This window comes from Chaetodon trifascialis, chromosome 19 (assembly GCF_039877785.1).
Source record: "Chaetodon trifascialis isolate fChaTrf1 chromosome 19, fChaTrf1.hap1, whole genome shotgun sequence".
Lineage (NCBI taxonomy): Eukaryota > Metazoa > Chordata > Actinopteri > Chaetodontiformes > Chaetodontidae > Chaetodon > Chaetodon trifascialis.
In genome coordinates, this window is record NC_092074.1 from 14,712,954 (window position 1) to 14,971,508 (window position 258,555).

At 42.9% G+C, this 258,555-nt stretch overlaps 11 protein-coding genes across 15 annotated transcripts; 7 read left to right on the top strand and 4 right to left on the bottom strand.

Annotated features, from left to right (window-relative positions):
* Positions 1-1,168: 1,168 nt before the first annotated feature.
* Positions 1,169-85,904, bottom strand: stxbp5a (syntaxin binding protein 5a (tomosyn)). 3 transcript variants are annotated; one of them, XM_070986907.1, is made up of 28 exons: positions 85,612-85,904; positions 85,334-85,478; positions 82,961-83,058; positions 53,268-53,349; positions 51,305-51,405; positions 41,689-41,823; positions 34,331-34,394; positions 33,409-33,492; positions 24,783-24,906; positions 22,982-23,060; positions 22,391-22,545; positions 20,452-20,524; positions 20,071-20,218; positions 18,393-18,460; positions 17,024-17,064; positions 16,656-16,876; positions 14,572-14,750; positions 14,115-14,240; positions 13,598-13,749; positions 11,867-11,929; positions 10,065-10,118; positions 8,035-8,085; positions 7,016-7,297; positions 6,559-6,928; positions 5,215-5,380; positions 4,800-4,911; positions 4,470-4,690; positions 1,169-4,080 (listed from the first exon to the last, which is right to left on the bottom strand). In XM_070986907.1, the coding sequence occupies exons 2-28, from the start codon at positions 85,469-85,471 to the stop codon at positions 4,039-4,041; spliced, it is 3,429 nt and encodes a 1,142-aa protein (XP_070843008.1). In that variant the 5' UTR covers positions 85,472-85,478; positions 85,612-85,904; the 3' UTR covers positions 1,169-4,038. The 3 variants fall into 3 exon arrangements, with proteins under 3 accessions (XP_070843008.1, XP_070843009.1, XP_070843010.1); XM_070986909.1 differs by lacking the exon at positions 10,065-10,118 and adding an exon at positions 11,293-11,318 and having other exon boundaries at positions 1,170-4,080; positions 7,016-7,255; positions 8,035-8,123; positions 11,832-11,929; positions 85,334-85,904; XM_070986908.1 differs by lacking the exons at positions 8,035-8,085; positions 10,065-10,118 and having other exon boundaries at positions 7,016-7,255; positions 85,334-85,904.
* Positions 85,905-96,716: 10,812 nt separating this feature from the next.
* adgb (androglobin) lies at positions 96,717-132,341 on the bottom strand. The gene is made up of 31 exons (XM_070986906.1): positions 132,244-132,341; positions 129,980-130,119; positions 128,387-128,473; positions 126,401-126,573; positions 124,619-124,695; positions 123,660-123,834; positions 123,157-123,250; positions 122,445-122,586; positions 119,895-119,940; positions 118,735-118,846; positions 118,516-118,579; positions 118,239-118,346; positions 117,130-117,238; positions 116,810-116,948; positions 114,512-114,626; positions 113,489-113,650; positions 112,725-112,863; positions 112,256-112,375; positions 110,113-110,206; positions 109,263-109,394; positions 108,803-108,956; positions 108,435-108,622; positions 107,514-107,680; positions 105,662-105,825; positions 104,030-104,141; positions 101,626-101,783; positions 100,476-100,631; positions 100,186-100,258; positions 99,980-100,082; positions 97,424-97,607; positions 96,717-97,242 (listed from the first exon to the last, which is right to left on the bottom strand). The coding sequence occupies exons 1-31, from the start codon at positions 132,244-132,246 to the stop codon at positions 97,114-97,116; spliced, it is 3,819 nt and encodes a 1,272-aa protein (XP_070843007.1). The 5' UTR covers positions 132,247-132,341; the 3' UTR covers positions 96,717-97,113.
* Positions 132,342-136,935: 4,594 nt separating this feature from the next.
* rab32a (RAB32a, member RAS oncogene family) lies at positions 136,936-151,813 on the bottom strand. The gene is made up of 3 exons (XM_070987279.1): positions 151,366-151,813; positions 140,984-141,261; positions 136,936-138,335 (listed from the first exon to the last, which is right to left on the bottom strand). The coding sequence occupies exons 1-3, from the start codon at positions 151,577-151,579 to the stop codon at positions 138,186-138,188; spliced, it is 642 nt and encodes a 213-aa protein (XP_070843380.1). The 5' UTR covers positions 151,580-151,813; the 3' UTR covers positions 136,936-138,185.
* Positions 151,814-152,590: 777 nt separating this feature from the next.
* grm1a (glutamate receptor, metabotropic 1a) lies at positions 152,591-184,311 on the bottom strand. 2 transcript variants are annotated; one of them, XM_070987076.1, is made up of 9 exons: positions 184,211-184,311; positions 182,501-183,344; positions 179,138-179,387; positions 163,746-163,981; positions 162,235-162,481; positions 161,446-161,614; positions 159,464-159,590; positions 156,633-157,569; positions 152,591-154,990 (listed from the first exon to the last, which is right to left on the bottom strand). In XM_070987076.1, exons 2-9 carry the CDS (start codon positions 183,228-183,230, stop codon positions 154,882-154,884), a joined length of 2,805 nt encoding a protein of 934 aa, XP_070843177.1. In that variant the 5' UTR covers positions 183,231-183,344; positions 184,211-184,311; the 3' UTR covers positions 152,591-154,881. The 2 variants fall into 2 exon arrangements, with proteins under 2 accessions (XP_070843177.1, XP_070843176.1); XM_070987075.1 differs by having other exon boundaries at positions 152,591-155,025.
* Positions 184,312-187,193: 2,882 nt separating this feature from the next.
* Positions 187,194-192,403, top strand: LOC139348214 (F-box only protein 30-like). Of its 2 annotated transcripts, none has more exons than XM_070988193.1 (3): positions 187,194-187,349; positions 189,348-191,491; positions 191,605-192,403. In XM_070988193.1, the coding sequence occupies exons 2-3, from the start codon at positions 189,407-189,409 to the stop codon at positions 191,797-191,799; spliced, it is 2,280 nt and encodes a 759-aa protein (XP_070844294.1). In that variant the 5' UTR covers positions 187,194-187,349; positions 189,348-189,406; the 3' UTR covers positions 191,800-192,403. The 2 variants fall into 2 exon arrangements, with proteins under 2 accessions (XP_070844294.1, XP_070844293.1); XM_070988192.1 differs by lacking the exon at positions 187,194-187,349 and adding an exon at positions 187,573-187,653.
* A 1,238-nt stretch (positions 192,404-193,641) lies between these two features.
* On the top strand, positions 193,642-198,481 carry LOC139347624 (polyunsaturated fatty acid lipoxygenase ALOX15B-like). The gene is made up of 14 exons (XM_070987342.1): positions 193,642-193,788; positions 193,943-194,147; positions 194,275-194,356; positions 194,475-194,597; positions 194,697-194,800; positions 194,878-195,050; positions 195,151-195,294; positions 195,388-195,591; positions 195,719-195,805; positions 195,986-196,152; positions 196,345-196,466; positions 196,690-196,790; positions 198,017-198,187; positions 198,302-198,481. The coding sequence occupies exons 1-14, from the start codon at positions 193,642-193,644 to the stop codon at positions 198,479-198,481; spliced, it is 2,010 nt and encodes a 669-aa protein (XP_070843443.1).
* Positions 198,482-199,414: 933 nt separating this feature from the next.
* On the top strand, positions 199,415-203,645 carry LOC139348125 (hydroperoxide isomerase ALOXE3-like). The gene is made up of 14 exons (XM_070988073.1): positions 199,415-199,561; positions 199,725-199,929; positions 200,036-200,117; positions 200,225-200,347; positions 200,464-200,567; positions 200,698-200,870; positions 201,121-201,264; positions 201,658-201,861; positions 202,127-202,213; positions 202,363-202,529; positions 202,620-202,741; positions 202,884-202,984; positions 203,144-203,314; positions 203,413-203,645. Exons 1-14 carry the CDS (start codon positions 199,415-199,417, stop codon positions 203,590-203,592), a joined length of 2,010 nt encoding a protein of 669 aa, XP_070844174.1. The 3' UTR covers positions 203,593-203,645.
* A 3,510-nt stretch (positions 203,646-207,155) lies between these two features.
* On the top strand, positions 207,156-214,199 carry LOC139347737 (hydroperoxide isomerase ALOXE3-like). Its single transcript, XM_070987495.1, has 14 exons — positions 207,156-207,302; positions 207,665-207,869; positions 207,973-208,054; positions 208,156-208,278; positions 208,408-208,511; positions 209,754-209,926; positions 210,184-210,327; positions 210,488-210,691; positions 211,189-211,275; positions 211,414-211,580; positions 211,722-211,843; positions 212,839-212,939; positions 213,752-213,922; positions 214,020-214,199. Exons 1-14 carry the CDS (start codon positions 207,156-207,158, stop codon positions 214,197-214,199), a joined length of 2,010 nt encoding a protein of 669 aa, XP_070843596.1.
* A 2,248-nt stretch (positions 214,200-216,447) lies between these two features.
* LOC139348126 (hydroperoxide isomerase ALOXE3-like) lies at positions 216,448-222,765 on the top strand. The gene is made up of 14 exons (XM_070988075.1): positions 216,448-216,594; positions 217,154-217,358; positions 217,462-217,543; positions 217,693-217,815; positions 217,945-218,048; positions 218,881-219,053; positions 219,311-219,454; positions 219,615-219,818; positions 220,605-220,691; positions 220,830-220,996; positions 221,087-221,208; positions 221,304-221,404; positions 222,321-222,491; positions 222,586-222,765. Exons 1-14 carry the CDS (start codon positions 216,448-216,450, stop codon positions 222,763-222,765), a joined length of 2,010 nt encoding a protein of 669 aa, XP_070844176.1.
* Positions 222,766-226,335: 3,570 nt separating this feature from the next.
* LOC139348127 (hydroperoxide isomerase ALOXE3-like) lies at positions 226,336-231,661 on the top strand. Its single transcript, XM_070988076.1, has 14 exons — positions 226,336-226,482; positions 227,028-227,232; positions 227,338-227,419; positions 227,521-227,643; positions 227,773-227,876; positions 228,309-228,481; positions 228,733-228,876; positions 229,043-229,246; positions 229,727-229,813; positions 229,946-230,112; positions 230,203-230,324; positions 230,420-230,520; positions 231,197-231,367; positions 231,482-231,661. The coding sequence occupies exons 1-14, from the start codon at positions 226,336-226,338 to the stop codon at positions 231,659-231,661; spliced, it is 2,010 nt and encodes a 669-aa protein (XP_070844177.1).
* Positions 231,662-232,843: 1,182 nt separating this feature from the next.
* Positions 232,844-240,155, top strand: epm2a (EPM2A glucan phosphatase, laforin). The gene is made up of 4 exons (XM_070987426.1): positions 232,844-233,244; positions 233,724-233,898; positions 237,101-237,345; positions 238,545-240,155. The coding sequence occupies exons 1-4, from the start codon at positions 232,998-233,000 to the stop codon at positions 238,826-238,828; spliced, it is 951 nt and encodes a 316-aa protein (XP_070843527.1). The 5' UTR covers positions 232,844-232,997; the 3' UTR covers positions 238,829-240,155.
* The last annotated feature ends 18,400 nt before the right edge of the window (positions 240,156-258,555 follow it).

Sequence of the window (258,555 nt, forward strand, 5' to 3'; positions counted from 1 at the left end):
CTTTTCTTAGATTGATCATAAAACAGCTCCACAGAAGAAATTCAATCATGGTCTACTTCATCCCTCCAGCCAGCAATCAATAGTTTTATTTGCAGTATGGTTTGTGTGTTGGTTCATAACTTATTTTTTCATGACTAAGAATTCTAAAACAAAAACTTCTACATCTGTATTTTAGTCCTTTAATACATTGCTTCGGCTTCGTGTCTTCACCAATTCCTGCACACTGGATTCCAGCTACCATGAGTCACAGGATGTCCAGAAACATTAAGTGACAATGTACAGTCACAGTGTGTAAATCTTTCTTCCAATAGGAAATCATCAGCCAAGCCGGAAGCCGCTGTCATGTTTGATCCACAGCATAAGTCACTGCGAATGCAGTGCTGGCTGCAAAAGGCAGCTTGACTGAGCTGAGGCCAGCGTTCTCTCTGATTCAATAGGTCCATTCCTAATAGCAGTGGTGTATTGTAAGGCAGCTAAGTGGAAAAATACTAGAGAAAGCCTCCCAGATAGTTTCTAGTTTCTAATGGCAGACACAACATTTACCAAAAATCACATTCAGGATCACTTCAAGGTACTTTGCCGTTGTCTGTAATTCAAGTAAAAGCTTGGAAAAAAGGACAAAAAAAAAAACTTACTCCAAAAAAAGGTGACCTTCATGCGCTCCACTGACCACTTCGTCACCTGTCAGGGCTGCGAAGAAACCAGAGAGCGCCTTCAGAAGTCACTTAGTGTGATCAATACAGGCTTGTGTTTCTCTAAGAAATGGGCCAATATGGTGTATTCACAGCACAGAGTTCAGCTAACAAAGCAAGCTCTTACAGCGACTGATCAGTTCTGCTCTTTAAAGTCCATTTCCATGACCAATTGATGCTTAATCCCACGAATGCATTCTTTCATTAACAGTCAAATATGACTTGGTTCGATCGCTCCATGATAAGGCCTACGCGACTGCATTGTTTTTCTCTGTTCAACGTAAACTGCATGTACAGACAATCATGTGTGTTTGCTGCCATCTAGTGTACAGATGCAAACACGGCAGCACTTTGAGTCAGTATTTGTCTTCATATGGACAGACGTACCAACACCAATATTCCAATGCAGAAATCTATGCTTTTCTTTCATCCGCGCCATATCTTTATATTTTTCAAAGGACACTTTAAGACAAAAATACATTTTCCACTTTTATTTTTCATTGCACAGTAATCTCTATCTACAGAATTTCTAAACTTTTGTGGCAGCAGATAAAGTCATAAACATCCATGTGAAAGTTGCATAAAACTGTACAAGAAAATTGGCTACAATGAGAAAAATACTGCAACCCACTGATAACTGTTGAATCCAGGACAGAAGATGGCATATGGCAGATAGACAGGACTCCCTCTTGTTGTTTGAGTATGTGGACTGTATCGGGTAAGAATACTGCATACTGTAGTGTATGGACAAGAAACGAATGACTCAAAGATGAAAAAGAAAAAAGTATAACATTGAATAAAAAAAAAAGAAAAACACACATATAACAGTTGGGTTGGACATTAAACAGGTTTTCAGGGATGACCTCTAGCTAAAACTAGTTATATTTCCTGAAGTTGTTGTTTTTTTTTTTTCCTCTTGTTCACCTTGAGGGGTGGGGAGGACAGAGCTACCTACCAACATCCACACTACAATGCTCACTAAACACAGAGAAGGCCGTATCTGTAGCTGTGGAACCAAGAGAGCCAGTGGAAGACTCACTGGAGGAAGAGAGAAATCAGAGGGCAAAGGCAAAGACCGGAGAGTGAAGGAGGGTCGAAGCATGTGCGCCAAGACCGAACATGCGGCAGTTAAAGCGAATCAGGATTTAGAGGTCATCCTCTAATGCTCGTTATCCTACTCTGATCTTTTTAGCGTCATTGGTGGCTTTCGTTAGTGTAACAGACACTCGACTGGACTCGACTGCTGACTGGTGAGACTAGGACATCAACAACAATTCTTGAACAACCAAAATCTTAAATGATATCACTTGAACGCACCCTGACGCACAGACAGAGAGAGACACAGGAACACACACATTCCCACACACGCGCACACACACACACAGATGAATACCATAAATATTGTTTGTTTCTGAGCTGTTAGTGGAATGATTCAGAGGAAACAGCCATATCAACCAACAGTTAGGTCACTTTTAACATTAAACATTAGTCCAAATGTTACACTTCATGACAAACTGTGACACAATAATACTGTAAATGGCTGAGTTCCATTGCAACTTGCTCCATTTCATGAACCCCGGTGAGGACGATGTTCCTAAATGGACCAGATCCTGGGTCTGCGCTCCATGGGTGGAGCTATACTGCGATATACAATTGTCTGCGGAGTGACGAGCCGAATGACGGATGCGATGGAAAAGCTAAAACAACTCTTTGGCGTCAGAAAAAATATGGCCTCTCTCCTCTTATGTTGCTCGAGCAACCTCGACATTTACTTTCCAGTTGGTCTTAGATTGTCAAACTATTTACTTATATACAAATAAAGGTTAAAAGCCTGGTAGACAGAGAGATACACCACATTTGAGCTTCACTGTAAACATGGAAACAGAAACAAGAGAAGAATGAGGGTGAGGGTTTCTGACACCAAACACAACTGTTTCTTGCACCTCAATAAATAAATATTAACAAAGACGGACAACAGCAAAAAACTGAAATGTGTTTCAAGGATTATACATCCATATTTCTGTTATCCTGCATATATGAACACACATAAATAGGATTTCTGCTCGTGTGTGTGTGGTCTCCATACTGATGTGCGCTCCAGAATTTGGAAACCTGACAAATCTGGCTGGAGGATTAGTGTGTTTAACACTGAGCCTTTGCAGTAACGCTCCAAACTGTGGAAGTTTTGGACACTAGAAGCCGAGGGAGGCGGCTAACATCACATCAGATGAATCAGAGTGAATGAAATCCTCAGGTAAACAAGAATCGTGTGTGTGGTTCATACGCACTTGCTTTAAGATTTCAGAGTCAGGAAATCCGGTGTCGCCGTGTCAGTGAGTACTAAATGATATATGCCTTTTATATCCTTGCCCTCCTTTTAGAATCCAGCCCTTTTCATAAAGAGAAATTAATCTGAGTCGTTAAGACAAAAGCCACAAAACGTATTTTTTCAACAAATCAAAAATATCGTCCACTTTCACGACAATAGAAAAATAAGAGATTTTCCAATAATACAGACAGAGCAAAAAACCCAACGAATAACAAATAGAGGAATGGCAAGAAAATAGAAATTAACACGCACACACGCACACACACTGTTGGTAACGATATGAAAGTCTGTAAGATACAGAGGAGAGTCTAGAGTGAAATATCCAGTGTACATCAGAGTAAGTTGCTTATATCCCCGTGACTCTCTGCATAGTGGCAGCGCTTCCTGTGGATCTCCAGCGCCGCCTCCTTCACACCCTGCTCCCGTCTCCTCCGTGAGCGATCCCTTTCTTCAGTACTTGTCGCTCGGAAGTGGATACAGCGTTGCACATTTATTAGATTTATGTATATATAATGATGTATTTAGATTCTTTTTCCTTCTTTTTACACTTCAAGAATGTTTTGTAGTCTGTTTCTTCTTAGGTTTTTGTCTTTTTTCAGCTGTGTTCATCGGTTTGAAGTCTGGCCCCCGATGGGCTCGGAGCGGAGACAACAGCAAAGGACATTTTGGCAAATGAGAATGAAGAATCTCCAGGTGCGTGGGCCAATCGGCGACCTCGGAGGAGAGGCTGAACAGAGATAAACAGAGAGACAAGAACATAGGAAAAAGACACCATTTATTTGCTCCCTCTGAGGTCGTCCTTCTCCCCTGTTTTCCCCTCAGTTCCACCTTAAGACTGAGGTAAGAACAGTGTTCAACATTGTGCTAGGGAAGAAAATCCCAAGTGTCCCGGTGAAGAAGGCTCGGAGGGATGGACGAATGGACAGATGGATGGGTGGCGGGGTCACGGTGAGTCCGAATGAGCCAATGGAAGGTGACAGTTGTGTCGGTGGAGCTCTGCTCCTCCCCCGTCACTGCTCAGAACTGGTACCACTTCTTGTCTTTGCACTTCAGCATCATCTGGAAACACAGGAAGCGTTAAAGTGAGAAAGTCACGACTGAGGAAAGACTTTCCAAATGCTGAGTTACACACTCCACCATTATTCCAGGCTTAAAACACTAATCATTCTGCTGTCACTGAAGTCCATTTTATGTTTTCAAATTATAAACACTGCAGGAAACAGGACACCTCAAATATTTTAGAGTCTGATTTCAGAAAAGAACATCTTGATGTGAGACCGCTTTTGTCCAACATGAGTGAGAGCCGCCTCCACTGCACTGTGAGTTTTCCACAGGTACATACTGCCCTCTGGTGGGTAAACAGTGCAATTGAGTAATCTCTGGCAGTAGAACAGTCAGTATTAAGAAAGGTCTTCCCTACATACAGACATGTAAACGTGTTCTGTTACCTCATGGGCGTGTTTGGAAAAGGAATCTGCGCTGGCCATCATGGCGGCCGTCCTCTCCTCCAGCTCGCCCAGTTTCTGGCCTCTTTCATCCAGTGCTATCCGGGCGCGTGCCAGATCTCCGACCACGCCGGAGGCTGCCCCCTTCATGCCCTCAATGCCACCCGGGCCTGGGATGTGCTGGGCAAGACTTCGGGATGCCTTTCCAGCTGCTATCTCACCAACTGAGATAAGAGATGGAAGGAAAATAACGGGGGAAGACGTGTGAATGAGAGGTTGCATCAACAAAGGACCGAGCCACTGTATATCTGGGCATGTGTAGGTTTGGCATACATAGCTCCTCTCTGTCCAGTGACTGTGCTCCACCACCAAAGAGACCTTTGAAGAACCCTCTGTTGGGTGCCTCTGGTGTCTCCACTGGTGTAAAAAGTTCACCCAGCATCTCCTGAAACATCAACACACACATTATGCTGCCACACCTGCTACATACAGTTTAACTGCATGTGTCTAGTCATATACACATATATAATAATACTATATATATATTTCTATAATACTACATAATCTCATTATCGCCTCCAGCTATTTCATATAATCACGTCAATTATCTTTACTATAAAATGTTTTCAATGCATCATAATATGCAGTTCTTATTTGTAATTGGGAAAATTTATTCAAGATTTAAACTCCAAATCCTGAGCCATGCCTCATTAAATCCATATGCATGCTGTACTGCGTATAAACTGACCTGCAGGTTTTCACAGATGTCCTGGCTGTAAGTGATCCTCTGGATCTCCGTGGGGGAGCAGAGGTACATGGCCTGACCCAGGTTGGTGAAGCAGAACGTCCTGGCTATCCGCATGTCTGTCAAAGGCAGGTAGTTTACATCCATGAGCGGTCTCAGTCCCGGCACACTGGACGGGGGGGGACACAGAAAAGTGATTTTAGATCCTAAGAATATTATAAGGTTGCCAATAAATGCTCTTTATATATTTACAAATATGTGAAGTTTTATCACCATCACTGACTTTTTGAACACTGTATGTAGCATATTTCAATCTCCTGAAACACTGAAGACAATGTTCATACACTCAGACTATTTTCAACACTCGAACAGGAACGCAGACACAGACAGACAGGCGGACAGCTGGACACCCTTGCTCTGTTACACACCCATATGGACGACTGTTCTGTCTCTGTCTCTCCCCTCTAGGGAAGTCGGGAAGATTAATGAGGATGAGCGACAGACTAACACACCCCTCCTCACTTCCACCCTTCCACACATGGCATGAAAATATTTCCTAATCTTGTCACATTGGTTAGTTAGCGGTGCAATGCTGAAGGTTCAGCTGAGTGTCGGGGTTAATGGAGGCAGGGCAGTCTGAGGACAGAGGTCTGAGGATGTGTGTGGGCGTGTTTGTCGTGGACGTGCATGAGGACAAAAGTTCGTCTGACTTTGAGTGACGACTTGAGCGAAAGGAAAAGTTTAATTGAGGACACAAGACGATGATCCTGTCTGCGTCAGTCGTGGCAGCATTTATTTCTGCCATTTAGAGACAAACCACTGCCCCGATAATACCGTTAAACCAACCTGGAGCCTCAATAAATGACAATTGTTTCACACTTGTAGAATATAAAGAATGAATAATGAATACATGACACATAACAAAGCACTGAGAATGACACCGTATCAAGGATAATTCCACCGTCACATAACACTGAAGCTATCCTCGTCCTGAAATCTGTCTCCTGAGATTAAACATTCACCAGGGATTCATAAGCGAGAGTGACGGCTGTGCTAAGCTTGGATACACATTGTTTAAAATGGATTTCACTGTGGAAAAAATGTCCAAATAAACTTCTCAAGCTATTCCTGCAGCCTAATCCATTTGTCCACAGTCCATCTGTGTGCTCAGAATGTAGCTCCCTCATTGGCTATCTTACGCCTTGATGCTGCACCTATAATTAATCGCTTCTTCCTCAAAATTATTCGACAATACTGACCACATTTGCAGAAACACTGACCATCCAGCATCTTTTTGACTGATACATCTGAATAAAACCAGCTATTTCCAGCTGAGATGTTTCTCACCTGAGGGTCATGATGTGGCCGTTGGCACAGAAACAGGCCACACATGCGCCCTGGCTCATCTGCACCACATCTGCCCGCAGGATGAAGGAGGTCTCTGTGATACTGTGTTTATAGATGCAGGTCTGGGAGGGGAGGGACATGACTTTGGCCTGTTTTTCAGAACACACCACAGCGTACTGGCTCTCGCTGAGGTCCTGGGAGGTGGAAGGGGACACAGAGACCGGCCTGCGCTTGCGGACCTTCTCCCTTTCTTCGCCATCTGCTGTGACGTTGGGTTCATACCACGGCTCGTGTGCAGGGGGCACCAGAGAACCTGTTGAGTCCAGGAAAGCCATCCGCAAGATGCTGCCCTTCAGCCGCACCAACATGCCTGATGCATGGAAAGAAATTCAGTGTTGTTGTCTTAAATCAACTACATCACCCTATTTTCCATCCATCCCACCCCTCTGATACCCACCTGTAGGTGAAATGATGACTGGCTGCAGTTGCCGTTGCTCCCCAGCAGGTGGCAATGTGAGAGCCAGAGCCAGCACGGTGCCCAGGGAAGTGCCCACATATAGGCAGGGTGTCAAAGCACTGTCCCCCTTCCGAGCGAAGGTCTCGCTAAAGTGGAAGGAGCTGATGCTCTCTCGTGCTTCCTTGTCAATGCTGGTGACGCTGGAGGAGCGCGACCGGCTGAAAGAATTGTCCCGGTGGTCTAAAGGGTTGGCACCCCGCGGCGGGCATACAGACAGGAGGACAGTGAGGAGAAAGCAGAGAGAGAGGTAAAGCACCTGCAAAGCAGCACAGTCACAAGACAGACAACACAGATGTGGACCTGTACTTATATTTGTTTATGACAGATGACAGATTAACATTTTAAAGTGTTCCATCCTCAATCAGCAGTTCTATTAGTATGTTTTGGTAACGTGTAGAACACTGGAACTCTTAAACAGGCGTACAGGCACATTTAATTTGACCCTTGAAAAATCAAATGTTGTTCGTGTTTCAGAAGAATGTCGTACACCCCTGAAGAAGAAAAAGTCTTTCTTCTTTTCTTTTTTTTTTTTGAAAGTGACGATATTTCTAGTTGGGAAATTTTAGACGGACCAATCGGAGACAGAGAAAGGAAAGACATGAAGAACACAGACGAGAAAGAGAAAGCTGCAAAAGTTACAGAAAGCTTTACGGTGAGATGGAGTGTGCGTAGTTTAGCTTAGCACCACTGACCTCTAGGAGAACCCCCACCAAGGTCAGAAAGTGGGAGTCAGAGCACAGAAGAAAAACTTTGATTTAGCTCAATAAATGTCACTTCTAGTCAGATCAGTGCTACTTTTGTCTCATGCAAACTCAGGAGAACATCTGCACAGCTTGCCAATTTTGAGGCTAATAACCAGATAAAACTGGACTAATGGAATGTGGTGGAGTCCAGTTGGAGTGAGAAAGATATACTGCATTTCCATACAAATTGTTTGGAGACACGAAGTCAAGGCTTACCCAAGTCTGGCTTTAGCTCAGTAGGCAAGCTTAATTTCCGTGACATCTTTGCTGGAAAAAAGAGAACATCCCTCTTTACAAACACACGTCTAAGCTAACACACGATGCCATGCAAAGCTAGGTAACTAGCACTGGGACAGGATTGTGCACAAAGCTAAAATACAGGAAAACAACAAAAGGCTGTGAGACAAGTGCCGGGGAGGGTTGTTTAATTGACTAGAGGAGCCAAAATGCTTCAAGGACTCAGAGACAACCCTGTATGTATCACAGAGGCATGCTGCAAAAGACAAAACAAAGGAAGTGACCTCTGCTTGCACACTGCCCTGAAAGAGAGGACTGGTATAGTGAGACACATCAAAACTGCACAGCCATCCAGGAACCTCATGCCACAGGAGCATGCACCAAGACCGAGATGGTAACAGGAAACAGAAAATACCGAACAGGAGATGGAAGAGGACAATGGAAAAGATGGTCAAACGTTACTGAGGTCATCTACTGCTAGTTGCTTCAATTAGTTTCCCCAAAATGCTCAAGTCTCAACTAGCAGAAAATATACTTGATGTATGCAACTAACTATAATCACCCCCACCCACGTCTGCATCCTGCCTGAATCCGTATGCTTCACAATTGACAAAAACGTGTTGGGTTTGTAGCTCAGATCATTCCATCTTTTAAGACTTATAAATAGAATCAACAATGAATGAAGGTCTTGGATACTATTTTTGCGTCTGCGGAAGAAAGAAGCAGGACAAACTATATGAGGACACTTGTGTCACGCTCACCAGTGGTCGTTATGATCAAACCGACTTTGAAATAAAAAAAATAAAAAACCCTCTAAAGAAGACTGTGACACTGATAAAACCCTGAAACTCAAATTGAGCTGGGTGTAACTTGATTCTTGTTATTGTTCTGTTTTTTCCCATTCCATTTTTTTTAAATAAAGCTGCAGAGGCACTCATTTGAATTTCTGACACTTCATTAATGTTGTTATCCGGCTCCTGTCCATAATTTATGTGCACAAATCTACAACACACGCAGCTCACTCTTACCTTCTATTTACTTTCATTTCATGGCCCTGCATATCCACAGAGGTGATTTCACTTATTCTGGCTAATTAGAGCAGTCCGGAGCTATGCTGGGAATTAGAGGAGGTCACCAAACCCTGTGAATAACTCAGGAAGGATAATACAGAGGTAACATCTCTGCCCTCACAGGTGCAACAAAGCTAATAGGAAGACCGGGAAAATGTAATTTTTAAAAAGGTGTCAGGACGGGTTCAGACTAATTAAATGAGGTCATGCTGGCTAAAAAGTCTTTGACGCTGGTCTGAGGAGGAGTGGCCTGGGTCAAAACTCGTCATTTAAAACACTGACTCGTTGTCCAGATGGGCTCGCTCCAACAGACAAAAAGCAGCACTCTGGACTGGTCAGGTAAGAAGCAGCTGATAAGTAATTATCAGTTTCATCGACACACACTGAAAGTACACACAGACACTTGGACACATGAGTTGCTCTCCACTCTGCGGTGTCATCATACGGACAGAAACGCCGATCATGTAACTCATAACATACACAAGGACTCTGCTGTAGGAGGTCAGGACAGAGATCACACGCAGGCACATTTACAATATGACACTCGTGCTACATACATGTAGCATGCAAATGTGTTTCTAAGGCTGTACTGTGTGTATATGGACAGCTGAATTCCTGGGTAGCCTCCAGGTTAGCCTCTGCTCCGCGAGCTTTCACTTCTCTTTGTCTACTTTTCTAACCATACGCTTAAAATCTGATAGAAAATATGAGCAGCTTTTCAGTTTGAGCAAGAAAAAAACTACTGTTGTTTCTACTTGAACACAGCGAGAACAAAAAGATAGTGGACCAGAAGCTAACCCAGAACTTTGGCTCTTTATTCTCTGTTCTATTTCTTCCCGCTGTGGGGACGATGACACGGAGGACAGACAGAGGGGGACAAATCTGGACTTGTTGTCCTGCCTACACAGCCTCTCATGAAACATCTTTGGCCAATCTTACCTCCTCTACCACCTCCATTGTAGAATTGCTGTAGATTGCTGTTTGACGTCAACACTTTTGGGGGTGTAAGGGGGAAAGTAAAGTGCAGTTAGAAACACCCTTTGGCTTGTTGCGACACAGAGGCTATCGCTGACAGATTAAATTGAGAATGTCCCTGATTTGTGTGGATACCATAATGAGCAAAGATTCTAATTATGCATTATAAAAGAGTCTGTGCAGGAGCACTACCTTGTCTTTCACTGTGTGGATATCCTTACAATGTCAACTGTACAATAAAGTCTGCTTGTCTTATTACTGCAGGTGGTTTAGCATTGGCAACTCTCGGCTGCCATTCGAAGATGTGAATGCAAATCAGAAACTATTTCAAGAATTTCCTTGAATGAAATGACACTATCCTGCCAGTAATGGAGACTTTAGTCATCATACTGCAACTTGTTTCAAGGTTAGGCAGGTGAAACTGCCTGAAAAGAAATTATTTTCTCTCACTGGCAGATCACTTAGAAAAAAACTGAAAAAAGCCCAAACACTTAACCTAAATGACTGTTAAGGCAGACATTTCTTTGCACGGAGACACCTTATCTCTCTCTGTCCTATGAATAATGCAGAGCAGACAGATGTATCAGACCACAGTCTGGTGGCACCAGACACGGGGGTGTGACGGGAGGTTTGGACAGCCATCATACCTGGAAACAGCAGCAGAACTCCAGACTCTGAGATTTGTTTCCTGTCTGACCTTTTTAAAAAGCCCCTTATTTTCAGTGTGCTAATGCCAAGTTGCCCCTAATAAGATGGATCTGGGCTGTTCTCTCTTCAAGCACCTTCAGCTGAAATACTAATGACGTAGATTAAGAAGCAGGCAAGTAAAAGAGCAACAGAGCGTCTTACTGCTGCGGCACACAATGTAGCTCTCCTGCACGATCATCAATGGGTCGACTATTGCGACGCAGCAGCGGTGCAGAATACTTTAAGTGACAAAGCAGTTTGTTTGCATTTCGTCATGTTCGCTGATACGAAAACTGCTTAGCGTGATAATGTTCTGTGCTGATCTGCTCCAGGATAGAGCACCCAGACACTTTTTAATGTTTTAACTGGAAGAAAATCCCCACTCAAAATCCAAGTCAAAAGTAATTTACATCATCTTGCAACTGATACAATACTTTAAACTGGAGGCTATGTTTTTTTTTTTTTTTTAACAATTATGCATTAGTTGCTGAATATGTGAAAATACCTGAGGCACTTCAGGTTGAACTTTTGCTTTTTAACTCACACTCTGATTAATGTAAATTAATGGCTTTCTGTACCAGAATGCAGAGTTTTGTTTAACAGTTAAACTCAAGTGTCACACTGAATTAGCATCATAGCATGGGATATATATAACACAGATTTCCAGGATACCACGTGGTGAGTTAAACAAGTTTATTCCTGTCTATTGAACTCTGCAAAGTGGTAGAAGACTGCATGCACAAATGGGAAAATAGTTTCAAAAACCCATAACCGTACGGTAATAAACTCAAACAGTGCATTCCTAAAGACCGAAGAATGGAGCTGACAGCCAGACAATTTTATGGCTGAACAAAAAAACACTTCTATATAGTCACAGTTTGATGAGTAACAATTTCAATAAAACGGTATTAAAAGTAGAGGCTCTTTAAACATTAATCTTCTCCCCAAACCAATGCGTGGTCTATTATAGGTCTATTTTTGACTGGTCTCACTGTTTGGGTTTCACGTCTGGTTAACACAAAGCCTTCGCTATAATTCTCCCACCTTCCTTTTTAATAAGACGCTGAAGGACATATTACCTGAAGTAGGGGACTTGCAGCGGTCCTCCGACGTGGCGGAGCCCTCGTTGATGTCGCACAGACCTGCAGCAGAGATCAACGCGTGAAATACAAAATGAGGCAAGCCAAACAGAACCACAGGGGTGTTCAGTCTGTGAGCTTCCCCTTTTCTCTTTATCATATACAGGCACATCAGAGAGAATCTCAGATACCAGCTGGGATTGTCTGTTTTTGGGGAAACTGGACTGAACCAAATGCACAAACGAATGATTTCCATGCCTAATGATCTCCTCACTTGACCAGCACACAAACCCATCAGTTCCACTTAACCATCAGGGAGATTTTGTGCAGCTTTAGCATTTCTTTCTCCGGTTTCAAGCCTAATTCCTCCCTTTGCTACGTGCACGCTGGTGTGCATGTGTGTGAGACATTGTCCTGTGAGGCAGAAAGCCGAGCAGACAGCAGTCCCTGCTGGCAGAGAAACACAGCTGGACGCCTGATTACTGCTCACGCTCGCCAAGCTCTGACAGGTGCCAGCCCACTGCTCACCAGTCAGTGACACCAGATGCTCTGTGTGTATTTACATGTGCACGCGCTTGTGTCTATGTGAGCATTCGCGGTTTGCGTGCGTGCATGCATATTTGCGCATAAACGGTCGCCAACGTAAAAAAAAAATCCCTCGGCATCCACATGCACGCAGCTTACTAATTCACCCATCAAACTTTAGCTTAAGTATGGACAGTACATCGTCATGACACTGCGGCATCCTCGATGTCGCTGCAATGCCATCATCTAGCACAGGGTGGCAGTGTGTCCATACTGAAAGCACCTTATTGTAGTGGTACTATGAGGCTGCAGAGGAGAACGTGTGTTAGAGGGATGGGCTGTGAGTGTGTGTGTGTGTGTGTGTGTGTGTGTGTGTGTGTGTGTGTGTGTGTGTGTGTGTGTGTGTGTGTGTGTGTGTGTGTGTGTGTGTGAATGACAGACAAGGAGAGGCAGGTGGACGAAGGAAGAGTTAGACAAAGTGCTTTGCTGTGTGTCAGCCTCATGAAGGAGAGTGTGTTGTTCTGTGATTCATTTGGATCAGTTTTGGGATCAGTTCAGGGGCGTTGGTCCTGTGGTCCTGTGGGTTTACTGGAGTCAAAGTCATAACCGTTAGTCGGCTCCACTGGCACAAACCCATCATAATGTTCACTGAAAGACTGATTAGAATTCTAAATCAGACCTTTACTGGAATACAAAATCAGATTTTGCTCCTCGATTAATTTGTGATTTCTTTCTTTTTTTTTCTTTTTTTTTTTTTTTGGTGCATCCAAAATCCCTAAACCCGCTGTGTGTTCGTCTGCACTGTCTTCACACATTCACACTGGAGCTTAATCGTGATTTGAGTCCATTTCTGTGCAATGTACCCCCTCGACTGCTTCATTTGCCCTTAAGACGAGAGCAGGATTTGCAGATCATGGTCCAACAGTTTTTGCTTAATGGCAGAAATTAAAAGAAAAAAAAAAAAAACAGGAGGGAAAATAAAATAAATAATCACGTACAGGATTTCTATTTCAAACCTAAACAATACGAGCTAGTGAGGCTGAAAGAACAAATAAGCAGTGCCATATGAAATTAATGGCTGACATTTGATATGATGATAAGAAATGACTCCATTGTTTGCTGGCAACACGGTAAAAAACCTCTGCTGTTGTGTGTGGTTGGAAAAGCTCAGATGTTTTCCTCCTTCTTATTCCTCTTCCTCATTACCTCCAGAAGGCTGTCGTGTCTTTCTTGGCGAGCGGGGCTGTCTCTGGTAGGGGTCATTGGAGCCGTAAAGCTCGACCGTCCCCAAGTTGAGCACCACTGTCTTCTGGATGTAGTCCACCACCGCCAGACCGTTAATGTTGCCAAACACCACGCTGGGGGACAGAGGGGTGGCAGAGTCAGGGAGAAAGTCAAGGGAAGAAAGACGAATGGGTTAGAGAAACAAGGAAATGAGATTGGATTTAGTTTTTAGCGTGAAAAACACTGTAGTCACATCACAAAAACAGCTAGAATGTCCAAATTTTCCTGGCAGTCATAAATTGTGTTGACAGGCCTGGTTGTCACAGTAGCCTTAAGCAGTCGCTGCTTAAACTGCAAAATCCTATGCATGTCCACTCTGCATATTTCCTCTTTATAGATTTTAGTCAGTTGAAGGATCTGTTTACAGAACAAAAGCAGAGGGAACTTTTCAGAAAAGACTTCTACTTCATGACTAAGATGTTGCTGTCTGTGTACTTACAGGCCGTAGGAGGAATTGAGCGCCAGACTTGTGATCTGCTGAGGAGGCTCTCCACTCACCCACACTAACTGGACCACCAAATCTACCTGGTAACCAGGGGACTGCTTCAGAGGAGTACTGCGCACTCTGGAGAGAAGGAGGCAGCGAGAGAAACAGAGAGGAGCAAAAAGAAGAAGAAGAAAAAAAAAGAGGTTTCAGAAAGAGAACGGCAAGTGGTGCAGCTGCGGTTCTGAAACAGTTGAGTGGTGAGGGTCTGGCATGAGTGGCTACGAGGGGATGATGGGGAGGCTGTGGCAGAGAATGCTTGAGGCGCTGACTAAGTCTGTGCAAGAGTGCTTGAGGCAAAAGGCAAGACTCTTGTGTGTATGATAATGTGTGCAAGCGCTCCTGGTGCTGCTGAGAGTTTATGTAAGTGCTTCTGTATGTGTGTGCATGTGTGTGTGTGTGCGTTTCATACTTCAGGCAGGGAATGTTGCCTCCGTCAGAGTTGTTGCTGCTGGTGGAGGGGTGTGAAGGTGGGCCGCTTGTCTGAGGGGAGGCACCGGGGGTGGGATGCGCCGAAGTCTGTTCTCCCCCTCCACCCCCGTCTGGAGACTCTATGTCATTCAGCTCGTACTGCATTCGCACCTCTAGTAACTGTATGAGAGAGCGCGCACACAAACACGCACACACACAGAAGATATTAGCAGATGTATGAAACATTATGTAAATCATGAAAAAGGCACAAAACTCTTGTAAACAACAATTCTTCATGAATTCTCCTGAGGATGGGAATAGTTATATGACTGTGAATGACATCCATCCACTTTTATAGAGTCACTTTGAAAATAGAGATGTGTTTGATGTGTGTGCGTGTGTGTGTGTGTGTGTGTGTGTGTGTGTGTGTGTGTAGGCAGACAGAGTCACAGAGGTCCTCCAATACTGAAATATTCCATTCCTTCTAAGTCCTCCTTCAGGCTACTTCTTTGCAACCTCCGCCTTCGTGCACGCACACGCACACACATACACACACACAATGTGCATAAGCGCCTCTCTTTTGCATTCTGTCAGTCTCATTAGCCCCACTGACATGTGGGAGTGAAGAGCGATCAGTGGCCTTCTTCAAATTCTCACTCCCACCTGTGTCTGTCCTCCCCTACCTTCATTTCTGCAAGGTCACATCAGGTGTTTGACCTTGCACAAAGGGAGGCTGCTCTCCTAATTACACCTTGCCGCAACTGCATATATAGTCCTGATCCACATCACGTCATCCTCTAGTGGCGCAGGAAAAAGTGCCTGAAATCTCTCTGACACATGCATCAGTGCTCACTGTCAGTCGCCCACAGAAAAAAGCTTCTAACAGGAAAGTGGCTGATTCAAATCAGTCTCCCACTGCAAGGTGCCTTAAAGGTCCAGTGTGGAGGATTTAGGGATCTACTGGCAGAAATATAATAGCCTGAATTATGTTTTCATTAGTGTATGATCACCTGAAAATAAGAATTATGTTTTCATTAGTTTAGAATGAGCTCTTTATATCTGCAGCTGGAGCTTTTTAATGTAGTCTAACATGTTGCACCTCCATGTTTCTACAGTAGCCCAGAGTGGACAAACCAAACACTGGCTCCAGAGAAGGCCTTTCAGGTTTTTCTAATTTTCAGTGGCCACTGCAAGTTCTCCTACATGCTTGGAAGGGGAGGGGTATTAGCTGCAATTTCGATGCCACTAAATCCTGCACGCTGGCCCTTTAAGCAAGGCACTTGAACTCTCCAGATTCATGAAAACTTTCTGCTGTAAGCCTTGCTCCTCTGGAAGAAGAAAAGAATTGGATGGTTAGAACAAACACTGCCAAACACATAAAGGGCACCAGCAAAAACTCATTAAAATTCATTTTACAGACCTGAAAGGAAAAACACATCGCAGTGCCTCCCACATACAGTACTTTGATTGACAAGCGATGTTTGTCTGGAGCAAGTCTACAGCAACAACAGCACAGCAATGGCTGCTTAGCAAGACAAATGTTGCCAGAATTATAAACACAGAAGCATGTTGCTAGTTACCAATTTAACACTCCGCTGCTTCGGTGACCAATGGCAGAGAGCACACGCACACACACACACACACACACACACGGACACACACACAGACACACGCTGGATGTATGGCCGCTGTGAGCATGCATACAGAGATTAAACAGCATTTCTCTTTATGCCGTTAAACACTGGCTCCCCTCACACCCCCATAAGCACTTACGTCGCTATCAAGGCAGATTATAATGACAGTCTAGCTTTGCTTGTTCACTGCTCTGTCTGTTGGCATGGCAACCATACTGCCTTTGACTAGGCATATCTCAGAGTGCATGCGTGTGTTTGTGCATATGTCCCGACATCTTAAAACAGGAGGGAAAGTGAGTGCTGAGGGCAAATAATAACAAGCTAAATATTTTCTTGACAGAGAGCTACAGAGTGACATCATGTCCCTTATTTGTGCCCATGAAAACACACATTTTCCCTTTTATTGTACGGAAAAATAAGCATTTAACCCAGATTACAAACCATTACCCACCTGCACCACCTCTGTAGTTACTTCCAGCTTGCTGAAGCGGTAGATGATAACATTGGCTGACACCCCGGCCACACACAGCATCCGGCTCTCGGGGCACCAGGCCATGATCTGAATAGCAAAGGGGTCTTCATCTGACACCTCGGTGCTACCCTTGTCTTCCTTGGACCGGTTTCTGTCAAACACCTTGGCTGTTTTGAGCTTATAGAGCACCTGGAGCATTACTAAGAAAAAAAGGAGAAAAGAGAAAGGATCAGAACTTCATCTGAAGTTCAAAATGCCCCTGCGTTGTCCGCTGTTGCTTAGAAAACTTGCAAAAAGTAGAGAATTATGCGAGGCGTAAACAAAGCTCGGCCGTCGAGGGAACTCACTTGCAGAGGCATCCCAGAACTTCACAGTTCCATCAGCGTGCCTGGGAATTGAAGAGAGGCAGAAAAAGAGAAAGATATGAGTCGTCACTTTGAATCCCAGTCTGATCGAAACAAATCAGGTCGCATAATTGGCAACATTAAAACATCTCTGGAATATCAACTGAAGACACCTATTGGATAACTTCTCTGTTGTGAAACACAACCTCATAATCACTACAAATTAACCAAAAAAACGAATTGTCCAAAATGAATCGCATACATCTCTCCTTCAGAAGTATTCCTCATGATTTCACATCTTCAGTTAAGATTGTTTAACCAGGGGGTAACCGGTATGTATTCTATATAGCCAAAAGTATCTGGACATCCCTGTCCAAACACTATTTTGTGCTTTTGTTCTGGGGCTGTTTTTCATGGTTTTATCTGGGCCCCTTACCTCCGATCATGGGAGATCACTATGGCACACAGTGACACTTAATGTGCTTCCAAGCCAAAGTTTGGAGGACATCCTTTCCTGCTTCAACACGATGATGCCTCCGTGCACAAAGCGAGGGCTATGAATAAATGGCTTGGTATGGTGCAGAAGAGCTTGACTGGCCCTGACCTCAGCCCCATCAGACACCTGAGTTGGAACACCGACTGCGAGCCCAGCTTTATCGCCCACCATCGGTGGCCGACCTCACTAAAGGGCTTGCGGCTGAGTGGGAGCAAATCCCTGCAGCCACGTTCTCAAAATCTTGTGGAAAGCCTTCCCTCGAGTGGAGGCTGTTATAGCTGTATAATGACGCCCACACATTGAGAACTGTTCAAAAATTAATTGAATATGTGCATAGTGTGTGTGCACAGGTTTAGTCATTAGCAGGTGATAAATATGACAGTTTCTCCATTTAGTGTCACAGAACAGGGCGCTGTCTTGTATTTGGACATGTATTTTGCTTACCATTTTTCCCTCACTCCTCATTATTTTGTTGCCAATTCAGCTGAGTGAATTGGGAGAGAAGTATTTTGCAGGCTGTGGCACTCTAAGAAAGAGAGACCTGGACAGAATAGTAATACGGCATGTAGGGGTGAGGAGAGAGGGAGGAAGGAGCAGAGCGAGAGCCTCCAACTGCCAAACCCATATCTCAATGTCACTTCTTCAGTGTGTGTGCTCTGCTAAAAACGCCCCTTCTCGCCTTGTTGACAGTTTAGCGTGGGATAATAAACACCAAAATGGAGCAAAGTGCACATGATTAGAACATATAAAGACCTACGGTAAATGTCTTGAGACAAGCTGCTTTGCTGTGCTGACCTGGCAGAGCAGGAGAGGTGGAAGTAATTGAGTCAGAGCGAGACGATAATGATAATGCTAATGAAATCAGTATCGTCTTACCCAGTGATGATGATCTCTGGGTAGCTTTGTGTGCCTTGACCCCAGTTTCCACCACTAATAGGCCATTCCTGGATAGACAAGAGACAACACACAGAACATCAGAGTGAAACAGGGAGCACACGTAGAAGAAGAGCGACAATAAACAGCACGTCAATAGAAAGACTGATTTTACGAACAGACGACATGATGAAACCGTACAAAACAGGCAGGGATCATTTGTGCATGTCCCGCAGCATGTCTTGCAATCATACATTATGCACCTCAATGAGCGTGCGTGTCCATCTGAGAGTGTTTGTGTGTGTCGGTGGGGGGTTTGGCTTTGAACACGTTGACACACACAAAGGTCACCGGGATGACTCATGGTGATCTTTATGTGAGAATGCCCTCCCGCAGCTCAGCCAGGCCTTTGCTTAAAAAAAAAATTTAAAAAATGGAGCAACTAGGCAGCCAGTTTGGGTCAGTACATGCTGACATTTCCGACAGAAAGCTAGAACAAGGCGACGGGGAAAAGAACATAGGCGTACATAATGGCTGAAAGAGCAGGGGGTCTGTCTTAGATGATACAGGGATGAGAATGAGACGAGAGAGGAGGTGTACAAAGAGAGCAGAAGATCGTTAATATGACACTATTATATAGTCCATTTAGTTTCACAGAAACATTGAAAAATATACTTAAGCACCACTAATACAAATTAACTCCCACTGCATGCAGGTTGTAGCAAAGGTATGCATAAGTATGTATTAATGCGTCCTTTATCCAGTAACCTTGTTCTTGGAGAATGGCCTGATGGTTAGAGGGTGAAGTGTGGAACATTTGCATTTCTAATTTAGACATTTAGGTCTTTTATGACACTGCTATCCAGAATGACATGAAGGGAAATTCTACCCTCGGGATACTATTACATTGTTTTACATCATTAATCTACGATGGGAGGTGTGTTCAAAGAGTTATTTTGTGATGGAGTGGTGGTAATTTATTTTATTTCCAAAGTAAAACTTGTCTGCTTAAAAACGGCCCTTAAACAGGTGCAATCACTGACAATAAGGAGCAGTTTGCAATTTATGTAGCAACATTTCCTTATCATCTCTGAGGAAGTTTCCCAGTTATTTATATAATTTGGTAGTAAGTATGGGAACAAGACAAAACGCGACCACGCTAGCAGCTCTGCAAATCTGCACCGAGGCACAATGCTACTATGATCGAAATGCTAACAGCATGCTAATATGCTCACACATGCTGAGGTTTAGCCAGGTTCGCCATCTTACTCTCGCCTGATCGCATGCTAACATTTGCGAATTAAACCAAAAACAGCTGAAACTGAAGTCTTTGAAATATTTGCTAAAACTAGCAATGCTGTTGAATTTGTACACTTTCTAGAAAGAATTTTAATTTAATTGCTTTGAGAATCTTTTAGTCTGTGCACAGCAGGTCAGTTGATGAGTAAAATCTGTCTACAGAAAACTTCAATAGCAATTCTAGAATAAATTAATAATGCATTATATTTAAATGATGCTTTTCTTTCAAATAAAGTCTTATAATTCCTATAATTACAACCAAATTACCGGCCTTAGCAGGAATTTAAATTTTTCCCCACCCTTTACTTAAAATACACCTTATGTCTTGTGTCTGCCTTGCTTCCAACCTATTGTTCCAACATAAAACCCTCTCATACGGTACCTTTTTGCTGTAGCCCTGTCGTTTCTGCCGCGAGCCAACAGAGTAAAGTGCAGGTATGAGGTCCACAGGGCAGTCGGCAAAGTACTCGCAGCAGGTCACAGGAGACTCGTGGATAGTCAGAGGATAGGGGTTCTCGAATATGGGGTAACTGTTAACAAAGTCACAGTGAATGGAATTAGTCTGTCTGCACAGTATCAGCACATTCATCTCATTCAGTACAGTATGCATTCAAACCAAAGAATGAGAGTTATGACAGTAAGCTGTATCATGATATGAAGAAGAGGCGATATATATCAAAGATAACAAGCACTAATAGGTCAGCGGTGACATTTTAGCCCACATTTCAGAAACAAAAGAAACCAGGATGACAGTCAGACTCACCCATTTTGTGCAAGATCGATCACCACTAAATCCTTTTCTAGAAGGACCACCACAGCATAAGGTTCCTGAAAATCTGCACAGTGCAACAGCAAGACAAGTCATTCATCACGCCGCACTTTAAGTAGTCTTGTAATTCCTCGAGAGAGGACTCCTCTGAAATCTACAAACCACAGGGGAAGAATTCCTCAGACTTTATATGGCGAACATTATTATCATATCTGTGCCCTGAAGATGTGAGGGCAAGAACACTTAACGCTTAATATTTATTAATCTATGTGATTTATAACTGTGGGGGATATTCTCCTGGTTACATATTTGTATCCGTCTGATTTAGGAGCAGAAATTATTCAACCTTGATAAATATATTTTAAACTTTTGTACTGAATGAACGCACTGGTCCCATCAACAGATATTCATTACTTCTAACAGCGTCACTGGAACTAGTACAGAACATCCTGCCGTACACATCTCTGATTCTAGTCACAGTCTTACAGCGACGGAATATAAAGAAAATTCACATTTTCTTGGGAACTGTCATTTTTACATTTAATTTTCACTTAAAAAAAACAAGATTTTTTTTAAAGTCTGTGACAAACAAGCATGTTCACTTCCATCAGTGGAATATGACTTGTAGGCCGGGGCATCTCTGCAGCACCACAATGCCTCATTTATAATGGTATGGACACATTTTGCCTTATCAAAAAATTGCAGCAACTGCGACTTGGATATTGCACTTGGCCATATTGCGAATTCAATAATATTTTGATGAGTTTTTCAGCCCTACCACACACAGACCATTCAGATATGTACGCTCTATCCACAAGCGTGTGTGTGTGCATGCAAACTGGTGTTCAGAGAACAATCTGTTGTGCAGAGCAGCGGGTCTGAGGCTGTCAGAGTACACCAAGGCTGAAACACTTTGACAGCTGTTGTCACTACATCTCTCACTGTCCTTCTCATTTTACTTCCCTGGCGCTAGTCTACAAGTGATTCACATTCTGCTGTGAATCGTCACACGGCTTTAGATTGCCGGACGTTAACTGTCACTTTCGGCATTTGGGAGATGAGAATAATGACTAATCATGCCCACTTTCCCTGCTGATTTACCTAAAGATACGGAGTAATTACAAACATGGCAATCAGCCCTCCACGATAAAGGCAAATTTGGCTTAAGTTACATCAGGAAAAACAACAAGTTTAATGATGTTTCTAGTTTTCATCTCTTTGCCTTTCTCAGCAGATGCTCAATCAAGCTGCAACCTGCACCTAAACTAGAACAAGTCTGCCATTTGCTTTCCCTTTCAAACACACTGGTGTGCATCACATTGCATCATCTGCCGTCACATCATCACGGATTATCAAACCACCAACGCTGGTTTAAGCAGGCACACGTAGACAGACATGCATGGTGTAATCCAAAGACCCAGTAATGTCCATTACCAGATGAAATCAGCGGGTGGTGACATCAGGTTGCCAGTAACAAAATCCAGTCACCATTGTTATGTAACCCACTAATCCTTGGCTGTATGTGCCAGATAACGCTGCAGCAGAGTTTACATAGTGGATTGCATACATGCAGGATCCCATAACATTCAGCTCCACCCTCGCTTGTTTGAGCTGTTGACTCCTCAATACAGAAAATATAATAATTTAATTTAGATGGAAGGCTATTGTGTACAAAGAGATGAAATGAAAATGTAATATTCCGTGTGCCAGATAATGAAACTGGAATAGCATCCATCCCCTTGGGAAATTTCATATTTCTTACAGAAACATACTAACACAGGGGCAAGCAATCTGACGTAATTAAAAAACAGAAAGGTGTGTGCGATTGCGTGTGTGAGTCTAATGCATTGACAAAAGGAGGATAAGATGATGATTTCCATACAAATATACTGCTACGACATGCACATACCATATGAGCATATCCCAAACTTACCGTTAGGGTATGGTGTCTCACAGAGTGTGAGGAAGTCGACTATGGGATAGTCCATCTCCAGCACAGCAGTACTCTTCCCATGCATTACCGTCAAACAAGGCCGCCGGCCCACCGTGTCGTAGGACAGACCACCAGACAGGATTATGAAGGGTTCCCTGGAACACACACAGAAGCACAGGATTCAATATTGAACTGTTTCATGTTTTGCTTTAAAAAAAAATGTACAATTTAAAAGAGCTTTTTACTGCAGTGACTACACACAGCTTTGGAGAAATACTCCAACGTGTACATGAGCCACCAATGAACACCTTAGATTGTACAATACCTTCCATAGTAACAACCTAACGGCGAGAGGGAAAAGCCTGTCACAGAGAAATCGTTGGCCCGGCTGGATTGACGCAAGACGACGCATAACTACGTGGACACATCTTTTGCTCATATTGCCTTGGCAACAGCTTTTAATACCTGTAAACAACCTTGATGTGCCTTTTGCCTTAACTGTGTCTAATTAAGCATATTCATGCCCAATCATGTGCGCATGTGTGTGAGTGTTTGTGTGTGAGAGGGGGGAGGGAGGAGAGAGGGACCTACCCATTTCTGGTGGTTTTGTACTCCACTTTGAGAATGGGTTTACAAGGCTCTGGCTTCTTCCCGTCCTTGGGCTGTTTTCCTAAAATAGAACAAACAGAAGATACTTCAGTTTGGCAGATCATCCCTTTTCCCCTCCTCTCGCCTTGTTTCTGCTGTCATCTCTCTCTCTCTTCTTTTTTTTTTTTTTTCCCAGAAGCTGCACTTAAAATGCCGCTTTGAACAGTTGCCAGACAATAACAAAAGACTATTCATCAGAGAGGAGATAGACAAATGCAGGGGCAGGGACATGAAATGAAGGTGTGACGATCATGGACGATTTACAGAACCCACCCGTTCAAACCTGAAGGGAGGAAGGAAATCTGCACATCCAGCATTCGTGTGCATACCTGTGCATATTCTCTTCTTATCAGAATGCACAATAAGCGGCTGAACATATCTGAACTCTTACTGGAGAGGCAGAGTGAGCCCTAAGGCAGGTTATGCAAGGCAGGTCTGTATAATAAAGGACTACTTTTAATAACGCCATCTAAATAACAGATATCTAAAAAGACAATTAAAGACGGACTTATAAGCCTTACTTAAACCCGTCAAAGGAATTTGCATAATTGCCCATTAAATACCAACCTAATTACGTATGCAGCAGTAGGAGTAACAGCTAATTAAAAACCCTGTGTGGTGAAATCCCTACACACAAAACCAGCTTGAGAAACTGGTTAGAAGTTTTCCTTTTCATTTCATTCTTTGTTCCTCTTCCTGACTCTCATGCTCTCTCACACACCGTCTATTTCTTCCTCGGCCCTGCGTCTGGGGGAGCTGTCAAAGTGCTCTGTGGGGTGAGTAGGTGTGAGGGGAGGAAGAGGAGTGTGGATTAAAACGCATCTTCAAAAGAGCAGACTTGCTTTTCTGCAGGAAATAAACAGAGCGCCAGCACTGAAGTACATGTGTGCAGACACAAAGTAAAGCAAACAGAGGCCGGGCATAATTGAACTGACAATAATCCTGCAATGTGGAATGGACGAGGGAGCCAGGTGTACTGAGGCTCTTGAGGGATGGTTTCAGTGAGTGTAGAGCGGGTCATGTGACTGACAGGTGGCTGAAGGAAATGCTAGTATGTATTGCAGAACTTGTGCTTTCTTGAATCAGTGGCTTTCTTAGTGTAATAACCTACAGAAATGGTTGCAGTAGTGTTGTCTTTGTATATGGTAAGAAGAATCAGTTTATTTTACATGGACCTGAGGTTTCCATCCCTTTTCATTTGAGACAAATGCTCTGCAATCCCTCATCACAGAGCATTTGTCTATAAATTGCGAGCTGTTCAATTGGCGAGTGATTTTCTTGTCTCAGACTGTTTCATTTAAAGTTTCATAGCCTGCAGAGGAAAAACCATTTAATATTTCACAAAAAGTAGACTTTTTCTTTCAAAGAAAGGTTTCTTTCTGGCCAAATGTTTATTTCCTACCCAAGTAATCATTTCGCAACCCCTTAGATTTATCTTGCAACCTGTCGTGCGAGTCCTGACTAATTTATAAGAGTCTCCTAACTTTACTAAGAAAACCAGTTTATCTTTGATGGGAGGACCAACTGAGCGTTTTAAAGTAAGCCCACCAAATCACCCCCCATTTACTTTGCAATGCACTATGAGTGTGAACTTTACCCTCCACAGACAGCAGCCCACCCCAGAATTCCCACAATGTGAGCACCTATGAAATGGTGAGCAGTAAATGAGTGAATTCGGGAGTGACTCTGACACAGCCACCGGGGGGGGGGGGTGTTTGTTTTGTGTGCATTTCCACCTGCTTACCGTGTGGGGTGATTGTCTGTATGGGCTTGCCCTGGCCTCTGACGTTCCATATGGTCAGAGTCCCATCTGAGTGACTGCAAATGAACTGCTTGCCCTCGTGATGCCAAGCAACTGAGTGGATCGCCTAGGAAACGACAGGGAGGAAGCGGGGGGGGGGGGGCAGTGGTTCAGCAGGATAAAACATCATGTGCCACCATCTCCCTTACATTAGTAAGTGCGTTGCATTGCCACAGCCATACGGCACACAGTACAATGCTCATATGTGACTCCGCATTACATACTCTTGAGCAGATGGTGAAAGCGAGATAAAAGAGACCGGCCCCTGACTTCACAGCATTTCCTGTGGCATGAATGCATTTATTAGAGGAAGCTTTTATGGGACCAATTTGCTGAATGCGGAGAAAAGCAGGAACAGGATTGGTCATTTTATTCAGGAATGCCGGAAGGAAGGTTTTATTAGCAGGGTTATAAATTTAAGAATTCTACTTCATAAAGACAAAAACTCCCTGGATGAAGAAAAAAAAACTTTAACATTTAATATAACAGTTGATGTGGTGCATTCAGGTTCATCTGGTGTCATTTGGAGACATGGATTGAAGACACTTATTTTGATTCAAGGTCAAATTAGCATGTAATTAGTATGTAAATTTAAGAAATAACAACTGTTCTACAAGAGGAAAAAGTAATCATCATGGTAATATCTATATTATTTAGAGGAAAAGCAACTGATGCTATAAGGTGGGAAGTTGAGGAGTTAGTCCTTCAAAATCGAGACAAAGGCAGAGGGGAGAAAAAGCAAAGAACCAAATGGAGAAATTGGCACAGAGACAAGCTAATAGGTACAAAGAATAAGCAATTGCGAGGAAGAGTTTGAGAGACGGCGCCCTCTCCGTCCTCTCATCTTCCCCGTCATCTAAACAGCCCTGTCGCAGCCGTAAGCCTGACTCACAATGATTTATCTACTGACAAGCAATCATTGGAAAGACAAACACATCATGACCAAAGCACGCCAGTAAAGGGCAACCTTGCTTATTGATGCCCTTTTCATGGCTCATAATTAAACCCAGCAAGCATTTTGACATTAAGTTAAATATGATGATGTGCACCAAATCTGTGTGAAGCTCATAACAGCTTCCAAAGCAGTTTTACAAGGCTCGCCACATGGATCACCCAGGGGCATGTTCTTACCAGAACATCTGCAGCATCAGTAATGTCCCACCACGAGCCCAGTGCCTCGTCAGGGAAAATACTCTTTTGGACATATTCTCTGACACGACGGTTAGCATTAAGTGCAGCCTTTTCTGAAAAGTCTGCTTGACTGCTTCAGTATTCTTTCCGCCTTGCACTGTTGGATATTTTGCAGATTCTTGCTAAAGCTCCACTTGCCGCTTGAGTGTGAACTTGCCGCCGCTTTTCCTTGTCGCCTTGTCTCCCAAACGCTGCCCCTTGTCTCACATCGCTCATCTGAAATGAATGATTACCTCCCTGTCAATGCCGATGTGAGCACACGGGCAGGTTAGGTCAATCTCTTCCAATTGAAGCTGCTATTTATTTAGCTGTATATCAATTTTGCCTTTGGTGTGTCATTAATCATAAGCGGTGCTGCGTGTCAGGCTCGCAGAATGTGGCAGGTTTTTCAGAAAAAAACTGAGAAAAATGAGACGGCGTGGGGCACCAATGTCTGATCATGCTCATGTGACAACACAACAAATGTAATTGTATCTGTCCCAGAGTAAATTGTCCATCCATCCATCCATCCATCCATTATCTATAACTGCTTCTCCTTTGCAGGGCGTGAGGGGCTGGAGCCAATCCCAGCTGACAAGGAGGGCGAGAGGCGGGGCGCACCCTGGACAGGTCGCCAGTTCATCACAGGGCTGACAGACACAAACAACCCTCATATTTGCACCTTCTGGCAATTTAGAGCAGCCAATTAGTCCACAGACATGCAGGCTGAGAGAGGAAACTGGAGCACCCAGAGGAAACCCACGCAGACATGAAAAAAACAAGGTCCACACAGAAAGGTTTGAATCCAGAGCCTTCTCGCTGAGAGGCGAGAGTGCTGAACCAATAAAATGACTCCGTGGAGAACTCGATTTGCTCCCAAGGTGGGTGTTTTTGGAAGCACAGCCTTGAGAATTTTCAAAGGTCTCATTATCCTGTTTTTTGCAACAGGATTTCCTCCAGGTCACCGAGAGCCTGATGAGACAGAGCCATGGTGATGTGACATCATGCCGCACAGACACAAAGCCTCGCATTATCTCGTTACGCAGGTGATGACTCACTCCCTCTCACTCCCACAAAGACACACAAATACAGACGAATAAAGTTCTGAAACTTACAATGGTTTGCTTCAAGTGATCTGTGGTTATGGAGCTACCTGATTTCCTGTTGGTGAAGATTGTTTTTTGGACATAATTAGAGCCACAATGAGTAATGGCTTAGGTGTCTTATCTAAGCTGACAGCGGATGTGAGTCCTGAAGTGACAGAGACGGTGGGATGCAGTTTGTCAATGATTTGCTGCCAGAAGTGATTCACCGGTGTGCAGTGCCAGGTGGCGTGGATGTAGTTCTAGCAGGTGTGCTGAATGCAGTGTGAACTTATTTCCAATTCTGTGAAATCCCACGGTCTGGAACTAAAGTGAATTACCCTATACTGTATAAGCCATACATATAATTAGACATAGCATAGCATATTCTTAGGGATCTGGGACCTGATGTTGGCATCAGGAGTGACTGATACGTCTTGTTCTTATTATATTTGTGCATAGATGACAGGAGCTTTAATAAAGATGAGACATTAATGAGGTCAGATACCAGTGGAGGAGGGTCTAAGATCATTTTCTTTATGCTGACTGCAGCTCAGAAAAAGGATGTGATCCGCAGACATTGAAGAAGATACTAAAGGCTAAAGCTTATCACAATTATATGAGAAAAAAAACCCCCATTCGCCCGTTCAGAGATGCGTTGACAGCAACGGACTGAATTCTACAAATCTGTCAGCGCATTGTTTGCTCTGACAGTCCCAATAGGGAACAATGCACTGGGCTTAATTGGAAAATGAGAAGGGTAATTGAAACACATGGTACCCATCATATCAAACAATACCAATTAAAAAGACTAATTTCATGATTTATTACATTAGGTCAGTTTTCACAGATTGGTCTGTGGGGGATGAGGGAATTCAGTCAACACTTATTAGAGTCACACACACACACGCAAACACACATGAGCGAAGTGTGTCCCTACACATAGACAAACACACACACACACACACTAATTCGGAGCAAAGACGAAAACAAACAAACAAATTGAGATTGGTGGAGGAAACTAGACATAGCCATAAATATGCATATCACAGCCCTAAGTAGAATAGCTTCTGCCAGTGTTGTGTCACACTGGGACATGAAGACAGCTTAGTCCTCAAGTGCTGCGCACACACACACACACACACACACACACACACGCACAGGGGCTCTCACAGCGTCGGTAATTCAGCTCAAGAAGAAAAACATTCAACCAAAAAAGGCTTAATCTAAAAAACAAGCATTTGGGGGCAAGCGTGTCAACAGTGATTTCCACAGAGCAATCCCGTCTTGTACTGGAACGTGAAATCCATTCTGTTTTTGTGTTTCAGCTGTTACATAAACCCGGAAAGAAACAAGGCCCCGTGAGCCTTTATTTACCAATCAAGACTTTTCCTATATTAAAAAAGATGATGCGCCATCATCGGTAATGATTGGAGCAGGAAAAATATGCTATGTTGTTATTACTCACAAAGTACAACAGAGACTTTGGTGTTTAGTTTTGGAGGGTGCTAAATGAAAAGTCAGCGGGATCACGAAAACCATTTACTCTTAAATCCACCTAAATTACAAATAAACAGCTTGAGATTGTAAGACCCTGGTGATGAAGTTTTCCGAGGATTGGCTCCAGTCTGAATTGTAATAGCTTTGGAGATCCTCTAACTTTTCATCAAACGCCAACATCAGGTCAAAATTTTAATTTGCTTCAATCAAAACTTCGGTTTATAACACTGTCACTGTGAGCGTGTTAGCATGCTGGCTTCAGAGCTGCTAGCATGGCTGGAGACTCTTATTAATTTCATTGCTGCACAGCCGGACTGCTTTGATGGCAGCCAAACTTTATATTTTTCGATGGTTTTAGCTGTATACTCTGCTACGCATCGCAACGGCATTATTTGTTATTACCTAAATGACAGAGAAGATGAGAGTCTAATCTATTAATACATATGTTGAATGTTATTATTCATGTTCATTCAACTTCATAATGGCAGCAGCAGTCGATGAATGTTCTGCACTGGGCAAAAGAAGAAGTGGTAAAAGGTTGAGACTGCACCTCTAGAGACCATCCACTCCACCCATTAATGGTTGAGATACTTCACTGTGGACCACTCAGTGACTGACGTGGTTAAAAACACCATCTTAGTATTTGTTAGGAATCACATTAGGAACATAAACTCACCAATAAATGTCTGAGTGTGTGAATCACCTTTTGTGTTTTTAACAACATGGAGAGTAACACCCAGTTGATCCTGATGGATAGAGGCCCACAGAGACTGACCGTCACGTAAAGAATTATATTCTATCCGCTAATGGATATTGCACCAGACTTGCCAAATGACCCATCAGCTTTGAACGGTAGCGTAATCTGTCTGTATTCTCAACAGATCTTAGGGGGAAAGAAAATACTTCCTAATGAAATCAGACTTGTGTCAGATGGAGTTTGTCAATAATTTGCAGCATTTGCTTTTAATCTTCTTGGACAAGCAGATGGGAGGGATTTACAGCACGAGGACAAATCAAGTAAAGTCAACCGAGCTGTCCATCAAAAAGAATGTGCATTATCCCACATGCACAAACTCATCCATTGGGAACTAGTTTTAAAAAGTGTGACTTTTTACTAGTTTTTAATTAATTTTCATTCATTTTAATTTAAACCAGACTGATCCCGAATCCAGCATTCAGACACAGTTGTTAATTGAATTAATTCTGGTGTTAAAATATGTTAATAACACAAATTCCTCCACAGCCAAAGCAGTTTTTTTGTACTGCTTGGAAATGAAGCAATTAATGCTTAGTGGTTGTGGGAATAAGTTCACACTTTTACTGTGTTATTGCAGGCTGTCAATAATAGCTCCGAGAATTGTGGCCCTAAGTAAACAAAAGCAAACATTTTTGGGGTTTTGGGCTGCATTTGTGCACGCTGGTTTATCGCAGTCACACCAGAAGTAACCAAAAAATTTCTGCAACAGTTACTGGGCTTTTCGGACGGCTGGTCCCTTTTGTATGATTTGACAGAGAGAGAAAAAGAGGTAAATAGTAAAGGAAACAGGGAAATACTAAAACCAGGAGGAGAAATACAGCAGACATTACTGATTGAGCTGTGATAAACGGTGAAAAACGGTGGGAAGTTGGGCTTGTTTGTATAAGCAGCCTGCAGAATAAATTAGTGAGGTTGAATAATGGGCCTTTTGAAGGCGTGACACAAAAATAAAAAATTCATCCATGCATCCACTGAGCGAGCGCTGAATGGGTGCCAGGAGACAAACAGGAGGTGGGGGGATGCAGAAACTTGGAGCTGGCTGTGATATCAGACATTCAGCAGGGCCGGACTCAGACCAAGGTGTTGAGTCAGACGGAGCTGAGCGGAGCAGGGTCAGGGTGACGGATGCTCTCTGGCTAGCTCTCACTGGAAACCCATACTGCTGATCCACAGCTAATCATACACGATCCACGGAAAGACACAGCTTAAAGGCGTGCTCGCTCAGCTCTTCAGCCTGTGGAAACAAAAGTTTTATCACCTCTTCTGTCTGTTAAAACTCTGCCGGAAACTTTGTTGCTGTCTGGGTGCCAGGTTAAGTTCAGCATCTGCAACTGCTAAGAGCTGCCTTCATTAGAACAATTTCGTTATTATACAGTACCTAATGTGCACCCAACCTGCTGATGCTGTGCTCACAAAAACTATTCATCTCCACTCTTTGAAATCCTGGACCAGACTACCTTTCACTTGTTTAAACATTCAGGAAAAAACTGAAAAAAAAATCTTCCAAAGTCTGAATCCATCACTGCACGGTCCGCTGGCTTCCTCTGCTGCTGAAGAGAAGAAGAGGAAAAGCTTCCTCGTTCATTTCAGTCGACAACTTTGATACTTGGCAGCGAGTTTCTAGGCAAATAGCGTTTGAATGGAAGCAGCTGGAAGAGGAGCGCACAGCAGGGTGGATATAGATCGCTGTAAAAAGTTATTTCACCCTCCAGTATTGTTTGCAGACGCTATGAACAGATGACATTTGCATGCGTATCAACTAAACAATGTAATAATTGGCTTACGATGGATGTTAAATGTATGTTTAACGGCAGAAATGAGAGAAGATATGCAAAACATAGAAATCAAATTAGAGCCATGTTTCCATTGCAACCATCTTGATGTTGGACATTTATTTCAGCCTTCACTGCCTCCATCATCATTCCCAATTAAACCAGCAAAACCAATTACAGCATTGAGTTTGCCTTGTTTTTTGAAAATGTGGTGTTGCAGAAATGTTCGTCATTGTGAATAAAAAAATCCTTTTATTGCAGATTATTATGTAATTCTGATTACTTAAGTGATTATCACAACACAGTGATCATCTTAACTTTGTCCACTCCACCCACCTCCACCACCCCAAAGCTGAGGTATGATCATTTCCAACAGCTCTAGCTCTTAGTCTGTTTAATTAGCGTTGCTAAAGCCCTGTCCACAACAGCAGTATGAGAAAAGTCATGGTGCAATCATAACAACGTTTCAGTGGAGATGCAGCTCAGCAGAGGACAAGGCAGAATTTAACTTTAAACCATTTGGATGTTTTCGCCATAAGACTTTCCACAAGAGAGGAAAGTGTCTTGTGTTGCAGGCTCTTTCACTTCGTCGGTGGAAATCATCGCGAACGAAATGAGGAGCACCCCCCGCCAACCCCCACCCACTCAACCCCAAGTCTCTGGAGAGGTGTAGCTGTAGGGGTTTGGAGAGAAGAGACGGGCTCCCTTGGGAGATTCAATACTAGAGACTGTAATACCCTAGAAGCAGTGGGAGGATATTAGCTTATCTGAGAGAGGGAGACAGAGCAAAGGCAAAGACAGAGAGGGAGATCCGTGCATACTGAACATAGAAAATCCACTCTCATTGTTGTGTCTATGTGGTCCTCTGTGACTCTTGTTATCTCAGCGTGCTTATAGCACCGCAGCACTGCCAATGAGGTGAGCACCAGCATGAGCGTTACAATAATCTCATTGTCTTCAACAGCCGGTTTGGCTCTGTGTCTAAACATGCCGGACACCACTGTATGACCACATGTTGACTGTGTGCGTGCGTGTGTGTGTGTGTGTGTGTGCCCACAACCATTCAGTTGGCTTAAACCTCAATGACAACTTTATGAATGAAATCTATTCATAGTCATACTCAGTTCCCAGTAAGACTCCAGGTCATTGACTGCTGGAGGTCAGACTGCGCTCAGACCAAGCAGAAACAGAGTAAATCCATCCATTATCTATACCGCCTATCCCTTTCGGGGTTGCGGGGGGCTGGAGCCTATCCCAGCTACAATGGGCGAGAGGCGGGGTACACCCTGAACCGGTCGCCAGCCGATTGCAGGGCCGAAACAGAGTAAATGCATTAACCAATTACAAAACCTGCACCAGAAAAGACACAGGCTGTATATATCTACAATAGATCATAAAAACTAAATAAGTGGAGAAAACAGTTTGCATACAAACAGGAAAGCAGCTCTGACACTCTTTTTTATTACTGTTGTGTCTTTTTATTTATAGACACACACTGTTGCCTCAGGGGAAGCCGATGAAGCCACATGACTCAGTGCTTTAAAATGCTTTAAAAGGGTGGACCTCACACAAAATGTTGTCCTGTTTTTTTTGTGTTTTTTTACAGCCCTAATAAGCAAGCATGATCCCGGTGCAGCCCTGCAACCACACTCTGGAGACATGAACACATGGCACTGCTGTTTAAATCATGACACAAACTGTTCCCATTTGTAAACGGCACCACTCGTCTGAAAAACATCTTTTCTTCAGTCGTGAGCATGGCACTGACCAAAGAGACATTCGCTGGCAGGCGGATTTGGTTTCTACCTGTTTCCAGTCTTATGTGTGTATTTCCCAGGATGTCTTTTCTTTTGAGGGATTACTTTTATGAATATCTTCAACCTTTGTAGCTGAATAGCAGAAATCCAGTTACTGAATCCAGTAAGAATTGGCTGTAAAACTATGGCAAACCAAACTTCAGCTTTATCTTCATTAAATGGCACATGAGAGCTCCTATGAGGACCAACCTGTCCCCCTCTGTCCTACTGAGATAAAACACATCACCTACAGTACAGTACGTGTATGTGTGATGTGCATATGTATTCTCAACTCACTGGCTGAGTCAGCTGTATTAAACTGTCTGAAATTCAAGGTTTGTTCTAGGAATAAACTCACACACGCACATGCACAACTCATGAATATGTAATTTAATCCCCAGTTTCTGTATTAAAAGATACGCTGCAGATCAGAAGTGGGAGGAATGACTGAAAGCCGCTGGAGAAGAAAGGAAATAGGGGAGATTTGCCTACCTCATCGTAAGTGTAGCGATAGTCAGCCTTCTTTGATTTCAGATCCCACAGGACCACGATCCCAGACTCAAATCCAATTATAAGCTGGAGAGAAAGAGCGACAGGCAGTCAGTGAGATAGGTAGGAGAGATGACAGAGAGGAGATAGAACAGACCCCATGATGGGCGGAAAAAGAAGTAATACATTTGACATTCACGCGCAGCATGAAAGGGAAGTCAGGTATAATCAGACTACAGGGGCTGAGGAAGAATCCTGCCCCCTCTGGTTCATAAGAGCTGGGAGCAGAACATGCAAAAAGGTTTTTTCGAACATGAAGTACACATGTTTTTTGGATTCTGAAGACTTATTTATAGAAACAACGCCTAGTCTCAATACTTCAAAAGTGGGCATGACAAGGCCTATTATAACTGTGCTGTGGAAAGTATCCCACAAAGCTGTACATCATGTGTGCTGGGACAGTGAGGCTGAATTCAATCACAGTTTCATTTCAATCATATACAGTAATCATCTTCTCAGCCAATCACCTCAATTATCTTAAAGTGTTTAAAAAGCTAAGCTAAATGTCATGCAGAGGTGCATGACAAAAACAGCTTAACTGGCTTCTTCAAGTCAAGGCCTTCATACAGTCTACAAGCGGCTGTGAGTGATAGATACTGTTAAGAACAATCTAACATTTGTTACTGAGTAAAACTTTAATGTCTAAAGTGGATCTAAATGTCTGCTGGTTGGAGAATTTCCACCACGCATTTGGTTTACACTTGCTGATGAAATCAGTGAATCATAAAGTGACATAACACTAAAAAAAACCAACCTGAATCTTGGTTGTTTATTCTCACCAGAGTAACAACACCTTATTTTGAGTGTGTGCATGCTCGTGTGTGTTTGTGTGTGTGTGTGGGGGGGGGGGGATGCTGTTCTTTACCTTTCCCTCATCCATGGGGTTGTCACTTATGTGGACGACTGGTCCAGGGTGAGCCTTAGAGGACCTTTAGAGACAATGAGAGAGACATATGGGGAGTGTGATGCAGTAGTCAGACATCAAAACCACGGCACAGACATAGAGCTCACAGTGATGTATCGAGAGGGTTAAGGTGGGAAGCGAGTGTCTTTGAACCTGTGGAAGAGGTCCACTAGGGAGGACAGAGCTGCCAATCACTCCTAGGCTCTAAAAGGCTGTTCAAAGACATAAGCTCACTTCAGGTTGTGATGGATGGCTCTGTCAGACCAGACAGTTCCCAGTGGCTATGTGTATGTGCATGTGTGCATGTCCATTTGCATGTCAGCGGAGAAGACAGCACAAAATGCTTGCCCACCTCCCCCCAGCCGCCTGTCTGTGCTTTACCCTCCAGACAGCCTTATGTCAAAGCTCCTCTCTGTGCGAGCCACGTGGCTGCAGAATTTACCTAACCTGCCCTGCCTTAAAGACACGAAGTAGGCCGAGCAGCACCAGAGAAGGTCACAGCTGAAAAAGAGTGACTGTTAGAGCCCGAAACATAACCCCAACACCATGGAGCAAGGGCGAGGACGGCTGACAAGGAGAGGAAGAGGATGGAAGCAGCAACAGAATGTAAGTAATGCAAAAGGGGGCGAGGAAAAGACCTTGTTTTGTCCAATGTCTTAGCATTACAAAGCTTATTTATGCTAGAGGTCTGACAGGGAAGGACAGGACATCATGATGACAGCATGAAGCATAAAAATGTTAATTTTCATACTTAAAGTCTACTTGATTGATTGATATATTCCAGTCAAAATACATGTTTTGGACTGAAATCTACAGAGGACTGATGTAAACTCTATTTCTAAAGTTAAGCCCTGCATGAGTGCACACATCTATGAGTATAAGACCAAGGGAAGCACTGACAGCAATGTGTACATGTTTATGTTACCTGTTGAGGACCCTTTCCGAGGTCCTGGTTAAGATTAGGGTTTGGGTTGTGGTTAGGCTGTCCACAATGAATGGAAGTCAATACAATGTCCTAACAAGGATAGCTGCACAAACTTTGTGTGTGTGGGCAGGCAAGCAGTCAGTCAGTTGTCTCTATATTTAGCCTGTTTGTGCTGTAGCCTTATTACCTAAGCTCTACTGCAGCTGGAGCTGTTGATTTATCCAATCCCCTTGTCTCTCCGCTAACAGCCGTCCACAGCAGCACGCACATGTACACACGCGCACATTTGCATGTCGGCACAATTAAGACACATAGTAACACACATCCCATTTGTAAAACCTACATCCATAACAAACAATTACCCTCTTGCCGAATTACAAAATGCAACTTGTACGCATAAGAGCTTCACCGTCCCATCCCGCGTGGTTCATTTACTCCAGTACGCGCAATGTTCTCTATGTTCCCCTGTGAGACTCCGTAACAAATCTCATTTGTTGGAAAAAAAAAAACAAAAAAAACTGTTGTTATACACTAAATAAATCTGACATGAACACATTCACAAAGTCTACAAATACATGTTCAGGTTTGGAGATAAAGGAATCACCATGGCAACAGAGGCAGGACGGGCAGAGCACAGACAGGCTCCCAAAAATCATCCATACTCTGCCACAAACACACAAACCCACCCACACACACACACGCACACGCATGCGCACACACACACACACGCGCACACACACACACACACACACACACACACACACACACACCGCCTGCTTAACTACTTCACCACGGCCCTGTAACCACACATCCCTGCCTGTGTGCTGCTAATGACTCTGCATTTTGCATACAGAGTAAAAAAGATCTTCAGGGACAAGAACATTTGGGTGTGCGTATATGTGTGTCTGATAGCTTTAGTCGTCATACAGATAAATGCTTTCGTGCACATGCATAGTACTACAATATCTGTTTCTATGCATCCTTGTTTGGCTGTGAGCATGCCGTTACTGTCATGACATCATTCACAGTTTTGGGCATCACGTTCTTGTCGTTCAGTGACTGATTCAAGGTCTTTCATGTCTCAAACACACTCTCACACACACACACACGATAACTACTAGAGTTCAACTAATTGCCTCATGGCAAATCTAACACTTGCTTGGTGCATCATACATAAGATCTTTCACAAATCTTCACCCCTTGGCACCATCATTCCACCCAGTCATCTGTTATAAACCTCTATTGCACCAAATCCTTCTTTGCACATCAGATATTCATCCCACCCAGTGGTGCCTTCAGCACATTAAGGAAGACGGACCATTGCTGTACAGTACACGTGTCACAAGCGTGCGCACACAGAGACCATAAAGCAGCTGTCTGGGTGTGTAGATGATGCAGGGAGGATGTTTAAGCAAGAGGAAGGGTGATGTCTCATTGAATTTGATAGCATCTCTTCAGTGCAGGCACACCCATACACATACACACACACACACACACACACTCACACACACACACACATACAGGCACACATACATTAAAAAATAATGTCAATTTTAAAAAATGTGTGATTTCTGGTATTATGCATGTATGAAACAAAGCACAGCATACCCATTAACTAGCAGCCTGCATGCACTGACACACATGTACACTGACTCACACATGCACAGTGAAGTCTGAACATCTGGTGTCACCACGGGTGACACTCTGGGGCAGCACAGGCGCAGTCACCATAACAGTGTCTCTGCGGCAACATGGCTCGAGCAGCTTGTTTGCGGCACACTCATACCGTACGTGCCCTCATGTCACCTCGGTAGACTGTGAGTGTTTAATGCACAGGAGCTTATGTAAAGCTCATTTATGGGGCTAATTTGTTATTGTTACAATACATGATTGCTATGTGGTAGTGCTAGCCCAGCTAGACTGATCCTCCGAACCTCAATGAGCACATCAAGAGGTGTTCAATACATGAATGAACAAAACTTCAATATGAAATCCTCAAACTGACCAAAGCTTTTGCATTTGAATCCCCTCTTTCTGTGAACTGACGGTGCTACTGCTCAGCCGTGATACACAGTGCGTCAATTACTGGTTGAAAGCTTACTGAAGGACAGCAAAAGCAGCTGAGAGTTAGATGAGAACATTGACTCTCATATGTGCCTATTCAATATGAATCCACACCTAGCAGCCAATTAGCTTAACTAAGCATAAAGATTGGAAGTGGCTAACATGGCTGTGTCATAACTCACCCATAATGCCAGAGTTTAATTGCATAACACCCCCCCCCCGTAACACTGCAAAATGTTTTTGTAGGGATTAAAGAAACAAGAGATATCATGTTAATTAATGAGATTTAGAAGTGCTGGTAGGCACTTTTTTTTTTTTTTAGTGGACAGAACCAGGCAGACCGTTTTCCTCTGCTTCCTGTCTCTATGCTAAGATAAGATAACCATCTCTTGGCTTTAGTTTCATATTCAACAGATCGGTACAAGAGTGGTATTGATCTTCTCACCTAACTCCCAGAAAGAAATCAAACGCGAGTACTTCCCAAAATGTGGAACTTGAAGTATTTTCTTTCATAAACACTGCTCATATAAGTTTAGCTTTATATTGAACTGCATGAAACAGTTTGAAGCAACATCATCATCATTGTGATCTATAGTATCAGCGCATGGCAGTGTCACAGTACCAGGTCTATACCTGGGAACCTGTTCTCCTGGAACCACTGCCAGTGGATCTGAGGATACCGGAGGCTAGTAGTGGACTGCTGTACCAGCTAGGACCTCACACATGCATAAAGACACAGCAGAGAGGTCCATATGTACGGGCATTAAACATTCAAACAAGTATTTCCAACACTGTAGCTTCAGGGTACTGAGTGGGAGAGTGGGATAAAATGAAAGAGGACGGAACAGAAGAGGCCTCAGGCCCGTGTTCACGTGAACTATGTGTCATACTAAGCTGTTAACATTTTACCACTCCTAGTCCCACTTCTCCCCGGCTCTCTGTACCCAGTGACCGTCGAGCTGAATCAAATCACACACACACACACACACACACACACACACACACACACACACACACACACACACACACACACACACACACACACACACACACACACACACACACAGCCGCTGCCAGGTACATATACATAAACATCATTACATATACAGTGCATACATGCAGGCAAATTATGCATGTAAGCAAACACAGATTCAAATGTGGCCTTACTGCAATGTCCGTAAGCACTGTGCCGGTAGCAATGGCTGAACTATAGTGCCATGCAGTTTGTACTGTAGGATATGTGTTTGTCTGATAGTCTTTCCAGTACAGTAGCTTGGGAACAGCAGCGTGAGTCATACAAACACCAAGAGCTCTGGGCCAAGCCAGGCCCGGGGCCACTGGCACAGCTACTGCAGCTTGTCTCCAAATAGCAGGGCCCAAGGGATGATGACCCCAGTACACACCATATCCTGGCCTCATTACAGCAGTCACAATAGAACAGAGGTGTAGCAGGCAGGGATTGGAATAAAATTTTTCATGATGCTTTCAGTAGCAAAATACAAAATATGTAGGTGACGGCCCCTGCCTGGTCTGCTGGTGTGTGTATGTGTGTTGTGTTGCAGCAGTTACTGCATTTACCTACTGTGCTGTTGTCCTTAAGGTGCCAGAGGAGCCTGACTGCAGTGGCAGGCCAGATCTGGAGCAACTTCCTTGTGCTCCATAGGTTATTAAAGCCCCATTTCCCTGCGCGGATCTCTTTCCTGCACACACGTGCAACCCCTCTTGCTTTTGCTCTCAGTTTATTTCCTTTACCCTAATAGCTTGAATTTGTAAGCATTTATATGTACATTTCCCTTTTTTGTCAGGTCCACTGGGCCAGATTATAATAATACCAATGCAGTTTGTCCTATGACCTAGTTTGAAATTCAGGTGTGAAAAATGCCCAACATAGTTTTCCAGAACTCAAGGCAACATCTTCAAATCCCTAGTTGTCCAACTAGCAGTTCAAAACCTGAAGATATTCAATAAAAGCTAAATGATTGTTTCGATAAATGATTGAAACACTTAATCAATTCTAAACATTTTTGTTGCTACATTTTCTGTCCGTCGACTTATCGACACAAGGCTAATTCCCCTTCATTTAGATCAAGTGCTATCTTCATCTGATGACAGTATCAGAGGAGAACAATGGGAGAGGTACAGTACAGAGGCTTTAGTATCTGGACTCTATCCCTGCCAACCCCACAGCTGGCAAAGAGACAGAAGGAGAGAGAACAAGAGAATCACCTCAAATCTCTCTGATCTGCATCAAAGCAAACCAGAGACGCACACTCAAACGCTCAAACGGATAAAGCAAACTGAAAGCATCTGTAACAAATTTGAGGAATCAATTCCTGGCACTGCTGCCATCTCCAACACACAGTGTGCCACAGAATGGCTGTGTGAGTGATTGAGGCCTCAACCAAAACATATGGGGGCCTCATTTCCTCATGCTAATTGCGCAGTTTAAATGGAAACAACAACATGTCAAAGAAAGTTTTGTGGCTTCACAAAGCTGTTTGGCTCAGAATGTTAAGTCAGATGATGTTTGATGATGGTTGCAAATAATCTTTGGGTGGGTTGAGGGAAATGGAAATGAGAGATGAGAGCAGATGGGCAGATGTAAGATATCAGGGAAGAGCAGGAACATGAGAAATAGGAGTACTGATGCAGGTCAATGTGGTTCAAGAACATTATAAGCCATAATCTACGGTGTGTCACTTCTAATTTGTAAGTACATGTCATTGTATTATTGCTAATATAAGTGGAAATGGACTAGCAGCATGGTGAATTTCCTGTAATGTTTACCGCTTCTGCAATTTGTGATGTGGAGAAGGGGACATTGAGGCCATTTAAAATTCCACTTACAGCCTGTGTGACCTTTCGTTTGATGTGAAAGTGGCATAACGCTCTATTTCTAACTCTAACACAAACTCCAGTGTTTTGAAAGGACTAATCTACCTTTTAGCAACGTCCCGCCAAAGGTTATGGTTGATGAACTCAAAGAGGGTTTGACAAGTTAATACATCATTTCATACTTTCGAATAAAAAGTAAGCTTTCACTTCCAAATGTGTACATTTGCAGAGCCAAAGTAATGGCTTAACACTCAACCTAAGCTGTCTTGAGATGGTTATTTGCTGTAGAGAGAATGAGTGAGAACTATTTCTAACATGTATTGCCTTCGCACAGAATCCGCTTTTTCTTGTCCACAGGCACAGACTTTGGAATAGAAGTGATTAAAAAGGCGTATGGATGGCACAGACATCTAGATTAAACCAGGTGAGGAGGAGTGAAAGGTGTCTTAAAGGTGAAGGAGAATAAGAGGAGAATGGAGTTCAGCAGAAAGAAAAGTGGAAGTTATCGCTTGTCCTTTCGTCAAGAAGAACTCCAGTATCTACCTCTCTATCTCATCATCCACATCTATCCTCCATCGTGTCATTGTCATTCCTTACCTTCCTCCTCTGCCCTTTTTTTCTTTAATTGGAAACCTTTCTTCATCTACCTCTCCTCTGAACCAGCCCCTGCTCTGCCCTCTGCTACCTGCATTTATCCCTCTGCCACCACTCCATTCCTCTCCTCCATCACTCTTCCTCTCTGCATGTCCTTTTCCCCAGGCAAAAGCCCTGTCTCATCCATTCCAGTCCCGTCCCCTCGCTGTCATACACTCTCCCTCCCGCCTCCTCTCTCTCCCACCACTCACTCTCGCCTTTTCTTCCCTGCAGCCCTGTCGACGAGACGAAACGTCTGTGTGTACCATACACTGATCTCGGCAGACACCTGTTCCACCCTCCGTCCTCCTCTCTTCCGTCTCTCCGTGCGCACACACATACACAGAAGGGGATGAGGGGAAAGCGTGAAGCAAAACGCTCCAGTGAATAATTTAAGTCTCTTCAGCAGGGAACCAAAATGGAGCCTGTCAAGCAGACAGATGCATTGAAAAAGCAAAGAGACAGGTCGCTCACTACCTGGAGTCCGATACAGTGCCTGATAATGATAGACTGACTAATGATTCTTTCTTATCTCATTAAATTTAAACTACAACAACCTTTTGAAGAGTATAATGCTGATTACACAGCATCCCTCACCCCACGTAAGTGCTGCAAGGTGAGTCAATAGACCCCGCGATTAGTGCTGCTGTGCTAGCGATATGAGTTTGACTTCCGCAGAGTTCAAATATTGAGCTATGTGTCAGTGATTCCCATTGGATGAGAACCCCCTCCATATGGCACAAAACCTACACAGCATGCTAAACTGTGCAGCTTTTGAAGAAGAAAAGAGAGCAAATGCAATGAACTTTCAGGGAATTAAGAGTGTGAGGCAGCATCAAAGGGTGACGGGAGTAACACTCACAGTTCAATGGCTTTGTTCCACATGATGACGTAGCCTGAGAGCGTAAAGGACTCCACGTTGACGATGTGGATGTTCCCTCGTTCGGTGCCGATGTACAACCATTTACTCTGGAAGGGCAGGTGGCAGAAAGTTATCCTGAGAAGGGAAGGAGAGGAGACATGAGTTAAAAGAAAGAGCAGAGGGAGAGGAAGGGCGTACAAACCAACAAATTAACCGACAAATTATGCAGAACTTTGCACTTTGAGGGGATTATTTACTACTCCGTCAGGTCGAGATAAGAGTGGCAAACCAAAGAGATTTTCGAGCCTTTCGATCAGCCCCTTCTCTCCAGACCTGCAGGATACATGAGGGCAAAGAGACACACATAATTCTCCTGTTTTCATCATCGTTCCCCCATCTCCTCTTTTCATCCATCCATCAGACTTAAGTTTAATGAGAGGTTATAAACCCTTCCCTCCTTAGCTGTGGCTATCCATTCATCTTCTCATCCCTTTTTCATCATTTTGTTCTTTCATCCATCCACCGATTCAACCTCCAATCCGTCGGAGGAATAATAATGTACAACCTTGGTAATCCGGCTTGCTAATATTTCAAGGTCGCTCAGCTCCTCCAGTGATCCTCTTGATTTTGCACGGTGGTTCCAGCTACACCTGTGGACTTCAGTGGCCTGTGTCTACAAGACAAAGGCTCTGGTTCATCAGCTGGGACACACCGCCCAAGAAGGAAGAGAATTAAACCTGTATCCATTTCTCTTGACAGCACTAATGTCTTTCTCTATTATTTCGAACAAGAAGGGATCATTGGAGTGTTTCCCCTGCATTCTTGACAGATAAGCTCATGTTCGGCAATGGAGTCACTCTGCATAACAACTTAAATATTTGAATGTCACATTCTGCTGTCAAAGACGGATTAAGAGGATAAACAGTAGTTTGACAAGAAAATATTAAACTGAGATAGACTAAAGTGAGTTCTCTTCTTGTTATCGTATCAAGTGTAATCTTGTCAGAAATTAATTAATATGGCTGGCTTTCAATGTAAGAGCAGGCCCTACACTGCAGTATTCCAAGAGAGGTCACGATATCTCCTTTCCCTGTGCTTCAGCGACTTTTTCCTATCTGTGAAACATTCACTATCACCATATCTCATTTGGTTAAATAATAAAGCATGATGAACATTTCTACAGTTGAAGTTATAATATCAAAGATTTTCATTTAAATGAATGTCTGGTAAGTCACTATCTGGTGCTGAATTGAGGTAACACAATGGTGATTAATCCTGTGGTCTACAGATGAAAGTTTATATATGATCTGGGTTATGAACTGGGCATCAACTTTGACAATCCCAAAGAAAATACTGTATTGAGTTGGCTTTTATTATGAAGCAGTGTGTTTGTCAGTGAGCTCTGCACATACTGCTATCGTTCATCAAAAATGCGCCTTGAAAACAAGTCAATGGTCATTTTGGGCATGTTTTTAACAGCAGATCAGAAATATTGCTGGGAGTAATGGAACAAAAGGCCACTTATTGTCTGACTAAATAAGACATTGGTTTGTTTTGCTGCCTCCAAGTTCTGGGACCTGTAGTATTAAACCACACTTGCTCCAGATTACCACTTTGAGGACAAGTCAAAGCACCAGTTATGGTTGATTTTTTTCTATATTTCAACAAAACCCACTATATTCCCCTGACATTAACCAACAAAATGTGGGATCCAAGACTCAGACTCGGGTCTCTGCGTCTCTGGTCATGTGATTTACACAATAAAATATTAAAATATGCTGCAAGTGAATATAACCAGTCGGTAATTACAGTATGTTTCCCACTGAAACACTTGGCAAAGGACATGGGACGTGGTATAAAAATGTATTTTGATGGAGAAAGTGTTAGACTATATAAACATACTTAACATGCATCAAAGCACAAATCTGTGTAAACATGTCCTTGCAGTGACTTTGAGTGTCTCTCCTCCTGAGTTATAATGCTGAGAAAGCTTGTAAAGCCCCCCACCCCTCCACACTCTCCGAGTCTATCTCATACTGTCGCTCCAGGGTTGTATTGAGAGTGGCTGCTCCAACTATAACACATGCACACACATGCACACACACCTTCCCTCTCTGCCCTGATGCTCTGCTCTAAAACATGAATATATTCATTTTTTGGAGAAGTATCGGGCTACTTGACACAAATCTCATCCACACAGCACAAAATACACACAGAGACACACGAAACACTGACACGCACTAACCTACATTTACATACAGCAGGAATATGCTAGTTTCATCAAATATGGAGTTGCACATGCTCATTTAAGTCTCATGTCTTTATAACTTCTTAGATTTTATTACTGGTTTTGAGTAACTTGATGTTTGAAACTAGAACGTCAGGAATTAAAAAGCTGTTTGATCGACAGTGACAAGTGCAAAACTGGTTCTACTACTTTTAAGATAACTGTCTGAGACTAGATGATTTTACTTATTTCAAGTAATATTTCCCTGGTTATATTGATCCTTTTCTACTTTTTGAGAGCTGGGTTTTTGCAGTGCATGGGCAGCTGATCACTGAGATGAACATTCTCGTACAGACTCACTTAACCAGGCAAGATGACTAAGAGCTACATGACTTTTCATGACAACTTGTGGCATCCTCATATCCAGTAGGCAGCCTGTCTACTGGATTTAATGTCAGTTTCCATCTGCACAAACAGATGTGCCTCATTTATGCATATGAGGTCTGGGTGTGCTGGTTTTGTAAAATACACTGCGTGCACCAATATCTGTTTGTCTCTTTATTCGTGTGCCTGTGCATGCTCATGTTTGTGCATGCTATTCAGCAATGACTTAATGTAATTACATATGTACTGTATGTAAATGCATGCTGTATAGAAATATGTTTGATCTGTATGTGCACACACACAAGCTACCACTGATCGAGTGTTCCGAGAGCCAGCGTGAGAGGGCCAACTGGAAGGCAGTGTCAGGAGCATAATTATACAAATTTGCTCGCCAGTTTAGAAGTGTGTGCGCGTGCGTCCATTTCTCTGTGCGTCCGCCTGCATGTAAATATACACCCAACTGGTTGTGCAAGTGTGCCCATGTGTGTGCGTCACTGCGTTCACACTTGTTGTGCACGCACGTGTCTCCTGGTGAAATCTCCAGCTTCGAGTGGTCACGACACACAAAGGCAGCTGCCAGCTTGCAGGCTCAGGGCCAAACACATTGCCTCAGAAATGACAGACGCCTGCCACACATACAACTCCGAGGCTAACTGCACTGTGGGCTAGACGTTTGAGAGCATGCTTCACTGCAAATTAATTGGGGAGAGGGGGTTATTTTAGAAAATCATCATTTGTAGTTCATGGTTTTATGTGATGTTCCTATCAAAGAGGATTATTGCAACACACAGAGTAATCTGAACCTGCATGTCAGTACAGAGACACCAGTTAGAAAATGCTGATCTAAACTGCCTTGATCTAGTGATTCTGAGAAACTTTTGTTAAAATGCCCTTGAGCAAAGCACTGACCAAAACTGCTGTATGGCTGAGTAGACAATAATGTAATAGGGTTTGGTTCCTTTAATGAGTGTGTCATTGCTACAGCAAAAGAGTAAGAGGACTTATAATACAACACTGACTGACTTTTAAAATGATGTGCAACTATAATGCACTAAAACACATTACTTCAAGCACTATGCTAGTGTGCACAACGAATGCAGAGTACAGCATGAGGGCTGATCATGTTTCAAAACACAACACTTGTCATATAATGTATAGTAATCAAAGCTGTACCTGTAAAGCCAGATATTTTTGTGTAAAAGGATCAGAACAAAGTTTTAGAGTAACTGAGAGTACAGATATTCCTTTCGGCATTGTTTGGAATTGGTGAGCTGGATAATAACAATGTAGATAAAAACTAAAAAAAAAAAAAAAGTTGATGAACATGTTAAATAGCCTTTAGATGTTGGGAACATTGCCTATCACTGTTGAAATAGGAAAACACAAATCAAATAGTAGTCAGAGACATACGAGTATCCATTTGGCAAAGCCCCAGACTGGATGGAGGGGTCTGTTCTAATCTGGGAGGCCAGAGACCCCAATCTTCCCACAGGGTCTCAATTAAAAAGAATCTAATCTGATAACACACTGCACACACTGCACGCACACACAGATGGTCTCTACAACAACCTCACGAGCACTTTCGCACTCGTTTCTCTGCTATACGTACGCAGAACACCTGCAGAAATCAATCCAAGCCTGCGCCTTTATCACAATTAAAACAATGCAGAAGTTAATTCACCTTCACAGTATTTTAATATTATGCATCTGCACAGCCTGAAGGTTAGGTTGCAGAGAAAAGGGAGACAGGAGCAAAGCTTTCTGCAGGGAATAATCCTAGCTCAACAGCCCAGCAACAACCTTAATCAGTCCAATATCTCTGAGTAAACTCTAATCGGCTGAGTTATTTTAATAATTTAATTCATGCGCTACCAAGTAGATATTTTAGGGTTTTATCGTCTCTTTCAAAAAATACTTCAAGCCGAGAGGCGACTTGCTGGGATCAAACCTGAGAATCGGGCTAAATTTAGACAGTGACTCTGATCAGCTTCCAGAGGCACAGACTGGAGCAGCTAAAGTCAAATACATGAAGAAACAATAAGTCATTGTTCTCATAGAAACAAAATCATATAAAAAATTTACTTTTATAAAAGTGGAGCTATCAGGTTTCATTAGTGTTAGATGTATACTGGTGTGTGTGCATGTACATGAGGTGACCCTGGCTCCCCCCTCTTATTATCTCCCATCATATCACCCTGCATTGGTGATAGCATCCACATCTGCAGTGCATTCCTGTGAGGCCAGGAGGTGACGAGAGCATCCTACGCCAGAATGACTCGGCAGGATTTCTTTTGCGCTCCCTCCATCCCCACACTCCTACCCACAGACTGACTCACTGCTCTCTGGCTGAGGCCCAGTCTGTCTCAACTCCTCCTCTCCTCCATTCTCTCCTTCCTCCTAGCGCCTGTGATCCGATGTGAATGGATGCTGACACTGGAGGGCTTTCTGCAACACTGCTTTCACCCATCAACTCAGATTCTGATCAGGGGAAGGAAGGAGAGAAGGAGCAAGGAAGGTGGGAGAGGAAGGGTCTGTTTGGAGTATTGGAATGGGCCCTCAGATGACGGGAAGCCATTTCAAAAGGCGTCTAATGATCACAAAAGACACAAGAAATTTAGATTGCTAGATCTGCATTATTTCAACCTTAACAGTAAAAGGAAATAAGTTAGATTTTTGTTGCTGGCAGCATAAAGAAGGATGTTGTTAAGAAAGAGAGCTGTGTCTAATGAATGCCAAACAATTAACTTGAATAACTCAACATTTTAAAATAAATACACTTAATAACTTTGTAGCCAAGAATTACATTAGAAAATCAATACTGCTCTCATGCCTGCATGGAGCTGGAGCCAGAACGCAATTAGCCTAGCGTAGCGGGAGGAAACAGCTAGCCTTGCTTTCTCCAAACTTAAGAAAGTACAAGCACCTTTAAGCTCACTAATTAACACACTGTGTCTTGCATCTGTACACAAATATAAATGAAAAACAAATATTTGGGATTTTATAGGGAGTTTAACACTTACCTCTCATAGTTTTGCTGTCACCAACAGAGGCGCTGCACATACGTTTTATGCTACATAACTCCCTATAAAACTACAAATGGTCATATATATGTTTTTGTCTGTGTAAGGATTAAAAAAATTAGATATGATGTGTTAATTAGCAAATGTTAGACATGTTGGGAGCCCTATTTTTTAACACTGGTGAGAACCAGGCTAGCTGTTTCCCCTGCTTCCAGTCTGCATGCTAAGCTATTTCACTTTAGCCACGTGATTAACGCACAGGCGGCGAAGTGCTTCTCATTTAGCTGACAGCAAGGAAGCAATTTGGTAAATCAAAATTAGAACCATTCCTTGAAAAAATACAGAAGAATAGTCGTAATAAATACAATAAAACTTTTTAACATGCACCTCTGTGGTTGATGATACACTTAGAAGAATTTGCGGTATTTAAAACATGACGGTTTCCTTTGGCCTGAGACAGGCTGTTGTTTCTTCTGGCTCAGCTGCACCCTGTTAGGAGGGTGTCGTGGCAGTTCTGGTTGGGTGACTGTGCTTTTGTTGATGGAGGAAATGGCTACCTTGTCCTCTACACCCTGACAAGCTGAAGTCAAGCTCTGAAAACAACCATTGAGAAAAACGAAGGAGCAAAGGTAAAAACTGGGAGATGGGGCAGAGTGGCAGGGGGTGACTAAGACTTTTATCCGTTTTACAGATCTGCCTGATTCAATCCAGCAATGTGGCTTCACTTCGACAGCGTTTCTAGCCTTAACGTGACACAAACTGTGATCTTCTCACAGCCATTTGGAAATGTAACCTGATGTAATTACGCTGTGCACACCTTTCATAAGAATAAACAAAGCAGAGAGATATTTGAAGCCTTTAGAGCCAGAGGAGATCTTAAAAGCTTATCACAGCGCAAGACACTTGGCTAAACTGTGTAATCGGGGGGTTGAAAAGACGAGCCCAACAAAACCCTGATGGTCACATTAACTTTGGAGGCTGCTCCTTTGGGGCAACTATTATAACAATAGCGATAGAGGACTGCAGAGTTGTGCATCAGTTCACAGAAAGAAAGTGAGTGCTGATCTAGAACGCTTGAACAAAATTCAAGACCAATATAAGACACAATTACCTTTCATATAAAGTGTTTCTCTACCATTTAAATAAAGTGGTGAAGACAGAAAAGGTACTGCCAAGTTGGGTTTTTTTATGCTACACTGAATTAGCATTTGTTACAGGATTTGTTAGAACTAATTGCATTAAAAGCACAGCATATGACTTGTTTTAAGACAATTAGTAGATGAGTAGATTATACAACTGTACCTGTGCTAAGCACATGGAGGCGTGAGCTGATCGCAAGTTAATGTAAAATATTATTTGAATGCGTGCACTTCCAGGCATCTATTTATAGCTGCTTAGTCCTGTTCAAGTTTCTGAGAAGGCCAGCATGCAGCGGCAAAGTCACAGGAATACTCTTGACAGGTTACCAGTTTGTTGCAGGGCGAGAGGGCAACACATAGGACGATGTATGACATGTCTATTCCCCATGTGCCCATTATTTTATATGTAAGCCCATACAGAGGTCGGGTCTTGGGGTGCACAGGTTGATGCCCGTCAACATGTCAGGATAATGATTTACCAGCATCGCTGTGCATCCTTTGACTGCTTCTCCCGTCTACATGACACATCTGGTGTCAAATGACTCAATGTATTGTGGCGCAGCTGGTGCACATTGCACTTAACACATACAAAAGACAAACACATTCGCACTTATGGCCAAAAGTTTCCAGACGGCCTGAGCGGTATGTCTTTTGGATGTGGGAGGAAACAAGAAAGCTGAAAGAAAAGATGCCAACTAGTTTTGATTAAGTTGAGTGTTTCCAAGCTGTCACGTGTACACACAGAGCAGAGCGACTGGTACAGACATCTGAGATCTAACGCTCAGATAAACTCCTCACGCATGAGGCTTCGGTAATGTATTTGCATTTTCTCCATCCGTATCTTACCCATTATGTGTGGATAAGGACTGGAGGCCAGCGTTTTAATTGGATGAAAACAGGGAATGAGGAGTGGGATATATGGTCCCTCTCAAGCCCTCCTCTTGCACGTTTTACCTGTTCCTCCCTCTCGTTCCATTTTTCCTTCATTTCCTTCATTCCTTTTCTCAAATTCTTGAACTACTCTTTCTCGCAAACATCTTCTTCTGCTTCTTCCTCTTCTTGCCACTGCTTGAGTTTAATTTCCAAATGTCTCAAGCGACTTTGCAGCTCCTCCTTCCCATCTTGACATCTCTCGGGATGCAGTCATTCTCCGCTCCTCTCCGTTGCCGTGTCTCGAGGTGGTTGCGTTGGACAGCGGTGCTTACTAAATGTCAGAGGCGGTCAAGCGCCTCCACAAGAACACAACGTGCCCTAAAAGCCGCTGCCGGCCACCTGTCCATCACGTCAGCGTTGTCTCAGATCATTGGCTCTGACGTTTAACCCATTCGCCACTTTTCTCTGTGGCAGATCACTGGCCAATGATATGATTAGCTCTGATGGGTAATCACTGCATGTGTGATTGAAGGAGACAGTGGACACCAACTTCCTTGAGGTGAGGTGATTCCGCACAACACTCGTCTTGTATCTCAGAACTTGGAAGTGAAAAAAATTGATTTTGGATGATTTCATGGTTGTTTTGTACATATCGTACCAACATGACATTTTCAAAGCATACTGTTTGGCTTTAGCTTGATTCAGCTTCTTTTATCCAGCTATTAACGTGTAACAATGAACATTATGCAACCTTTGATAATTTATTTCTTTATTGTAAAATAATGCTATCCTCATGTAATAGTGAGACTATAAGACAAAGCAGTTTTGAACTCTCAGTGTTGGTGCATTGGCAGACAGTCTATATGCAATGTGCAATTTGAGAATTGGATTAATGAAGGACTGTAAAACATCCTTTCACATCATGCATGACTGCTAGTTTGTCTTCAGAATCAGATTTGCCAATACCTTAACCAGTGCAAGGCTTTTTGGCTTTGCCAGGGTTGCAGTTCTTGGATATTGGATTATTCTTGATATAGCACCAAACAGAGTTTTGAAAATGTTCCCTGGTGCTAACTGTATAACCACATGTAGTAACATTTTGAGTGATAGTGGAAAGTACAGGAGTGACAGGAAATTCAGGGTTACAGAGAGGAGGAGGAGGAGGAGGTGGGAGGTGTGTTATTTATCACAAGTACATTTCAGTTGTCTGCTAGTTGATGTTCATAGCCCTCTAAAATTAATGGAATCACCTGACTGCCTTAAGAGCTATCTAAAAAAAGTGATGGTGCGCTTTAGCACTACGGTAGATAACAGGCTAAAAATGCTAATTTACCACTCTGGTTCCTAAAGGACCTCATATCTAAGGATGCCTGCCTCCTCATACAGTAGGCTTTGTATTTGTATTTCCCATTATGACTATCAAATCAATCTGAATCTCTGAAGTTTTAATTTCACACACCATCTCAAGTGGATGCATTTGTGTACTAGTGTGTGCTGCTGTGTGTATTAATTGCCAGTCTGTTTATGTTCTGTTTGTGTGTGTGTAATAACCTGCCAGTATAAAGCTTCAGGTGTTTGGGTAGGTTCACACCTGTGCCCCAGTGATGGAAAAGCCTCAAAGGCAGAGCAAGTGACCCAAATAATGAGTGTTCAGTTAGAGACCAACAGAGAGAAACAGAGAGAGAGAGCATCACCCTCTCTGTCACCTCCTTTGCCCTGTGCACAGTTTTGCAGGCGCGCCGAGACATTTGCCAAACGAAATGCCGTCTGTTTGCATACAGTATGACAGTCAGTGAAAACCAACAGACCACACAGGCAGCAAACTGTGACACTGCCCCTGCTCGGAAGGACACAGTTCATGTCACACCAGAGCGAGTGCGAGTGCCCAACTGACAAGGGAGAGGGGAAACAGAGGGAAAAAGAGGAGGAGGAGGAGAGTGGATGGACACAATGGCTTGGCAGACGGCGCTTACCTCTCTCTGTTGAACTTGAGGGAGTGGAGGATGGCTGGTCTCTTCTGCCTCAGGTTCCACAGGTGAACGCTGTCGTCAGCCAGGGCGCTCACCAGCGCTCCCTGTCATAACAGAACGGGCATGCATGTTACAACAGAAACGTCCACAGACAGTCTACAGACTGCACATTTTCTCTGGGAGCATGACGTGTGCAGCAGACTGCATTCCCTGGAACTTTACATCAGGCAGCTTCCTCCCAAGGAACACCGATGATTCATAAGATGTATATATGAGCGTGTGTGTGTGTGAGTGTGTGCATGTAGGAGGCACTAAAAATCGTCTCCATCTCCCTGTGGGTTTGCTTGAGCTGCTGAGTCACAGTCACACAGATGCTGACACACACACACACACACACACACACACACACACACACAACTAAGCATGAAAGACCACAATTCTCATAAATGTGACGTAAATGAAACTCATGTTTTTCCATATGAATCAGAAAGTGCTGTAGGTGTTCAATACTCATAGCATGTTTCCAGCTTGTCATTTCGACACTTGACAAAACGCTAAAGGACTGTCAGCGCGGCCTGTGGGTCTGCTGCCCGCGGTGGGTTAACATGACATAGACAGAACTGCCTACTCTAGCTGAGCAATAGCCCAGTCAGGGTTGGGTGACTTGTGGGTTGATTCACATCTGTGATTTTCTAAAAAGACAAGTCCAAAAGTTATGCAGCGTTGATCCTATACAATGTGCTTTGAAAGGGCTGTTAAATAACACTGTCAATACTGCTGCCTTTAAGAGACGAGTTCAACACTCTCGAACACCACCGAACTGTTAAAGAACATAGAAATCCCGAACTCTGCAAGTGAATACAGAGAATTAATTTAAACGAATTTTACTTGAAAAGTAACTTGAAAGTCTGAACATTCGCTTTTATTCTTTTTTAAATTAAACTTTTTTTAATCAAAGGTCCACTGTGTGTGATTCAGGGGGATCCATTGGCAGAAATTGAATATAATATTCCTAATTATTTTTTCATCAGTGTTTAATCATCTGATAATAAGAATTGTGTTTTCCGTTACCTTAGAATGACCTCTGTATATTATATCTACAGAGGAAGCGGGTCCTCTTCCAATGAGTCCACCATGTTCCTACAGTAGCTCAGGACGGACAAACTAAACACTGGTTCTACAGAGGGTTTTTCGTGTTTTTCTTAGCCTCTGCAGGGGAGGATGAGATTGGGGGGTTTTCAGCTGGTTCCAATCTGCAACCTCACCACTAGATGTCACTAAATCGTACTTTTAATTAAAAAGTCCCCAAGGCATCACTATTTGATGGTATTTTAACACAAGCAGCCATAACGTTACTGATTTCCAGATCTGGTCAAAAACAGACAAGATTAAGGAAGAATGTGACCAGACATTCGGTGCGAGCTTCTGATACTTGACAGTTTAAAATGCTCAATGCTGTGAAGACGATATGAGAAACAAACAATAAAAAAAGGACTGAAGATTGTTACCCAGCGTGAGCGATACCAGGGGAATTTGGTCAAACGACTGATTGTACTCTTGCTACAGAAGCATTTAAAGAAGATAACATCTCACTGCCATAAAACGCAGAAGAAGTAGAGGGAGATAAACAGGAGCGGTGAGTTACTTCCACACTACCAACACGATCATCCATACACCCTTCCCTACAGCAGCACACAGCAGGAACTACTTTTTAAGGCGTGAAATGCGATTACCAGGGATGAGCATTTATGAATCAGCCCCTAAGTCTTATTAAATGACATACAGCACAGTGGACTTTTTTATAGACTAAAGTAGAACATTAGGGTGGGATAGTAATATGTTTTTTCCAATAACACTATTACCCAACCAGTTACCTGTCTTCAGCTTTGTCAGACAGCATTGGTCTTTACTGGTGCCTCACTGGAGCAGTAAAGCAGCGTGCTGACTCGTGTTTTTTTTAACCTACCTCATTGATGAGAAACTGTAGCTGGATGACGGCCGCTCCGGTCTCGTGCTGACAGTAACACTCCACACCTGGACGACCAAACCTGAAAGGTTCTCAGTTAAGGAACACACAGTGCTGCCAAGAGGTTTTTTTTTTGTTTGTTTGTGTAGATAGCACAGTATGCAATGTACCCTATATGCATGAGGCATCTCTTTTTCTTACAGCAGCGCATGACAAGTGTCTCTGCATTTGAAGGTCATTTGCTCCTTGCTACACCTGATTCAAAGGTCCTGATATCTGTTAAATGGTTACCTGCAAGGAAGGGAAAATGGAATATCCACAGTGACATTTTTACGGTCTACCTACAGAGCTTGAACATATTCATCACCTACAACAAGGAAAGAGCTTCCTGTCGTAGGTGACCCTTTTTGACACCACACTTGCCTGTGAAAAACACGTTATTTTTTTAAAAACATCGTAATTTTCCAGCTCCTCAGTATGTGTCCAACAATCATACGCCATAGGGCTTAGTTTTCCTGTATGTAATTCAGGTGTTCACAGTGACTTGGAAATACTGCACCACAGATGACTGCAGAAGTAGTAGTATGGAGTATGCAAAGAATATAGATATAGAGTGGAAAAAAAAACAAAAAAAAACATGAGGGACCGTTGGCAGTGCTGCAGCACAGGAAGAAAACTGTAACAGGACTGAGGGGGAGAAAATAGAAAGGGGGAGATTCAGAGATTTAAATATACAGAAACTGAATCAGCAGAGAAGAGGTGGATATTATGTGAGCAGATGAGAAAATAATAGGGGGGAGGGAGGGAGAGCGAGCGAGGATACGGTTAAACAGAGATCGACAACTGTGATAAAGGATGGAGAGAAAACAGGCAGAGAGGTGGAAGGATGGAAGCTGGGAGAAAGAGGAGAGAAAGAGGGGAAGGAGAAGGGACTGACAGAGAATAATAAGCTTCTCTTCTTGGGGAGAGTGAATGGGTGAGCTTACTGATTACATCCATTCATTCTTCCCATGACTCTCAGGGTTAAGGTGGGGGGTGGCAATTTTTCATACAAGGGGCACATAGAGGTGTAACACCCTGGGGACGACACTATTGCTCATCATTAATGTGTGTGTGTGTGTAAGGGAAGGGGGGTGGTGACCAACGACTGTAAACGCCTGCAGTGGTACACAACTAAAACAAAATTTGAACCACGCAGTGACTTGTGAACGCAGGCTAATTAAACATATTAAGAGGATTTTTCATGCATCTGCGTGGAAAACAGGGAGAATAACAGAGAAAGGCTGAGGGAAAGCAGACAAAACAGCATCGCATGCTGGTAATGACAATGGCAGCAACAGCAGAATGAGCAGAGCCCACCAAAAAATTGAATTCAAACACCAATAATCAAGTCCTCCTCTCCCACGGACCAAAGTGCGCCTTCAGCGCCCAGACAGGCAGTGGTGTAATTTATTAGGGTGTAATGCATGTAATCATTCCTGAGGTGTGATGTGACCATCCCAATGAATAAAGCCACTGCATCAACGGGTCCCGCAACACACACCTCATGTCTCCTCAGCCAAACGCCTCCATCTCATCCTGTGCAGAAGGGGTTTATTACGGAAAAAGCAGACAAACCTATCATGCATGTATTTTCCTCTCCTCCCTTTCAGAGTTAATTGGGTCCAATACATTAATCTGTAATTGGTGGCTACTATTTTTGTTCCATTTGACCGCAAGGTCGCTACGCAAATGGAAGATAAAGTTAGCGACTTAGTGCAGCATCTAGCAGCTATAACAGAGCGATAAGTGTCTGAATATTTGACTTAGATTTGTGAGATGAAGTTGAACAATCTTGAATTCACATTCGTTCATATTTATTGAGTGCTGTAAATCACTCAGGGTGCTCTATGTGATACATGGAGGCCCTGGATCTCATGGTCCTCAATCCAACCAGATTCATCAGAGAGAGTTGCCCATCAGTCTTAAATCCCAGCAGAGCACATGCTAGGACCCCTCAATCAGATACAGCCATGATATAGGACCCTCCTGTGCTGCCTGAAAAGCCGCCCCTCAACCTCAACTGGATTAAGCTTTGCCCTCCCCCTCCTGGACAGGCAATTAAAGCACTACAGCAGACTACGTGACTGGGAGGGCGCCGGCAAGTCCATGATGATCAGAATCTTCCCCTATAGGACATCCGAGTCCGTAGCCACTGTCATCTGGAAGCTTGAAACTCTGAAGATCTACGTCCTCCAGAGCAAAACCTGGGGAGTTTAAAGTGGTGGCAAATCAGCCCCAGACTCCCTTAAAGAAAATCAGAGTTTTATGAGTCGTTGAGTTAGGGGAAACTTTCTAAACTTTGTGAAACGTTGTTCATGACAGATTCTTAATTATTTATCCCACCTTGTAAATTCAAAGTTATTCCTTCCTTTGAATGAAAAAAACATTTTGTCAGTTGGTCCAGGCTTGATGCAGTGCAGGCTACTACACTGCTGGGCGACTAGATAAATCATGCCTTGTTAACAGTAGATCAGCTGCACAGATGAGTGCAATGCACACCGTCGCACACAGTTATTTCTACTGGTATAGCATTCATTTCCCACCCATACTGCTTTCATTTTTCACACAGTTCTGTTGAAACACATATTTTCAGGCTTTCATGACACAGAATAGACGTAATTAGTCAGTAATTGGAGGCGTGTCTCTTTCAGCCTTCTGGCTCACTTGATACAACAACAATCTCTATTTTATGGTAATTAAAAACAACTGTCTGTATCAATGCTCTGTATGTGGATGCCAGTGCATTTTGTGGATTGTACTTACATCTACCTAAGATCCAAACGATGCTAGCCGGACTAACTCTAGATGTGGTCAAATGTATCATCACACTCTGATCGTGACAGTTGCACCTTGCATTAACATGCATCTGGATAGAGATCGCACTTTAATACAGGTGTAACCAGGGGAGGTTCAACTAAAAAGAGCCTCAAACAATGTGAAATATGCTGCAGTGACCATATTAGAACTTCATACACTACAAGAAACTGAAAAAACACAAAGAACTCTGACCGTAAGAGAGAGGCAAAAAAAGCTCATCAGCACACACCAGATCACTGTCACAGCCAGTGGATGAGGACAGAGGACCCCGATGCTCTCTCCACTTGACCTAGTATGGCCGTGATCCTCCAGGACACTGCTGCTGGCTAAACTGTCACAGACTTGGAGAGGGACACTGACGTCCATGTAGGTCAAAATGCACAAGTAAGGGAGAGCGAGCTGAGATCAGCTCATTTAATGAGGATCATCATGTGCGGTATGCCCAAAAGCTTTTAATTATGTTGTTTTTAATTGTTTCCAAGCTTGGAAGGGGAAAAGTGATGAGAGAGAAAGTGTCGCCGGCACTGCTGCTGTTTGCCAAAACATAAGAAGTAGTCTACCGCCTTTAAGAGTCAATTGAGTTACTGCCTGCACATGAAAGTAATCACTGGAACTGGCTGTCAGTAAGTTAATGAATGGCCCCTAAATTGTGGAGAGATTGAACTAAATTTAACTAAAAATGCAGCACTGCTCGCACAGTTTGTGCTTCACCTCTGCACAGAAGGCTCTTGAGCAGCATTTTTTTGTGTGACCTTCATACATGCAACTGTACCTGTGTGGTGGTGGTGATAGTCAGCATGGTTAGGGTCCGGCGACAGTACAGTCCATCTCACTCAAAAATGAATTAATTGAAAACTCTTTCCTTATGTTGCCCAGCAACCAAATCGTCCAGGGCCTCAGAAAGAGACAGGGAAGGATTTAAGGTTGTGGTTTTTTAACTGCTCACTTTGCTTTCTCTCTGAAGGGAGGCAGCCATCCCACAAGCATATTATCATGAAGGGCGCATACACACTGGCGCAGACGTGATCAGGAACACAGCCTGCGAAAGAAATTCAAACCATCAAAGAGGGAAAAACTGGCTTTTGTTCATGTTTCAAGTGAATGTTGCCATAATAATTATCATAAAAATGCAGTGGGCAACAACAAGTCATTGAATCCAATGGGAGAAGACTTAGCTTCAATGCGTTAAGAGGTGTACAAAGACTGTGGCCAGGGGCTGAATTTCACCACGAGTTCCTCAGCTGTAGTAAAGCCCTGCTTTGTATTCCTTTTTTTTATATTTACATGCCTCAAATTGAGAGGGATTTCTACTTACAGAGTAGTTGACACAACTTACTTGTTTTTATGGGTATTTTCAATTCATGCATTGAACAACCTCTGTGTAAAATGCTGAAAATTCAAGAAACTACTTCAAAAGAATATCTGAGCTTTGAGGTGGAAAAGATGGTGCATCAGTAAAAAGAGCTTGCAACAACATGCAATGGAGAGAGACTTAGCAAATAAACCATTACATCCACGAAGCATGTGATTTAAACATCACACAAGCTTTCACTTTCAAATGAATTACATCATCACATTGAGGCCTCTTCGTCTTTGGTTTAAAGCTGTGGTAAGCATTTCATTTTGGTATCATTGGGCAAAGAAAGAGAAAATTAGACTTCTGTGCATCATCTGTTTCTCAGGCTTTACAAAATCTACCCAGTGAAGGGACACTTTGACCAATCACAGGTCATTTCACAGAGAGGGTGTTCCTATTGGTTGTTCTATAGATGCAGATGCACGATCCTTCAGATGATGAAAGCTTAGTCTCGCATAGCCAGACCGATCTGCACACTTTGTTTTAGCGCTGTGCCAGGACTGGAGAAAATAATTCAACAGCTGATTCAATGGCAGGAAATCCTGCAGAAAAACCTGCAACGTGCAATAAATTTCCAAAACCTCGTCTGCCTCGTCTGACAGCATGCATTACAAGACACACGTGAACATGTCCTGGTCCTCACGGCGCTAATATCGACGAGTGGCAAACAAGCGTGATGACAAACAGTGGGGAATAACCTTTGACGGAGGACGGAGGACGGTGGTGTGTGTGTGTGTGTGTGTGTGTGTGTGTGTGTGTTTGTATGTGGTGTATTAGCCTCTCATCTCACAGTTAGAAGGCGTCACCATTACCACTGAAGCCCTGGGGCCACAAAGTGCTGGAGGGGCATCTTTAAGAAGACAAGTCACGGAGAGAGGGACTGGAGCGTTGGCGGGGCTCATGCCGTGAACAGCGGGCCCTATGAGGGATGAAATTTGGCAGGGCTGCCGACTCCTTCTGCAGGCACTTGAACTTGTTGGCTTGGTGGAAAGAGGCTTAAACGATATGAGGCAGCAGAGAGAGGTGGAAGGTTTCACTTTGTGTACGTTCAGTTTTTGCTTAGTGCAGCTTTAATGACACCAGGATAACTAATTATCTAATAATTGTTTCAAAATGGTTTGTTAATTTAGTTCCTGATAAACCAGATAATGATTTAATCAATGATTGGTTCCTTATTAAGTCATGACTCAAAAACAGTCTTGTATAGCGTGACCAAAGAAAGGGCCACTCCATCTTAAAAGCAACACTCTATCTGTATTATTCATTTCAATGCCCTTTCGGCTGCTCTCAATATTTGACGGTAATTTAATCTTTACCCGGTGCATGAAAGCTTTTATATTTGTTTTTGGAAACCTGCAGCGTTGGCCAGCTGTTTACCACTGTTGTGTCCAAATGTGCTGCCTATAAAATACATGTTTCCTCTGGGGGGGCGTCTTTGCCTCGATTTCACGCCAGGGTGGGAAATAATATAACTTCAATTCCTGTGGGTTGTTTTCACATTATTGGCTTCTGACATGGTATAACAACACTGACAGAATATTTCACAGGATTCAAGACAGAAAGACAGTCAGAAGACTCAGTGTGCATACAATGAATACAATCATGCATTTTTATGAATCTTGAACCACATGGAAGGTGCATTAGCCAGCATGACATGAGCTTATTATTTCCTACTTTCTCCAAATGCACACCTGGAAAAATCCTCACGTGCAGAAGGTTTTTAATTTTTTTGGCACGCTGTCATGCCTGGTCACACCATGACTGATAACTGATATCGAACGGCTGAACAAAAATGCTCCATCCAAGTCTTCTGAGCGCTGCAAATGCCAGCAAGATAAAATAAACTTTAAAAAAATCTGTACATGACCTTTCCCGAATCTCGAAACGACACGCGTCGCTTTACAACAAAAGTTCCTCGACGTCTCAGTTGCCACAGTCACATTTTTTCCGGCGTTTTAACAAACACGACCCGAAGTTACTCCGCAGTGCCTCGGCTGAATCCACATGGGACAGGCTCAGTAGGAGATGTGTCACAGTTGCTGACAAGAGCACTCCTCATCCCATTTTAACCAAGTGAGGTCTCCATCTCGGTCTGCGGCCCTCCCGCCGCACCGCACTGACGCTAAAAGTGGACAGACTGACCGCAGGCAGCGAGACAAGAAGACAGGAAGAGAGAGGAAGACAGAGAGCGAGAGCAGAAAGTGGGTCAGCTGCATGTCTTGTCAAGTCCGATGAAATTTTCCCAAGCTATTCTGGAAGTCAAAGTTGACGGATAATTCACTCTTCCACTGCTCCCCCTTGTATTTATTTTTTGTCAAAGCCACAGGCAACTTTCCTCACAAATAAAGGTGAGTCACTGGGCATCTGGCAAAGCAAAGTTGTCATAGAGAGAATTGGCTGGGTACAGTGGGAAACAGACTGCAGGTTTTATGAAACCATGTTATCCAGGAATAGAGTTGATCTTGATAAGTGTAATTGAATAGAGAAGAGCCTGCATTTCACATGAGACACAGCCTGGCTTTCTGCTTTTCTGCTTACCTCAAACATGTCATGCCTCTGTATATTTGTACGTCTGCGAGAGGAAGAAATAGAAAAACGGAGGAGAGGATGAGAATAGAAAGCTCCAGAAGGGCCAGAAACAGGGCAGAGGGTGGACAAAGAGCATGCTTTAACATGAGCCAGAGCGATGGAAAATAATGATAGACAAGATAAAGAAATGGCTATGGAGAAGGGGAGACAGTAAAACAGGGGAGATACCACAGAGGAAGAGACAGTGAAAGAGAAAAACGGAAGGGGAGAGGTGATTAATGGAAGATAAAGAGGAGAAGGAAAAAAGGGAGAGGCACTGAAAGAAAGCACCAGAAAGAGCAAGCCTGGGAGCACTGAGTTGCTATGACGTTGGCCCTGAAGTGACGTCAAAGCTAGCCACTCATACATCACTCTGCCAGGGAGGGAGGCGGGACCACGGGGAACAAGCTGCACTGCACTGGAAGGGGAGACAGCAACGAGGCGATGGAAGTTGGGAGGCAGAAAACAGGAGGAACAGAGGGGAGGCAATGCAAAAATGGTAGTCAGAGAGAAAAGAGATGAGGAGGATGGGAGGAAGACGGGGAAATGAGTCCAACAGTTAAGCAAGGACTAAGCCTGGAGAAATAACAATCTTGCAAAGACCCCCACCCACAGCCACGAAGGACCCAGCTCAGCTGCTTGTCCACACTTTACTCAGCTCCCATTTGGAGGTGATATCCAACAAATCATCCATAATGCTAATGCTGCAGCCCACCTTGACCTCAACCTGCCTAATCGCTCCCTTGTCACCCATCTCCTGTCCTTCCTCCAGCTGCCTGCAGCTGTTTACATCAAATTTAAAGGCTGCTGAGGGAGCTGCATCTCCATTCCTTCAGGCCATGATCCAGCCCTGCACTGTGGCCGGCACGCGACTATTACCGGGCACTTAGCTCTGCCTTCCCTAAGTCAGCCTTTTTGTCGCTCCGCCCTGACTTGGCACATTTGATGATGTTTTTATTATTCTTTTTTTAAAATTATGCCTTTTTGCAGTGCAGGGACAAATCATGATGTAAACACTTTCAGTGTATCAGCTGAATAATAGGTTATTCTTTTGACACACTGCAGCCGCCATACTTGCTTACAGGCTTTGGCACAAAGCATACGTTTGGAAATGTCCTGCCTCAGAACAACAATGCTCTGTGTTTTTCCGTCTTTACAGGCCTGTAGAAAGGAAAGCACATCCTCTGCGTCCACCAGGGACCTTTCTTTACAATGCTGACATGGGTGCTGAAAACAAAGAACATGCTCCAGACAGAGAGGGTCAGTGCAGGGCAGTTTTTTCGCTGAGCAGCACAACGGTCAGTGAAATTTGAAAATATCTCAACTTGAGCAAAAATGCGCTTTAAAACAGGTTGTCAGCTGTCGCTTAGCAACAGCAGGAGCAAGGACTAGCATCCTACCAAGGTGCTGGTGCACAAAAAGCTCTCTGAACGCAGGTCTTCACCCTCTGACTTTAAGAGATTTTAGCTCTAAGACTTATTTGTGTTAATATGCTTCCCGCTCTCCTCCCTCTGCCAGAGCACTCAGCCAGCAACAAATACATCAATGACAGAGAGCACAGGGAAGCCATGAGCCTCACGCTGCCTCATGAATATCAGAGTCACACATGTAAAAAAAAGACACGCAGAGTATTGTCATGCAATCATCCTGCAACACGAGGAAATAACACACAAGCGCAACCCGGAGGCACCAACACACACAAAGAAAAACCGAGAGATGAGCAAACTGGTGATTCATTTGTTTAACACAGTCCTTGTATAAATAATCCCCCTTGACACATTTGATTTATTATGCAGGCAAACAATTAAACTGCGATGGGCCCACTGAGTATTTGTCGCTGCCTCAGCTTCCACACGCTCACCTTGGAAAGCACTGCAACACACGCACACACACATTTATTACAGCCCCCCGTCCCCGAGATTCATCTCGATGACATTCTTGACAATGGCCATTTGCTGAGGTGCACGGTTCAACGTTGCAGTAATCCAAATTCACATGAAAAATGAGGTCCGTTCTTCGAGTTTGCAGGCTGATTAGGAGAAGAGCGATGCTGCAAAATGAGGACTGCGCTGGCAGGTTCCATGCATCTACGAAATCTGACGCCGCCAAAGAGTGCACGTGTGATCTTAATGACAGCGTACAGATAACTTTTAACCTGAACACTGATTTGGATTAGAGAAAATATGACACAGACTAGCCACCGTCCTCCTGAGCTCTTAAAATCCTCCTCTCACTGACCTGTGAAGATTACAGCGAGGCACAATGCTAAAACACAAAGGGCTCTGTAGCCAGTTGTACTAAAATCACAGCTCTATTAAGAAATATTGTCTATGAATTAGTCTGGGCCGGAGCCAGCACACAGGCTAGGCAGGCACAGCAGTAATACACAGTAAAAATTGTAACCCCCCCATTGCTGTAGGGATAATGTGGACTGTTAGTTTCTGGAGCATGGCCAGTTCAGCCCAGTAGTAGGGTGTTAATAACCCAGGACATTGTCTAATTTTAGCACGACAACTTAGCACTGGCTACTGTATGGCCACTGTGAGGCAAAAATCTGAAAAGGGATGAGACAGAGGGAGGGAGAATAAAAGAGGGGAGAGAGGTTTGGAAATTCACTGGCTGTAGGGATCGAAGGCGGGAAAGAGGGAGGGAGGGAGGGAGGGAGGATGAGATACAAGGGAAGCAGGAGGGAGTAAAGGGGTAAACTATGAGGGAACAAATGTTGAGTCAGCAGAACAGCTTGTGGCCAAACCCTCCAGCAGGAGCATGCATAGCAGAGGAGAGAAAATGAGAAATGTAGAAAAAAAAGGGGAGGAAGAGGTGAAACAGAACAGGACAGGAGGAGGGATGAGAAAGAGAGTGCGACAGAAGCAAGAGGAAGTGAGTGAACTCACCAAAGAGGGAGAGATACTGCATGAACAGACAACAGAGATGCAAGAGTATTCGGCTAGTACGACAAATCTGGACGTTTCTCTGCCCTGATCACCTTGGAGAGGTCACGAGCGTGATGTTTAGCTATGCGACTGCAACTGTCAGACCTTTTAATAGTCTCATTTACATGAGTGTGACAGGCAGCGGCTTAACGGAAATCATGAGTTCTGCTGTTGTGATAGTAATGCAAAGCCAGTTAAGGGATTATGCTCCAACAGGCGATGGAGCTAAACACAACAGGGAGGCACAACAATGTTTCTGCAAGTGACACGTGGATGCAATTTCTGCTTAAAAGATGACTTTAGAGTAACTGCGGCCTGTTTTGAACTGATTCTGCAAACCAGAATTAAGATTTCATGCATTCAGAAGGAGTAATGTATCTGTGTTTCAGAGGAAACCAGTCCAGCGGAGACAATCTAATACTAAATTGAAGTAAATTACCTGTTTGGATTTGGGTGAATAGTGCAATTCACTACGGTTCAGTGTGTTGTCTTCATTGTTAGGTGCACGTTTCACAGAGTGCACAATATCAGCTGGGTACAAGCTGACTATGTATTAAACATGAGTCCTGGCCCGTGGATGAGTGCAAGGACATCGACTCCATCTGCTGCTAACACGGTAGCACTCTGAACCCCACTTGGCCAATTACAGCATGAACTGTGATAGAAACAGAGGCTCTCAGCTCAGTGTGCCCTCGGTGATCTACAACTTTTAAGATTCAGCTGCGACACACGGCGACTCTCACAGCGATGACCCACCAAGCAGCAAGCGTCCACGGGTGTTGTTTTTTAAGCTAAATCATGTCGACCAGACTTGTTTGTTTTATGTTTGGTCAGTCTGTTCTGGTCCACATTTAGGCTAAATACAGTCTAACGTATAAATACATGAAAGTAAAAGTAGCTCTGACCGTGTGACTGTATAACATTTTTACAGTACAGAAGAGTCTATGCACATGTGTATATATTTTAGTCTTCACCACATAAGAGTTTAGCCACTGGAGACACAGATAAGGGGAGGAAACCGTCTCAGGTCGGCTACCAAGCAGCGTGTGAGTCTGTAGTGGAAACATCACCACAGCTTGGCTTAGCATAGGCATGGCTAAAACAGACCGGGCTAATGGAAAAAAGGCCTCCATGTGTCTGTGTGTAAGTAACATTCAGGCCAGAGAGGAAAGAATTTCACAAGGCAGAAGAACCAAACACTTTGGTGCCGTGTTGGAAACCACAACAGATATCATCTATCTTGCCACAAAGGAGAGCTCACCTGCTGGCCTGAGATTTAATCCCACCTGAACTTCCTCCCCTGCTTTCTGTCTTTCTCTACTTTCCACTGTTCATCCGTCATGAATAAGAACTGAGAAGTGAAAGAAAATGTGAGTTGAGATTAAATATCCCTTCAGTTATAATGTAGAACCTTCACTGACGATGAAACTTAACTTGGATGTCAAAGAAAGTTCTTTTATAATTATAATTATTCCCACACTGATTTGTTCATCACTCACTTCGACGCTGAGGTTGGTAAAGGTGGTTTAACTACTTTATGTAGTTTATCTGCTGGGTAGCTTGTGAACGTTCCCCTCGGGGATCAATAAAACTTGACTAACAACTGTGGGAATCTTAACAAGTAAATGAAAATAAAAGGCTCCTAAGTTTACTTTTACATTGTCAAGGCTTTTCTTCTGAGCACACACTTCTAATTTTTTATGTAACAAGCTAAATCTATTATGTAAGTGAAAAATGATCCACGGCCCCACCGGGTCTCCAAAGGGATGGCTGTGATTCCTTTGCGCAAATAGCTCATTCCTGTTTCTCGCCTCACACATTCAACCCGCTGTTGTCATTGGATTGCACATATTGAACATGCTCACTATGAAAACAGATCCATAAAGAGACTATCAGATAGTCCAAATAATGGGGTGTGTAAGGGGGCCAGCAGGGCCGGGGAGAGGAGCAGGTACGAAACTCTCCTGGACATATGATCAATTTTACCATGTAAACATAATGTTTTACTATGATAGACGCTTGTTATTAGATATGATGGACTGGAAGAGTGAAATGCTTGTATTATACATATAAAATATAAATATAATAATGACTAGCAAGGCTTTCATCCTTCGCCCAATTACGATCAATGTCTGCTTCGCACGACTGACAGATTTAAGAAGTGAGTGAAACACCACCATAAGGCTGAGAGGGGGGTAAAAAAGGGGGGGGGAGAAAACAAGTATGGTGTAACGGTTTCAAAGACAAAACCCAAGCAGACATTTAAAAATGACAAGAGGAGGGAATCATTTAAGGAGAAACATGGTTTGGCCATATACAGAGAGAAAAGAGGGAGACAAAGAGAAAGAGAGACACAAGCACCTGCAGGACTTAAAGTGTGTGACTGGGTTTCCTCCTGTCTATGAATAATGGATGTGGTGAATGGGAGCCAGCATATGCATTTAGATGGCTTTATGTATTACCCTCTCAAAGTGGTAGAGAGGGAAAGGTTTGATTAGAATGTAACTTAATGCCAAATTAACCTTTAACACATTCGCACTGCGAGATCATGAGTCTTTGTTTTAATACAAGCTCCAAAGGCAGTGAAATGCATCCGGACTGAGGAGCTTTCACATCAAACACTTGCATTATTTCATTACTGTACTGTAATGTACTGTACTGTACTGTACACTGGCAGGTGTAGTGAGTCAGATAGTGTGAAACACGAGCATTAAAGCTAAAAGCTAAAGCTAGAATTTCTTTACAAACACAAGCCTGTTCCAACACTATCTCGAAACACACAAGTGAACTGTGCTTTGTGTGTGTGTGTGTGTGTGTGTGTGTGGGTGTGTGTGTGCGTGTGTGTGTGTGCGTGTGTGTGTGTGCGTGTGTGTGTGTGCGTGTGTGTGTGTGTGTGTGTGTGTGTGTGTGTGTGTGTGTGTGTGTGTGTGTTCCCTCCTCCCTTCTCTTTCCTGACACAAGGCCGTGCACACACACGCACATGCAACCTCTGGCACGGATATCAAACAAATCTTTTGAAAAGGTAGATCCACGGGAGATTAGCTGCTGTTGGCCTCTAATACGTCTCAATGTGCCAAGCAATGCAGAGCCAGGCCCAACTTTCAAGGACAGGTGCCCATAAGCTGCCAGCGCAGCAAGAGTGAGTATATTGCCAGCCGTGCAGTAACACTTGACTGACTGTATACTCACACCTCAGAAACTGGTGCGTGTGTGTGTGCACAGCAGAAATCGACTATTCAACAAAAAAAATCGTTGCACAGAAACGTCATAAGAGGGAGAGAATATGATAGATCTGATAGGTCTTTCTAGAACCAATCAGGGCAGATTAACATGATTTTGTGCCATCTGTGCTAAAGACAAACACACACAAAGTCAGATGAAAGGTTAGCACAGTGAGGGAGCTCATATGAAAGATAACCTTGGAACTTGGAAGAGGAAAACAGAAACTAGAGTCAGAAATTAAAACACACCAGACTGCTGATCCCTCTATGTATATTCTTGATGAAATCAAAGAAATGACAGCATCACATTAATACTGCGATGCCCTTACAGACATACAACACCAGCATCTATAGATTTATCCAGACTGATGGAGTGAATTATCTATACAGCATTCCCTGCTGGCATGAATTCTGTTGTGTCTGCTTTAGGACTAATTAGACACACCGTTGGTACATTGTATGGCTGTCACTTTGCCAGTAGCACACTGGAGAAGGGCATCTTGCCAAAAGTGTCATGCAGCATATAAAATATTAATCGAAGCGCTGTCCTCTGCTCTTTGATTAATGCGAGACAGAAGGCCAAGTAGCACTGAATTGGAGGCCAGTGTAGTGGCATGCACATACACACACACAGAAGCACTGCTGTGCTGCAGTTTGTGAAGCATCTGCATTTTCCCTCCGCCCTGATCTCTGACACACTCGTGCAAACTGAGGGCAGCAGGGTGGCACAGTCAGTAAGGAAGAAGTCCTTCAATTAGGACAAAGGTTCAAGCCCCTGCGATGGTGACCATCTGCCCTGCTGAAGCGTCCTCAAGCAAGATGACCCAAGACATGTCAGATTCTGCAGACTTTGGCCAGTTTTCAGAAAGGCACATTTCAGACATTTTGAAAACACAAATAATGTTGAATCGGTCTTGAACATGGCAAAAGATGAAGGGTTAAGGGGCCATTAAAATCAAGATGCATTTTTCAGATTCAGAAAAACGTTATTGATCCCTGCAGGGATATTGCTTTGGTGCAGTACTAGCTGCTGAAACACAGTTAAAAGGCAAAAAAAACCCTCCAAACTACTACTAAGATAACATAGCCATAATAATAATGATGGTAAAATGTGCAAATGTGAATGTGCCAAGGGTAATGCAAATGTGCAAATGGTAAATACTGGAGCATGAAGCTCAGATTATGTTTTCGCTATCCTCATAGCTGTGAGGGTCCGCATGATGTATATTTCTTCAAGCCCTTCACAGGCTTAGGCAGACATTTGCACACACGCCTGCATACAGTGCAAAACTGAAGACTACATGCAGCAACAGCACGTGTGAACATGTCCGCCTATGCAGAGAGCCGGTAAACAGAACTGTGAGCAGGTCTGTTCTGTTCAGGTTTATGTCCATTCTGGAGGACATCAGGGTCTTTATTCTGCTCTGCAAACTTGATGACAATCTGGCCTAATCTTTTGAATCTGATATTACACAAGTCGCCATTTAGGCCTGATGGTGACACCGGAAGAAAGTCAGGGAGTCATAAAAAACAAGGATTCATCCACTATCCAAGTGCTGTTTGTTGACCTTATCATTGCACAAAACCAAAGGTCAAAGGTCACCAAAATCATCAGAAATCATTGTCTGAGGATCATGATAATCCATACCACATTTGAAGACAATCGAACATTTGCTCTGAATAGAGCTCCATTGATTAATCGATTTGTCAATCAATTCTGATTAGTGGTTAATCGTAAAATAAACATTTGTTTGTTTTAGCTTCTCTGTCGAGAGGAATTACTGTTTTCCTGTGAACGTATTAAAATCTCAACCCTGACCACGACAAGTGGCTTAAAATGGAAGGGTGGATGGATAAATGTAAGTGTATGTGAGTCATTTTAATACGTTTAAAGGATGAAAAGGCCATTTCATACTCGCTAAGGGCTTTCAACAGGAACCAAACACATTAGATGGATCTGCATTAGATGTAACACACACAAGTCTTTAAAGTATAAAATATCAGACGAGCATGTTGTGATGGTGGACGGGATTTCAACTGATCACTGATGGCTGCACAGACAGCAGAGAAACAGAGAGGGTATGGATTACTGCAGGTGACAAATGAGATTAAAGTGAGTAATCAAGGACTCCAGAAAGGAAGACATTCTGTCTGAATGACGGGATTAATAAAAAGAACACACATTCACGCAGGCAAACACACCATGCACTTAATTAAACAACAGCACTTTGATGACTCACACATCCATCTGTGCAACAGAAAAATGCGACACACACACACGCCCCACAGTACCGGTTTGTGTGATGCCTTATTTCTGTAATTCTAGGGATTATAACACACAGGTTAAGAGCGCAGAGAGAGAGGACGGGGATGAGGCAGACACACATAATCACATCACACACCATACACAGGCCTTCAGAGGGAGGGGTCTAGAGTGAGCGCACAGCGCAACAAAGGCAGTTACATAAGAAGAAGAGGATTGTCCCTGCTCGTGAATGTTTGCGTGTGTGTGTTTATGGGGATTCGGCGTGCAGCGTGGAGGGCACGCAGGCCAGGATGTATTCGGTTTCATCGCCATGTGTCTACATTGTGTGTGTGAAAGGAGCAAGAGCACGAAAAAGAAAGAGCGTCTTCCTCACTCTGCTACTAATCCCCTCTGTCGCCCCTCTGCCTCTCTCTCGCTCGTACCATCTCTGTCATTTTTATCTCCATCGCCTCTCTGTCTGATCTCTCTCCCCTCTTATATCCTCCTCCCTCTTATTCCATCGCTCTGCTAGGATGCCTGCTAGGTAGCCGGACCATGACGGCCGATATTGAACGTGCATGTACATACAACCATATATTGTAACTGCACGGCAGTGTGTCCGTGTGTGTGTACAGAGTCATTTGCAGCATCAGAGCTTACGCATGCATGTAATTTATGTAAAATTTCCTGATATGTTTCATTATCTCTCATTCTTTGCCAAGTTGCATAACATAGAGCAGTTAATATGTTTTTAGATAAGACATTCAGCTCTCTGTTACCACGGACCAGGCTGTGGTAACAAATGCTGAGGTTGTCAAAAGTATCAATGCTTTTACGATACCACACATTTAAAATGTAGTATCATGAGATTAAAACATGTAATATCTGTAAGATGTGGTGCAATGCCAGCTCATCATATGACAGTTGATCCTGGTTTCAGCTCTCTTGTCATACTGTGAGCACACAGTTATCCAAGATTAGTTTAACTAATCTATTTGCCCTCTGCATTCAACGAACTAAGACAGGCAAGGATTAAAAAAATCATACTATTATATCCTGGATTACTTAAAGCTGTAGTACATTTTTTTCTGATAACAATGTTGGAGTATCTGAGTTTCTGAAGTGAAAATGCACTGTCCAGGTGCACAATAAAAACCACAAAATGATTCGTGGAAAACATTTGGTGACATGTGCTTCGTGTTCCATTCTATTTTGGACAATTCCCAGTTATTTCAAGCATTGGCCAAGCATCAAATTAATTTTGCAAAGATGCACAGGAGCCATGGAAGCATTAATAGGGAGACCTCTGGGAATCTGAGCCCCACAGGTCTTATTCAAAATGATTCAGGCAGTGTGTCTGAGGCCCAAAGCTGTCGCATCACATTAGCGTCCATATCACTGTTAGCAAACAAAACCATGTACAAACACAAATGGAAACAGACGCTCACGTACAAATGTATACATATGCTGACAGCTGCTTACACACACACACACACACACACACACACACACACACACACACACACAACTGCACACAAGTGCTCCTGACCTGACTCCTCTCAGCACACTGGAGCTCAAGCTACCTCATACATACAGACCACACAAGCTTACAAACACCCATGAACACTCTCAAAAGGAATACACCTACAGTGAATGCACACACACGCAGAACAAAGCCTGCTACGATGGCCTGAGCCATTAAAAATTCATGGCAATGCAGCAACAGTTTCTAAAAATGGGCACCAGGGCCAGCTGCTGATCGGTACACTGAGGACTGCCTACAGACAGCGAGACGGAATGCGAAATCTCTCCCACAATGCCATTTTAGCACAAGACAATAATAAACACTCCTAGAAATGACTGAGCATACATTAAAGGCAGTCCTTGTTTTACTGTCTGTGACTTGACTGGCAGTTAAAGGGTTAACAGCATGTCTTATCTGGATGCTAATATTGTCAGGTCTGCGGCAGTGCCAGTGAGGGTTAATGCGCTCAACGTTGTTCTCCCTCGTCGTGTTATCAGCAATCATCGACACCCGCGTCTAATGTGAAAGCAAAAGTGTTGCCAAGCACCAGACAGGAAGAGAAATCACACCGATAGACCCCAATCGAGGCTTAATGGGGGCCTAGTGGCACGGCTAGCTGAGACCTCTCGCACGGCGTGTTCATCATTCACTCCCGCTGGTGTCTGGGAGATGGCAAGGGCTCCTGGCTTATCAAACAAATTAGCTCCTTCATCACGGAAATGAAAGTGGTGATGCACAAGCTGCAAGGTTGTCCTTTCCTCCACAGGGCGTCCTTGTTATGAATCAAAGAAGTAAAATGCAAAAACAAAGGATGCTCTGTATATGGTTTAGTGGAGCTGGGGGGAGATCTGCAGTGCTCCGTGTGCTGGGTGAGAAATAGTGGGCGTCTGCCACCTCCTAGGGGTCTGACATTTCATCCCGCTCACACGGTGGGCAAACGACCAACGTGCGGCGGCTTCTGCTCGGACAGTGGTCTGATTACAGGTGGGTCAGGAGCCAATTGTTCCCCGTCCAATCCCCGCAAACCCTACCCACACAACACCAGGGCTCTGAGTCACAGAGCTGAATGGCTGCGACCACTTTGGCTCCAGTCCATATGCAGACACTCCTACAGAACTTTCTAATTTCTCTTCCTCCTCTTCACTTTGCTAAACTTAGATGCAACTTCGTCAGTCTGCTGTGATTTCACCCCTCCACTATCCCTGATGCTTTTCCTCCTGTCTCCTATAGCTGCAGGGATTCGGGCCTAGTTGTGCTGCACTGAATGACAAACCAAGGACACATCTGCAGCACTTTTAGGTGTTTGTATCCTTACAGATTTGCACCATGTTGACTATTCTTGAAGTCTCCGTTGTTCACACAGCGTAAATCTCTCCCACTGAGTCTGCAAACTCCCACTCTGGGTGATGCTAAAGCAAACAGACACAATGTACCATCGAGCTTTGTCTCTGGACAAAAGTGTAACACCCTTCTTATTCTCCCTCCTCCCCATACGTCCCCTCAAGTCCTGAGTTGTCTGTCTCAGCCCTTTCGCCCCTCCCCTGCCGTTCCCACATTTGACATCACAACATAATCCACATTCTGCTTCAATCAGACGGAAAAGCACAAACAGCCCCTTGGCCAGTCACGTTCCACACACAGACACACATACTGGACATAAACAGACACATACACACCACAGTATAGGCCTATATCATACACACCAACAGACTGAGAGCCTCAAGAGGGGGAAGGGCTGTGTGCTTGACAGCCATGTGGCAGAGCATTAAAGCCTGAGTCATCACGTCATGCGACACGTGTGTGTCTTCCCTGCAGGCGCTCAGCATGACGGCATGCTAAAGGGCAGCCTACATAGGAGCAACAGGAGGATAACTATCATCGCAGCTACCAGCAGGGAAGAGGAAGGCAAACGTCAAGATTTGCGTAGCCCATGACAAGCAAATATGCTGCCAAGTCCGGAGCAGAATCACAGCCTCAGCTGGCTAAAGTTAGTCTAGGACAGTGGCTTTATTCAAGCAAAGTCCATTACAAAATGTCATCTGTTTAGGCTGGCAGCAGTGAGGCTTAAGTCACCGAGTGGAGATTTGGAGCACTCTCTCTTGAGCTGAGGAAAATTTCTAACATTTGTTTGTGATGCCACGGGCAGCAAGTGGAGGAAGTACAGAAACGCCGCAGGCCCATGATGGGTTGTCAGTCGAGGGAGACAAAGTAAATGGCAGATCCCAGAGTGAGGCTGCGATCAACCTGCATTCAGCTGTATTTACACTAAGAGTGAACATTTGTGGGTTCAACCTGCCACACACACATCGTCAGCAAGGGCTGTGGGTGAAGCAAGAATCGTGGTGCACCAGTTTGTTTACTGATGCGTCAAAGAAGGAAAACAAATCCAATTATATAACAACCTTATATGACAAATCGCCACTTCCTCTGCAAGCGCAGCTGAGTGAATTTGGAGAAATGTGTCGTGTGCTGACCACAATACTGACATGTCTTCACTAATGTGGTGAACCGGTTGTCAAATAGTTGCTTACTCACACTTACAGTAGGTAAGAGGCAACATTAGCATTCATTTGTGTTTCTGTCCACCTCACGAGTTCAATATCCACTCTCCAAGGTCTGTTTTCGATCTCCACCAACTCTTGAGGGCTCTTCAACTACGTTCCCCAGCTAGTTGGGAACCTTACCTGTGTGCAGTTTAGTGGTGGAAATATGCTAGGTTAGCGAGCCATTTGGTGGCCTGACTGAGCGAGCCTAGAATAGAGCAACCACCCCTGGAATTATCCACCCCAGTTGACAGCGTGGGCAGGCTGAAGGGCGGTGGCTAATTGCCGTCTTTCTGCCTTGGTGAGAAGTATTTTTGTCAGGAGAACACAACCGCGAGTGGCACAAATGGTTCTGCCAAATGTTATCTTAAGGTAAATATCATAAGCACAATGCTAGGCTTGTGCACAAATGCAAACAGTGGCACTTTTATTGCGCAACAAAGGCGTGAGCGTTGCAAGAGGAAAGTCTTCATGTCAGCTTGAGGGTATTTAGTTCAGCTAAAACACCAGCAAGTGAAATATCTCGGCATAGCATGTATTCTATATCATGCCTATAAGCAACAATGCCCATATAGCCACACTTGCAGTCTACGCTTGTTAGCTACGGCTGATAGAGACACTAACATTCTCCAGCTGGAGTTAGTTTGCTTGAGTATGTAGAAATTTGCCTTTAGCAAAGAAGGTGAAAAAGCATGAAATAGAACAGTCAGACTCAAATTGTGCAATACTACATCTGGGACCGACACCTTAATGCAATAAAACTAAAGAAAAATGTGTGTACAGTATGTCTGCCATAACAGATGGTTCACCTGGATGCATGTTTCGCCGCATATTAGGGTATTTTTGAGGCTAACTACGCATAAATACAGGACCACGGGCAAGGACACACACCTACTGTATATATGCAGCTGAAATCACACGCAGCTCTGTCTCTGTCTGCCAGAGCCTTGGCGCACACATACACCCACATCTCAGCACACGCAAACACAGTGACAGGCAATTCCTCAAGGTCTGGTACCTTGGGAACCTCTCTGTCTTTCCTCCTCTGTGTGACTGTGTGTGTTCAGAGCCCAGTGAGTGTGTATGTGCGTGTGCAGAGGATCTTGTAGACAGAGACAGAGCATCCCGATTTTAGTAAGGTCATAACCAACCATTTACACAGCCCATGGCCATTAGGTGCTCAGGGTTTGTTGCCTGTACGCCCGCAAACCAGAAGCATCTCTGTCTCAGCAGCTTGGGAGAGGGTTGTTGCAATGGCACACTGACTTGTCTGGTCATTACAATAAGACACAATTAATCAATTAATCATGTTTCCCCTGCAATCAGAATGTGCAGAACATTGCTCAATTTTTTTATGCTACCAGTATCTACGGAGAGCAAACCACTGTAAACCTGCAAAGTTTCTAATGATGTTTGGTAAATAGTATGCTATATATCACACCATCATGATAGCACATCCTAAAATTAGCCCTACAATTAGCCTATGCCTAACCCTCCATGTATAGCAAAGATGCTCATTAGGCACTGGCACACCTCACTGCATAAATGTGTGCATTAATACCAAGAAAAGCTCTCTAATGATTTATCATATGAACACACTAATACTATCTATGTGCTACATGAAAAATAATGTTCGCTAATTAATTTTACTTAATTTATCATGGTGATTTGTGGTAGGGCATGACATGCACATGGAGAACATTAAAATACACATAATCGCTTGTGAAATAAGCTTCTGTATGTTTGGATAAGGCAACAGGGAGTTGGGAAGGTTACTAAAACAAATGATAAGAAAACATACGAAGCATTAAAATGGGGAGGGAGCAGAGCCCCCTGAGACAGAGTGGGAGATTACCTACAGCAGCTACACAAAAATAATGAGCTGCAGAGAATCAGCAGGGGGAACAAGAGCCACAAAAAAAAAATCAGTAAATCCCATTAGAAAAATCCTACAATCCTAAAACAACTAAACAATTACATCCCTGGGAATGTGAATTATGGAGAGGAGATTTGAAAAAGCGGCAGGAGGTGCGGTAAGAAAGAGAATAAAAGGAGGGAGACTTCACAGTTATTTAAGTGGCGTGGCCCCTGGAGACCTGGAGGTCACATGAAGGGCAGGGAGAAAAGCGAGATGCCAAAATCTGTGTGCTTCACAGCATTCTGCAAGCCAGGCCCCTTACGGGCACCACAGGGGCGACGCCAACCTGACAGCGAGGGTTAGACTCAACCCCGCCACACTTCCTCACTTTAGCGAGCAAAAGCGCCAAGTGTCAGCCACAGACACTGGTCCTCCATCCCAACGAGCGCCCCAGACCACATTCTTTTACATTGAGCTTATTTTTACTTCATCAGATGCAGTGTTTTCATTCAGTCAAGGAGAAGCCTTTGAGTCGCTCGGGTCACCTTGAGAATGAAACGACTTCGTCTCGCTTTGCATTTCAATTCTCTCTCTCGACAGCGGGAATCATAGAAAGCTTCACAGCCCTCGACCTGTGGACAAACAGGTGTTCAACAATCCCTGAGCACGCGCCGTGCATACCGAAGGTAATTGAAAGGCATCATATTCTCATTAAACCTCAAAAATGGATTTAAATTGATCTCGTGCGACCAGCTCTCTGTCGCTGCCATGTATGATTTGATACATGACAGTGACATTTCAGTGAGATGCTGGATTTCTGGCATGTATGATGAAGTGATATTTATATTACTGGACAAGCAAGAGCGATCGGTACATGCCATAATCTGCTCAGGGCAATACACAAAGAACTAGCACTTGGCAATTGGCCCGACTGCTTTATTTATAGACAAAGGGCAACCTGAATCATTTGTTTTAGTTTTGACAGTTGCAAAGAAATTGCCGTTAGCATGATTTTAGAGGCCCTATCATTTAATCCTTGGGGAGTTCACTAATGTGTCATGATAATGAAAGCCTCAGACTTACAAACAAACCACAATTTGAAATCAATAGGAGGCATAGTGTTACCACATGCTAATGTACACATACCATAACTCCTGACTTAGACACCGCGCACTGTGACACCAAACAACGTCAATAGAGCGCACAGGCTCATTTACTTTGGAAACTTGACTCTTGATGATAAGGGACCTCTGTGGTAGGGGACTGGACAGTGGTCAAAGCCTTTGGTCGTGGGAACGCTGTTACAGTAGAACAGCGTATTGACCAGGACCAATATGAGCCTGAATCAATACAGAAGGCATATGGTCAACACAAGCGGCCCCAGCAATGCTGAAAAAGCTGAAATAAATCCTGTCATAAATCACAACAGGCTGACAGCACCGTGTGTCCCTCACTGTGTCACTCCTGCAAGCTTCACAATAAATGGTTAGATGAGGCTCGAATCTCAAATTATTGTCAAACCACCACCATTGCAGGACCACTCCCACCTCCACACTGTGTTGCAACTTGGGTCTTATTTTTGCAGCTTTGCCCATTTGATTGTCTAAACAATTTGAATTGGAACTAAAGCCGAAAGAGAGTGCACCTGTAATGCTGCTAATAATCCCTTGTTGTACAGGGAAACTGGCTGCAAGCTCAACTATCCCAAGCATTAGACTGGTTCCAGACCTCTGAATTCCTACCAAGGAAGGCTGGGTGATGTGACAAAAAATATGATAACAGAAATATCAATATCATCATATTTTTCTCCACTTTTTCGGAGGACATGCATTTTCTTCAGCAGTGGCTCAAACAATGCTTCGCAGTGGAACACGGGCACGTACTTTGGGCAAGCCAAAAACTGTCGTAGGCAGGATTGAAACAGTCAGTGTCATCTTCCTACTTAGCCTCATCACTCTTGAGCTGTTTCCCGTGGTACCATGTGACCATGGAAACTCAGCCAACTGTGCTGGCCGCTCTCAGCTGAAGTTTTCTGCGTTCACCATCGGCTGCAAAGTCCAAGATGCATTCTTCCTCAATTCCATCGCCAACTTCAGTATTGCTATTCAAAAAGTCTCTTAACAACTTCTATCTGAAATTACACGAATGTGAAACGATGCCTACAGAACTGCAGCGTCCATCAGTGGGTCTGATGCCAACTTTTGAAAGTAACTTCTGTCATTTTGGTGTTAACTTTGATTTAATGGCATCTAATCTAATCTTGAAAACATACGCCAGGCATATATAATTTGCCTTCTCAAAACACTCATCACCAAGCAGTCAGAACAGAGCCAACCATCAGCCAGTGCAGTAGGTACGCCCTCTGAGTGTATGTGTACAAATCTGAACCAATTTATTCTCTGGAGCCCTCATGACACTGTGTATTTATGATGAGCTGCTCAAGCGTTGCCTGTCGTCTGTTGGGAATAATTAGTGCACAAGTTGGTGACCTCTCCGGCATTGCTGCTCTGCATCACAAACACACACATCCACACATACCTACACCGATCTACAGCTCGCTTTATATCATCTTTGCTTGCAGACAGTGCTTTGTGAAGAGTCGTGCCTCCCTTGTCTATCAAGCTTGAACATTAAATGTAACTTTGGCGAAATGGCAATCCTAATTTACAAAAAACCTTGACGACGGAGCCAAAAACACACTCTATTCCCGACGAAACCTCTTTGGTATTCATCCCCTACAGCAGCACCTCGCTGTTAACCTTTCTCCAGGTCATCAAGATCTCTTGTCCTCTAATAACATTGCTTTCTAGTGAACAAAAATATCACACCGCTTTCTGAATTGTGATGACTCACCGGAGGAAGAAAGACTGTGTGCATTGCATTTCTTGCATGTGCACATTTCCATTAGCGGACTGGTAAAACATGACTAACCTTCAAAGTCATGTGTTTCACTTGAAGACGCTGGAGGGCGATCACTTCTGGCAAGACACGAGTTGGCAGATATAAGGGACAGGGAGCATGAGGAGTAAAAGCTGGAGCTAAATGTACACTAAATAATTGAAGAGAAGCAACATGGCAGCACAACTTTAATCATCCTAAACCCAGATCCCATTTGGGGCTTGTCAAGGCTAAAGGACTTAAGTAGGACATACTGTCAGGATATTGGACAGAGAGGAGTAGCGACTACATTGTTGTGGTACTGATGCAGCAAAATTTGTTTTCTATTTCGAAGAACCGATAGAACAGAGGAAGCTGAGTGCTTTCCCAGAGCATGAAAGATGAAACGCGGTGCACAAGAGGTCTTTTATTAACTTCACTACAGCGAACAGGTACACAAACACACACAAGCACGCACACATGCGTCCTTCCTTCCAGTAATGGTGTGAAGTTGATGTGCACTGAACTGACATGAAAGCCGCATCTCTGCAGCTCTCTGGTGACCTCGCCACGGACTCTACTTTTAACCATTTTTTTTAAATACCATCTGGCAGACACAAGCTGACTCCTCCAACCCTACCAGCAGCTCTTTAAACACACACACACACACACACCATTAAACTCTCTCATCAGATGCAAAAGATGACTTCATTTCAAGCTATTCTCTCTTGTCTCTCTTCCCCGATCCTTGTCCCACTTGTGTGAAAAGTAAAATGAGGTCAACCGGGATGAGATACTAATCCCTCTTGATTTTGTGTGATACCTCTCCTCTTTCCCAGTCTTTTATCCCCCATACGCTACCACGAGCTAATCCGCTAACCACCGTCGCAGTAAGAAATTGTCCTAAGTATCACCACAGGTGCAACACGGCACATGGTAAATGCAGATGCACGTATTGATCACACATGCAGATGCTTAATTCACTCATACATGCAACATACTGCATGTAACACAGTGACGGCGGGAGCAGCTTAACTCCTTTGATGAGACTGTTGCTGTCTCAGTCGGCCTCGTCTTTGCTGCGCCACGCTCCAGCACATTGCATAACTGAACACAAACATACAACCCCAGGGCTGGTCTGCACTACGGAGAGCCATCTAGAAGAGTTCGCCTGCAACTGACAACCCCAGAGAGGAGAGAGCAAGAGAGGGGGAAGAGAATAAAGATGCAACAAAACAGATAGAAGAATAAATGAATAAACAAATGATCTGTGACCTGAAAAGAGGCTCCCGCACTCTTTAAGCGATAAACTGGAAAGAGAGCTCAGCTCAAGAACTTTTTTCACCATTTAACATCCCTCTGTCTTTGAAGATGCTGGAAACATGCAAAATGAATCTAAATCCATTACCGTCATCGCACACGTATGAATTATATACAGCTAGCGGGATCTGTGAACTACTGTGAAACTAGTCTCATATCACGTTAGTCTTCTTCTCACATACATTGAAACACATAGAGAATTCCATCAAGCTTTGCTCACAAAGGGAAATATGCACGCACACACGCTGTGAAGCTCTCCAGTGATTGTAAGCTATAATCCAACGCTTTCATTTGTCTGTACTATACCAATGAAATTCCATCAGCTGCTGCTGAGCTGCAATTTCTATTTCAACACAGAAAATGATTCCCATTCAGTGCTCCAGTCGGAGAGAGCTCGGTAAGGTGACTGCGGACCGAGCTCGGACCAAGTGAATCAGAGGGAAGATTGATGATGAAGGTACAGTACGTCACAGTCATTCTGTGCTACGGCCGAAAGCTGCACAGGGCCACTGCCAGTCACGGCGGTTACTGCAAAGTCTGTGCGTGTTTACGAAGTTGTCTCGGCAAACGCTGTCCACCTGCATGTGCAAACGTTTGCCCGTCTGTGTGAGTCAGTACACATACAGTATTTGCGTGTGCACATCCGCTAACATTTGGACAAGTCATCTACCGTCGTATGCTTGTGTTTGTGCGTGTGTGAGAGAGCAGAAATGTGTGTGTTAGGCTCTGCCATCTCCAAATGTCTATCCTGAATTAATAACTGTGTGTGTGTGTGTGTGTGTGTGTGTGTGTGTGTGTGTGTGTGTGTGTGTGTGTGTGTGTGTGTGTGTGTGTGTGTGCGCACGCCCCCCCCATTTGTATGTGTGAGTCCTATGATGTCCTGCGCCTGCCGATGAGATAATCTGGCAGAGCATGGAGTGACAATTTGATCTATTGCTGGCTCACAGGGAGTCTTTGAGTTATAGTGCTGCCATCTCTCCTGGCCACCACCAGTAAAGAGCCGTCTCTCCGTCGAAGTGAGGCCGCCACACTGGTACACCCTCAGCTGCAGACCACCCAGGAAACAGATGCACACACGAAAATACATAGACATTGAAATGTATGCTGCCAGAATCATCCAATAAGGCTCCTGCACCATGTTTTCCATCAGGGAGTGACAGAATGTCCCATTACACAGTGCTATGGAAAAATTGCTAATTTCCACTCACATTATGTTTGCCTTTAACAAACAAACTGAACCAGCAGAGTATAAATTTCAATTACCGAGTGTGGTGAGTTATTTTCCATTAGAGAAAAATTTATTTACATCCTAGACCGATTCTGTCCGAGCACTGGACAGCTACTTAATAACAGCACAAGACACACCATCGCCATAAGATACCCAACTGCAGAGTGAGGAATAAATATGCAACGTACAATAATGTCAGACTTCCTGATGCAATGAGCATTTAGTGCTATTTTAAGCAAGTTTTTCCAGAATAAAAAACAGTTAGCAAAGTTTCCTTATTTCCTGAATTGGAGCAGGAAATATCTGATCAACAAATAAGTAAACAAGGAAGTTTTTGACACTTGACATTCCACTTCCCGCCCTACAGATTATAATTCCACTTTTCCTGTTGTGTAGCAACACACTTCCTGTCGACATACAGAAATCTAATCTCTATCATATAATTTAAACGAGCAATTCTGAAAGTGAAGCACAGACTTTATTTTTGCCAGCTCTGATGAACATTCATAATATCACTGTATTATGTTGTCGACACACAGATGCAGCTCATCATGTTGAATTGGTCCAACTTTTTGGTCTGTTGATGCTCTGTTTTAACAACCTTCTGCTGATGGCGTAATCTAATGACCAAAGAGCCTTGAAGGAAAGTTTTGGGCTTGAGCCATTAGATGAAGTGACAAGTGGCATCGGTGAAATATATTTGGCTCTGTCTGGTCAAGAAATAAAGGGCATACAGAGGAAGGAAATAAGGATGGTTCCTTCTTCTTTTCGCAGCCCTCTCTCTTATTACAAACACTTTGTCTCAACGCCCAAAATCATTAGAGCTTTTTTTCAGAACACAGCATTTCTGCTTATTTTGGAAATTACACCACTAATCCAATGAAGAGCTAATATGCGAGGACTGCTTGCACAGCGAAACCTTTTTCCAAATGCTCACGACTTCTTTTCGCTGCTGGGATATTTGGTGGAAAACATTTGACATCAGAGTGCGTGTGTGTGTGCGTGTGTGTGTGTGTGTGTGTGTGTGTGTGTGTGTGCGTGCATATCTGTCTCAGTGCATTACCACACACAGATCAATAAGGATTCTATTCTTGGCCATTAGATCTTGAAGCAGGTAATAGCCTGCCTCCCTCACTCTCTCCCATCTATTCCCTCTCTCTGCTTGCGTTCATGTATCGGCCTGTCCTCTCTTGCCGGCTCTCCCTCCAACCTCTTTCTCTATTCCCCTCTTTCCCTCCTCCAGACAACACCAAAGGGACATTGTCATATCCTCAGCTGGACAGTGGAGGCAGATTCAGAGGCAGTGGTGAGCATCAAACAGGGGGCAGTTTTCGGGGGGATCACGGTAGTGATTGGCTTTACAGCTAGAGGGATCAGCCGTCTCCTCTGAGGATTCACGCACGCACACAGACATGAACGCACATATTCACTCGCAGACATGTACACAGCCACACACACCTCCTGTTCCTGCTGTAATTCTCAGTCCTCCGCCACGCTGCCAGGCTGAGGCCCTTGATCTGCCACTTCCTGTAATCCTCCATGGGAGAGAGGTGCAGCCAAATGTCCTGGCAGGCCAGCCAGGCAAGCAAACACACATACACACAAACACGCGTAGACACCGATAGCTGCGAGTTCCTACTAAATGCAAAAATAATGAGCTCCAGGACATAGATGTGTATCAGGAGTCCCAGGATGTCACAAAACAAGCCACCTGCTCGAACTTTAACTAACATACAGCATATGAAAAACCCACGAGCTGCAGCATAAAATCTCCATTATGCCCTCGTCATCTGTGCCACAGATAAAGAGACAGGGCTGACTAAACAGTAAATGACACAGGAAGAGAACCACAACCAAAGAATAGATGGCTGACTCCCAATTCACCTTCCCCTGACTCAGATAAGACTCTATCCGCTGCGCATCACTCGAACACAAAGAGAGACTCCTCCGCTCATTCAATTTCAAAGTGGCCGGTTTCAACCAGGAGGAACCATCTGACGAGATCATTTCCCCCGAACTCAGGATAGTCTGAGGGAGAGCGCGTTTTGATCTCTAAGCTGATTGGTTATAGGCTGCTTTTACACCAGGAGTACAGCTTTTTCTCATCCTGAGTTTACCCAGTCTGGAGCTCACAGGAGTAATGCAGCCGCCAGCAAGACCTAAGCCCCATTAAGCTTATTCACCAGTTCCTGCATCACCCCGACATAGTACATCTACGGAGGAGGGATTTCATCTCCTATCTTCTAATACATGTGTACCACTGACAGAATCTGCTTTACTTTGGATGAAGAAGTTTGTGGTTTCTATTGAAAAAAGTGGCACGTCATTATCTCGTCTTCTGCCTCCCTCACTCTGCTTTTGAGGAGAACAGAAAACATACTAAGGGTACCTGGACTGAACACTGTTGTCTTTTTATTACTCTGGTAAACATGGCTCTGTAGACTCTGTCCTCACCCTCCCCTGTCTGAGAGGGTCTCTGTTTTTATCCTCACCTTTCCAGCGCAGGTGAGCGAGACTGAGTCACAGCCATAGCTACCAGCAGGTGGGAACGAGGGACAGCCAGGCGGACAGCTCTTCATCACACTGTAATGAGCTGGCAAAGGTTGTCGGACAGGCAGAAGAACACATGGAGGACCTGTAAAAGCAGCCTGACACAGGCGAGCTCGCGGGCGTTCTATGAAGCTATACGACTCCCCGCGGTGCCATTTCATCGCAAGCTGTTGTCCCTGTTTGTGTAAACGTCCTCACATTGAGAGGAAGCCAGCACGAGCTACCTCAGCCACTTACTTCTCAGGCTGAATTGCAGCACATGCTTTAATATGTGGCTAAATGTGGACTTCTTCATGACATTTCATGTGATCTTAAATATGCGAAAGTGTGTGCAACAGTGAGGAAATGTGGCATTCAAGGGACGCAGGACGGCGACAAAGATTTTATCCTTTCAGAGCTCAAGGTGACCGGCGACCCACAAATGCTAGTTAAAAACTCTTCAGCATACTCTTTAAATCCCAAGAAACCCCACCAGTACATCAGCATCTGAATATGGCAGCTCAGACATCTGTTCACTTACCTGCTGCTGCCTCCTGGGGATGCAGGGACCCAAAGGAGCTGCAATAGGCTACAGTAACCTATAAAAGCTCAACGGTGACTAAAGGATACAATCTGAGAGCCCCACTCTGGGTGCCAATGGCCAGTATCTTCTGCACCGGGTCGAAAGCCATGGACGACGGCTGATAGGGAAAGCCATGACGGACAGTCTGGGAGATGCGCAGAGAGATGAGGGGAAAAAAAGAGAATGCGTTAGAGGGGATATCAATTTGAATTTCACAGCAGGGGTGTTGTTTTGTCAAAGGATGTCACACACATGATTTCGGTAAACAAATGGTGCCAGATGGATGTGCAAAGTGTTATGAAACAGAAATGTAAAGCCTGAAATTGCACAGACAAGAGAAAGTGAAAGAGAGGGCCGAATGCTCTTTCCCTGCATGGTTACCCTTGTTCTTTGCTGATATTTGGCTTTGCTTTTTAGGATCCTTTTATAATCGTGGGACTATTTTGAGATTTCCTCTCTCTATCAATCCTCTCTTTATCTCATTTTCCCTTCTCTCACTGCCTCCCACATGAGGTCGTGATTACACTGAAGTCTAGAAATAAAAAGCACGCAAAACACACCCATACAGAGCATTTGGTTATGATCTGTTGCGGAGCTTCCTCTTGGAGGGTAACCCATTGTTAGGTGTTTCTGGTTTTTTGTCCATCCTCTGTGTGTGTCTGTGCGTGTGTGAGACTGGAGCTTTATGGCATCAGTCAGCCGGTGGTGGGCTGTTGGATTTGTTTGCTTAGCGGCAGAAGGCTAAAGCACGTTACATAAGAAGCACTCAGTGCAGCAGAGACACCTGCCTTCCTCACAGAGACACATTACAGAGAGTTTCTGTCCACGCAGACAGCCAAGGTGCAGGAAGGAGGACGGGGTCTTGTTCAAAGAGACTTTAATCAGATGCGGTTGGTAGGCATATTTAGGCTGCAGTGTCAATCAAACCTGAAATCTCACAGCTGGTGTTTCTAGCCACAAAACCACAACATCCCCTAAACCCTCAGGTGTGTTGACTCTAGATGGTGTTATCTAATTTTTCAGTCCTGACGTCAGGCACTCTACCTTATTATTTCTGAGGATGGTTGAGATTATCAGTTTTTAAAAGTTAATCTGGCCTAGCCTTGGACTTCTGCACATTGCGATGCTGTCTGGTTGGTGGTTGGTGTCTCTGAAACAGACAGGGGCAACAGTCATATGACTCTTCCCTGACTTCCAGAGGTGCCCAGAGACTCAGCCAATCAACACCAATGGACTACAATCGCTAGCAGATCTAAAGGTTGTGTGTTTAGTCCTGTAACACCACTGCACAAGCCTATATTTCAAAAAGCTATCAAAACCAGAAAATACCTGATAGACATGTTGATTTTACAGTTCAAAATCTTAAAAAGAATCCACAGAAAGCCTGTTACAACCATGCAGGTTTGAAATTCAAATGTGGGTTAAACGTGCGGGGAGATCAATAGCAAGCACACAGTGGTGTCTATAAAAGGCCACACCAAACCATTAGGGCACGCTTGGGGAAATCCTGATTTAACATTATAGAGGACCATGCATGGCACATAAATTGCCAGAGTGTTTATTAACTCTATCCATTGTTGTGGCCAAGTCAGATTGAGTAAGGCAAGGCTTTTATTTTTTTATTTTTTCCAAACACTCACTTCAGGCGCCATCAGTCCCCAATGGATCAATGATCTTGGGGTAAAGCAGTGTGTGTGTTTGTGTGTGAGGGAGAGAGAGAGAGGAGTGTGAGAGGTGTGTCTAAGAGAGGGAAGAAGAGGATGGAGACACACAAGGGGGAAAAGACAACGCAAAAGGGAAACACACACCCTCTTACACACACACACACACACACACACACACACATCAGAAACCACCGTTTTGCTAATCCAAACCCAGCAGATTATGCAAGAGGGGATCAGTGTGGCCCAACCCCTCGATATGACAGATCATGCCAAGCACACATGCAGCAAACGCTGTGGCATTTTTCACAGAGGATGATTTATCCCAAATAACTGATTGGTTAGAGAAACGTCCTCGCTAAATTACAGGCCAAACACATGCAACCCCATCCTGGAGGAACTTAGCAATGTTTATTATTCTGTCGCCAGAGCGCACTCGCCATACAGTATGCGCAGTGTAGTTAGGTGTGTGACAGAGCATGCCTTGGACGAGCACGGCACACGCTTTAACGACTCTCTTCCTAAACGAGATTCCTGCCAAATGTTAAACAAACCTTCAGCCAGCAGGTGCTCGAGCAAAATGCTTTGCCCATTGATTAATCTATTGTGTGGAGCTCCGTCGCACCTGCTGTATCCTGGGATGGGATGAGCGCAGTGCAAACTGATATTAAAAAACAGAATAATAAAAGCGTCACATGCGAAAAGGAGGGCTGCCCGTGAGGAAAACAACTGTGTGATAAAATCATCAGGCTCGCCCACCTTGCAGAGCTGGAAATGCTCGGACTGGATGGTCTCCTGGATCTGGTGGTTCTCTTGTGGCCCCACTTGGACAGCCGGGGTGGAGGAGGACACCTCTTTCAAGCCGTCCAGCACCTTCCTGATGTTGAACTTCTTCATTTTCGGACTGCAGAGCACAGAATTGAGATCACCCGCAAAAGATAAAGGGGATAGCCACTTTCTCTCTCTCTCACACACACACACACACACACATGCGCGCGCGCGCGCTCTCTCTGCCTGATTTCCTCTGTAAATCTCACATTTTAGTGCTTGGTTTTTAGCGCAGTCTCCATGCTGGAAGTCTCTGGCGCGCAACGCACAGGTCGCCTCTTGACGTGCAAATTTGGACGACGGGCTGCTGGGATGTTGGTGCGTCGGCGTGATTTGCTCGGAGTCCGTGCTGTGCACCACTGCGTCTCGGTGGCTCCGCTCGTCTTCTCGGCTTCCCTCCCCTCCCCTCTCGGCTGTGTGCGCCGCTCAGCCAAGGCGGAAACGCAGCGCAGTGGTGGTGCTGCTGCTGCTGCTGTTGCTGCTGACGCTCTTGCGCATGTCTGACAGAGGAGAGGCTTCAACACAAATCCCGCCACCTTGCCAGCCCACTCTCTCTCTCTCTCTCTCTCTCTCGTTCTCTCTCTCCTCCTTTCATCTGCCCCCAGCGACAACGCCTCCCTCCCTCCCTCTCACGCACACAGAGGTTTTGCTCCACTGCACCTGGTGATGCTTGTGATGCTCGGATGCTGCAGCGTTGCGAGTGTCTGTGGAGACAGACAGGCAGACAAACGGAGGCTCAGTCCCATATTTTCCAGTACACCCTCGCCCTACCCACTGCGCCTCTTGTTTGTGTGCTCGCATGGCAGGATCGTCATATTAAAGGCCATCCCAAACCATAATGGAGAGTGAAAGTAGACTATAAAAGCTTGCTGTGCGCCACTGGAAAATTGAAGAAGCATTGCACAAGTGTGCATGCCATATTGTCCTTACATTGTATTTGGGTTTAGACAAAAATCAAAGAAAATGTGACAATTTAAATTAAAAAAGGAGAAATACAAACGTCACTTTAACCCTAAATACTTCTTACATTTGACTTATACATCCAGCCACGAAAAAACATTTGCAGGTATACAGTGGAGCCAACAGCTGAGCAAGCAATGAGTCTATCAGTGTCCATGGTGACGGCTGTTTCTCGCTTATGGTGGCGTCCTATCCTCCCTCTTAATATGGAGAACCCTTCACAGCTGCGAGTGTGACTTCAGGCAAGACTAACTCATCATAGTGAGGAGCTAGTGAGGAGGGATGGTTTGGGAAAGGCCCCTGCGCCTGCCAGCTGTAACACATGAACTATCACAGGCAAAGGCCATAAAGCCTTTATTTGAAAACCACACTTCTGTAGATTTCACTCATCCAGCACTGAAAACAGGTGGTTTTGCAGGAACTGTGTGCATTTTGTATGTTCTCCTTATATCAGCATGGCTTTCCCCCCAAACATATGCAGATTCGGTGGCACTTAATTGCCATAGATATGATTGTGAGATTAATGGCTGTCTGTCTATATGTGTGTCAGCCCATTGATTACTTTTCCAGGCATGTACACCAGCTCTAGTCCAGTGTGAGCTGGGCTCCAGACCACAACAAGGATCAGCAGTACAGATGACAGATAGATGGCTATTTTGGAGTCAACTCAGCTGATTGTTGTGATGCTCACCTGAACAGTAAATTTGGGGTTAATGATAATAGCCATGTTCCCATCTAATTGTGAAGCAACACAAAAAAAGAAAATGTGAATTAGGCACATTTCCATGAACTGGTTTGGAGCAAATAAACTGGGCTACACAAAGTGCACTTTCATCAAAAGTTGGCAGTACAGGCTACGTTATGCATGGCTGCAATAAAAAAGAAGCAGAGATCGCAAACTGCAAACAAAACCAGTTGGTTAGGTTCTGTGTAATGTCCAGATGCCTCTCACTGGGCAGATAGCCAATCATACTTTAGTATAATGGAGTGGCACTTGGGGCGGCCAATCAGATTTCAGGGCTGGCCAGCGCGACTGCAGGCAACCCTTCCATGCACAGGTTTAGGAAAAGATCATAGTTGGGGTTAAAATAAGTACATTAGCTGTATTATTTGTACATAACTCAAGTTCCGTTACGTATATGACATAATTGAAGTACATCGTAACTTTAAAAAAGTCAGCATTGACTTTGAGATTCACACGGGACATGACCAGTGATCTCCTGGGTGAAAGTCTGTTTGAATAGCTCACCTGACTTCCTCCTTTGCTCCCGTCATAATTATTGTTATGACGGGAGCAAACTTTACCACCAGTCCCCCCCCCAAGCTTGACTGACTTGAGTTCAAAACCTCAGTGCATCTGTGCATGTTTGTAAGGTCACAGATGAAAGTACCAGACTTGACAAGCTCAGCTGAGGCCGCTCACGCTTGAGTGACACCGGCGTTGCCACCTGTTTGGGCTGTTTGCTAACACGTTCATCTTAGACAGGTTGCCGCCAGCAGCAGGGACAGGGGTGCAGCGGCGGAAGTAATAACTGTGCTTGCATCTGATACCAGCTCTGTCCTAAACTGAAGACGGTCCAAAAAAGGGCATTTCTGCATCCACCATAGGTGCACATTGTAATAATCAGTGCTGATTAAATGAGCTTCTCCGTGCGTGTTTCCACGTAAGGCCTTGGATAAGTCGCTGCTGATGCAAAGTATGCATCAAGGAAATGAAAATGCTATTGAGTAAGGGGGCACAAAAAGATATGAAGAGCACAGGGAGCTAATTATTAATTCCATACCAGGGTGGCTTGAGAACAATTGCTGCAATGCTGATTTGCATAATGAACAGAAATTGACCATACGCACCTTCCAACCCCAACTGATACCGCCTGATCCAGAATACATTACGCAGGGAAACAAAGAGGTCCTTATTAGTCCATCCTTGCATGTGTGAGAGAGAGTGAGTGATGTGGGAGGGGAGGGCTTTGGCGACTCTGACATCAGTGAATTAATTTAGCACCATTGTGTCATGGCGGCGGCCATTCATCTGGCTGCATTGTGTGTATATGTGTGTGTTGTATTTCGACTCTGACTGCTGTGTTTGTGCTCGTTGATAAGGCTTTTCAGTGAGGCAGTGCTGTGTTGTTTTTCCTTTTTTTGTACAGGGCCAAAGGGTAAAGAGACCAGGACAGAAAGACAAGAGAGAGGGATGGACAGGCAGAGATGTAATCCTATATACGGTCACAGAAATATGGCTTTATGCTTTAAATAATAATCATTTTATAAAGAGAGAATCTTTCAAAATCAACATTACAAAGTCCTTCAGAAAGAAGGTAAGAATAGGAAGAGACAAAAACATTTTTAAAGGAATTAAAAGACAGGAAATTTAAGTAAAATCAGGAAATGATCTGCGATAAAAGCTTGTTTTAAGAAGGGACTTGAAGGAGATCACTGACTCAGCTGACCTGATTTCCTCAGGCAGAACGTTTCAGTGCCTCAGGGCCCCCACTGCAAACGCTCTGTCCCCTTCAGTTTTCAGCCGGGCCTCTGCGACAGGAAGACCTTTGCCCGAGGATCTCAAAGTAAGTAGTAGCACATATGGTCGGAGATGCAGCACAAAGAGAGGCCATGAAGAGTCTTGAATGTAATCAGTAAAATCTTAAAATCTATTCTGAAACCTACTGGGAGCTGGTGTAAAGAGGCTTAAAGAGGAGCAGACCCACTAACATACCTGCGCTGAACACCCTGCCTCTCTATGTATTATCATTCAACTCCGTAACCCTCGGAAATACACAAATTGAGCACACGCAGCTCTATTAGCCGCTGTGCACATGAGTGGTGGGCTAATCCACTGCTAATCCCAGGTCAGAGGTAAGGGTGGATGAGCCAGGAGCGTCTACAGCATGATAGCTATGACTGACTGTATCAGGCAGCCACTGCATTAGCGTTATACCCACCGGCTTTGCTGAAACGACTCGAGCGCAGTGGCACCAGCTTTTTCCAGGCACTGCTGAGTTAATCAATTGACACAGAATCAAAAACGCTCCATCTACATTCATGCATATTTTAGAGAACTTTTTTCCCTCAGGTGCTGAAGACGCACCGATGCAGCAGAGGTTTAAGCGTATTGTTAGACAGCAGATAGCGGAGTGACGTGAAAACGCCTACCTACATGTGCAAATTTGCAAATCTTACACAGATGTTTGCTCACAGATCATGAATATGCATCTCCTCGTATCATACACATACTACATGCATCTCATTATCTCACAGCACAGGACTGCATGCCCTCTGATATTCACATTTTTAAACACTGAGAATATATGTCCGCGCACACATGCTACTCACCTCTAGAGGATTTGAGCCACCTGAAATCTTGCCCCAAACACTCAGGAGTGATTCATCCACAGCACCACGCCATGCAGCCCCAGAGCTGCAGGCATCACAGTCAGCCCTGTTTGACCCCTACAGCAGCAAGGCCCTGCGTTGTCTTGAGAAAGTGAAAAACCCAGAGGGACACAGGGGACAATAGCAGGTCGCAGAGAGTTGGGGCGTCTGCCTGTCATGCAGAAGGACTGGAGGGACATGGACCTTCCGCCCTCACTGACAGCTGTAGTTAATCAAGCGCATCATAGCACACCTGAGTTTAGGACTTCTGACCCCAAGCCTTCCTGTGGCGTCCTGCCGCTGTGTCCTCATACAGCCACTATATGCAGTACTAGCTAACAAGCAGGAGGATATACATAACTATCACACACACACACACACACACACACACACACACGCTGGGGGCTTGTGATTAAAAGAAACAAGCAGACGACACACAAACTGTTGGTCACAAGAGCTTAAACACACACAAAGCAGCTGAAGAGCAAAATATCGAGCTGACAAAAAAATGCATGATACACATACAATACATGCAGACAGACGCATGCATTTCACACACACACACACACACACACACACACACACACAACCCAGAGGAATTGCAAGATAATGAGCCAATGCCCTTGAGGGAACACTTCACTGTCTCTGCCTGATTCAATAAGAGGATGTTTTCAAAGTCAAACATTGCTCCTGCAAATGCACATGTAGATGTGTTGCATGCGGAAGGTAACAAAGCTTGGAGGTACATCTGTAAACGTCCCTCCACACAGCCCACCCACCCACTCACTCACCAACCAGCCCTTATGGTTAGAGCAGGGCTTATAAATATTGATGGGAGGATAAGAGAGATGAGGAGATGGGGGTGGAGAAATTGACTATACCATAAAGCCTTCATCACGTCCGTAGAGCTGCTAATCAAAACGCTGGCGTCTAATACAAGCATGAGTTTATGATCCTGGCATCACACCTCAATTTTGACAAATGGGAGATAGGGGCAAAAAAAAAGGCTGTCAAGAAAGGATAACAGTTAGACATCTTGTTTAATCAAGCTTTCAAGGTCGTAAGGTCATACGTCCCCGACAAGCCAGATATGACTGAAATTGCAGTTTTGTTTCTGTGTGTGTGTGTGTGTGTGTGTGTGTGTGTGTGTGTGTGTGTGCAGGCATGTTAGTGCAAACAGCTCAGGGGATGGACGTGACACGGCATCAGTTTGTCGCGACTCGGGGCTGCACAGCTGGTATCAATTCCAGTAATCAGCCCAGGCGATAAGCTGACCATCACGCACACGCATACACGCACACAGAGACGCACGCATACCCACACGCAGCCGAGCAGATGGATGCCACTATTAAAAGAAAGGGCATTGCCAATGTTACCGTCGCAGTGACACAGGACCTCTGGGAGGACAGATTTCTTAGAAAGAGGCTGCAGTCGGCGTGCAGCCAAAATTAAGTTTACTTAAACCAGCCATCCGGAGATTGAAGCAAGAGACACGAGAGGTGGACGGCACTTTGTCCTCAGTTCAATGTCACAGACTCAGTGAGTCGAGACCAGTGCTACTGTCAGTCCCAGTCCTTTGAAGGAGCAGAGGGGAAATCCAATACAGTCAATGAAAGGCTACCATGATTTTACTGGTATTATGTTTGACTCAGACCTTAAAGTATCACTATACTCTTTTCTTACAAATTATAAATTCAATGGAAATTTACGCACAAAGGGATGTGTGGGTTGTCTGTGTGTGTATGCATTGTGGGGACTTTGGGTTAGGGTTAGACAAGTAGTGCTTACGATTATTGGTTAGGGTTAGTCTCCACAAAGTCTATGTAGTGTCCCCAAAGGTGACGGAAACACAACTCTCTCTGTCAGAGAGAGAGACAGAGTGGGAGACAGAGAAAGAGAGAAGTCTCCTGTCCTGTTATCAAAGATAGCAATAATCAATGTTGAGCACAGAAAAGGTTATTGATGACTCCCTTGTACAGCCATCCCTGTGTGGTTTCAGCTCCAATCAATTCACCCTTCATCAATTCAGCACTTCACCATGACCATGCCGGTGTCACTTAACTAGTATGTGGCCACACACTGGGAGTCCTCTCTGTCCACACATTGGAGCATAATGACCTGATGTGCCATAACAAAAAGGAAATCAGAAGCCAAACAAGATGGTGCTGTGAAACAAACACTGAGAAGCAGATTCTGATGAAAGTTGCGTTTCTTTTTTCCCAGGATGGCAGCCTGCGCGACAGTGAGCCATCTTCCAGAGGACTCCTCTCCTTCAGCAGCCTCTGATGGTAAATTAAGTCGCGCAATTATCCCTTGTGATTGGCGAAAGGCTACTGCACAATCCAATAAAGTGGGATGAAACTCAGACTCCTGTTTTATTGGCAACCTGACACCTCCCAGCTCTGCTGTGTAAACTGAGTCTGCATTGCTGAATTAACGCAATCATCTCAAACACGAGGCAATTAGGTTGTGATTCAAGCAGTCGCTGTGATGCTATTTAAGGAAATTGTGTGTATCCTCCCATCCAGCCGTCTATCCATTAGATTACCCTTCATCCACATATGAGCTGAGGCAGAGCCTTCAAGCAGTGACATCAAATGATGCAGGATGCGTGCTGCACCAAACAAAAGGGTTCTTTAACACAATGCACATGTGGAATAAATCTTTTTATATATGCATTCAGGTACAAAGAACCACATCTGAGATCAAAGATCTTTTGAAATAAACACTTTGGACAGGCTGTGGCATAACAGGAAGTTACATCAGCTGCCCTGACAACCACGATGACTTCTCTATAATAACTATGGACATGTCTGAAACACACAACAGCAGCCACCATGAGAAGTTTCCTCATATCAGTGGTAGTTAGTGTAACTGTCAGGGGGTGCACTGGGTCTCAAATGTCCCACGAGGCAGCTCAGCCACAAAAACACACTGTGATCAGTATGTATGGACACACATACACACCAAGCCCTGATCCCTCCACTGTAGGAAATGTGTAGTGATGTGCTGAGTGAGGGACAGCTGTCAACCCGAGCCTGTGCTTTGAATAGCAACTTGCCTATCTCTGCTGCCACTGTCAAATCTTAAAGTGCATACAGAGCTGGCTTATCCAGTTTATCCAGACCCCCTGACATGCATTTCCCTAAGCCCTGCTTAAATATCGACTCGGTTTGACCTTCAAATAGTAATAGACTAATCTTTACAAAGTATTAACTGGTAGTCTCTGGAGGATCTTATAGATGCTGATAAATGACGGCCGCAGGGAAATAAAGGAGCTACAATTAGAAAGCTAATCTGTGTAAGTTACAACAAAACACATTCTTACATAGGATTTCTCACACTATAGGCCTCTTGTCGCCTAAATCTGATGACAGGGGCTGTTTTGCTGTGGTGATGATGACCTTGTGCTCAGTGCTTCATTCGCTCTGCACCTACAGATCTGATGGGTTGCAGTTTTGGGGGTTTTTTTGTGTGTGTGAACTTCTCTTGACTCATTATTTGATTTTCGCATCCCCCCCGCCCCCTCCTGGTGTCTGCAGAGCTGTGCTACGTTGGCTGAAGAGAGAGGTGGCGTTGCTGGAGAGTGTTCCAAAGAAGAGTGAAGAGAGAGTGAAGCCAAAGCAAGGTGAGGTGAGGCAGGGGAAAGAAACGGAGGGGTTGTGAGAACGAAGCTGCAACCAGGTCAGCATTTCTGTGTCTGCAAGTCTGGGTTTCTGTGTGTGCGCATTAGAGACAGACATACAGGGGTTTTAGATTACTGCAGTAAAGCCTGGGCGTCAATCTTTGAGCCCTCACCTTTTCCCCTTGCTCTCGCTCTGTCAACCTCCAGTAAAAGCTTGGCCTTTTGCTCCTTGTCGTCTGAGCTGAGTCTGAACCACGACAGCGCAGGCTTCTTCCTCTCAAAGTCTTGCTCCTCCGTCTTTCATCAGCACAGCGGGCTCTGAGGACGGACCTCGAGAGACATCACTCCCAGAGGTACAGAGCAACAACAATGGGACAATGCTACAGCATGTTGAGCCAATAGGCCAGAGGACCCCGTGTCCACCCTGAGCCAGCTGGAAGTGTCTGTCTGTGTCTCAGTGTGTGTACGTCTTTACTGATGTGTGTAGGAACGAATGTGCTTATGCAAGGCAGAGAAACGGGAATGAAAAGGCAAAAGGAGCACGAGGCTTTTGAAGGGTGCTGCATATTCTTCGCAGGAAAATTACAGATTTCTTGACTGGATGGAAAATAAGTCTACACCTTCTTACGGAAAAAGAGTCATTGGGTGTTGTATAGATGAGAGACATAGCTTAAAGGAATAGCTCAACATTTTAGTTGCTTTTTTGCTGACAGGAAGATGAGAAGATCGATATCACTCTCATAGTTGCCAGTTAAATAGGAAGCTACAGCCAAAGGATAATTAGCTTAGCTTAGCACAAAGACCAGAAACATGGGGTAACTGAAAAAAATCCACCTACCTGCACCTCTAAAGCTCACCGCTTAACACCTTATATCTCATTTGTATAATAAGCACAAGAAAATATCCAGAAATAAAAACGTTTGTACAGTAATTGTACGTGCTTGAACTATTTCTTCACCAGACCGGTGACCTCCTGGAGTCAGGCTAGCTGTTAGCCCTTGCTTCCAGGCTAAGCTAAGTTAAGCTAACAGTCTTCTGACTCTAGCTTCATATGTATACGGCGTGTACGTTTAAGAGTGGTATAATTAATCTATACATTTTGTAACTTGAGCACACTATTGTCAGACCAGACCAGATGAAGAAGATGATGCAGACAAGACATTTTAGTTTCATTTCAGCAAATCATGCTTTTCACCTTATGGCTTAACAAGTTTGACACTGGCTCTTGTCTTGGATGCATCTAGTCTCTCATGAAGTAATTAAATCATTTAGTCTGCTTGTGTGTGGTGCTCAACTGGCACATGATGAGATAATTTAGCCTAAACTGACATTATGAACTTGATGAAGGCTGTGAAACCCGATCCTGAGCCACATGAGATGGGAAGGCAGCACCACAGCTCACCGAAAGACAACGGCGGGTATACTGCAGACTGTATGTGACAGAGATGATGCCACAGAAAAGGAGAGAAACCATGAAAAGAAAAGCAATTCCTGCAAGTTAGAGTGCCCTTTTGTCATTCACAAAAGTAACTGCTAAGAAATTGATTAAGGCATTCTTGAATTATTACTTCCAAAATGGAAAGTGAATCAAAGACCCACCACAGTCTCCACACCACTCAGGGAATGTGTATCTACTTTCACTTAATTTCATCATCCCGCTATGTGGGTCCATTTAAGAATCAAATATTCTCTTATTACTTGTGGGGAGTCAAATGCACACATGCAATCTCGCTCTCTCTCAGACACACATGCGCGCACACACACACAGAATGCAGCCATTGTGCCCCCTTGTTTTCAAGGTTAAGCCAGTGTTCTTCTGTCGTTCACAACACATTTGCATCAAACCACCAGCCAACAGCTGCCAATTAACAAACAGCCTCTCCGTTAATACACACACGTCATTGACAATTACAGTGTCGGGTGATCTCCCTCTCTCTCTAACAACAGAACGGTGCAACACACACACACACTCACACCCAACCACTATATCTCACGCACAAAAGAGGAGGAGGAGGAGGATGGGTTTAGGTGTACGGAAAACAGCAAATAACAGCTAATGTTTTCGAAGGGGAGGAATGAATGGGGCGAGAGGGAACAGTGCAGAGACAAGAGGGAATGTTCTGTGCCAGGAACAAGGCTTTCAGGATTAGTTCTGTCATGCAGTTACAAGGGGAGAAATAGTGGTTGGCTAGATGAGGCCTGACAGACAGAAGAGACGCACAAAGTGCAGTGCGAAATACACACATAACGAAGATCAGCAGAAAAAAATTGCAGGCATGAAGACATTGTGTTCCAAGTGTGTGTGCAGAGCGCAGGTGGACAGATTTACATTGAAGATTACAAGCAGATATTCCCCACACATAAATTACTGTTTAAGTTTGTCTACAGTGATCTTACAAATCTTATTCAGATGTTGTATATTTGCAATTTAGCTCCAGTATCATCACGAAAGGGAATCAATTCCCACAAACATTTAATAAACAAACTGTCAGCAGCAGAGCACGAAGGCTTCAGAACAGGAGCAGATTACCGCAGGATGACTTTGCACATGCACACGCATACAATCAGGCACAAATAATTCTGCTATCTTGTACACACACGCACATCCACACACTCGAACATGTGCACACACACACAGCATAACGATCATTTCCTTCATGCAGCAGCACAAAATTGAATGATTCATTATGGTCGAGCGGCTTAGTGCAGGCATGGTAATGAAGATGTATTAACATCCACAGCCACTAGATGGCACCCTCTTCCCTTTCATTTCCAATTTAGCTTCTCATTCCTCAGCTGATCAGCTGACTCTCTCTGAGGGATGGAGACCTACTAGATGCACTACAAATACTAAGCAAAGATAAATGGCACTTACTTCACCATATCAAATTCATTTCACAACAAAACACCAGATTGATAAACAGTTTTATGTATATTAGGAACCAAACCATCATCCATCTTTTCTGAAACGCATTCACTTCAACCTTGGGGATTATTGATAGCTGCCATGTCGTCATAAAGATCTGCCACCTACCTGTGTTGCATTTTCCATATACAACACTTTGTCTCGGCCTCGTAGGAATGGACTCCTGTGGACTTCTATTAGCAAGAATATATCAATTAAGCGATCAATCAGTACCACTCAGCTTGTGGGAGGTTGGCTGTATCCAGCATGCCTTGAGGCATACAGTCAATACAGTGACCTTCAAGAAAACAAAAGATTTGCCAAATATAATCAGGCACACTGAGCATCGAAAAGTCAAAGCCATACATTGCAAGCGAGATGGCCTGACATTCTCAGCGCAATGACAGGGGAAGTGATTTTACGTGTGCACATAGCCAGTGACAGACGTTTTGTCAGTTGAAATGTACTATATTTGACATATTCTAGAGGAGAAAGAACAAAAACAACAAAGATTGCTGTTGCAGGTGAACAGTGGTTGACAGATTCAGACATGTGCTAAAGGAATATGATTAAATACAAAATGCCGTGTCTTTGGTGAAAAACTAAACACATTAACAATCTTTTCAGAGGCTTTACAGACAATCTTCCAGTCAGGTATCATATCATCAAGTAAAGGCTACGGTGTTGTGATTAAAGATTCTTCGGTGTTCCCACAGACTTGTTGAGAGGTGTCTACTGAGGAAATTGAGACAGGAACGTAGTGCCAACGACCATCATGTCTTCTTGCCAGCACTCTTGGCATGTTTCTTGGGCTGCTGGGAGGCAGCAGAGGTGGGGGTTGTTTTTTTCTCAAACTGCCTGCTGGGTCTCCTCCAGAGCTTGTTTCTCCTCTTGTTCCTTTTTCACGGCCGCCATCTGACGGCTACTAAATGCCTCGCAAGCATCGAGAAACTTCTTGCAGCGCTGCCACAAGGCTGCCTAGAGACAAGACGGAGAGGCAAAGAGAAAGAAGTTGCAGGATGGTGTCTAACCAGAGGGAAAGGCAGACGACAGCAGATCTTTCTCACCCTCTTTCATTCTGACAGTCAAAACTGGTAGTTGTCAATGTCTGCATGTTCATTTTTAGACATCACACACTTCTTCCTCTGTCTTGACTGACCTGCATGCTCTCATACATTTCCAGTTGGCACCTCATTAGCTCCTTCCTGTTGAGCTCCTGCTGTTTCTGGTGCTCCAGCACGTAGTCTCGGACTAACCGGTAAGTCTGGATCTTCTCTACACGTTCCTTCTGCTGGAGATCCTCTATGTGCGAGTCCATCAGCACTGGAAAATCCTTGTGGCGTCTACGGATGTACACAACGGCTGATACAATATGCATGTGTACATTAATTATCACTATCCTGCTAATGCTGGATAGCTTATTCATCGTGAACGCATGGCGAAAGACTTTCTCTGGGAAACACAGCATTGTGTTGCTGTGCGGTCCACAAACATTTTGAAGGGAGTATGTTGAGGATCAGAAATTAAACATAATATTGTCAGCTCAAACTAGAGTAAATATTAAATTCTACCACATTTCACAGGCTATTTTGTGAGATGGGACAACTGATAATGTTGACACAGGCAGGACAAATAAAAAATGCAGAGATAGGCACACAGTCCCATAGCTTATCTCACAGCCCGAGTCGCACATCCAAATTTAAATCTGAGAAGATTGGTTGTGGCTGTAACCACTGTATTCTGATGTTTCTCTGTTAAGAATTGACTGTATAATTTATAGAATATTTATTTGTGTGTGTGCGGAAAGAAGAAACACACACAGTACATAGAATGAATGAGTGAGGCAGTTGGTTAGCACGTATGTGTGCTTGTTTCAGAAAGAAATTACAGGGAACAGCCCTTTGAGGCACACGCACACACACACACACTCACACAGAGGGAGACTATAAGCGGCTGCCTATGTCCTATAAGCTGACCTTAATGAAGAGAGGAGGCCAGTTGAGGTGATGATGGAGTTCATTTGGTTAATGAACACTGCCCTGTGCAGCGCAACGCCTCTGCAAATGCTATAAAAGTGGTGTGTGTGTGTGTGTGTGTGCGTGCAGGTGTGTGAATCTATGATGTGCCCCGTGGTGCACCACTGTGAGAAAGAGGTGTGTTGCAGACCAATCCCCTAATAGACTACTCCTCAGGATCTCTCTCTTGGCTCGGATCGCAGGTCACAGTGTCAGCAGCCATTAGCAGCTGGACACAGACACACATGCAGGCCCGCACACGCAAAACGAACGCACCCACGGCAGGGGAGGGTGGAGACGTAAAGGGAGAGCGGGCACATCTCATTGGAGCGACAAGCTCATTGGGGTCCTGAAATAGCTCTCTAATTAACAGACCCAAATATCATCTCATTTATCATGGAGAGGGACGGACAGAGGGAGGGATGGATGGAGGAGAGCAGAAGATGGTGTGAGGGAGAGTCATGGGAGACTCTGACGCTGTTGAAGTACACACAGTCCATATAGACAAGCAGGAAAGACGCTCGTGACACTGTGTGTCGATATTAAAGATATTCGTGATTATACGAGTGCAAATATCGAGTAAAACTGTCCAACTTGTTATCCAAAAAAATGCTGCTGACGTTAAGGCTCTGGGTGACCTTACTAACTTGATGGCAGTCATATTGTGGAGCTGCTGAATTTCCATCTTGGTGTTGCAACACTTTTGGCCGTGCATCTTAAAAACATGCAGATTAAATCAAAGCAGACAACCAGTGTGTTCGTGTATGTGTCACTAAGTTTCATCATCAACATGCACTTGATTTCTGCAGCTACATGACGTACGTGATGTGCAATGAATTCTTTATGGACCCACAATGTCATTATTACATATATTCACTAAAGCCATCATCAAGCAAAAAATAAAAACATAAATTAATGAAAGTCTGAATCATTACTTAAGAGTTTTCTTTATTTTTAGTTTTATTTTCAGTAGGATTTCTTTGGACGTGGTTTATGATAGAAATTTGTTCTGGATGTGTTTTGGTTTTTTTTTATTGTGTGTGTCTTTCTTCCCTTGATGTCTCTGTATTACATACAGTATACATTTCTGTCCTCTGGAGTCCATGCATTGCCCTTTAAGGTCAGCCAAAGTGTGCAGTCATGTAACACTGCTGTTCACAGCGCCAATGGGAGCAGGGTCATAAACACAGGAACTCAATGTCCTGCAGATACTGTGTGAACCAGTCTGCTGAGGAGAAGGATGCTGCTATGACCACCATAGCAGCATGGATACTAAAAACACACTCATACACACACAAACAGCGCAATCGGGCCTTGCAGCTAAGGCCCAATTCAGACTCACATAGCTAGAAAAGCAGAGTGTTCCAACAGCTACATTAGGCAACTGGACCGCATACAAACTTTGCCTGTTAGAAGAACACGATGAGATGATGAGTCTGTCTTGGTACTTTATGTAACATTCTCCATCTCTGCCCTCTAAGCACAGATATGAATTTGTCTGCTGGAACAGGCTGTGCCGACGTCTGCAACAGACTGAAACTGATGATTCTGCCATCTATAGTTAAGTGACTATAAGATTATGTGAGCACACGATGGTGCGATGGCTACGGCCTGTTCTAATCATCACTCTACCTTTATGTCTACACAAAAAGCGAGCAGAGAAAGCAATGGAGAGAATGAGTGTGAGAGCGGTGGAGCACCTGATGAAGGGAGTGTAGTCCATGGGGGGACAGGACAAAGAGCTATCAGTCAGCTTTTGATCAGTTGGACTGAGAGAGGTGCTGGGATCAGATCCAGAAGCAGCTGTAAAAGAATCAGCAAAGGCCTCATTACCAATCTGTGGGTGAGTCAGTCATGGAAACAGAGAGCGAGCAAATTTAGTGTGTATGTATGTAGAGTTCGGTACCAAGATCTGTCGTAGTTTCACCGCTTTCTTGATGTTTGACTTGTTGAAGAAACTTGAGACGAGACTGTAAAGCCTAAAAAGACAAAACATTGTGTCTGTAGACTATGTGAGTATATTGAGTATTGGAGAGGCACATTTCAAATGAATATAGTAAAACTAAAAATGGCATTAAAACACATTTTCTAAATCACATCTTTCATATTTCTACAGGAGACAGAGAGTATATTGGAAACCCTACAACAGATAATTATATTAAATACTCATTCGATATTTGACATTGTCTGAGCTACCTTGCCACAGCGGCCTGGTTCGGCCGTTTCCCAGGCTTTTTTAATGGCTTTAATCTGGTCCTTTCTCTCTGTGTCCTTCGTGACCTCGATGCTCCTTGCTTCGCACTTGTCGCTGACCACACGCAGCGTCCAGTTCGGCTTCGTCAAGTCAAGTTTCTGCACATACACACACACACACACACACACACAAAAAGGTAACGCACATGCTCATGCACACAAACATCCCAGCTGAAGGTCACCGCACCACAATACATTATGAGTGTGTCTCTTTCAATGAGCAACTCAGACAGTCTGCTGCACAGCCAGCCGGCTGGATTATATGTCCTGTTCGGCTTCAGCTGTCTTGTCTTGAATGTAAATAATAGGCTGTTTTTCTCATCATCTCCAATGCCAAAAACAATATTAAAAATGGAAATTTATTTATTTAGCATCCTGAAAATCTGCCTTTAAAATGTTTTTAGGGTTTGACGTGTAGTGCGGCAGAGAATAAAAGGCACTTATTATGTAATCAGGGATTTATGCAGCAGTTGTGTTTATGACTACCAAACAAAAACCATGATACTGAGGATTATAGACCACAAGAGTATCGTGTGCGGTAGGACAAGTGTCTCTTATACAGTGCAAATTCATGCAGGTCATCTGGGCAGTTGTGGGATTTGGTCGATATCAGTCTTCCTTTCAGAGCCGGCGGTCGGCAGAGTCAGCCAAGTATGTAAATGCTGACCTGCCTGACAAAACAAACTGAAAATGTGATGAAAGGGACGCCGGGACAGAGGTCAAGAACAATCTCATTATATTTTGGATGGGAATCTATGAAGAGGAGCTAAGTGTGTTCTCCACTGAAGTGCCTTCTCAAAAAGGTTAATATTACTGCTTCTAATTTTGACTAAGTTTCACACGACAGTTACTGCTGCACCTTATCTTAATGTGAGATACTATGGAGAAAAATATATACTTATATAGAAATTACAAAAGCAGTGCACGGCCTTTCGCTTGAGTGCATGTTGCCCTTTACTAAAACTTGTTTAATGAATGGTTTTCATATGCATGTAGCATTCTAATATCATTTCCAAGCTAATGAAACCACCTCTGAATTTATGGATATGAACTATTTATACATAATACAGGTCAGTGTTGTGTCAAGTATCACCGTTTCCTGCTTGGAGCCAGACTTGGCGGTGGCAGCTGGCTTCACCTTCTCCTTGTCACCGTCACTTTTGCGGTTGGCTTTGGGTGTGTCGGATTTGTGTCCTTCGTGGTTCGGTGTGTCAGCAGTGGGGGAACGCGTCACATCCTCAGGCTTGAATACTACATTATGCAAACAGAGATTAGGTTAGATTCACTTTTTCTATCACCATCTACAAAGTCTTGATGACAAGCACACAGCATTTGACTTTTAAGTGGGTAACAGACACTTGATAGTGGCATTCAGAAGTGTGCAAACATACCCAACATTTGTGCAACATTAACATTTCTTTGCCAAACATTTGATGTTTTGATCATTTAATTGTAGTGTGAAAGGTTAGAAAACTTCCTTTGTTCACACATAACATGTCCATTCATCCTCTCAATGAACCTCAGCGGTTCACATTCTACTCAACACATTTAAAGCTCATCCGAGGCGGGTGTGTGGCAAACCCTGCACGTGCTGTGCAGTCAAATATGTGCTAGATGGCACTGTTGCACTTCATAGCTAAAATGCACACATTTTCCTCAGCTTAGATGAGGCATTAACTATGAGTCTCACTTCTCTGATATGAAGAGGCATAATAATCCATCACTCCAGCTGACACCCTGCCAATCTGCCTGAACATCTTTGGTGCATGCTCATTGAGTTACATTCATCTCGAGTCATGCTGAAATTCAGTGTTCAAATTGGATCGAAATATCAATCTGTGTTGGTGTAATGTCACGCTGATACGTGTACTGAAAAGTGAATTTCAGCAGAGCAAACTTAAACAGAATGTTTCACAAAAAATGAAGATTAAAAACACCATTGTTTAGATTCTACAGATGTGCTCTCTTAGTAGCAGAGAAAAGAAACTATCGAGGAGGTTGGTTGGTTGGTTGATGAGGGAGAATGAAAACCACTGCAACAACCAGCTACTTCTTTAACAGTGCAGTGCAGAGCTGTGTGAATGTGCATGCATTAAACATGCGCAGCACAGTATTTTGACTGCTGCTTGTTAAACAGCTTGTTCAAGAGGCTTCAAAGCTTGGCGTGGCATGTAGTGCGTGTGTACCCATGAAGCATGTAGGGAGCATGATCAAGGGCAGAGCCTCACCACTGAGACAGAGTCTAACTGGGTGAAATTAATTCACTTTCGTCCCGAGATATTTCCCAGGGCACCAGGGGGCAAGAGCCAACTTCATTTGACTTCCCATTGACCCACTTTCATGAGCTTATTGGAAAACCACTGGAGGTTTGTGCGGACATTGGCCTGCACATACACACGTGGACAAACTCGAGCATACGTTGGTTTTTAAAAAAAAAAAAAAAAAAAGACTGAACATACTCACGCATATCTACGAAGACAGACCACATGCAAATGACCAGATGAACACGCAGCATATTGAAGCATGAAATCGTGACCATTACTGTAATAAATATATAAATAGATATTTGTCTTCCTCTGTAGTCAAAATACATCTGATAGCTGGATATCTGGCTTGTTATTTACGAATGCTTCCCACGCAAAGACACACACGCACACTCACTCCCTCTCTCTCTCACACACACACACACACACACACACACACACACACACACACACAGATATCATCCTCAGATTTCATGTCATGCAAACTGAATGGGTAAATACGGGGACTATTGTCAGGAGCAACAGAGGGAAGAGAATGAGAATTCAATGACAGCAGGCTGGCCTCCCTCTTCAGGCAATCATGCAAATTGTCACCCATGCAGCACCTCTTTCACATCAACATCCACCTGTGCTGCAATTAATTCACCCCCTCAGATTTTTGTAAGAAGCGCCTGCAAATTTCAAAGCCCTGATCTTCCAATCGATCCCATTTGTGCAGCATGATTAAAGGCAGAGAAGCAGGGTTGGTGGCAGAGGACAGGATTACTGCCTCAGCCGACGGCCAGTGGGCACAAGAAATCACACTCTGTGATCTGCAAAAGCAGCTGTATTCATTAGGCTTGTGATTAACAGGCCCCTGGCTAGCGGAAGCCAAGAACAAACAGCGTCCGTCTTGGCCCCTGACACTGCCTACTGAGTATCTGCCACATTTCACTCCCAACACTGAAATAAGCCGTGCAAAAGCAAACACGATGGCCGCGTTAGAAAATTCATCAAACTTAAAGTAAAAATAAAAACGCTTCATGGCCCATGATGGGGATATTTGAGGATATCTGGACCATTCATTGTGCATATTTAGACTTTTTCAAGATTCATGTTACTTAACTAAATTGCTTTAACACATTTTTAACGTCTTCAAGGCGAGAGTAATACAAACAGTGACTTTCTTTCCCCTGAGCAACTCCTTGTAGCTGACTGTTTGATGTGGTGCTTATGACTGTCTTAGGCATGTACCTCTCATTTCTTTCCTCTCCAAGTCTCTGAGCATATGGACAAAAGCCAGTTGAGATTCATCCAAATCCCAGCTCTTATAAAGCACCTCTGCCCGCACCACATACTTATGACCCTGTGAAACACAGACAAGAAAAGTCAGTGTCCAACACCCACATCATCACAATTTAAACACGACATGATAGACAGATAGAAAAAAGGTATATACAGCATAATGCATGAGGCATGCCATAAATGCAAAGCCAAACTGAGATGCATGATATTTCATATTTTGTGAAGTGTAAAGTGTATTAGTGCTGATGATTCAGAGAGACACAGAGATCTTAAAGTAGAACTGCCTTTCTTCTTCTTCTTCTTTTTTTTTTTGCTGTTCCCTGGCCTCTTTGACAGAAGCACATGTTTGGCACAAAGGGAGAGAGGAGGCAGAGGGCGTGTTAGCCAAGATTATATCAGGGGTGGCAACTCCCACATCCATCACACTGAAGAGAAAAGACAGAGTTTCAACAAAATCCCAAGGTGACACTCACGACCAGACTCAAATAAGACACATTCTGCAAAAACAGAAAATTAGCTACGTATAAGCCGTTTTGTTTCCTCTGATGTCCTATGACTCGGCTGTATTTCTCTGTAGCTAAACAGAAGGCCACGGTAACATCAGCATGTTTGTTTTTTCATGTGCTCATGTGTGTTTGAGTCCCAAACAGATTACACTACAGGAGCCATCACAGTTAATGCACCGTTACTGCGCATCAATATGTCTGGTGTGTGTCCCTGTGGTGAAGAACGGCGTTTTAATCACTGACCCTCTGCTCTAAGTCTTGATCAATGGTCTTAGTCCCGATCAAGAGCTGTTTATTCTGGCCTGCTGCTGATCTGATCTGTGGGATCGACCATGATCTGTCTCATTACTGTTAATGTCACTACACTGTACTTGTAACACATGCATGCTGTGACCAAAACAAACTTCTTGATAGATCTACTGCAAACACTTAAATTTGTTGTTAAAAGGCTCAATCAACTGCTGTAAATGTCAGATTTATTGTATTTATTTCTGAGGTGTAAGCATTTACAGTGGGAACATTTAAATAATTGGCTGACAGTCACCTCAGCAAAATAAATAATCTTCAGCTGATTTTCTTGGTTTTATGGACACGCGCACACTGTGCAATGGGTGTGTTTTGTGTGGATGTGACTGTGTGATACTATATACTTTGGCAATCAGCAAACTATGACAACAGGTCCTTTAGATAGGGGGTCTTCAGACAATCGAGTGACTCATAAATCACACACAAATCACTGCTCCCTGACAAGCACTGATAACTCAGACAATAACAACAGAACCACCCCTCCAGTTTCTGCTGCTCTCCTCTCGCAAATTTTGTCTGCATGAGAATGCGTGCGTGGGTGTGTGTAAGTTTGTGCGTGTGTGTGTGTGTCTGTGCGTGTGCGTGCATGCCTTCAAGTAAGGCGTTATGTGTATCTGGCAGTGGAAAATTGATATCAACACAGGCAGCAAGCAAGTGGGTGAGAAAGACAGAGAGGGAAAGTGAGATGCACGCTTGTGTACGTGTGCAAGTGAGATCAGTTAAGTGTTTGAGCAACAGCGGATACCACGCAGGCAGTTGTCAGTGATACCATAGTCTCTGTGGGAGGCCGCGACTGGTGAGACAAGGAGTCTGATTGCGCAGCTGTGCCGTCCTCCCCATTTCTTTGCTGAGAGGGGTCTATCACCTTGGCTCCCTTGTCCTGGGTGGGGGATCCCTTCTGGTGCTGGTTCTTCTCATAAGTGCAACTGGGGGCTGTAAAAGAAAGAGAGATGTTAAACTAAGGCCGTATCTGTGAAAAGACAAGCATGGTCAGCAAGCTGTCCTTTTATAACTGATGGAAACATCAACTGGAAAGCAGACTAAAGAGTTTGAGAGGCAGGTTTCTGAAGAGCTCTTGTGTGTAGTGCCTCTACTGTCTCTGCATTTTTACTGCTGATCAGGCTAGCATAGCAAAAAGTCAAGTCAATATTACTCAAAGGGTCAGTTAACCCAAAAGTAAAGTAAAATATTTTCTCACTAACTATTAGTGGTATTCATGCAGATAGTTTTATATGCCCAGGCTTTAAGACAGGATACAATGGGATTTTGTTCACAGGATGTCTGGTAGTCGACTGTTTGAGACCCCAACCATGTAATCGTATCATCTCTGGTCCTGCTCTAGCCCAGGGTTATTTGGTGCATGCCATACTCTCTCTCTCTGCATTTCCTTTTTCTATACCTACTGTACAGTCTATCAAACAAAACGGCAAAATGGTTCCTGTTACTCTGGATAATTTGAACACACCGGCAGCAGTTTTTACCGGTACTATTTCTTCACTAATGTACAAGTAGAGCCAATCAATAAGTCTCACTGACCCTTACTTACATTTCATGAAAATATGGGGAATGAACTTGATCAACAGAATTAGCATTTTACCTTTTAGAGTACTATTTTTAATGCCACGAGTGAGCCCCAAATGAGGCTGAACATGTTTTGTGATTGAGCAACAAATACATCACATGAATCTATTCCTGATGACTGTGACCTGCTATATGTAGCATTCAATTCTACCAACAGTATAAGCACAGCTGTGTCATGGGAGGACCATTCCACAACAAAGACAACTCAACCATGTTGACTCTCTATTCTAAGACTTGGTCAAATCAACTAATCCACAGCTTACATACTGCCAATCTCTTCAAAAAATACTATCCTTCATGTCCCTTTGCCCAAACACTAATCCCAGCTCACTGGCAAGTTACACAGCTCTTAGAGCCAAACCCAACATCAAGCTATTTGGTGTTTGAGGATGGTTATCAACACCAAGTACATTAGTGTACTTTTGAGTAAGAGAAAAAACAAGTTTGCATCATGGATTTTGTGTTTGAAGAAAGGCTGTGTGCAACAGTGAATCAAAGCACCTAAAACATATGAAGTCAATCCTTTCACAAGGTGGCTCCATTGTTATAGTTCACCTTAGTGTCTATGTAGTTATCACACTTTTCAGCACTGCTTTTTTTATCCAGCACCTGGCCCAAATATAGGCCAAGACGGGTGAGAGAGAGCAAAACTGTAAAATGTGTAAAAAGTGGTTTCTGTGAAATAAAGAGTAAACAGTCAAAGATCAGTGAGGACTGGAAACATGCTGTAAGAACATTTGTGAGGTACACAAAAATCTACTTGCAAAGTTGTGCTCTGAATCCCACTTATGAAATTCACTGCATACTGTACCCTCACCCCTCTCTCTCACACGGTCAATCACCACTGCGAGGGAGACGGCTGCACACAGGAGCCCTGCCGTTCTGATATCTGCTCTGTGTGTGGTGTGTGGTGTACTGTTCGGGTTGCAAAAAGTATTTCACAAAATCAGTAGAAATGCTATTGTTAGTAGAATAACATCAGTCTGACAAAAATGTCTCAGGGTTTAATCTGTCAATTACTAAACCTAATGACTGCTCACCTTTGTTAGCCAGGAAGTGGAACACAGGAATTAGCACATGGCCCTTCCCTGTGTTGCCGGCCACCTCCTTCTCCTGGTCCAGAATGGACAGACGGATCAATGCGTCTGGCTTGGAAGTTTGAAACTGAATGGTTGCCATGATGTCTGCCGTCACCTGTACAGAGTAACTGTGGAAAACCTTCCAATGACTATCAGTCTCTGAGGGTATCCTTAATGTTGCTTCAAATGCTTATACAAGAGGTTACTTGTTACGTTTATGTGCTCTTTGGCTATTGACACACCTTGTTTCTAATAATCAAACATCTCATATATTATAGTGCATTGTAATTAAGAACAAGTGAGAGTTAATGGAAAGCATTTATTTCTATGATACATCCTCAACAACAAGGACTTACAACTGATCAATATAAATCTTCAACCTGGCGTTACACAGAACCATCTGGGAAGTCGCCCATGGTTTAGAAAAGGGCAGGCACTTTCAAGAAATACTTGGCAGCTGATTGGACAACCCATCTGTCTTTCATCGTCTATCACTGGCTTATTCCAATCAATCAGATCAACGAACCATAGGGCTGACTGGGAGAGCGAGACTGCCGAAGCCAGCCGGGAGAAGAGTGAAAGCATCGATTCCATCTAGAAAAGGCTTCAGTGCCATTTTTTGTTCTTTTTCAATGTAGAAATGCTCTCCAGCTCTCATATAACCGATGCTGCAGCAGCATCTATGCTAACCTCTTCAGGAGCTGCTATTGTTGTTTTCAGACAAACAGCAGCTTCTATTGCTGTCATCACACCTAATCCTTGCCATCCAGGAGCAGACAGAAGATGAACCTGTGTGATCTCATGATCTCAGCTCACAGGGTAAATACACCTTAAGATGATGATTCTACTTTCAATTAAATATATGGTTCATAATTCTCTCACCGACATATGATGTTTTTGTCATTGGGAATGTAGTAATCCCGGAATTCCTTCACTGAGAACGTGCTGAGTGAAGTCTCACAGGACAGTTTTGGAAGGAGTTCCCTTGAACCAATCAGACGCATCCTCCACTTGGCACCAGCAGGGGGCGCCTCAGGTGTGACAGCCTCTGCCACAAAGGTATAACCAAGCTAAAAAAGAGACAACTGGGTTGAGCAGCCAACAACAAATTGGTACCCAGTTTTTGATGAAGTCAGGCAGGCAGGAAGCAATTAGTACTCCAGTATCACCCCCACCCCCCTGAAAAACAAAAACATGTTCTGTCAAGTACATGAATATTTGAAGTGCAAGGATTTATAGCATCCACAGACCTTGTTGGGTTGATAGACATGGGTTGCTGCTTTGTTGAAGACCATGTCCAGCTCCTCTCCGGTGTCGTTATTTATGATGTGCAGCAGACAATTAGGGATTGGAGAGTAGATCTTAGGTACCAGCAGCATCTCCTCTGGCACCAGGAAGACCTCTCTTCACAAACAACAAAAAAGAAGTCAACTACAAGATGTCAAATTCCAAGGTCTGATCAATTCTTCAAGTAGTTTTCCACAGATTTTGTTGAAATTCTGAAAAGCAGAGTTACAGAAATATCTGCAGTTACCAATATTAGCTTTACTGGCTGAAAGGAGAAGTGAGTGCAATGCTCAAAGGCAACATTACGACATTTGGTGTGGGGACATCAGTCATTTACACCTGGATTCACCCAGATTTTCCAAGCCAGGCTGGAAACTCTCTTTCAGCCACAAGCCTAACCTTTAAGTTATAACATTCTCTAACCTAAAGACCAAGACCCAGGAGTTGGCTGTGTCTTGAAGAGGGACAGAGTAATCAGCGAAAGTGATTCTGGTCCATTCATCCTGCTCACAGGGGTAGAGCTCTGCTTTCCTCTCCGAGCGGTCAATGATATACCTGTGCAGAAAACACAGAAGGGCAGCACACATTTCTAACCTCCGATTTCAAATGAATTATAAAAAACATACATATATGATAACATGTACCATGAAAAAATCTATAAATATAAATAAAACATGTAGACAATTTACACAAACTTCTTGGAGAAAACATAACTCCAGTAAATAAAAACTACACTGGAGAAACGCACTTCACATCTCAGCGTGAACTTTGACGGAAATGGATGTTTCTGTCAGTTAAGAAAAGCACATGCTCAAAGGCTCACAATGCCCCAGCTCCACCCTCCGTATACACACTGACCAAGCTCTCACCGCTCATACACACACATAGTTCCCCAGGCAGCGGGTCATTCGGCAGACGCTGCTAGCTGATTGGAACGAGGAGAGGATAAACAGCAGATGGTACCACTGGGAAAAGATGGAACACAATGTGGAAAATGCTCCCTGCCTGACCACCACAGGCCGCCACAACCAGGAGAGGGAGCAGATTCTGGGCATGCGGTGCAACAGAGAGGCTAAACGCATGCCATGCAACAGACATAGCACTGGCACAGGACTGTAGCAGGAGCCCTGATATTTTCTCTATAATTAATGAATGAATACCTGGCAGGTTAATAAGGTGTTAGGCGTTTTGTGTGTACAATTCACACGTTGTGTACACACTATTTATTAGTATTCAGAGTCATTATGGTTATGCATTTTTATCCTTCATTTACCGTAGCAAGAGGGCAGCATGTTTTTCTGCATCTGATTCAACCTTCGGCCACATGTCTGAAAGGATTTTAGACGCACTGAGGTTCTCCTTCGTGCCTGAATGACATGAGCACACACACATACACACACACACACAGAAAAGTAACCACCATTAAAGATGAAAGACAATCCATGTTGCTGTCAAACACATGAAAAAATTATTGTCGCTGACCTAGTTCAGGGAAGGAATGAGAAATTGCAAAATGCATTTTTGCCTCATTCAGGGAGAGGTGATGGGAGGAGATTATTCACACCTTGACATTAAATTTCACACTCATCTCAGCAGACAGGTGACTGCTCTGACAGAACACAACCTTTGATAAAAGATGTAGAACCATGTGTTCATGAGTAGGTGCGTCAGTAAGCGTGCGTTTGTGCATACAAGTGAGAAAAATGCTCCAAAGAGACAGCTGCATGAGAGATGTTTCCACATCTGACAGGTGGCAGAGGCGCCCTCAATTCCTCCCTCCCTCGTGCTCAGCTCTCACTTTTCAAATGGCCAATTTTCCAAATTGATGCAGCCATTACGGCAGGCCAAGGCTGGTTATTGAGAGATGAAGACCTCCTATCATCTTTACAGCCAAAGAGAGGCAACAGACAGACAGAAAAAGAGGCAGGGAGGAAAGATTAGGAGGGGAACATAAAGTGGAGAAGAGCAAGGAGAAAAGAGGAGTGAGCAGCAAGTTGTTTGAGGTAGTCTGAGGTAGAAACAGATGTGCTGGGAAACTTGGCTGTCTAAAATAAGAAAAGGCCAATTCTTACTTTTCTTTAAATTAACAGCTTTTCAAAGTGGAGCTAGACAGGCAGTGTTTTAAAAATGTGATTGGTGTTCTGCCATTACTGTAAGTGCCACTCCGAAAGCTGCACTTTGTGCTTTGACTTGCTAATGAATAAAATTTAAGAGAGCTTAACCATGACAGGCCTATTTGATAGAAGTCAAGCTGTTCAGCCACTGTGTGTGTGTGTGTGTGTGTGTGTGTGTGTGTGTGTGTGTGTGTGTGTGTGTGTGTGTGTGTGTGTGTGTGTGCGTGCGTGTGTGTGTGTTCCCTTGCTAATGACACATAACCACCAGCAATATTTTTTAGCATTGCTGGCAGATGGGCTCTATAATGATGTGGATATTTTGGATGTTTGGCATGCTCAAGCCATATTTTCAAGCCATTAAAATTAGGCAAAATCCCATTGATCTGCAGAGCTTTATGCAAATACTGTATTCATGAGGCTGTGCAAACCCCATATGTGCAAGTTATTCAGAGGTAGACAGGGTCATGTTCTGTGCCTGGAGATGACACAGGGAGCTTCAGGCCTTAGCAATAGAAAACGTCTGGGCAATGCGTCACCTCCAGTGGTTCCTTCAAACAGTGGTGCACCTTTAAAGTAAGATAATTACCACCTCTGGAGAAAACTGGATCTTAAAAATAATCTAATAGGCTGAGGAAAACTACCTACAATCTGCACAAAAGCTTATCTGTCACTGAAGCTGTACATTAAACAAAAAGAAAACATTATTTCAAAGCAGTAATTATGAATAGAATCACAAAAGAAGACGCTCTGTCTCTGTTTTTAATCTCTCATATTTTCCTACAAACTGTCGAGTGTTTCCATTTCTTCCCTTTCCCATCTTTCACTTGCTGTCAATATTGAGAGGTTTGGCCGTTGATGCAGGAATGTTGTGTGCACGTGTGTGTGTGTGTGTGTGTGTGTGTGTGCGCGTTTCCCCTCTGTGGCCCCCCTCATCTGTCAGGGTGTATTAGTAAGAGTGGCAGTCTCATCAATACATATTTGTGCCTCTGCTCAGAGGCTCAATATATGCCATCGGGCTAAATCAACGGTGAATGTCAGAAGCAGAAGGTGTTTTGTGTGTGCGTGTGTGTGTGTGTGTTTGAACACTAAATAATACACATACACAGGAAACAAAGGTATTCTGTTGTTTAAGTTGTTTTCTTCCTGAATTTTCCACCTTAGCCATCCTATTCGCAGCAGAATTTAACATTGTAAAATTTAAAGTTAGTATTTGTAACTATTCAAATGAAAGCTAAGATTAATAGTTTATAAGACAAGCCTGCTCATGATACTTTTCACTACATTTTGTATGGATGTGTTTACCTGGTTTTGAGGCATTAAAGATCTCTCGCACCAAGCGCCCTTTGAATCCAGCCTGCAGAACAGTGACTGCCTTGACCTCCGTGTCTGTTGGCTCCCTGTCGATCCAGCTTTTCGGAGGTTCTGTAACAGCAGAACATCACAAGTTAATATTGAATACTGAACTATAAGGGCACTGACACATATGGTATAATGAGTGATAGATTGTAAAAACAATAAAAGGGAAATGACTTTGAATTGAACTAATTTAAATATGTTAACTATTGTGTAACTCAAATCTTACATAATGCTTTGATGTCAGGCATCATTGGGGTAGAGTATAGTAGGTGTAATATGTTTTAATTCACTGATTTTGGCAATTATATACGCTGTAAAGGGGGAATGATGATGATCTAGTACTGAGACAATTTAATCTTTGGTGGGACTGACAAAAACTATGAAATACGCTGTACAATGTACACATGGCACTTACGTGCAGGGGAGTGTTCTTTGTGGTCAGCGGCCAAGAGTGAAGGGTCAGCTGTGAGGGCCAGAATAGCAAACCGCTCTTCTGCTGTCAGCTTCCTGCCCAGCGCCACACACAGCATGTGGTAAACTGCATTGTTAAACACCTACACACACACGCACGCACATATACATACAGTAAGAACGCACACAGGAGAGATTTTGTGTGCTGTGTGTGAGAAACATGTTATTCTGCTATAGTAGAAGAGGCAGCCTTGTAGAAGCTGAAACAGGCAGCCTTGTAAGCATGAGTAGTAGTTTCGTACATTGTTATTTTGCATGAGTTTCATCAGAGTTGCGCAGTCATTTGAAAACAAGGCAGATGCTCGGGCCAGGCACAACTGATTCGTGTCCAAGGCTACTGAAAAACAGCTGTGAATTATTTGAATTCTACAATCACGGCAAAGCGTGGGCCTGAGCGGCATTGGTGGTAAAACCCTTTTGCATAGTCTTAAAAAGAGTTCAAACACTGAATAAAAATATCACTCGGTGGACTAACAGTTCCGTAGTTAAACAGCATGGCTGGAATACATGAGCAGCCCAAGTGTGAATGGTGAGTTTCTCTCACTCATTGTTAACTCAGTGAGCTGCCATATGCTCACAGGTGGACTCCTACATGTGATTTATTCATGTAGATGTAGCAACTGTCAATTAACAACCAAAGTACAGTGCAAATTAAGATGAGTCATTCACTACTGTGTGCCACCATAAGACCACAGGTAAACAAGTTACCCTATGGTGTTTCCCCAGGGTGCTGTTGACGCTCTGTGGGCAGTGGGCTTCTTCTAGTTTTCTTCTGGCTGCTGGCTGCTCCTGCTCATCGCTAAACGAAGACACCAGTCTGGACAGGGCCCTCAAGATGGACGAGGCCAGCTCAGTGAAACGGGCACTTTCCTGTTTAAAATGGGACAGCAGCGGGGAAGCATGTAAATTTTGTCTACTGGTGCAAAATTAAACAGAAAGCAAGTTAAACAGAAGAGGCAAGCAGAACGCCCACAACACCAGTGCATTTTTGGTGAATTAGGACTGTTATGAGTTTATAGACTGAGCTGGACTCACACGAGAAATGATTCAACACAAACATCAGGTTTGAAAGTAGAAAAGCAGAAAATGAGTGGCGAACCTTACAAAATGATGTTATTCTCTACATGCAAGGTGGAATAAATCATATTCAAAAACGTTAGAGCAAGGACAGTGCAACAAGGCCAAATTCATCCCGTCTGCCTCTGTGCTCAACAAGCTCTCATCTGAACTTTTCATATTGTCGTGACTCAGGTTGTTTCTCTTCTCTATTCTGCTCCAACAGAAACGTGATCCTTTTGTTCCAACAGATACCTAAATTGAAAATATCAATATATTTTTTTTAACAGAAAATAGTTAGAGGAGTGTGCAGCCTCTGCAGAGGTATTCATGAGTGCTTTCTAGTTGTTTGTTTAGTCACCGATTTATTTCCTACGTGCCCCTCTCAGAGCCTGTAAGAGCGAGGGAGTGACTTGGAGACTGAGGAGGAAATTAAAGCAATGTGCGTATCACCTTTTATATTAAAAATCTGTGAAGGTGAAGGTGCAGCTATCTTAGCAGCAGATGATAGAAAAGGGCAGACATGAGGATGTTGAAGGTGTCTGTGTACATTTAAAAGGAGGTAATGTGGAAAATGACATGTAATGTTTCCTTCACTGTACTTCGTTTCAGCTGTGATGAGCTGCAAACTCACAAATCCACATAGGCTTGATGTGTTCTAAGGCTCCCGCTCACCTTGGTAAGGTGTGGCATGACGGTTTCTTCATCCCCAAAGATGAAAGGTGTCGAGCTGCACAGATGAACATGGTAGCCCAGCGCCGCCCTTGTGTGGAAGGACAACACATGGCGCCTGGAAGGGAGAGAAAGCATTTTGAAAACCCTTTATAAAGAGTCTGTTCATGACTCCTTTTCACAGGCTGCAGATGTTGTTGGTGCTTCAATCAAAGTGGGATGCTGCCTTTTTAGCCTTTTTAAAAGTATTAGAGGCCAACAGAAATCAAACGATCTTGAATTTCACAAAAAAGTAGAGAAACATCAGAAGGAAAAAAAATCTCGTGTAGCAGCAATAAAACCTCACAGATTCGTCTTTGGGATTCCTGGCCCTCGAGGCTGGAAACCACAGGTCTAAACAATTTCCTTTCTTTTTCCATTTTCATCCCTCCCTGTAGTGGTACTGATTCCCCAAACTTCAGCTGATCAGACAGAGCATCAGCTCCCCAACCACATAAAAATCCAAAAATATTTACTGGGACAAACAAACCTCACAAAGTTCATTCACAATGAAAAAAAGCCTCCTTAACAATAATGAACAAATGCTTCTTCAAGCCACATTAAATGCCTCCTCAATAATAATGAGCAAATGCCTCTTCGATTCAATTACTGCTTCATAGTAACTGCACAATTAGAGGGAAAATGCACGAAACAGCAGTGCATTCCTCTGAATGAAATCCTTTTCTAGTCTTAATTGTGAATGTTCCTGTCAAGTAAGACAGAGACAGAGTGGGTCAAACAGTCAAAAGTGCTGCAGCCTAATGTCCTATCAGCCAAGTGCGAAGCTGAGTTCACAGGGCCTGGTCAGGCATGAGAGTGGAACCCCACTTCCTTGGCCCCATTAGCTTTACATAATTCAGCCATCACAGAATAACTAGATGGATGAGCACTGGGGCTGTGCTGGGCTAGTGCTGCAGAAAAAGAGCACAGCACACAAAAGGGAAACGGATGGGAAAGAAAGAAAAGAAGGTGAAGAGTATGAGAGAAGAAGGCGAGTGGAAAGGCAAAGGGAAAGAAACGAGACAAAAACCACGTTAACATTAATATATTAGCACAGGACAGCATGTTCAACTGATACAGAAGAACAAAGCACACGTGTTCTTGAGGGACTCAAGAAAATAACATATTGGCAAAAAATATGTACCGCTTAAGACGTGATGACAGGGAGAGAGAAGAGAGAGGTTTAAAGATGCCCAAAGCATGGACATACCAGCTATTCTCTCTTGGATAGAGTGTACTATGGGGCGTATGGGCAGGATAAGTTGAGTGCTATGTGTGTGATTATGGCTCAGTGGTAATTGCACTGCTGCATACCTGCACCTGACCCCAGAAACTAGGCCCTCTGCTTCTAGGCCAAGTAGCACCCATTAATAGAGACTAGGACAGATGCTTTTTACTGCTTTTCAGAGCATCTGAGGTAGGCAGATATCCTCCCCTCACTTCACGACAGCTTTAAGTAGATCTCTGCATAGCTGTGAAAATCACAACAAGAGTGAAACGCTTCCTTTCATCAAAAGCTCCCACGGGCGCTGTGCAGAAGAAAATGGAAGACAAAAAAAAAAAAGCATACATTTTTAAAACAGGTTCCCATGATGGGAATTACAGCTTTAACCTTGGCAGAAATAGCGCCGCGCTGACGTGCACTCAGGGTAATTTAGGGTTATTAGGTGAGCATGAAAGTGGAAAAATGATGTGAAGAAATGCGAGGCAGAACGAGAGTTTGTTTAGATGTGAAATATAAAAATCGACATAATTTGATGGACCGCATGAGCGTCTCTCCCTCATTCCTTCCTTCTTTCCTCATTCCTGTTCCTGCTGTTTACCCCTTGTGTTTCTTTTGTTGGTTACTGAATGTGTGAGTTTGTCTGGGCGTGGCTCTGCATTCCCTCCTGCTGCCAATCACCTGCACACCTACAACGCATCCACTTCTCAAGCTCCTGTAGTGTATACAGGATGCACTCAAGGCTTCGCCAGATCGATTCGTTAATGTGGTACTAAAGCAAGTTTTATCAGTATTTTGCTCATGTTTTTTCTGAACTAATTTTGTGTCGACCCAAGCCTCGGGTCCATATTCGTCTGTCATCTCTGCATGCCTCACCAATCAGTCTGTACTTCAACTGACGAACCAGCTCTCTGTGTCTGCCCCACTTCAATAAAACTACATTGAACTGTTGCATACACTCCCTCTCTGAGTTTTGATTGAGGCTTTTAATTTTTATCAATACAGCACTCAGTAATCAGTATTCATCAGTGCTGTCCTACCCTGGGGGTAAGTTAAGCATGGCTGCCTTTGAGGAGGTGGTCTTGATAGTGAGAACTGGCAGCTGAGACCGCAGGCTTTTCCAGGAGTACATCTGGGCGGTGAGCACTGCAGATCCACACACAGCTGACATTTCCTTTCCTATGAGGTGTTGCAGAGTGGAGAGAAAAGGTGGATCAGTCACCCACCACCGTCAAATATCACAAACACAGTAGACAACATTCAGAAAATGTTCACATATATATTTTATGAATGTTTACATGCACTGTACCTTTTGTATGTGAACACCTATGTGTGTCTGTGTGTGTGGCTAAATCCTTACTTTCCTCAGCTGTATCTCCCCAGAGAAGCAGAGCAGAGAAGCTGATGAGGATCTGGGAAGGTTGTAGGCTGTCCACACAGAGGTAGTGAGTGCCTCTCACCTCTGGACACTGTGGGGGAATTAAACACACACACACAAATACACACACACACAGGCCTTAGTGAAAGGAAGAGAAGAGAGCAGAACAGCAGAGAAAGCCGTGGGGAGGGATGATTGATAAACTGATAGAAGGGTGGCTTAGTAGAAGAGAATCTGGAGAAAAATACAGAGGAAGAGTGGGAAAGAAGAGGGGAAGACAGCAAAGTAAGTGGGAAAAAGAAGGGCTGAGTGAAGTAAAGAAACATTTGAGGCAACACCTGAGAGAACAGAGGCTAAGATGGTGAATTTAGCCATGTTAGAAAAGTAGCTGGTGAAAATGACAGAGAGAGAGAGAGAGAGAGAGAGAGAGAGAGAGAGAGAGAGAGAGAGAGAAAGCAGGGTAGAAAGAGAAGGAGAAAAAGAAATAGAAAACAACAGGACACTATAGAGAACAAGAGAAGAGGGAGAGGATGCATATGTGTCTGGAGCGACAAGCGGACAAGCAGTCGATACGCACAGAAATGCAAATGCACACACAGAGTAAGTCAGACGAAAGCCTGTGTTACACACACACAGTGTCACTGAGGTGTGTACAGTAGGTGATGCATGTGACGCAAACAAACCTGAGAACTCTACAGATTCATTACTTCCTGAAGAAGTGCGAACACCAAGCACCAGTCAAGGACTACTCTCAACAAAAAAGATCCTCATTACTTACAAAGCTTTGCACAGCTCGCAATCACTAGATATCCACGAATGTTCTCATGGTAGTTTTCTCATTACTGTTGCACACAGTGTACAGGAAGACTGCAAGCTATAAACATGCGTGTTAAGAATTATGCTCTCTGCACTCAACACAATTGTTAGACCTCAGTGACAGACACAATGCATTTTGGTAACACTTGATATGAACTGAACTTTTGTTAGAAGAAAACTCCAAATTTATCACACGTCGCATTCATTCTATGTGCTTATGTGCAATTCTCGGCGAGGATGCATGTGTTCGTTTGTGCGCGTCTGCATGCATGTACTTCAGGGCTTGCTACAGCAGACGTCACAGGGAGGGATCCGGCGGTGAGAGAGTGTGTGGACAATCCAGAGCAGTTGGTGCCCGTTGCAGTTCTGGACAAGACGGTGCTCTGCAGACATCAACAGCTAAATTAATAACAATATGTCCAATACTAACAGCATTAATGTGTCGAAGCACAGATAGATGGAATCATGCAGGAACACAAATGGAAAGCTTCGACAGATTCAGCACTCGAGACTGGATATGCAGAAATTAGTCTCTGGGTTCTTTCATGATACCTTAAAATGAGATTTATGACTATGGTGTGGGAAGATCTGCGGTTGATGGAACACCAAGAGAATCCTGGAAGAAAAAAAAACATAGAAATGCCATTATAATCTCGATCATGTCATTTTTAGGGCCCTCTGCCATCCTTTTTTCATGACTGTCTAAATCTCGTTGTACTGTACATTTGCAGTGCTTAAGTACATATTTGTGTACGAGTGTGTGTGTCTCACTGGAAGCATTTAGCAAAGTCATCCAGGTCCATCCAGGTCTTCTGCAGCATGCGTCTGACAGGAGCTGAGGATTCCTCAGTTATAGGCTCCTTCATTGCAGTTTTGGGCCGATCTGGAATGAACGTTCAAACTCCACTTTTCAGGGTGAAACAATCTGGGATTGTAAAAGTATTTCTAAACATTTTTTAGACATTTGGTGTAAGGTTTGCAGTACACAGCTGTCTAGCTTAGAGATGGGTTATAAAGCGAAGTACTTAATTCATTTTTGCTCGCAAAAATCTGCAGAATCTTAAAATAGGAAAAACATGTTTTTATTGAGCTGAGCAGCATCCGAGTTGACTGGTGTTTTTCATGCCACACTTACCACCAAATAGATATAGAATTGCCTGTGAAATCTCCCATTTCAAAATGCTGCGAGTAACAAAATGCCTTTCCTCTTGTGACTCATAGTACGTTATCATAGACTCAAATCATTATCTGAAACACACTGAGCCAAATTGGCCAAACTCCCACATAATGGCATAGTGTAAGCGCACATGCACATCCATACTCCCACTCACTGACTCCCACCATCTCAATGTATGCACAGCAAAGTAACAGACATTCGCAGGCTGATACAATCTCCACCCAAAAACCACACACAAGCGCGCACACACACACATGCACACAGTTGCACTGCCCCCAAGCTCTTCTCAAAGCGAGAAGTCTGATCATAAAGCTGAGGCGGCGAGGGCCAGCGTCTCTGCTGCTGAGCCATGGTGGTCCGCTAACTCAAACTGCAGGTGTTACTAAGCAACTAAACGGGGGCAGAGAGAAGGCAGGGAATTGGCTGGTTGTCATAACGCATAATTTCAGTCCCATCTTCTTCAAAGTGTCTTGGCCAACCGATGGAAGCATGGCCTGAGAGATGGCGGGAGTGGAGGCGAGACATGCAAATACTTCTAATGACATTAATTGGACTACGCTGCACAGATGCTGTTCGACTCAAATAATAATGAATACCTTCACTACATTCATTTCCAATAAAACAGAATTAATGAGCATCTGCCCATTCTGGTAGCCTAATGTTTGACCAGGTAATGTGATCTTGCGTCCAGATACAGTGCAGATTATTTTAAACATGAACGAGGCGCCCAGCACAGCAAAGGAACAGATTTTACCATCAGATATGTCATCATTGTCCTTCTTCCTGTCCTCTGCAGTAACCTAAAGGGACGGACACAGAGATAGAGATAGAGAGAGAGAGAGAGAGAGAGAGAGAGAGAGAGAGAGAGAGGCATGAACAGTGTTGCTGATAGAGTAACACCACCAGAGATACGCCTCCACCCTCTAGTGATTCCATGCCAGCTGTGGTGTTGCGCCACTCTCGCTGAATACCACAGGACACAAGACACGGTTTAATGTGACAAGGGCTGCTCCCCTCCCGCTAAAAACACCACCAGGGAATACCAGCTCTAATTTACTTCGACTGTCAGTGACAGATGAGGAGTTATTATGTTGTTTAGCATGTTTATTTCTCTTGGAGGGGAATTACTCAACAGCTCTGATTTCATGGTCGTCTGCCCAACACAATAAAGAAATAAAGCTAATGAGTCATTATCAAATCCTTCAAATATCATATTCTGTCCGAGCAAGACAGAAGATGATGTCTGGGAAAAAGCTTAACTGCTGCTTTGACAACGAAGCTAGATCCAAGCTGAAGCTCAGGTGTATCCCTCCACCTGTATCAAATAGCCTCGGTCCTCAAGGCCCCTTCATCTGAAGTTTTTCATATGATGCCCCCTCAAGTAAAAATCATGGTGAGTGTCCAACCGTTCACTCAGCTCTGAATAAGAATTATGGCTTTGTGTCATGTAACTTCAAAGCAAGCCCAGCCAAGACTCTCTAATGAGTCAGAGCTAGTGTGTGTGTCTGTGTGTGTGAGTCACCGCTTATTTGAATAAGTACCCAGAGACCCAGACAGACGGAAGAAGGCATTGTGATTGGGAGGCACACTCGATCTCCTTTCCACCACGATGGCAACAAAAAATGTAGATGTGTGTGTTTTCACAAGAGCGAGTACAACTCTATCTCCAAGGCATCCCGTCCACCCACCACATGCCGTTTTATGAGATCGCATACCTGAGTGTAGTAAAAGGACATTAGGGGACGGAAAGCTCTCACACGCAAGGCTCCTGGGATTTCAAGCTGCTGCTTTCGGAGGAGGAAAGCTATATTTTCTTTGATCAAATCACAGTCATGGGTGGATGGTTGGAAGAGGGCGCATTGCTTTAATCCCACACTTCATAGGGCTTTATCTTTACACAGCTAGAGTTAAGTCTTTGCTCCTCGAGAGTCTCTCTCCAGATTTTCCCTGAGGTGTCTCCCAATTCATACATGAAAAATAACATGAAAAGATTAAAAATAAAAAAAAGTTTTCTGGCTATTCACAGGCACAGGAAAATCTATTGATCTCAGAGCCAGGCTGGACTTTGGGAGGTGTAGCTCACAGGTAAAATGAAACCATGGAGGGGCTTTGGTGACTTAGCGATTAACCACATTCCAAGCATATTAGAGGTTAAAACAGCACACTGAAACCACGATATAACTCTTATTCGCTAACCCACACTCATGTTGAGTGAATAGGCCATTGAGGGTATTAGGGACATCATGTGACACCACCTTCATCTCCTCTAGCAGCCAGGAACAGAGCTTGATACTGTTGGCCAGGGTTGACAGAAACAGAGGGAGGGGTCAAAGCAGCAATAAACCCCTCTCACTTGGCGTACAGTCCCCTCAGCACGTGACCCACCACGTGCTTGCGAAGAGCGGGAACACACACAGTAAAAAAATGTGCCACAGATCTGACAAATACACAAACCAGTCCTCATGAGCGTGTGTGCACGCACACATCAAACGACACATCAAATTAGCATGTCCATACTGGCCTAGCCTAACCGCTCTATAACTGGTCACAGTTACACAAGAGGGCGATTAATATGAACTCTATTTTTTCTCTGTATGCTAGGAGTGAAGTGTAATAATGAACCCCCCAGGAGACACAGACACTGATGGCTCACCATCTAATTGCACTTCTTTTTTCATCAACGCAGTACATGACCTCTCCCTGTATGAAACCCATGCACACCATTCAGCACCACCACACACCAGAGAGTCTATTTTCCCATCTCCCTCTGTTTCCTGCACCGCTTCCATCTCTGTCACTTTCTTTGCGTTCTGCAGCCCTCCTTCTTTCTTATTCGGTACATTTGTCCCACGTCTTCATTCCTCACTGTGTTTGTTTCTATCCTTGTCTCTGCGTCTGTTTGTCTGTGTCTCTCCGCTGCGGCTCTGAACCCCCCCACCCACCCTCATCTCCCTTCCCTCGCTGGTTCTCTCTTTAGTGCAGATGTGCCGCTGGTCAGTGGTGGCCTGGCTGGGAGACAACAGAAGTGACTTTGAGACTGGGGGATGGCAGCCTTGTTGTCACTGACACACAGAGCTACTCTGATGAGCCTTCAACTGCATACTCACGGGGCAGACGGAGAGGAAAAAATGAAGCGAGGAAAGAAGAAGAGGCAACAAAATTTCGTGAAATTTTATTTTTTGGACATGTAGCATAACGCTGGGCTTTAGAGATATTCAGTTATTCAAATAAATGGCTTGGGGTAACCACAGTACAATGTGTGATAAAAACACACACTGGATGTACAGACAGAAGTTCTATGTACCTCTATGTTGTCTTTTGTTCGTGAGTTAGTGGTGCGCTCAGTTGCATCAGGCTCTTCTCGGCATTCAGTCTCCTCTCTCTCTGCAATGGACACCAGAGGGGATCCATAGGAAAGCTCCCTCCGAGCGCTCTGCCTGGCCTCTCTGATGCACAAAGACACAAAGTCATGCTACATGTTATGCAGACATGCATCGTATCATAATCATGAAACACACGCAATCTGTTAACGCATTTAGAAGCAATACACCATATCATCTACAAATGAGTCATGCATGTCACATTATCAACATTAAATGACATCAGAGCAGCATTTCTACTTTGATGTGCGACCTTTTTTTGTCAGGAAACATTTCTGTATGTGAGTACAGTGGCTTTCTTTATACCACCTAAGGCTTCAAAGCACAGAGGCATAAAAAAAGACAAATGCCCGTTTAATCTAAATTTCAGCTGCTATCTGTGTCATTGCCCTGTTGCAGGGAGAAATAGGGAAGAGGTACAATGAGAAGATGGAAAAAGTGAGATGTAATGCACTTTTTTGATCCCCAAATGGAAGCTGCTTTATTGCTTTCCGTACTGCACGGTGAGGTCAAAGTAAAGGTTTCCTAAAGCACACGAAAATACTCTTTAACCAATACAATACAGTTAAATAAGCAGAAGAGCAGGAGGAGCGAGAAGATGAATTTCTCAATTTTAGATTATTTCAGTGTACGTACAGCTCCGGGATCGGGCTATCGCTGCTCTCGACACGGTGGGGGAGAAAAGAGCTGGCAACCTCAATGAACTGCTGTGGTTTTGACAAAGGAAGCTCTGCGAAAAGAGGAAAGGGAAAAAAAAATTCTCACACATCATGCCAGCGCTGGTTTTTCACACTCTGTGACTGTTTTTACTGCATTTGCTGTTTCACCTGGAGATCAGCTGATGTCAGATATGCCCGAGCTAGAAGCTATTTTCATTACAGAAATATTGTAGCAATCCTCCTTTTTTTCATCTTAGCATGCGGTACTGTATGCCCTCTGTACTGCAGGTTCTAAATCTCCTTCCTTTCTAGTCATATTTATCTATGACATTCACCTACACTCTCTCACATAATTTTTGCTTTTCTATTCGTTTGATATCCTCCCCTGCATCCTCCTCCTGGTTTCCCCTTCACCGCCTTTTTTCCTGACTTAATTTCAACATTTTTTACTTCCTGCCTCCTTCTCTGGTTCTCACGCACTCTGCGGTTCATCAGTGACCACGATCTTCTTGTGCGGGCGGATGAGTTTCCATCGAGGCACAGGTGGAGGTTTGGGTGGTGCCTCCAGCTGGCATGCCCGGGTTCTGGTCAACAGGACATTGTGGCTGTGCAGTAAGGAGAGACCATACTGACGAAGAAACTCTGAGGAATTGGCCTGCGCGGCCGTATAAAGACAAAGGCACAGAAATAAACACACACGCATGAACAAGTATTTTACTGTACTGACAGCTACTGTCACATGTAAGCAACTCCACAGGTGAATCAAGCCAGACTGTCAAAAGGGGATTCTGATCCAAGATCAGAGCGGAGGTGATATAACACCTCCAATAGAGGAAAATCCTGGAAACAGTCCACCAATTAGGCTTAGCATGGGTATAAATAATAAAACGAGTGAAGCCTGTTGAGGCAAAGCATCCAAATAGAACACACTATGCCCCCTGGTCACAAGCACTGTTATGTTTCATCTCCACCACCAGTGACTGGTGACTAAGACAGCCGTCATCAGTGACTGAGACAGGATGCATTTTACAAAGCATTGAAACACAATCAGATTTTCCCATTTTGGGTAAAATCATTATTATGTGCAAGTTGATTAAAAACAATTTGCGCATTTAAAATCATTCTATTTATAATTTATCTGATCAATAGGAGTCAACGCAGATATGAGCAAGAATGTCTCCATGATGTTTGAACCTTGAAACCGTGTCAGTCACTGATAGAACCTCTATCAATCTTTGAAATACGCATACAGATTTTCTGACCAGTTTTTTGCATCAGCATGCAAATCTCTGTACTGTACGCTTCCAAATCTGCATTGAAGATCTGTCTGCAATTTACAAAGGGTGAAATCTAATTTTCCTGCAAATATCCTTCATGACAGTGTGACGGAAAAGCGTGCGGATAGCCAGCAAGAGAGGAGGAATGGTTAAAAGACATACCATTTGTCTAAACCCAAGCGAATTGGTATGCGGCTGTAAAGGGTTGTAGCTGGCACACACTACCACCTCGGGGGCATCTGAGAAACACACAACAAACACTAACGTGAGTGAAGGTAAACAGAGTAAGATAAGACAAATATGCACACACAAACCACAATTGTTGACCTTGCACTGTATAACTACACATAAGAATTTACTAAGCGACGGAAATTAATGACCAACGGTGATTAAACATGTAGATATAATGAAAATTAATACCATCATTAATACCATCTGAAAGCTGAAAAAAGACTTGGTCAAGGTAAAAGGAGTTGCAAAAGCACTGCTGGCCTCCACAGGTATAAAAAAAAGGCAACACGAGAGTATGTAGGTTATCTATGGATGGCCCTGCCCCCTACGGTGCATCTTAGAGTATATCATATAAGGAGCACATGGGCCCCGAGACATGGAAAATCAATTTGAAGGACCACAGTGAAGAGAGATGTGAGCATGGCCAGACTAATATAAAGGCTGCACATTAAGAATTGAAAAGAGAAGTCGTTCTCTCACCGCATAGTGATTTGTGAGCAGCATGTGATGCCTCTCCCTAAAGCAGAAATGTTGTGTGAAGGCACACCACTTTGTGCATGCATGTCATTACATTACGTTCATACCAAACACTTTAATGATTGTAAACAAGTGGGATTATAGGAGAGACCACGGGACAGATTACAATCAGAGGGAGCAGGTGGGTAAACATGAGAGCGAGAGAGAAGAATTTGAATTCATGCGGTGTCCAACAATAACAAAATGTCATGTTTTTGTTAATACTTTGAATATAATACAAATTCTAATACATTTTCCTCCACGTTTCTATCCCTTCACAATCAGTTTTCAACATTTCAGTTCAGCCTGTTTCTCTTATCATTAACTAACCGGGTCTGCACAACATTAATTCTGCACAATGCCAAGTATGATAAGCATGCTGAGGATGATCACACATTTGTGCCTTTTAGCATATGTCTTTATCTCAAATGACCTGAGACAACTTTAAGCCACACACTCTTTTCTGGGGACATGTTTCAATCCTGCCTTCAACACATAACAGCTCTCGACTTGGGAGGCTCTTCTGCCCTGCAGGAACACCAAATAATTCACCCTGCCACTGCTCCCTCTGCTGGTTTATTTATAGTCTACCAAACACGCATTAACCCTCCCTGTGCTCCATAAAACATGAGCTTAGGAAAACAGGAAGTGATGCTCGACACAACAGGAAAGAGGCGGCAGGGGCACTGGCTGAGTGAAACTGAGGTATTTTGCAGCATGGCACAAGTTTTTCCCAGTCCTGAAATAAATCACCAAGCAATACTATGAGTGTCACAGAGGTATGAGGGCTTAAACTGCTCTGAGAGAATGGTATCATTGATACCTGCGAATTCCTACAGGACAATGAAATATTCATTGTCATGCTCCATACTGGTTGAATTATGAATGCAGAAAAATAGAGATTTGCACACACTATGCATTCACACACATACATACAGTACAAATACAAACTGTAGTGCTGCACATATACACAAACACACACAGCATATATTATAATTAAACAACCGTCTGATAAATTAATAAGCCGTAGTAAAGTATTCTGGCCATACAAATTATCACAATCTAATGCATGGTTGATTTAATTGACTCTCTCAATTACATGTGCAAGCAGAGTGTGTAATTGAGATGTATGTTTGCAGGTATGAATGTGTACACAAGTGTGTAACTGTGTATGTCTGACTGTGGTATAATTCAGACCTTTACTTTTCTGCATCTCTGGCAGCTGACTCTCGCTGTCATTACAGCTGGAATCTCTCCCTGCAGCTGGGTCTGCAGTCTGAGGCTTCGTGTTTGGCAAACTCTCATCTGGGTGCGTAAATATGGGAATGGCGTCTTGTAAGAAATGCCAGGTTTTTCCCAGATATGAGGACCTGAGGGGAGGGTAAAGACAGTAGGATCAGTTACAGGCTACAAAGGATTGCATTCCTGTTGCAAGTAATTGTTTAAATACCTTATTTCATGTTGGAACAAACTGCATGTTTGCACTGGGTTAGACTGGAAATCGTTTGCTTGTGAATGTTCAACAAGAAAATTCTAATTTTTGAGCAAGCAGACAGGCACTGATGTTGAGCCCTCGTGTCTACTGTTGAGCGTACAACACTTACAATGTCACGACTGCTCTGATATCAGATCAAGTCTACTGATTCTGTCTTAGCCCCGAGTCTACCGCTGTTTCTGTTCCTGTTGCTGTACTGTCCGTCTATTTGCAGTACAATGAACTGGAGTCCTTACATCAGCACTTCTCTCTCGCTTGAGAATAAAGTACATAATACGATCTTGTCTCTACTTGCACACGTCCTTTAGAAGAGATTTTTATACTGAATGCAAGGCAAGGCACGTCTGTGTGTGCTGCTCATTATGTACAGGCAATTCAAAGTACTTTACTTGACATTAAAAACAGCGTAAAAACATATAAATGTTCATTTAAATATTCCCACTGAGGGAAGAAGCTGAAGCGGGTGTCTACCCTCCTTACCATGCACGATTTAGAGGTCATCTCAGTGCACTGAAGCTTACAGCATGGGGTGAAGCAGGGTAGCATACCAGAATCAGTGAGCGTGATTTGGATGTGGGATTAGCAAGTGAATGGTAGACAGTTGTGTTATTTTATTTGAAGGACATCACTTTGCTGTTCTTTTAAAGGGCCACTTTTCCTGTCATTCTAATATGAGGAGGACGTGTGAAAACCTGACATGAAAAAAAAAAAAAAAACCCCACTGCGGTTTTTGTGTCCTCAGCTGACAACTGCCAGCTCTCTCTGCCGTCCACAGGGTGAAATCTGGCTTGATCTACAGCATGTACTTCTCCTTTTTTAGTAGGTCTACCTCCTAGACAGGGCTGAGGAGTCTCAAAAATGAGACAACCTGAAGAAATAGTTCCTCCAACTTGTTAGCTGACTCGCTGTGAGTGAGTGTGAGTGGCTTTGACTTTGGATTCGGTTTTTTGGATTACAACAATAGCTCCTCTGTGCTGATTGAAGTGTCAGTCAGAAAAATAAACATACTTAGATCTCCTATGCCAACCAGCTGCCGTTAGCAGCGAATCTCATGCCAGTACAAGCACAAATAAATACAGAATTTTTTGGGGGGGTCAAAATTATGGTAGAATTGCTCTCTTTAGTAATAGTAATGTAAACAAAATCCAGTGACGTGCATGTGTGGGCTGCAAACCCATGTGCCACAAATCAATCTGAAGCACAAACACGGTCATGCTCAGTCCCTGTACATGTTGATAGACTCCCCAGGCAACATAATAACAGCAGCTAACCTGCTGAGCTAGAGAGAATAACACTCCACAGCTCCACTCCAAAATACTGTCGCCCCATTAAAGTTCCATCACTGACAAGCTGAGATTCTCCACACATTTTTTTGGCCCCCGAGTGTGACTTTCCATACTGTTGCAGACAGATACGATTCTCTGCTTGATTTCTCTCCAGTATTGTTTAGAAAAAAATTGTACACTTGAGACAAAAAATGCACAGCTTGTCAGGCTGTGTGATTGCATTTAGCGGCACAGCTGTTATTGTGATAAACTACCAGGGATTAGTCAGTTTCATTCTCACACACTTTTTTTGTTTTTGTTTTTTCCAGAGAAGAAAAATAAATACAACAGGAGAGACTGTCAACCCCCCTAACAAAGACACAATTAAGCAGGACACCTATGTCTAATCTTTGGCTTCCTTACTTTATAGGACGGATTTCTGGGATCCAGCCGGTGAGGGTGTGGATAAATGTGAACTCACCCATCTCCCCGCAGACCTCTGACACTACACTGAGAAACAAACACACAAAAAGCATGTTAGGCAGGCATGCTAGGCAACTGACAACAAAAATGGATGGAGCATTCCCTTATTTTCCGTCTTTGTTTTAACATCATGTTCCGGAAAGACGTAAGTGAAGACAACAAATGTCACTGAGCTCCAAGAACTCGGCCATTTTTAAAAATATTATTGCTTGTAAACAACATTTGACACTGAATAATGACAAATATTGAAACAAGGGGATGTTCACATCCACTCACTGTAGTTTGGTAAATTGGTAAATGACCAATTTAAGGCACCTGCTCATACATATATATGCAGTATGTCCATGAGTCAGCAGATTTGTTTAGTGTTGTCTTAACCAGCCTGGACTTTTTCTCGTCAGCTTATGTTCATATACATTATGAAATTTGTCTTACAGAGTATGTATCGCAACAATCATATAAGTGTCTGATTTTGAGGAGCATGTGTGAGAGCGTGCATACATCCTTCGCACACAATGTTCAGTTGAAACAGATGGCTACAGCAGCTCTAATTGGTCGTCTTGAGATCTTGTGTCCAACCTGTCCAGTCCACAGTCATGATACTGTACCCGAGGAGGTGAAATCAGTACAACTTGATCAGTAATACGCTTGTCCGTAAGCATTAGAGAAAAGCTACTCAGCACCAAAGGACCTTGCAATTCAGCTTTTTATCACGAAAGAGGAGGAGGCCCAGCAGACACCTGGGCAAAGTTTGGTGCTAGTTCAGTTCAGAACTTTGACGATGGCTCATAAGTAATTCACCAGGAGAGAGGCTCCTTTGTTTCCTGTCTTGAATGAAACATTTATATCTCGACCTTCTGTGGACACTGGAACAGCCACCTTTACACACGCCATGTTGCCCCATCACAGACACGCACGCTGGCTGTCCGTCACCAAACTCAACACAGCCCGAGGCAGAGATTAGGTCAGGCGAAGGTTTGGCTTCGTCAGCAAGAGGCACTCTGTTGGAGTATTTAAAGTGTTTAGCTCACTTTGTTAGGTGCAATATACGGACCTAACTGTCAGCTAGGAATTTAACTTCCTGAACCCTGACTGAACTTTTACAATTAAGACACACACCGTACTGTATGTTAACAGGGACACCCATATTCAAAGCCCTTGTTCTTTTCATGGATGGACTAATGCATGGAATGACCTACTTTCATTTTTTTATGTGTGACAATGTAATGACACTGCGTATTACTGGTGAATCATAGCATATATTTTTTTAATTACTCTGATATTGGGCAATAGTACCACACTGTATACAGCTTTGCTTAAGCAGGGTTAGTGTACGGTGTTAGTTTAAGTGGTAATTAGCATAGTGTGTGGTGTTACAGTGGTCTTATTAGCGTCAGCCTGTACACTGGGTATTGAAATAAGGTTAAGTGTTCTTAAGTCCTCTTACTTTAAGACTCTAACAGCTGTTTCCCAACTCCTTGGGGCAGTCCAGAGATGCTTATAGAGTTTCTGTTGCAATCTCCAATAACTCACTTTGTGTTGGCCACTTTAATGAGAGCCTTAGCCAACAACATTGGCCACAGCTCTGACTGACAGGTGGAGGCAGGGAGAAGCAGGTTGTTTTCTTCATCAAATGGCATGGAATCATCTACTGTTATCTTCCTCCAACAACCCTTGAAGCAAAAACAGAAGATACAGTGAGTGAAGATACGGTATAACACCCCACGTATGCTTAATAAGAAGCTGCATCCAGCAGCTGGCTAACTTAGCTTAGCATAAAGACTGGAGAGATTCTCTGTCTGAAGGTAACCAAATCCAACACCTCTTTAGCTCACTGATTCACACATATATGGTATATACATACGCTGTTGATGATTACACACAAACAAGACATGTTGAACACATGAATTCATCTGAGAGCACACTTGTAGTAGCCTGAAACTGATCAGACTGCTGCCTTTTGCATTCATAGATATGCTTGGAACTCTGAGGCTCTCCGAGGCCGGAATGGAACATCGCCTTCAGGCAGAGCACTGAAGAGGCGCTGGTGTCGGCTGATCAGCGATCAGCTGTTTCATCCATGCTCGTTAATACTGGGGCATGGTCTGTGGGCTACCAGCTGATTAGAAACATCCAATCCAACCCATACAAGTGTACCAGGCAGACTGTATAAACTTAGCTGGTATTGTTAACTACTAGGATTGAATGTTGATGAATGTTAACGGGTTTATATGAATCTAATTCTCATTGCTCCTCAGATTCCCTGAAAGAACAATACAAATGGAAAGAAATATTAGTTTTCTGTTGGAGGAAGCTTGTCTGAACTCTTTTCTCCTTTCCCAGTGCATTGTGGCAGGTGAACAACTGGTAACAAGAAGAGCTGATATGAATGCTGTGACTGATACCGGCTCCTAATATATATATATATATTTTCACTTCATATGTGACTCATATCTTAACAAGAAGCATCAAAAGTGGAATTTTCTGAAAAACAAAGTGTAAGTCATTGCCTCAAAATCTCTGATCTGTGGGTTTCACATTCCAATACATCTCCCAGTATTAGCTACCTTATGCTTAAGTCTCAGCATCCTGTTTGGTGTCAGAGCTTGTTACCTGCTGTCTGCGGCGTGGTCTGTTTATTGGCCGTCTAGGGGAGTTTCACACTGCTTGTAAGAAAAAGCAGCGCAAGCAGGTGATAATCTGAATGACTGTTCACAGCTGTGCCTCTCCTGATCTATCAGTGAGCACAAGCAATGCAAGCCTATATGGAGCGTGGGTGAGCCCACTCCCTTTCTTGCTTGCTCTTCCACGTTGTTGTCAAACCGCCTGCCCGCGGTGGAACTCGATGCGTTCGCAGAAGGGGTAAAATACAGCGCACAAGAGCAAGTGGGAGAGGTAGAAAAGGAGGCAAGGGGTGGAAAGAAAAACGGTGAGGAAATGAGAATGCGATGGATATTCACAGCGGCGTGAAGGAGGAAACAGTTGGGAAAAAAGAATGGTGTGGAACAATAAAAAAAAAAAAAAAAATCACATGAGCAGGGAAGAAAAGGAGTAGCCTATGAGCACAAATAGGCGAGGAAATGGGAAGGGGAGGGGGGTTGGGTGCTTATTGCCATCTCAACAACCATCTGTTAGCGTGCTATGGTTGGCACGGGGACTGCTGCCTACAACCGTGTCATGCCTGTTTGTCAAGGCCAAAGTCACAGTGTTACAAAACACCATCACTTCTAGCTCTGTCTTTTCCACTCTCTCACTGACCCAAATTGTTGTGCGGGAGGGAAGAAGTTCCCTTTCTGAGATGACACAATGATGCAGTGTCCACTTTTTAGAAATCTGTGGCAAGAAACACACATTCTGAATCTCACAGGCCAGCCACTTCAAACTGGATTCCAATGCAATGACGACCTGTATTTAGAGGCAAAGATATGTAAAATCCTTACACTTGCACATAATTTTTATGACTCTTTGGTGCATAAGGCCCACCCTGGGTTGTGCGTGCTCTCATGATCTTATTAGGAAAAGATATCCAACTTGAGCCATGCTCTCTGGGAAGCAGCTGACTCCTGTTAAGCCTTATCTATTCATCAGGCAATGTACTGTATGTAGCCCAGCCACTTTTGGCACAGCAGTGAGACTGATTGATTTGAGCTCTGACTGGATAAGGCTTTCTCATCCCTTCCCCCCTCAGACCTTCAGACCATCCCCACTCCCCTCTCATCTTATGGGGACTGCAATCTTATGCCATCAAGTGTGCCTCTAAATGGGTGATTGCGTGCATGTGTGTGCGTCACACTAACCATCCAGTAGAGTCGGACCACGTATTTCCCATAGTTATTGTAGAGCGGCACATGGCCTTTTGCCACCTTACACAGTGAGTAGATATGCTCCCAAGGTCTCCAACTATCTTGTTTTGTAGATGTGCAGTTATGCAGCGTCCAAAGAATACAGATCTCACTGATGATCCACCTCATCATCTTGACAGAGGAGAGAAGGGAGAGAAAAGCAATTATGGGTATAACAACTAACCACCAATCTTTAAATCTATTGGCTGAATCATCAGTTATCTTATATATCATTCGCTAAATCAATAGGGCATCGCATGACCCAGAATAATTCACTTCTGTCAGTCAAACGTCACCCTGTCTGACATCTGAATTACGCTATTCAAGTGCTGATCGATACCGGTTAGTCAGTGCAAGCCTCAATAGAAAAGTAGAAAGCAACAGTTGAAAACCGACCTCACTGCAAATCAGGTGATCATTGGAGGAGATCAGGTCAAAGGTCATTTCATCGCCAACAACGGTGAGATCCTGAAATAAAGCACATCATTGTTTTCACTGCAGGAACACATAGATGCAATCACCTGAGATTTTTAACACTTTGTCAGCACTCAGGTTATTATACTGCAAGTTGTAGCATCTGCAGCAGGAGTGGGCGATATGGGCCTAAGATAACACAATGACACAATATTATCCCGTGTTTGTGCAATAATGACGACATGACAAAGTACAGAGTACAACACGTCAAAGATTCATAGATGCCAGCATAGCACGGATGAAGTCTGCTGAGCTCGTCTCGCAAGATTTTTGGCTCTCCACATACTCAACCAGGTGCTTCTGCTAAGGTTTGCTAGAAATCTGTTGTATTGCCCCTGTTTTCATTGGTTTGTTGTATATCTGACCTTTTGTAACCAAACCACCTCCAAACTACTTTAGGCACTCCATTTCCTGTTACTGTGAATAACTGTATAACATCATTATGTCAACAAATCAGAATATGAAAAGGATTTGTTTTTTTCATTTTATTAAAAATCATACCAATATTATTGTAAACAACATAATGTGACATGATTGTCATCATAATAACACAGCGGTCAAGCATCTTTAGAATATTACTGTCACGCGTCACCTGTTTAAAATAAACATGAATACGGTGTGAGACCTACTACTTTACCTACTTGTAAAGTCATCCCAGGGCCTAAACTGGTCTAACCTCGCCATGATACTCCCAAGACTGCATCTGTGATGAATAATTGCACAGCCAAGTTAATAGACCCTACCATGTTACTAATTATATGAGAATTAATGGGTCAGGTGATCATGAGATGGATCAGCTGTGGGTCGGGGGAGGTCGTGTTTTCTCCCATCATCACAGCAGCTCTAGGTGCCAAATTTTCCATATTTTCCATCAACAACACAGGGTTTGAAAATACAGACTGGTGTCGACTGATGAAGAGAGGCTTTCACAGTGGAGCTGCTGCCTGCATCTGCACAGCTGATTGCTTTTGAGATACGCTGGTGCTCCTCTTGTATGAAATTAACAAATGCTTTTGACATCTTGAGTGAAAAGGCAGCTTGCGACCTGGCAAGAACTAATTCAAAAAGCAGGAAGCTTCCAGTAATTGCTCGACACTGCACTGAGAGAGGGTAACAGAAAAATGGGGTGATGCAATTAAAACTTCATTGGAAGCGACGAGAGAGCAGATTTCCTTAAGTACATTTCACACTGTGAGGCAGAGACATACTTTTTGTTAATACAAATAATGGCTGCAACCAACAGTTACTTCATTTCTGTTTTTGATTAGATGAATCGTTCAGTCTGTGTAAGTCCATGTAGTTGTTTAGTCCTTTAGTCTACAAAATAGTAAATAAAGACAAATGACCACAAAAAAGGCTAAAGGAGGCAAATATCGTCTTGAAATTGGTTATTTTTTTCTGACCAACGATGCAAAACCCTACATGTATTCAATTTAAATTCAATTTAGAAAAGCAGCTCTCAAGTAATTGAAACCAGCAAATATGTATTTTTACATCATAAATTACTTAAACCATTAATTATTATAAAAGGTACAATCAAATAGTTTCATGTCAGTTGACATGATGTCATTTCATCACTTATGTACATACCTGCATCAGACATATGCTGGCACCTGTTTGTTATTGTTATCCTTGACATGTATTTGAACTGCCATATAATGTGCTTTACTCTAACAGTCCAAGTGTAAACCACTTCTGTCATTATACAGCGCCGTGGAAAAGCTGTCATCATGAAACTGTAACAGGAAGACATTTGGCAGCTACCATGCCATTAGAAACCACATCGTTAATATAGAAGCATTATGTTACCTTGTCAATAAACTCTGTAGGACGCCTCCAAGAGTGCACAGTCAAAGATGGAGGCAGGGAAAGTTTTCCCTCAGGATCTTCAAAAAATGACTGCTGAACAACAACAAACAAAGTGAATGAGAAATACAGAGTAACCAATCAACATGTTAAAATTTAAGATCATCAGTAATGTGCATTTGAAGCAGATTATACACTTTGAATGCTCCATACAGTATATGAAGCTGATGACAAATTACTAAGCAATCTATTAAAGTTTTAAACGTCTTAAACTCCAGATTTACAGCATTGTGGCTCTTGTTGGACTTTCCATCTTCAGCTCCTTTACTTGAGTCCCATTTCTCCTTGTTAACCTCCGCATCACTCCACTCGGGCCAAATGGGGAATCTGCATCTCCACACAGCTCCCAGACTCTCAGAGGAAGTGCCTGCTCTGAAATGATGACGCACAGCCACTCACTTCATTTGTTCTTGGCTTCCCCTTTGTCAATATTTAGCAGCAAAATTAGCCAGCTCGCTTTCAGAGATTCAGTCAGTAAACCCACCAAATCCCTGTTTGCCCTCTCATAGTGAAAGTGGTATCAGCTCATAAAGCTGGCTGCCTTCTTTATGATGATCACAGGCTGGCGGTTTACACACGCATGCCAAATGTGATGTACTCTCTCTTCTCAAAAGGCTACAAGGCTTTTGCTTAATAGCAGCAGACAGACAGATATATATATATGGAATAACACAGTGCAAACACACAATTAAAACGTTAATGTTCTTTCTGTTACGCTAAGCAAGCTTCCTGAATCCTAGCTTGTTAATGTTGATGATACGTAGCTAGCTAACGCTAATGCTAACTTCAGCTGACCTTAATTGACGCTAATTGTCGACATTAACCAAACTCACTCGGTCTGTCGGTCGGACACAGAGATTTTACTGGAGGAGGACTCCTTTTTCTTTGATTGTACCTTAGACATTGTACTTTGTGTGATAAATATTCAAGCTCGTTAAGTGGCCCAACACCGAGCAGGTCAAGTAACCTCCCGGAGGTGCGTTTGTTTTGTTGTGTCCCTGCTCCTCAAAGTTTACGCGTTGCTAGGCAATGGGGCTTTAACGTGGGCGGGGTCTGGAGCTGCGACATGACTTGTTAGCACGGTGAGGGATGGACAGATTTCGATTTACAGAAAGTTACTTAAGAGCTACAAAACGCAGCTAAATGTCAGGAATTAAGCATCTTACCTTATTGTCCTTTATATAACTGACATGAATATTAGAAGCACCTTTCAAAAGGCAAAATATAGCATCCACTTGTGAGGCCTTTCTCGGACCATCTTGATAAAAGTGTGACAGTAAAGCATCGCAAAGAATGCATTTTCCTGAAGGCTATGGTACTGGATTGCATTGGTTTGCCTCTAGTCCGGTACCATGTGATGCACATATGGCTCACACAACCACTTACACAGAAACACAGGAATACACTCAAGGATGAAAAGCAATAACGTCAGGGCTTTTTTCTCTGAAATGCATGCTGAAATGCTTTAATAACGTGATGTGGACTGCAGCTTTGGCACTGAATGAGAGTTGCTGTAATGCTTGCATACATTGCATGCATACATTGCACAACTGGCACGGCTCGACTACATTCCTGCTCTGGTGACAATTAGGTGTGTGGAGGAGCAGAGGCGGCGGAGCAGGGAGTCTGATGACGGTCACAGTTTCATGAGCGGAGTCACGTGGTCCCGTCTGTCACACATACACGCAGTCTGAGTTGCACTTATCACACTTGTAGCTGTATCCATAGTCCACTGTGTTACGAGTTTCTTTTGGGAAGCTTATCACTATAGGTGTGGTGTTTGTCAGAGGTTTCGTACACATAAACACATTCTGTGAGCCTTTGTGTGCTTGTGCTAAATTATACAGAATCAAGACTGCTGAGGTTGTGGACGTGTTACAATTCTGACCTTGTCATTGGTCGTCAACCTGTGCTTTTCATTAAATCGACTAACATTTAGCTTTGCTTTCAAGGACAAATCAATGCTACCACTTGATCATTCCATCATTGCTGCTGCAGTAATTCAGCTGTAGTGTGGCAATACCAAGAATCTGCAATCACCTGTGGCAGGCATTATGGCCTGTACGGCATGCTTAAAAGAAATGTGTTCAAATGAGCTTAATCGCAGCTCAGAGGTTTTAATCCAGCAGGTCTACGTGCAAGTAAAAACCGTCGAATTTTAGAATCTGATATTGCTCATTTGCTTGGGAAAACAAACCATAAAAATCCAAACAGAAACAAAAATGTTTACGCTGTGTTTGAGCCACACGCTGTGCTTTAAGTATGTGGTGCAGTTATGAGTGATATGGAGCATGTTAGGCAACACCAGCATTACTCCAGTGTATTGTTAGTACACATAAGAGTACAATAGAGAAACACATTTAATCAATTTGACAGATAAATACATTTGATCACATGGTCTAATGACTAGTAGAAAACACAAATCTGTTAAAATGTTTATTCTATTTTGGTCCTGTAGATTTTCACATGTAAACTCAATGTCAACTTTTTTTTAAAAAAATCCTTATTTCATGTGAGCACTTTAACAGATCACCATCCCTATGTACAAGAGGAGTGCAGTCCTATGTCAGATTGTGGTTTTATGATGTCTAACCAGTTGTATAATGGACAACACAACATGTCATAAAAAAATACATCCTGTAAATCAGATCTATATTTCATACCGGTGGAAAGACAATCAAAGATTTCCCAGCGTCTCATATGTACCATTATTAGAGTTCTTTTCTGGAATTGTCCGTCTGTGTCTTCGTAAATGTTTGAATAAACAACAAAAAGTGTTTCCCTCTAACTGACGTAAGAAAAACTGTAATATGGCACATTATTTTAGATAGAATACGACATACAGATATGAGATACGATAAGACTTTGATCATGTTTAGCTTGCTTGTTTACTTTTTACACAGTAGTCTAAAGAAGAGCTGGAAACACAAACATGAGTGTGCTGTAAAAAATGTTATTTAAGGGGAGTTATCTATGTTAACTGAGGAAATACTCCAGTCACACTCAACAATGAAGTGCCTTGTTTCACAGATAGATGCTGAATGACGTGAATGCTGTGAGAGAGTACACCAAAGTGACAGAAATTAAGAGGTTACAGGTTGCTTTCTTGTTTGTGTTTCTCAGCTTTCTGCTTAGTTTTGCACCCGTCTCAAGAGTGGTTTAGTCCAAGGCTTTAGAGGCTGTCCAGACAACAGGTGGGGTAGCAGGGTTCAGGCGTGGAGGGCCGGGTGGGGTTCAAGCACAATCTGGGAAATATGCAGGGGGACAATAATAAAGACCCTGTGTTTTAGAGGTGTGAGCCACAGCCTGGTAGAGGCAGAACCAACATTTGTGACAAATTGAGATAAAATTTTCTATTCTGGCCTTGGGACAACGAGAAACTTGGACGTGCAGGTCAAATGGGCATCAGTGCTGCGAGGAGAAGATCCCGGAGCTCTGAAGACCCCCAAAAAATTCCTGTTCCTCCGAGAGGCTGCAGCGGAGGGCTGAGAGCCACAGGCTGGGTTAACGGGTAGGACCCTGCCAAAGGGAGGCGGATGGCTAATGTGAATGGACTGTTAGCAGCAGCCCGACTTGCTCTCAGCAGCCACAGTCTCCTGGTCCAGTTTGATGCGGTCTCCGTTGCTCTCCTCATATGGCAAACCTTTGTCGTTAGCCAGGATGTTCTCGACCAGGAAACGCGCCGCCTCGTCCACATTGATGTTGTCCTAGGAAAAAGAAGAGTGGTGATGAGACATTTAATTAAAGAAAGAAAAGCAGTGACACAGTCAACAATAGCTCTTTTCCCTACGTTGGCTTGCCCATCAATGCTTGTGGCAGACAACATTTATGCGTCTTTTCAAAATTCAAAAGTCCACTAAACCCTGTCATATAAACCAGGCTGTTAAGGCAACAGCAGGGAGACAGACAGCTTCCAGAGAGCCAATCTGAAGCGAGCAGAGACGAGGTAAAAACTGCCATTGCTTTTGTCCTTCACACTGTGGCAAAAAGCTGTCATCCCGTGGGCTGAAGAGGTAATGAATATTAATGGCCTTTCTCCACACTCTACAGTAACAGAGATGTTTACAAAGAGGCCTGGGCATCAAACAGATTTTAAATGCTTTTTTTTTTTCATCTGACAAGAGTTACATTGCTAATGAAAATCCAATTGCTTATTATTTCACAAAGTAATTACAAATCTGGAAAAAGCAACGCATTTAATTCACTGTTAAATTGTGTTTCATGATTAACTGGAAGTGACTGTGAATACAATCACATGATTATGAGGAGAGTCTAAATAAAGCTTTCATGATTTCACAATGAGCAGAGGGCGTGCACCAGTCAGAGTCACACCAACCTCCTAATTAGAGAAGTTACCGACTGCAGCGCAGCAAAGGCTGATGAGGACCAGGGAAAATGAATAAAGTGACCTGCTTCAGCCCCAAACATCACAAAAATGCGACAAAAACAAAATCATATCTCATCACGGTGATCTCTTTAGGAAGTACACAGAAACAGAAACAGAAAGGTCGCTGACAGAATCCCAATCACAGGTTGTTGCAGGTCGAGTTAAATGCCAGCTTGACAAGCACACAAAACAGCATTTCATTGCACTCACAGAAAGCAAATGGCCAGAGAGGCTTTCCGCACACACACACACACACACACACACACACACACACACACACACACACACACACACACACACAGAGTTCACATGACGCAGCACGTGACCCAGCTGCAGGGCGAATAAGGTTATTTGGAATGAGTTAAAAAAGTTTACTCTGGCGGCCAAAACTCAAAGCATTCCTCAACATGGAAGCAGGAAAGACGGTTACGGGCTAAAACGTAGAAGTTGCTGTGATTCAAGCCCGTCAGACACCAGCTGCATCTTTCAAAGGAGGTAATCCATCACTGAACATGAGCTGGCACATGCAGACGTCTGATCTGACAGCCCTTTGTTCGAGTCGGTCTCTGCTCTCACAGTTACCTGCTGATCAGTTTGAGGTACTCTACCCCACAGCATTTGTTGCAGAGGTAGATTTTACAGACAAAACATATGTTCAGTTTAGAAAATCTGATGCATTTTACGCCTTAAACTACAACCCTGATGTCCAAAAAAAGTTGGGAGGGTGTGTAAAAAGCAAGACTGCATTGCATCAATGCACAGGATCTCATAATGTAATAATGTAACACTGAAAGGGGCCACTGTGGATCATTTTAGTTTTCACACTTTAAGTGCATTTCACTGCATTCTTAAATATTAATCTAATTTACAAACAGGACCTTTACTTGCAGTGAAGAATAGCGTAGTTTTGCTGCTTTTATTTTGGTAAATGATTTGAATACGTCTTCCTTCACTGCAGACAAAACAGTCAGATATATTTGTAGCCCTTGCATAAATTAACTGATCTCTTAACTGAACATTTGCTGAAGTGCAAGGCAGCCAAAATGATCTCACTTCACCAGATTCTACTCACAATTACAGACACACAAAGCATGGTGTAAACACATGAAGTCAGCAGCACTAAACCTGTGAGTCTGTGGCCACAGTTGAGGAGAAACCCAACAGAACATTATCTTTCAGAGGCCTGCCCCTCCGACCCTCACAGCAACATCAATCAACGTCATGCGATACCTTATCACACCGGCTGTCCTACAAATCTTTTCCCTGGTTACAGAGATAAACATCCATAGGTGTTGAGTATATATGGCAAAAGCAGCAGGATCAAAAACTAAATTCCAGCCATTCTCACTCTCATTTCATGCTGAAGTTTGTCTCTGAGGTGTTAATGTGGACAACTGTTGCGTGAGCTCCCAAGTGTTTAACAAAAAAATATTACTACACGCAACTATTTCACAATTGCCACAGTGTAAGCAGCGTGATTGCACCATTCAGAAGGGGCCTTGCTTCCCTGCAGGGTAACATCTGAGGGCACACTTCACTCTGTGAAGAAGCCATTCAGTGAAATGCAAAAATGACTCCAGCGGCTCCTTCTTTTCTCTCGACTCGGCTACGTGGGCATTTCAAAGGCCCTATCGCATCTGATTTGCTCCAAACACAACTCACGTTCATGCGTAAAATAAGATTTGAAGCCATTACTGGTCGCGTTTGGACTCGAGGAGCCTTAAAGGGAATAGGTATCACCATGATGTAAGATATTTCAGCCGGAATTAATATGAGCTCTAACTTGGGTAATTTCATGCTGCTGAAGTCTGGTTTAAAGTGTCGCCAGAAATAAAACATAAAGAAACATCAGAGAGAGGAGAACAGTTTTCAAAAAGAAGCCTAGGTAGAAATGAAAAGCGCATGGATCCATTTCTGTAAACTGTATGTGCGACTAAGAGCTTCTGCTCTAATGTATTGATCTCTCACCTTTGCCGAGGTTTCGAACCAGCCTAGAAAGCCAGTCTCTTTGCAGAAATTGTCCATTAGGGCTGTGTTGTTGGAGCTCTCTTTCTTCTGGTCGCATTTATTGGCGAGCAGCACCGAGGGGATGGGGTTGCCATTAGCCAGTTTCACCTTGCTGTCCAGGTCATGCTTCCACTTAGACACGGCCTCGAACGTGGAGCCCCTCGTCACATCGAACACCACGAATGCCCCCACCGCCTCTTTGTAGTACACTCGCGTCATGTTCCCGAATCGTTCCTGACCTGGAGGACAGGAAGAGGGTTCAGTGGAATATTTGCATTTTTACAAAGCAGCTCAAAGCTAGATGACTTCCAGGGTTTGTGGAGGATTAAAGCGTTTGGATGCGATGAATCCTTTACGAGCAGATGTGATTAAGCAACAACAAAACAGTATCTTAAAAAGGAAGTTCCAGTAAATGGCAAGACATTTAATGTCCTTCTTATTTCTTTCTCTATTTTGTCACAAGTCAAAGAAAAGCTCAACAACGCCCTCCTCTAAATGTGACCAAGAGGACAGAGATGGTTCCTATTTGACCTACTTTTCCTCTAGAGAGAACAGCAGGAGTAATCTGCCATAATAATAAGCCCATTCTGTGTCGTTCTCTGAGAAATCTGAGGTGATATTTGACAAAGGCAACACAAGGGGAACTACAAGCAGGATGTGGGGGTGTCACCATCAGCCCGAAAAAGCCTCTTCTTTAACACAACTGGACCTCTTTTCGGGTTTGTTTCGCACTGACTGTTTTCATCCACCAACTTCTTAAAGGCTTTATCAGCCAGTGGTTATTTTTGTAGTGTTTAGATAGATAGAGAACCACTATAACTTACTTTAGTTAGCACATTTAAAACGAAATCTTAAAAAGGAAACAGACTCTTGAGGTGAGAAATAATTCCAGGAACAGCCCTCTGACATGGCTTCAAGTCTGCCCGCATCACTTCACCGTAGCACAAGTGTGCACTGAGGCGTGCAACACAGCGCCTCATTGGGGGGGAAGTGAATCTGCTATCAGCAGTTGAACTGGCGAAAGGCGTCTCTGATGACACTTGGCTGACGTCACATTTTCAAGCACACCTATCTGATGAAAAGGTCGCCTGATTTCTGCCTCACATCGCTTCCCTTACATGTAATTATATGAAGGAGCAGGGCCCTTCTTCATTTCATCTCCTCGTCATCTCTCTTTGCTTGTGTGCAGCTCTTGCGTTTGCTGCCAGGCCTGATGAACAGCAACAGTGACTGGTGGAGCTTTCAACTTCCCCCAGTTAGATGTATTCTTTATGGTTAGTGGTTTTCCTCTGAGGAAAAACACACAACTTAAAGCAGAGGCAGACAACTTTTCAACGGCCCCTAGAACTAAAAGCATGAGTTAGTTCATTCACTTTGTCTACAATGGAGACATGAAAGCAGATAGAAACAGTGCCACCCGGACTGGATCGCCACTTGGCCTCCATTTTCCAGGAGATGCAAACAAAATTGAAAGCGAGGCTTACACAGAACCAGCAGAAACCGCAATGGCGTCATGAAAGGCTGGAAATTTTCTAGACTTTTTCTTACTGTCAACATGAAAATACCAAAACAATCTCTCAATAGTTTCAAACCGTCCAAATTACCACAAATACATACTTTCAATTTCAAAGAAGATTAAATCATTTCATAAGGCAGATTTGTGTGGAGCATGTTTGTAGGATCTACTGTATGCAGCACCCAAGTTCATAGTAATGAAGAAAAATGTCATAACTGTGCTTTTTTAGTAGTTTTTCAACAACAATGCGTAGTCTTTGGCACAGAGGGATCAGCTATTTCAGGCTGGGATTAACTAATTGTTGTTTTTGGGATTTGTTGATATTAAGAAAAACATTAAGACTATCACAACACTTATCCTTTAATAACCGCTGTGGTTCACATATTAGCTGGTTATCTCAAAATGAAACCAAAACAGATTGGTTAATGACTGCCAGACAGGTCTTGTGACTGGGCTCGGATGCTCAGACAGTTAGGTGTGTCACTGCCGCCTGCAGCTACAGGAACTGAGCACAGGCATGAGCAGACGATAGCTGCGATCATAATCTGAGACTGACAGTCTGGGTTGCAAATGCAAAGTGAAAAACAACATTTCTAATTTTCATGCCAGGAGCATAAGGCTAAAAAACATCTACTATATGTTCAGACAGAAGTGCTGGTCAGGATACAACAAAAGCAGTTTTAAATGAAATGTTAGATGGTCAGTTTTGCTCTCCTTCGATGACAGCTGTGGTTTTTCTTCACATAAGAAATGCTTTCTCACACACACATGCACAATCTTGCATAAGCTTCCACATATGGTTCCCGTTTTTCAGCTTTTGTATGCCAATAGTTACACCATGAGTCACCATACTAAACATGAGCTGAACATTGGTCTGTTAAACTCCTGAGGTATTTTCATGTGCACATAACTGAGTAGTTTGGTGCAGAAATACACAAAAAAAGATGACTCTCAAATCAAAAAGATAGATCTCCTTTAGTTTTCTGATGTAAACACACCTGTAACAGCATCCAAAGAACATTTCAAACTCAGGTTTAGCTGTTATCTAATATCATGTGTTTTCACTTTTGGTGCTAAAGCTAAAGCTTCTTTCCATTGGCTCACATGCTGTGCCTTTAAAGCACCAGCTTGATTAACTTCTGTTTTACCATTCAGTGCATTCACATCAGGCTTCCAATGACTCAAGCTTGCGTTTGATGTATTTAGCGCACATTTTTGCTACACCGCACCAATTTAAGAAAGCCTACAGGGCAAGTGTAACTGCATAGTGTACTAAAAAGTTACTGGCCAGCACTTGAGTTACAAAATAGAAAATGAAACAAGAAAAGGATTGAGGAACTGTGAGCACAGCTTCTCCCAGCATACTTTCACTATATTGTAGGTACTTACCCAACCACGCAAGGAAGTGGAGTGGCGTGGCGCAGTGCGAGTGTGAGCGAGAGAGTGAATACACTGTGGGGCCCACAGGCCTGACGGTAATTGCTCATAATTGAGAGTCTAATTTTAGCTGATATAACCCCAGGTGAATTCACCAGAGACACGACACAGTGGGATAAAGAGCCGATAGACTGAAATAAGGCTTCCATTTCCAGGCCTTGCAGAGCTCATACATCCAGCAGAGCTGAGTTAAAGGCAGAATACAGAAAGAAGTCACACTCGTCTTCTTTTCGTTCGATTGCAAGGTCTGACTGAGCCCAACATCATGGTTGGCCTGAATAGAGAGGCTGAACAGTATTGACCACGGAGGCAAACTCAATTATTTTCAGCTGTACAACAGCAGCAGACAATTCTAAACATGCTGCTAAAGAACACAGCGTGCAGTGTTTTATTCAGCTCAATGAAAGAAACTTCATCTTGTCAGCAATGAATGCAGCAACGAGGACAAATGAGCAAACAATGGTACAAAGGCAGAAAATTTTTGCTTTGCCCACTCACCTTGGACTAGGGATTGGCTGTGCAGTGCAAAGCTGCCTGGCACACACTGACAGGGTTTGAATTTATAAAGAAGCTATGCAGAGAATAAGAATGGCCATTCAAAGAAATCTAGGAACTGACAGCAAACTGTTTGGTAAATACTGACAAAAATACGACCAATGACAGTTAGTCATTGTCTACATTGACTTGATTTTCTTACACATCCAGGGTTGATGTGTATGCACAACCAGGGTGTTAACTTCACTCCTCCCAGGAGGGAACTAGCTGGAGCTAGATGGAAAAGACTGGTATAGGGGGGTTATATCAATCAATATCACCAATTGCCTTTGCACATTTGACTGTTTTAGGCTGTAATGACTCATTTGGGGTATCGATAAGATGCTGTGGTTCCACACAGAAGTCACTAACATTAAATGACAGCAAATCCCATGATGCTTGACCTTTCCAGTGGCTTGCTGTAAGTACTGATCATCATTCTGCTGCATTTACTAAAGCAAGTCTTGTTGCAGCAGATCACAGTGAGCACGTTCTGCAAGGCCACGGCTCGCTTTGCTGAATAAAGCCACAGTTCCTCTCTTTGTCGAACGACCTCAGCATGCATTATGTCGCTGGTGGTTGCAGGATGAAGCTGGTGATATTCACAATGTTTGTCATCGCTAAAAAATCCCATGAAAAGACCACAAGCAGCATTGATTTAGCATTAAAATGCTAAATCATTTTGTAACACAGCTGGGCACTGATTTTTAGCAATTGTAAGGAGTAAATAATAAATCTTTCAGGGACTATTTTCAGCTACTGCACTGGTGATCAGCATGATAAATGTGGAATTCACATTTATTCAACAATGAAGGTCTGTGGTCCAGAGGAATAAGCTTCATCTGGCTTTTAATACACAGGCAATGTTAGCAGGATCAGTTCATTGATGGTTTTGGTCATTTCATGGGACTTGCTGACACGAAGACAAATATTGAATTGGTGCTGCTACTAATATTTATTTTCTATTATCGATTTATCTGCCAAATATTTTCTCCACCAATCAAACGATCTTTCCTGTCGATGTACTGTAATGTCCAAAAAACAGTGAAAAATGCCCAATACAGCAACTTTGCACAGCCTAAATGATCCAAAAAGCCATAGACAGTCAGTGTAGTATCATGTATGACAATGTTGTTATAACTTAACAAGCAAACATGGGAATGCAGTGAAGCAATCTATATTTTGCTTGCTCTGTTTTTACTGTATAGATTTATGGAGACAATGACTGGATGTAATCAGTAAATCTTATTCAGCTGTTACTCTGTAAATCTGGCTCTTTTACAGCATGTATCATGAATCATTTTTCACATCTTTGTGTTGCCTCTCTGTCTAATTAGCCAGCAGGTTGTCTCTTACGTAAAAGATTGACTTTAAGGACAGAGGAGGTCAGAGGTCGGGGACGTCTATTCCAGGTCAATAAAGGTACTCAATTAATAAACGTCAGTATTTTTCTGGAGTATTGTTTTTTCTTGTTCTATTATTCTGAGGGTGTCTGCTCTTTTTAATGTCTTAATGTCTTTCTAAATAAAGGACAAACACATTTACACTTAAAACATTCACGAGCGTCATATGCTGCTGACCCAATCAGCACAGATCACAGGAGCTGTATGAACAATGGAGTATTTACACATCGAATGCCACAGAGCAGCATGAGACTGCGGGAGAGAACAAAGGCGCCTGCTGCTGCCGCAAACACCCGACATGCCTACAGACCAAAGAGAAGTACCTCTGAATCTGAGACAGTGAACCCTCGTGGAATTCCAAGGATTTTAAACGAGGATATTTCAGTTCAATCTACCACACTGATGAGCACTGGTGCATGACCTCAAGTGCAATTAGACATTCTGGGTATGAACCCATGAAACCTTCAGAAATCTGCGGCTAAAGAACCACCTGATGAAAAAGAAACGGTGGAGTTACAGCCACTGTATCATCTCTGTTTGTTGTGTGGGAGAAACAGAAAGAGAAAAAAAAAGGTCTCATCATTATCCATAGCCCTAGCAACCCCAGTTTCCTCTACGGTCCTACATATTGCTATCTTGTGGGTGGGTTGCCATAGAAACTGTCCAAGCCAGACACGGCAGTAGCAACAGCAGCCGTCTCCGTCTGTTGTTAGGAGGCAACTGGCTGTGAAACTTCCCCGCAGCACTCCCAACAACTAAAGTAATAAGACAACACAGGGTCCAGTCATGGAGGTGGTCTTCAGCACAAGTTTTACCAGAGAGACTGTGAACAGCACATGACCGGCACGTTCGAATTCCACTGAGCAGCATGTGAGAGGTGACTTACTATGGCTTACTACAGCCTCCAGCACCGAACACAGTCTGAGTTGAGGGAAAATCCTCGACCTCTAAGTGGTATTACCCGTTTTCCCCCCACCTAACCTTCAACTGAGGGGCTGATCGACGTAAAGCCTTGGCACAAGGTTGCAGGAATTTAGCTCAAAACAACAATATTTGTTGTAGAATTTTAAGCAGAATTGTGACACGTGGCCCATTTAAACTATTCACCAACCTCTAGTTTTTTTGGGGGAATCTGTGTAATAATCCAGAACAAGGAAGGAAAAGTCGCTAGGTGTAAAGCACGGCTGATGGTAAATATTACCATAAATCACAAATGATGCACAAAAGACACAAACATAACCAGATAATGACAGAGATGACTGTGGAAATGATCAATTTACAACCGAGATATTGTCGCGGTAAAGTGGTGTCGGTAAAAAATTTAGAAAACCTATTGATGAGCCCGTTTCCCACATAGTTTTAGGTAAATTGTAGGGATAGCCTGTCAGGAGCTGTTAGTGATTTTTCCCTATTCACACATGCAGCTACATTCAGGCCATGGCAAAACCAGAACAGATGGGGCAAGGGACAGTCCAGCAAACGGTGTTAATGCAACACTTACGGAGGCCAACCGCCATGAAACTCAAAAAGAAGAAGAAGAGAAGGCGAGACCAGATGTGTGCGGCGGAAGACGAATCTTATTCTTTTCAGGGACACGGCAGGCGAGAAGCTGTGTTGCCTTGTGCTCTTGTAATGTATTAAATATTCAACAAGTCTACGAATAGTACACAAGTCATGAATACAAATACATCATCCTCAGAGTCTTGTGATTGGGTCACTCACTTCACGTGAAAGACGCTTTCATCAGCTGTCTTGTTAGCCCGTTTGGGCAGTTATGAGAGAAGTTTGTCTTCAGACCTTTCTGCCTCTAGGAGGTCAGGTGACGGACTATAAAGAGGGACAAAGTTCACCCGGGGAGCAGGTCATGGTGAAAAGAATAATGAAATGGGTCAGACAGAATTCACCAAGGAGACCGGAGTTTGTTTCTCATATGAAACCAAAAGTAAACAATGACTTCTTACTTTTAGAACTGATTGACTTATTTTAATTTCTTTAATTGTTTTCAGTTTTCAGGGGCAGTTTGGTTTTGTTTAGGCAGCAGAAATCTGAGTAGATTTCTCATGGTTTGTCATAATTTTGTCAATCTAAATGTCATTATATATCAGTTTTCCAATGTAACATTATGATGGTCAATTTGAGAATATGTCAAGTCAGTGAAAAGCCATTTAGAAATCTTAATAAGCAGATTTTTAGGTTGCTCCTTCAATGGTGGTGCTGTTTGCTCATCATATTGCATGCTTGAAAAGGTCTCAGAGTCACCTTTAATATGCACAGGTCTAATTGCCAAAATGGAGCCAAATTACTTGGCAGTGATTAGGTTTGCTCAGTGGTTCCCAACTAGAGCTGAAATAATTAGCTGATTTATCTATTAGACGATCGATGGGAACTTAATCAGCAAGTACTTTTATAATCAATTAATCGTTTAATGTAATTATTCCTGCAAACATGATCTAGTTTCACTTTCTTTGTTTATAAAGGACATTGTGTTCGCCTTGTGTGGCAGTAAAATAAATACCATTCGTTTTGGAGTGTGATCTACAGATTAACTGTGATATAATGTCAGGGGTCACTGTAAAACTGGCTTTTCCAGAGAGGACTGAGGGTTACTTCTGTAATAGAAACCACTCCATGCATCCTGTTAACATGCGACCTCGTGCTCCTACAAATGCCTGATCCTACAAGGTGCAACCTTTTTATAGTATATTCAATGGTGGTAATCATCCTGTCCACCGACTTCGACAAATCCAGGAAAGAGTAGCAATTCTGGGTGAAATGTGGGAGGGAAAGCCACGAGCTTCACACTGACTTCCATGGTGCCCCCATCTTGTACAAGCCCCTGATTACTATCATTCCTCCCAGACTGTAATTATTATAAGGTTGGAAGAAGACAACGCGACTCTGAAAGTTGCTCTCAGTGTTGCCAAGAAGATAATTCCTCCTCCTTTTCTGCACGATTAAATGGCTTAATGGCTGGCCTTAATGACTTGGCAAATATACCTCCAGCTTTTGCTCTTTCACACCCACTTTTCGTTACTTATTTTATCCTCGGAGTGTCCTCAGGCCAGGCCTCGGTGTAGGTGTGAATAATGAGGTTTAGTGTCTTGTCACCTAACCTCGAACTTTCTTTCTGGTCAGAGTGTGTGCACAAAGAAATGCTCCCATTTCACCCAATATGTGCAAGCGTGTTCCCTTGTCTCTATGAATGATATCAGTCTATGTGAGAGGGTGTGTGTGTGTGTGTGTGTGTGTGTGTGTGTGTCAGTGTTTTATTTACCCTCGCAGATCCTCTGATCGAGTGCTGTCTGGCTGTGACAGGCAGACGGCCTTCCCTGGCACTCAGTCACAGATGCCCCTGCACAGTGAGCTCGTGCTGCCAGGGCCCAAGTGACAGCAGGGAATGTGGACCACAGTGCCAGTCTGAGATAGACCCCCCCCCCCCACACACACACACCCCACCCAACTGTCCGCTCCCTGTCTGTCACTGCTGTAAGCGATGGAAAAAATATAAAAACAGCAGTCCTCTAACCATCTGCCTGGATCTGTCTCAGCATATGAGGCTGGTTTGATTGAAGAAGAGGATGGACCAGCACGACCGAGGCAGCCTTTGAATGTCTGAACAGAACATATCTCGAGGCAGAGCAGTTCGGGGATGAGAGTTCTGTTTTAGGACCAAGTGGCAACCTTCAGGGCTGAAAAACGATGCCAACGCAGAAGTGCCAAAAACCGCAGTTCCTCCAATGGCCACTTGAAGTTCCAAAAGCGAGTCAGTCTGCTTTTCAATGGCTCTTCAGAAATCTATGGGTGGCACCATGGAGACCACGTCCATGTCTCATACAGTCTATGATTCAGACAAAAATGTAAACGCACCCTTCAATCTGAGTTTACATGTTGTACATAAACAATGGATATGAGCCCTAGCAGCTGACTTTCAAAGTAGAATCAGAATCTCACAGACGAGGCAATAAAACATTTCACCACAAGGCCAGATGAGACGCTGTAACGACCACTTTTGGACAAGACTATCTGGACAGCTCGTCCTACAAACACTCCCTGTTCTCTGTGGTGCAGCGCTAAATCACTTGCACATGGTGATTCTCCACCATCTTGACTGTTTTGGAAAAACTTCTGTCTTTAATTGTTAGTTGCAGTTTATATTCTTTTATCTTCTTGAACAGCGTAAACATCTTGGCTACACGCAGGAAATCATGACACGAAATCATGTTTGTTTCTAAAATGTAGTGATTTACATTGTGAGGATTTGTATATTGTCCCCAGAAAGAAGGGAGTCCCCGCAATGTGACGGTGTAAACACATCTGTGTGTAACACAAACACACACAAACACACAATTATGTTTCCATCACTTACAGGGACATTAGAGTGACTTACGTTCATTTCCTGGAGATTACTCTAACCGATGTCTTCACCTATGATTCAGTAATTTACATTTTGAGGACTTGTCCCCATAAAAGCGTGAGTCCTCACGTGAGGTCTGACTGACTAAATACATGTCCACACACACAAACACACACCCTAAAGCCATGCGATCTCATTAGGCATTACATAAAAGTATCCCGTGCAAATTGGCCTCCTGAGTCACACAGTACATGCAACCAAGCAATTTCACAAATCCTGATGCATTTTTAGCTAATGAGATGCAACAGAAATACACAGTGGCTTATGGGACAAGAGAGACACCCCTCACCCACCCCACAGCCCCACGCTGCACCCATCCAGCCTGCATCTGTCAGCCTGGTCGACACTTCATGTGATCTCAAAGTTAGTCATTTTGTTTGCTCAATTCCCCCTCCCTCTCGCTCACCTGTCCCTTCAAGCATGTCATAGTCACACTCCTCTGTTTACAGTGAGATATTTCTGCGCCTGGAGATGACAAACAGTGCGAGTAAGAGCAGCGCTGCCTGCATGTGAGAGACTTTTATTGACACGGCTCTGATTTCTCTCGGCTTGCTTGCACAAGCTGCCGGAATGCGCAGGTCGGCCTGTGTGCCAACTTACTGAAGTTTGCTGAGATCCTTGCAGAAATACACGGATCACGTGGCACAGTGACACTGCAATATGATCAACTGCATGGAGCAAAGATAAGGCCCAGTGAAGTCACTCAGTAACCCTATAGACAGTTTCACTCCCGACAGAAAATATTACATGGCTGTTCTGGAGGGTTTGGTTGAAGGGGGGGGGGCGGCGCTCAGTTGGTAATAACAGCGTGACCTACATTCCACTGACAATTATGAGCTGCCGTGATCATGAAGTGGAAAAAGACAGCGAGCATGACATGATGAACCGGTCTTTTCTGCTGGAAACTCCGCTCATGCTTCCTTGAGTTCGAGGCCGCCTGGGACACCGAATGTCTCCCATCATGTTCCTAAAAAGACTCGCTGTCGAGTCGCGGTGTGGTACACAAAAGCTGACTCCCAACTCCCTGCCGAGTGCTTACCTGCGATGTCCCACAGCTGTAACCTGACCAGCGTCTTGCTGTCCCAGTTGATCACTTTGAGCGCAAAGTCGACCCCGATCGTCGCCCTGTAGTGCTGCGAGAAAAGCTGGTGCACGTAGCGTTTGATGATGCTGGTTTTCCCGACGCCTAATTCCCCGATGACCAGCACTTTGAACAAGTACTCCTTGCAATCAGACACCGAGCCCCCGGCCATGCTGAGACTGACTGCTTTGCTCTGAACTCACACAGCTTCTGCTTTCTGGCTCATGCAGGCTTCCTGTGAGGAGCTGCAGCGGACTGGGCTGGTCGGAGGACTGAGGGCCAGATGCAACAGGAGTTACATTTGTCTCCCCCCTTTTGGAATTCTCCTTCTTCTCCTCCTCCTCCTCCTCCTCCTCCTCCTCCTCCTCCTCCTCCTCCTCCTCCTGATGCCGATCAGAAACCACCTGATGAGTCACAGGACCCGGAAATGTTGGAGAGGCTTGACATATGTTCAAGTTTCCTCGTGCTGCTGCGGTTACAGGAAGAGTCGTGAACTTTTTTCATGTGGAGCGTCATTCACGTCAAGTGACCATCAACCACAGACACGATGGGATTTCTTGAGATTTGACTTTTAAGCAATGAAACTAGTATTTATGAGGAAATTGGAGAAATATGAATTTTAAAGATCCCCCAGACACATTTAAGACATAAAAGAGTAACTCTACTTTAATAATATTTTTTGTCTAACATGTTTTTTTCTTGAGAAAAAAAAAAAAAAAAAAAAAAATCTAATTAACTAGTTTGGAAAAAAACCCACTTAATTACTCTTTCTCCCTCTTGAAAAATTTATGAATGTGCTGATGTTTTTCATTACAAGAGTTTAACTACTGGACACAAGATGTCTCCTACTTCACTGAAAAAGTCCATCCATCACATGTGCACACTGGAGGTCTCAAGTTTCCACATCACACACGCATAAGTTGAATCTTGAGGCAGGATTGGCTCCAAACTCGTGCTCATACAGTACATGCATGCCTTGAACTGAGTTTTGTTTCCCCCTCCAGCTGATTAATTAAAACAAAAAGCCTGCACATACATCATTCTGCACAAACATCTCAATGAGGTAACAATGAACAAAACACATTATTGGCGTGGGGGAATAACCTCTGGAGGATCCCTGATTGCCCCCAAAATCTATTCTGGAAACTCTATTTTGGTCCACTACTGTAGGCAGTAATCAGTCTTCTTAATAGAAACAGTTTTTATTTTACAGCATTGTTCAGCTTGCCCAAAACATAAAGGCCTATTTCATTCTAGATCTGACAGTGTTAAACAGGTGGCACCCTCATTTTTTTTTTTACATTGGTTAAAATCATTAAACAACTTACACTATAATAGACTAAAAACATTTGGAAATACAATACAATTGCACTATGTACTGTATAGGCTTGTACTTTGAAATAATTTGCATTCTTATAGATAAAGAACTAAGAAACTTAACCTCAAGTAAACTACTTAAGTTCATAATGCAAGATTGAAGCAAAATCGAAACATGTATAATCTCATTACAAGAAGCAACTAATCATTGGTTACTTTTACAACTGAATATTTTCAAGAGGATACAGTCGACTCAAGTTAGCTTAAAAGTTACCCAAAAACCAAACACACTGCTCCTTGACAAGCATCTGAGGACAGCTTCAAAATGTATAAACTCTTTTTTTTCTGTTGACATTCTAAATATAGAAACATTTATCAGTATTACAAACAGACCACCTGTGTGAAAAACAAGAGATGGCTTAACAGTATTACAAACTTTGAGAACTTGTACAAGTACTGTGTTTTCCATTACAATGACACAGCAAACTCAGAAAACATGAGAAATATCCACACGGCATGGAAAGCATAAGTATCACATCCCATGCTCATAAAACCTCTGGGGTTTATGATCGAGTGTAAACTGAATAAACAACACCGCCATCACCTACAATCACGCTAACCTGTATCGGCTACATCGTAAAAACTGAAAGCAGGGATGGAGGTGGAGAACAACTTTGATTGGCACATTATATCCATATCATATATCATACAGCGCAAGTCTTCAGCAGAATCTCAGCTTAGTGATAATATCTTTGTGATGTTGAGCACACCTCGCGACATAAAAGTAATAATCAACCGACTTACTGCACTTTTCTCGCCAGCTCTTTGTAATATTTAAACCGTTGAGAGAAAGCTGATTAATGAAAGGAGGGAAAAAAAAGTAGGTTTTCGATGCAGCTGCACACATGAACAAACCTGCGTGTGTGCGTCAAAGAGGAGCAGAGCTAATCAAAACTGGCATGGAATGCACTTGAGCTATTGCAGTCCTCAGAGACAGCTTGGCCTCTGGTTGCATCTCACAGTCTCCGCGTAGTTACACATGCTGTAGAACTGTGCTTCTCATAGACCACGTCGCTGCACTGCCGCTAGAACCACAGCTACATCCTTCCTCATAATTGTCAGTGTTTCGTACTCCATTGAAATTTGGCATGAGAGCTGACTAGTTTTGGCACTGTTCCCAGTTTCACATCTCGCAGAAAGGCTCCGTGCGCTGACAGCCCTTCACAAAAGTAAGCACTCATGGATGATTCCTGCTGTTTTTCTACTTATAGTTTCGATTAACCCCTTACTGATAAAAGCAGAGTCATAAATACAAGCAAGCAGAATGACAAAGCAAAATAAATAAAGGTTAAAAAATGGAAATAAATAACGTTGTGCAGTGTGTATCTGGTATGTTTGTGCATGTGTGTGTGCATGTGTGTGTGTGTGTGTGTGTGGAACATGTCAGTGGTATGACAGCGACTGTGTTGGTGCCTGCTTTGCTCTCACAGTGTTGAGGAGCTGTGTGCGAAGTCTCCGAGGATGTTTGAGGTGTAGACTGAGCTCGGGCGGCTACCGAGCATCAACTCCATGACGGGGGAGCCGCCGATAGACTCCCCCGAACACACAGAGTCTCTGAAGGGGGAGGGGGGCGACAGAGCAAGGGAATCCTCCAGAGTTGGCTTGCTCTGAGTCAAATCCTCGCTTTCCCTGTCCTCCCCCTCCCCCTCGTCCTTGGCATCATAAATGTAGCTGCGCAAGAGGTCCAGCTCCTCATCCTCGGACCCCTCCTCTTCAAAGGCCCCCGCTTGTGGGGCCAGAGGAAGGTGAGAGGGTGTCAAGCTCAAAGTCTCGGCGGCAGGGATTGCCTCCCTGGCAGCGTAGTCGCTCAGTGCAGGGACATGGGAGCTGTGTGTGTCCACCACAGCCCCCTGCGAGCGCTCTGCAGTGCAGCCCTGCAAGTGAGAGGGCAAAAAAGAAGCCGGCTTATCCAAATGAGACTCCAGCCCGTGCATCTGTCCAGAGCAAGTTGGAGTCCAGAGGGGGCGCTGCGGATCGCCCTCGTCGTCCTCCTCCTTCAGGTTGTACAGAGGCTTAGCGCCAGGCGGTTCTTGGGGGGGATGGGGGTCTGTGCCAAGGTCGCAGGTGGAGGGCTCACAACTGTGGGGGTCGGGGGTGTTAGTTAGGGGCCTGATGACCGCCGTCTGATTCAAGCCGGCTTCCTGTTTCCTCACATGCACAGACAGTCTGTGCCACACATTCCCCCCCCTCGGAGGGTGTCTTGCACCTGATTCAGACCATGACACAGACTTGCCATTAGAACTATGAACGAGATAAAGACCCAAGTTACTATCACAGGAAACCAGGAGGTGGGTGCAGAAAAACAACATCAACATCGCAGCAACAAAACACAACAGAGCAGCAGCATTTCAACATTCCTGATGCATGTTAAAATACTCTTTAACCACGTAACTTGACATTAACAGCTTTGCTGGGGGGCTCACACACGAGCTCTAAAGACCATTACATTTATCGACTGTGGCACTTCACAAACATAGTGATTCATAATGTGCTGCCAACAGCATTATGATCTTTAAATTGCCTCAAACATTGAGCTTACAGAATTAGGAGCCATCCAGCTCATTTCCTCTTGTCTTAACTACTTGCGTATATAGTTAAAATGGGACGCATGCATTTGAAACAGGTGCTTCAGTTGGTGCCTGAGCTGGCCTGAAGACGACACAGAGTTTAGTGCAGAAGGAGCTAGGACTGGCTCTAATGTGATTAGTTCGGGAGGTGGGGGGGGGGGCGTTCATGCTGAGAAAAGTTAAATGTGAGGTTAATTCAGTGGCAGATCTCCTTCTTGGAGGGCTGCAGTGTCAAAAACATATCTTTTGCCATTGCCAGCTGAGGAGTGACAGGATGACAGAGGCAAGTGATTCCTTTAATCTGTCAGATACTTTCACCAGATAGGCTTTGTCGTTGAATGCAAAACCACTCAACGAACCCAAGCCAGCTAAATAAAGTTACTTGCTTAATTTTATTCCTTTATTTCACTTTAAAATCAAGTTCAATTCAATGCTAAAGCTAAATAACATAAACACACATTTTCCACACAACCTTCCACAACATCTCCACCTCTTTGTTGTGCTGCACGCTGATTTTCTCTTAGCATCTAAATTCAACCTCTGCTCGTATATAATAATAAAATACATTAGTGTCTCAGTTGACAGTGCAGCTCTCCAGGAGAGGAGTTGAATGACCCCCATGCCAAAACATTTGCCAGCCTCAACACTTAGCAGAGAGTATGCTGCTCGGTTTAGAATGTTAAAGGGTTAGAAGATTAGAAAGGCTGCATAACAAGGGTGAGAGACAACACGTAAACATATTGGGACCACTCTCATACTCTGCCCCACTCCTTACTTTAGACACCTGTCCGTGTGTCACTTCTGTGGATCTCAAAAAAGTTATATACAAGTCTTATATCTAGTTTAAATATGAATCTATACTTTAATAACCACTGACATATTTGCACAGCCTGTTAGCTTTAAATCAGATTTCTATTAAATTTAGCTTCATTTCATTGATAATGTTTCATTCTCAGGGGGAGGGGGATGTGCCACATAAATCAGTGTTCACTGCTTACTGGTTCTATATCAATGTGTCAGTTTAGGTTTGCACAGATTGGGGTACTGGGAAGTTCAAATTGGACCATTAACATCATGCATAAACACTCAAATATTCTTGTTATAATATTAAAAAATAAGCACCTGTATGTTTGTTTAACATAAGAGGTAGATTAATTTTTAAGAAAAGACGCACAATTGTACCATTTGAGTGTTTAGGCATCTTCTCATTTTGTCTCTAGCCAGTCACCCCAGGAGACACCATAGAGTCTGGCAAAATGAACAGCGTAAAAGGTCACTCACTTGGCATTGCCAGATCCAGGCTTCTTGCGGCGGAACATATTGAGGAAGCTGTTGCTCCCGCACTGAGCTGCAGACTTCCCATCTCCAACATGCATTCGCACCACATCAGACGTGGTGAAGGCGCTTCGGACGTTCCTCTCTGGTTTGGCGATGATAATGTACATCTTAGGTGTGAACATGCAGCCCAGTGCCACTGTTACACTCAGGCTGACGGAGAAGGACGTGGTTATGATTTTGTAGTTTGAGCCAAAATAGATGGGCACGAAGGCCAACCAGATGATACAGGTTGTGTACATTGTAAAGGCAATATATTTAGCCTCATTAAAATTGGCTGGGACGTTCCGCGTCTTGAAGGCATAGTAGGTGCAGCTCATGATTAGCAGGCCGTTGTAGCCCAGTGGCGCCACCATGCCCACGTTGCTGGTATTACAGATGAGGTAGACCTCACGTATGCTCGGGTAGGACTTGATGGGCTCGGGAGGCTCCAGAATGATGAGCGTGATCTCCAGAGTCAGCTGCACACTGATCAGCATAAAGGCGATGATCACCTGGGCCCAGGCGCTCATGAAACGGGGCTTCCTGGTGCAGATCTTCTTCTTGCTGCCAGCCAGAATGCGGGCAATGCGGTTAGTTTTGGTCACCAGAGCCGAGTAGCACATGGCAGATGAAAGGCCCACCAGGAGCCGCTGTAAGTAGCAGGAGGCCACTGTAGGACGGGCGATTAAGGTGAACGGACAGATGTAGCCCAGGAAGATGCCTGCTAAGATGATATAACAGAGTTCTCTGCTGGAGGACTTAACCACAGGTGTATCACGGTACTGGATGAACACAAAGGTGACAAAGGAGGTGATCAGGATGCCCACGCAGGAGAAAACCACTGCCACTATGGATTCCACGTCCGCCCAGTCAAGATACCTCAGAGGTAGGGGCTGGCAGCCTGGAAAGGACAGAGGAGACGCCGGGTTAATCTTTAGTTGGTACTGTAGCACTTTTTTGTGAATGAAAGACACATTAAACCAGATGAAAAGAACCATTGAGCAGAAAGCAGAGATGTGGGAGGCAGGACAGCCACACAGATTCGGAGACACAAGGGAAGTCAGGTGAGTCGCAGAGAGCAGAGTCTTCTAAGATGGCCTAAAATTGCTCAGAAACTCATTTGCATGTGTCGTCATACGCATCACAAAGCTCCAGTTCTGTCAGATTTCTCTCTCATTTTCATGTTATGCCAAATGTGTGTGCAGATGTGACAGTATGTGTGTCAACTCTGTCATGATGCACTAGTTGCATGCTTGTCATCTGACACGCAGAGGAAGTTTGTCGAGCTTAATGGGAAAAAACTGACATCCATAGACTACCCAAGCTCAACACTCCATAAATTACATGCTGCTGCTAATAGCATTACAGTTACCACCATCACAAGCGAGGCTAGGCATGGAGAGACCCACTTCTGGTCTGCATCACTAACTCCCAATATGTAAAAACTAAAATAACCTCACTTGTCGCCTCAGGAAGCTTGGATATTTTCAACACAAAATGTGAAGGGCACTATTGTGAATATGAAGGTGTAAACCAATTGTTGCACTGAGGTATCATTTAAAAGCACTTCTGCAAAAGCCCACTGAGCTCACTTGAAGGGAGAGTGTCTGAAGCGCACTGCAGTGAACTGTTGCTTGTTTTCTTTTGACCACCCACCCAGCTGAGCTTACTGAGGCATCAGCCACGCTGCGTGCAAGCAGACAAGGACGGCAAAGATGAAATGCACTTATCTGTATCTGTTCTTACACAATCCTCAAATCCCTTGTTCCTCTAAAACCTACAGTATGCTGTCATATCTAAGCTCAGGGAAGACCTTTGAATAATTCAAAAACAACGCTCACTCCTCAGCTGCGCATTTTCTCTGGGCAAATTCACATTTGACTTTAAAGAGAAACAAGCACCATGAAGAAATGATCTTAAAAAATAAAGGTCTATGAAAAAAAATGCCCTAAATGAGCAAATGAGTGAACATATGGGCAGTACAACCTCACTCTATGAATAGGATACCAACTCTCTCTATTAGTACTCTCCAGATAGGGACATGTAATGAGAGTGAAGGGAGAATTTCTTCCTCGACAGACTGCTGGAATCTATCCCCAAGCCTCTCATGGCAGTAATAGGATTTTACACCTGGGAACTGAGAGCTCCTCTCAGCTCTATAAATCGCTGTCAAAACAACCACTGGGTCACAACAAGGCAAAGAGCTGGTAAGAGGGAAGTGAGCAGTGTCACTTTTTGGAGCGGTATTGTGGAGTTGGGGAAAGCTAAGACAGCTGGGTCATCGGACCTGGTAATGAAGAGCATCAGGAAAGGAGGTGTCAGGGTGTGAAGTAGGAACAGGCTTATGGGGGTGGGAGGTTTTAAAAGCACAGAGTAGTCCAAGAGAAAGGGTTTGTGCTGTTCCGGAGAGATTGGTGTTAGAAGATATAAATGTTCTGACAAGGGAGCAGGCAAAAGGCAGGTTAGCTCGGAGCAACTACATGAAGTAACGCGTGGGTTGGAGCAGGCAGTGGTTCTCAAAGTGGGGTCCTTGAGGGGGTTCCAGGGCATCCCCAGCATATGACTATTTTGGCAAAGGGTTTCATACACTCTCTAATAAAACATCTAAAAGCAAAGTTCTTATCAGGTGGGGGACAAAATCTTATCAAATGTTGGGTCCATGATCTAATTTGTGGCAGTTTAGAGTTCCTTGATGTGTTCAAGTCTGAGAACCACTGAGATAAGGGGCAGGAAATAGGGAGTAAAGATTAACACTGATCATAAAACAAAAGAGCGTCAGGTTCTGTCTCTCCTACCTGCGAGGTCATCATCGGGCCACCATCCCAGCTCGCATGCCTTGCAGGTGAACTCATCCTGGACGTACTCATTGTCTTTACATGTGGTGCAGATCCAACAGCAGCTCACCTCGCCTTTCCTAATCACCTGCACAGAGAGAGCCCAGACATCAGCGATGGGACGTCTTAGTAACCAGTCAAAACACTGATCAAACCACGACATCACAGCCAAAGCACCTAAATAAGTAATCAGTATCAAAGGGATATCTAAGAAGAGGATATGTTGGAGCAGTTTTTTCCTTTTCTCAAGCCCCAGACGTACTGTTGATAAAACAAGGCCAGATGCTTTTACATTTTGCTCCCAGGGAAGCTGTTACCAGCACTGTGATATGTAAAGCAGGGTGATAAGTGGGGCAGGAAACAAAGCAGATCGAGGGGGGAAGCATGAGCAGCCAGGAGAGAGGATGCACCCTCCCTCAGGGCGACTTAAAGCTAGACCGAAAACAATCGGCTCCAGATGAAGCAAATCAGGGCGTTTCATCAAACTGGGCTCAATACTAGTTTTTATTATTTACTGTCCTGAACTGACCTTCCCCTCGGCTGTCTCCTTAAACTTTGTGTGTGATATAATTTAGACTGATTAGGCTTGAAATCTCAGAAGTAATTATGAAAAATACAAGGATTTTGTTTTGTTTTTGTTTTTTTGTTTTTTACTTAAATCTGGTTTAATTAGAGAAAACATGCTCGTAAAATCTGTTTTTTTCCATTCATGAAGCCTTTCACATGATATATAATTGATGAGGCCAGATCCCAAAATGTAGGGCAGAGTAACATCCTGAAAGTTTACTTGCCAGCTGAGGATGTGTTGGATTATTACCAAAGAGAACAAATAGGAAGGGTCAAGATTCATAGCAAGAATGGTGCATTACATGGTGACATAGTTTGCAGCAAGAAAAAAAAGTTAGAGAACAGAGGAGAGACCGTCTCTGTCTGAACCGACTGTGTGCTTATTTTTAGCCACGCTAGCGGAGCGGATCTAGGGAAAGGGATGTTGGTTGGTCAGTCGTTCTGCCACTTTGGCCCAAATATCTGAACATGAACAACTTTTGGTGGATTGCCATCAAATTTTGCACATATATTCACTGTGCCCACATGATGTATTTTTGGTTCAGAGTAACATGTCTGTTTGATGGATTCACAGGACATTTTGTACAGATATTCACATCCCTCTCAGGATTATGTGTAATAATAAATGAACTGAAATGCATTAATGTTATTCCTTTAACTTTAGGCACCATCATCAGGTGATTTGTCCTGTCGGCTGCTCTGGCTCATAACCAAACACCATTATCATCATCTTCAACTGTACTTTGTGTTCAGTGCTCACTTAGTGGAAAGTTTTAGCATGCTAACATGCTGAGTTAAGTTAGAGACCATGGTGGGCATTAGCCTACCTGCTACACGTCGGCATTTTAGCAATACACTGAGAGCATGTTTGCATGCTGATGCTATCATTTAGCTCAAAGCCCCATTGTGTTTAAGTACAGATTCAGAGAGTCGATAGTGTTTGACTGTAGACTCTTAGGCTTCTTATGAGACTTTTTACTCTCACAGCCGACTTGGAAAGAGCATTCTTCAACAAGGACAAAAGTAACCCACTTGTGTTGGCATTCTTGGAACTGATAAAACACCAAGTACTTTGTGAGGCTCATCGTATGCGTCTGCCCGGCCACACTCATCTACTTGTCGCAATAAAAAATTAGCTACTTAAAGCTGAATCACTGTTGAATTAGCCCTGCTGATATTTACTTATATAAACACTGGAAAAGTGTTCAATTAACACTTCTAGGTAGTTTTGGACCATTCCCCCGGAGTCACACAGTAAATTCTCCACAGTTAATGACTATTGATTTTTTGGACTTCAGGTTTTTAAGACTAAATTAACACTGGCGGAGTTCATTAAATGCTGAAGAGTTTGCTCTGAGGAGGATTTAAATCCCTACCTTGATCTGTCCTTTGGAGCAGGGCTCACTGCAGACTGAGCGGACCATGTCGCTGCTGTTCAGCCACAGCTTGTAGTCATCGATGCTTAAGATGCCCTCATGCCAGGAGCCCACGTTTATGTAGTCATAGCGACCATCACCCACACTCTGTAGATTCATGATGTCATACCTGGATGGACAGAGGGAGGCATGGACGACCATAATGAAAATGAACAAGTTTATTAAGTGAGAAAGGAAAAACATAAGACTAGATGGGGGGGGGGCAGAGTAGAACGGAGGAGAGGTAAGGATCACAGAGCGAGGAAGAGGGAGAAGGAGAGAGTGACAGGTAATTTAATGATAATGACTCAACAGCTTAGCAAACCTTTTTTTTTCATCCAAAGTCACTTAAACAGCTCACAACCCTGTTAGTGTGACATCAAGAGCTCATGCCAGTGCACAACACGGCCTCATTTCTGTGCTGAACCAGGACGTGCTGCACCTGACCTCTGCTTGACGGAGGAATGACACGGCTGTGTTTTCTGACTGTCAAACGCTGTCTGTTGGACTGAAGAGAGATGAAAGTGGGCTGCCACAGCTGACAATCCACTGAATCTGTTCCAGTCCAAACTAATTACATTCTTTCGTGCTCAATATTGGCACACACATGTGCATGTGCATCCATGCTGATAAGCAGGGGAGCGTTAGATAGAAGAAATTCAAAGATTATGACCTCACTGATGATATGAAATCTCTATTTTCAATTTCCTGCCTTTTTTAACATTCTCACCCACCCCCTCGTCTTCTTACCTTCCTGGAGTGTCTCCATTTTCATCAAAATAAATGTCCTCTCCTGAGACTCCTGTGAAGGATGTCTTTAGAAGGTAGTCCAGCAGCTTGCTGCCATCGATGGGGTCCATGGCCTCACAGAGCCCTGTCTGCCCTGGGCACAACTCCTTGTGCATATCATGGAGGCCATGAGCCATGGCATAGATGGCATTGATGACAAAGCCCATTTTACTATCCTGAACATAGTTTTCATGCAGACTCTCATTTCCTGTTAGAAGGGGAAAAAGAGGGCATTAAAAGGATGAAAGAATTTCAATTTCAGAAGACTTTCTTGTTTGTCTGGTCTTTTGTTTTCCACAATGCATGATGAAATTTGAACCAGACATAGAGAATCTATTGCAAAACAGAACCATATTATGCAGCAAAGTATATTAGCATAGGAGGAAATCACAACATGAAGTCCAAAAGATCAATAGAAACCAGGTGTGCACATAAAGCATTGTCTGGGAAAATCCCAAGACTGTGGACATCATGTTGCACTTCACCATAAGCCATCTGAAGGCGCTGTCCCACAGTCAAACCTTAATGCTCTGAAGGGTGTGAAATTTTGAATAAAAGGAGACATTTCTTCCAACATTTTAGACTGAATTTCCATTCCTCTTTGCCTCCTTTGACAGTGCATTTAAAATATTGCTATTCATTGTGTTTGACATCAACATGCACACACAGTAGAAAAGAAACGGTGTGATCTCAATTCAACATCTCTTTCAGGTGTTGCGCTGGTGAACAGTGTGCACTGGGTGAGCCATTCCTTTGTGTGTGAAGCCGTTTTCTTTTTATTCCTCGTACAACATTAACAAGCCCAGTGCTCCGCAGGAGAGTTTGACTGATGCAATCCTCACGTTGGCTGAGAGCCTAATACTGCCAGGATCTCACCATTTGTCTAAATTGCAAGTTTAAGACATCACAGAGAGTGTTGTGTTAAAGAAAACGTCAGTCAGACTCTTTCTGTCTTGGATGAGTCAAATGCCTACAGAGTGCAAGTGCTATTCTGGTAAAAGGCAGCACCATAGTAGTGGCTAGAAAAGTGCACTTACCACCTCGAAGGTCTTTGGAGTAAAATGGGTATATAAAAGGAGTATACATAAAAGTGTGAGGAAGAGAAAGTACAAAAGCACCTGAGACTGAACTGCTCTGAGACAGTGACAGTCACTACAAACCACTAATTGATTTTATTTATCATTTGATCAAAAGCATGCAAGCAATTCACTTTTTATTTTTGATTGGGGCTGTGGCGAGTCAGTTTGAGTTGTGATTTAAATGCTTTGAACAAGTGAAGAACACAATTTACCATGATCACCTTTTGAGAGCAAAGGGAGAGAATATTCCAGGAGGAAAACAGAGAAAAAACACAAAGCTTGTGTCATTATTTGTGCGTTTATTGCTCAAATTTAACCCTCTACTCTCCCTGACAGCAACATATAGATTTCTTATAATTTGTTAATGTATGAAATGTCTCTGTAGGCACCCACCGGAGCAGACTTTCTTGTAGTTCTTGTTCTCCTGAGCGTGCCCTGGAAGGCGGCACTGAAAGCGGTACTGCCAGAACTCGGAGAACCAGGGGTTCCTGGTGTTGGTGTCCAGACGCAGCTTCAGGTAGTAGTCATCGAAGGACTTGACCACCTCTGACTGGAGCTTCATGGTGATTCCTCCCTCTGCTTCCTGCTCATAACCCTCCACAACCTCGTAACGGTCTGCCCATCCATCACTGCAGGAGTAAGGGAGAAAGAGGAAGAGGCTATAATCAAATGATCGTGGGGGGAACAGTAAAAGATTATGAAAACGATTTGAGCGAGAGAAAAAAACTGTCATAACTCAGAGAGAGAGGCACGGCTCGACGGTGATGATACTGATTGTCTTTCATATTGGATTTGCGGTATATTATAATTCACACTTAACTGCTGATTCAAATTGACGTGCCCGTAAAAACGAATCTGGAGAGCAGCATCATTGACCCTACGGTAATTTCATTTCACACAACATAAACAAAACAGGTTCCACTAATGCAGCTTTACTTTGAAGGATAGATTTCATTCATGGTTTTTGGCCGTTTCTTCGAAAGACGGGGCAGTAGAGGTGCACAGGGATGAACAAATCTTTAATAACGGTCAAACTGACTCTACTGAATCACCATTATCACTGATGAATGTCCAGTGCTTTGAGCCGTGATGCTCCCCTCACTGGTGACTGAAAGCATTATTGTCAGCTCAGCCTTTCCTCATTAAAAGTTTATTAAAAAATCACAAAAGCCACAGAGGCAATCATGATGTGATAGCGCCATTGCAAATACCTGCTGAGCTCGTAATCTGATATATATTGCATGGTTAGGCCTAGTTTTGGACTGAACTGACTGGAACAGCCTGTACCAGCGAGTGACTGGATTTACTAATGAACTTTACTAATGAATTGGCTGAATGCTGCCAGCACATGAACGGTGCTGCATTCACTGATCGAAGTATTGATGGCCATTTGGATGGTGACGTGAATGTTTAACCTAAACAGCTCGAATCAGTAAGGTGTAACTTCCAGTTGGATTACAGAGGACATACAGAGTGAAAACATACAAACACCATCTGGACATCCAGAGAAGTAAACATAAACAGCAGCCACAGAGTAAACTGTTATACTGAAGTCAATTAGCTGTGGGCTGAATCTTACGCTTTGTATGTCTCTGTTGGAGACTAATGGGAACGTTCCCATCAAACAACAGCAAACGTGATGCCAGAACATCAGACACAGCAGTGCCCACAGCCCAAACAGGTCAGGTGCTGTTCATTTAAATAATGAGCCTCCACTCCAAGTGAAGGTAGACTACATCCTCTCCTCTTGTACGATCTTAAACAAACGTGGCGGCACAGTTTCGAGGCTTATCTCAAATCCACCGCAGCAATCCTCAATTTGAGAGGATGGATATCTGGACAATACTGCCTCAACCGTAATTGCAGGCTTTACACAATCCCTTCGGCTTGCTTTTTTTGTTTGCTTGTGTAAGGGTCTGCGCGAGGATTTCTACACTTCCAAGCTAATTTGGACACGCAGCTGGCCAGTGGCTCTGCGAGGAATGGAAAAACGCCAGTGAAGGGGACACTGAAAAACAAATTAACAGATAAACAGCACCGCTCTGAGCTCTACTCTTCCTCTAAATCCGAGCCAGTGTGGGTTCACGTCTGTATTTTACTCTGTCTCTGTACCCTTAATCCGGGCTCTGGGCTACTGCCTTGAAATACCTGTGCTATTGACAGCTACACACCAATTAGGTATGACTCACCAGGGAACCAATTACCTCGCACACATGGGATGTTCCGGGTGATGGATGTGGACATGTGTGCGCATGTGTGCCAGTCAAATCTTCTGACCTTTATGTCCGCAATTACTGTCAGTCAAGGCAAAGGAGACATTGAACCAAATTTGTGGGAATGTAAGGTGGGACTTGTAAAACCGATGCGACTAAGCTCGTAGAGCCCTTCTTGTGCTAAGAGACACAAGGATTCCTGTATAAATATACTGGGGCAGGAGACAGCCAGTATGGAAATTATCTTGAAAACAGAGCCCAGAAGTGTCTCCAGCTGAAGAGACATCTGTCTCTTTCATCCTGTTGTCTCCCTATCAGTGATCACATGTATAAAGGTCAGGAAACTGTCTGCCCTGCCTCAAAAAGATACTGTAATCAACTTACAGAGCAGCATCAGAGATGTTTGGGAGGTCAACAAATCCTGTGACAAAACCAAATAATATTACTTCATCCCTCCATATTTTCTGACTTCCCTACCGTGTCTGTGATACTCACCATGAGACCCACTCAAATCACAAATATAAAAAATAAGCTAATTTCCTAAAGCATCCGGGCACTGTAGCCCTAAGCAAACATTACTCAAACAAGAGCAAATAGGGCAATAGTTAGGGACTTAACCGTGGATGAACACACATTTGGTGCACTAATGGTAATGAAATAACGTGTCACTCAACTGCATCACTGGTGAACTTCTAATAGTTTCTGGACAACAGCGCAGGTCTATGCCACAGAGGAATAATTGAGACTTACAGTACAATACAGCACTACATATAACTACTGTGACTCAAGCAAATTGAAAAACAGTAGAATAATCTCTTCTTTCTTCGTGATTTGGCTTTACATTTGTCTTTAAATTGTTCCTATCTTTGCAAATTTGGACCTCTTCCGGCAACCAGAGCCAGTTGGATATGCTTTGGCTGGTGGGATGCAGCTAAGAAAATACATCCTTACATCCTTTGCACAAATGTCTTGGGAGCATAAATGATTGGCTCTGAATGTGCAGATTGGTAGGGCTTGTATTGAAGGATCATATTAATGTAAATGCATGATGTTGACAAAGGTGTGCAAGATCCATGAAATTATACTGCACATGAATATCCCTACTGTCTGCAACAAATGCTGCTAAAGACAGGAACATATTGACGAGAGGACAAAGTTACAGCCGTGTGGTCGAGGTGACACTGAAACCTATGTCTTATTCTCTGGGTAAGGATATCAGGATGTCTGCTGTTGTCTTGCTGTATATCAAAATAAAACAATTCAACGGAGTCATTCCTCCTAATTGAGTTAAGACCCAGAAACACATGAATTTCATTAGCCGTAGTCACATGTCCCTCATTCACTCAAAGTGAATACTGCCTGTGTCCCTCCCTCTTCTCTTTCAGTGCATACAGTACAGAAAGAGAGACACAGACACACACAGGGTAACTGCATTCAATGTGGTCTACTCAATACAATCCAGTGTTTAACATATTTGTTCCAACAGAATAGCAGAAATCAGGTAAAGAGGGAGAAAGTGGAGAAAAGCTGTTCAACACTCCACATGAATAATGCACCAGGCGGTGAAGACATGCTTGACTGTTTCTCACAGTGGAGTTTGTGATGAAGTAAAATGACATTCTCGCTCTCCCCTCTCAGGATCGTGCTGTCTGGCAGAACTCCAAACAGCTCATCAAAACTCCCGGGCCATCAGAGGGACGCCTAATGGGACGAAATCTGATTTAATGTCACCTCAATGTTCCGCAGCTTCACGCTTCACATCGGAAGGCCCATTATTGCATAACCTGAGTGAGATCTACCGGAGGAACACCTGTTTAAGCAGATTAAAGAGTCAGTGCACCTTAGTACATTATTAGTTTTGCGGTGGTTGCCCTGAAGATAGACTAGGCTGTAGGTCTTAGCTATAAAACAGAGCTTATCTGATGAGGTTATAATCTAAAAATAATTTGTTATTTGTTTTGACACAAAGGCTAATGTTCTTTTGGCAACAATTTCAAAATTAGGATCACAAATCTCAACACTCCATTTGAGTACTTGTGTGAGTACTGAAAATAAATTGGTCTTGAGACAAGATTTAAAAGACAGGTTGTGAACAGAGACCCTTCCATAATTAGGGCTCCAGCTGTCTATTTCACCAAAGGTTGCAATATGCAACCATTAACCATTTCCTCCCAAATCTCACCACAGTTATGACCCATGCAAACGGCACGCAAGAGCCCGCTAAGAGCGACAAGCATGTATGGTGTGTGACACCGCAAATATTCTGTGATCAGTTTTTGGAAATCTCCTTTGCAAACAGGCCCCAGGACAGCAAAAGCTCAGTCACCACCAGTCTCTGAACACAATCAGGTGTTCGGCCTCATGGACCCATATATGATCAGCAACTCACTGATATATGGTGGAGACTTGTGTAAGACCTTAAAAGTAATTAAAAGGATTATGAATTCAATCCAACAGGAGGTCAGTGTAGCAAAGCAAGCACCAGGGTAATAATATGAAAAAGCTGAGGAGTCTAATAATGAGACACCAAACCATCCTTCCTGAGATGTTTCAAGGAGGTGTTATGTCATGTTTCTTCCATCTTAGCTTCAAAAAGTGAACAGTTACTATTTCTAAAACCAAAAGAAGCTGTTGATCCGGAAAAAGTAAACACAGATTGTCTTCAGCGTTTGAATGAACAGTGGATGCTGAGAACAGTTTTAGTAATCTAACAACGTCAAAAGAAAGCCATTAGTTGATAAACCATGAGTCAGGCATGCACATCCACTGACGGAGTGGATTCAAACAAGCAAAACCCACAAGACTGTGGCTTGACAGCAGAAAGTGAATGTAGCTCCCCTCAACTTCCCAAATGCATATAACAATCATTCAATCAGTATTTATCTCTGCTAGTAAAAGTCAGCAGCGTGCGCTTCCTTCAGTGCCGTATGCTTCATAATGAGATGTGTGTATATTGATGATTTACTTGATGATGTGTGGTGCTGTTTAGAGGAGCGCAGCGTGACAACAACTGGATAATTTATAGAGTAGTGTACAACAGCGAGTAGACCGAGAGCTCCCCCGACTCTCCCGGATGATCTAGTTCCAGTTTGATAGCACATTTGTATATTTATGAAGCCATGAATTAATTGGCAGGGCAGAGATTTAATCACATGCGCTGTTTCCCCTGGAGGATGAATGGGAAGAGTTACTTTAAAAAGAGGAAGGGGAGGATAGGGGAGTCGAGTTTCCTAATTGCTCTATGCGAGTGTTAAAATAAAAGTTCAGGTAGTTAATGGAAAAACTTTTAATCTGTCTGTCATTCACAGACCACTGGAATGTCAACCGGTCTAATTAAGAGAATTACATTAGTCTTAAAAGCAAAATCATGCTTTGAGTCTTTGATCTTAATTTACGAGACACACACACACTCACACACACTTTCTTTTTCTCTTTTTGTCTGTTTCATTTGCAGTGTCAGAAGAAGTTCTCAGGTCTTTGCACACAAGTAACCATGAGTAATTGTGGGCGGGACTACTGGCTTAAGTAAAACAGTAAAAGCACTCATCATAAGGACTTGCCTATTTCAGATATATATTATTATTAATGTTGCATTGAGGTGTAAGCAGGGTTTAAACGTGAACAGTTCCAGGTCAAAAACAGAATTTTTGTGCAGCTTATATTGATCTTATTAGCTTCAAATGCAGATGTAGATGTAATTTTGAAAATAATTTAATTTTCGAGATAACCTGGACTGCTTGAAAAAGAAAAAACATTTGATATGAATATTTCTCAATAATTAAAGAGACTTGATGAAATAGTAAACTTAATGTTCAGCAGAAGATTTCAAAACAATACTAAAGTAAATGTATTTGAGCCCTTTTGCACCGCTTCTCTCTTTACCTTCACACAACAAGAGCTCTTGGGGGTATTTTTTGTTTTCTGTTCTACATTTATCTCTATGCTGATCCCACTACATACTTAATTAATTCCAAACTGCTCTGGCAGTGGAAGAAATGTTCGCATGGGGGCTGCTCTCCTCAGCTGCTCCAGCTCCAAAACTCTCTCTCCCCTCTCTGCCTTTATCTCTCTCTCTCTCTCCCTACTCTCTCACCACTCTCCTCCATCTCTGTTATCTCTGTGGCTCTGTGGAGTTACAACAGGGGTGGTGGTGGTGGTGGTTAGCTAGCTGGCGGCACCAGCAGGACTCTATTGAGGTGACACAGAAGACCCCGGGTGAGCCGGGGAGCCTTTAAAAGCCCATCCAAGCTGCTTTTACTTATTCATCATGCCCCAGTTTGAGTTGGGAGATCAGTCTCCTCCACATTGACAGGGAACACTGCTGGGAGAAAATCCTTTTTGCTTTTCACGACCAAGAGACGTCAGTTCATCACTAGCCCAAGACAATTTCTCTGGATCCAAACTCAGCAGTGGCAGCAACTGATGGATGATAAGATCTTATTATCAGCGTGTCAATTTAATGTAAAACCATGATATACGGTTGGTTGGAACACTGCTCCTACATATTTCTAAATGCTTCCATGTTCATTTTTGGCATTTTTGTTCATTATCATTGATGTCCAACATCTTTTTTCATTATTGACAGATGTGTCTTCCATATAATCAATGAATCATTACTCCTTTAAAATGTTAACGTCTCCTGTTTTTCAATGAGAAAAAGACACGTGAATGATGCAGTTGCACATGTGAAGAAATAAAATCTCAAAGCAGTCGAGGTTTGGTAGCAGAGGGAGACACAGCAGGCTGGTATATTTGCATAACGAAGACCTTGTTGGCCTAAACTCTGCATCCTTGCATTTCTGAGAGCTTGCAAAATTCATCGTGTGGAGTGCTGCTCCTTTTCCTTTGTAGGCTGCTGCAACCATCTGGACTACAACAATGTGCATGCTCTCATTATATCTCATTATATAATATTACTAAGAGTGCAAGATGATGTCTTCATATTGCTAGCGTTGTCTGACCAGCTGTGCAAAGGTTTGGTCAATTTACAATGATAGAAAACAGAAGAAGGATGAAACCAGAGAACATCTGGAATGTTTGCATGTGAAGGACTAAAATGATTATTGTTGATTCATCTTCTTTCAGTTGATATCATTCTGATAATTGTTTTTCTCTCGTTCTGTTGTTGCAGATCCTGACTGATTTGTGTTAGTGGTTCAAATTTCATGCGCCTTCATTCACGATCCTCCCTGTTTAAACATCTTTCAGTTTATCCATGCGCTCCGCTCGAACGTTAGCTGCCTGTACTAGAAAGCATTTCAGCTTCTGCGAATCAGGACGTGACAACTATGTCCAGATGCAAAGCCAGTGTGCTATTTTTGATCGCTCCGATGTCATTCACCCATCCCCTCGCACGAGGGAACACAAGGCATCAATTGGAAAGAGAGAGATGTCCTTGACAATGTGTGGCTGCTTTCAATTAACATCAGAGGCGTGTTATAAATATTCAGATGCAGCTCATTGTGCCCTGACGCTGAGTGGAACACAAACACATGCAAGCACGAATCCTGATGCAACTTGTGCCCCATGTGTGCACGAGCGACACACGCAGGGCGCCATTACTGAATGAACGTAGACAGTGTGTCTTTATCATATAATTACAATCTTCGTAGCTGTTGTTGCTGGGAGGAATTTTTCAGATGTCAGCCATATTTTCCGAGAAGAGGCTATTGTGTTTGGAGCCCTGCTGACAGACTGAATGACAGATCTGCAGTGAGACGATCGCACCGACTCTGTCATGAGCCCAAACAAAATCTCCATGGTGACTGTAGCACGAGCAGCACACAGGCCTTTTATTCCGGCGGTACAGTAAATCGTGCCCTGCTAACAAAAACTCTGTTGAGCTTAATTCCTGCATAGCGTGCCCCAGTAAACTCTCACTAAACTTACATGAAGATTGCTTTAGCTGAGAGGGTCAAAAGGACAGAATCATGTCTCACAGACAGAGTAACATAAAGATGGAAGCACGGCGCTCCACATCGCTTCTCGCCAGCCACCCCCCCTCCACGCTCTCTCCTTAGATTCATAACTAATGTATCAGTCGCTCTAACTGGAAGCCTAACAAAACAGAGATGTTTCTGGAAAGTGAGTGTAGCGAGAGTGCGGCGTGCTTTCGGACGTGGAGATCATGCCACACACATCTCAAGGTGAATTGATCAGGAGGAGCCTGCCCGTGATTTTAGGCTTAACTCAGTCCTGCAGCACACGAAGCAAAAGTCCTCCCTTCTTTTTTAATTTATCTTTAAAACGATCTTGTCCATTTTCTGCACCATGAAATCTTGTTATCCAAACACTTTCCATAAATCTGAATATATTTTCTAACATCTGATTCAGAGGAATTCATGAAGGATGGATTTGCACCAAAGCCTGAGCAAACATTTTATCTTAACCCCTTGTACATACATAATTCTGGATGAAAAAGATACTAATTTACTTTGGTGGTGTTGCCAGAGCTGGTGCCAGAGACGAGGTCTCTTTTTGCTCATGCCCCGCTATTTGCCAAATTACTCGCAAGCAGAAGTCAATAGGCAGAATTCCACATCCTCCGCACTCTCCTTCCTGAGATGGGTGGGAGATGAAAGCCTTAGAGATGACAGCAAAAAGGCAGCTAAATGTGTCGCGCCACAACCCCTCTCTCTTTCTTTCTCTGTGCCGCCCTAAACGTTTCATTTATTCAAGCTCAGAGCAAAACCTGAGTCCCCCTTGTTGCAGAGAATCAAATAGGACAGCCAAATGCAGAAAAGCGTGTGACACACACAATACGGGTTCACAGCTTTCTTTGCACCTCAGCGCAGTCTAAAAAGACACAGTCAAACCCTGCTAATGACTTGTGCTGAGCCATTAGAGGCGGAACATCCACATCTCTGTCTCAATGTCCATTTTGTTAACGATCAAATGAAAAAAAAAAGAAGAAAGAAAGAAGCATTCAAAATGGGAACCAGACCAGAACTGGTGTGAGGAAGACAGGGGCAGAAAGGAGCGTTACATGTGGAAAAGCAGCTTATGTAAATGATGTGTAGTAATAACAGCATTTGAGCAGAATTAGAGGGAGAGGGAAAACGAATGCTGCTAATTGCAAGAGAGCAAGCAGGTGGGCAAATGGGTAGGTGGGTTCACTCCACGCCGCCGTTCAGAAACTAGGCTCGGCGCTGGGAAACAGGCACAGAGGGAATGATAACAAAATACACTGTACAGGAGATGTATATCTCGCTTTCAAAGCCGAAAAAATGATTTCATGGCAATTCCTTTACATAAGTGAGTAGGTGGAAATTCAGTCTGGACTCAGAGATTCATGTAATACTCAGTGTAACTGCAAGACTTTAATGGCGTCTGCCTCAGGGAAACTTTAGTTAAAAACACACACTCGCTGCCAGATATTTTCATGGATTCTCTGCATTTCAGTCAGCTCACATCGTATCACAATCACCACTAACAATTTGAAATTCCAGTTAATTAATTATTTAAACTTCCTCTTTCGCAGCTCTTTGAAAACATCTGACGTGCCTCTCTTTGCAGCAGCAGTCAGGGTTGTGTGTCACATTCGCTATTTTTGAGACGGCATGAGCTTGTGGACACTTCTCTGTGGCATTTGAGTGTTTCGTCTATCTTCAAAAAGGTCTACAAATGGAAAAAGTGTACATTTTAGTTTTGCATGCAGTTTGGTGCACTTCACAGCACAAATGTCAAAGAAGGCACATTTTCAGATGTATTATTGCTTCAGCAACAGTACACATTAGCTGCAAGCACTTCAAAGCTCGCTAGCAGCAACGTGGTGCTGGTGGATCTGTAATAATGTGGCCAGCCACCTCCTGGGAGTCATTGTGTATATTGCTCTTTGTGGTCAAATAACAGGCAAGGGATCTGTGGCCATTTCACAGCATCAAGTGCTCTCCACTGTACGTAGCACACACTGTTCCCTCACAGTGATAAACAAATTCAACAGCTTTTTTCTCAACACGACGATAAAGTTGCCCCAATCTCCCCAGTGCAGCTTAATGGGAAACACCCCTGCCAGTCATGAGGCTGTAATGATAATGTGTATTACATCCATCTGTTGCTCGCTCTCTGATGGACATTAAAATGGTTCCTCCCTGTGGTGACGATGGATTTCTGAGTTATGTCCCAAATTCTTTCAGTGAAAAGCCATGCCAGCTTCAAAGAGGCTTTGAGAAGAAAAGCTGAGGCTTGATGTGTGAATTCATTTTGGCAAGGTCTGTTTGTCATGGAACTGTCTTATCCTGACTCTGGGCTTTGATCGTTTAGGAAAGGTAAAACTTCATTTCCAACATTGCCTTTAAAATTGTAACTAATGTTACTCTGCGAGTTGTAGGAGGAGATAATACTGATGCAACAGATGTCTCATGACGCTGTCTCCTTTTAAACAAGCTAAGACGGGTGATAATGCACATCAAGGCTGAATGAAGTTATGATAATAAGCAGTAGGTGATTAGTTAACCTGACATCTCACCTCTCCATCCCATAGCAGCAGAGAGGGGGGCAGAGGGGTTGTTTATTTGAATATGTTGTATAGTCAGCCTAACTCATTGATCCTTTATCTAACTGAGGCTTGTGTGAGTTAGAATTTATGGCCTCCACCACGGCTTAGCAATATCAGCAGCCTGACTGTGCTGTGTATTGATAAATCCATGGTGCTGCCCGTGGTGCTGCAGTAGCAAACAGATTTGTAATTGCGCCTTTTACTGATCTGCCATCACAATGCTTACCGTTTGGTTGCGTTTAGGCATCAAACTACTGTGTTAAACCTGCATGACTTTTTGGCCAATTGAGAGCTGCAACCGTGTGTTAGCGAACTATTTCCACATCCAACAAACACAGAGCAACACAGAGCAAGATTAGCACTGCATTTGTTGTGTTTCCGGTCGAACATTCTGTCTCCATTTCTGTTCTGGTCTTGACCATCTCCAGAGGGAGCTACTAGAGTGCAGCTCTACGGCAGCTGCGCCTGGGGTTGTGTGGGTGGGGAACAGGGAGGTGCAGAGTGTCCAGCGTGTATGCATGAGAGTCGTGGAATGAGGCGGAGATGATATGCAGGTTCCAAAACAGCAGCAATGTAAACTGAAGCAGTTGTTGATCACTTGTGGCTCCCTGTCATTTTCCCTGGAAGGACAGTCGTGTTTTATGAGCCTAAGAAGTGGAAGAATTTCTTGGGAAGCATGTCATCCTTATCTGAAAATGTAAAAACTACAAAAAACTGACACGATCTACTCTTGGCCATAATTGGCTTTCTTATCACCACCCCCTCTCTCTGTCTCTTCATTTCTCTTTGTCTCTGTCTCTCTCTTTCTTTTCTCTCTCTCCTGGTTACACCCTCATGGTGGGGTCTCCACCTTAATCTGTGGACAGAGTGGCAGGACTCCACAGCCACAGAATCTAAATTCTGCTCCTGTCTATCTTCCACCAACCTCCTCCAGAATTGACTCACTCTCCTAATTTTCTCACCAACCAGCTTCCTGCTCAGTCATATGACAAGTTCTGTTCTTAAAAAACTAACTATAGTTACATCCAGTTGGTGATTTGTTCATCTTTAACAGAGAAGATGGCCAAATGGGAACACCACCCTGATCCCACACCACCAACCAACGCACACACCCATGTACACCTCCCAGAGGACATTGCTGCAGGATGTCTTAACCATAACTGTAGTGATATTTCACCAAAAATATTTTCTTCCAGAGATGGTTTGGTACTGAATAATGACAGAAATATGACATACTGTTTAAAAAAGGTGCAATTATAAATCTGTCTGGTACATCAGCACTATGGATTTATCAATAATGTACACAGCACAGTCAGGCTGCTGATATTGCTGAGCCATGGTCAGAGCCATAGATTATAACTCACACAAACCTCAGTCAGATACAGGATCGATGAGTCAGGCAGCCTAGACATTCGACTAAGCAACACCTCTGCCCCTCTCTCTGCTACTAGGGGATGGAGCCGGGGGGGCGGCAGGTTAACAAGGGGGTTGGTATTCCCCCTGAAGTTGCATAATGGTTATATCAATATGTTTCTTGTGCTTCCTGCTTCAGTCAGTCTCATCTCATAGGATCAGTTTGAAGAGTACTTGAACAAAACAAGACGGACATCAGTGTCTTCTTGATTGGAACAAAGTGGATGATCTATGTCAGAGATGTGTGTCTGTACAGTATGTGTGTGTAAATGCTGTCTCTTCATTTGTATGTGCAGTCATCCGGTGATGGAGGTAACTGATTGGCAAAACCATGATGGACACCACGCGGATTGAAATACATGAGTCCCCCTGACTGACAACAGCAGAGCAGAGTGGGTGTAAAGCGGTGAAGTGATGCAGAGTAGAGTCTGCAGGTCACAGATAAAGTGGGTCGAGCACGCCGCCACACCTGGCCCTTGTCTGAAGAGCAGGTTAGCTGAGCGGTATGACAAAAGCTCTCAGATTCAAAACTCTGCATGGCTACATGTAGTTTTAGTATTCACTGCTGCACAGAGTTTGCTGCCTGCCTCTGTGACGTCCTGTGATCATTTCCACATACGAGATGTGCTGCCAAAACTTCATGGGGCTTTTCTGTGCCAAGTAAAACGCACAAGGTTAAGAAGATGTATAAGGCAATAACTGTCTTGCCGTCTCACTGATTTTTATGGAATGTGCTTCAACCACCTTGTTATCTTTACAAATTACCCTGACTATCCTAAGGTAGTGCTGTAATTAAAGCACTAATATCCTGGACAGTAATGTTGCAAGCACTGCTGCTTGACTATGATGTGGCCTGCTGCATTATGGTGTGGGGCTTTGACATTTAAATTATTATGCTGATAAGGCCTGACAGGGGTGCTGTAATTGAAAGTTTCATGTTCTAAATGAGAAAAAATCTTTGAAAGTAGTGACTGCAACGGCGCCTAATTATGAAGAAATTTGGACAGATGATGAGCACTGTACCTGACACATTTTGTTTGTTCTAGCGTGATTTTAGTGGTTAGTTAGCTGGTGGTTAGCTTCTAATTTGTACCAGTTTGTAGTGTCCTGAAACACTTAGCTTGAATGAAAACCCGACCCAGTTGCCTATTGTGACACCACAGAGTAATTTAAATCTGCAAGCACCAGACAGGACACTGTTTAAACCTTAACAGATTAACAGATTGTTTTTGGTATTCTGAGGCAGTGGCAACAAGCTGTGAACACAACACAGATATATTATCACCTTTTAAGTTTATAAGGTGACCATGTTAGCAAACAGTACTTATACATCCAGCCAACATGGAGCAACATTTGCATGGATTTGGAGCCTGTTTCTGGCCACCCAATGAACAAATGTTCACCAGCTAGTCACTAACTTTGCCTGGTGCTGTGAAGGTAGTGTGAAGTGGGTTTTAGAGCTTTTTCACTGATAAAAAGCTGCCAGCGAACACTGCTGGTGAGAGCAGCAAAGAATAACCAAAACAACGAGCTGGAAGAAGCAACGAGGAGCTGAGAGGAACTGCAGGGTCGGGTGATAACTCTCTGAGAATTCGTCAATGTGAGTGACCCCTTTTCACATGCAGTCATTTCATGCACTGTTTATAAAAATATTGACTATAGCAGACATGCAAACATGTAAATTCTGTCTACTGTCCCATTAGTTTGACTACATTAACCACAGTTAGCTTTTTGTTGACGACACCAGACTTGACATAGATAATAAATTTGCAGGGATGCAGGAGAACCTGAGCAGCCAATGCGTTCGATGCTCAATGTAAGAACAACAGACTGGCCTGACTGGACTCTTCTTGCTCTGTCACATTGTTTCATTCACTGCTTGTTTGCACACATCCTTCCAACTCTCTGTAGCTCTCTGTGCGCACACACACACACACACACACACACACACACACACACACACACACACACACACACACACACACACACACTTGAAAGAGGCCTCTTTAGAGCTGAAAACATAATTTAAGAAAAACAAGCTCTCCTTTGTTGAGCTGATACCTGTCTGCTAGCTTCAGTCAGTTGTTCACTGCATGCCAGGAAAGCACACACATGGCTTGGCATCTGTGTTGGCCCAGACTTCCTCTGTCATTTTTACACACTCTGCCTCTCTATTGCCTTCTCCGTCTCTCTCTCTGACCCAGAAGCATTTCTTCTGCCCATGGAGACTTCCACAAAAGCTAAAAAAAGACCCACTTTCCCATCTCCTATGGAGGAAAGAGAAAAGGAGAGATATGGCAAGCAATGCAACCCAAGAGTGTCATTAGAATGGATAATTTAAAAGGCGTGTTCTGCATCTGAAAAGCCTTCCCATGCCAAGAACCTAAATATGCATGCATGCGTTGAATATAACACATACATAAACAGAGGCTGGTAAGCGCAGCACGTGTCTTCTCTTTACTTCTGCCACTGGGAGATATTACAGGAAATAAGAAAGGCGTCTTCAAGGCTAATGGCAATGACAAGAAACAAATCCCTCAGCGCCTGCCAACAGAAGGGAGACTTATGAATGTGTGTAAGTACATAGAAAGACATCAGATATAATGAAAACTCATTGCCAGATTTTATCTAATGCAAAAAGGTGTTCACATTCACATCAGTGAGATATTGTAGCTATTCAACAAGACAATTTGGCTTTTTTCTGCATTTTTCTTGCTGTCAAAAGGCCAGAATCAACCCTACCCTGTCTGTGGCTCTTGTACTTGTACTGCTTGTACTACAAGCTAAAATCCGGACACTTTACTCTGGTTCTTCCTGTTCGGGGATGATGGCTCAGAATTTGAGCTGCTCTCACGCAGCGTTCAGCAAATCTCCAGCGAATACTGCTAAGCTAGGCTATGAGCCCTGGCCATCCTTAGCTGTCTTATTTAAGTCCTCCTCATGTCACGGCTGACAACTGCCCCACAACAGACCATAAACCTCCTCCCGCTCTGAAATGATGGGGGAAAGGTACTGCATGAATGAACGGAGAAGTAGCATCAAGGGTGCTGTGGCTTATTCTGACAAGTGTGAATGTTCCTTAAGGGTTATTTCATGGTGTAATGTGCCGCTGTGTAAGTGTGCGAGACCACTCTGCTTGCCCTTTTCTAATGACTGAGATTAGAGCTACAGTCAGTCACTGTCACTCATCATTGACTAACCAACAGAGAAAGAGGGGAAGAGAAGAAAAATGGACAGAAGAAATGGAGTAAATACCCAGAGAGGAGGTGTAATCACAATAAGGAGAGTTATTGATAGTTCATATTGACTCTAGCAACTAGCATGTTCTTCATGTGTTCAGATATATGTGTTGGTGCTTCTCTTTGATTGGAAAATGCAAATGATTGCCTTGAAAAGCCAAATAAGAGACAGCACCAAGAAAGAGAATGGACTGCAGGCATTGTTTCCCTCTCTTGTTTTGTGTCAGTGACAGAAATACCAATTATTCATTTCTATTCAGCGCTATTGGTATGTGGTCTAATTTTTCTTGGTTGCCTTGGTGACATGCACATCAGGAAGACAACGCAACATCTTGCAGCTTTCCAGCTTGTTAACCGATTTCTTGCCATCCACAGACACGCTCGCATGCGTGAATCAAAAAACAGAAAGAACCATATCCGTACCTGCCGATGAGGAGGAACTCCCCGAACACCTCCAGTCTCCTCATGGCCATCAGGAGACCTCGGACAGTCATGCCCTCGCAGAAACACACAACTACGCGAGCTTTGGGAAGACGTTCCCGTAGTTTCCTCAAGAGGCGATCGTAGTGCTTCTCCCCTGCGTTGCTGTAGATCTTGTCCGAGTGGGCGATGCACAAGCCTTCCTGAGAGGCCAGCTCCTTGAAAGCCTCCATGCCACTCTCCCCGTAGTTTCCTGCAGGAGGTGCATAAAAAGACTTATTAAATACTGATAACTCAGGTGTCCTGAGTGGAATTTAGTATGTATTCTCACTGTCTGGTAATCCTGTTTCTTAAATTAGCCTTTGTGGATATGGATAGAGCACTGGTTGTGGCACTGTCACTAACTGTGAGCTCAAAATGTGCAGCACTGCTCTCTGATTGTCAGTGACACAATCAATGCTTTAATGATACTGAAGCATTACATGCCTTGTTGCTTGCGAAAACACACTGACATTATCAAACAGCACGAGTAATTGCTTTCAACCATACATTGCCAATTATGTCACTGCCGGACAATCAATGTTAAGCTTAAAGCACACACACACCCCTGCAGCAGTCGTTCAGTGTGTCAAATCCAGACTGAGCTCAAGCTCTGATCCTCTGATAATGAGTGTCAGAGAGTTTACTGGCTACTGATTGCAATCAAAGCCAAACGGGGGTGAAGATAGCTGCAGTATCCTTGTTTAACTGCACACCATCCCAATCAAGAGCCCTGGCAAAGCTGTTTCAGTCTAAATCTTCTATTTCCATTTGCAACGCAGCGCTCAACTAATGTGTTACGATCTGGATTGGCAAAGCCCGTGGCTCTTTAGCACGAGAGCTGGATTACACAGTCAATCCAATCACTTGTGCATGCTTGAACACGTCTCTGCGTGTGCATGCTGTCAAAAGGAAATTAACAGCACCTTTCCATGAAAATCTTGGAAGCGTTTGTTGTGCAATGGCTCATTCAGAGGGCCTCCTGAGGGCCTCCGTGCCACTCTCCCCTTACATGGGTGATGGGGAATAGACACTCTATCTGTGCATGGCTTGGCTCTATGGAGCAAGGAAAGCAGCAGCTGAAATAGGCATCACAGTAATGCATTTGCGCTGGCACACAATGGGCCCATGTGTTGGTTTTCCAATAGTCCTTTGATGATATTTTCAGTTGCCTCATTTCATTCTCCCACTGCTAAATGGAAATAATGATATCCAATTATTCCACTCTTTCCATCTAGGCTGTGAGACAGGTGGGTGGCGGTGCACTAGTTGACAGCCCATTTGACAATGACCACCGAAAAAAAACTGCTTTGAGTATTCCTACCAGACTGATGATAATCAGGACAGGTAATTTATGCAATTTCACAGACCTAGCTGTTGCTACGGGAACAGGCTGCATTTATAACTTGTCTGAGGCGGTGGAGAGGGAAAACTCAGGAGCTTAAGCTCGTCGTGACCACCATTTCAGAGATAACTACAGATAGAGCAAAACAACAAGCGGATTTACATATGGCTCCTCAAAGGTCAGGGGAAGGCCTGCATTAGACGAAGGTTCAGTTCCAAACATTTACTGCGGCTCCAAACTCCTCTCGCAAAACTGAACCTATAGTCAGTGTTGGGAGTTGTACTCACAAAATGTCTGCATGGAGAGGAAAATAATCTATTCCAGTTAAAGCTTACAAGCATGTACCTATTTTTTAGGAAGTATCCTACTTTTATCACTCACACTGCAGCCTATTGAGTGAAAGATGTTGCTTGCAATCAAATCCATCCTTCCCCTGACTGGTCTTTCATTACTCTTAAATTATGACTTCAGTCCCAGAGGATCCTCCTGTCAGCATGTTGAAGGTCAGACAGCTGACGCCACCTAGTTATGCCTCAAGGTACTACAGCTCCCTAGCTCCCTCTCTTCATCTATCTGATAGCAACCTGTGGCAAAGCCTCTCTCTAACACCGACTATAATAGGACTTTCCATAGATGTTTTACACTCCCCGTGAGTCCACAGCTCCTCAGGGGGGATCCTGGGTAATGTAGCCTGTCAGTCATAATTTGGGAGCACATCACAGACTGTGTTTCACTAAGACTTTAATGAAAAGCTATGGGCATAATTCACTTGGCAGTAATTACTGTGTCTACCCAACCCCTCTCTCCCTTTTACCTCCTGTCTGCACCATAATACACTGTTGTGCTGTTCAGCTGAATAAATGAGGAAAGAGTTCTCAAAAAGAAAGTGAGCCCATCGTGGTATGAAATGCTGAACGCTATTATTTGCTCGTGTTTCTGTGGAGATAAAACGGTCATTTTAATTTATGTGTATCTGGTGGAATGTGAAACAGTAACGTCATTTTTCACCGGAGCTTCATCCTCCTGACTTAGGCATGGAATTAATTTAACATTTGCAAATGAACACCTAAATTGTTAATGCTAAAATAATTGCTTGTGTGTTTGGCTGGATGCTGACTTTTAAAACTTGCTAAGGCGATCTGATAACACAGCCAAGAACCTCCAGCTTTGGTTCCACACACTAAAACATATTATAACAAAGTGGCACGGAGGAGGAGAGAGTAGCAGTACACGTATTTCTCAAAACAAAAGGATATACAACCCAGTGTTTAGCCAACATACACTCTACCTACAGTCCATACCATAGTGCAGATTAATTAATAAATGCACACACAGCTGAATGATGATGCATTGGATGTGTGGGAAGATGCTGGAAGTAATGTCCACACAACCCCCAACTCCAGATGACTACATAAAAATCCTGATGAAGATATAATGACATATGCATACGTATGGGTGTAACTACCTGCGTGAGAGTGAAAACCTGAGACAGAGACAAGCAGGTACCGTACATGGATCACAGAGTAATGGACTACTGTACATCCCTTTGACATCCAGTTCCTCTTAAGAGATGAACATGGAGGGAAGTGCACCTGTAAAGTTGCAAAGACCATTAACAGAAACCTGTAAAAGTGTTTGAGGATGGAGGGCCCATAACCCTCCATTTAGCTGCTCTCTGTACATTTTGTTTGTAATCTTATCAACTCTTTTAACAGGCCAGTGGTTTAACATAAAAGCATCTCAATTTCTCAGCCCCCCACCAAAAGCCCAGAATCTCTAACTCTTTAATCTTTTTTATATATTTTTGAAATGAAAATCACGCTCAGACTGGTTATCAATGACAACATTGTAGTGATGCCACAGGTAATTAAAAACACCAAGATGAGGTCACTATAAACCCACTTTCAGACCAATAAACAACATGGCTGTTTTACACATGGGGGAGATTTTCCAGTTAGAGAGGTCAGTGATGGGGGTCTCACCCTCAGTGTGCACTGCAGACACATAGGTCCAGTTGTACCGCTTGACAATGTCCAGCATGGCCCGGGCCTGGAGGGTGTCTGATGGCACGACCCTCAGGAAGTACTTGAACAGAGTCTTGTCACTCAGGTCGATGCTGGTGGCAGAGTAGGCGATCTGCGGGATGTTGAAGAGCTGCAGAAGGTTCTGCACCTGAATGGCCACAGAGCTGGATCCCGGTCCGATCACTCCCGCGATGGGCTTCTTGGAGGGTGGAGGCTGGTGGGACGGGGTGCCGTCAATGCACCATTTGGACCCGTCCTTATCATCCCGGATGGAGATGAGGGAGTCCCGAATGAACTCGATGCTCTGCTCCAGGGCCACGGAGGAGTGCCAGCAGGAGTCCCGGATCTCACAGCCCAGGCTGATGTTGGGGAGCAGATACGGGTCGGCGTTGATCCGGTCCAACGTGTGGAACATGGCCTCCACCCTTTGGATGCCATACTGCTCGCGGACGTCCCCGCACTTCCGCTCTGCCACCTTCTCCGCAGACGGCTGGTGGTGGACGGAGAACAGCGCGCCGATGATCACGTCTCCGTCCATGCGAGCCACGGAGCGGGACACGGCGCGGGGGACCACCGACCGCTCATTGATGCTGCTGCTGTGGGAGAGCACGAAGACGCGGAAGACAAACGCAGGGAAACACAGGAGAGCGAAGAGACCCATCTTTACGCGTGCCATATTGTGCCACATCGCGTGAGCCGTGCCAACTGTGCAGGCATACTATCCGCTGTCTGTCAATACATCCACGTTTATCCCAGAGACCATGATCTGAGAGCACGACACCCGGGGCATATCCGCGCACACCTGCAGAGGAGGAAGACAAGCTGCTGTGACATGTAAGCTGGGAGAAACGAGGCCAGATGTGCTTATGGTCTATATAGAACGAGTCGACTAAGCACGCATGCTCCTCTCCATCAACGCCCTGTTTTACATTCCTGCAGCTGCAAAAGTCCTCACCCTCTATTATACCATCGAGGTGCCTTTGAGCAAGGCACTTAACTCACAGCCAACTGCTCAGGGAGCGGCAGTGGCTGAACAGGAGTGCTGTCCACTGGGAATAGCCCAACCGTGCAGGCGCTTGGCTCTGGAGGGAGCAGCCCGGCACTTTTATTATCTCTCAAACAATCGCGTCTTCTCCCAAACAGCCTGTGCTCTGTGCCGGGAGAGGCTGACAGCGCTGTGCTCGCTGCCCATTGACAAAATCAGGCAGAGAGCAGATTTCAGCACCGCGGACAGCGCGCTTTCCAAACGCGTTACAAGGACATCCCTGGGACTGTTGCCTGGACTCTCCGTCCTCTCACAGACACATTCCTCACGATTTGACTCAGCTAGTTTCTAATAAAGCCGAGAAACTACTACCCTGCAACTGCCGATTCCTGTATGAATTCTACATGAGGATGGTTTTCAGATAGCTTTTGCTGCTTATGTTATAAACGTACCCTACATTCTTCTTATCTGCCGTGCATTGTCAGGCTGCATTGGTTTATAATAATAATCATAATAATGGTGATAATACACGAACTAAGCAAATATTTTTCAGCAGGAGGAAACATAACATGAATGACCTGCTCTCAATAGCCTATACTACCTCATATCTATCTTATTCATTGTCCTGTTTCCATTATTTGTATTTAAGATGATTTTTCTGTGTCCATTGCATCAAAACTTACCTGAATCCTTGAGACATGTCGCGTGCCTTCGTCCGTCTCCAGTAGCGCGTGGTCCTCGGCTGTATCACTTGAGTCTCTCTCTCTCTCTCTCTCTCTCTCTCTTTCTCTCTCTCTCTCTCTCTCATGAAGATTCAACGCCCCCCCCCCCCAAACCCCCATCCACCCCTCAACCATCGCCTTTTCTCTTTCGCCACAGTATTTACCTCATATATGTGCAAGTTTTCAAAAATATGCACTATGGGAGTAAGACTTGTTTATCACACCTGAATTGACTAAAAAAAAAAAAAGGCTCGTGCTAGAAAGCTCGTTACCTAGGCTCGTTCATTATAGTGCCATTAGTATCACATTATCTCATGCAGAAATATAGGAATTTGTCAACCGGAACTGTCAGTTTTTCCAGAATTGTTTTTTTGCAGCGGCACAAAACTGTGTTTACAGTATGTGTGTGACTGCATGGATGGTGTCCCATTATTATTATCTCATAAATATGTGCACCAACTTAATATTTAACATACAGATTCTGAATAATTCTATTTTAATTGCTTCAATTCTGTTATTGTGAGAGGGAGAGAGGAAGTGAGATTAGGTCTTGATGCCAGGCGGTTAACCATTATTTGCGTTATATGACAGCTGCGTACAATTGATTATTATTGATCATGTTGGACTGACAAGTGCAGCAAGCAGACTGAAGTGCCAAGCACCACTGTCCTTACTTATGACTTGTATATCTCATATGTTCACTCCTTGAGTTTACTTGAGGCCTCTGTCTTCAAAAAGACCACAAGGAGCAGAAAAGCTACATTAGATGTTTTCAGTACTTTGGACAGCAGTCAGTAGTTTGCATCGCGCCATCTAGTGTTTGGCTGAAGGTCACTGATGACACTTCAGGCATTTGGTCAACGGAGGCCAATCATAGATGTGTTTTGAAGAAAATGCTGAAAAAAGCTTTACTCATTATTCTACAGACTGAAATAATCATCTATGCCAGAGGGTTCTCAGTAAACTGGCGTCGGTCTGAGGCAGAAATTACGTAAAATGATGCGTTTTGTTCATATGATATCAGCGACAGTTTTTCTTAAGGTTGGCTACCTTTACAGAACAGAACTTCTCAAACATCCCCCCCCGCTCCGTCATCAAGACAGTGAATGAATGGCTTAACTTCACCCGCACGCAAAGACACAGGCCACTCCCGGAGGGCATGCAGTTTACGCGCTGGGGTCGCGTCGTGACTCACGCCAGGCGGTATAAATCACAAATAAACTTATAAAAGAGTCGTTATGACACTGCCACTGCTGGTGCCCGGGGCTTCGGGAGCGAGCATCTGATATTGAACCTGAATAAAAGTGACATGTTTGGAAGGAGAGACTGCTTGGATGCGGCAGCCACACTTCAGGACAAAGGGCGGCGACGGTGCTCGGTTTATCCGAGGACTGCAGTCTGCGTAGGTTTACTCTAACAAGGACTTAAGTAGGACTATTATTTTGATGATGTAGTGCTGGTCAAGAGATTCTGATCACTTATGTAATTAAGGTATCAATTAAAGAAATTTGCTTTGGATGATTCCTGCTTTTACTCAGAATGGCAAATATTGATGCCACCGTCGTTTCGCAATGTTGTGAAAAATTAGATGATCCAAAAAAGTAAGCAAACACGTCTGTTTTTCGCAAAACATAAACCCCATCAATCAATCTTTTGGCAAGCCTATTTTTCATGTTAGGCCTTGTCCGACGCAACTCGGGAGAATGAGGGAAGTTGGCACTTATTCAGCAAATTTGTCCTTTCCATCAGCGTGGGATTGATAGCCTATTAAAAAGGCGACATCTTACAGACAACAGCACAAAGAACATCAGATAAATGCCAGGTTTGTTGTGAATAATGCCACAGTGAACCGCTTGGGAACTTGCAGAAGGAGACGTGGATTTCAGCACCGGACAGTTCCGCAATAAAACTATGATTTTTCAGAAATATACAGATTTAAATAAGAAGTAATTGCAAATTCTGTCTTCTTTTTATACAACTGTTATTCCAGATGTTATGTCGTGTAAAGTGTGATGGTCCCAGTGATAGCATGGGTTTGTTTCACACCTCATGATCAGTCTATTCAGAACTGCAAAGCACAGTCTCGCTGTTGTGTCCATGAGTCAGCTCCTCGAGCGCCAGGGGTGCTGTTTTGTAGGTGACCCCGACCTCGAAACGTGGCGTCTCCTTCAGTTAACGTGGACCCAGAATTGATACAATGCCGCAAAAATGATACAACGGTGACCTCTGCTGTTTGCTATTGGTTACTGCAGGTTGCTTAAAAAAAGAGATGCGTCAGGCAAAGTAATTGGGTTTACAGACTGACGTGATTTTCCTGGGAGGTCAAGTGACTTTTGCGTCTGATTTATTTATTGATATACACATAAAATTAAGTGCCATGCCATTAATGTATCATAACTTCCCTCTCAACTATAGAGACCTGAAGAGAGTCTGTGTGCAAAGTTATTTCCTGTGGTTTCATGTCATTTTTAGGCGCTATAAATCACAGATAAATGCCGTATTGAGAACATTCGAAATGAATTACACAAAATCCACCGATCTCCGTTACAAATGCAGTTTTGCTATTCAATTATATGCTTCATTTTCAGAATATAAAAGTCCAATTTACAACTGTTTGTTGAAGATGTAACAGTATATTTTAAATGAACGAAACCGAAGATTAATATCAGGTTAAATTGTTTAATCTTATGGGTAAATTCTTCTACAAATGTCGATTTCATTAACTAACTAACTAACTAACTAACTAAATAAATAAATAAATAAATAAATAAATAAATGATCCTTACACGTATTTGTTAAATTCTTTAAAGTTACGAGGTACTATCTATATAATTACATTTATTCTATTTTGTCCTTTATTGTTCTTGCCGTTTTTCTTTTTTCATGTTAGTACGAGTCCATATGAACGCTTGTAACGATGCATGTAAAATTGAGTTTGGTCAATAAAGTTTTGAACAGAAAAAAGGGAGGCTGTGTGAGAGGAATTGTAGCTAGCTATCATTAGCAGTTCCTCTACAGAGATAAAGTAACAACTAATTGTATTTATTTATATTAGCCAAGCCTATCTTGTCCTACGTTTTCCTGCCGACACAACGATACGGTGAGGAGCTACTCGCAAGCTAACTGAACATGATTTTGCGAAGTTATCTTGTTGTGAACTTCCGAGTTGGCTAGCTGTTGTTAGCCAACATTAGCCGTCCACTGTAAGCTAGCTTGTCATAGTTACAAAGCAAGTTGATTTAATAGCGACAGAGCTGCTGACAACAAATTGGCTTGCAGTTGTGGGTGTCTACAAACTACTGTTCACTACAGGAAACGCGTCTCGTTATCGGCGGTTCCTTTGCTACAGTGCTGTTTGATTTTAGTAAACTTCAGCTGTCTGGACCAGCTACTGTATGTTCCTGGTAAGCAGTAGCCATCAATGTATGCCCCTCATTTGGGCTCTTGTTAAGTCAAGTGCTGTAGCCTGATTAACCAACGGCAGAAAACTAATTCAACCAAAGCTGGTATGGTTAAGGATGTAGTTGTAACGTACTGTATTTAATGATTTCATAGTTCAGTGACTAGTTAGGTGATGTACGGTTACTGATGTCCATGCAAGCCGCATGTCCAGCCAAAGACTTGTGACAGAATAGTCTTTCATTTTTCAATTTCATACGTTGTTTAAATGGACAGACAGGTGCTGTGTCACACCACCAGCAGCATCGTAGATGAGCATCTCAGCTGCAGATCATACATAGGAACCTTCTCAGTATTTTGACTATACCTGACCAAAAAAAATAATAATAATAATAATAATAATCCTATGGCAGCCGCGCTGGATGTCCTGAAAGACAAACACAAGTAATACTACTGTGTCCCAATTCCATTCTGCATATCAATTGCATATAGTATATATGTGCTATATACTATCCTTTACAGTATATTGTTTTTGCAGCTAGTATATAAGAAATAATAATACTTTGCCATTTAATATGAACAGGAAACAATGTAATATGTACACAATCAGTTATGCATACTGCAACTTTGGATCAACCTCGGATCACACTGCCAATTTAACTTAACAAAGCGAGAACAAAATGTGTTTTTCAAAGATGTAATACTTAATTGTTTTGTTTTCGAGGGTCTTTCCGGAGCTGTCTCACGACTTGTTCCGAATTTAAAAAAGGAAAGGTTTTGACCTCCTTGTTGTGGATCTGGGAAGCTTCCTAATAAGGTTTTTGTATGAGGCAGCTTTTTAGGTGCGTCATGTGACTGCAGTTGACTTCACACAGGGTGGAGTGGAGGCACTGTTTCGCTGCTGTGGTGGAGGCTCTGCAGACATGACAGAACAGCAGCACCTCAGACAGTTTAGCTTTGCTTGGTCATTCAGTTTGTGTGGTGGTCCTGTTTCATTGACTTTATCACTGTTTATATGAGGAGGCCATTATGTTACTGTCAGTGTCAATTTTCTATCGCTTTTATCAGAAATGACAAAAGATCACATCAGTTTTACCATGTTAGTATATTATATCAATATAAATCACTGTATTTGTGTCATTGCTCTTTCTCTTACCTGTTAGAGTAAATTTGTGCTCTTTTTTTAATTCATCAAGCTAACTAGTCTATCCCATTTTGCATGTCAGTTTGAGGTGCATGGCTATTAACCATAAATTTTAACTCCAAGTTTATTGGACTTTATGTGCTATTGTTATATATAGCTGTCAAATGTTGATGTATTGTATAGGTTTTCTTTGAGTCAGATTTCCAGTCTGATTCATGTTTAGTTTTACTTATTTTTTTTCTTCTTTACTCCCTTTGCTCTATCCCTTTTGTATTATTATCTGGCCTTTATGATTGAATGAGGCCTGTTTTTCTTCCTGTTTGTGCTCAAAAAAGCATTTTAAGCTTTGAGACATGGATCTCAGCAAGCACAGTGATATCTGGTGGTTTGTAGTAAGCAGCCATTCACCACTGGGCCAAAGCTCTGGTACACCACCACGCTGATTCCATAGTTTCAGTCTTAACACCACACCACAAAGTTCCCCCTAGGGATGAATGACATCTTGTTTTATCTTTTATAAACTGACAGTATTTGCTCTCTTCGCTTCTTTGGCAGGACAGTGGATTTCCTCACAGAGTCACCCTCAGAGGCTTTCCACACCCTCAGCTCTGAAGATGGAGGAGGACCATGTTCACTGTATGTCCTGTGTTAACCAGAGATGCATGGTCAGACCACAACCAGGCATTTCTTGTGATATTATCACTTGTCCTCTGGTGTGTGGGGCTGTATTTCACTCCTGCAAAGTGGATGAGCACCAGCTGATGTGCCCATTGGTGAGAGTCCCCTGCTTAAACAGCGGCTATGGCTGTCCCGCCACCCTGGTGCGCAACCAAATGTACACACACCTCGAAGTGTGTCCAGCTGGAGTGGTGTGTTGCACTATGGAGTGGAATAGATGGCCTATTAGCAGCCTGGACTATACTTCCTATGAGAGCCTGAGCCGTGGTGTGGAGGAGGTGGAGCAGTTAGACATGGCGCTTGCCCTTCAGGACCAGCGTACACTACTGGAGTCCCTCAAGGTGATTGCTATGGCACCTACTGCAAAGGCAGAGCCACTTGTCCCTGTTTGCAAGGAGAACGGGGCAACGGACTCAGTTTTGCTTATATCTGCCCCTGAGGCCTCCACCTTAATTGAGTCACCTTCGCAGTCATCATCCTCACATCAGCCACAACCTCCCCCACCAGGCTCGGCAAAGGAGAAAATTGTCAATGGAATTAATGGCTTGAAAGAGGAGCACTTCAGTAAACTGTATGAGGCCACAGTTGAGACTGCGAGAAGCCTCGCCGCTGCTTTAGAATTTGTTAGCAGTGCCAGCTCTGTTGACAGCAGCACAGAGACCAGAGGAGCAGTTATTCAGACTAACAGGTTGAGCAGCAGTGGAGACCTTCAGAATGGACCGGAAGACAAAACACCTGTAGCTGCTGAAGGTGAGAATAAAAGCGAGATGGAAGAGCAGAGTGTTTGTTCTAGCTGTTTGAAAGGAAATGGGGCCCTGGAAGGAACAGAAGGACAGATTTTAAACACAACAAATGGACCACTGTCAGGAGCAATGGAGGTCCGTCTGGAGACAGCTTGTCCTGTTCTGGTGCAAGAAGACATGAATGCTGGGGTTTCTCAGGAGCCACTCACCCCTCAAATGGCATCTCCGGTGCATGTCAGCCAGGTTGTGGCACAGCGGGCTGGTCATGTGGTCCTGGAAGATAGAGGACTAGTTCTTTTAGAAAATAATGGGCCTGAGCGCAAGTTCCACAACTACCAGATTTTTAGGGTCCAGGGCAAATGTTCATTATCTAATCAACAGATTTGTTTCGTCCCGGACAGACAATCATTGCATAGATTGAGACCCAAAATGGAGGACAAGGCAGTGGATACCTCGGACCTGGAGCAGGATGACGATCCCATGGGTCTGGGAGAGATTGATCTGATCACAGCAGCCCTGCTCTTCTGTTTAGAGGAGTCCAGAGAGTGTAGAAGGATCTCTGATACAGCCTATGTTGATGGCCACCGTGTTAACTTTGGCACACAGACTTTCACTTTCCCTGCAGCAATCTTGGTAACCAACACTAGAGTGGGTGACATGGCCTCTGCGTCTGCCTGTGACCATGCTGCCCCCCAGCTCTCCTACCCCAGCCCTTTCCGCACTCTCCGCCTTGGCCTTGTCCTGGAAGCTCTGGAGGTGGAGGCGGTCCCACATAACCGCTACCTCCCTCCTAACCCCCGCTACCAGCACATGTTCCCCTTCGTCTGTGGTCAGTCATTCCGCCGGGACCAGTTTTCTTCCCATTTCACAAATGTCCATGGTGACATTCATGCTGGTCTCAATGGTTGGATGGAGCACCGCTGCCCCCTGGCGTATTATGGCTGCACATTTTCCCAGAGGAGGTTTTACCCATCCACCCAGGGGGCCAAGGTGGTTCATGACAGGCACCTCAGGTCCTTTGGGGTTCAGCCTTGCCCAAGGGCAAACCTTCCAAGTGACTCCCAGTCTGACCAATTTAGTGGGCTTCCCATTGAGATACTGTGGCACATAGCTGGGTTCCTGGACAGTTTCAGCCTGTGTCAGCTGTCGTTGGTGTCACGTACTATGAGGGAGGTGTGTGCCAGTCTTCTCCAGACCAGGGGTATAGTAGACCTGCAGTGGGAGCGAAGACCGTGCCCTGGTGCTCCTGGCACTGTGTCATGGCAGATCAAAAACAGAGTGAGTTGAAAAGCTGGATTGTAAACCCATAGTATGTCTTTGTTTTTGATGAAATTTGTAACAAACTATTAAAGTAAATGTAATTCCCTGTTCATTTCAACATCCTTTTGCAGGTGTGGAGATTCAGCACTGCCTTCAGCCAAGTGTTGTCGTGGCGTTTCACTGATCTCCCCAGCATGTCGGACCATCTTAAGAAGTGCCACTTCAATGTAGTGGAGTACAAGACAGAGCCTGTGCCCCTTCCTGCCATGTGTACTGCCCGAGATGGACACTCACTGCGTCACGCCCTGCGTCACATCAACACCTGACCAAACAAGGCTGCCCTGTCCTAGCTGCACGAGAGTCACCATGCTGTCATGTGGAAGCAGTAATTAAAAGATGTTCTGTCTTGAAAAGAATAAACTTTGTTAAACTAGTTTATGAAGAAGCCTTAATGAAATAACTCCTTACTTGCCACAGTGAAGGTCTGTTGTGAGTGGTCTCTGTGGAGAAAGAAAAACAGCTTTGCATGAATTTGTGCTGCAAACACGCCCTTACTCTGAAAGATATGCACAATAGATTTCTATTATTCTACATGATATACTGACAGAATGGAATTTAAATGTTTTCACTATCTTGCCTTTCAGTAGTAGCCATGGGAACAGGCAGACTGTTGGTTATATTGCACTCTTTCTGTGTGACAGAAGTTATGACAGCACTTTACACAACATTTGCTCATCTCTCCTATGTTGATTCGTGACCCTGAATGATCTAGTGTTCCTGATCCTTCTTGAGGGTGGCAACCCAATGCAAGTCTGTTTCCTGGGTTTGTAGGATGTCAGGACTGGAGTCCAAACAGATGGATGTTAATATGAGGATAGCCTGATAATGCTTGTGTTTTGCTACCATTTAATAAAGTCTTTACAGCCTTTTATATATTTGTTTGTCTTTAGTGCTCTCCTTAGGTAGTCATTGTTATAAGAAAAATATCTTTACTTACAAATGTTTGCATCTTATATTGAACAGAGCCACGTTGCAATATACAGTAATGTACATTTTATGGGCAAGTAGAAGAAGTTCTGAAAATTCTATCTTAACTCGAGTGCAGCTTTTGAGAACAGATATATTCAGATAGTTGTCAGTTTATTAGGTAGGCCAGTTAAAACTAATGCAGTCTAATACAACAGCATGCAGTAAAGCCTACCTTGATGAAGGTTACAATGAGTTCTTGTCAAAACCATTTTAGAGGTGTCGATTAAACTATGCTTCTGTTGGAGTTTTAATTTACATGTCTGAAAGCTAATCTGCAAAATGCTTTGCATCAATGGATGCATAAATGAGCTCCAGTGACATCACTTCAACTACTATCATGCATATATGGTCACTTTTTGGGTGACCACATGGCTTGGGGGTTAAGATGCTGACCGTCCCCTGTTCAAATCTGACTGGAGACCTTTGCTGCTCACTCACCGTCTTTCCTTCATCTCTCTACTATCGCTATCACGTTTGTCTGGGTTATCATGTTCCCAGAAAGTTGTAGCTGCTTGATACAGTAAATTTACATCTCAAGAGACTGGAGGGTATGATTTGCAAATGTATTCTTGTATTTAAAACATCTTTTATTATTATCAGTGAGGAGGGAGACCTGAGTGAGTGAGATGTTTCACTCACCTTATCTGACTGCGACAGACCAGTCAAACTGTGCTCAAGGTTCATTCTAGGTCGGTTACTTTCTGTATGAAACTTTTTTTTTTTTTTTCAAAAGTTACTGATAAGTCTACTGATTAAAATTTGAAGATAAATGCTATCCATTGTCTTTCAAGCTCAACACAACCTTTGTATTTCACATCTCAACTAATTTATTTCTGCGTCATTCAAAAAATATGGCTGAGCCACATTGATGGACTGATCTCCTAGAAAAGAACTCTGAGTTCTCAGTACTCTTGTAATTAGGGAATGTCCAACACCTGCGATTGCACTCAGATTGCTCATGTGGCGTTGAGTTTCCTGCTGAACTTATTTAGTGGAGCTCCATCTGTACACCAAGAACAGAAACCTAATGAGGTTTGATGCTATCACATTTGACAGTTTTGGGTGGAGCAAAGCTATTTACTTGATGTAATCAGTGTTTGTTTACTGTCTGTCTAAGTTGTTGGAGTTAGCCAGGCATTATGGCAGAGTACACTCTGGAAGTGACTACAGGAAGCATGCTGCGTGCCGGCACATCTGATAACTTGTATGTTACCCTGATTGGTACTGAGAGACAATCTGAGCGCACAGAGCTGATCAGTTTTGGATTTGATGATAACACTGAAAGGGTAAGTTGTGAAACCTACAATAAATGTGATTGTCCATATGTTTGAGTTATTTTTTAACCCTTTTTCTAAACATGTGATATGATTTACTTTTTCCTTCCGAGAGGCTGGTCTGTTATCTTAATATTCTTGAGTGTATCATCCTCTTCAACCACAGGTGGGAACGTATTCTGTGACCACACTTTTTTCTTTAGGATGTCTTCTCTTCCTCAAATTGGAGAAAGATCCTTTCCATGAATCCACAGAAAAGGATTGGTTTTGCTCCAAGATAGTGGTGAAGACACCCGAGGAGGATGAAATTCTTTTCCCCTGTCACAGATGGCTGTCCAGGGGGGAATCAGTGTTATTAAGAGGGGGGAGAGGTTAGTGTTTTTCTACTTGTTTAAGCATTTGTGACGGTCAAAATGATGTGATATCCGTTGTTGAATCATGATTGTATGACATTTTTCTCTGTTTTTTTAAACCATCTCTGGGCTGTGATCCACACAGCTACAAAAGCCTCTGAAGATCTCCATCCTCTACTAACAGAGCAACGGAAAAAAGAATTGGTCCAACAAAAATTAACGTACAAGTGAGTGCTCAATTGATATCAGTTTACTCTTTAACAAGATGCACCTCAATGAGCGTTGACTGGGATTCATATTCACTGATTTTTATTTATTTATTTAAATTGTTGTTTTGCTCTGCAGATGGGATGAGTATGCAGACGGAATGCCATACATCCTAAACATCAACGATCCAAAACATGTTCCTCGAGAAATCAGCCTCTCATTCTCAAAAGCCTTTCAATTTAGATACATAAGAGAAGCCTCGTAAGTGCCTACCATTATTCTGAAAATCAATCCAGGACAACGAAACACACATAACTACGGAAATATACAAAAGTTAAAAGCTTTTCTTGCTTCATCAAGGTCAGCTGAGCTCAAACTGAAAGGTCTGACAGATTCTTCTGAGCCCTGGGAAAGCTTCGAGGCCATGAAGGGGTTCTCCTGGTTCAAAAAGTCCCCCTTCACAGGTAGGATCTTAGTATAGAGCATTTTGTGTTTGACCTCTCCGTAGATGTCTCTGTAAAAATAATTTATCATGTCCCAGAGTATGTGTCTCAGCACTGGAAGGACGATGACTTTTTTGGATACCAGTTCCTCAATGGAGGCAACCCTAATGTGATACAGCGTTGCACAAAGCTTCCCCCCACCTTTGCAGTCACAGAGGAAATTGTGAGACCTTTTCTGGCCAATGGAAGCTCTTTGACTGCGGAGATGAAGGTACGAAAAACTATACTTCTGATCTTAGATGTTTTAAACATGATTTCCCTTACCGCTCATCTTTTTAAAATGCCTCATGTCAATCATTTATATTCTACAGAAAGGCAATATCTTCATTAGTGATTACAAGATCGTGGAAGGTCTGCCAACAAGAGTCATTGATGGTAAACCAGCAGCTCTGACTGCGGCTCTCTGCCTGCTGTACCTGAACCCAGAGAAGAAACTGATGCCCATTGCCATTCAGGTTTCTTATATACCTAATGACTTATTTCGCTGACGTTTTACATTTTCGTTTTTTGTTCACCTTCTTCAAACTCAACCGTGCTTCCTCCCTCAGCTCGGTCAGCAGCCATCAGGGGAGAACACCGTTTTTCTGCCTAGTGACTTGGAGTCTGACTGGCTGCTGGCCAAGATATTTGTGAGGCATGCAGACACCCTCTATAGCCAAGTGATCTATCATTTGCATAATACTCATCTACTCGCAGAAGTTTTTACAATGGCAACTCTTCGCAACCTCCCAATGATTCACCCCCTGCATAAGGTAGGCTGGTCTTTTTTCTTTTTCTAAATTTGGAGTGTAGTGTTGCAGGCAAAATGAGGATTGTGTCCATCCTTAGCTTATTTAGTTCATGACCTTCACCTGTGTTCACTCTTTCCCCTCCTCACAGCTGCTGATCCCCCATCATCGACATACCCTCCACATAAACATCATGGCTCGCGCTCTTCTCTATGGCCCTGGTAGACTTCTTGGAAATGTACGTTGTACAAGATTTTTTTTTTTCTTTCTCTGGCTTCCTTTCAGTGAAAAACCTTAGATTAACAACACTCGCATGTTTTCTAACTTATTGTGTCATTTGAGTCGATGTGTACGTAGTTTGGACATTTTGCAACATGATCATTCTGGTATTTTATTCAGAAAGCTATTTATTTGTCAGACTTCACTTGGCGTAAATGGAGTAACTGAACTATTAAGAAGGGGGCTCTCCCAGACAACCTACGCCTCCCTTTGCCTGCCTCAAAACATTGCAGCTCGAGGATTAGAGTCTATCCCCAACTTTTACTACAGAGATGATGCAATGAGGCTGTGGAGCATCACAAACAGGTGAACCCCTGCCTGCTGGCAGGCGACCTATGTTCGAAATGTATAGGAACAAATGCTGCTAGATCAGCACTAACATTCTGGAAATATGAACAGTCTTTAATCATTAGTCTCAACCTACTGTTGTAAAGCTTTCATTAGCTATTGTAAATCAAATCAACTTTCTGACACGGGTGCCCTTATTGCTGTCCTCAGCTTTGTCAAGGCAATGGTGGCATATTATTATCCATCTGACAGTGAAGTGTTGGCAGATTCTGAGCTTCAGGAATGGATCAGAGAGATCTTCTACTATGGATTTCTGGGAAATGGTGACTCAGGTATCTTACTTGTAGTGATTGGTTTAGGAGTCTCCTCCACAGAAATGCTTGAATAAATATTTAGGATGTAATTCATTGAGACTCCACAGGAGATGCTGGATGAAAAAAAATACAATTATGTGCTACAGACTTGTCAGATAAAAATTGTACCGAAGGGGGGTGAGATGCTGTAAGAACTGACTCTGTTGGAGGAGATTTATATTAACAGGAACATTCCTGACAGGAATCCCTTCAAGCTTTCAGACTGTGGAGGAGCTTGTCAAGTTTGTGACTATGGTGATCTTCACGTCATCAGTTCAGCATGCTGCGCTTAGCAGTACACAGGTAAACATTTTGTCATGCTGAGAAGGAGGGGAAAAACGATGAAATGATCTGAAATCATGTAAATTGAAATTATAATACATTACTGGGTGAATGTGAAAATGTGAAGCTGCAGCCAGTTAGCTTAGCACAGCATTAAGACTAGAAACAGCTAGCCTGTCCAAAGGTAACAAAATCCAACTGCCAACCCCTCTAAAGATTACGGATTAACGAATCTATCTTGTGTTTAGTTTGTGACCATAGTGTAAAAACATTACTGAACTACTTGGTTACAGGAGAAAGTAAGCTGAGGCAACAATTTGTAATTTAGTGATTTCAGCTGTTAATCGCAGTTATCGCTGCTGTTTTACTTAGAGGTTCTCTTGGTTCTCTTTGTGCTCTGTGGATAGACTTCTAAGTTGTCTTAATTGTATCCTGTGTGTTGTTAGCTGTCTTACTAACAGCAGCCACTGGTAAGCATGCATTCCCAAATAGACTATTTTTTTCTCAGAGTTGGTTTGTGAACTGTGAGGACAGGACTTCTGCTGCAGGCACTATCATGGACTAAAATCAAGTCAAGTACTGATAGTTAGTAAATACTAAAAATGGGTAAACTGACTTCCTGTTAACCCCCATTCTTACTGTATTTACTATTTCTGTGTGTGTAAAAGCTGTGGTAGGCAGTTTATTTTTGTTGTCATCGGGCAAAAATTCCTTAATAACCTTTCAGCATATCGTAATTCAAGTGCGCTGAGAGAAAACTAGACTTCTGTGCGTTTTCTTGGCTCTGTTTTTCAGGCCACACGGAGCTTCAGGTTCATTATGTTTGATGCCATGCTGCCTGTATCGACAAGTGGTTCAGTTATTGCCTATTGCAGCTTTTAAATACAAGAGATGACATAAATGGGTGTGGAAGTTTTGCAGTTGATGCTGGACAGAGTAATGAAGTTAATGTAACAAGTAATGTAACCAGTTACTTTTGCACTGAGTAACGTTATTACTCCAATGGTAACGTCATGAAAAATGATTACATTTTTCAAATATCCTGCCCAACACTGTCAGCTTCATATGTACTTAGCACAGAGAAAGGAGCGGAGTATCAATCTTCTGATCCAACTCTCTGCAGGAGCAGGAAGGAAAAATAGAGTATATATAGAGGAGCAGAATAATTTCTCAATGTCAAATTATTCCTGGAACTGTACAGCTAAAGGTCAATAATGCTTGTGTTAATGGCAGCTGTGTTTTTTAAGTTTGATTTTCTAGGTTGGATTCCCAATGGTCCAACTTTGCTGCACCAGGCTCCACCAACAACAAAGGGACAGTCGAGCATGGAGGCCATCTTGGTGACTCTGCCGAATAAATCAACAGCAGGACTTGCAATCTCTGCTTTGTGGCTGCTCAGCAGAAAGTATGATGACTTTGTAAGTTTGATATGTAGTTTCTCCAACCAGAACTGCCACAGGTGTGGGACTAGCAATTCTCCATTTTATAGCTGCCCATCTCCTGACATGATGTTTTGGTTCTGTCTTTGTCAGGTACCTCTGGGTACTTATCCTGAGCAACGCTTTGCTGAGCCTGCAGCCTTACAGATGATCAAGGACTTTCAAGAAGAGCTGTCCTCTCTCAGTGTAGCTATTACTGAGAGGAACTCAGAGCTTGAACTACCTTACTATTACTTGAACCCTAAAGACATAGAGAACAGTGTAACTATTTGACCAAGATCATAGTTTCTACAGAGGCAGACAAGTTGTCGTAGCTTTGTCCAGTGTAATGCCAATATTGTGAATCTGCTGACACAGTAATTCGTGTCTTGTAAGTGGTACTGTTAGCTTATCCTGAGTAAAGATTCACACATTTACAGTGTACTGTATGAGTGATGTACTTTGTTCCATAAGGTTTGTGTTATGTTCTATATATACCAGGATGTTAAGTCACACACTCCGCTATGTATTTTCCATTAATAGTCCAATATCATCCATATACATAAAATATAATTTAGAATTTTTGATGAAGTGATAACCATCTGTTATCAAATAGGGATCAGGTATTGCATTAAGTAACTGAAGCTTTGTTAAGCTTCTCTCCATGTGACCCAACAAATAACTATTTCCTCTCTGAGTCATAGCAATACTATTGCTCAACTTGGTTAGCACAGTATTTTCATAAATGGCAAGAAAATCCTCATACAGTTAAATGTATATTAGCATGCTGCCATGCCCTGTAGCCAAGGGTGTACTGAGGAAAAACAGGAATAAGCCTTCATTTAACCAGTGGAGCCGCACTGTCATGGCGGCAGGGCTCAAGGCAAACCCCCCTTTCAACAAAATTAGAGCAGTCATAATTTACATGTCTCAATTCTAATCAGTGTTTTGTATAATTGGATTTGGGTACTGTGACCTCAAGTGAGGTCATAGTTTAATAACTATTCATCAGTGAGTTAGTCTAGCAAAAAGAAAGGACTTGGATGAATCTTCTCTAATAGTTTGCATTTGTACAAATCATAATTAAATGATCTCTCATTATTACATCAAAAGCGGGAGGAGCAGGAGATGTGAAGGTATAAAAAAGGAGCAGAACTGTGAACAGCAGGTGAAGCAGATTTTTTACTTTACTTTATCCAATTCGAACAGAATTGCTGCTGAATGACCATGGTTGAGTACAAGATAGAAATCACAACAGGTGACATGATAGATGCTGGAACATTTGACTACATTTATGGAACCTTAATTGGAACTGAAGGGGAGAGTGAGCGAACTGCACTGAATAACATTGGTGTAGATTTTCAAACTGGGATGGTAAGATGAATCCAGCTGTTGTCTATTATTCATATGAGTCTTAAATTAGGTGTTTTTGTGCATGCGTGAGTGTTGGGGTGGCATTTGTCTAAGAGAAGTCTATGTAATTATTATTTTCTGCTTTATCACAGACATTATCATTTACCTTTATCCTTTCTCCCAGACAAGTGTTTATACAGTGAAAGCCCGTTCGTCTCTGGGGAAACTTCTGCTGGTGAAGGTGGAAAAAGAGCCGTTCTTCCTTCTCCCAGAAGACGAGTGGTACTGCTCCAAGATCGTGGTGACCACTCCAGAGGGAGCTGTCATTCTTTTTCCCTGTTACAGGTGGATCTCCAGGGGGGAGCTGGTGGAGTTGAGAGGAGGGAAAGGTCTGCTTCAAATTACCCAAATAATTCCAAAATCGCAAGATGCCACGCCAATCTTTCAATGAGTGATGTCACTTTAAATTTTACTGGTGTGCTTTCTTTGTCTCAGCCATGAAGGTTTTTGAAGAGGACCACCCCCTGTTGATTGACCATCGGGAGAAAGAGCGGACACTTAAAAGGAGCTTGTACCAGTAAGTTTCCATGTGGGCAGTAGGTCTCTGCAAGTGCAGTTTTTCTCAGAGACTTATCTAGATAAATCTTGTGTTTTTCTTTTTGTGTGTGCTTTTTTTGTTTTTAGATGGGCGATTCCTGATGAGAGGCTGCCACACAGCAGTGATTTCAAAAACACATCTGAGCTCCCGGCTGAAATCAGCTACTCTAAGTCCAAATCAATGGAAATGCTTTACTCAAAGACAGTAATGTGAGTCAGCGATTTTGAGATAATTTATGGCTTTGCAAGTTTGAAGCATTAATGTGAGTATATTGTTTAATTGCCTGCATTTTGTTTTTCTTTCCTCTAACTCTTTCTTATTTCAGTGGTGCTGAACTCATGTTCAAGGGGCTGTATGAATCTACTGACCAATGGGAAAAGATTGAGGACATAAAAAAAATCTTTGTGTCCAAAAAGACAACAAAGTCAGGTAGAGTTTTAATTCTGCGCTATTAAATATGTAAATCAACTTTAGTACATAACACTCTATGGATGAACTAAATTTTGGCTCCAGGATATTGTGGGAGACATTATATTTGCCAGTTGCTATTTTCTTCTAGAGTATGTTGCAGAACACTGGAAGGAAGATGACTTTTATGGATACCAGTTTCTGAACGCAATCAACCCCAATGTGATCAAGAAGTGCTCAGAGCTTCCCCGAAACTTTCCAGTCACAGAGCAGATGGTGAAGCCATTCCTGGAAAAGGGAAGCTCTCTGAAGAGGGAGATGCAGGTATGACAGATGAGTGGCTTTGAATGGCCGAGAATGTTTGCTTTGAAGGATTATTTGTAGGTCTGAATTTTGAGGTTACTTGTACAGCAGTAAAAAGTCCTTGAATATCTGAGGTCTAGATCAGTGCACAACAATTGCACCTCTTCATATTGTCTTAGACGAAAAGGTTTCACCGTCATCCATTGTACAAATCTGTGATATCTCCCAAAGCCTGTCACAATTCTGATCTCCATCTTTCCTTGCCATACAGAAAGGCAATATATTCCTCTGTGACTTCAAGAGGCTGGATGGATTGCCCGTTAAGGTCTACAATAACGAATCTCTGCATGTGACCTCTGGTTTCTGTTTGTTTTACGTGAACCCAGAGAACAAACTGATGCCAATTGCAATACAGGTATTTCACAAACAACAGTAGAGCAAATCAGTGACACTATTCACATTACAAATGGAACATTGTGGAATCACTGATATATTCACAGAGCATTTAGATTATACAGTAGCAACACAAGGAAACATCCCACATGCTGTGAGAATGCCCCGCCTTTGCCACAGTTGCACTGCGCTTGTGGAGCCCCATATACAGTAATGTGTTATCAGTAGGGGGGCTACACACAGCAATGCATAGGTTAACTAAAACTATTTCACTGTTGTAGTTTTAAGAGCTTTGGATTTGATGTCACATCACATCATCTGCTGGAATGGTGATTCATCAGTCATCAGTTTGCATTTGAAGTGCGTCAGTGTGTTTTAAAATGGAAAAATAAAAGATGTTTCTCTCACGTTCCAGCTGTATCAACAGCCTTCTGAGGAGAACCCCATCTTCCTGCCCAGTGACCCAGAGACAGACTGGCTGCTAGCCAAGATGTTTATTAAAAATGCAGATACAATGCAACATCAATCAGTCTTTCATTTCATGAGCACTCACCTTATGGCAGAAGTCTTTGCTGTGGCCACTTTCCGCTGCTTCCCTGTGATTCATCCCCTCTACAAGGTATACTTATGTTGTCTGAAATCAGAAAGACAGTGTGTTTGGTTTGTAACCATCAGGAGCCATGACATCAAACATGTTTTGGTTGCAGAGTAAAAAAATTTGTTGAGGGTTGTTTGGTTGTAGCCTACTGTGTTGATGGGGACATTATTTGCTGATTTACTAAAATGAAAGAAAGAAATGTTAATTCTCAAATTCTTTGACTTTGGTGGTATTTTTTTATAACTGTACTTTTTTATTTAATATTCTACCCTCTCTTTCTGTACAGCTGCTGGTCTCTCATTTCCGCTACACTCTCCAAATAAATACTGCGGGCCGCACATCTATTTTTGGACGAGAGGGGATTTTAAGCACAGTATGGATGTTTAACATGTATCGATGTTTATATTCCAATACACATATACACTATTGGGTGAACCACATTTACCATCAGTAGCTCGTTATTTACTTTGTTTTTACAGATCCATAAACAAGACTAACTATCTGTCTATGATTGTTTATCAGAGTTCACTTGGACAAAAGGGGATTGCAGAGCTTGTGAGAAGGTCTCTCTCCGAACTGACCTACAGCACCCTCTGTCTGCCAGAGAACATCACTGCACGAGGACTGGAGTCCATCCCCAACTTCTACTACAGAGACGATGGCCTGAAGCTGTGGAACATCATCAACAGGTTACCTTTAAATAAACATATTTTAAATATATTTTCACTTATAAATGTGGCCATCTAGGCCTTAAAATCAAATAATTTTGTGTTCGACAGCTTTGTGACAGCAATAGTGGAGTACTACTATCCCTCAGACAGTGAGGTCCGTAAAGACGCTGAGCTGCAGGAATGGATCAGTGAGATATTCACACATGCCTTCTTGGGAAACAAAGCTTCAGGTACAGTACCATACACACACACACACACACACACACACACACACACACACACACACACACACACACACACATAAATATAATAACCTATAGATTTTTTAAAAATTTGTAATGCAGATAGTGATGATGCTTGTGCTGCCAACAGGGTTCCCAGCAAGCTTTAATACCGTAAAGGAAGTGATCAAGTTCATCACCATGGTGATCTTCACAGTGACGGCTCAACACGCTGCAGTCAATAATGGACAGGTAAGGCCATGAATAGTTTTCAAAATAGAACACATCTTGGAACAAGCAGCTTCTTGGTCCAGTATTATCTTCCTTTTAGTTGGCATCATCTTCAGAGTATTTGCCATGATTAATATGATATCCACAGAGATACATAATGAAACGTCTTTCATAATTTAGTTTGACTACTACTCCTGGACGCCCAACGGCACGCTCCTGCTGCGCAAACCACCTCCAACCACTAAGGGGCAGTCAAGCATGAAGACAATTATGGAGGCCCTCCCAAATGTTGGAGAGACAGTCAGTTATGCTGCAATGGGGTGGGTTCTTTCAGACAAGTACACTGATATGGTAAGTTTGGCGATGATGATCCACATTTTGAAAGAGTTTTTAAAAATTATTACAGCCGAAATACTGTGTCAGTCTGATCTACTGGTTCATTTTGGCAGGTTTTCTTGGGCGCATACCCTGACGAAAGATTCGATGAGCCTGCCCCGAAGCAGATGATTAAGGAATTTCAAGCAGAGTTGGCCTGCTTCAGTGTAGCAATCACAACAAGAAACTCACAGCTTGAAGTACCCTACACCTACCTGGATCCTAAACAGATAGAGAACAGTATAACTATTTAACTAAACCTGATAAAGCTGATCTTTCTGCATTATCAACAATATCCATCCCTTTCTGTACACCTCACCTGCATGCTGACTTGTGTGTTAAACTTTGAATTTAGTTAAGTAAAACAAGTAAGATGGTAGAGAAAGTTAATGAGGTGTTGCATGCTGGGAGATGACTACTATGTTTATGGTTGCATCATGTTAAGTGAGGTTTATGGCAGGGTGCTTGTGTCTGTGTGAGAATTATGTATCGATATTATTATGAGTAATAAATAAGCAGTTTGGGAGTCATATGTGCAAGTTTGGTCACAACCCAAAACAGCAAACATCTACTGATCAATGATGACATTATGCACTAAAATGTAACCGTCTGGTTAATTCCCGAAAAGTAGGTACCTCTGCATCTATCTGTAAGGAACACAGAAAATATGGTGGCATATTCTGCTGCCAGTACAACAGCTGTGACATTAAGTGTTATAATGTGCTTATGCAAGGGGACCAGTATGAACATTTTATCTACTTGTTTGCAGTTCAAATGAAAATGGCATGTCAATCGATGTAATTCAGCGTGTCTCACACACTTATTTCAGGTGTAAAAGTCGATATAACTTAAATGAGAGTAATTAGTGAAAACACTACTTTGATGTGGTTAGCAATTCTAATCACCAGAGAGTCAGCTGTTTCTGGAAGCCAAAGCTTAAACATCAGAACGGACTGATAATCGAGCCCAGTAACTCATGTCACTCCCATTTCTGCCACAGTTTAGAGGGCAGACAAATGAGCCCACCAGTGCAGTCAGTCCAGTGGAACCAGAAATACACCTCGTTTGCATAAAATGTACTCTTCAGGCCCTCTGGTGCATGTTCAGCAACACGCTGTGTCACAAAGAGCAGTAGATTAAAAATGTGTCATTTGTTCAGTTGATTAATACTTAGAATAACATATTATAGATTTAAAGCGTAATTTAGAATGAAACAAGTCTATGGGGAACAAGGGAGTAACAACTGGGCATTGCAGAGTCAGGGAGAAATAAATTGTCTTTGTCTAAATACTGGGCATCTACAGGGTACAGGACGCTAACAATGATATTCTGTGGAATCCATAAAGTAATTATGGTAAAACTAGTGCTGTCAAAAATATTGTGTTATTAACGCGTTAACGCAAATCAATTTAAACAGCGTCATTTTTTTTTTTATCGCGAGATTAACGCTCTTTGTGACCTAGTGAACTTGTAGTGTTTTATAAGCTGTGGCCACTGCTAGTAACGTAAGAAAAACTACAGGATCCAGTTGTAAACCGGAAACAAAACAACAGGCACGCCCCATGCACGTATTTGGTTTTGCCTGCTCGCTAGCTGTAAAAGAGTAGGCTACCGGTTTGTGTGGATGTCAAGTGCGAAATGGATGCCAACAAGATTCTGAATGGAAAGTTTAGTTTCAAAAAGTTGCCTGATGGGTTGACAGACAAGACCAAAGTTATCTGTGTGTATTGTCGGTGTGAACTGAGTTATCACTGTAGCACATCCAGTCTGAAATACCACTTGATGGCCAAACACACGGCGAATGCGAATTCTCCGATGCCTCCTTGTCAAAACCAGGCAACAATGGATGGCTTTCAACAGAGGCGTATGGATGCTATTGTGTTCAAAGGAAACTTAAGAAAGGAAAGTTTAAGCCATGGTTTAACTGCACTATAGCCTGAGTCCTACTTTATCAATAATAGCGATAATGTGCACTTTGTAACTCTATTTTGTATCACCCTGTTTTGCCCTTAGAAAGGGTTGTTGAAGGGGCTTTTTTTGTAACCAAGTATTTATTTTTTTGTCATCTGTTTATTGACAGTGTTAAATTGTGTGAGATTTGATTCATTCAAATGTGAATGACTGCTCAAAGTGAGAATGTTAGTGTGAAATATAACACTACACATTGTTGTTTTCAATTAAAAAACATTTGCACAAAGCAAGCCTATCCACCTTTCCATGTTGATAAGAGCATTAAAATGATAATTCAAGATGATTTACTGAACACATTTTAGGATCAATATAATTCATTTGGAGGACTGTGAACAATATTCTAACATATTTTGGGCTATTGTATTAGCAAGAGACAGGCAATAACAATGAGCATACTTTCAAAAACAACAGCCTTCCTGCAGTCCACAATGTCTTCAAACTTCAGCTTGCAGATAAAGCATGGAGGTAGGTACAACCCCTTGGTCGAAGGTGGGTCGTTGGGATGCTCAGAGGGAATGCCACTGATAGTGAGCATGTGAAAATTATGGTAACATAGCAGAGCACTGTGTAAAACATGCTAACTTCATTGGCATTGCAGGAGCATGCATCAACATGAAACTTCCCTCACGTGGTAGTTGCGGAGTCGTTTTTTTACACAAGGACTTTGCCTCAGTATTTTGGTGCATGACAATAAACACAGCAAGAGAAAACAAACGTCAAGAATCTTAAAGGTAAAATAGAGATATTTACAATTAAAAAAAACATTAGAGATAGGCAAGGAAAGCCAGTGAGTGCAGGTGGGTTTTGAAGAATCTCAAGAATGAGGCCTTGCATGGACCTGCTTTTTCAAACAGCAGAAACCTTTGGGGAAAACCTTTTTACCCAATTCTAAGCAATAAGGCAAACACAGGTTCAAACACTACGAGACAGAGACGTGGTTCAAAAGTAAGTCAAGATCTATTTATTAATTGTTTAAACAAACAAAAAAAAAAATACTATTAAACTGGAAGCGTCTGTGGAGGGAAAGAGAAAGGATTAGAAATCAGCAATAAATGCAAGCCCAAGTTATGGAAGAATGTATGAAAATTTATTACAATTTATTCTTTTAATAACTTTACTGAACACACTTCCAGTAAATGATTAAAACTATCAAAAAAAGGGAGGGGGAGTGAGTGGAAGCTAGCAAGGGGGGAGGCAAACTACCAAAGAAAGTGTCCCAGGAGTGCACTTACCCACCACTCGTGAACTCACAGCAAACAGGTGCAGACTATCGTGTCCCAGTGCCCTTATCACTACAACAAACCGGTGCAGGGAACCACCAAGAGTGCCTAACCTCCACCACTAGCCAGCAACCACTTCACTCAGTTCAGCACAATTGACCACTCAAATCAACGTTCATGGGCACCAAGACGACCATGCCATCAGTGCAGGAAAGGCAGGAAACTCAGAGACATGACCATGTGGCAGCCACCAGGCACAGACAAAAGAAGAGAGGCAGCCAACATGCCACAGGTGTTTTAAATAGGCTCTGCCAATTTAGGGAGTTGGGAAAGGGGAGGACCTATTTTTTGGAGAGGCTGCAGTCTGGCCTGCGATTCTCTCTGCTACACCCTCAAACTATATACTTAAAAACTGGACACACAGCATAGTTCAGATTCACACCACCATTGTTATGTATAGTGGGGTGGGGGTGTCTTGGGGTTGTCAAAATTTTTAAGAGCAAAAGAGGCAGAGTGCAAGACTGCAGAGCACACTGAAGAAAACCTGAGTAAGGCAGTAACATTGATGCAGTGACTTTCTGCAATTCATAGATTTTTCTATTTTAGACAGATTCCACTGAGTGACCATGGCTGAGTACAAGGTAGAACTGACAACTGGTGACATGCAACATTCAGGAACATTGGACCACATATACATGACTTTATTTGGAAGTCAGGGCCAGAGTGAGCGAACTGAGTTGGACAACTATGGTATCGACTTCAAAACGGGGACAGTAAGTTCAATTTAGCTGCACACTGCTAATATTGTGATTATTAGGTCTAGGGCATTGTAACGGTTTTTGTCTGTGCTTATGCATACATGCATATATAGAGACTGATTAAAGTACATTTACTTTAATGTATATGGCAATTGGCATCATCATGTGGAAGTCTGGTGAGCAATTAAATTCAATTCATAATTCATAAAAACATATTATATGTTTCTATCTGCAGCAGCATACATGTTTAACTGTATAATACTGTATCTGAGAGTGTATTTGCACTGTTTCCTTCTCTAGTTTGGGTCCAACTTACACAATCTGTGAATCTGTGACTGGAACATCTCAACTAAATATATTATTATTTCTATTCCAAGACAGGGACCTACACCATTAAAACCAATTCATCTCTGGGGAAACTTCTGCTGGTGAAAGTGGAGAAAGATCCATGTTTTCTTCTCCCAGAAGACGAGTGGTACTGCTCCAAAATAGTGGTGACCACTCCAGAGGGAGATGTCATTCTTTTCCCCTGTTACAGGTGGATCTCCAGGGGGGAGCTGGTGGAGCTGAGAGGAGGGCGAGGTCTGCTTCAAATAACCCACAAAATGTTTAGAGATTAACATAAAGGGTTTTTTCACAGTTTCTGTAAAAATATGGATGCTGTTACGTTCTTTTCGTGTCTCAGCCATGAAGGTTTTTGAGGAGGAACACGCCCTGTTGATTGAACATCGGGAACAAGAGCTGAAACTTAAGAAGAGCGTCTACCAGTGAGTTTTCATGTGTGCAGTGCTGTATTTAGACCCGCAGCTGTAGCTTAGCTCTCTCTGCTTCTTGGTAACATTGTTTGCTTGTTTGTTTGTTTTGTTAGATGGAAAGTTTTGGCTGAAGGACTACCCCAGATCAACAATGTCAATGATGTGTCTGAGCTCCCGGCTGAAGTCCGCTTCTCCAAATCCAGAGCAGATGAAGTACTTGGAGAAAAAAGGAAAACGTGGGTCTATATAAATGCATACAATGGAGCCCACCGGGTTCCAATATAATCATATTCTCTATGTTTTGAGACTAAAAGCACTAAATCCTGTATTATGTTTTCCCTTTTGTTGGCCTTGTCTCACTTCAGTGGAATTGAACTCAAGTTTAAGGGGCTGCTTGGCTCTGTTGAACAATGGGAAAGCATTGAAGACATGAAAAAAATCTTCTGCTGCAGAAGCACTACACTGTCAGGTAGATTTTTTCCACTCTTCCAGTTCAGCAGCAATGTTAACAAAAACAGCAATTTCAATTACATAGTTTCATAATAACAGGTGACTGCATATGAGCATTTGGTAGACAGTGATCTTAAGTGATCTTACAATCAAATCAGAAGGTTAAATGTGCCCAGTGACAGTGTTTTTTCTTATTAGTGCTGTCAATCGATTAAAATATTTAATCGCGATTAATGTCATGAACATCGTAGTTAACTCACGATTAATTTCAAATTAATTGCACATTTTTATCTATTCTAAATGTCCCTTGAATTATCATTTTAATGCTCTTATCAACATGGAAAGGTGGATAGGCTTGCTTTGTGCAAATGTTTTTTGATTGAAAACAACAATGTGTAGTGTTATATTTCACACTAACATTCTCACTTTGAGCAGTCATTCACATTTGAATGAATCAAATCTCACACAATTTAACACTGTCAATAAACAGATGACAAAAAAATAAATACTTGGTTACAAAAAATCCCCTTCAACAACCCTTTCTAGCAAAACAGGGTGATACAAAGTGCACATCATTGTAAACTAGGACTCTAGTGCAGCCTATAGTGCAGTTAAACCATGGCTTAAACTTTCCTTTCTTAAGTTTCCTTGGAACATAATAGCATCCATACGCCTCTGTCGAAAGCCATCCATTGTTGCCTGGTTTTGACAAGGACGCGTCAGAGAATTCGCATTCGCTGTGTGTTTGGCCATCAAGTGGTATTTCAGACTGGATGTGCTACGTTGATAATTCGGTTCACACCGACAATACACACAGATAACTTTGGTCTTGTCAGTCGACCCATCGGGCAACTTTTTGAAACTAAACTTTCCATTCAGAATTTTGTTGGCATCCATTTGGGCGTTTCGCACTTGACATCCACACAAACCGGTAGCCTACTTTTTTATAGCTAGCGATAAAAATGCAATATTTTTGACAGCACTATTTCTTATATATCCATATAACCATAACCAACAAGCTGCTCAACATCATCAACAACAGCGCACCCATGATGTGACATACCTTACATGTACTGTGATGGTTCTGACTGTGTTCAATCTCAAATGCCAATGACACAATGTAATCTACATATAAAATGCATCATTTTTCTGAACTACTCTTTCGTTCAATGACCATGATCACCACCTTGTAATTCAAACCTTAAGAAATAAAACCATCTTAGACATTAGGTATTACATTTGCCAACTGCTATTCTTCCAGACTATGTTGCAGAACACTGGAAGGAAGACGACTTTTATGGATACCAATTTCTGAACGCAATCAACCCCAATGTGATCAAGAGGTGCTCAGAGCTTCCCCGAAACTTTCCAGTCACAGAGCAGATGGTGCAGCCATTCCTGGAAAAGGGAAGCTCTCTGAGGAGGGAAATGCAGGTATGACAGATGAGTGGCGATAGTTTTTGCTTTGAAAAGTCCTTGAATATTTCTAATAACTAATAATAATCTAATAACAACAACTGGACCTCTTCATATTGTCTTGATATATTCTGATCATCTCAGCATTGGATTACACATTTAAAGAGTGGACTGATATCACAGTGGAAAGCACGTGAATCATATTGCCTCTATCTAGAACAAATCTGTGATACCTCTTGATGTCTGAAACACTTCTTTCTTTCTTCCCCATACAGAAAGGCAAGATCTTCCTCTATGACCAGAAGAAGATGGATGGAATACCAACTAGACCCTATAATGGTGAAACTCTGCATGTTGCTAGTGGATTCTGCTTGTTCTACCTGAACCCAGACAACAAACTGAGACCAATTGCCATACAGGTATTCGCTGATGTAGCAAATCACTGAGAGTATGTATACTGGAAACATTTATTTATATGGTCTAGTCACATCATACTGCATTCCACAGTAAACTGGTATGTTTTCATTAGTCCTGTTACACCATTTTCTATAAAAATGAAGAGTTTTTCTCATGTTCCAGCTGCATCAACGACCTTCTGAGGAGAACCCCATCTTTCTGCCCAGTGACCCAGAGACAGACTGGCTGCTAGCCAAGCTGTTTGTTAAAAGTGCAGATCTAATAGATCATGAAGCAGTCCATCACCTCATGAACACCCACTTTCTGACAGAAGCCTTCACTGTCGCCACCCTCCGCAGCTTCCCTGTGATTCATCCCATCTACAAGGTATAATTACACACACTTTTTTTCCATTCCCTTGATCTGAACTGATTATCTGACATTTAATTGATTGATTTTTTTCAGCTATTTCAGGAGATGTTTTGTGTCTTTATTAATAATAATGATAACTTTGTATACTGTAGCACCTTTCATCTAAGAAATGCAGCTCAAAGTGCTTCACAGTGTGCTGTAGCCACAGAGGTGCTAGGCGGATGGATAAACATGTGATTCCAGCAAGGAGGTTCACCGGACTAGGTTAGCTAGCAAGGGTCTTAATAGTGCAGACAGAAATTTGTGAATCCAACTCCAAAGTTCTCCAATGTTGTGTTACAAACTTAAAAGCTTTTAAAGTGACAATTGTAAAAAACTGGCTGAAGATCAGGAATGTCAGGGTTTAATCTTCCACTAGAGGAATCCTGTTTTCAGTTTGTGTGTTTTCTTGTTTATGTGCTGCCTTCTGTTTGCTGAAATTACTTTTCATTTTCCTTCCTCTGTCTGTGCAGCTGCTGTTTCCACACTTCCGATACACTCTCTTCGTAAACACTCAAGGCCGCCCCGCTCTTCTTGGACCTCGTGGAGTTTTATCTGAAGTATGGCCCTTTAACATCATTTTTCCTGAATATTCAGATTATCCTGCATATATATTACTTCATTGCAAAACCAACTTTCATTTGTTTTGTTTCAAAAACCGTGTCTGACGGTAATGTTTATGCTTCATTGATTATCAGAGTTCACTTGGATACGATGGGGTGATTGCGCTCATGAGAAGGTCTCTCTCCGAACTGACCTACAGCACCCTCTGTCTGCCAGAGAACATCACTGCACGAGGACTGGAGTCCATCCCCAACTTCTACTACAGAGACGATGGCCTGAAGCTGTGGAACATCATCAACAGGTGAGGCAGCCACAGAGTGAAAGAGTGTAAACTCAAAATGTCGCCTCAACATTTTTGCAAGCACAGAATAAAATTAAATGGCTGAAATGAATTTTAAAAATTACCCAGTTTTTCAAAATCTAATAAACTTGTGTTCGCCAGCTTTGTGAGGGCAATAGTGGAGTACTACTATCCCTCAGACTGTGACGTCCATAAAGACGCTGAGCTGCAGGAATGGATCTGTGAGATATTCACACATGGCTTCTTAGGAAACAAAGCTTCAGGTATTTAATGCATGTTCTGAGGTTTGTAAACACAACCTGTATGTATAATAGCTAGTGCTGTCAATCGATTAAAATATTTAATTGGAAAGGTGGATAGGCTTGCTTTGTGCAAATGTTTTTTGATTGAAAACAACAATGTGTAGTGTTATATTTCACACTAACATTCTCACTTTGAGCAGTCATTCACGTTTGAATGAATCAAATCTCACACAATTTAACACTGTCAATAAGCAGATGACAAAAAATAAATATTTGGTTACAAAAAATCCCCTTCAACAACCTTTTCTAAGGGAGCAAAACAGGGTGATACAAGATAATGTTACAAAGTGCACATCATCGTAAACTAGGACTCTAGTACAGCCTATAGTGCAGTTAAACTATGGCTTAAACTTTCCTTTCTTGAATTTCCTTGGAACATAATGGCATCCAAATGCCTCTGTTGAAAGCCATCCATGGTTACCTGGTTTTGACAAGGAGGCGTCGGAGGATTCGCACTCGCCCTGTGTTTGGCCATCAGGTGGTATTTCAGACTGGATGTGCGACAGTGATAACTCAGTTCACACCGACAATACACACAGATAACTTTGGTCTTGTCAGTTGACCCATCTGGTAACTTTTTGAAACTAACTTTTCATTCAGAATCTTGTTCCCATCTATTTCGGCGTTTCGCGCTTGACATCCACACAAACCGGTAGCCTACTCTTTTACAGCTAGTGAGCAGGCAAGACCAAACACATGCGTGAGGCGTGCCTATTGTTTTGCTTCCGGTTTACAACCGGATCCTGTAGTTTTTCTAATATTACTAGCAGTGGCCACAGCTTATAAATAACTACAAGTTCACTAGGTCACAGAGCGTTGATCTCACAATTAAAAAAAATGACAATTTAATAACACGATATTTTTGACAGCACTAATAATAGCCTATAGTATTTGAAAGTTTTTCATGCAGGCAGTGAATAGCAATGATTAACTGATAATGATTGCACTGCAAACAGGGTGTCCAGCATGCTTTCATGCTGTCGATGAAGTGATCAAGTTCATCACCATGGTGATCTTCACAGCGACAGCTCAACATGCTGCAGTCAACAACGGGCAGGTGAGCCAATGAATAGTTTTAAAAATAGAAAACCTCTTGAAGTTTAAGCAAACTTGATAATTGATCAAACACTCTGAATGTATGGCACAAACATCAGATCTGGAGTGTGTTTTATCCCACTTTTCCCAAGAAAACAAAAGTTGTGATTATTTTTTCAGATATAAACACACAGGAAAGGGCCACAGTGAAGACTTGAACACAAGCTATATTCACAGAGCCTTCACTCTCTGCTGAACAGCCTCATCCTTCATTAGAAAGCCACACAGTTAAAACAACCTAAGAGCTAACAGAACAATGGCCAAGAGTCAGAAAGAAGAATACACTGAATTTGCCTCTTAAGGATGACTGCAAATCAACAAAAAATACATAATACAGACAGATAATTGCACAAAAACCTACTGAAAACATCAGGAAAACTCACCTCTGATGCAATTTTCACAGGAAATAATCTGATTAAAATTGATGAAAATTGCTGGTTTAACACAAACTTCCTGCAGTTATTGCATTCAGTATTCGGGTTACCAGTGCAGTTTATCAGTTGTTGTGTATTGCTATTGTTATAGGCTGAATATAATATGAAATATTCAGGAAATACAGCACTTAATCAGGGTCAAGATAGAAAAGGGGTCTCTTAAAGAAAAAGGTTGGGAACCACTGCTCTATTCCAGAGGTCAAAGGGACAAAGGAATGCATATTACTTTAGTGATGTTTATTCATGTATTTAATTTGTTTGAACACTTATAGAATAAAATCTGAATATAAATAGAAAAAAAACTTTGGTGATACATATCGAAACTTCTTTCATAATTTAGTTTGACTACCAGTCCTGGGTGCTCAATGGCACACTCCTGCTGCGCAAACCACCTCCAACCACTAAGGGGCAGTCAAGCATGAAGACAATTATGGAGACCCTCCCAAATGTTGGAGAGACAGTCAGTTTTGCTGCAATGGTGTGGCTACTTTCAGAAAAGTACACTGATATGGTAAGTTTGGTGATGATGATCCACATTTTGAAAAAGTAAAAAAAAAAATTGCAACCAAAATACTGCATCAGTCTGATCTACTGGTTCATTTTGGCAGGTTTTCTTGGGCGCATACCCTGACGAACGATTCGATGAGCCTGCCCCGAAGCAGATGATTAAGGAATTTCAAGCAGAGTTGTCCTACCTCAGTGAAGCAATTGCAACAAGAAACTCACAGCTTGAAATACCCTACACCTACCTGGATCCTAAACAGATAGAGAACAGTATAACTATTTAACTAAACCTGATAAAGCTGATCTTTCTGCATTATCAACAATATCCATCCCTTTCTGTACACCTCACCTGCATGCTGACTTGTGTGTTAAACTTTGAATTTAGTTAAGTAAAAGAAGTAAGATGGTAGAGAAAGTTAATGAGGTGTTGCATGCTGGGAGATGACTACTATGTTTATGATTGCATCATGTTAAGTGAGGTTTATGGCAGGGTGCTTGTGTCTGTGTGAGAATTATGTATCGATATTATTATGAGTAATAAATAAGCAGTTTGGGAGTCATATGTGCAAGTTTGATCTACTGATCAATGATGACATTATGCACTAAAATGTAACCGTCTGGTTAATTCCCGAAAAGTAGGTACCTCTGCATCTATCTGCAAGGAACACAGAAAATATGGTGGCATATTCTGCTGCCAGTACAACAGCTGTGACATTAAGTGTTATAATGTGCTTATGCAAGGGGACCAGTATGAACATTTTATCTACTTGTTTGCAGTTCAAATGAAAATGGCATGTCAATCGATGATGTAATTCAGCGTGTCTCACACACTTATTTCAGGTGTAAAAGTCAACATAACTTAAATGAGAGTAATTAGCGAAAACACTACTTTGATGTGGTTAGCAATTCTAATCACCAGAGAGTCAGGTGTTTCTGGAAGCCAAAGTTTAAACATCAGAACGGACTGATAATCGAGCCCAGTAACTCATGTCACTCCCATTTCTGCCACAGTTTAGAGGGCAGACAAATGAGCCCACCAGTGCAGTCAGTCCAGTGGAACCAGAAATACACCTCATTTGCATAAAATGTACTCTTCAGGCCCTCTGGTGCATGTTCAGCAACACGCTGTGTCACAAAGAGCAGTAGATTAAAAATGTGTCATTTGTTCAGTTGATTAATACTTAGAAGAACATATTAGAGATTTAAAGTGTAATTTAGAATGAAACAAGTCTATGGGGAACAAGGGAGTAACAACTGGGCATTGCAGAGTCAGGGAGAAATAAATTGTCTTTGTTTAAATACTGGGCATCTACAGGGTACAGGACACTACTGTAACAATGATATTCTGTGGAACCCATAAAGTAATTATGGTTAAACAGAATCTTGAATGGGAGCTTACTGAAGAAAATGTGCATGGAATTTGTTCCCAAAATGACGACATGGGATGAGTAGTAGGATGAGTGTGAGATACTGGTGGAAAGCAACTGATTTACTGAACACATTTTAGTATCAATATAATTCATTTGGAGGACTGTGAACAATATTCTAACATATTTTGGGTTTAATGTGTAAACACAATACAGCAGTATTGTATTAGCAAGAACAAAAACAACAGCCTTCCTGCAGTCCACAATGTCTTCAAACTTTCGCCTGCAGTTAAAGCATGGAGGTAGGTACAACCCCTTGGTAGGAAGGGGCATGTGAGCATGAGCATGTGAAAATTATGGTAACATAGCAGAGCACAGTGTAAAACATGCTAACTTCATTGGCATTGCTGGAGCATGCATCAACATGAAACTTCCCTCACGCGGTAGTTGCCGAGCTGGTTTTTACCCAAGGACTTTGCCTCAGTATTTTGGTGCATGACAATAAACACAGCAGGAGAAAACAAACACGCAGAATCATAAATGTAAAATAGAGAAATTTGGACCTGCCTTTTCAAACGGCAGAAACCTCAGAGAGAACTAGCCTCTGGGTGAGTGACCAACTGCATCAACTGGTCTGACAGGAGAGAGCAGGAGGAAAGAGAATATTCAGTAGCACAATGTGAGTTCCACACAGAGACGTGATAGTAATGATAGCAGGAATACCCACAACCATCACCACAACTATTACTTGGTTTATATCACGCGAATGAGATAAGAGATGATGAGCATTACAGTGTGCTGTCTCAGTGTCAAGCACAGCAGGCCTCCTACAGTGCATGATGTGTTTATGAAGTGACTGGCTGACCTTCATAGATGCAGAGACATCACTGAATTGAGTCTCACGTGTTCAAGTGACTGATTCAGCACACAGTAACAATAGTCAATTATGTTTATCTAGTCCGGAATCCAACTGTGGCTCCTACCCCTCAACCCCCTGCAGCTATTGACTTAAAAACTGGAAACACAGCATAGTTCACATTTAATAGGCAGAGTGCAAGAATTCAGAGCACATTGAAGAAAACCTGAGTAGGGCAGACACATTGATGCAGTGACTTTCTGCAATTCATAGATTTTTCTTTTTTTAGACAGATTCCACTGAGTGACCATGGCCGAGTACAAGGTAGAACTGACAACTGGTGACATGCAACATTCAGGAACATTGGACCATATATACATGACTTTATTTGGAAGTCAGGGCCAGAGTGAGCGAACTGAGTTGGACAACTATGGTATCGACTTCAAAACGGGGACAGTAAGTTCAATTCAGCTGCACACTGCTAATATTGTGATTATTAGGTCTAGGGCATTGTAATGGTTTTTGTCTGTGCTTATGCATACATGCATATATAGAGACTGATTAAAGTACATTTACTTTAATGTATATGGCAATTGGCATCATCATGTGGAAGTCTGGTGAGCAATTAAATTCAATTCATAATTCAAGGGCCAAATTTTCCAAGTTTGTTTGAAACAAATATTTCCATATAAGACAATTTTCAGCTGAACAAATTGCTTCTTTGGACACAAAGTTCGTCCACACCCATGAGTCGAACTCAGCTGAGGTACTACTGTACTAAAGGCCTCATATTCTCAGAAATGCAGTAACAACTGAGAAGGACAGTCCAGGCTTAGATGCTTGGCTATTATATGTTTCTGTCTGCAGCAGTGTACATGTTTAACTGCATAATACTGTATCTGAGAGTGTATTTGCACTGTTCCCTTCTCTAGTTTGGGTCCAACTTACACAATCTGTGAATCTGTGACTGGAACATCTCGACTAATTATATCATTATTTCTATTTCTATTCCAAGACAGGGACCTACACCATTAAAACCAGTTCATTTCTGGGGAAACTTCTGCTGGTGAAAGTGGAGAAAGATCCATGTTTTCTTCTCCCAGAAGACGAGTGGTACTGCTCCAAAATGGTGGTGACCACTCCAGAGGGAGATGTCATTCTTTTCCCCTGTTACAGGTGGATCTCCAGGGGGGAGCTGGTGGAGCTGAGAGGAGGGCGAGGTCTCCTTCAAATAACCCACAAAATGTTTAGAGATTAACATAAAGGGTTTTTTCACAGTTTCTGTAAAAATATGAATGCTGTTACGTTCTTTTCGTGTCTCAGCCATGAAGGTTTTTGAGGAGGAACATGCCCTGTTGACTGAACATCGGGAACAAGAGCTGAAACTTAAGAAGAGCGTCTACCAGTGAGTTTTCATGTGTGCAGTGCTGTATTTAGATCCGCAGCTGTAGCTTAGCTCTCTCTGCTTCTTGGTGACATTGTTTGCTTGTTTGCTTGTTTGCTTGTTTGTTTGTTTGTTTGTTTGTTTGTTTGTTTGTTTGTTTGTTTTGTTAGATGGAAAGTTTTGGCTGAAGGACTACCCCAGATCAACAATGTCAATGATGTGTCTGAGCTCCCGGCTGAAGTCCGCTTCTCCAAATCCAGAGCAGTTGAAGTACTTGGAGAAAAAAGGAAAATGTGGGTCTATATAAATGCATACAATGGAGCCCACCGGGTTCCAATATAATCATATTCTCTATGTTTTGAGACGAAAAGTACTAAATCCTGTATTATGTTTTCCCTTTTGTTGGCCTTGTCTCACTTCAGTGGAATTGAACTCAAGTTTAAGGGGCTGCTAGGCTCTGCTGAACAATGGGAAAGCATTGAAGACATGAAAAAAATCCTCTGCTGCAGAAGCACTACACTGTCAGGTAGATTTTTTCCACTCTTCCAGTCCAGCAGCATTGTTCACAACAACAATGCCAATTACATAGTTTCATAATAACAGGTGACTGCATGTGAGCAGGGGCTCCCCTATAGCTCAGTTGGTAGAGTGCGCGCCCCATGCACTGAGGCTGCTTGTCCTCTGCAGCAGCTGCTGGTTTGACTCCCACCTGTGGCTCATTTGCTACATGTCATCCCATCTTTCTGTGTGAAGTTTGCATGTTCTTCCCATGCATGCGTGGGTTCTCTCCCAGCTTCCTCCCACAGACCAAAAACATGCTCATTAGGTTAATTGGTGACTCTAAAATCGCCCCAGATGTGAATGGTTGTCTGTCTTATGTGTTGCCCTGCGATCTACTGGTAACCGGTCTCGCTTGTTGACAGATGGGATAGGCTCCAGCCCCCCCGCAACCCCGAAAGGGATAGGTGGTATAGAAAATGGATGGATGCTCAAATGCATTTGAGCATTTGGCAAACAGTGATCTTAAGTGATCTTACAGTCATATCAGAAGGTTTCAGTAAATGTGCCCAATGACACATTATTTCTTATAAATCCATATAACCAAATCCAACAAGCTGCTCAAACATCATCAACAACAGCGCACCCATGATATGACATACCTTACATGTACTGTGAAGGTTCTGACTGTGTTCAATCTCAAATGCCAATGACACAATGTAATCTACATATAAAATGCATCATTTTTAAGAACTACTCTTTCGTTCAATGACCATGATCACCACCTTGTACTTCAAACCTGAAGAAATAAAACCATCTTAGACATTAGGTATTACATTTGCCAACTGCTATTCTTCCAGACTATGTTGCAGAACACTGGAAGGAAGACGACTTTTATGGATACCAGTTTCTGAACGCAATCAACCCCAATGTGATCAAGAGGTGCTCAGAGCTTCCCCGAAACTTTCCAGTCACAGAGCAGATGGTGCAGCCATTCCTGGAAAAGGGAAGCTCTCTGAGGAGGGAAATGCAGGTATGACAGATGAGTGGCGATAGTTTTTGCTTTGAAAAGTCCTTGAATATTTCTAATAACTAATAATAATCTAATAACAACAACTGGACCTCTTCATATTGTCTTGATATATTCTGATCATCTCAGCATTGGATCACACATTTAAAGAGTGGACTGATATCACAGTGGAAAGCACTTGAATCATATTGCCTCTATCTAGAACAAATCTGTGATACCTCTTGATGTCTGAAACACTTCTGTCTTTCTTCCTCATACAGAAAGGCAAGATCTTCCTCTATGACCAGAAGAAGATGGATGGAATACCAACTAGACCCTATAATGGTGAAACTCTGCATGTTGCCAGTGGATTCTGCTTGTTCTACCTGAACCCAGACAACAAACTGAGACCAATTGCCATTCAGGTATTCGCTGATGTAGCAAATCACTGAGAGTATGTATACTGGAAACATTTACTTATATGGTCTAGTCACATCATACTGCATTCCACAGTAAACTGGTATGTTTTCATAAGTCCTGTTACACCATTTTCTATAAAAATGAAGTGTTTTTCTCATGTTCCAGCTGCATCAACGACCTTCTGAGGAGAACCCCATCTTTCTGCCCAGTGACCCTGAGACAGACTGGCTGCTAGCCAAGCTGTTTGTTAAAAGTGCAGATCTAATAGATCATGAAGCAGTCCATCACCTCATGAACACCCACTTTCTGACAGAAGCCTTCGCTGTCGCCACCCTCCGCAGCTACCCTGTGATTCATCCCATCTACAAGGTATACTTACACACCAGAAATCACAGTGTGGGTGCACTTTTTTCCATTCCCTTGATCCAAACTGATTATCTGACATTTAATTGATTGATTTTTTTCAGCTATTTCTGGAGGTGTTTTGTGTCTTTATTAATAATAATGATAACTTTATTATATATTTATTTTTTACTTAGCACCTTTCATCCAAGGTTTCAACCATTTGTCCTGGATCATAGCTACATGTATGAAGTTTGCAGCAAAAAAACAAGTGAAAATCAGTTTAGTATTCAGAGAGTTACGATGGATTAAATGCGCTGACACCTTCTTTGCACCTGCCAAACAGCACTGAGTGGAGCGGGTGACCGATCCAAGACGGCGGCCCCACAGTTCGTCAGCACCAATAGGCAGTTGTGGTCGATGCAGTGTCTACTCTTTATATCTCTATGGTCTGGTCCTAGAGGACCGGTCCATCCCTCAGGTCGAGTCCCCCTAGTGCGCACTTCCATTTTGTGGAGTGAATTTGCAGTGTTTGTCTCTTGCAGTTGTTTTGGGGTTGTGTGTGTTTTGATATTTGCAGCATTTTTCTTTCACATTTGTTTTGTGTGTTTGTGTGTTTTTGGCTTTGCATCATTCCTGTGTTTGCAGCATTTTGCTGTTTGCGGCGCGTTTGCCCTTGTTGGCCACCGTAGGAACATCACGGTTTACTCTTGCACTAGAGGAATCCTGTTTTCAGTTTGTGTGTTTTCTTGTTTATGTGCTGCCTTCTGTTTGCTGAAATGACTTTTCATTTTCCTTCCTCTGTCTGTGCAGCTGCTGTTTCCACACTTCCGATACACTCTCTTCATAAACACTAGAGCCCAGGCTGCTCTTCTTGGACCTGGTGGAGTTTTATCTGAAGTATGGCCCTTTAACATCATTTTTCCTGAATATTCAGATTATCCTACATATATATTACTTCATTGCGAAACCAACTTTCATTTGTTTTACTTCAAAAACCGAGTCTGACGGTAATGTTTATGCTTCATTGATTATCAGTGTTCACTTGGATACGACGGGATGATTGAGCTCATGAGAAGGTCTCTCTCCAAACTGACCTACAGCACCCTCTGTCTGCCAGAGAACATCACTGCACGAGGACTGGAGTCCATCCCCAACTTCTACTACAGAGACGATGGCCTGAAGCTGTGGAACATCATCAACAGGTTACCTTTAAATAAACATATTTTAAATATATTTTCACTTATAAATGTGGCCAGCTAAACCTTAACATCAAATAATTTTGTGTTCGACAGCTTTGTGAGGGCAATAGTGGAGTACTACTATCCCTCAGACTGTGATGTCCATAGAGACGCTGAGCTGCAGGAATGGATCTGTGAGATATTCACACATGCCTTCTTAGGAAACAAAGCTTCAGGTATTTAATGCATGTTCTGAGGTTTGTAAACACAACCTGTAAGTATAATAGTCTATAGTATTTGGAAGTTTTGATAAAGATTGTGCTGCAAACAGGGTGTCCAGCATGCTTTCATGCTGTCGATGAAGTGGTCAAGTTCGTCACCATGGTGATCTTCACAGCGACAGCTCAACATGCTGCAGTCAACAACGGGCAGGTGAGCCAATGAATAGTTTTAAAAATAGAAAACCTCTTGAAGTTTAAGCAAACTTGATAATTGATCAAACACTCTGAACGTACGGCACAAACATCAGATCTGGAGAGTGTTCTATCCCACTAGAGGTCACCAATGTGTCACTGGGGGTTGTGAGGCTTTCTTGATTTTAAGTGGAAACTTCAGAGAAGAAAACAAAAGTTGTGATTATTTTTTCAGATATAAACACACAGGAAAAGGCCACAGTGAAGACTTGACGCACAAGCTATATTCACAGAGCCTTCACTCTCTGCTTAACAGCCTCATCCTGCATGAGAAAGCCACACAGTTAAAACAACCCAAGAGCTAAAAGAACAATGGCCAAGAGTCAGAAAGAAGAATACACTGAATTTGCCGAAAAAGAAGCCGATTAAGTTTGACTGCAAATTAACAAAAACCTACTGAAAACATCAGGAAAACTCTATCTCTCTCTCTGTTGCAATTTTCACAGGAAATAATCTGATTAAAATTGACACAAGCTATATTCACAAAGCCTCCACTCTCTGCTTAACAGCCTCTTACAGGAAATTATCTGATTAAAATTGATCAAAATTGCTCGTCTAACACAAACTTCCTGCAGTTACTGCATTCACTATTTGGGTTACCAGTTCAGTTTATCAGTTGTTCTGTATTGCTATTGTTCTAAGCTGAATATAATATGAAACATCCAGGAAATACAGCACTTAATCAGAGTCACGATGGTTAAAAGGTTCAATATTATTGTCCTGCAGTTAATAATAGACAGGTGAGGTCAAAGGGACAACATGAATAATACATTATTCATGTATTGAATTTGTTTGAACACTTATAGAATAAAATCTGAATATAAATAGAAAAAAAAACTTTGGTGATACATATTGAAACTTCTTTCATAATTTAGTTTGACTACCAGTCCTGGGCACCCAACAGCTCACTCCTGCTGCGCAAACCACCTCCAACCACTAAGGGGCAGTCAAGCATGAAGACAATTATGGAGACCCTCCCAAATGTTGGAGAGACAGTCAGTTTTGCTGCAATGGCGTGGCTACTTTCAGAAAAGTACACTGATATGGTAAGTTTGGTGATGATCCACATTTTGAAAAAGTAAAAAAAAAAATTGCAACCAAAATACTGCGTCAGTCTGATCTACTGGTTCATTTTGGCAGGTTTTCTTGGGCGCATACCCTGACGAACGATTCGATGAGCCTGCCCCGAAGCAGATGATTAAGGAATTTCAAGCAGAGTTGTCCTACCTCAGTGAAGCAATTGCAACAAGAAACTCACAGCTTGAAATACCCTACACCTACCTGGATCCTAAACAGATAGAGAACAGTATAACTATTTAACTAAACCTGATAAAGCTGATCTTTCTGCATTATCAACAATATCCATCCCTTTCTGTACACCTCACCTGCATGCTGACTTGTGTGTTAAACTTTGAATTTAGTTAAGTAAAAGAAGTAAGATGGTAGAGAAAGTTAATGAGGTGTTGCATGCTGGGAGATGACTACTATGTTTTTGGTTGCATCATGTTAAGTGAGGTTTATGGCAGGGTGCTTGTGTCTGTGTGAGAATTATGTATCGATATTATTATGAGTAATAAATAAGCAGTTTGGGAGTCATATGTGCAAGTTTGGTCACAGCCCAAAACAGCAAACATCTACTAATCAATGATGACATTATGCACTGAAATGTAACCGTTTGGTTAATTCCCAAAAAGTAGGTACCTCTGCATCTATCTGTAAGGAACACAGAAAATATGGTGGCATATATTCTGCTGCCAGTACAACAGCTGTGACAATAACTGATATATGTGCTTATGCAAGGGGACCAGTATGAATATTTGTTCAACTTGTTTGCAGTTCAAATTAAAATGGTCTGTCAATCAATGATGTAATTTAGCGTCTCACACACTTATTTCAGGTGTAAAAGTCGATATAACTTAAATGAGAGTAATTAGCGAAAACACTACTTTGATGTGGTTACTTCATTAGCAATTCTAATCACCAGGGAGTCAGCTGTTTCTGGAAGCCAAAGCTTAGATGGGAGTACAGGTAGATGTAGCCTGCTGGGCATAAGTGCCTGTCGTACCTCCAACAGTGCCAGTGGGCCGCTGCAGGGTCGTCAGCCGCTCATGTACCACTCGCCTCCAGGGGAAAGGAGGGACCGCTGCTTTGTGCAGCTGCTGAGGCTCTTGCCTCCTTGCTGGACGAACTGGATCCTCTGGCGTGATGTTAGCGGGCTAGCGTTGTTAGCTTCAAGCCTGCAGGCCTCGAGGATTTCGGCCAGCTTGCGCAGAACTCTGTCATGGCGCCATCTGAAGCGGCCCTGTGTCAGCGCAGCCTTGCAGCCGGAGAGGATGTGTTGCAGACTTGGGTTACAGGAGCTGCATAGATGGCATGTCTCCTCTGTGCCGTACCACAGGTGCAGGTTCTGGGGACTAGGAAGTGTGACATACGTGGCCCTGATCATGAAGCTCAGCCTTGCTTGGGGCATCCTCCACATATCGGCCCACGAGATGGTTCTGTTGACAACAGCCTCCCATGTCGTCCATCTTCCTTGTTGTTGTTGGCTGACAGCTTTGATTTTATAGCTCTCTTCCTCGATCTTGACGACTTCGGAGATCACCAGGTCTTTCCTTTCCTTCCTTGAAGCCTTGGACCACATTTTTAGTGTCGGACCCCAGCCGAGGCCAGACCTGCCTTGCTGATGAAACCCGACAACTTCCAGGTGTTTTAGGCGGGTAATAGCCTGGTCGACAGCCTTTGCAGCATCCCACTTGCGGCCTGTGCGGACGTGGGCCTTGGCGTTTTGGACAGCTGGATCAGGTGAGTCCCTAACTTCGAAAACGAGTCTCACCTTTTCCTGTCTGTAGCCCAGGCTGATGGACCTCAAGGGGAGCTTCAGCGTGGTGCTCCCAAATAGCGCTGCGGTAGAAAGGCATCGGGGAAGGCCCAGCCACTTGCAGATTTAGTTGTTGGCTTTTGAGTCCAGTTTCTGGGATGTTGCAAGGCTGACGTCGCAGAGTTTGAGGGGCCACATCAGTCGCTGGTACAGGGTGAATTGGTAACACCAGACCTTGAATTTCCTGGCAGGGGGCTCCGGTCAATCTTGCTTAGGCCGTCCAGCAGCTGGGAGCCAATCGAGGCGGCCATGTGTTTGTCCGATAAGTCGGCTGTGTACAGCCTTCCGTGGCTCCGTACTGGTTGGTCCGCTAGCAGCGGGATTTCCTCGCTGTCAACTGTGAAGTAGATGTTGTCCGTCCGGACGCCTTTTCTGATGGAGAGGCTGCGGGACTTTGCTGGCTTTATCCTCATCCGGGCCCATGTTAGCAGCTCTTCAAGCCTTTTCAGGAGTCTTGCTGTGCACGCCGATGTCTGGAGGAGGGTGGTTACATCATCCATGTAGCTCCGGACAGCTGGGAGTCGTTGGCCTGACTGGGATCTGACACCTCTGGCCATCTGCCTTCCGCCGATCAGGATGATCTCAAATGCTGCTGTGAAAAGGATGGGGGAAATGGAGCAACCCATTGCTATCCCTTTCTCCAGGCGATGCCAGCCAGTTGAGATCTCTTGGGTGGTGTAACAGACGAGGAAGTTGTTGAAGTACCTTGCTACTAAGCCCTGGATGTGTGGTGGTATGTAGAAGAAATCCAGGGCAAAGTGGATGAGCTGGTGGGGAACAGACCCGTAGGCATTTGCTAGGTCTGGCCAGACCACGTGCAGGTCTGATTTGTTCTGCTTCGCTGACTGTATCTGTTCCCAGATCATAGCTGAGTGCTCCACACAGCCAGGAAAGCCAGGGACCCCTGCCTTCTGGCAACTGGTGTCCACGTAGTTGTTTGCCAGGAGGAATCATCAGAATGGACTGATAATCAAGCCCAGTAACTCATGTCACTCCCATTCATTTGGAGGACTGTGAACAATATTCTCACATATTTTGGGTTTAATGTGTAAACACAATACAGCAGTATTGTATTAGCAAGAACAAAAACAACAGCCTTCCTGCAGTCCACAATGTCTTCAAACTTTTGCCTGCAGTTAAAGCATGGAGGTAGGTACAACCCCTTGGTAGGAAGGGGCATGTGAGCATGAGCATGTGAAAATTATGGTAACATAGCAGAGCACAGTGTAAAACATGCTAACTTCATTGGCATTGCTGGAGCATGCATCAACATGAAACTTCCCTCACGCGGTAGTTGCCGAGCTGGTTTTTACCCAAGGACTTTGCCTCAGTATTTTGGTGCATGACAATAAACACAGCAGGAGAAAACAAACATGCAGAATCATAAATGTAAAATAGAGAAATTTGGACCTGCCTTTTCAAACGGCAGAAACCTCAGAGAGAACTAGCCTCTGGGTGAGTGACCAACTGCATCAACTGGTCTGACCAGGAGAGAGCAGGAGGAAAGAGAATATTCAGTAGCACAATGTGAGTTCCACACAGAGACGTGATAGTAATGATAGCAGGAATACCCACAACCATCACCACAACTATTACTTGGTTTATATCACGCGAATGAGATAAGAGATGATGAGCATTACAGTGTGCTGTCTCAGTGTCAAGCACAGCAGGCCTCCTACAGTCCATGATGCGTTTATGAAGTGACTGGCTGACCTTCATAGATGCAGAGACATCACTGAATTGAGTCTCACGTGTTCAAGTGACTGATTCAGCACACAGTAACAATAGTCAATTATGTTTATCTTGTCCGGAATCCAACTGTGGCTCCTACCCCTCAACCCCCTGCAGCTATTGACTTAAAAACTGGAAACAAAGCATAGTTCACATTTAATAGGCAGAGTGCAAGAATTCAGAGCACATTGAAGAAAACCTGAGTAGGGCAGACACACTGATGCAGTGACTTTCTGCAATTCATAGATTTTGTTTTTTTAGACAGATTCCACTGAGTGACCATGGCCGAGTACAAGGTAGAACTGACAACTGGTGACATGCAACATTCAGGAACATTGGACCACATATACATGACTTTATTTGGAAGTCAGGGCCAGAGTGAGCGAACTGAGTTGGATAACTATGGTATCGACTTCAAAACGGGGACAGTAAGTTCAATTTAGCTGCACGCTGCTAATATTGTGATTATTAGGTCTAGGGCATTCTAATGGTTTTTGTCTGTGCTTATGCATACATGCATATATAGAGACTGATTAAAGTACATTTACTTAAATGTATATGGCAATTGGCATCATCATGTGGAAGTCTGGTGAGCAATTAAATTCAATTCATAATTCAAGGGCCAAATTTTCCAAGTTTGTTCGAAATAAGACAATTTTCAGCTGAACAAATTGCTTCTTTGGACACAAAGTTTGTCCACACCCATGAGTCAAACTCAGCTGAGGTACTACTGTACTAAAGGCCTCATATTCTCAGAAATGCAGTAACAACTGAGAAGGACAGTCCAGGCTTAGATGCTTGGCTATTATATGTTTCTGTCTGCAGCAGTGTACATGTTTAACTGCATAATACTGTATCTGAGAGTGTATTTGCACTGTTCCCTTCTCTAGTTTGGGTCCAACTTACACAATCTGTGAATCTGTGACTGGAACATCTCAACTAATTATATCATTATTTCTATTTCTATTCCAAGACAGGGACCTACACCATTAAAACCAATTCATCTCTGGGGAAACTTCTGCTGGTGAAAGTGGAGAAAGATCCATGTTTTCTTCTCCCAGAAGACGAGTGGTACTGCTCCAAAATAGTGGTGACCACTCCAGAGGGAGATGTCATTCTTTTCCCCTGTTACAGGTGGATCTCCAGGGGGGAGCTGGTGGAGCTGAGAGGAGGGCGAGGTCTGCTTCAAATAACCCACAAAATGTTTAGAGAATAACATAAAGGGTTTTTTTCACAGTTTCTGTAAAAAATATGGACGCCGTTACGTTCTTTTCGTGTCTCAGCCATGAAGGTTTTTGAGGAGGAACACGCCCTGTTGATTGAACATCGGGAACAAGAGCTGAAACTTAAGAAGAGCGTCTACCAGTGAGTTTTCATGTGTGCAGTGCTGTATTTAGACCCGCAGCTGTAGCTTAGCTCTCTCTGCTTCTTGGTAACATTGTTTGCTTGTTTGTTTGTTTTGTTAGATGGAAAGTTTTGGCTGAAGGACTACCCCAGATCAACAATGTCAATGATGTGTCTGAGCTCCCCGCTGAAGTCCGCTTCTCCAAATCCAAAGCAGATGAAGTACTTGGAGAAAAAAGGAAAATGTGGGTCTATATAAATGCATACAATGGAGCCCACCGGGTTCCAATATAATCATATTCTCTATGTTTTGAGACGAAAAGTACTAAATCCTGTATTATGTGTTCCTTTTTGTTGGCCTTGTCTCACTTCAGTGGAATTGAACTCAAGTTTAAGGGGCTGCTTGGCTCTGTTGAACAATGGGAAAGCATTGACGACATGAAAAAAATCTTCTGCTGCAGAAGCACTACACTGTCAGGTAGATTTTTTCCACTTTTCCAGTTCACCAGCACTGTTCACAACAACAATGCCAATTACATAGTTTCATAATAACAGGTGACTGCATATGAGCACTTGGCAGACAGTGATCTTAAGTGATCTTACAATCAAATCAGAAGGTTAAATGTGCCCAATGACACATTATTTCTTATAAATCCATATAACCGTAACCAACAAGCTGCTCAACATCATCAACAACAGCGCACCCATGATGTGACATACCTTACATGTACTGTGATGGTTCTGACTGTGTTCAATCTCAAATGCAATGTAATCTACATATAAAATGCATAATTTTTTAAGAACTACTCTTTCGTTCAATGACCATGATCACCACCTTGTAATTCAAACCTTAAGAAATAAAACCATCTTAGACATTAGGTATTACATTTGCCAACTGCTATTCTTCCAGACTATGTTGCAGAACACTGGAAGGAAGACGACTTTTATGGATACCAGTTTCTGAACGCAATCAACCCCAATGTGATCAAGAGGTGCTCAGAGCTTCCCCAAAACTTTCCAGTCACAGAGCAGATGGTGCAGCCGTTCCTGGAAAAGGGAAGCTCTCTGAGGAGGGAAATGCAGGTATGACAGATGAGTGGCGATAGTTTTTGCTTTGAAAAGTCCTTGAATATTTCTGGGTCTAAAACACTGAACAACAACTGGACCTCTTCATATTGTCTTGATATATTCTGATCATCTCAGCATTGGATCACACATTTAAAGAGTGGACTGATATCACAGTGGAAAGCACTTGAATCATATTGCCTCTATCTAGAACAAATCTGTGATACCTCTTGATGTCTGAAACACTTCTGTCTTTCTTCCTCATACAGAAAGGCAAGATCTTCCTCTATGACCAGAAGAAGATGGATGGAATACCAACTAGACCCTATAATGGTGAAACTCTGCATGTTGCTAGTGGATTCTGCTTGTTCTACCTGAACCCAGACAACAAACTGACACCAATTGCCATACAGGTATTCGCTGATGTAGCAAATCACTGAGATCATTTATACTGGAAACATTTATTTATATGGTCTCGTCAAATACACATCATACTACATTCCACAGTAAACTGGTATGTTTTCATTAGTCCTGTTACACCATTTTCTATAAAAATGAAGAGTTTTTCTCACGTTCCAGCTGCATCAACGACCTTCTGAGGAGAACCCCATCTTTCTGCCCAGTGACCCAGAGACAGACTGGCTGCTAGCCAAGCTGTTTGTTAAAAGTGCAGATCTAATAGATCATGAAGCAGTCCATCACCTCATGAACACCCACTTTCTGACAGAAGCCTTCGCTGTTGCCACCCTCCGCAGCTTCCCTGTGATTCATCCCATCTACAAGGTATAATTACACACCAGAAATCACAGAGTGGGTGCACTTTTTTCCATTCCCTTGATCCAAACTGATTATCTGACTTTTAATTGATTGATTTTTTCAGCTATTTTTGAAGGTGTTTTGTGTCTTTATTAATAATAATGATAACTTTGTATAGCACCTTTCATCTAAGAGATGCAGCTCAAAGTGCTTCACAGTGTGCTGTAGCCACAGAGGTGCTAGGCAGATGGATAGACATGTCATTCCAGCAAGGAGGTAATAGTGCAGACAGAAATTTGTGAATCCAGCTCTGAAGTTCTCCAATGTTATGTTACAAACTTAAAAACTTTTAAAGTGACAATTAGAAAAAACTGGCTGAAGATCAGGAATGTCAGGGTTTAATCTTCCACTAGAGGAATCCTGTTTTCAGTTTGTGTGTTTTCTTGTTTATGTGCTGCCTTCTGTTTACGGAAATTACTTTTCATTTTCCTTCCTCTGTCTGTGCAGCTGCTGTTTCCACACTTCCGATACACTCTCTTCGTAAACACTAGAGCCCAGGCTGCTCTTCTTGGACCTGGTGGAGTTTTATCTGAAGTATGGCCCTTTAACATCATTTTTCCTGAATATTCAGATTATCCTATATTACTTTATTGTGAAACCAACTTTCATTTGTTTTACTTCAAAAACCGAGTCTGACGGTAATGTTTATGCTTCATTGATTATCAGTGTTCACTTGGATACGACGGGATGATTGAGCTCATGAGAAGGTCTCTCTCTGAACTGACCTACAGCACCCTCTGTCTGCCAGAGAACATCACTGCACGAGGACTGGAGTCCATCCCCAACTTCTACTACAGAGACGATGGCCTGAAGCTGTGGAACATCATCAACAGGTTACCTTTAAATAAACATATTTTAAATATATTTTCACTTATAAATGTGGCCAGCTAAACCTTAACATCAAATAATTTTGTGTTCACCAGCTTTGTGAGGGCAATAGTGGAGTACTACTATCCCTCAGACTGTGATGTCCATAAAGACGCTGAGCTGCAGGAATGGATCTGTGAGATATTCACACATGCCTTCTTAGGAAACAAAGCTTCAGGTATTTAATGCATGTTCTGAGGTTTATAAACACAACCTGTATGTATAATAGTCTATAGTATTTGGAAGTTTTGATAAAGATTGTGCTGCAAACAGGGTGTCCAGCATGCTTTCATGCTGTCGATGAAGTGGTCAAGTTCATCACCATGGTGATCTTCACAGCAACAGCTCAACATGCTGCAGTCAACAACGGGCAGGTGAGCCAATGAATAGTTTTAAAAATAGAAAACCTCTTGAAGTTTAAGCAAACTTGATAATTGATCAAACACTCTGAACGTACGGCACAAACATCAGATCATGAGTGTGTTCTATCCCACTAGAGGTCACTAATGTGTCGATGGGGGTTGTGAGGCTTTCTTGAGTTTCAGTGGAAACTTCAGAGAAGAAAACAAAAGCTGTGATTATTTTTTCAGATATAAACACACAGGAAAAGGCCACAGTGAAGACTTGACGCACAAGCTATATTCACAGAGCCTTCACTCTCTGCTTAACAGCCTCTTACAGGAAATAATCTGATTAAAATTGATCAAAATTGCTTGTTTAACACAAACTTCGTGCAGTTATTGCATTCACTATTCGGGTTACCAGTTCAGTTTATCAACTGTTCTGTATTGCTACTGTTATAAGATGAATATAATATGAAACATCCAGGAAATACAGCACTTAATCAGAGTCACGATGGTTAAAAGGTTCAATATTATTGTCCTGCAGTTAATGATAGACAGGTGAGGTCAAAGGGACAAAGGAATGCAAATTCCTCCAGTGATGTTTATTCATGTATTGAATTTGTTTGAACATTTATAGAATAAAAACTGAATATAAATAGAAAAAAAAACTTTGGTGATACATATTGAAACTTCTTTCATAATTTAGTTTGACTACCAGTCCTGGGTGCTCAATGGCACACTCCTGCTGCGCAAACCACCTCCAACCACTAAGGGGCAGTCAAGCATGAAGACAATTATGGAGACCCTCCCAAATGTTGGAGAGACAGTCAGTATTGCTGCAATGGCGTGGCTACTTTCAGAAAAGTACACTGATATGGTAAGCTTGGTAATGATGATCCACATTTTGGAAAAGTTAAAAAAAAAAAAAAAAAAAAAAAAAAATTGCAACCAAAATACTGCATCAGTCTGATCTACTGGTTCATTTTGGCAGGTTTTCTTGGGCGCATACCCTGACGAACGATTCGATGAGCCTGCCCCAAAGCAGATGATTAAGGAATTTCAAGCAGAGCTGTCCTACCTCAGTGAAGCAATTGCAACAAGAAACTCACAGCTTGAAATACCCTACACCTACCTGGATCCTAGACAGATAGAGAACAGTATAACTATTTAAGAAAGTCTGAGAGAGCCGGCCTGCAGTAGGAAATTGCATTCTTGTCTCAACACCTGTCTTGTATGCTCGCAAGACATGTTACATTTTGAATTGAATGAATACAGCAGGTGAGGTTTTAGAAACATTTAGTGAGGTATTGCATGCTGGAACTAGAGGACACTATTTTGGGATTTGTTTTGGGACTTGTATTTGCTTTTGTTGTTTCAGACTTCTAAAAGTGAACAACTTTTAATGACGGTTAAGTTGATTTCCATTATATCAGAGTTCTGGCTCAGACCGGAGATCCTCTTTGTGTTTTCTATTAGCATTCAAAAATAGCAATTTAACTTCCTATAAAACATTAAGAGCATGAGGGCAGAGATTAATTGTATAAAGCTGCATGGTATTCACAAATGTATGTAATTGTAGGGGGTTTTACTCTAAGTATTAAAAAGAAATTCATTATACATTATTAATATCAAAATAAAGGTGAACTACTGATGCTTATGTATTGCCTACATATGGTACATGACTTCCTCACCTTAAGAACTGTGACTTGACATGAAGCACACAAAGGTTGCAATTACTCAAAATTTCCTGAAAATTATAGTGAAAATGTACAACTGTTATGAACAAACTGCTCTGTGAGTGACACAGTAATGAATTTGACATTGTTAAGTGGTTAAAACACACAACGATCCATCAATGCGTATGAATCAGAATTTTATTTTTGGAATATTTACATAAGTAAAACTGTGTTTTCAACCGCACGTTAAATATAGACCAGTTTGTTACTTCTTTAGATTAAAGAAAGATTATGAATACATGATGATCCGAGATTCACTTAGTCAGTAGATTTTTGAAGCAATGAAACACAGACAATGTGAAAGTTGTGTGTGCGCACCTTGGAGCAAATTGTGGTGCATGGTGCAAGAAAACATTTTCCAGGAGCTGACTGTTGCAAATGACAACAGGAAGCAGGTGGGACATAATAATACAAAAACCTGTCAGTACAATGCAATATAATTCAACAGCACCGTCTAGATATTTGGGAAATGGAAACCAGTCACCTCCATTTAAGTTTTATAGTACTGAGATCTGTTTAAGTTTGAACAGTGTTTTGAATTTCACCCGTGTTGCGCGCTCTCTGGTACCGATAATTCTGACAGAGTGGGACCTCATTGTTTCTACACTCTCTTTGCTACAAACCACACCATCCAAAACACGATCCGATTATTTTTAGACTACACCGTACGGGCCACGCGGACTCAATATAAGGTGTTTAATAACGGTTATAACAACACGACTCCGCCATACTGAACGACTGGGGACATTTCGTTCAGCCACGGCTACGATAATGTTATTTAGGTTCGGCGTCATTCTCACTCCGGAGTCTTCGGACGTGGAAGTCTTTGTTTTGGGTTCGCGTGCAGAAATGGGCCAGTGGGACCCGAGCAGAGCGGTCCAGATGAAAGCCTCTCAGAAGCTGCTGTCATCGCGTGAACCGTGCCTATGGATCGGCGACGTGCAGCTGGCGGAGCCGGTCAAAGACACGCTGTGGTTCAAGTTCGTCAAAAGAGTCAGAGGCACTTATATCTGGGAAGGTACACATTAGTAATGTGCATTATGATGTCCACGAGGACGTCACGCTTATTTAATATAAGTCCCATCGAGCAAAATGAGAAAAACACTGCCGCCATGTTTGGTGCATATTATGTAATGTATCTGTACCGCCACACGATGGCGGTAAAGTGACACCTGTCATGGATCTCAGTTCATCTGCACGCTTCAAGAGAAATTCCAACATTTAACTCTATTTCTGTGGAGTTTAACAATTAAGTAGCACAAAGTGGAAAAGAGACACATTCCTGTATTTGATACATTAACAGTTATTTTCCTGTTTAATGCAACACCTTATATTTCTCCATTGAAGAAAAATATAGGTAATATCTGCCCGTATTTCTTAAGAAATCTTTTTAAATATATATATACATATATATTTATGACTACTCTGTACCACAGAGCATCGTACAGTGTGTTTTTGCTCACTAACCTGCAGAAATGTCATCTTCTTTGTCACCAGGAAGCGGTCCAAGCCATGACAGATGCTGTTCATATGATGACCGGAACATGGTGGATGGGGTGTATTGCCACCCGATTGGTCACTGGATAGAGGAAACAGGACACACAGATGAGATGAAACACACCACCAACTTCTACTTCAGTGTGGCTGATCAGAAGGCCATACATTTCTCCAGGTAATGTAGTACAGTCTGCACGATGATAATGTATGGGAACACAGGGTGTCTAATTTTCAGGAGGAAATTGAAATATGACAGTTTCAGTTAAAAAGCAGACTGAATTTAGAGGTGGTTCACATAGGTCGTGCAACCTGAATGAGAAGGTATTTTGGCTAATTATACCGTTTTCGAACCTCTCATCTGGTTCAGTGAAATAGGTCACCAGTTAGAATCCTGCACTGTCCCTGTACTTCATGTGTCTGAGCTAACTGGGTACTGAAGCTAGGTACAGATTAACTGTACAGAGTAGTATAGATTTTCCACAATGCTGAACTTATTTTCTGCCTTTGTGATGTGACTTCCCATGTGCACACTGTACCATATTTCACATGACTAAAAATGAACGAGGTCCCCTGGGGCCAATGAATTTCCATACTGAAGTGTGATTGTCACTTTAATGACACTGAGGATCCCATCAGCTCCTCTTCTCTTATCTTCCTTCCGGTTTTCAAACATAGCCAATCTTCCTCAGCGAGGCTTGTGCATTAATCTAAATTCTCAATGCAAGTTTGAAGTCTGCTTTGTCCTGATATTACATCTGTCAGAGAAAATTCTTCGTCAGTACTTCAGTGTCCTGCAAAGAGGGCAGGGCAGGCGTGTCACCCTGACCTTTCTTTATCAAAGTCTGAAAATTGTACCTTCCTCTCTTGCAGGGCGGAGGAAAGCCTCAGTCGTCCTCTTGTGCCTGATCACTCCTTTGTTTTTTGACCTTGCTCTCTCCCATTTAGTTATAATTGCTGCCTGTCACTTGAAAATGACCGTCCTTTCAAAAAGTAGACCTATTGCATTTGTAATGCCACCTCCTCAGCCCTGTTGGCGATCGCAAGGGGAAGGAGAGGGCATGAGACAGAATTCACTTCTATGTTTAAAATCTTACTCACACGGCTATTAGAAAGAGATGGTGAATTGTTTGTATCAGCTCATAACATCTCAGTGACAGGTTGGGTTAAATTCAGTCATTTGCTCTTCTTGGGTACATATTCAGGATCATTGTCCAGCTAAAATTGAATCCACTGCACACTCTTTAGCCAGCATGGCTCTAGGGATAGCGATGTCTTTTGAACAGTCGGTCTTTCAATCACTGGCCCAGACTGAGATATCTCAGCAGCTATTCCATGGATTTCCATCAAATTTTGTCCAATCATCCCTGGTTCCCAGAGGGTGAATCCTCTGGAGTCACCATGAGAATGTAGTTTTAGTGAAGTTTAGTCGACTATTGGTTGCATTGTCTTGAATTTTGGTACAGATGTCTTTGGTGCCCAGAGAATGAATGTCTGTCTTTGATGAGAGATCCACTGGGTAAAAAAGCAACAGTCCACCACCATGTTGAATGTTTTATGCACTGTTACACTACCTTGCCTCACAGACTATTAACTCACATAACAAAAGCTCAGAGGACTAGAGCTGGCTAGCTTAAAATCAGGGGAAAATTCAAATTGATGGCTTGCAGGATGCATGTTCAAATTGATGAGACACGCACACTGTACCCAGCTTACACTCAATTGACCTACCCATGCATGCCTACCTTTTGTCTCAGTGCCATGGTATACCAGCAGAAATTAGCCCAGAACCCCTGAGGCAGTGAGCACATAACTTGCATAAGAATGAGCAGGCTTGGCTGGTGCCATCAGGTTTTAATTTGTGTCCGAAGACCTTACAAGGCTTATGTCAAGGACCTGTGTTCGGTAGGAAGCACTGTGCCCTTGTATCTTGCCTATATTAATAGCTTTTTAAATTAGTCTCTCAGACGTTGCATCCATGTAGCCCCAAGTATCATACACACTCACCTCTGCAGTAACTCATTATATGATTCAAAGGGACTTTAACTCATCGTCTAGCAGGTGCCTCATCTCTCATGCTCGTATTCAGAGAGGAGCAGGCCTGCGGGTTATATAGCCATTTTTGTAATGAGTTTTTATTAGTGTTGAACTGCACATGTCCGGTATTTCAACGTCTTGAAACGTTTGTTTTTCGTTTCTGAGTCAATTTATAATATGATGCTAGAAGAACTAAACACTAGAGACAAAACATACACGTAACATGTATTCTATAGAGAGAAAGAGGAAAAGCATCGAGGAGGATCTTCCGTCATTTAACATATGTTCACTTTACCGTAATAGACTGAAACAGACAGTTAAATTGGCAATCACACGTGGTAGACAGAGAACTTGTACAGTTCCCGTTGTCAGGATTTTACACTGCACTTGTTATTTATTTTGTTTTGCAGGGATTTTTTTTACGTAAAACAGAGGTCATCTGATAACAGCAAGTCAAAACCAGACACTTTCACCACAATGCCCCTCTGAGACATCACAGATTAACAAGCATCCTTCCTTCCTCTCACGTGTCACCTCCTCTGGTTGTTGACTTTGATTTGCATCCTGATGAGCGCTAAATGGAGTCTGCCTCAGACTTTAGTGGTCAGGAAGGAAATTAGAGGGACAAGAGGTCAATAAAACTTCACTGCTGTGAGGAAGAGAGGGAGGAAGGTAGGAGAAAGAAAGAGAGAGGGGTGAAACCTTTTGCTTATTAGTGACCTGCTGAGGTCAGCTTTCCTCTGATCTGAGAGAGTTTTTAAAAAAAATAACTTGTCATTCTGCTCTGGAGGAACTTGAAGTGCTGTGCTCCTCCCCACTGCACTGGCCAGCTCTCCCTCTCTCTCCCCAATTCTTTTTTCCTTTCAGCATCTGAGGCTCTCTTCATGCTGTTTCAACCACGTTATCCTACCGTACAGTTGTAATCCATCATCACATTTCTTTATCCTGTATCTCCACTTTTCATCCCTTTGTACCTTTATCTCCTCTTGAAAAGCAGATCCTTTCTGATCCTGTGTAACCTTGATAATATTCACCTGTACATTATCCCGCAAATTTCCTCGTGGCTAGTCAGCCATTGCACAAACCTCACAAATTTGCCATGTGCGTCACAAAATAATGAATACAAATAAATGGAGTACATTGGTAGGTGATTGGTTGCAGCTCATGTCTCATGACCACATGGTCGCAGGTTCAGTTCAAGCCAGCAACCCTTATTTCGTGTCATATCCCTCTCTCTCTCCTGCTTCCTGTCTGTCTCTTCGCTGTCACTGTCCAATACAGGCAAAAACAAACAAACCGAAAACACAAATAAATGATTTAAGCTCTGCTTTGTATTGCCCCAGGGTGCTGCCACGTGTTTGGCTGGGCAGTTGCCCTCGACAGCTGGAGCATGTGACTGTAAAGATGAGGTATGAACTGGGAATTACTGCAGTGATGAACTTCCAGACAGAGTGGGATGTGGTGAACAACTCCAGTGGCTGCAGGCGCAACACAGGGGAGGCCATGACCCCGGAGACCATGATGCATTTGTACAATGACTGTGGCCTGGTGTATGTGTGGATACCCACACCTGACATGAGCACTGAGGGTAAGCAGGAATAACAGCATTTAGTTAAGTGAGAGTGAGAGAACAGACGCAGCTTTGAGCTGTTAGGGACTCAACATCTTCCTCAAACACTCGGGCAGTGCATATACAGTACAGTACATGCATGGGTCTGAGTAATCCGGCTGAAAAGCTCTGAATTTATACTGCCAACCTTCACCGCTCTGTGCTTTTTCACCTTAGAAAGCTAATTGAGGGTTCCATTCAAATATGTGAAAGGTCAGAAAATCAGCAGGGATGAATGCTTTTAATAACAGTTTCTAGAAGTGGATGAATGCAAGAAATAAGCAGCAAGGATCTGTGGCTGATGAAATTACATCTGACCATAAATCACCCTGGAAGCTTTCCTTTAACCAGGATGTTAAGAAATAATCATACAGTACAGTATTTCACATGTTGTGTCAGGCACAAAGTGCTATTTATGTGTCCACAGTGAGTCTTAAACCTACCCACACAAGGATTGTGATAAATGTACATTTTAAGGATGTGTGGGTGATGCTTTGAGGCAAACGACTGCTGGTATATTTAAGTGTCTTCTCATAAGGTGACGCAAAGCAGTACATTTTCAAGTCAATCCATACAGATCACAAGATTCTGTGCTGTCCTTATTGTGAACCAATCCCATGAAAAGACCACAACCAACCAACCAAATCCAACTAACAGGTGTTGTCTTACTTAAATAGATGCTTATTTGCATGCATATTAGTAGCATATTGGCACTTGATTAGTCCTTATAAAGCACTTAATTAATGTATTATTCTGGGGTTTGGGGGGTTATGGTTATTAAGGGTTAGGGATAGGTTAAGATTGTGATTGATGTATAACAACAACAGGAGGTTATTGAGGGGAAACTCTTACTTTAATGGCCTAGTGTTTGTAGAACATGGTCATGCAGAATAATCCACTAATAAGGGATTTATGACTAATAAGGAGTCAATACGCTATTAACATGCATGCTAACAAGCAACTAATTAGCAGTGGATGTGTGTACCTTACTATAAAGTGTTACTATATTCAGAAGGAATGAAAGGACTTGTGACCGAGTAGGGAAGTCGCCAAGTTTTGAGACATACCAACACAATGTTAGCTTTAGTCTTTTCAAGGGATTTATTGCAATAAGAAAAAGTTGAATATCGCCAGCCTTCTCCTTTGAGATTATTGTTTGTTATTGTCCTGTACTGCAGGCCGGATCAGGATGCTTCCCCAGGCTGTATTCTTGCTTCACGGTCTCCTGGAGAATGGTCACACTGTCTATGTTCACTGCAACGCTGGAGTAGGCAGGTCGACGGCAGCGGTGTGCGGCCTGCTCATGTACATCCTCGGCTGGAGCCTGAGGAAGGTGCAATACTTTGTTACAGCCAGGAGGCCGGCGGTGTACATAGATGAGGAGGCTTTAGTCCGGGCTCAGGCAGACTTCGTCCAGAAGTTTGGACAGCTGCAATCGTCCATCTCGTACCCAGAGGATTGAGTGTCCTCATCCTGAAGCCTTCAAATTTGAAGCAAGTTGTGGAAAGCTCCACTGGACTGGACTTTTGGTAACTCAAGTGATTCCTGACATACTGTATGGTCAGTGTGAACTGTGTCAGAAGGTGAAATAACCTACAGGACACTGCAGCAAGAAAATTAACTTTCCATCTAATATATGTAAATGAAGCTGAATGACTTTCAAAATCTGGTTGATCCCAAAGTATCTGGAGAGATGTTGCAAGCAATTAATCCTACTGTGACGCGTTTTAACTTCAGGAATTAGCACATACAGTTGCAAATTGTGCACCAGGAGTCAGCTAAGGACACTGTTTGTACTTTCCAGTCAATGTCCGCAGGTGTTTTTGGAAAGACCTTTTCTCTAGCCCTTTTTTTTTTTTTTTTGCAGTAATCAATGAATAGAGTTGACATTTCCAGAAGGCGACTTTTTGTTGATGTGCAATAAATGAGAGGAACACATGGCAAAACAAATAAATATCACCATACTAAAAAGGGGGTTTATTAAGACCAGAGAGGTAATATATTATATAATGCAGGGTGAGATTTCTCATTTCAAGATGAGGGGGAAGCAGGTCATGAACAATATTTCCGCTCCTCCAACATACTGCGCTCCTCAGTAAAGGATTATTCCACAGTTGCTATTGCATGATTGTGTATCAATTTAGCGAATCCTTATTTTTTTCATTTCAGAAGGGAAAATTATCCTCATCATTCTTTTTGGAGAGAGGTCTTAATTCTGCATGAAAATGGCGCTCCTTGCCAAAGCGGCAAATCAATTCTTACAACCAAAATAACGACAATGCCTCTCCCCCTCTGTCAGAGAGGTATTCAGCTGCCAGACATCGAAGAATACAGCTCTGCCCCATCTCTCCCAGAGAGCTTGATAGCATTTCATCTTTATTTATTTATCTGACAGATGCTATTCCCAAATAACGAAAACAACATCCCTGCCAGACTATTTTAATGCATATATAATAAGACATTATTGGAATACTGTTTGTTGTCAATTTTGAACTCCTGCCTTGACTCCTATTTAGGATATATTGCTTTTTTTTTAGGATACAGTGTTTTTGTCACCTGTCCCTGATTTCAGAAAGTCACTGAGCAAGAGAGGAGGAAAGATTCTCTCCTCCAGCATAAGCCATATACCTTCTCATTACTTTTCACTGAGTCCCTTCAAGAAACAGCACCTTATGAGGGTGTCAGAGGGGGTGGGTGGGTGGATAGAACCATGCATATGTGCTATCATCATAGATTTCCAAATGTTCAAAAATATTCACAAAAACTGAATACAGAATGAGTGAAATGCTTTTCGTCCTTTTTTTTTGGGGGGGGGGGGGTATGTACTGGTTAGAGGAAAATTATGCCTGTGTAAACAGCATTGTATATGCGTGGGTGCTGGGGTTTGTCACTTAATGGATGCCAATGTAACTGGTAAACAGGCTGCATTTATTCCACTGGGTTACTGTCGGTGATTGATGTTATAAATAGTTTGAAGTCCACACAATTAACAGGATCTGCCAATCACCTACAGTACACCATTTCCAACCGATCCTTGCATTAAGTAAGAATTACAGAGCATTTATAACCGTCAAAGAGGAGGTTTTTTATGGTGTGGCAGATTTATTCCACAAGGAATCCACAAATACACCTAAAGTTCCATTAGTCCAGAATGTGCTGTGAGGATACACTGTGTATCTGAGCTGTACCTACTGTTTTGGCTTGCAGTGTCCCTGCAACCCATCAGCTTGCATTTATTCCCTCTGATCCACTGTTTAAATTTGCTTCTGCAGTACACCTTCTGTTTTATCCATTAATCGATGCATCGACTGAGCTAGACCAATTTTTTTCCCCTCGCCTGTAAAGTGAAACACAAATAATGAGTTGAGGACCAGCCTTTGAGGGAGTGCATCACAGTGTGTGGTTCTAAGCAGAGGCATTTAAATGAAGGGATGACAGCAAAAATTATTCTGACAATATATGAATACATCCAGTGTCCTGTCATTCAGATTATACTTAAAATAATTCTTGGTATAATCCTCAGTATGCATGTCTTGTATATTAAGTATCCAAATGAACATAGGACGGTACCTATGTGTGAATTACAATAACATGACTGCAGCAATGTTACTGAGTACTGTAACCTTGTATTGGTCAAACTGGGTTTTGCGTATAAAACATTAGAACAACATGAAATAGACTGATCTTCTGAACTGAGATTACAGATATCATGCCTTAATGATTTCAGCCATTAAGCTGCTTCAGTTATGTTGGGAATATTAATCAAAAGTCCTCGTTAATCCTTGCTGGGCTGTTAAGTACACCGCTGTTGTGGGCGGAGGGGTTTCTATTAAAGCTAATAGGACACACGTGATATATTATGTGTTTATAAGGCAATCCTAGCCCATACTATGTTGTGCCACAGCCTGATATCAGCACAGACGCCAAGATGAAAACAAACCACTCGAGCTGTGCCCAGGATTTGCTGCCAAGCTTCCCAAAGTAACATCTACAGAATGTCTCGAATGGCAAACCCTGCCAGCTGTGAAGAATATATCCTCATTGTTAGCACTGGGGATAATGTTCGTCCAGTGTATCAAAGATGCCAAGTACCTTCGACAGCCCCCTGCATCTCTGATGGCCTCAGCATCAGCATTTTGGACAGCAGCTGTCACACAGACACAGTCGCAGAATGTTATAAATGATCCACCTGAGAATGCTATAGACTGCAGGTACTGATTGCCACTGCTGGGCAATAAAATCCCAAGAGAAGAGAGTGGTTTGGTCCTCTTAAATGCTTGATACTTTCAACATGAACTCTGCCCTTTGAAACATTTACCATTCATCTTTAATGCAGTTCCATTAGCTTGATCAGCGTGCACTCTGCATTCATTCATCATAGAGAGGTAAAGCTTTTTCACCTGACACCTGCGAAGACAATCCCACAAGTCACACATAAGAAGAGTCACAAATGGTTTATATTCATCACTTCAGCCCAGGCACCCATGGTCAATTTACTTAATCGAGTCCAGCCGTAGCATTTGCATGGTTAGGGCTCACTGTGTGCCTGAAGAAAATCCAGCAATGGGGACGCTGCTCATGACTTTGCTCCCAGGCAGAACTCCTGCCACCCTGGCAGGTTCTGACTAGAGAAGGAAAAGTGAAGAGATGAGGTCTGACCAAATACCTCCAGATTTAAAGCCTTATTCCACCTTGTGTTTTTCAGTAGCTTGCACAAGCAGCCAGGGCACATGAGGGAGGTTTTATCGATGCATGAGTAATGTCAGACAGTTGGAAATATTGTAAAAAAAAATGTCAATGAATCCAGGGGGCACAGAGTAACATCGATAAATAATAAATAAATCTGAGATTGCAAGATGTAGACTGACTGTGCGAGGCTGGATAGCATTTTTTGAAGTGTGTGCCAAAACATGTTCCTCCAGAAACACCAGAGATGGGACTTGATAGACATGAATTCTGTATAGACACGGACAGCATCATTTTCCAACAGGCTTTGCTTGTTGGAAAATGGTTCTCCACACTTCACCTCCACAGTAGTAGTTCAGAAAAATGCTCTTGTAGAGGCCAGAGGGTGTCAAGCAACTTCATTTTATCAATGTGATCCCAGCTGAGCCCATGATGTGGTGATAGCCACCTTCAAAAAGCCTGCTGGAAAAGTCCTTTTCAGCAATAAGACACCTAAATCAAATTTTTTGCAGTTTTCCATCACAGACGTGCAAGCTTTTTTTTTTTTAGCTGGGTAATTTCACTTATATTGATATATAAGGAGGTGAAAGCCCTTAACTCAAAGTACAGAGTCAAGGAGAGGGAGCCGTCAAAACATCCACTAGGGCCACTAAGCAGCCAACATCTGCTAAGAAGGTCTGTTGACCAACTGAACTTTAAGGCATTTGCATTCTGAGTCATTCACCAAGCAGCTAGTGACAGTGTCCATCTGATATTCAATAATGTCCAGCCTTTGTCCCTGGGGCCCCATAACAATGACAAGGCTGATATATGCAGACTTGATATTCCTCATGCAGACTGTATGAATGAATGCATTCAGAAAATTGTCTCACACATATACTATGCACTCAATGAATTTACTGATCAGTTGGTGTGCTTTTGCCTTTACTCTGGGATGGCTTAGCTGGAGTTTAAAAAGGCTTTGGCTGACAAATGTAGCCAAGAGTCAACATCTGTGAATCTGGTGTGAGTTTCAACAAGGCTTATCTTGATTATGCTCTCATTATATGCACGTCTTAAGTTATTTAAAGTAATGGTACCACAGTGTTGTGCACTGGTGCTGGGGTGCAAAGAGATCTTTTAATTTCACAACACGACTCTATGCAATATAGATGATTGTTGGTGGTTGTAATGATTGCCTCCATTTATAGTACTCAAGCACTGCACTCAATTTGGGTACATTACTGCTCAGCATAGAGAAACAAAGAGTGGTGGGTGAGGGAAAATGAGAAACGGGTGAAATAAGTCATTTGCTTTGACAAGCCCTGACCACAGCCAGTCACTGTGTGATTGTACTGACCGGCTTCCTGTAAGATCCATTCCCGCCGTCAATACCTCTGTTGTTCCCTGATATTGATCAGAGTCAGCGGGACAGATTCTGATATGAACAAGGGTACAAAGCTGCTGTGCCACAGTGAAAAACAAGAGTGGCGGTGTGTCACAGGGAACAACATGAGAGTATAAGGTTTGTGTGTCGTGCAAAATCCCTGATCAAAACGTTATGTGTACTCTATTGTGACATGTTACTACAGTGTATCACATTCTGCAGGTCCATATGGATAGGATGTCATTCATCCTGCTCAGTATAGACTGACAACACTTCACAGGTAGATGCTAGGTTCAGTGACCTTGGACTTGGCTAATAGAGATATATACCAAATCAATAAATTCCATCTGTTACCTGCAGCTCTGCTCTGGCTCCCTGCACAGTCCTGCCTGGGCTCTGTATCTCACTTTCCTTCTGTATCTCATTTCTCACACAAGAACTGAAGCAAAGATCTTGAGTCACACAGAGGATGAAAGGAATATCTGAGGATCCGTATGACTTATGTTTGGTTGGCTAAGATCTGTCACTGATAGTCAGCTGGAAGCTATAGTCACTAATTAACTGCCTGAACACTATTTGATTAAATCTGTATTTGTTAAGATCACTAGTTTCCCACAAAAAGCTACAAATAAATTACCTAAGTCCACTGAACTCCGTTTAAAATGATCAAAGGTTTAATAGCCTCAATTTTTCATTCTGCAGGGACAAATGGATCATTATTAAAGGACCATTAACTACAAAGTTCTACTCGCTGTCCAAGAGAGCAAACATTTTGAACACTCTATACTGCTGTTTAAGTTACGTTATTGTTGTGGGAAACAGCCATTTTCAAACCTGTGCTTGGCAGTGCGTTTAAGTACACTCCAACAAGCTCTAAAAAGAAGTCACACGGCAACTCCTCAAATTGAGTGGGCACAAGTCTTGATTTGTGTAACCAATATCATACCTGCGTTGTTTTTCTGTGATCTAATTAAACTAAAAGGCTTTTGATTAGAATATTAATCAAAACGGGGACCCCTGAAAAAATTTTAGCCTAAATGATTTATGATGCAAGCTGTTTGTGTGCTAGGACCAAAGAAGCTTTTTTCCCCCGTTCCGCGCTGCAGATTTACAGCATAATAAATCTGAGCCTCAAATTGCCTTAGATAGTATCATTAAACCATTGCTGGTGGTTACATTTTAAACAGTTTGTCACTTCATCTGACTCTGGAGGTGCATAGGCATGTTTGACAGTTTGACAAAACAATCACTCAGCTGTCTTGTGTGCTCCAAATCATGTCTAATGCCTTTTTCTTTCAGTTCATTTTTGCAAATCCTCTCCTGATCCACTAATCAATCATACTGTTTTGCAGTAAACAACAAGGGTGACATGTGAATAAAGAACTGCGATCTCTCCATCTGAAATGCATGCATGCTGTTTGTGTGTGTCTGGACAAACTGTTTGTAGTCATGTTTGTCATCCTGCTTGAACCAAACAAGACTGGACAGGTATACATTACTTTGTGAAAGGAGCTCGTTTGAAGACGTTTTTAGCGCGTAATTAAGCCGGCTAGCCTTCCTGAGAAAGACGATAGAGATTGTGTGGCCATGCATGATAAGTGGGCCTGCCTCCGTAGCTTTCCCTCTGCCTGAATCAGTGATGCCAGATGCCAAAGCTGACAGCTCAGTTAGCATGGTAATCATGAGATCAATGAGCGCTAAATGATCCAATGAAAGACATGCCCATCATTTTAGCATGACTGCAGGGAAAAGGTTGTGATATGTATCAGTGGTTTACTCTGAATCTTGAACATTTACTTGTTGTTTGTTTCTAAATACTGTCCTCTGGCTGACAATGAAATTGCTCCTGCATGAAGATGAATTATGCTGTGACAATGACAATCCAAATGAGATTTGCTCAGTGTATTGTATGAACAGGAAGTCATCATAGCTTTTCTACTTTGTGTACCTCACCGTTTCCCCTGACTTTTACGATTCTATCAACAACTTGCTCAGTGATATATAACAGTACACACCAACAGACAACAAGATCATTACCACTGACAATTTTATCTTCACAATACGATCAACTCTGTGCACACTTCTTCTGACATCTTGTATGCGAAAAAACAGCCGGATTTAATACAGAAACCATGTCCCTGAATGTCCTCATCCACAGATCTCACATGTCTGCCCTGATCCCATCTTATGTACCCATATGCCTGACTTGTCCATGATCACAGAGACCCAGCAGGCCACTGGGGGAAGCAGGGAGACCTGAAGTGGGTTGACAAGGGACAGAGCGTGACTCTAACCTGCTTCGTCACCCTCCTCACCCTCACACTATTTGACATGGACTCCCTGCCAGAACAGATAAGATTAACTACAGAGCAAGGAACAACCCAGCACAGATGGATGAGAGTCCAACACACACACATGCTCACACTCAGCTGCTGACCTCTTTTCACCACTGTAGATTCTTATTTTTGTGCATGAAAAAAACAAAAACAAAACACATCTCAGTCCTCTCTAATTACTCAAAGAAGGGCTCTCAACTGACCAGACCCTCAAGATCAGCATTTACAGGGTGGCATTCGTACAATTTTATCCAAATGTATACATATATCTGGGGTATTCACTATGGTGAACGCTGATGATGTGCATCTTCTCACTGACATGGCATTAGGAAGCTAACCACATAATTAGTCATTCAAGACAATGGAAAGACAATTGTGATTAACCACCAGCTAATGGACATCTCTGAACCTGATGTGATTTTCTCTCCTTCAACCTAATGCCATGCTGGCTGATTGACAATTGGAACAGGGTAATTTCTCTGTCTACGTTTGGCAAAGACACGACCCAATATTGCTTTACGGAGCTTTTTCTTCCTTAAATCGAAGCCTTTCACTTATGCTTGTTTAGCACAGCTGGGAGTTGAAAAGAGGAAAAGCTCCAGTGCTGTCGATACCATTAAAAGTTCATTCGTTGTGTTTATTGTGTCTTTGGATGATGAATCCAAGCATCATCAATTGGACGGTCCTGTGTGTGTAGCGATGAGCAGACATATGGCTGCCAGTACGCCGGAACACCAGACACATAAATCAGCAGTGACAACAGATAATGAATGCAGGCCTATCAGAGAAGATTGGTTTGCTCATCTCTATATCAGCTCAGTGAAGTGATGGTAGAATTTATATTTACCAGAAAATCTGTGTTCAACATGAACTACACAGGCCAGCGTCTAAGTATGAATACCAGGACGAAAAAATGATTCCCCTGCAGTAGACATGGGGCCCCACAGCAACATTGAACTAAAACTTGCTAGTCTTAAATGCCCTCAAAAACGTATTTATTTTGATATAAATGAAGCTATGAGCGGTTTATCTTATATACTGTATCGCTCACCGCATTTTGCTCACTCTTACTGAATGTCCTGAATTTCTGCTCTCTCGGCCTTGCCCTCATTACTGTTCCTCATCAGCACATCTGGGCCCCACAGCCAGACAGATGGAAAGTAGATGAGGCCTGTCTTTAGTCTGGGGACTAAGCCAGGTGTTCAAAACTTACTTCAGGAATATATTGGTAAGATCAAGTCCCGAAAGACTTTAGTAAGCTGCCTTTGGCAGAGCCTTAGACGCTTCAGTGTCTGATTGGTGAGCCTGAATATGATTGCAAAGCCTTGAGGCAAGATTCAAAGGCAAATTAATCTAGCAAAGCAGGCTAATATTATACCACAAGGTGTCATATACTGTTAAGAAAGCTGACATATTAAAGGAGGAATGCTGGCGAAGTTCATATCGTAGTTAATGAGGCACTTGAAGAATTTACCTTCACTGTCAAATCTCTTGCACTAGGACTGGTCTATAATGACTTTGCAAATGAAGCAGTAACAGAAGAAGTTTGTGCTGTTGGACTTCACCTATCCGTCTTTATCTTCAGAAAGAAAGTTCCATTCCATTCAATGTCAATCTCTCAACCTGAGTCTACGAGCTATCTCTTTCCCATTCCTTCTCTCACTCACTCACACACACACACACACACGCACACACACACACACACATACATACACATATATATACACAAACACACACACACACACATGCAGATGCACACACAAGCGTGCACATTTTCACTTGAAATCCCTACCTAAATTATCCTGTAACTCTGGGGGGCTGTGAAACTGCCAAGTTGATGGGAGGGCAGAAGGGGATTGTGGGTAATTTCATGTCACATTTCCAGCAGACTGATGTCTCTTTGGACAGATAATAGCCTACAGCTCACAGTGACAGAAAAGGCAAAGTCATAGCGCACCCTGTCTTCAAATACTCTACTTTCCCCCACATTTCCCAGAAACGGTTGTATGTATTATTTCTGAGGGGGTATTTGCAATTTTTCCACATTCATACATTTGCATAGGCATATGGAAATTGCTTGTTTCTCTGAATATTGCCATTATTGGCTTCCTAGTCTCATTGCCTCTCTTATAATAGACTGTGAGTAGCATGGATAAGACAATGCACTCATCCTTGAACTTGTTTTCCTCCATTAATAGGACAGGATGAATTTTAATCCATCAATCTCTGTTAACTCTTTGTGTCACCTTGAGGAGACAGCAATAGTGTGAAATTTTGACAGCCAGCACTGTCTATTTTTTTTTCCTTTCACTGTATTGATGTTTAGTTGTCAGGAACAAGCCTATTTGTATAAAATGTAAGAGCTCTGAATGTGCATTTCATTAAGAAAAATCCAACTGCTAAGATAGAAACTCTGTTATATGTGCTGCAAACAACAGGCAGAAGCTAAATTTTAGGCTTTTTTAAAAGGTTCAAAGACAATCTCCAACTTAAATCAGTTCACTTTCAGATTCTCTGTCAGCTTTGGATGAATCTGGCAACTGCTGCCTGTGTTTTCAATTCTCTAACGTCTGATTTGTGCCTCTGACTGACTTCTCTAATGGTTTTCAAAAAAGAAACAGATCAAAGACTACTGGTTTTTAGCAAAATCTACAGTAAACAACAGTAAAGCCAGCTCATTGGTAAACAACTCACAGGGCCCAACCAATGCAAGGAGTAGTTTCAAAGCGGTGGTGGACAGCGGTACGTGCAGCGGCATTATTTGCAAAGTCGGCCATAATGACACTGAAAAGTTGGGGCTAATAACAAATAATAGCCTCTGTCATTTTCCCTCTAACGCCCATCTCAGGTAACTCATCAAATGTCTAAAATTTCTGTTCATCACTGAAACCCATCAGCCTCCACATCATCTATACCTGCAGCCCCCTGACACAAATCTGTGTACAACAGATAAAAATAAGGAAATTCGGCATAAAGTTCACAAAGGTAACAGGCCAAAAGGTTAAATCTGTCACTGATTTTGCCTTCAATGCTTCTGTATAAGGAAGGCAGCAGCAGAGGTGTTATTATTCATCGCTGGATGACAAAATGAAAGGCGTATGGAAAAACCTATCAACATAGTGAAAAATCGCTCCACTAGTGCGAGAGAAAACATGAAGGTTGTGTAGTTCACCATCCTGACCTCACCCATAGTTTTTGCTGAGGTATATCAATGTCACTCTGCCACCTGTATTTGCACTGTTAGTTGTCATTGACTGTCAATCACTGACAGAGAACAGCTGCATATAAATGTCATGTGTATGAAGCAGCGTTGCATCATCTTTACCTACTTTCTCAGCTTATGTTTTTCCCTTTGGTCTCTGCATAAAACTCCTTATTTTCAGTTTCCACCGTCTCTTTCTCTGGTCTTTTTGCAAATTGCTCAGGTGAAACAGTAGACTTTGTGATCTAATCTGGGCCCTCTACTGCCTGACAATGAACCTCATTCTCTATTCTGCCACCCTCATGTTCCCTCTCATCCTGTGCCTTTACTCATCTCTTACTCTTACACTACTCTGTTCACTTCATCATTCCTTTCCCCTCATCTGGTATGCTTCCACTTTTTTCCCTCACACATTCCATCAGCCAGTTCTGCTCTTGCTTTTCTTCTATCTTTAAAAGATATTATACTCCTGCATTGCCTGGCTGATAACATGTCCTTTAAAGAGACGCATCTTCTAAATAAACAGATTATTTATAATGTCTGTTAGCGAGAAGACAGTAAGAATCAAGGGCAACACAAAACCGGTGGGTGCCTCAATGGCTGCCAGGGTTGACAACACTGTCTCATTGTATGTGTCTGCTGTTAATTTAGTTTGGCATCTTCACGGGTAGAAAATTGGAAAATGTTTGGGTCTGTGCTTCAGTGGGCACAATAAGCAGTGCATCCTCATACACAGTGAAACATGAACTCTGTCACCCCTTCCTTCAAACCCCCACCACCCTCAGACGCTTTCAAGCACTTTCCTGGTGGCCATGGCAGTCACAATCTCATTTTGCCAAGAAAAACAGAAAAGTTTTCAACTTGCTTGCTAATGTGGAGGACAAGAAAATGATTCAAGTGAGCCAAAATTAATGGAGAATAAAGACTAGGCATCGAAAACAAAGGTTTCAATCTACATTATGACTAATGCAAACGCAGAGGACTACAGTTTGTATTCTTGGGCCTAAAAATAAGCCTTCCACTGTGTTTTGAACCGTGGTATCAACACACAGCGGTGTCAGAAAAATATTATTGCACAGCAAGTAATACTGAGTGAACACCAGATTTATGGGTACATTTTACTTCTCTCAACAAAAGCCTGGCCTGTTGTTTTGGAAACCAACCATCCTTTTGAAAGTCCTTGACACGTAAAAACAAATAGACAGTATTCATTTTAGGCACGGTTGTCTTTTCTGAGGAGGTGTGTCATGCACCGAGGTTTTATGGTGTACTGTATTTCAAACTTTAGAGGCATAAAACAAAACCTCCTCCTGAAACACTTGTCTTTCAAAAGTTCTGCTCACCGTGCACTTTCGCTTGCACACAACAGAATATCCTCAGCCTAATTTTTATGATGTATTCCTCTCTGTGAAAAGAGCAGGTGTGAATTCTCGACAACCACCAGTGCTGATAAAATCCAACCGGCTGCATCTATCACTGTGAGGATCCTCGAGTATTGTGTTCGGTGGGTCAACTTTAAAATCCTGCAATAAACTCCATCCATGAGCTGGGCTGTCATTTCTTGGGCTGGCAGGTGACTCCTGGCCTGAGCACCTGCTCTCACCATGTTTCCACCAAGCAGTTCAGTCCAGATCAGTCTTTTTAAATATGATTCTCTCTCTATGCCTCAGTACCTTCATTATGCTTCTACGTGTGCCGCTCCGCCTCCCCATCACCACATAGTCTTGGCAGACTCATCAGCTTCATCATTTTATCAGCCTCATCAGAGTCATAAGCCGCCACCATCACCAGTGTCTGGACCCCATGGGGGGATTTATCATGCTGCTGCTCAGGGCAGAAGACTTTGTGACAAGTCTTAATTATCACCTATCATCCGTTATAATAAACAATTATCTTTACTTCATTCACTTGTCTCTCCTGACTGAAATAAGAGTTGGGTAGCTAAGCGCTTAATGTGTGTGTGAGAGTGTATGGCTGGCGGTGAATGTGAGCGCAGCAGAGGAAAAGGTGAGCGGTAAGCTGTCAATCTGGCAGTAAACGTGCAGTAAGGTGACAGTGTGTCAGTTAATAAACACTGCAGCTTGTCAAGACCAACAAGTCTCATCTGTTGTTTCCCAACTGCTGGAAAGAAGCCCCGGTAACAACCCCACCTACTGCGGTGGAAATGCAAAACAGATCTAGAGTTTAGGTACATGTAGGTCTGGGTTAGCTACAGGTTTGAAAGGCGCTATATTCAAAGCGTTTGTTGGAAGTGCAGCTTAACAGCCATCTCCTCGGCCCGCTGTGAAATGTGGCTTTGCTACTCCAGCACTCACGCTGCTCTGACATGTCCGCTTCTCCACTTGCCTGTCACCCGCTGCTGTGCCAGACATTTCCCCACTTCAACAGCTTCCCTTCTTCCTGAAAAGAATGAGAGAAAGATAAAGAAGTGGAGAGAGCTGAAGTGTTTACACATGGTCTTTACACTCATGTCACGACGCTAAAACTTGTCCTGAGCTACAGCTGTGTGAGTGTGTGTGCATGTCCTTCTTTAGGCGTTTGTATTTGTGTGCAAGTCGATGCAAGAGCAGTCTTGTCCAATTCCCTGCTGTCAGTGGTAAGAGCCAGGAAGCAGCACAAGTGGAACATATTTGCAGGACAATGTCACAATAGCATCACCATGAGATGCTGAAATCTTTTATCACTGTGGGCATGTAAACAACAGCTCCGGAGTTACAAGCTCTTTCGTAACAATTCTCAACAGTCCTGTGCTTCGTTTAATAAACAGTCTTGTGTGGCAGCGCTGAAAATATCCTGCAGGCAACATACTGTACAGCAGTACATTGAATTCATTTCCCTAAGTAGCTGTAGCTCTCATATTCTTAAAGAACAAAAGAGAGCTGTTTTGGGGAGTGAGTGTGGTCATTAATCACAACTGAACATCCTATTACGCTTCAAGTAAAATTAATATGTTGTATGAATTTAAATTAATTCAAAACAACAGTCTCAAGCCATTTCTGTACTTTCAGTGGGGGCTTTCATGTAGTCCATGTGTATACAATCCCACTGCATAAATCCACTGGGGTGTATAATTACTTTAAACACGATCATGGTATCTGATTGGTTACCTCACGGTGGTGTTATTAGCATTGCTGATGTTAAAAAGAAAGTAGGACATGCATTTCATTTGCTCCCTGTTGCACAGAGGATGTTGCTGGTCAAACCATTCGCTAGTTTTTCCTCTTTTGCTACTTCTGTGAAAAACTTTACCAGAGAACATAAACATTATTTTCCTTTCTTTTAATTAGATGTTTTCATGTTTCACCATTAATAACTGTGGGTTTCTGTGTGGAAACTGTAGATTTCTGTTGTGTCTGCACTGGCCCTTTTAGGACTTTTTTGGATGCCTTCTAGAGCGTAATTTGAAAGAGGTGATTAATAGTTGACTAATGCTAATTGTTTGATGGTGTGAAAAAATAATTGCCACAAGAAAACTGCATGCTTATTTCTTACTAACTACCACAAAGTTATTCATGGGAACTCAAACTCTGAAATATCTGAAAATGAGAAAAAGAAAAAAAAATCTTCATAAAATAAAAAACTGGATAATTCAATCTCTCTGCACAGGCAATAATGGAGAAAAAAAAAAAAAAAAAAAGTGCTCCAAACATTCCCTCTGCTGAGATGGTGGAGGACACAGAAGACAAAAAACCTGCAAGCCGGACCAAAGAGATTCAGATAGATCTGATCTTAGAAGAGAGAGACAACTACCAGACATGTTTCAGCGACACAATGCACTTCAAAGAGTGATGAGGAAATGATAGTCACTACACAGATGAAATGGAGACTCAAACAGCCTTCTACATGGTGATGAGTGTGAGATTGGTTTTATCCATTTGCATGGTGTTTGAAAAGAGAGATCCACACAGGAGTTCACCAAAAAAGTGCCCGTGATTGAGTTCTGTAATTTGGGGGCAGAGACGATATTAAGCTCTGATTGCCGGGAGGCACGGAGACAAAAGAGCAAGGGGAGGAAATGAAGAGATGGAGGAACAAGAAGAGAGGGCTGATTTTGTACAAGTGATTGGGCTTGGTCCCGGGGCTGTTGGCCAATTTCATCTAAGTGAAGGTACTGATGACTGACTGATGAGCAGGGAAATAAATTTGGGTAGCAAAGAGTGTGGACGTGATGACAGAGGAAGTTAGAACTTCCTTCTACAGCATTCAGAAGACTGTAAATACTTCAGAAATGCAATGGAAGTGATATTCAAACTGATTCAAGTGATCCGGAAACAGAGCTATTTCAAAAGTGCTCTGAAAAAGACAAAGCCTTCCCTGCTGTCACTGTGCAAAGAAGAGCAAGATGATCATTTTTGGCAAGCTTGATGCAGCTTTTCATGAGTTTTTTTGATAAAGTATACTTCTGCTATAGTTGTTCAAGCTCCATGGGCCACCTTGAGTCAACAACAATGGCAAAAGAGGTCAAGTGAATTATTACTGCTTAATAATATAAGTTGCTTAGTGACAAATTTAGCCAATGTGGGGCTGAAAAAGACAGTTAAGTGGTAACATCTTGAAATGGGACATAAGAAAGATGACTGCTTTTGCTAACAGACATAATGCTATCCTAGAAAAAAAAACAACAACTTGATATGATGGGGATGTTGGTCCCACACTGCCGACATGCAAACACAGAGGGGGGCCTTTTATAATGAGTCTCTTGTTATCTTATTACAAGCTAATCCCAGTAAGTTTCATCAGTAACAACTGTACAACTTTCATGCTGCTCTATTTTCCCAGTACTTTTCCTTATCCTTTCCATCTGTGTCACTCAGTTTTCAGCTCTCAGAGGGTGTGATGGGGAGGCTCTCTGTGATTGCATCAGGTTTTAATATCTGTCTGCTGGTTGTTTTCATGGATAGAACACAATGGGTGAGAGAAGGAGGATATTGAATGTACCGAGAAGGGAGACATCTGTCCCTTCCACCACCCACATATCAGCACCCAGTTCTTGTAACGAACGCCACACATTGCACACACACACTCTCAAAGAATCCCCCAAATTCCCCTACTGAATGTAAGTGAGTGAGTGTGTGTGTGTGTGTGTCCACTGTGTAATTTTAGGGTTCAGGAAAGAAATAAGCGGGCAGGCACCAGAGCTGAGGCTACGAGCATCAAAGAACACAATGGCACAGTAATATTGGTGATACATCATAGTCAGCATGTGTACCGGGCAGCTGGTGACCTAGTGCCGATGTATGACGATGCCGAGACAATGCTGCTACCAATACGCTCCATAGATAGCCGAGCACTGTGGTTTTTCAGGGCCTGAACTGCATTAATGACTTGCATGTGTAAATATAGCTGCTCTGTTTCCTCTCACTTCTCACACATTTAAGTCAGAAATACTGGATATTACATTGTGCATGTGAGTGTGCTGTTAGTCTGGGATATAAGTAACCAGTATACAACTAACTGCAAAGATAAGATTCAACTTTGAAACACAATAAAGTGTCTTACACAGACCATGAAGTAGGGCTATCATCAAATACTCTAAATTTCTAAATTCAAATATGTAATCAAACTAAAAGGAAAAGATATTAGATTGTGAAACTACCATTATCCAGTAATTACTGTTTTTCACCAGGAAAATCTGTTGAAGTACAATAATAGACAGTCACTTAGATTAACAATATGCCAGTGGTTAAAAAGAAACACTTTTAGTGGATGGTCACTGATGGAGCGCAAACGCCTGAAGGCATTACATTGTAGCCCGTGCCATGGCTGCCGGCTGCAGCGCTCTCACTAAATACTAGAAAGACTTAAAAAAAAACTGTTGTCTCCATTTGTCACTTGGACAGAAAAAACACAGGAAAATAGAGTCCATGAACATAAGTAATGTAATGAATTTATCCCATTTGTCCAGGACATTGAAGGCTTCCAGGTCGCATGGAAGCTCTGCAAACAACATCATCTTCACTGATGGAAAATCAAATGGAGGTCAAGGTGAAATGAGCAAAACGGAAAAGGACAATATCTTATTTGTTTGTCTTCTAAGGAGTAGTTATGTACATCTTTTAAAAGACATGTTTATCTCAAAATAATAGACAAATAGTGTGTCTTTCATTGTACTGTTTGCTATCTTACTGATATAATGTGTAAAAACAGACATCCAAACGGTTGAAACCTATGTGTGTTTTGGCCAGCCCTACTATGAAGTGACTAATTAGCTGAAACTTTATGATATCTGCTGGAGGATTGTATGTTTTAGAGGAGATACATCTGAGCAAATATGAGCAACAATGGTGAAATCTTCTGCTTGATAATGTGTTCATTGGGTGATAAATGGCCTGAGATTTGGTAGTTAGGCTTCTTCAGCTTGTCACTCTGATAAGAACCAAATAACGACTTGCAGTGCCTACAGTGTGCTGTGCTTCATGAAATATTTGAAGTCACAGAAGACTTAGGAAGATATTTTTTCATCTTTCAGCATGCAACTGGTATCACATTTATCATCTTAGTAAATTGTCTCAGTAAAAAAATTACAAGTACCATATAAACACCTGCAACAATAATTGCAAAATGAAATGATCTATATTACTACTATATTACAGTGTTTTCAAAATGAAGGTAAGAAAGAGTAGCTGCCTGCAGGTCGACACTGATATATAAGGAAACAGCTACAGCACAGACTGAGCTTGTTCATTCCCTCAGTGCAGCCTAAAGCCAATTTTCAACACTCCTTCTATGGTCTACCAATTCTATTCTAGCCTTTCCTGCTACAGCAGCGATATTTGGGGTATCTGGGTAATCTCGAGAGCTTGTAGCAGTGTGTTTATATATGTATGTGTGTGGACGTGTATTATTCGTGTTGTGGGGACATAAATCTGTTTACACAGTCACGTTGCAGGGACTCGCCTCTCCAGTGGGGACAAAACACAAGTCCGCATAAGGTAAATCACTAAATTTTAGTGGTTACGGCTTTGGTGGTAAGTCTCCAGGAAATGAGTGTAAGTCTATGTAAAGTCCTCAAAAGTGATGGAAACACAACTCGGTGTGCGTGTTTGTGTGCTGCCATGTAAATGTAATACCAAACACAGCCATATCACCTTTACGTCTCGCTTTACAAGTTCTGTATGCAAACTAAGATCTCAATTCTGAGCAACAATTCGGTCATCAGTAATTATGCTAATTCAGGCACAACAGCTTTACACAGTGAGAAAGAAACACAACAGTGAATTAATGTAAAAGACAAATCGCCGTTATTTAAACTCCACAGATTTCGCATACACAAAATAGCCATCATTATAGCACAATTTGTCTGTCATTAAATAATATTGACAGACAAGACTGTTAACATGCACACTTAAGGCCACTTAATTTCACTGCTGGGGCAGATGACTTCAAAAAGTACACACAGAAAAAACAGAAGAATTGGTTCTGTTGAAACCCCCGAAACTAAATTCCAGCAGCTGATTTGCATAATTAAACTGAGAATGTGGCAATTAAATAAAAATATACATTGGAACATAATTCAAAGACTTAATTTCACACAAAATTAGAGGCAGGAGGGAACAGGGAATTACTGTTGTTGGGTACTGCATATATGCATGCTCTGTAACAAACACATACAAAGCTTGAAGCTCATTATTCTGAGTGGGATTTTAAAATGGGGCTTTGGGCAATATTTGTTGTAATAATTTCCATGTCTCCAACAAGGAGAAAAACCAGAAGAAAAGCAGAAACCCTTTCTACGACTCTTCACTTTATCTGCTGCTTGGAGGAAGGTCACCACAACACTGGCACACCTTCAGCACAGGCTCAGACAGATGGATACAGCATGTGAATGTGGGTAGTGTTTTTGTTTAAGCTAGAATATAGTAAAAGACTCGACTTCTCTTCCTCTCTCTCTGACTCTCTCACACACATTGTCATATGCAGTCCACAGGCACAAAGACACACAAGATGAACACACTTGGCTTAGGGGCTCAGAGCTGGGGCTTCTTAATCATGGCAACTTAACAGGCAGTGGAGACCCCCAAAAAAAGTTATGAGGAGAAAGGGGGACAATCTGCCAATCACTACAATGACCACAAACACACAAAGACACACAGTTAATAGGACTGGGAATGGTGTCACACAGACAATATTGTTAAGGATCCATATTTAATTTTTCCTTTGGCTGTTACTTCTTACTGTACGCTTGTATAAGTGGCCAGGCAAGCCTAGATGCTCAATGAGACAAATTATGGAAAAATAAGAAATTAGGAGAAACAAAGCTGTCCTGGTATGACTCTCTGTCTGTCTTTCTTTCTGTCCCATTCTCATGAAGACGATACATCAGGAACGTTCACTTGGACTCAAGGATGAACTGATTAGATTCTGGTGGTCAAAGGTAATCTCACAAAACACTGTAAGGCGGGTTGAAGATGCGTGTGAAGCATCCATGTTTTACAATTTGCAGCTTCTTTGCAGCAGCATCCATATTTGAGGCATGTTTGTCACTGAAAATGATTCACTGGAATCATACGTATCAATATGGTGATAACTTCCATTTCGGCAAAAAAAGACACTAAGTACCGTTTATCAAATTGGTTCAAAGTCTTAACTATATTATATGAGTCTGGACAGACAAGGATGTAAACTGCAACTTGACTTGTCGGCGGAGGCATACAACCGTGACGCAGTAATTCTGGTTTTATTATCCAAGATGGTGCCAGCAGTTGGATGCGCCTTTGATGAAGTCACAGCCACAATGTGGAAGACATGAATGGCTGTGCAAGGAGGATGAGGTCGGGCCACGGTGGGTGAGCAATAATTGAGTCTATAAAACAGCCAAACCTTGGTGAGGAGGAAAAGGATTCAGAGAAAGAAAAAACACATTTCAAAAGGGAGAGCTTTAAATCTTTGGGACTTAATAAAAGACCAAATAAATGGCTCAGAGTCCTTATTACTAAGTAGTTGTACAGATTGTTATAATACTAAAAATCTGACTTGTTTAAGTATTTTGACATTTACATCACACAAAAGGACATCAAATAGGACAACACACATTAATCAGTATTTCTGGAAACGTGCAATCGTTAGCCAGCTGGCTAATTTTCAACGGCAGTCCTTTGGCGAGATGTTTTGAAACCAATGAATATGACAAAGAAATGTGTTTTGCCACACAGTCCTAATCTTGGTATCCACGACAAATCACCCCCTGGCACATCCTATCGCTCCCCAGCAATGCACATTCCTGATGTCTTTGTGAAGCCTGTTGTTTATCCTCAGGCCCCTTAAAATCTCAATCATGTTCTGCAGCGAACAGGGTGGGAGAGAAAAAAATAGATATGGGAAATCACATTTTATGGTTTCCAGGGAGGAAATCAGTCCCAATTCTGAATATGTTCCAAGAATTGATGTTGGATGCTGCTGAATAATAGACGGCCCTATTGGCAGGAGACACACAGCATGTCTTTTTTCAATAAGAGGACACCAGCACAAGTGCAAACAATTATAACACTGCAGATTTGATGCCAAGATGCCACTGATCTGGTAATTGTGATGGCCGATGATCATTACTGTCCACTGAGGGTAATATATGAGAGCCATGTTTATCTCACAACATCACAGAG

Coding starts and splice junctions, on each gene's coding strand:
- stxbp5a (XM_070986909.1), bottom strand. CDS start 85,471: ATGAAGAAGTTCAACATCAGGAAGGTGCTGGACGGCTTGAAAGAGGTG. Junction 23,061..24,782: donor ACAGACAATCACCCCACACG/GTAAGCAGGTGG, acceptor GTTCTATTTTAG/GAAAACAGCCCAAGGACGGG. Junction 20,525..22,390: donor TGAGACACCATACCCTAACG/GTAAGTTTGGGA, acceptor TGCACTGTGCAG/ATTTTCAGGAACCTTATGCT.
- adgb (XM_070986906.1), bottom strand. Junction 118,580..118,734: donor GACTTTGCTAAATGCTTCCA/GTGAGACACACA, acceptor TTTTTCTTCCAG/GATTCTCTTGGTGTTCCATC. Junction 100,259..100,475: donor AACCAGGCCGCTGTGGCAAG/GTAGCTCAGACA, acceptor TTGTCTTTTTAG/GCTTTACAGTCTCGTCTCAA.
- rab32a (XM_070987279.1), bottom strand. CDS start 151,579: ATGGCCGGGGGCTCGGTGTCTGATTGCAAGGAGTACTTGTTCAAAGTG. Junction 141,262..151,365: donor ACAGCTGTGGGACATCGCAG/GTAAGCACTCGG, acceptor CCTGTCCTCCAG/GTCAGGAACGATTCGGGAAC. Junction 138,336..140,983: donor GGTTCGAAACCTCGGCAAAG/GTGAGAGATCAA, acceptor TCTTTTTCCTAG/GACAACATCAATGTGGACGA.
- grm1a (XM_070987075.1), bottom strand. CDS start 183,230: ATGTGGCACAATATGGCACGCGTAAAGATGGGTCTCTTCGCTCTCCTG. Junction 179,388..182,500: donor GTCTGCAGTGCACACTGAGG/GTGAGACCCCCA, acceptor CACCTCCTGCAG/GAAACTACGGGGAGAGTGGC. Junction 162,482..163,745: donor CTACAAGAAAGTCTGCTCCG/GTGGGTGCCTAC, acceptor CCCTTCTAACAG/GAAATGAGAGTCTGCATGAA.
- LOC139348214 (XM_070988193.1), top strand. CDS start 189,407: ATGGAGGAGGACCATGTTCACTGTATGTCCTGTGTTAACCAGAGATGC. Junction 191,492..191,604: donor CATGGCAGATCAAAAACAGA/GTGAGTTGAAAA, acceptor ATCCTTTTGCAG/GTGTGGAGATTCAGCACTGC.
- LOC139347624 (XM_070987342.1), top strand. CDS start 193,642: ATGGCAGAGTACACTCTGGAAGTGACTACAGGAAGCATGCTGCGTGCC. Junction 195,592..195,718: donor TGATTCACCCCCTGCATAAG/GTAGGCTGGTCT, acceptor CCCTCCTCACAG/CTGCTGATCCCCCATCATCG. Junction 198,188..198,301: donor GCAGAAAGTATGATGACTTT/GTAAGTTTGATA, acceptor TGTCTTTGTCAG/GTACCTCTGGGTACTTATCC.
- LOC139348125 (XM_070988073.1), top strand. CDS start 199,415: ATGGTTGAGTACAAGATAGAAATCACAACAGGTGACATGATAGATGCT. Junction 200,348..200,463: donor CTTTACTCAAAGACAGTAAT/GTGAGTCAGCGA, acceptor TTCTTATTTCAG/TGGTGCTGAACTCATGTTCA. Junction 202,214..202,362: donor GAGAGGGGATTTTAAGCACA/GTATGGATGTTT, acceptor ATTGTTTATCAG/AGTTCACTTGGACAAAAGGG.
- LOC139347737 (XM_070987495.1), top strand. CDS start 207,156: ATGGCTGAGTACAAGGTAGAACTGACAACTGGTGACATGCAACATTCA. Junction 208,055..208,155: donor CTTAAGAAGAGCGTCTACCA/GTGAGTTTTCAT, acceptor TTGTTTTGTTAG/ATGGAAAGTTTTGGCTGAAG. Junction 208,512..209,753: donor CAGAAGCACTACACTGTCAG/GTAGATTTTTTC, acceptor CTATTCTTCCAG/ACTATGTTGCAGAACACTGG.
- LOC139348126 (XM_070988075.1), top strand. CDS start 216,448: ATGGCCGAGTACAAGGTAGAACTGACAACTGGTGACATGCAACATTCA. Junction 220,692..220,829: donor CTGGTGGAGTTTTATCTGAA/GTATGGCCCTTT, acceptor ATTGATTATCAG/TGTTCACTTGGATACGACGG. Junction 221,209..221,303: donor CTTAGGAAACAAAGCTTCAG/GTATTTAATGCA, acceptor TGCTGCAAACAG/GGTGTCCAGCATGCTTTCAT.
- LOC139348127 (XM_070988076.1), top strand. CDS start 226,336: ATGGCCGAGTACAAGGTAGAACTGACAACTGGTGACATGCAACATTCA. Junction 229,247..229,726: donor TGATTCATCCCATCTACAAG/GTATAATTACAC, acceptor CTGTCTGTGCAG/CTGCTGTTTCCACACTTCCG. Junction 230,521..231,196: donor CTGCAGTCAACAACGGGCAG/GTGAGCCAATGA, acceptor TTCATAATTTAG/TTTGACTACCAGTCCTGGGT.
- epm2a (XM_070987426.1), top strand. CDS start 232,998: ATGTTATTTAGGTTCGGCGTCATTCTCACTCCGGAGTCTTCGGACGTG. Junction 233,245..233,723: donor AGGCACTTATATCTGGGAAG/GTACACATTAGT, acceptor CTTTGTCACCAG/GAAGCGGTCCAAGCCATGAC. Junction 233,899..237,100: donor AAGGCCATACATTTCTCCAG/GTAATGTAGTAC, acceptor GTATTGCCCCAG/GGTGCTGCCACGTGTTTGGC.